Source organism: Mustela nigripes, chromosome 12 (assembly GCF_022355385.1).
Source record: "Mustela nigripes isolate SB6536 chromosome 12, MUSNIG.SB6536, whole genome shotgun sequence".
NCBI classification, from domain to species: Eukaryota; Metazoa; Chordata; class Mammalia; order Carnivora; family Mustelidae; genus Mustela; species Mustela nigripes.
In genome coordinates, this window is record NC_081568.1 from 24,297,883 (window position 1) to 24,541,675 (window position 243,793).

A 243,793-nucleotide genomic window follows, 5' to 3' on the forward strand; every position below is an offset into this window, starting at 1 on the left:
AAGCCACCACTTACCCATCTGGTTTGCCCAAGCACAATTTTGGGATCCTAAAGAGACAGACACAGCAAGAGGGTGGCCATGGAGATGGTGAAAGTGAATGCAGATGAGCACCAACAGCAACAGCCCCTAGTTTCCTTGAGGTCTGGATTCCCCGTTATCCTGACAATATGTTGTTTCACTCTACTGTATTGGAATGCAATGTGATTTTTTATCAGTAAATACATCAACCACAATCTTGATTAATTCTTCCCTGCAATAACTTGGTCTACTACACTGTCAGGATATGTATGAACTTCTTGAATTCTCTGAAGAAATTTCTTACAGTTTTGTAGTTCTTTTACTACCAGTTTTTGCTCTTAAGTTTTCTCTTAAGTTTTTGCTCTTAAGTTTTGCTCTTAAGTTTTCTCAGAGATGCCCGCCCTCATCTCTGGAGATGCATTTTAACAGTGCCAATATGCATCACACTTCAACATGCTAATGTGCTGACGGTGATGTGAGATCACATATATCATCACCATCTTTTTCTGCAGGATATAAATTGATTGTGCCGTAAGCTTCATGAAAGCAGAAACTGTGTATGCCTTATTCCTTCTTAAGAACAAAGCACCCAGAATAGTACTTGACTCACATAAGGCACAGTAAATATATACACAGATAAATAAATAAATGGAAGAGTGAGTTAAACTGATGGGTTTGTATTTGTGATTTTTAAAACCCCGAATTAGTCTATTGTACTAGATAGACTTCTGCTACATCTAAATCGTCTTGAGAGCATTTCTGTATGAGGCCTTTCCCTCCTGGAATTCCTCCAAAACTTGAGCTCTCTGAATCTGACAACTTCAAATATCTTTAATGATTTCTTTAAAGAGCAATAAAACGGCAGGCTACTAAAAAGGAGATAACTGTACCATCCCTGCTCGTGAATGGACTTAGCAAGCATTTAAGGAGCCTTAACATCAATCTTCCACAGCTAGATTTATAACGCATCCATTTTATGAATCTCTTTGACTTGGATCCTAAAGCCCCCAGGCACAATTTTGCAGGGAGTTCCTATGACACACATACATTAAACTGAGAAGCAGGAAATATGATTCTCCTAGAGGCTGGTATTCAACTACTTTGATTATTCTGCATAGTAAGTCAGGTTGGGTTGGCAGGTCATTATCGGATGGATATTGCCAACTATGGGAGAAAAATAGGGCAAAGGGGCCTTACGCTGAATAAACCCAAACATGTTAAAGCCATGGGAAATATGTTATCAAATTCAAGGCAAAAATTAGAGTGAGTGCTTTCAGCATCTATTCTAACTTAAGCACTGAATATTCATTTGTATTTAATGAATCCATGATTTCTGAAGAAAATAACATGATAAAATGAGGTAATAGACTTTTCAATTTGCCTTTGAGATGGCAGACTGATTTAAGGTTCTCTGGTCTCGCTGAATAGGTAACAATTTCTAAAAGATGCAGATGCATTGGCCAAATACAGATGTATTGGCCAAATGTGACCTTCAAGGAGTTACCTGACACAATTCATCTCTTAATAGGACACAAATCAAATATCTTTACCACATCTGTGTAATTTTTAGAATACTGTTTTGATATATACTCCTTGATATACATCGTCGGCAAATTCGTTGCTCCCTCCAAAAACGTTCTACAATTAAATGTAATTGTAATGAAATCAAAGGGCCACAGAGGTTTATGGCTGGTAGATACCATGGGATTGTCTTGCTGACCATCACTTCCACTGTATCTGTCTCGAGATAGTGTGGCCATTTCTGCTTTAATTTCACTGTGTATGGGGAGCTTAGTAGCCAGCAAGATAGCCTACTCCATTCCTAAGCAGCAGGAGAGAGGGAAGAGAAAGCCTTATAAAAATAACTTCCACTTCTACTGCACTTTAAGAAGTTTACAAAATGTTTTTAGATCTGTCATCCCAATCTATCCTTAAGACACTAAGACCAAGTAGAAACTATTAATCCCACTTCCCAGATAACAAAGTTGAAGCTCAAAAACATAAAAACATAAAATAATAGAATGATGTAACTTTCACATTTTCAGCTACGTAATGAAACAGTTTATGTATCTGATAGATGTACACCTTTGAGATTTGCCTTCATCCCCCACAAAATGCACCCCTGGCTTGAGGTAATTATTTCTTATTTTAATCTTGATGAGGCTCCAGAATCAGCACATCCTTCTGTCTGCAGACGTGAGGGAGTATAACTTACTACGACTGTCTGCATGGTCCCAGAAGAGCTCCTTCTACAGAGGATCTGGTGGGTTCGGCATGTGTATTTAAATTCCACAAAGAAACATATGAATGACTTAACGTGTCTTCACAAGGAAGGATGCTACATGCAAAAGAGTAAGCTGAGTGATTTTTAAAAATGTCCTTTTGGGAGGCTCTTCGCAATAATTTTTAAAGTGACAGGCAATAAATGGTATCTCAAGTGCAATCACCATCTTAAAGTAAACTTCAAAGAGTAGAGTCCATATTTTATAGTATTTTCTGTCATCATAGGTATTCTTGAATGTGTAATTACTGTTCTACCATTCAGGCAGGAGTTACATATGGGGAACCCAGTCACAAGCTTACTGATTTTCCATCTTAGGATACAAAAGAAGTCACTTCTTCAATTAGAGTACAATGACACTAATGAATGCACTCTGGTTGTTCCCTTTCTTACAAGACTTTCTTATCTGGCAGCTCCAGTGATGTGATGAGAAGGCGATTTGCAAGTCTGATTTGGAAGTTTTTGATCATAAGAGACTAGGGAGTATAAAGTTTCTGCTTACCGTCTTAGGGACATTACGGAAAATTAGCTCTGTAATGTATTGAAATTATTCAGATAGAAATAGACTCTTAACTTTGTGATCCTTCCTTCTTAACATGCACAAGGACTATGATGTAAATGAAAACTCCTATCGATATTCTCAAGAGACTTCTGTTTAGGAACTGAATCGCTTCAAACTTTGCATTATTCAGCTCTCTGGTCAGTGGGCAGGAATAGATATCAAGATATTTCCACAGTTTCAAATATTCTATTTCCCCTCTTGATGAATTTGAATCCACAGTTCTAAACAAGTTTTAATAATCAATTGCAAGGATTTTATGCAAAAGAATGAGCTAACTGATTTACTTTACCATTTTGTGCACATACATAGCGGCATCCGTCATAGCGCTCTCCCACATTATCTAGATTTTAAAACACTGAACATCTTGGAAGTAAACACTCACATCATTAAAAGAAGTGTTATTTCTGGTCCACATATATTAGAAGATAAAAAATCTTACTTAACTATGGTATTAAGCAAGCTACAACACTAAAGTATTATTCATAAAACTAGACATAATGATAAAAGCAATCTACTGATAATATCATGGGTAAGTAAATGTGGAAACAGTCAGGAAAATATTTCTTTGCTTTATGGTGCAAAGCAAGAATATATGCAGCCTATTGGTCCCTGAAAGACAGATGCGTACAATGTAGACTGTTCCACTGTAGAGCACATTCTATTAGACAGTGGTGAGGCTGAACCTCATCAGTTTTTAGAGGGGCCACCTAAACTCCCTTTCCATCTGGGTGATTGAGAGCCCTGCCAGGTGGAGATTGGCCAGGTGCACTGAAGGAGAATAAGATGTCAGAAAGGCAAAAGGCAATTTGTTTTCTCCTCTGGGGTAACCTGGATATGTTCTTTTTCTCCAAACTGTTAAGTTTCAAGGAAATATGTCTATGCAAGTCTTGAATTATTAACAAGTTCAACATCCATGTACCACCTAATGTGGATGCGTTTGGAGGTGGGTGAAGATCAATTTTATGTTTCTAATTTTTAATTGAGCCCAATGACCAGAAATGAGCTAGAAGGCCTTCAGCCTCGGGAGGAAAAGCATTAAGCAGATCTGGGGAATGAGATACTTCTACTTGCATGAATATTTTTTATTTCAGACTCTGTCCCTGAATCTGCCAACATGACAATGTTCTCCAATACTAAAAAAGACATGCTCCGGACTTTTGCAAAGATGACACCTGCTTGACTGACAGCCTGTTCCTGCATATCAGTTCCTTGGCTTTAGTTACACAGCAATCTGTCAGCCATTTAGATGGCAAGAACTCCTTCAACCATTAAAGAGTTAACTTGTTTTTTTAATCTCTCCATAATTCTTGGGGTGGCAAAACTGCCTTCCAAAACAAATAACACTATTTAAAGGTTAATTGCTTGATTAATGTATGTCTTCTATGACACTTGCTCTTTATTTACACAGACAGAAGAATCTCCCACCGTACCTTGTTTTAAATCTTCTTGTTCACTGCCTTTGTTTGGTCCAAGGGTTCATTTTTCATGGGTTCTCAACACAGAAATCAAAACATTATCCTACTTTTCCGTTTCTGTGGTTGTTTAAATGATCTGTTTGTATTACTGACAAAGAACTTGATGATTGAAAGTGAATCAGCCATTTCTCACTCCCCTCCAGGTGGGTAGAACTGGAAATTATTTCTCATCATTAAGTAAAAACATTTTACTTTTGGTTGGCATGACAATGACATAGGGCTCTCCTTGACTCTTTCCAAGGCAGCTGGAAAGTGAAAACCTTTCAGCTCAAGACACAGAGTCAATCTTTTACACTCTCGTTAACATTAAAGAAGGCCGTGTGGGCAAATTCACATTCCTAATAGTATGATTCATTCAGAATCAAATTAATAACCAGTATTGAGTTGTTTTTCCAGAGTAAAAGTGAAAGTAAAAAAATAATGCTACAAACTCAGATTGTATGTCTGGGAAGCATTACGGGCATTAAGGGCAAGATAGTATCTATTTATTTCATCTGAAGATTTTCCCAAGATCAGTGGTAACTCTGTAGAAACTCAAAACTGAACAGAGTTCTTAAATAAAAGTGGTCTTCCTCTGCTTTCCTTCATCTCCAAAGATTCTGAAACTTTCTGAAGAGATGGAAAACACATATGTTGGCATGAGCAATCAAGGAGAACTTTGTAAACTGTATTTCCTAAGAAAATATCTTTTATATAACGTGTATAGGATGGAACTGCCAACTCTGGGTGATGAAATGGAATATGGTAGACTGGGCATGAGAGGGAAAAAAAATTGAAGGAGCAAAAGATAATCAGAGGAGAGGGTATTGTAAGCAGAAAGGTACTACTTATATTTTATATTTCTAAAGGAATCAAGAGAACATGGTTCATCCATGATAGTGATGTCATCTGTTTCTCTAAAATATCTACAAAGCTTTCTCTCTCAATATAACAAATCCAGTGAGAACATTTTTATTTGCCTAAAAATTTGATTCCTTTTTTATTCCTTAAAGAATGTGTGTGTGTGCATGCATGTGTGTGTGTGTGTATCAGTAGTAAGAATTGAGGGTGAAAAACCTACCAGACAACTAAGAAACAGAAGACACTCAGAAATATCTTTCTATAAATAAATACAGAGAAAATCTGGATAAAACATTAAAAAAAATATTTTAGAAGGACAGAACCTAGGAAACTTCAAAATAACACAATTTGTATCCTTCAGCTTTTAGAGATCATGTTTTACTGCTATGTGACCCTGTCTCAGTCTGTTCTGTTCAGCCTCCTATAACAAAATATCAGACTGGGTGGCTTATAAACAATAGAAACATATTACTCATAGTTCTGGAGGTTGGAAAGTCCAAGATCGAGGTGTAGTACATTTCGGTGTCTGGTGAGAGCCAGCTTCTCGGTTCGTAAGTGGCCACCATCTTTTTCCCATGCTCTCACCTAACAGAAGAGACAATGGGATCTTCCTGGGGTCTCTTTTATAATGGCACTAATCCTATCGAATCAACTCCTACTAAAGGTTCCACCTCTGAATACCATGATCCTGGAGGTTAGGATTTCAACCTACGGGTTTGAAGAGGAACATTCAGTCTATAGCAGAACCTCTCCACAGGCAGTTCCTATGATAGCAGCTTGTTTCTTCAAGGTCATCAGTAAAGTCTCTCTAGTGCATGCCAACAAGACACAGCCAAGTGTATGTGGGTAGATAGATGAGTAGATAGAGACAGAAGACAGATAGATAAACCCAGTAACGTGAGTAACTTCTCACTTGTGCCATATTCTGTTGGTTAGAAGCAAGTCACAGGTCCTGCACACACTCAAAGGGAAGGGATTATACAGGGCATTTCCAAGGTCTATCTGCCACACCTGTGAAAAGAATTTTCCACAAGCTCATACTCCAGAGAGGATTCCTACACATCCAAGGAGTCATTTCCTGGCAAGCAACCTCCCACTTACAGGTCAAATCAGTCCCACAAAAATACTTATTTCTGGTTCTGACCACGTCTCAAAACAAAATGAGAAATATTCTAGTATTCAATGGAATGTAGCTGTTCACCAAGGCATAACATTACTAAACAATGATGTGAACCTAGATGATAACTATATTTCCAAGTTTCTGCTGTTTGATATGATTCCAAGATATACTCAAAATGCTTCTCTAATGTTTCCTTTCTCTGATTGGAATGGTTTATTATTTGAACAGAGCTGTAGACATGCAATTAAACAATCTAATGAGGAAGTTAATGTCTCTTCCCAGGGCCAGGATGGTAAAGGCTAGAACCCAGTGGTGTGCTTGAACAGTTAATAACTTAATTCCTTAAAGAATTAATAACAAATGTCCACATCTTTGTTTAATTGCTAATGTATACTTCCTTAATATGTGTTGCTCTCAATGGATCTCTTATCCAAGAAAATGAAATGATCAGCTGATAGACTGTTCAAAAATAGATAAATCAGAAATTTTGTAAATAATGCATATTTTTCACAAACATTTCATTTAATAATCTTAAATTACATTTCTTTGCTATTATTTTGATGTAAGTCCAAGACAATTTTTAGTGTGTATAAGACTACTGATTGAATTTCCCTGTTGTCTTTTATCAACAAATTCATCCGTAATGCATCCCCTATGATTTCTGGTTTAGTTTTCTTTAAAGCAGACCAAAAACATAAAAAACAAAGTACAGATTTTGAAGTAAATCTTCTAGATTTTACTATTTATTTTACGCATGTTTTAGTCACATCTAATTGGATAGTAATTTTTAGCAACTCAGATCCACTGAGTCTTTCAAAAACATTTGACATGATTTTAAAGAAATCATCTCCCTTACATTTTATAGTTTATTATTACAGTGTAATTAATTTTCAAACCCATTACAACCAGTTCAAATGACATTATCAGGTTTAGGACCAACCCTGACTAGTTTTTCCTCGTGGGTTCCATGTGAGCAAGTAGACTAGAGAGTAGTCTTGGCCAAGGCACTTAAGAGTGCGTTGGGCAAAAGTCAGCATGATTTAAGAAGGAACTGAGTGTTATTTAACCAGTAAATTAGTTAATAAGAGTCATTTAAAAGAGCTTCTGCTACTGAATGCCAAAGATATAATCAATATGCACAAATCCAACAAATATTTTTGAATCCCTACTAGGTGCTAAATTATGGAGGGAGAGGTTAACTACCCTATACAGAAGAAAAAACGTGATTTCAATACAATTACTGTGTGAGGTACTCCTGCACTTATGTTATGTTTACAGCATACAAAGCATTCCTTCTTTTTTAACCTTCAAAAGCTTTTGATGTAAGCCTGGAATTCTGACAGTTGCTAAAGAATGGTGAGAAATTCACCAAGGTCCTAAGGTTCTTGCTTGATGATTTATGACTCACCATTTAGCTGAAAGTGCCTGTCAAATTCATATTTTAATAACAGCAAACATGAGGTTGAATTATAAAATAGTTTCCATTTGATCCAATTTATTTTATGTAGTTACATTCAAGAATGCATGCCTAGAAAATTATAGGGGTGTATTCAAGTTCCTTCTCCCACACCCCATATATAATCAGTCACCAAGTCACGCCACTCAAAACCATCCATTTCTCCCCAACTTTACCATGTCACTGCTTTAGTATATTCCTCCTAATCTCCTGAAAAATTCTCTTTCTTCCTAATATCAGTCTTCCCCCTCTAGTCCATATCCATACTGCTTCTGAAGTTCACAAATCTGCTTTTATGATTCTCATTTTTAAAGCCCACTCTGGACTTTCACATTCCAAAGAATAGTTCCTAAGCTCCTTTAAATAGAGCCAAACAGGACCCACACAATCTAGATTTACCATATTTACCAGCTTCATCTATGATTGTTCCCACTCACATTCTAAGTTCAACATCATAAATTCATCTCTATTCCTTCTCCAAATGCACATTGTATAAGTTTGTATCATGGCAAGCCTGTTCTTGATTCTCAAGCACCTTATTTCCTTAAAATCTTGGCACACTTACACTTATCCTTAAGATCAACTCTTTAAACCCTCACCCAAATCTTCCATGCAGTTTGCTCACAATATTTTGGGCAGCTCTCTTTTTTACTGCACAAATTTTGTTGGACGAGTACTTACTAAATCCCAAATACTGGACTGGGTTCTACAGTTCTATTACGCTGTAAACTCCTTGACAGCAGGCACCACACCTCTTTCATTTTTACACCATTCCCAACTGTCTAATGCAGTACATGCATACCATGCACTGTATTTAAGTTTATTGGCTGAATGAATGAATATCAGTGCCATTAAATATAGCAATAAAGTCTTTTTGGAGATTTTATTAGGAAGTTCCCCATGCATTGTCTTCAGAGTTTTAGAAAATAAATGGGAACAACATTCTAAGTTGAACAGTCCTCTCAGTATCTTGGGCTTTTTGTAGTAACACAATTTTTCTATTCTTACAGAGTTAAGATAATATGCCTCTGTTGATTTATTTTTTTTTTTTAAAGATTTTATTTCTTTATCTGAGAGAGAGACAAAACAGGAGCAGGGGGAGGTGCAAAGGGAGAGAGACAAGAAGACTCCCTACTCAGTGGGGGAGCCAGATATGGGGCTCCATCCCAGGACCCTGAGATCATGACCTGAGCCAAAGTCAGATGCTTCACTGACTGAACCACCCAGGAGCCCCTGCCTGTGTTAATTTAAAATCTAAATGGCTGATTGTGTCTTCATCCTATTCCCACAATGTGTTAAAGAGTAGAAATTATAGTAACCAGTCCACCACTTGGTATTACATACCCATGGTAAATAATCAGTTTGACCTAAATTTTCCACGACTTGGCTATTTCTTTTTTAGCCAGTGGACTATGAGTCATATTTACCCTTTCTGTATCTCCTATTTTAGTTGGAGTAGAAGGCAGGTTAGTTCCATTTCCTAACACAAACATAAAACTCTTCATATCAATTTCAACTCAAGAGCACAACAAATTTCTTCATTTTTGTGCCATGTACCACTTCTAAAATATTTAGTATATTGATGGTATAATTGACATGTGATCAGAACTTGTCTATTCATTTTCCTTCTTAGTCAATTGAGGTTTACATCAAAGCTTTTGAAGATAATTGAAGACCAAAACTTTGTTTACTCAATTTCTTGAAAATCTCATTTGCCTTTGTTATTTGGCAAACTTTTAATGATAGGTGTTAAATTAACTGTACTATCTTGCCATGAGTGTAGCCAGTAGTTTTAAGACGATCCTTTATCTTTCAAAAGAGTAGAGATGAGAAGGGATAAAGAGCCAATGTTTCTAAATTAAGCTATGATAAAAATGAATTTTGTTATTTCTAAATATTTTGACAGAAAACTGCAGTGAAACACTAGCTGTGAACACTAAGATATTTTATTGACTTGGAAACATGGTTCCAGAGACCAACACTATTAAAAATGTGCAGTTCCTCAGGATGCGCTATATGTTCGGTTATTCAGTTAAATCCCTGAAGATGATGGAACACTGTGATCCTAAGAGTTTCTTATGGCCATTAATTTTCCAACAATATTTTCAAACACTTGAATCAGTGTCACATGGACACTTCGAAAAGCACAATTATAAAATTTAGAATTCTGGGGTGCCTGAGTGGCTCAGATGGTTGAGTGTCTGCCTTTGGCTCAAATCATGATCTCCAGATCCTGGGATCGAGCCCCATGTCAGGCTCCCAACTCAGTGGGGAGTCTGCTTCTCCCTCTCCTTCTGCCTCCCCCCCATTTGTGCTCTCTGTCTCTGTCTCTCTCAAATTAATAAATAAAATCTTTTTTAAAAATCTACAACTTTTCAGCAGGCAATGTTAGTAATTTAGGGGCCCAATGTACCATAATAGCTATTTGGCAAAAAGCGACAAAGTTTTCTAAAACCAAGCTTATCTTCATAAATGCCCTAGCTATCTAAAAATTAAAAGGTATAAAATTATCCTAATTGAAAATAAAGAACTAATGAATTGATAATACCAATTAAAAAGAAAGGTGGAAAAATAAGCACTAGGTTATCCCAGCAGAATAACACAGCGTGGAGGAGCATGGAAGACAGGACATACGAAGGAAGGACTGAGAGGATTTGACAGTTCCAACAACAGACTGTTCAGTTGCATCCAACATCTATCCCCATATGTCCCTTGGTAGACATGCCAATATCTATAGCATAGTTTCTGGGTTTTGGTTTTTTTTTTTTTTTTTTCAAATTGAAGTATAGTCTACATACAATGTTACAGTAGTTTCAGGTGTGTAATATAGTGATTCAACAAGTTTATGTGTCATGCTATGCTCACCACATGCTATCATGTGGTGATGCTACCATCTGTCACCATACAACGCTATTACAATACCATTAGTTATTGTATCTTTTATTCCCATGACTGACTTGCTCATTCCATAACTGGATGCCTATTGTATCCTCTACCCCTTCACCAACACTGCGCCTCCTCTACCTGCCCTCCTCTCTGGCTACTGTCAGTTTGTTCTCTGTATTTAGGGGTATGATTCTGCTTTTTGTTTATTAATTCATTTGGGTTTTTTTAGATTCCATATGTAAGGAAAGTCGTATGGTATTTGTCTTTTTCTAATTTATTTCACTTGGCATAATACCCTCTAGGCCCACCCAAGTTGTTGCAAATGGCAAGATCTCATCCTTTTTTGTGGGTGAGTGATACTTCATTGTGTAGATAATGTACCTTCTTTATCCTTCCATCAATCAGAGGACACGAGCTGTTTCCATACATTGTAAATAATTATTGTAAATTTATAACTTTGTATTGTAATTATCATACCTATTGTAAATAATGCTGCAATAAACATGGAGCTGTATATTATCTTCAAATCAGTATTTCATTTTCCTTGGGTAAACACCCAGTACTTAAAATTACTGGATCACATATTATTTCTATTTTTAGTTTTTTGAGGAGTTCGTACTATTTTCCACAGTGACTGCATCAATTTACATTACCACCAATAGTGCAAAAGGGTTCCTTTTTCTCCACATCCTCGCCAACACTGGTTATTTCTTGTCTTTTTGATTCTAATCACACTGACAGATGTAAGGTAATATCTCATTGTGGTTTTGATTTGCATTTTCCTACTGATAAAGTGGTACTGAGTATCTTTTCATGTGCCTGTTAGCCATGTACATCTTCTCTGGAAAAATATCTGTTTGGGTCCTCTGTCCATTTTTAATCAGATTATTTCAGGTTTTTTGATGTTAGGCTCTGTAAGTTCTTTATATATTTCGGACATTAACTCCTTACCAGACATATCATTGTCAAATATCCCATTCAGCAGGTTGCCTTTTCACCTTGTTGATGGTTTCCTTTGTTATGCAAAATCTTTTTATTTTGGTGTAGTCCCAGAGTTTATTTTGCTTTTGTTTCCTTGTTTTAAGAAACATATTTAGAAAAATGTCATGGCTGATGTCAAAAAAAAATTATTGCCTATGTTCTCTTCATAGGAAATATATTTAGAAAAAAGTTAGATTGATGTCAAAAAATATATCGCCTATGTTCTCTTCTAGTTCTGTTCTATGAGTCTTATGGTTTCAGGTCTCACATTTAGATCTTTAATCCATTTAGGGTTTATTTTTGTGTGTGGTGTAAGAAAGTGGTCCAATTTCACTCGTTTGCATGTCGTGGTTCAGTGTTCCCAGCACCATTTATTGAAGAAACTCTTTTTCCCCAGGGTATATCCTTGCCTCCTTTGTCAAAGATTAATTGTATTAGTGTATAAGTGTAGGTTTTATTCTGGACTCTGAATATTATTCTGTTCCATTGATATATGTGTCTATTTTTGTGCCAGTAACAAACTGTTTTGATTACTACAGCTTTGTAGTATATTTTGAAACACGGAATTGTGATACCTCCAACTTTGTTCTTTCTCAACACTGCTTTAGTCATCCGGGTATTTTGTGGTTCCATGCTAATTCTAGGATTACTTCTTCTGATTCTGTGAAAATGCTGTTGGGATTTTGACAGGGATTGTACTGAATCTGTAGACTGCTTTGGATAGAATGGACACTTCAGCAACATTAATCTTTCAAGCCACACATATAGAATGTTTTTTCTACTTGTTAGTGTTTTATTCCATTTCTTTCATCAGTGGTTTTTCAGAGGATGGGTCTTTCACCACCTTGGTTAAAATTAATTCCTAGGTAGCTTATCCTTTCTGATGCAATTGTCAGTGAACTTGTTTTCTTAATTTCCTCTTTCTGCTATTTTTTTTTAAATTAGTGTATAGAAATACAATTGAGGGGGCACCTGGGTGGCTCAGAGGGTTGGGCCTCTGCCTTTGGCTCAGGTCAAGATCACAGGGTCCTGAGATTGAGCCCCGCATTGGGCTCTCTGCTCAGCAGGGAGACTGCTTTCCCCCCTCTCTCTCTGCCTACCTCTCTACCTACTTATGATCTCTCTCTCTGCTAAATAAATAAATAAAACCTTTTAAAAAATACAATAGAGTTCTGTATTAATTTTGTATCCTGCAATTTACCAAATTCATTTATTACCTCTAATGGTTTTTTGGTGGAGTCTTTAGAGTTTTCTACATATAGTATCATGTCTGCAAATAATAACAGTTTTACCTCTTTCTTACCAATATGGATGCTTTTCTTTTTCATGTCTGATTGCTGTGGCTAGGATTCCAGGATTATGTTGAATAAAAGCAGCAAGTGAGGATATCCTTGTCTTTTTCCTGATCTCAGAAGAAAAGCTCTCAGTTTTCACCATTGAGTGTGATGTTAGCTGTCGATTTTTCATATACAGCCTTTTTTATGTTGCGGTATGTACCCTTTATACCCATGTTGTTAAGAGTTTTTATCATAAACAGATACTGAATTTTGTCAAATGCTTTTTCTGCATCTTAAGATGTTCATGTGATTTTTATCATTCATTTTGTTAATGTGGTGTATCATGATGACTGATTTGTGAATATTGAGCCAAATGAAGAAATTAAAGAAGAAAACAAAAAATATATGGAGACAAATGAAAATGAAAACCACCACAGTCTGTAGCATAGTTTTTTTAATGACTAAATAAAGGGTAGCACTAAATAAAAAAGAGAAAGCTGCTGCAGATCCTTGAGCCAAAAATTACATAAAAAACAAAACTGTTTTAAAATACTTACATCCTTTGCACTCCCAAGCTTAGAATTCTGACATATTAAAACTAGGGAGAAGTTTCCAGAGGTAGTGTGCAAGTGATTTTCTAAATTGAACCATATCTGAGATTTCTCTTCAAAACCTTTTTAACCAGAGACATCCATACACGACTCCTCAATCTCTACCCCTGCCTTCTGCATATAGAGGGACAAAGAAGAAGGAAAGAAACCAAAACCTCTGAAGCTGAGAAGCTGCTTTATATAATAAAGACATCAGAGAAGAGAATGGAGTTAAATAAAATCTCACTGATCCTTATTATCCAATTTCATTGGCATCTTGGGGTCTAAAGTTTGGGTAACTAAATTGCTTTATGGTGTTCATATTTATTTAGTAACTTGATCTAGGCTACTAATATGTTTGCAGGGTGAAGTTTGGGGTTAATGCATGATTAACATTTTCTATATAATAGCACTATCTATAGTATTGTTGACTACCATTCATCTGTCAATTGCAGGATCTAAGTCTATCCTTCTAAAATACTTAAAAATGTATTTGTTTTGATTATTAGGTACTCCAAGGACTAGTCAGGACTTTTTTGGTTACAACTAACCATAAGCCAATTTGAATTAACTAAAGTAAAGAGGAATTGCTGAATCAAAGGAAGAGCTGCCCAATTGAACATTCCTCACAGATATTCCAAATAACAGCACATCTGCCACCAGGTGCATGATCCTGGGAAGAGCCATTCAAACTGCTGAGAAATGGAAAGTCACCCAGGATGTACCCACTAGAATCCTCTTCACATCCTAGTCCCACTATTTCCTGGTAACATTTTCCTTTGTTACTTCAAACTTTGGGGGGACAGAAGTTAAGAACATACACATATGTAGAAGACAGAGAAATAACCTTCCTCCTTTCCATTCCATTTCCTCCTCCCCCACCCTATATTGTACAAAGGTAAATATTAAAAGAAATTTTGTCTGATTTAATACAATACTGAGGAAATCAAAACCCACTTAAGTAAGATATATATGCTCTTTATGCTCCATAAATTTACTTCCTAATTTTAGTCCCACTAAATAGTTTCTCTTCCATGTGTTTCAGTTAACGTCTCACTGTTCCCCTTCCGGAACACCAACCTATTGCCTACTTGAGATGCTAGAGAACTATGCGGGGAAGGAGGCTTCTTCCCATGTTGAGGAAGCATGCCATTGGGCCTCTCCAACCCCCAAGAGTCTTTGCTTCTCTCATAGTCTCGAAAGCATATTAAGCATATGATAAGTGAAAGAAAGTGGGGCTCTGTGAGCCTGAGCTCCCCTTATTTCTGGGGTTTTCTCCCCAAAATTCTCAAAACTGGGTAAGTAAAGGTGAGATTCCTCTTTGATATCATTAGTTCTTTTTCTACAACAGAAAAAAAAATTCTATGATACGAACATACTAATTAAGGGAAACATGTTTTGAATTAATAGACTGTTCTAAAATTATCCTTTTAGAGTCATCATCTTTCAACACATGCCCTAAGTTCCAGCCACCTTAAACCTTGACTTTTGCTCATGGCTTCCCTTCTTGGAACATACGTGTCCCATTTTCTTACCTGACTGATTCTTCCTTGTCCTCTGAGACACATCTGAAGATGACCCCTGCGCCCTGCCAGCCCCAGATAACTTTTATTTCTTTGTCCATGCTGGAGTAATAGCTCCACTGACCTTCGCTCTCACAGTGTTGGGGCTGCTGTCTGTATCAATGCTGAGCAATAGAAATATAACACAAGCCACAAATCCAAGCTGCACATGTAATTTTACATATTCTAACAGCCATATTTTAAAAAACTAAAAAGCAATAGGTGAAATTAATTTTAATAATATATTTTATTTAACCCAATATTCCAAAAATATTACCATCTCGGGGCACTTGGGTGGCTCAGTCAGTTAAGTGTACTATTTTTTACTTCAGCTCAGGTCATAATCTCAGGATCATGCGACTGAGCCCCACGGTGGGCTCCACGCTCAGCATAGAGTCTTTTGCCCCTCTGCCCCTCCCCTTGCTGGCACATGCACACTTGTGCTCTCTCTTGTTTGCTTTCTTTCGCTCTCAAATAAATAAATAGATAAATACATAGAAAAAACCTTTAAAAGATATATAATACCATCTCAACAGGTAATCATATGAAAATTGTTAGTGAGATTTTGGGGGGTTCCAAACCTCAAGGATCCAGTATGTACTGACATTTGCAGCACATCTCAATTCAGGCTTGCCACATTTCAAGTGCTCAGTAGCTACATGAGACTACTGGCTACCATACTGGACATCTTGTCCCTGTGTGGTAGAGTCTGTGTAAGCCCAACCTACACCAGGAGGCAATTGGAACATGTTTATAGAATGAAGTTTAAAGAAAAGTTCCTTTGAACACAAAGTTACAAATCTTGGTGAATATTTAACACTTTTAGGAGTTCTAGTTCCAGGAAAGAATCCTGATTCAGTGTTAATTAAGTCATTCATGGGGTGGGGGGGAGTGAGAGAAATCCAAAAGAAAAATAGCAAAGAACAAAATGAGGCTAATACAATATCTCTGCCACTCTGCTGAAAACCATTTTTAGAATACTTAGAGGGTTGGTCTGCTCAAAAGAGATAGGAGGCTGTATTGCTTTTCTACATCTTTCTGTTCTGGAAGAGGAAGGAAATTTACTGATGTGGTTGGCAAAAATATGTAGCAAATTAGAAATCTCGCAGGAATTAGCAAAAGACAGTTCTCCAGAAAGGTGTTAGCTCATGTGTGGGGTAAGCTCCTAATTACGGATCTGCTGCCAAAGGGAACAGACTGGAACTCACACAAGAGCCTTTTGAACACATGGGGTTTTTCAAGAGATGTATTAAGGACTCTCAAATTTAAAGTTGTTTGAGGCTACCTTCTGCCCAGGTTATATGAGTGCAACTCTTTGAACCTCTGGACTCAGAAGGGGAAGGTCTTCTCACTAAAAATAAATGCATGTAAAGTTTTAATCACATATGAATGGAACAGAAGGCAGATATAATATTAGGGGAGAAGGCTCATTTGTGTCTTGGTTTTCATTTTATTGTTCTTATTTTAAATTGTTCATTTCCATACCATTTTCATAAGAATATTTTAAAACACTTTTGCTAGCCCATAAACTAATACTTTTGTATTTGAAAAGCAAAAATTAGCAGCATGGAGTGGTTTTATCTGGAGGATGTTAAGTCTTCCATTTGAAATTCTTGGCATAAATAGGAAAACAGCCAACTACTGGTGAATACCTACCACCTGCAGCTGTAATTGTTGATAGGAGTTTAAGGGAAGTAGTAACAAATTCAATCCACTTCGTTTCTGGATATCATCACAGAATTTTCTCTAGTAAATGCCCTGCTAATTTTAGTAAAAGTGTTTGATTTGCTTGGTTCACCAAATGCCAACATTTATTCAATTCCACAGAGAGGGGAAAAAACAGGCCATTGTTTGGGTATTATATATTCATAGAGAGTCTGATTAAAGTACCTTTAGTTTCAAAATGCAACAAGGCCCTTATCTGTGTATGTATCCAACTTTTAGTTGTTGAGAAAAAAAATGGGAACCGGAATAGCACAGTAACTGAAATCTATAAACAATCTAAAATTTCACTCTAGCAAAATGTTTTCCCCATCACTTCTAAGAAGCAAGAAAAAGGACGGATTTCAATTCCACCATGGATTTGTTATGGACTCCATTACCCTTGTTATCATTGTCCCCATTAGCACAGATAATTGAGAAGTATGTGTATCTCACCACTAACTGATGAAATCTCAGTCTTTACCTCCCACCCAGCACAAATTGCTGCTCATCCTTAGTAAATAGCTATTTACAAAAATGATTTACATGCTTATGCACAAAGCTGCATGCTCTATATTATGGTGACATTCTTTTAAGAATGTTTTTTTAAAACTAGGGATATGAAAACTGGAGTAATAAGAGTCCTCCTGAATTAGAAGGTTAACTGTTTAAGTGAGATGATCCCTTAGAAAAATGTCAAAGATTTGTATTCCGTAAGGCACAGTGGCATCTGGAAGCAAGTCAGTATGGAATGTGGGTCAAAAAAAAATTTTATTTAAATAGAGTCTAAGGCAGAAAAGGGTAAGAGAAGGAAGCAGTTAACTAAGAAAGGCCCATACTGCACTTTTAGTATATTGTTCATCATTTCGCCCTTAAAAAAAGAAAAGAAAGGCCATTTTAGATGGTCTTGTCACTCTGCACTAGACTTTGAACCTGAGCTACTAATGATATTTTGTTAGAAGGTCAGGAAGAATCCTAAAAGAGCAATGCTAGAAGGCAACATTCAGGGAGGAGAGGTGCCAAGTGCGAGTATGGCAGGCCACTGTAGGCGACAACAAGACTCGGTTACTACTGTGTTTTAGAAAATCAGGAACAGATGGGGAATTGATCACTTAAGTTCCGGCCTTTATGGTAATAAATAAATCCAGGATATTACTACAAAACATAGGTTTGAAACAGAGGAAATAACTGAAGGAATGTTTCCAAAAGACCAGCAAACTGAGGGTCTTAGTAGAAACAGTTTAATTCTTTTTCTGGTTTAAATCATAGATCCTGGCTATCATGAACACGGCTCAAATTTCTTTTGAGTATTTTAGCTATCCACAGTCTCTCTCTGAAATTACCCTTTTTGAGCTATACAATTGTGATGCCTGCTTTTCCTTAAAAAATTAGGTCAGTATGGTGAAATAAGGCTAGGCTTTGGGGTCAAATTGACAGTCTCCTTTACCTGTTCTGTAAAGGAGCTGACTCACAGTGTCTGTACCGTCCTCTGTAAAGCGGGGATATCAACATCAATCTCACAGCATTGCTGGTGGGATTAAATGAGATCATGCTTATGTACTCTCTGACCAACGGTGAAGGACCCCGGGATGTTTTCTTCCCTCCCTTATCTGGTTTATTTCTTGGATGTCTCCATCCTTGTTCTGATTTAGGATTTTCTACATTTCAATATCTTTCTAGACTTGCCCTCCCATGTTTAAAACAATCCCCCAAATTGCACTCATTCCGGTCCATAAGGCTTTGCTCAGTTAAACAGATTAGAACCTTAGAATCACAGACATTCCCTCCCCAGCACAACCAGCTAATCTCTGGGATGTGCAACTCTACCTTTGAACCGAGTGGGATGATGGCTCTTTCTTTCTACACCGCCCAGCCCAATTAGGCCCTTTAAACAAGTGAACCTGGGGAGAAGGTGCTAAAGGCATCAGAGTCTGGGTAAAGGCCAAGACTGTTTATTTTCCCTCCTTCCATCTGCTCCAGTTGTTGCCAGGAAACACCTAACGGAAGGAGTTTCTGCAAGTTATAATCATGGAAATGCAGCTTCCCTCTCATAAAATTTTTTTTCAGAGGGGTAATTTAATGTGTTAACCCTTTTAGGAAGATCGCTCAACTATAAGAGCTCTTGTCCAGAATTACTGATTTCTTAGTAGAATTTCCTATAAATTAGCTCACTGAGTTTTTAGAAACTGCCTGTGTGGGTTTTAAGAGTCACAATTTCTCATTCGGTTGTTGTGCTAGTTGTAACCTGTCAAGTTATAAATATCCAAGTGAGCTCTTCCCTATTTTTAAATGAATTTTTTTTTTCAATCAGTTGCCCTAAAAATATAGTCAAGATACAAAGCCAGCAAATCTAGTAAATTCTTCCAGTTGCAGTTTTTCAGAAAAGTCATTTTTTATAGTTTGTAGCTTATGTATTCATCATGAATCTGAAATAATCATAAATCCACATAAATGCTGTAACCAGTGGAGGATAATCCATTAGACTGATTGACTTATTCATTCAGTACCATGTGAAGCACCTTCATAATAAGTACTAATTGCCTTCAGAATGTTTGCTAAGGGCAAATGGCAAAGGTAAAGCTGAAAGTCACTAACACACAAATCCTAATCCTTTGTTCCATGACTGCTTGAGTGTGGTCCTTGGTTGGACCTGCAGCAGCGGCAGCATCTGGGGACTTGTCAGAAATGCAAATTATGAGGACCAAGCTCAGACTTACTGAATAAAACAAAAACAAAAAAAAACAACAACAAAAAAAAAAACCTCTGGGGTTAGGGTCAAGCAATCTGCTATAATAAAGCCTTCATGTGATTTGGAATTTCAGAATTTTCAGAATTTCACACTAGAACTTTAGATCGACTGCTTTAAGACTCTTTTCCTTATAAAAAGCAATCAGTTCTTTCTCTTAGTCACCTTATATCTACATGACAAATACAACTGCAGACTTAGCAGAATCGAACTGTTTAACAGTTTACCTATCTCTCTGGGTTCCAGGCAGAATCAACACAGCATTTTTGTCATGATGCTACAATCCAGAGGCAGCCCTGTTGTGTACCTAAATCCTGCCCACCTTTCAGGGCACTTTGAAGGAAAGGTCTCTACACCTGGTGGATTCTGTGGGGCCCCTTCACCCCCACATTCTCTCACCACTCTTGTATTAACCCCATCTTGGTAATTACTGCAATTCCTAATAATTTGTCTGTAAGGGTACAAATGATATAATGTTCCCCACTGGATGTTTGAAGTCTACTGTAATGCTCAACATTTTATAAGTGATCAATATATAATAATGAATAAATGATGCCATATACAAGCAAGCAGATGTAGTCAAAAGATTTACAGTCCAGGTACAGTATAACTTATATACACTGCTTTCAGAAACTCTAGGATAAGAGGAAATAATAACTTTTTAAGATTTTTAATCTGTTTTTATTTCTATCAATTAACTGTTTTATTATATTTTTTAAATGTGGTCAGCATTCAAAAATTCATTTATTGAAGTGTAATATTTGACCTTAGAGCAGTCAGTTTCCTTGTGGAGTTTCAATACTCATTTGAACTAGGGCACAGTTTGATTTTATCCACATCAAAAGATAACAAAAGTGGTAGGTATATGATGTGGAAAAAGACACTGTGCTTGGACTCCAAAATATAGATTTCGGGCCTGTTTCCAATACAAGTAATCTGTCTTGTTACTTTGGCAAAAACAATTAACCTCAATTTATTCCATCTGCAAGATGAGATTTAATGATATCTGCCCAATCCACAATAAGAATCAAAGAAAGTGATGAATATGAAATTGCTCTGCAAACTTGAAAGCACAATACAAGATGAGGCAACACTATGTTACCATTTGGAAAATGGTCTAGTTGGGCTAACCAAAACTTAATTAGCTTAATCAGTAGACGTAGAGAGTCAAGATGGCACAAGGAGACAGACCAGTTTTCTCTACAGTAAAAAAAAATTATATACAGCAAAATGTACCATTGGACAAGAAGATCCAGTCCTTTTTCCTTATTAGCATAACTGTTCTTCCACAAAATGACATTTTTCCAAACTTCCAGGCACTGAAGTTGCCTAAACTCTTCTAACAGTCTTTGATTAGTAACCATACACCCATGCTGAGTTTTTAATGAGAATTCTAAACTAAACTAAATAAATGAATTTTCATTATACACTAAATTTTTAAAAAATATCAAAGAACAGAAGTAAAATTATGAATATAAAAGTTATATAGAAACTAGAAAATAATCCTGAATGAAGCTTATTTTAGACCAAGAAATGACTGAAATCTCTTTTCTCTCATTATCTAAATCCTAACCTTGTTTTAAGTTCAGTTTAAGCCCCATTTTTGCCATAAAGCTTCCAACTCTGCAACCTGATAATGACATTTTCCTTTTACTATGTTCTTTAATGTTTTGTGACTCAGATTGTTAATATTCTAGAAATATCAACATTTGGTCCTATATTTCCAAATCTTCCTCAGAATTAGAGTCAATGAACCTTAAGAAGTGATATGTGGGATATTATGCTTCCTCCACTTCTTTTCTCCACTGGAAAGCCCTGGAAGGCACAGATGGAATTTTCTGAAAATATAGAAGCAGAATGGAGCCTGGAAATCTGTACAGACAAGAGATGCCCTAGAAAACTGACCCCAACATCACTGATGTGTGTGTGAATGGGAAATATACTTTAGCATGTAAATCCACTGAATTTAAGAATATATTTATTATCATAGCTTAACCTTTGCTATCCTCACTAAGACAGGTGTGTAACAGGCATTACACAAATTCAAATTCTTGGTTAACTACATGTTATTCTGCAATTTACTCAATTTCAAAACTTTAACAGAATTACATTTATAAATTAATGAACACGCAATGTTATATTTGACCATGGATATATACATGTGGCAATGAAAGGAGTACTATGAGAAAATATTTACTTTCTCTATAATGGGGAAAGGGAGAGATTCCAGAAAAGCTTACTAAAACAAGTAATACTAAATAAACGTTCATTCAATAAAATCATAAATTGTGATGCACACTTGCTTTGTGCCAAACACTGAGCTAGTTGTTAAATTTTGAAGAAGAGAATTTACCAGAAAGAAGAAATAAAGAAGACATTCTAAGCACAGGAAGCAGTATGTACAAAAACCAGGAGATGAGAAACAAGGGGATTTATTCAGAATCAGTACACTATTTCGTATTGCCAGAGCGTAAAACACAACGGTAACAGGAAATAAATATGGAGAAGCAGTCAGTTCAAGATGGATTCCATGTACCACAATAAGGAATAAGCCTTTAACAATGGAAAAAAAAAATAAGAGACATATCGAATCTATATTTTTAAAAGATGACAGTCTTATAATTTTTAAGAAGTGATTGTGATCAAGCCTTGCATCAGGCTCCACACTCAGTATGGAGTCTACTTGAGATTCTCTTTCCCTCTGCCTCTGCCCCTCCTCCTGCTCTCTCTCTCTCTCTCTCAGAAATGAATAAATTGATCTTTTAAAGAAAAGAAGAAGAAGAAGTGATCATGAATTAAGAGATCCAACCACAAAGGCTACTCTAAGATGGGTAGGACTGAGAGATGGGATGAGTGTACTGGCAGATATTCAACATCCGGCTTTCCAAAACTCCGATTTCTGGCCATTTATAAGCTCCCAAATGATGTCACTGACCAGTAAGAAGGGAAGAGAGGCTCACAATTGTACAAGCCAGCTTCAGCACATAACTGATGTTGGATACCACCACTTACTACCTTCAAGTATCTGGCACACATTATGTGCATAATAAATAAACATTTGTTGAATACATTAAAAAAACAAATGCTTATGGAAATAGCAAAAGAAAAGGAAAGTATATAGAGAAATATATTTATAAGTAGACTCAGAATTAGATGATGGCTAGAGATACAAAAATGATTGCTAGGATAATAATAACAGGAAAGATACTTAAACGCACTAAACTTCAGTCTTATCTATCAAATGAGTATAATAATACTCTCCTTTAGCACAGTGTATGAAGTGTATTTCTCAGGCAGAGGAAAGAGCATGTGCAAAGAATATTAAAAATATGGGTGCCTGGGTGGCTCAGTGGCTTAAAGTCTCTGCCTTTGGCTCGGGTTATGATCCCAGGGTCCTGGGATGGAGCCCAGCATTGGGCTCTCTGCTCAGCAGGGAGCCTTCATCTCTTCCTCTCTCTCTTTGCCTGCCTCTCCGCTTACTTGTGATCTCTATCTGTCAAATAAATAAATAAAATCTTTTTTTAAAAAAGAATATTAAAAATAAAATAACTTTTTAGAGGTAATCCTGCATAGTTTACTATAGTTAGAGCATCAGTCATGAAAAATGAATGGAGGAAGATAAATTGAACAGAAGTCAAGGTCTAGATCTTTGAGGGATTTTATACCAATACCAGCACTTGTGGACTAAAGACTGTACATAACAGAGTATCCTAAATTTCTGGGTCACATAATCAAATGTGCATGTCTGTATCGTTCTGGGTACCATGGAAAGGGTGAAATGTAGCAGGGAAGCCTGGTGAAGTAACAAACCTATTTCAATAGTTTCAACTAGATATAAAAAGTTAGGCTAAGCAATTTGTAGAGGGTTTTCAAAAAAGTACAGACACTCAGAAAATAAAATCAGCAGGACTTGGTGATCTATTAAACATGGAGGGTCAGAAGAGGGACAAATGAAGGCTATTGTGCATGCTTTTTCCAAGATTACACAGATATATACCACCCAATAGGAATGGTGGCCAAAGAAGAAGAGAAGGTTGCATAAGGATGTCCAAAACTGATCTTTAAATTTGTTGAATTTGATGTTCTTACGGATACTCAGGTGGCAACTCCAGGAAGTCTCTATTTCCTAGATGGGGTTAGGGTTAAAATTCCTTTCAATAACAAGTGTCTCTCAAAAACTCCTATTTTGCTCTCAAATAAATAAAATCTTTAAAAAAAAAAAAACTCCTATTTTGGTGAGTTTCTCCAACCATTCTGTAAAAATCTGTGAACTGATTACCAAGGAGTACTGGAAAACATAAATGCACCTCAGTCATCCCAAAATTCCAAGATGCTAAAAGAGAAAGAAAAATCAGAAGTAAGTATATATTTCCTACCACTAAAGAAAATAATGCCATCTAAATGTTCAGAGTCTAGTTACAAAGATGAAGTTGGGTGAAATGTCCTAAAATGTCTCTTCATTCTCCCATTCTTCAATTCTAATCCTACCTTTAGAGAAGACTAACGGAGCCTTCCCATATCTGCCTTCTCCACATAAAACTAGAAACAGTTTTAGAGATAATAGTTTCCTGGGTAGCTGTTCAAAACCAGAAAGTGGGGCAGTAGAGATCCAAGAGGAAAAATTTTTTTTAAGTATGCTTATTATAGCCCACCAGGGATGTTATTGGAATGGTAGCAAAAATGTCTTTAGAGAGCAGAGAAATGTTCATTGCTTATTTTATAAATCTCCCCCAAAGTTCCTGAGGCTAATTCTATTCTCACCCAGAGTTCAAAGTCTGACCACCAGACAGTGTGGTTTGAAGTAGAAAAGTAGGATGGAACAATTTCTATACTTTGAAGTCCAGAGAAAGAAGGATCATTTCAGGGGCTTGAAGCACACACACCAAACACTCTTTCTTTCCATCACCACTGCTATCAAAGAGCGAAGTTGAATGGAACTTTAAAAACCTTAGAGGAAAATTACCTTGCTGCTTTCATATCTAGATTTGCTTCCTCTCAAATTATAATTCCACTCTAATATGTAAGACCTATTTTCATTGCCTAAAACATATTTAAGTTCATAAAAACGAGAACGTGCAAAACATTGTTATTCCATATATCTGGAGAGGCTGAAATATTTTGTGTAGTGTTGTTTCCAACCAAAAAAATAAATATGTATATTTTAAGCCCAAGAGATCTAGAGAGGTACCAGTTACAAGTAATGTTACAAAAGACCACAGTAATAGCGTCAGCCTGCAGTTACCCCTTCCTACCAGCAAGCCAGGCCCTGGGCTGTGTGCTCTGCACCCACTACCCTGCACTAGGTTATTACCAGACCTTCCTGTTTCTCCTCTTACACTCTCCAGCCATCTTTTTAAAGGCAACCAGAATTATTTGAATTGCACATCTTTATAAATAATGGTTAAAAATTGACTCTCCAGCAATAAATGGCTTTCTCGAAACTGTGCAACCCATGGCAGGGTTTCAGAAGAATAACCTACAATGCATTTGATTAACAGGCCTGGTGGTTTTCATGTAAACTGGTTGACAGCAGGAATTTTCTTGTCGTTCCTAAGATCCATGACATCATGAAGCCAAGTGCCACGCACATAACTGACACTCAGCCGGCCCTTTACAGAGATTTAATATCACCACTCAAAACATGGCTACACATTCAGAATCAGTCATTCTGCACATTCAAGTAGTCTCTGCCAATTAGGCGAAACAACAACAACAACAAAAAAGGGAAAATGAGGAAAGATGGTTCTGGCGTTCGCACGTACAGCTCCCAGAGCCAGAAAATAAAGATTGGCATTAACTGAGCTGATGCTGAGCGAGGAGAGAGACGAGGCTGGAAGAACCGTGAGATCAAGTGGACATTAGTCCAAAACTTGAAAAGGAGAATGCAACTTTAAAGCAGCTTGGGAGTGAATGAGTTCTAAGTCTCTTGTGATGCGTGTCTCCAGAAGCCCCCCTGATCTCGGTGTGACTGACATTGATGAGAATGACCCTAAGGCCGGTGGGAGGCTGGTGGGGTTTGTTGTCCTTGTTGTTGTTGTTGCTGTTTCCGCGACTGAAAGGAAAGTAGTCTGAGGTGTCAGTTGCTGCGCGGCTCATCTCCTCCAGGCCAGCAGGAACGGAGCACGAAGCCTGAATTCCTACCTGCCTTTGACAGATGTCTAAAATAGTCGGCTGCCCTCGGAATGCTGGCGCTTCCGGGTGTAATGCCCTCATTCGCCGCATCTTCCGCATTCCTCCCCAGATCTGCCACTTGGCTCATCAGGACCAGCGCCAGAATGTGAGCATCAGATCTGCTTAATGTCACCCTCCTGTAATTGGACCACAGTAAACATATTGGGCAGTCTACAAGAAACACTGGAGATGAACAATTTAGACTTCCTATCTGTCAGTGAGAGCAGGGACCATCTGGACAGGCAGTTAATGATCAGCATTAGAGCAGCATGCACTGCTAGGCTTAAGTGTAATCTCTGGGCCTCAGTTTAACAAATGTAGGGGAACTGAGAGGGGATTTGAGCAATGTAGCAAAAGATCCCCTGCGGTCCTGAAGGAATGAGATGAAACTGCGTCTCACCTGGCAGCAACTGAAACATTCACACACCCTCACTCTCCAGCAACGACCACAGACTAGTTTTAAGGGTAAACATAGAAAAGGACTAATGTAGCTAACTGCTCTGAAAATTTAAATACTCCTCTTCGCCCCACCAAAGAGAAAGAGAGAGAGAGCATGCATGGGCTTCTGCCTGAGGTACGCAGATACAGAAATCTGCTTTGACCATAAAGAATCCATAAATTCTTGCAGGGCTCCTGTGGAGTAGACTGCCCAAAAAAGACCTTTGGGATCAGCTCTACAAGGAAGACTGCAGGAGGGGGAGAAGTTTTTACTCAGACAGAGAGGGAAAGTTGAGATTCATTGCAAATATCCCTTCAGGTCAAAGGGGAGTGACCCCAATCATGAAAACCCATTTCTAAAAAGTGTTTTTCATGTTTCTAAAAATTAATGCTACAATGGTGTTTAGCGGTAAGTCCTTTTACTTATCATGATGCAATTGAGTTTCAAAAGCATTATCTATTTAGTTTTTTTTGCAGACTGAAAAACTGAAGAAGCACAAAACCTCAGCCTATGTGTATTTTGAAAAACAAAGTTCATCCTCTGAGGGGTAATAGCAACCTAGTGCACGTTTAATATTTTGGTGGTCTTGTTTGTTTGTTTTCTAAGAGTTTAGTTTTCAGCATCTCCACTCTAAACAACAACGAGGGAAATACAACCTCATGTACACAATCAAAATCTCATGATTGCCAAATTAGGCAAGCATCCTTGGGCTTGAGATTAGACCTTAAGCTCTTGCGTATGTGCAGCCTCTGAACCATTCCAGGAACATTTGTTCAGACTGAATAACCACATGTCATCTCCACACAACAACGCCGGAAAACACATTGCTTGCCTGCTGCCACTGTCCCCATGGCACTTCCAGGGCAAATTTTATTAATTGACTACAGCACTTTTTCCCAATGAGCTCTGACAGAGCTTTGCAATCCTTCTTAACTCCGCCACTTCTAATCATTGTCTTGGGAGGTGAGCTGAACCTATCTGACATCCTATATAGGATTTTTGCTAGAGATATTTTAAGTTCCAAGAAAATATTGTAGGTGAGAGGGAAGAAAGTAAGGAATTATTTAGTTATGTACAGAATATAGACTTTGTATAAGTTGACAAAGATTCTTTGCTTGAGCACACTTTCAGCAGGAATCTAAACTTTCTCCTAGGCCCATCTGCGTGTTTCCTTGTGAGATCCAGTTTTAGCAAAAATCCTTCTTAGTCAGGTTAACCAGAACCCACACCCTCATTACCTGACCAGGTTCTGCACCTTCCACCATCCTCCAGGTGATGTCTGATCACCCTGGACTGGCTTCATCCAGCAAGAATCCTATTAGGTCAGTTTAGCCTAAGTATCCCCCAACCCCTGAGGTTTCTTCTCAGTGATGTTCCATCCACTAATCCTCACCCTGATCCTTGGCTCTAAGTCCCCACTTGCCCACACAGTGTTCCAAACAGAGCCCCATCTCTTTCCCCCACTGCTAAATTCCATTGCAGAAGCCCCAACACCCACTGCCTTGGCCCCCTCCAACTTGAATAAAGTTGTCCTTATGGTGCTTTAACAATGTTTTTTTAAACAGTGTTATTTAACTCTCACAACAATCTTTTTATTCTCATTTTACCAACAGGTCAAAGGCCAGGAACCAGCCGTAACTCGAAGTGATGTCCAGCACCCTCCTCACCTACATATGCATACACCTAAGCCCCCATCCACGGTTAAGTAATGCGGTTATAACATTCAGTTAGTTTGATTGTGATATAAGGAATAGAAGAGATGCTTTGAAACATGATTTTAAAAAGCATATCATGTCCCTTAGCAGTTATCTCAGATGTTGAAACACGGACAAGACAAGGAAGACTTTAGAGAAACATACAGCATTTATTCAACAAAGATGGAATAAACACCAGCACGTGCTCTCAGTTCAAACACCAAGTACAGAGCTAAAGACAATAAAGGAAGAAAGAAAATAGCCAGCCAATGTGTTTGCCTTAGAAGTCATCCAACCCTTCCAATCACAGGCCCCATGCTTCTTTCTCAGAAGCGCCCCTATATTCATGCTGTACCGTTCCTGAACGTGGTCTCAAGGATGCACGAAGTGTTGCCAAAAATTGCTCCAAAATGAGAAACCTCAGTTCTAGAACTGGACTAACAGCTGAAAAGCACTTCTTCAGGATATCGAGGAAATAGTTTCTCCTTCATTTCTTACAGGAATCAATATCCTTTTCTTTTAAATTTCCTACAATTGTGTCATCTAAAAGGAGTGATTGATTCTTCACAGCACTGGTGCCTTTTATAACAGGCCCGTGCAAATCTTTACCAGTGAATTATTTTTACAGGTAAGGAGTGGAATCTTAAAGAAGTAAGGCAGCTTAAATGTTGGCTCAGTGTTTAAACCCAGATCTGCTCATCTCCAAATACCATACGATTTTACTTACACGGTGCTAATAAGCAGATCTCCATGAACTTAGAAGACATTGTCAATTCGAAGATTCTTTGGACCGCTGTCTGCCAACTGTGCTCCTGTCCAGTTCAAGAAAAGTTATGATTTCAGTGTTCTTGTCCCATTGAAATATCAGGCATAACCTTAGTATCATAACCCTTTTCTCAAATACTAACAAATTTTTTCAAATACTGACAAATCACATTTGTAGCACCCTATAATTTAATAAGGATATCTACCTACCTTATCTCTTAAAATTGACAAACAGTATCCATTTCTTGCTGACCAAGAAGGAATTAAATATCCTACCCAAGATCAGAGATAAGGGAAAAACTCAGACTTTAACCTAAACACGAGAGGACAATTCCAAGCTGCGTTCTATTAAATTGTGTTTTAAGGTAGAACTTGATGTGCGCCAGAGTGGAGAAAGAAATAAAAGGTAATGGGAGTTGAGAGGGTGAGATCGGAAATAAGTTGATGTGGTGGCATTTGAACTGTCTTAAAGGATAGATGGAATTTTAATGTGTGGAAAGAATGCCAAGTAAAAATGAGGAAAAACAAAAAGGCTTAACAGAGCAATTTATTTAAGAAGGAACTGACAAGTTCAATGCCTCCGCAGCATAATGTGTATGAAAACGTTGGGTGTAAAAATTTGTAAAATAAAGTAGTTTGAGACCAGATTATGAAGGAGCACATAATCCATGCCAAGGAATTTGGATATTTTTCTTTGGGTAAAGGATTTTAAAAGGACAGTATAATGAACAGATTGGTGTTTGGCGAAGATGTTTTATTTGAGGCAGTGCAAAGAATAAGTTGGAGATAGCAGAAAGAATGAGGTGTCTGTAGTGTTAATTGGATAAGAAATTAAAGAGTCTGAAATGAACCAGAGTCGCTGCTTAAATGGAGATGCTAGATAGGAAGGATAGTAAAGAAGAGATCATGAATGAGTTTAGGGTTCTAGCACAGGCATCAGAATGAATGGCAATGTAATTAGCTGAAGTAGGAAATTTAAGCAATTGGGAGAGAAAATTAATCAGTTTGGCTTTGGACTTACTGGATTAGGGGACTACTTGGTTGATTGTTGGAAATATGAAAATTGAACCCATGGATCAAATGTGAGTAGATATGTTCTAGTGTTATCACAAGGACGCGTTAGGCATAGGCAACAAGGAATAATATGCTTGGCCCTAAAAATGATACACAGAGAGAGAGCTTTGGAAAATCTTGTTGAAAACTTTGTTCGATTGTAAAGCGTTCTTTGTTGTCCTCAAGAGTTTATATTGTTATTACAGGGAGACACCGAATATGGCATATAGTAGTGATGGTTGGGAGCCAAGCCAACACAAAGAGCTGGGAGAGGGTGGGCAGGGGAGGGTTCTGGGAGTGTGCATATTAAAACAAGTCCAGAAGGTGCCATGGTGGCTGGCCTCCTGCACAGCCTGTGGGTTCCCTTCTTGGTTGTAATAACACAACTCAGCTGTGCAGCATGTTTTCATTCTTGGAAAGAAGTCTATTTCCAAAATTAGGTTTTTCATCTAAAAGGCTTTTGAGTCCTACCAGATAATCAGGAAGCCATGCCTCAAAACAAAATCTGACATAACCCACTTTGTTTTCACTTTCAACGCTTGGTTTTTCAGAGTTTGCCATATTTTCAAACAGTGAAAGCAAAAAATGATTTTCCAGTTTCAGGGTAGAGACCATGAATGGTAGGACATTTCATTTCTCATGATACCTTGCTCAAAACTACTCATGAATAAATTAAAGAGAGACAAGACGAAGTTTTGATAATGTCAGAATTATGCCTTATTACGGATTATGATGAGGGAAGGGAAACCCAAGATACCTCTGAGCCTTCACAGGGAAAATACGCAGTTAAGGACTAGCTCGAACACAGGTTTTGTTGATACTGCAAAACTTCCAATTGCTAGAACATTTTTTTTCATCTATTTGAAGCAAATGCTAAGTGAAAAGTGACAGGATGCTACGCCTTCTAAGATAAGTCTGCGCCTGTTGGAGAAGAGTCTGCTATTACGGCTAAGACAGCACTTCACCAGCTGAGGTTGGCATGAAAGAGGAAAAGCTGTACCCCACCTGGAATGAAGAGTGTGTTTCTCTTTAGAATCTCAGAGAAAAAAAATACTGCCCTGACCTCCCCTCAAATTAGATTATAAGTGCACACTTCAGCAGCACAAACCAGGACTCCTCTCAATCTCTGGGACACGATGTGTTCATAATCGCTGCTGGCATCTCCTGGAGGCTTGGACTCTCACCCCTCTCCTTTCTTCTCTTCACATTCTTAAATTCTCCCCATGTTTCAGAATCTACCTCAACCCCATCCCATCTGGAAAGATTTGTATCAAGCCCTCCACCCTAGCCTACTCTCTTTTCTTGCTCCTTTAATTTTTCATCATTCACCACATCCGAGACCACATGCAGTTGAGTTTATGAACAAGGCTTTCCAGGGCCTTTACACTTTGCCTCTCTGGTAAGGTTTGAAATTGAGGGAAATAATAGCATCTCATCTTGTTGTGTACAATACCAACAGCCCAATGAGGACTATCGGCTCAACTTCTTGATCTCTTTCCTGAAAAGGCATCAATTTATAAAGAACCAACTATAAAGTTTTTTAATGCAACACCAATGTAAAGATTGTTTTTCCCTTGGGCTATAAATCAGATAACCACTTTCCAAAACAAATATTTTCTATAATCAGATGAAAAAAAAGGAACAAAGAAACTCCCAATGGGCAGAAGGCGGAAGGATCACATACAAAAACAAAGCATTTATTGGAATCTACATTTTAAACTTTGCAACCTTCAATATTTTAGGAAAGGTATTTCTTCTGGGATTAATAAAAACTGAAACCAACTACGAGTAAAAGGTACAATAAAACCACAGGAATTGCAGGCTGAGTCTTCAAAGAGCACTAACTATGCATGGCAACAGGGTGTGGGGTCTGTGCAAGTGACTGAGCATTTTTCCAGCTTTATTATTAAAAATCCTAGAAAATGCTACGGCTATTGTGTCTGTAAAAGGCCTCTGCAAGCTTGGCTCTGGCCAACTCTAGAAACTGCTTGATTATAAAATGAAGTTTAATTCTCCTTTTAAAACTAGAGTTCACAAGCCACTTGAATAAAGAGGAAAAGTGAAGAAGCTTTTTTTTTTTTTTTTTTTTTTACCCCATCCTCTCTTCCAATTAATTTGTAGTGGGAGAGTTTTGTTTCCCTTGTTGTGTTTTGGCCCCTGGCCCCACCTCTGGCCATGCAGGTGAAATGGGGAAAAAAAAGAGACACTTTCTGTGCCTAATTGGAAGTAAGCCCACATACCCACTCCTCCAGGCTTTGCTAACACTAGCCAGTGGAGGCCAGCTTCCCAGTTCCTCAGTGCTCCTTAAGTTTTATAGAAAGCAAGAAGAAAATACAAGATTACTAGAACAAAAGCAGAGCAATTATAATAACCAGAAGTCTAGTATGAAGTCAGTCACGTTTCTAAGAACGCACAATTACCCCCCCCCCAAAAAAAACCAGATAAAATGACAAATAATCTAAAACAAGTGTTCTACTAATTGAGAAAGAGAAGTTGACTATTTCTTCTGTGGGGGCTCACAGTGAAATTCAAACCTGCTTGCATTCTTTGAGAAGAATGCAGGAAGGTAACTATAACAAGGTTATAGTTATGTATATATATATATATATATATAGGTTATAGTTATAGTTATATATAATACATATATATATAGTTATAAGGTTATAATTATATATAACTATAACAAGGTAACTATAACAGTCTCCAATTGCCACTGTAACACATTGTAGCAAATGGAGGGGCTTAGAACAACACAAATGTATTCTCTCATAGTTCTGGAGAACTAAAATAAAAAACTCAAGGCATTGGCAGGGCCGCATTCCTTCTGGAGGCTTTCGACAAGATTCGGCTTCCTTATCTTTTCCAGCTGGGAGAGGCTGCCTGTGTTCCTTGGCTCACAGTCCCTTCTTTCATCCTCAAAGCACATCATTCCAACCTCTGGTGCCATCATCACATCTTTCTCTCCCTGACTCAACTCTACTCAACTCTACCACCTGCTTCTTATGAGAACCCTGGTGTTCACTTTGGACTCATCTGGACAGTCCAAAATATTCTCCCCATCTCAAGAGCCTTACATTAATCACATCCGCAAAATTTCTGTTGGCATGTAAAGTAACCTACTCAAAGCTGCCAGGCATTGTGACGTGGCTGCCTTTGATGGGTAATTTTTCAGGCTGCTGCCGTAACCACTTCCAATCTGTGATCAAGCAGAAGTACAGAGAATCTATATAGCATACAAGTAATCAAGATTTGGCTATAATTAGCAATCTAAGTCTTCAAGAAAGTAAATTAAATGACACTTTAAGTTGCAAGATAACATGCAGCTGGACTACAGATTTCTAACATATACTCTCCCCTTTTTTCTTTTTTTTTTTTTTTCGTACATTAATTAGGCACAGAGAAATGAGAGTATGGAATATAAGGGGAAATGACCATCTAAGCTGATGGTTTGTATGTGGAAAAATTCTCTTAAGTATGACCTAAACCAGAAGGAAGGAAGGAGGGAGGGAAGGAGAAAACATTTTTTTTTTAACTTAAATGAAATGTTTCAAACTGCAAAAATGAAATCTACGCTTTTTTACAGAATTGAATGCTCGTATCTTTATGTCCTGGGTATTTCTTTTTCTAAACACAGTGTTGTAGTAGAGATACAAGCTCAGGAAATACTAAGCAAATTCTAGCAGATTAGCAAAGGTGATTTAGATTTCAACGTGCTATGAGAGATTACCTCCACTGATCACAGCAGCTAAGAAGACTGAGTATTAATCAGCTAATGTTTGCAGCTCTTGGGGGGAAAGCAGTAGCAGATAGAAACTAAGAATTATAAAGAGAACAAAAGAAGCATTAGTCAGATAGGTAGGAATAAGTAAACATCATAAATTAGGTTAATAGCAGGACTCTACATCTTCCTTTTCCTCTACCTGGAAATAAACCTTAAACTAAAGCTTTATACATTCTGTATATATTCACGCATACTCACTTAACACCTGCTCTATTCAATATTAACTAAAATCAGTTTCTACAGTATTTAAATAAAGTCAAGAAGCTTGCTTAAAATTCTTGGTCTAATCCTTCTGAACTTGTTCTAATCATTTGGAAGTCAGTGTGTAATAATGGAAATAAAATAGTAATAGGTAGATTCCAAAAGACTAAGGTTACAGGCCCAGCTCTTCTGCAAACTGCTTCCGTGACTTCAAACAACTTTCTTGTCTCAATGTGCTCCACTAACTTCATCTGTTAAGGTAAAATATTTAAGTTAGTAAATCAGAAATTGAATATGCATCCTTGACACTGTATAGTAAATATAATTTCTCCACTGATGTCAGTTATACAAAAAGACTTGGAACATGATTTTTTAAAAATGGAATCCACTCTTAGAAAATATACCTATTTGTTGGTCCTTTAGGAAAATACAAGAGATACCAATATAAATGTACTAGGTCTCGTATATATGTTATCTAGTGACAGAGGTTGGCAAACTACAGCCACCAGGTCAAATCAGGGCTAGCACTTTTTTGTAAGTAAAGTTTTATTGGAACTCAGCTATGTCCATTCATTTGTATATGGTCTATGACTCATTTCTGGCTATAGTGACAGATTTTTATAGTTGTGATAGATCAGAGGTCTGCAAACCCTATAATATTTACTATCAGTCCACATATAGAAAAAGATTCCTGACCCCTGCCTAATAAAATAAAATGATACAAGACCACTGGTAAATTCTATATCACATGTTAAAATCAAATAAAAAATTTAACACAGTTTTAGTGATTAATTTTATATATATCTATATATAGATATATATAAATATATAGAGATATAGATATATATTTCTTCACAGGTTATATAATAAATAATGTCTCCTTAGCAAATAGTTTGTGTCCTATTTCTTTTAGTTGGTTTTCTTTTCTGGGATAGTAGCTAATTTGCTGCTACTTTTATTATTATTAAGAAGGCAACATTATGTTACAGTAATAAAAAATTCCCCAAATTTTAATGCCTTATAACAACAAAGGCTTATTTCTCATAGCCACTCCATCAGCAGTAGGCCCCCCTGCACCCTTTCTCTGGGAATCAAGCTGACAAAAGACTCTTCCATTCAGACACGTGTCCATTACTGTGACGGAGGGAAAGAGAATATAGTAAATGGCACATGCCTTTTAAAGCTTCCACCCAGAAATGATACATCCCTTCCAATCACATTTCATTCTTCAAAGTAAGTCACACGGTCATGTCTCATTTCAAGGGGAGTGGAGCAGAACAATTCTACCACAGGACCAGAAGCAGGAGAGACAGAATATCTGAGACAGGTTCTTATGACAGTCATTGTATCTGCCAAAAACAGTTTGAGAGATGGAGTTAAATATCTCTTGCCTGGGGAGACTCTGCATCAAATATGGCACCGCCATAAAAAGCGTGATACTGTAATTCCACTGTAATTTACCAAAGTCTAGACTCTCTGGCTCTGAGTCCTTACGGTAATGGTGAAAGTGCTAAGCCATTTTTGCAAATCCTATGACAAAGATTTCTTTAGCAGTGAGGAGTATTTCTTCAACTACAGTGTTAGTTTTAGTTTTCTGAACTCTTGGGCATTTCTGAATTCCATTTATTTGATATTCAAAATAATCCCTTGGTCTTTCCAACATTTGAAAATAGCAGTTGAAGTTTAGCTGTGAGTTCTCTTAATGTCTATAGAAATTTACTTGCCGTACTGAGCAAAATGCATTATCATTTCTCACTATTAAAAACAGCATTTAAATTATGGTCTATCTTAGTTTCTAAAATTACTTTCCTGCATTTTTTTAAAGACAGAAAATAATCAAGACACAATTCACAAATGATGTACAACATTCTCTTCTTTTAAAAACCTTATGAAATTTCCTTTAACATACTGCATTTTCATATAAGAGAATTAATTTTCACTTTATTAAAATGGTCAGACATAATCAAGGAGTTTGTGCCAAGATACCCTTTTGAAAGCTACATCTTTAGGTTATATTGACTAGTAATATTCCCAATGTTACACATCAGGAAAAACAAGGATATCAAAATTATAAACCATTTTTGATTGAAAAAAGGAAGGGTTTTGTTCCAAGTTTTTCTGTTCCAACTTAGTCAGATAAGAGACTTACAGAATCCATAGTAATATCCTTTATATTTAATGAACACTCTTAAACTTTTGTTATAATACAATTAATGCTTAACATGTAGACATGGAACTATTCTATACAATCATTATACAGTATTTTCTGCAATAACAGTTAAGGGGAAGGCGGTACCTATAAAATATATAGTGCTCTCTTGCTCAAATATAAGTTGATTTTATTTAATGCAAGAGTATTTTCAGTCTGGGTGTCTTCACTATTGATAAAATAGACTGTAGATGGGCTTCTCTAGCTGGAGGGACCATATGCATAAGAAAGTGCTTGCAGTGAAGATGACATATGTCATACCATGTGCCAAATACCATCCTAGATCTGGAAGTGACAATTTTCTTATATATACTGGCACTTGGAGCTCTCTAGCTTTGGATTTATTTCTTCTCCATAAGAGCTCAAGTGACACTATGTGTGTTTCTGAAAAGCCTGGTAGGAGGTTTTCTGGCAATTAGCTATTTTATATTTTACATTCTTTATCTGATATCTTTTAATTAGTATGCTTATGAACTATTTTTGTTGTACCTCTCAAACATCAGACATGAGCTTGAATCATCTACTCTACAGTCTTCAGGTTTCTAAGGAACATTCAGCCATATCCTAGTGCACATAAAACAGACATGAATTTTGCTCCTTTATTTATGAAACAAATGGGGGGAAATTCTGCTGTCGCTGTGTACCTTACCATTCTAGTCAGTTCACAAAAAATCAACATGCTAAATGGCCAACTGGCATATTTGTTAATGTATTTATTTACAAAAATATTTTTTTAAGATTTTATTTATTTATCAGAGAGAGAGAGAGAGAAAGCGCATGCGCACAAGCAGGCAGAGTGGCAGGCAGAGGCGGAGAGAGAAGCAGACTCCCCACCAAGCAAGGAGCCTGACGCAGGACTAGATCCCACGACCCTGGAATCATGACCTGAGCCAAAGACAGCGGCCTACCTGACTGAGCCACCGAGGCATCCCTATAAAAGCACTTTTTAAAAAGCAACTAGTTATAAAGCTTATAGCGATTTATATAAGACAGACTGGCTTATGACATTTTGAGGATTTCTGCAAAGTCTTAGTTGACTGATTTTCATTTCAGAATTTCATATGGGCACTTTTTGGTTTATGCTGATGTCTTTCTAATTCTCTTCTATCAATAAGTATGTCAACCTTAGCATGTGATCTCCAGCAATTAGTACCAGAAGTTCACAAGTAATGTGGTTTTTCTTGTCTCGGCCTTGTTCACATTTACCCATCTTTTAGCATGTTTAAGGTTTTAGTATTTGTAAGATTTAATAAATTTATACTTTTTCATTACTTTATTACTCTTTCTTCACTTATACTTACTGCCTCGTCACTGTTACCAAAAATGGTAGTGACACATAACTTCCATGCATTCTCACTTCCTTTCCACTACTTTGAATGGTTTGCAGGCTTTGTATTAAATGCCTTTTCAAACCATTGCCAGATCAACATATTTCATTTGTTAGCGATCAAAATTTCTTTTGTGACTTGATTATTTTGGCTATTTCTTATTTCTCTCAAATGTGCTTAAGTTATTTACTTTCTTTTTTTTTTTTAATTTTTAGGTATACTATTTTTTAAAAATTTTTAGGTACACTTAAAATTCCTGTGTCAATTCCTGAAATTAACACATAAGCATTAATTTGTGTTTCTAGCAATACATTTTTAAATATCAATGTGATATGATTATTTTTACCCACATTTGAATACACAACTTTGGAAAAAAGTAGAAAATTGGAAAACCAGCTATTTGAAAAATTGGCAATTCGGTTAAATAATCATTTGTTAGACTGGTCTTGGGCAAGATGGCCTACTTCCCGAGACCAAGTATTTGTAGTGAAGAATAAAACGGAAGAGGCCAACATTCTACACATGGGCAAGGAGTTATATTTCATTACCTATGGAATTCAAGTATTCACCCCCATTTCAAGTATGATCTTCCTCAAGTGCATACTATGAAAGCAAATTTCTATCATTTTTTTAGTAGTTGTCCACATGTACTTCCCCACCATGCCCAGATTCACCCCAGATCATGGTTCATCTCACTGTTGACCACCACTGGAAATTCTTAGATCTAGAACTTCCTAGATCACCCTGGAAACTTCTTTTCTTTTTTCTTTCTGCTTTCTTTTTTTTCTTTCTTTCTTTTTTTTTTTTTTTTTGAAACTTCTTTTCTGAGAGAACAGAGAATTTGTGTGGGGCAGGCAGTACTTCCCCTCAGCAGTTAAAAGGAACTGCAGTAGAGGATGTAGAAAGGTAATGTAGGTAATGTAGAAGCACAAAGGGGAGTATTTCTAGAATCTGGGAGTAAAAAACAAAGAAGGTAAACCTTTCAGAGTGAGTACTCTTTGGGGGCATCACTCAGTCCCAACCTGGCTCTTCCACTTTTAGCCTCAATCAAACCACAAAACCCTACCATATTTCTTCTGCCCACCCTGGGCCTCTAATATCCACTCCTCTAGCCTGCATTTCAGTCCAACACAGCGGTAATCAACCCTAGCATCACACTCAAATCACCCAGGGAGCATTTTTAAGATGCCAAAGCCCCTGGCCTTATCCAGAAATGCTCATTTGTCTATGGGGTCTAGCAGTGGATTTTTTAGTTTAAAGCTCCCAGGTGATCCTAACATACTGCAAGACCTAAGAACATGCACCTGAAGAGAGCTTTACACATATTCCCACATCACTTCACATATGATAATAGTATTTGCAAAACACACTGAGTAAACCTGAGAAGCTACTGGATGTTGGAGATGGTGTGGTGGTTTTGGGGGGCAGGGTGCAAGAAGAAGCTTGTAACTGACCAGATCCCATCAGGCCAACAGAGATGCAAAAGGTCGTGATCTCCATTCATGTAAGCCATTATTATTGGCATTCACATTTATTTGTACAAAAACAGTTCCTGTGATCTATAGCAGTAATCAGGGCAGCATCCACAAGTGATCAAGGATGGCTATTGGCACTCTGGTGCTATACCACTGTCCAGCTCAGTGCATGGCACTGGCCCTCCCAATATGTTTCATTTGGAGATTACCCACTGGTATGAATTACATATACTTTCCAAAGTTGCCACAGACAAACTACTGAACCACCCAAGTTACTTACCATCTAAGGCAAGGGCCATATAAGTGTTTATTGCCTACCCAAAATGAAGACCCACAGTACATTTCTAATACACACTATTTGACTTGTTGAAGTCTGTATATCCTGATCAGCTACCAGCAGTAAAAGCCCAAAATCAAACTCCTCAAGCAGTGAAATTTGAATAGTGGGGAAAAGCCTTGGTTTTCACAAGGAACAACTGATTAATTTTATGAGAATCTTGCTTGCTTGGGGCAGGCAGAGCTCAGTCACTCCTTCCCCTCAGGTCAGAAGTAGGGTAACGGAATGGGAGGCCCTGTGTTGGGCCCAAACACCACCCCGTCACTCCAGGGGAGGGTAAATGGACGGTTCAGTTTAGGAAGAATCTGTAACAGACGGTCTGGATTTAAATAAACTGGCTTCGTGGAGAGCGGCAACAGTTACATGCACACGCTCACACATACAGGACACACTCACACACGGGCATGCTAGAGCGACAAGCTGCACAGCTCAGGGCAAGAAGTAAAGTAATGATGGTGAAGAGAACCAGTCACAGCCTTTCCCCTTAGCCAAGGGGGGAGGGTCACTTTGTTTTCATATCCCATGTTAGATCCCCGTGTATGGTTTAAATAAAAACACTCTCCATGACTTTAGTGTGTGTGTGTGTTTGGTTGGTTGTTTGGTCCAGTTTAGTTTGCTTTGGTTTGGTTTGACCCATATTTTTACCTATGAGAATTAGAATACTCAAAAGATTTCCTATTTCTGTGGAACATTAATATGATTTTTTTTTTTTCTAATAGTGATGGCACCAGCCTATAGGCACCAGCCAGAAGCAAAAGATTGGGAATGTATAGAGTAGTTCTTCTTACAAGGGAAATTTGACGATGGAAATCATGTTGGTCTCTCTTCCTAGGATAATGTCAGACTTTGGTGTCAAAATAGCACTACCCATCCATGCCATCCTAACTCCTAAGTAGCAGAATAATCAGAGGTGGGCTGAGCTGATGAAAGCTCAAATAAAGAATGTACCTAACCTGGAGTAGGCAATATCCCCTATCTTTTACCTGGTTTCAAATGTTATACAGTTTATTCAAAGTGGAGGAGCCAGGAGTCTTGATCAGTCAGGATACTGATCCAAGGAACTGATCTTCTTAGTTAATGTTGCCCCTCGTCCTGTTTCCCCTAACGAAACTAATGTGGCTCAAGTTGGATGTATTCATGAACAATATGATAGAAGTAGAAAAACTCTGCTTACTTTGCTGCAGAAATATGAAAGCTGCATAGGAAACAGAAGTTGATAGCTCTGTAGAATATGATAAGCATCAAACATGAGACTGTCTTCAGAACAAAAAATTAAGTGAGGGGAGTGGCAGTCTATATAGTCTAGCTTAGTCAACTTTTTATTGAGTTGACTGGAATGCAAAGAGAACTGTGTAATGTAAACTGGCATCCTTTTCCCAACAGGAAGCAGCTTAGGTTACAGGAAGAAGCAAAATTTGACTTACATGTACCTAGACATGAGAGAAGAAAAGATGGAAGCAATCCCATGAAGCAAGAGCCACCATGACCAACTCAAACTCTCACTGACACCCCTTAAAATGCAATATTATACAACCCAGCTTTTATGTTTAGTCAGTTGTTATAATTACTTGATGGGGCTCTGCAGGAATTACTTCCCTATTATTACAGGAAGAAATGAGTCCAAGGCAGAGTTGGGATAAAGGGTAGCCCAATTCTGAGTGTAATTATCAGAAATATGTTGATAGTGATTCCAGTTTCATCAAGAGGAACAGCAACCCATCTTATGGGAAGTTGGAACAGAGACCTTAAACATTGCATCTCTGATTGCTCTAGGAGGCTCACATTGCGCATATCTGAAAGACCCCACAGAAAACCCGTTCATCCTAGAAGGGTGTACAGAACAATTTCCTCCAAGCTCCAAGTGCAAGGTAAATTAGAGAAAACACAGGGGAAGTGGCATATCAGAAATTATCTACTGCAAGGGCAGTGTAAATTTACAGTTAGAGGAGCCAGTAAATCACAAAGAGTTCACACCACAGGCAGTTTTTACTCTAACCAGGTAGCTCAATCTCCCTTAATTGTTCTGATCAGAACCTTACTATTGACACTCCTAGAGTGCATTGAAATGAAATGGAAACAGGAAATTTGCCTTTCAGACCCCTGGTAGTAAATGGCAAGAAGTTTAATTTTAGAGAAGCTGTTACACAACCAACAATGCATGAGGGACACAGGAAAAACCCAACCTGTTTACATGAAAAGACAGTTACAGAAATGTTCCCTGAAACATTGTCTATAATAATTCAACACTGGAAATACACTAATTGTTTCTCAACTGGCTAAATACATTGTATGAATATTCAACAGAACATGACATAGTAGTTAAAATACATAAATTTGAGCCATGTGTTTCAAAAATCTTAACACTGAACCAAAAAAAAGAAAAAGAAAAGGAGTTACAGGATAGCACTTCATAAAATGTCACTTGAGTAAAATCTTTTATTTTATTTAGGGATATATGCATTTAATAAAGATAAAAAGCATGCATGGAAATGATAATAAAGTTAAGACAAAGCTTATCCTGGAGGAAGTCAGTAGGTAAAATGAAAGAAGGGAAAAAGGGTACGCAGGCTACTTGAAATGTGTCTGCAGTATTTTATTCCCTCCAAATAACAGAAGCAGTTAGGGGGAAATGTCAAGAAGCAGGAAGGTACTCACCACTATTTTCTATCTATCTACATGTTTGAAATATGCTGTATTACAGAGCTAAAAAAAAAATAGACAGCGCTAAATAATAAGAAAATTTAATAATATCCTATTTAAAGCAATGGATAGATTATCCAGACAGAAAAATCAATGGGGAAACATTGGCTTTAATGACACATAACACCAAATGGACTTAACAGATATTTATAGAACATTCCATCCAAAAGTAACAGAATACACAGTTTTCTCAAGTGCACAGGGAATATTTTCAAGATAGATCATATTGAGGTCCCCAAAAAATCTTCATAAATTTAAAATGACTGAAATTTTTTCAAACATCTTCTCAAACCACAATGGTATGAAACTAGAAATTAATTACACAAGAATAGTTAGAAAACTAACAAATACATGAAGATCAAACAACATGCTACTGAGCAATAATGAGTCAAAGAAGAAATCAAACAAAAATCAAAAAATACATTGAGACAAATGAAAATGGAAATGAAACATATTGAAACTTATGAGACACAGCAAAAGCAGTTCTAAGAGAGAAGTTCATTATAATACAAGCCTACCTCAGAAACAAAAAGTATAAAATAAACTAACTTTATACCTCACCTCAAACACTAGGAAAAAAACAAAGGCCAAAGTTAGTAGAGGACAGGAAATAACAAAAATCAGAGCAGAGATAAATGAAATAGAGACTAAAAAGAAAGTAGAAAAGATCAATGAAACTAAGCTGGTTCTTTGAAAAGATAAACAAAATTGACAAATCCTTAGCTAAACTCTCCAAGGATTAAAAAAAAAAAGAGAGAGGAGAAACTCAAATAAAATAAAAAATGGGGCGCCTGGGTGGCTCAGTGGGTTAAGCCGCTGCCTTCGGCTCAGGTCATAATCTCGGGGTCCTGGGATCGAGGCCCGCATCGGGCTCTCTGCTCAGCAGGGAGCCTGCTTCCCTCTCTCTCTCTCTGCCTGCCTCTCCATCTACTTGTGATTTCTGTCAAGTAAATAAATAAAATCTTAAAAATAAATAAATAAATAAATAAATAAAAATAAAAATAAAAAATGAAAGAGATGTTATAACTAATACTAGAAAAATGCAAAGAATCATAAGAGACTACTATGAAAATTATATGCCAATAAATTGGACAACGTAGGAAAAATGGTTAGGCTCCAGGAAAAATACAACCTACCAAGACTGAATTATGATGAAATAGGAAATCTGAACAGACTGATCACTAGCAAGGGGATTGAATCAATAATCAAAAACCTCCCAACACACAAAAATCTAGAACTAGAGGGATTCAGTAGTAAATTTTACCAAACATTCAAAAAAGAATTAATACTAATCCTTCTCAAAATCATCTAAAAGATAAAAGAAGAGAGAACTCCTCCAAACCCATCAAACTCATTTTACAAGGCCAATATTACCCCAACACCAAAACCAGGAAGGTATGCCACACACACAAAAAATTTACAGGCCAATAACCCCTCTGAGCAGAGATACAAAAATCCATAACAAACTATTAGCAAACTGAATTCAATAATACATTAAAAGGATCATACACCATAATCAAGAGGGATTTATTGCAAGGATGCAAAGATGGCTCAAAGTCTGCAAACCAGTCAATGTAACACACCACATTAACAAAATGAAGACTAAAAATGACATGATCGTCTCAAAAGATGCAAAAAAAAAAAAGGTACTTGGCAATATTCAAAATCCATTTATAATTAAAAAAAAAAAAACTCTCAATAAAGCAGGTATAGAGGAACAGAACCTCAATGAAACAAAGGCTATATATGACAAGCCCACAGCTAGCATCATACTCAGTGGTAAAAGCTGAAAGCGATTCCTCTAAAGTCAGCAACAAGACAAGGATGCCTTCTCTTGCCGCGTTTATTCAACATAGTATTGGAAGTCCTAGCAATAAGGGAAGAGAAGAAATTTAAAAACATCTCCCAAATTGGAAAGGAAGAAGTAAAACTGTCACTGTTTGCAACTGACATATGTAAAAAACCCTAAAGACTCCATCAAAAAACTGTTAGAACTAGTAAACAAACTCAGAAAAGTTGCAAGATTCAAAATACACAAAAATCTGCTGTGTTCTATACACCAATAACAAACTATCAGAAAGAGAAATTAAGAAAACAATCTCATTTACAATTGCATCAAAAAGAATAAAATACCCAGGAATAAATTTAACCAAGGAGATGAAAGACCCTATACTAAAAACTATAAGTCTTTAGAGAAATTGAAGACACTATGAGTAAATGGAGATATTCCATGCTTATGAATTGAAAGAATTAATATTGCTAAAATGGCCACACTGCCCAAAGCAATGCACATATTCAATGCAATACCTATTAAAATTTCAATGGCTATTTTTGCAAAAATAGAACAAATTATCCTTAAATTTATATAGAGCCATGAAAGACCCTGACCAGTCAAAGCAATCTTAAGAAAGAAGTACAAAGCTAGAGGCATCATACTCCCTGATTTCAAGCTATCTTACAAAGCTATAGTAACTAAAACAGTATGTTATCAGAATAAAAAATAAGCATATAGATTAATGGAGCAGAATAGACAATCCAGATATAAACCTATACATATGTGGTCAATTAATTTACAACAAAGGAGCCAAGATTATACAACGTGGAAAGGACAGTCTCTTCAATAAATGGGTCTAGAAAAAATTAGACAGCCACACGCAAAAGAATGCAACTGACCACTATCTTACACCATACACAAAAATTCACTCAAAACGGATTAAAGATTTGAACATAAAACCTGAAACCATAAAACTCCTAGAAGAAGACATTGGCAGTAAGCTCCTTGACACGGGTCTTAGCAATGAGGTTTTTTAATCTAACACTAAAAACAAAAGCAACAAAAGCAAAAATAAATAAGTGGTATCCCATCAAACTAAAAAGCTTTTACACAGCAAGGGAAACTGTCAACCAAATGAAAAGGCAACCTACTGAATCGTAGAAAATATTTATAAATCTTGTATTTGATAAGGAGTTAATATCCAAAATACAAAAGAGCTCATACAATTCAACACCAAAAAAAACCCAAACAGTTTGAGTAAAAAATGACAGAAGATCTAAGTAGACATTTTTCCAAAGAAAACCTGCAGATGGCCAACAGGTATATGAAAAGACTTTCCACATCATTAATCATCAGGGAAATGCAAATGAAAACCCCAGTGGGGGCTGGGGAAGGTAGGTAGTGGGAGAAATGGGTGAACTGTTCTTTTTGTTTAACTAAATTAATTTATTTTTTAAAGAAATTACACAATCTATTTCAGAAAACAGAAGAGAAAACAGCAAAGGAAACAGCACTTCCCAACTCGTTTCATGAAGCCAATATTACCTTGATTTCAAAACCAGACTGAAAAAGTATTTAAAAAAGAAAACTACAAACCAATGCTTCTCATGAATTTAGAAGCAAAAACCAAAAAAATATTAGCAATTGAATCTACCAGTGCATTAAAGGAATTATATAGCATGACCAAGTTGGAGTTATTCCAGGGATGCAAGGCTGGTTCAACATTTGAAATCAAATGATACAATCCATCATGTCAACAAACTAAGGTAAAAAGTCATAAGATGTTATCAATTGATGCAGGAAATGCATTTGACAAAATTCAGCACACCCACACCCACACACACAAATACATAGGAAATATGCTATAAAAAAAAAAAAATACCAGAAAATGATGTGTATGTTGGGGGAGAGAAAATTGCAGTGGAAGATAGCAACATGTTACTAGTGATAATCAGTGGATACTGCTTCTAGAGTTAGCAATTAGACCTGGCAAAGAAAATGTCACTTTGAGAAGAATATAATGAAAGAACTGCACTGTCATAATAAAAAGTCATACCATTCTTTCTGGCATTTTATTATAAAATGCATTATAAAATAAGAAAACAAGGACCAACCAAAAATGTGTCATAAATGGCATCAAATCAGGAAGACATGTAACAGTTAGATGTTGTACTGATAAACTGATCAGAGAGGAAATTCAGATTAGAGAGAAACATATCAGAACTAACATAATATAAATGTGTGAAGTTTGTGAATTCAGAGAAAAGTATATAGGCCACCAAGATATTTAGGAAAACAAAGAGAAAGCATACAAGTGTGGATATTTTGTATTTTTGCAACCGAAAAAATGAGGCAACCCACAAAAGTAGGATACAACTGTAGGAGTTTAACCAAATCAGCTTCCAGTCTCCCCAGAGACTGTACTGTGCCTGCAACATCGCTCCTGCTCACCTCACCTGGGCTTTTCCCCTTTTCCATGACATTTAACTAAGAAACCCTGAAAAGCAGTAATTCATTATTCAAGGCACAGAAACACTAGAAGTTTAGAGGAATCATTAGCAGGGATATGTGGCAAAACACAAACGTCACAGGGAGTGGAGAAAAGAGTCTTCTCCTCTGTGGGCACAGGTCACCAGATCCGTGGTCACCACTGCTGCGGGGATTTCTCGCCCTGGTAAGCAGCCAGCCCCACTTTGTAATCCAGAAAGAAATGCAGAGTTAACATCAGCCCTGCCATTGGAACTCAAGCCAAAGCACTCAGGCACACTCAGACACTCATGGGTAGGAGGAATGGCCCACAGAGAAATGCAGAAACATTCTAATCCCCAAGAAAGGCCCCATGCCAATCCCCCTCATCACTTTCTTTAGCCACCTGATGCCCACTGTTCTTTTCCCAAGCAGCAGAGCCCAGAGTGTGAGACAAGAATCACAGACTTTCTTCTTAACTCCACGATGTGACCTTGAGGCCAAGAAAGGCTGAGTGACTTGATCAAAACTCCACAATTAATGGAACGATGGGGGCTCTCTTGTTAGAATTTGGGGTGTGTGTGTGTGTGTGTGTGTGTGTGTGTATCACTACCTCTAATAATCACACGGATTTTTTTTCTGGCACAAATTGATGAATAATTAATTGTCCCCTTCTCTTTTAGTCAATGGAACTAACTAAACAAAAACAGGTTTTAAGGGCTTTGTTTGCTTGTTTATTCATCTGGCAAAGAATCTTTGGGTATATTTTGCATTTTTTTTGCTCTGGGGAATAAATCCCATGATGCTGCAAAAAAATAAGAGACTTTTCTAGAGGATCAACTTCATACTGAATATATTTAGAAAATTTAAAAAGTCTTCCTGAAAATGGCCAGAATATTTTAATTGCATTCAACACATAACACGCTATCATATGGCAAAAGACAAAGTAACTGGAACTGAATGAAACAAGAGCTGTTCTATCGTTTTAATAAAAGATACACCACTGAGAATCCTTTAAAAAAAAAAAAAGGATATTTGAATCAGGCATCCTGGTAACGAAAAGCTATTCTACTTTAGCCTTTATTTACTGGTGGTCCTCAAAGCTGATTGCCCATGTAAATCACCAAGGGAGCTTTTAAAATATTCTGATGCCAGGGTACTGCCCCCTGACCAATTAAAGCAGTCTCTCTAGGGGTGCGGACTAGGCATCAGCAAATTTTAAAAGCTCCCTAGGTGATTCTAATACGTAGTCAAGGTTGAGAACAACTGGTTTAGACATTGCTATCCCAATTAATATTTAAACAGTCACAGCCCATTGGCTTTACTAATCCAGTTGTATTACCACAGGCACAAAAAAGATTATTTTTTAAATACCATATGAAAAGGAAGATCAATGGGCTCTTGAAGTGCAAGTTACTCCGTAATCCTTCTGAGTCATTGTCCATTCTGGTAGTCCCCTTGTGTTTTAAGTCATTGCCTGTGCTTTTGTAGAACCGAAAGTGTTAATCCTTTTTCACAGACGCTAGTGCAAACCTTGATATTGAATAATCCACTGAGTTGTGTGTTTAAGATCTTTGCTTCATTAAGTCACCAGATATTCCTGGAAGCAGAAGAGTGGCAAGATGTCAACCTGAGCTTTGCTGAGCCAAAAGAATTAGCTTTTACCGTATTTCTAAAGATGAATGTGCTCTTAGAGCATGTCCATTAGTCCCCATACTCTAATGAATGTGTGGCCTGACAGACACAATAATTGGCATAGTTCAGAGTGTAAGAGAATCACTTTGATGAATCAGAATAAGGTCAAGGAAAAGAAGAAACAAGGATTTAGTTTGCACACATTTCTAACCATAGCAACAAGAAAGAATAAATAGTAAAAAACAAGATTAGGTGGACTTTGATAACCCATCAGTGTGGGACCCCCTCATCTCATTAACACTAATCAATAGGAAGGTGGCTTTGCTGTAAAACAGGGGCCCTGGAGTTCCACAGAACTTATTGCGTATCCTAGCAATGCCTTTTTTTTTTTCTTTAGAAGTTTGGGAATCTTATCTACTGGAGCTAATCTCTGGAATTTCTGGCCTTATCTCCTGATTACTACCCAGTGAGATAGGTCACTGAGAATACTCTAGGATTTTATTTCCCGATGAGATTACTGTCAACATTTTCCTCTTACACCATCATCCCTGGCCTTAAATGTGGCAGGGCTCTCTCTGTTGGCTCTGGAAAACATTTATAGCACTCAGGTATAATTCTTTTGATTAAAATGTGTTTTGCTTCTTCTCTTCAGTGAAATAATAAAGGTAGATTACAGAGCAAACCCTTCTATTCCTCCTAAAAGGACCTGCTGTGAACTACAAAGGAGAAATACAGAAGTAAATTGCTTCAAATGAACAAGAGACCTGCTCACTCATGCTGGGTCATACTAAAAGAGACTTCCTTCTGTCTGGGCAATAACGAAGGGAAGTCTAATTCTTAACCAAGCTTGACATGTGTCTGAGACAAGACGTTAGTCATGCTTGGCTTCATCTTCTCAGGAATCTCTTGTTTAATTTAACTCAATGACTTTGGATTGTGCAGGAGGAGCACATTCTAAACCTGAATTAGACAAAAGAATCTAAACAGGAACCTGAAACCAGAGGGGTTATAGCTCAGTGGTAGAGCATTTGACTGCAGGAACCTGAAACCATTTCTATCTCTTCTGGGTAGCAACCTTACGGTAAACATGAAGAACAAATCAAGTCAGGAGACTGTGATCTCTTCTCTTGATAGAATCACAGATGTGAAGGTTTAAAAAAGGTAGAACCAATTATGATAAGCTATTTGGAATTTCTGAAGGGTGTTTCGAGAACTAGTAAGTGCCCTGTTTTTAATAAATTCAAAACAGATTTGGCTTGAAAACATGTGCAGTGAGAAAACTGTTAATGACAGGGATAGTGGGCAAAATCACTGGGTGATAATTCTGGACCAGCTAAAATGATGCAGATTCTATTTGATCTTCTTTAGCTACTCATGTTTTTTACTTTCCAGTCAGTCAATTAACACAAATGTTTCATGTGACTACTACATTCTCAGCACTACAAGATGGACAAAAGATTATATGACCACTTCTACTTCATGGAACTTAACTTCTGGTTGGGAAGCTCAAAACCCAACCAAGCTATGAACCATCAACAAACAAAGCATACAAGGCCATATTTGTGGGAATTATAAATAATGGACTCCAACACATTCTCTTCTATATTTCAGCCATTTACTACTTCACAGACATCAGAGACAACTTGACTTTGCCCGTATTCTGGGACTAGTCCTCATTCCTTGGGAAAATTCTCTCTGTAAATTATTCTTCATTTTATATCAGATGAGCCCAATACAAACCAATTCAATATTTTCTGGTGGCTTTTACAGATTTTTTTTACCCCATTCACAATGAGAAATGTAATTTATGTGAAGATGCCATACCCACTACAATCATGTAACTGATAGGAAATTTTCATGATTTTTACATGGTATGACGCCCTATGATACTTTGCATTTGATTCAGTTCTATTTGATGTCCTTTTTAAAAAAGAAATTGTCAATCACGATCCACCAAATGATTTTATAACCTACTAATGGGTCACCCTGCCATAATTTGAATGATATCAGTTGAGTCTGGATCTTTATTTTGAATGGTTATAGTAAAATGTGTCATGGATTTAAGAATCACATGCTCACTAAATAAATTATAACTGGCTTTCCAACAAGGGCTTTAAAAGCATGACTTGGCCTCGCAAGCGTCTGTAGGTGTGGGTGATAGATATTTGCTTGAATCAATCCTAAATCCATACATACCCTCTACTTCACCACCTTTTGGGTACTACCTCCAACTTCTAATATTAAAATTGGAGCTTCATTAGGCAAAATGTATTTTGATATCTGACGTTCATCACAGTCCCAGTATTATTTGGGGTCAGATTTTTTAAATAAGTGCCCCTGGACATGAACAATCTCTGCCGGCTTCCTTGTCAGGTACCACAGACTCAAGGACAGACCTCTTCAATGCATTTCTCCAAAGTAGGAAGATCATTAAAACATTTGGTCTTTGGATGCTAAAATTATAGCTATCTATAATTGAAAGTAAAAGGAGAGATAGCCTGGAAAGATAAAATAATCTGTTTTGATGCTGAAGACTGAATACAATATTCAAATCAAATGCATAAAATACATAATGAAAAAGATATCAAATTGCTTTCAGTTCAAGGGCAGTAGAAATTCATTGTTTTAAAAAACAGAAGCACATTAGAGATATTCCTATTATTATTATAGGAAAGTTATATTTATGAGTATTTACATAAGGAACACAATCTACCCACTGAATTTGCAATAGAATCACATTTGTTATCATTTGTTTACAGTCTTGCATTCCAGGTGAACAATGTAAAGACGGTTATTACTCATTCAATAAATATTTATTGAGCGCTCACTACACAGCAAACACTATCCTAGGCTCTGAGGAAAGAGATGAACAAACCAGGCATGGTTCTTAGTCGCAAAGACTTGTATTTTATTGGGGGAAGATGACCAAACCCCAACAATAAATAAAGACAGTGAGCACCCAATAGTGATAAGTGTATGTGAGGAAGCAGAAGAGGTGACGTGGTTGTACTGAGTGGCCACGTCCAATGAACCGGCTGAGAGAGCCTGTCTGTAAATGACGCAACGTGACCAACAGCTGAGTGGCCCTACGTGGCAGTCTGCAATGACTGAGGAAAGAAGACTGCCCACCAAGAAACAAACCTGCAAGAGGAATCGAAAGAAAGCTAGTAATCCTGGGTACGGTAGGCCAAGAGGGGGAGCAGCGTGAGATAACGTTAAGGAGGAGACAGGAACAAAATCATGTTGGAATTTTACTTTACGTATTATGGAAAACTTCTGTAGTGTTGTGGGCAAATCAAACGCTTGCTCTCAACAGACCACCCTGATGGCCACGCGGACAGTGAACTGCAGGGAAACGAGGGGAAACGGGGAGACCATGAAAAGGCACTTTGGTAGCCAGGAGAGAGATGTCATTAGTTTAGACTAGAGTGACAGGGCTAATAGCTTTATTACTTGGCGGTAATGGATGATAGAGCTGGTGAAGGTAAAATGATGCCATAGAAAAAGTGATGTGTGCAGCATGTCCTCATGTAAATGCATTAGGAATAAAGCAGAAAACAGGCTACCTGAGAAATTTTTTTAAATAAATAAATAAATAAATAAAATGAAATTTTTTTTAAAAAGGCAGAAAACAAACACAGGGATACAGGAGATATCCCCTCTTATTCCTGTGTACATTTTAAAGATATAATTGAAATCGGGGCACTGTTTTCACACTGAAAGTCTCAGAAACTATCACTGTTCTCAGGACCCTTGTTAAAACATCATACATGCTATAACTCAGGAAAAGACTCGTTCATGAGAGACTTCGTTCCATAAGGAACTCTCTCACCACAACAGAATAAGAAATTAAAATGCCATAAAGGAAGTGGGAGAACTGAATGAGAACAGCTGTGTGTGTGTGCGGGGGGGGGGGGGACTAAAGGAGAGAGATAGCAAGAAATCAAAAAACATATCCAAATGCTCTGGTCAAACCCCCCTTCAACCAAGTAGCAAATCAATCTATAGCTTCTACAACTCGGGATGTTACTGTGAAAGGCCCCCAGACAGCATCCAGCCCTCAAAAATATTTGAGGAATTGAATTGAATTTTACAAAGAAAGAATCTTTGCCTTTATCCTCCCTAAAAGCTTTATTGGAGATTTCAATTCCATGCTAATCACAAAATTTGAAGCATTCAAATAATAATCTAATTTCAAAAGTGCCTTGGCATATGTACCTGCCATCCACTTCTCTCCATGGATTTATGCTCTGGAAATTTCTGTTGGTGAACTTCTTTTGTTAGTAATATGTGAAGATATACCTTCCTGTTATGGATTAAAATACATTCAGAGTTAAATTTTCACAGTTGGACGGTTTTGCACCTTAGGTTACTTTAGAAACCATTATTTAGATTACGTTTAAGTTTCATTATTGAGTTAAATAAATCATCCCAATTCCCTCCTCTTCTAGACTCCCAATTTTACAGTCTAAAACTGCTCTTCCTTAAGGCACATTCTTCATTTTGCCCTTACTTTGGCTGGCTGCCTTTTACCTTCATAGGAACAGGAATTAATTTTAATCAGACTTTCTCCTTTACAGGTTTCCATAACATCAACACTATAGTAATGTAGAGTTTTATTCCAAAAAGGATTGTAGTTAAGATTCCTTAGGCCTCAATGTACATAATTTCCTTAAAATAAGCTTTTATAAAAGGCAAAATATTCTATGACTTCTTTTCAGAACTCACTTGATCAAATTGTATAAATAAATACTTTCAGGTTTAATATCATTGATATAGCTCTGTATTTCTTACCAACTTCAGCCTGATTCATTGCTCTTGGCATGTTCGTAGGAATAATATCAAAACTGTTGAAAAAAGGCTTTTTGTAATACCAAGGGCCAACCTCTGGTTCTTCTCAATTATGCTGTGATAATCTCAATCAGTAGGTCAGGAATTAAACATGCTAGTTTCAGCTCTCTAGCCATGTAACTATTCTTAGAAAAAAAAATGTCCTTACCTGTTCTTTGTGATTGGGTCTTTTAAAGGTAAAACTAAATAGAACATAAATGATTTTACATGTATCATTTAAAATAGAGGGGATTTGGGACCCAAATTATCCAATTAAGTGCTTAATTGATCATTTTCAACTGAGGAGGTGACAAAAGAAAAAGAAAGTCTTATAAATAAAGTACAATTTTTTGAAAAGCTGGATGAGTAGTTTCAAAAATACATCCAACATTTTCAATTGTCTCTGTATTCCTGCCAAGAGCATAATCCCAACCAAAAATTTTGGACAAGAGTTTCCTAGCCAACACATGGTCCTTCTCTCCCATTTCATGGTCAGTAGGACCTGATCATCTTTGCATACTTGACTAGTAGCAGGCAAAAAAAAAAAAAAAAAAAAAAAAAAAAAAAACAAATAAAATAAAACAAACAAAAATTAAAATTAATGGATAAAATCTAAACTGCTTGTGTGCTAGAGTTTCCAAAGTTGTAAAGCATAGAGGAGATTTTAGCCTTTTTTTTTTTTTAACTAAACAAGGCCCTTTCTTCTGCTCTCCAGGAAAGGTTAATTCATACCAGGGAAATACACCTCACCGGACTCCTTCTTTTCCTTTACATATGGTAAAGGAGGGGAGATTGATTAAGAGTCACAGCAGGGGCCCTGGGTGGCTCAGTGGGTTAAGGCCTCTTCCTTCGCTCAGGTCATGATCTCAGGGTACTGGAATAGAGCCCGGCATCGGGCTCTCTGCTCAGCGGGGAGCCTGCTTCCCTTCCTCTCTCTCTCTCTGCCTGCCTCTCTGCCTACTTGTGATCCCTGTCAAATAAATATAATCTTTCAAGAAAAAAAAAAAAAAGAGTCACAGCAGATGACCCATTGTCAAGCACAGGTATGGGCGAGTTTTTCCTATCAATGTCCAGGCTTGGCAAACTAGAATGTTCCCCTTAATTAAATGGAAGGGGTTTGGGCCTGGGAGATGGGGGAGGTGTTCCAGGGCCAGGAGAAAGAGAGAGATTGGGTAAGAAGCAAATATCTTGGAGACTAGAGACTCTAGAGAAGGATTTTAGAGACAATAGGAGTTTTCTCTCAATTACAAGTTGTTTGTGTTACAACGCCTCCTCCGCCTTCTCACACCATCAAGATAGGGCACAATACACTTGAACTTGAGGAATCAAGGAAAGGGAACCTTGTCACATTCAGATCGCCAAGGCATGCAATAGGGCAGCACCCCGGGAACAGTGAAATGACTCGTAAAATTGACAGCTGCAGCTGAAGCCAGAGATGACTAGAGAAACAGAAACCATTCCTCAGAACCCGCAGATCCTGAGAAGAATGCTAGAATCTAGTGACATAGGGATTGGGGTTAATTAAGCCAATTTCAATCTATCTATGAAGAAGGAAGGGAGGAAAAGAGGTCAGGAGAGGCAAGGATACCTCTCTGAAGTCTGGATTACGGATTTCTCTCTAGGATCTTTAGATGAAGTCAGTCGCCTTATAAAATATGGCTTCTGTGGCACAACCATCTCAATAATGCCTCATATGGCATCAACACAGAGTTTCAGTAGCCTAGCCTTTTTTAATTGGTTCCATTCAACAAGAATTATTCAGGTAGATATTATAATTGTGATTTATAAATTCTTCTCCATATACTACTAATGCATTTCTTTTTCTTTCCACAGATTTACTGATTTCACAAACAATAATTCTGTTCTTCCTGTTTGGGTTTCTCACTTTTCAGTAAACATTGCACTGGGCTTTAAAAGTACCTTAAATACAAAGTCACTCCCTTCGTTCAGCCTGTTGTTGCAATAGTAGTGTTGAAATGACAACAAATAAAATTCACAAATCCTATTGCAAGATGATTTAATTTTCTAAGCCTGGACTGGGTAATCTGTGTATATATAAAAGAAATGTACCATATTTTTCCTTTGTTTGTTCTCTACTAGCTTTCAGGGTTAAGGGGGATCAATAACTTGACATCATTTAGTATGCACGGTATGTAGTTTTTGTTTTCCTATAAGCAGAGGAGTTGGAAAACTACAGCTGTTTGAAAAAAAAACAAATCAGTTTATTGGAGTACAGCCAACTCATGTATTCATTTGCTCTACAACAGCAGAGTTGAGTAGCTGCAGTAGAGAAGGTATGGCCCATACAGGCTGAAATATTTGCTCTCTAGCCCTTTACAAAAGGAGTTTGCTGAGTTGCCTGGGTGGCTCAGTGGGTTAAAGCCTCTGCTTTCAGCTTAGGTCATGATCTCAGAGTCCTGGAATCAAACCCTGCATCGGGCTTTCTGCTCAGCAGGGAGCCTGCTTCTTCCTCTCTCTCTCCGCCAGCCTCTCTGCCTACTTGTCATCTCTGTCTGTCAAATAAATAAATAAAATCTTTAAAAAAAAAAAAAAAAAAAGGAGTTTGCCCACACCTACCATAGCCCTTTTAAATTAAATAATAAGGGGGCCATGAGACTGAGATGGCTGTAATTCTACAGGGGATTATGCAAGCAAACCAAAACCTAAGCCTGTAAATACCTCAGGGTTACAAAATCAAAATGCTAAGGACAATCAATTGCAAATAGCCAACTAGGCTTTAAGCTATAGCCAATCAATAATTTCATTTCTTTGCTTCCACACTTCTAAGTCAGTCTTCCCCGGGCTCCTTATGGCTCAGCGCTCCTTACCATCTCAGGTTTGACACTGTTCCATTCAACTGGATAAGTACTTAGGGCACCTGAGGGGCTCAGTCGGTTAAGCGTCTGCCCAGATCATTATCTCAGGGTCCTGGGATGGAGCCCCCCATCAGGTTCCCTGCTCAGTGGGGAGTCTGTCTCCTCCTCTCCCTCTGCCCTGCTTATGCACATGCTTGCTCTCTCTCTCTCGAATAAATAAATAAATAAAATATTCCCACAGTTTGGTGACTATGGCCCTTCAACAGACAAATGGATAAAGAAGATGTGGTCCATACATACTACGGAGTACTATGCTTCCATCAGAAAGGATGAATACCCAACTTTTGTATCGACATGGACAAGACTGGAAGAGATTATGCTGAGTGAAATAAGTCAAGCAGAGAGAGTCAATTATCATATGGTTTCACTTACTTATGGAGCATAAGGAATAACACAGAGGACTTTGGGAGATGGAGAGGAGAAGTAAGGTGGGGGAAATTGGAGGGGGAGACGAACCATGAGAGACTGCGGACTCTGAGAAACAAATTGAGGGTTTGGAAGGGAGGGAAGTGGTGGGGGGGAAGGTTGGGTGAGCCTGGTGGTGGGTATTAAGGAGGGCAAGTATTGCATGGAGCACTGGGCGTGATGCATAAGCAATAAGTCTTAGAACACTGAAAAAATAAGATAAAATTTAAAAATAAAAAAAATAAAATCTTAAAAAAAGGATAAATACTCAAAGTCAAAAATCTTAATATGCTTCAGTTTATCTTTTAACATATTATTACTAGTTATTGTCATGGTCTGTGTAGGTGCTCGAAACCATTTAATAAAATATCTTAATTATATAAAGATTTATTAAGGTTAAGATAACCCAGAGTTTTTGCCTCGGCCCCTCCAGATTCACTCTTCCATCTCTACCCAGACCTGAGCCCTAGGAGATGACCCCTATGGATACAACAGTAACAGTCTGCTTTGCCCATGGCTTCCTGTTATCTGGGAGTCACCAAAGACAGGTGCAAGGGTGGGCATGGCATGTGCTTTAACACATTTCCTCCCCCAGGTGTCTTCCTGTCCCACAGCTGTTGAATTGGCTACACCGCCCCCTGCGCTCCTATCTGCCACCGTCTCAAACTACAGCCCTTCTTTCCAGATTATAGCAACTACTCCCTCCTCTGACCCCCTCAGACCTGGCATAAGATATACCCATTCTTACGTACACAGAGGAGTGTCCTCATTCCTTGTGGATGTCCCCAACCTCAAATGCAGCTATGAGCGTTGTTAAAGTCTCATGGGTTACCTGATTAAGGTGAGTCTTTACCTGCAAGGACCCCAACTGACTCATAAACTAACCCTTCAAAGGCTGTGCCAAAGTAGATGTGGACTTACATGTTCTATATCTTAATGACCAGCTGTGTGACATTGATCAAGTTCTTTAACCTCTCTAAGTCTCTGGAAACTGAGAACAATGCCAGCTGCAGGCGAACAGGTGCTAAGAGAATTCAATGTTGTCTACGGCCATACCACCCTGAACGCGCCCGATCTCGTCTGATCTCAGAAGCTAACAGGGTCGGGCCTGGTTAGTACTTGGGTGGGAGAATTCAATGTTAATACACTGCCTAGCACGATATGGGGCACCCAGGAAGTCTCCCCTCCCCCGCCCCGGCAGCTGTTATTGTTTTGTTTTGTTTTGTTTTTAAAGATTTTATCTATTTATTTGACACACAGAGAAAGATCACTGAGCCACCCAGGTGCCCTGTTATTGTTTTTAGTTTTAAGCATCTATCACATTCACACCTCAAGATACAAGTATGTCAAGAATTAAGAACAGAATTCATTGGAATGTTAGTTTATGGCCAATTTGACAAACATTATTTTATCTAAGTTTTTTTGTTTCATATTTGTACATTGTATTACATAGATCAGTGACCCTCAGTGTGGAACAATTTTGCCTCCCCTGCCCTGGCAATGTTGGTAGACACTATTGCAACCGCTTAAGGGGAGGGAAGGCGTGCTACAGGCATCCATCCAGTGGGTAGAGTCAGGGAAGCCCCTAACACAGGGCAGTGCACAGGACAGTCTTCTGTAACAGAATTTTCCCATCTGAAGTGTCAATAGCCCAAGGCTGAGAAACCCTGATTTAGACTAACTTCTTGGAGGCCTCAGGAGAGTGAGGAGTGTAGCCAACTTTATATTCCTCACGCTCTCCGGTTTATAGTATATCTTCATGCCATGGAGAGGGTGAAGAAGTATTTTCCTAACATTGCAACACAAACAAAAAACGATTTTTCATGAATAGGCAAATCCCTAAAAAACAACTGTTCTTAAGTAAATAAAAGTCTTTTAAGAGTTTCACCACCCATTAAATATGAAAGCAAGCAGGGAGTACTAACCCATTTTAATAATGTAAACATGGAGGAGAGCAAGTGAGCATGCTGTTCATTATCACAAAAATTAATGATAGTACAAGTGGTCTCAGTGATTCACTTTTCTTCTTCCCCGTCTTGCACACCATTCCCAGTGGCCTCTTCCCCTAAATCCCGTAACACACTGATGCATTTCTGCTGAGCGACATCACTTTGCCACACAATTTCACACACTACAGATGAGCGGGTCCTTTAGCAGTCCGTCAAAAGAGCAGCATTTTTGGGTTTGGGGTTTGTTTTGGGTTTCGGTTTGGGTTTGGGTTTGGAGAGGTTGTTTTTCTTTTTGGTTGCAGAGCAGGTGGACATTCCTCTCCCTGCTTTTGGGTTGCACCTGTTGCCTTAGTACCAAAACAGTGGCTGAGAGAATCCGGAGTCATTCAGTTCTTTCGGGTTTTAGCCAAAATTGTCCTCCCTCACAGGCCCACCCAGGCTCCTACACACACACTTCACAGGACTCAGAACACACAGGAAGGAGTCCACGGGGGTCAAGACTGGGAAACAAATCAGCTGCAAACAAGACTCCATGCTGAATTCAAAATTCCTGGTTCCTTCTGAAGATTAAGTCTTTGTGACTGGGTCAAGCTTGACTGCTCCCCTCCTTCTTCCCTTAGAAGGCATTCACGCCCAGCAAACTTGCCCTGTCCCTCACGCAATGAGTGGGCAGAACCAGGCAGGGTTGCAGACATGCCTGGACATGTCTGCATCCAAAGTGATCAGTTCAATCAAGACCCCAGCTATAAGAGCACTTGTAATACTTTCACCTAATATGTAATCAAACCCTTCCTGAATCGGAAAAGTTGGTTAACAGACCAGCTCTTTGCTTACTGAATTCTTTATTAACTCCAATTCTTTTCAAATAATCAATATCCGAATACTCTATATTAATGCTAGACTAGAAATCTCCCAAGTGAACACATTCAAGGCAAACTATGGAAAATACTCAGAAGGAACTATTTAGATGATTTTGCAGGTAAGTGCCTTTATGGAAGCTGATACTTACTATGCAACTTTAGGGGAAAATACAATAAAACCCTATTATGAGATAGCTTCCTATATCACTAATCCAATTATACTGCAGGACAAAATTGTATTTCTGTGTTAAAATGAAATATACTTTACTTCTCTACCTATGATATAGAAAGTATACCAAGTTATTTTCCTTGGTAAAAGTGACTTAATGGTGATGAATCACACTTGACTACCTTAAAATTAATTCCTGATATATTGCATTGTTTTTAAATATGTGAAATAAGAGCAAAAACCTATTTTTTGTACTGAGAAACTTCTATTTTCTGTTACTGTGTTAATGTGCAGAGCAAAAATGGTTCATGTATTATAATTACATCTTTTTTTCTCTAGATTCAGCAGAGGATATGCTAAATTTTAGAAGCTCAAACAGAAAGACCTTTGAATAGGTTCAGAACTGCAAAGGATGAAATGCAGAAGTGAATATACAAAGAGGTAATACTCAGGGTCGTTCTTAGGCTTTGTCTCCTGGGAGTCACTTCCAATGGCACCAGAAAGATTTGTATAAAGCAGTGCATTGCACACAACAGCAGGGTGACTGGCTGTGATCGTGGAATCTTCGAGATAGTGTGCTGCCAAGGTTCAAAGAACGCGGAAAGAGGGCTGTACAATGGTTTAGGTTCTAAGAAAGAATGCTCTGCTATATATAGATGTAGATTGAAGAGAAAAGTGGCATTTTAGCAATTTTATGAAAATGGAAAGTATTTAGAAAAACTGAGCCCATGTTCTTCTCAGGGTCAGCTAATGTGACTCCAAAAACCATTCTGCTCAGTTAAACATGCATGAAGAAGTTATATTTTGTGTAAATGTACTTCACAGCATGATTAGAGTTCTTTCAAGGGATACCTTATTGAATAGGTTTTTCAACTTCACATGTTCACATTCTTGAAAGACTAATGGATCCTTCATTAAAGAGATCACAGCTTTTCAGGTGTCATGCTTGAAGACACACAATGAATTGGTCATTAAGAAAATTCAGCCACGCAGAAAGGACAGGAGAACAAGTGGCCGACTCCTCTAATGACTCAAACAATGTTGGCAGAGCTGCTGTCATGTACCGGCTGGTTTCTAGTTGCAGAACAAGCATTAATTTTTCAGACATAACAACTAGGTGAAAGAATCAACCACCTCAGGAGGAAGTGCCCACCTTCTGGAAAAACAGTCTGTATACAGGTGCTTTTCACCCCAAACAGGTCTACTCGCAGTAAATGTTACTACTGTTCCATCCTATTTATTTTGGCCGTAAAATGTGATGTACCTTGGACAGAAGTCAAAGTAATGGTTCTCAGGTACCTACTTTCTCATTAGATTATACACATTCAAAAGACCACACCTTTAATATTATAAAAATTTTGGAATAAAAATACATTTTGCACTGTCTTAATTGCCTCCTCTGGATTTCCTCACTTTAGGCTGAGTCAGTTTTGATTTCCTTAGTAGTACCGAAACACACTTGACTTGCCCATTGTGTCCAGTCAATCAACCCTAACCATGAAACTCCCCTAAGGAATGTGTAGATCTGTATTCCTTCATCTGACCTTATCTAAATATTTGAACTCAAGATTTTTCTGTGCCCGGCTGAAGGGTAGACAAGAATTAGGGAGGAAACCTAGTCTCTGGCAGCAATTTCATAAACCCCCTCTGCCTCTTTGCCAGTGTCATAGGGAAAAAGGTTCTGGTAGAGGCTGTTCTTTCAAGGGTAAGCTGACAATTTGCTAAGCCTATATAAAAGCACTCTGGTAACTTCCTGATTAATTTTGAGATTTTTTTTTTTCACCTTGTGGTACTTCAAGGCCAAATGAGCCTTCAAGGAGGTCACAGGAATGTAAGAACATAAGAAATGCCATAATAGGTCAAATTAATGAGCCAGTTCGTCTGATATGCTTTCTCTGAGAGTGGCAACAAGGTACCTTTCATGCATGTTGTCAATTTCAAAATATTTGAGGCTACAATCAAGAGTGCTCCTTACATCAGATATCTATTTCAAATGCCCATGGTTCCCCTTATTGATGTGTAATGCATCTTTACCCCAAAATTCATTTAAACCCATCTAATGATAGTTTAACCATACATTTACTACTTTTTGTGTAACGAGCTCTATACTACTGTCTTCAATTTGGCCTAAACTACCTGCTTCACATTTCCAAGGGTTTCCAGACTGAAATGTGCTAGAAGTTGGTAGACTAGTAACTGTGCTTCTGTATACTTTATTGAAATCTCTATATTGAGTTGATTAAATATTTAAAATCCTCCCAAACAGGTGGTTACTGATGGTCCTTCTATAGTTGCTAGCACTTCTTGCCAGGTTTTTATTTTTTTTTTTAAGATTATTTATTTATTTATTTGACAGACAGAGATCACAAGTAGACAGAGAGGCAGGCAGAGAAAGGGGGGAAGCAGGCTCCCTGCTGAGCAGAGAGCCCGATGTGGGGCTTGATCCCAAGACCCTGGGATTATGACCTGAGCTGAAGGCAGAAGCTTTAAACCACTGAGTCACCCACATGCCCCAATCTTGCCAGCTTTTTATTACCCAGGGTCAATGAGTTCCTTCTTACAGTCTACTTAAGTATTTTCTGTTAGTTAACCTATTTCCCTCTTTTTATTAGAAACAGCAAATGATGGGGTGCCTGGTGGCTCAGCTGATTAAGCGACTGCCTTTTGCTCTGGTCATGATCCTGGAGTCCTGGGATTGAGTCCCACATCAGGCTCCCAGCTCTGCAGGGAGTCTGCTTTTCCCTCTGACCTTCTTTCCTCTCAGGCTCTCTCTCTGTTTCAAATAAGTATATAAAAATTTTAAAAAAAGAAAGAAAGAGCAAATGATCAGGATTCTCCTCACAAAAAGTAAGTAAATAAATAAATAAGTAAGCATGGTTTCTCAGGGCTTAACAACAGGAGCCTGACCGCCAAAGAGGCAGGGCATGTAGCCAGCATGGGTCCATGAACATCTGGGCCTGTAGAGATGTACTTTTAATTGACAACAAAATATTAGCCACCCAAAAACTCACTGGAAAGCAAGAGTAAGGAACAAATATTTGTATTGAATTCTTTTATCCACAAGAGTAAAACAACTTTGGTTTGAGATCTGTGGCATGTTTCCCATCAAAGAAAACACACTGAAACGAAATGACATTTGTTCAGTTTAAAAGGAAGAAAATGTTTGCTATAAAAAAGAAGGGAGGGGCCATCCATGTCTTGAGCTGCAGAGAGGTCCACATTTATGATCTCTCAGCCCTGGCTAAACCACCATAGAGTTGCCTCACTCCTATAATTTTTGGTTGGTCTAGGAGAGAATGACTGAATCCTAGAGCCTGTAGAGACCTGAGATATTTTTCTTCTTGCTTTATAGACAAAGAAACTGGAGTGCAGAGAGTTTAAATGGCTTTCTTGCAGCCACTCAGCTGCTTGCAGCAAAGCTAGGTATTAGATCCAAGTGTGGCTGCCATGCTACCCTGGAGAGCAGGGCTGTCCCTGTTCCCCAGGCTCTGTTCTCTCTCTCTCTCTCTCTCTCTCTCTCTTTCTCTCTCTCGGGACCACCCAAGGTCACTACCGGCATAATGTCTTCTTCCAATAAGACTTTGTTTTCTTCTAAATTCATACAACACATGCAGTTATTTAGCGAGTAATTAAAACGAAAAAGGCAAACCAAATACACCCAAATCCTACCTTCATTTCTCAACCCACCGAGTAATCCAATAAATTATTTACTTTGGGATTACTTGGGTTAAACAGCATTCCCTGCATACTGTATGAGATGGCTTTGATTTCAAGCTTTTTTTAAATAAATAGTTCTATCAAAATAGAATGGCCTTAACTTTCAGCTCTGGGAATAAACAAATAGTCTCAATCAATGACGCTGAGACAACCATTTAACATTTTTCAAGAGGCTAAGAAAAGAAATATTTTCATGCCTACAACATTAAGTCAGAAATAGCCTTTGGCACGTCTTTAGCTTGGTCTTTTCAAAGGTTGTGGGAAAATATGGGGGAAAAAAATATAAGCAAAATTAGCAAGCTACCATGACAACAGCAAGTACTCAGAAGCAGAGTTGAAACTCTGGAAATCTCAGAGGGAAGCAGAGGAGGGTCCCTAGGACAGTTCATCAGGGAAGAGGCATCAAGCCGAAGGAGAATTATTGCTAAATGGACAGATACTGGAACAGATATTTATTGTAATGGATTTCCTGTGGAGTAAAATTTTATCAAAAGGGCACTGTTACTGAGGAGAGACCATTTGCTTAAAATTATAAGTGTTTTTTGCTGTATTGAACTCAATGTGGAAATGCATGTCCTACATTTTTATTTCCGTGGGCTATCATTTGTTTTAATGGACACAAGAAGCTGTATGTTTAGGAGTAACAAAAAAATACATGGGTAAGTTTTTTTTTGTTTTTTCGTTTTTTGTTTTTTTCATTCTGTTCATCAAAGTGGCTGAGTCAGGACTCAGGAATAGACACGAGTCTCCCAGCTTCTTTCTATCCCAGCGTGATTTTTCTTCCTAGTTATATTGTAAGCCTTAAATACTTACATTCTTTCATTCACTCAAAAAATATTGACATGCAATTACTGTATACCGGTCTTCCGTAGCTTTATGAACACAGAGCTGAACAGGAAAGACAGTGTACATTACACCCTAGTTGAAGAGAGCCAGAAAAGAAAAATAAGCAGGTAAACCTTTATATAAACAAGGAAATGTCTAGACAGGAGGAACAACAAGTTCAAAGGCCTTGAGTCAGGAAAGAGTATGGCATGTGTCAGAACAAAAGGAGGCAAGTCTACCTGGGTCACAGTCTACTAAAGAGACTGTATTTTGTAACAATATTTGAGGTAGGGTTCAGACCATTACAAGAGTGCACTGGGAATATTTCATTCTTGTCCCCAACCATCTACTTTTCATACATCTGTCAGAATAATCGAAAAATATAATCCCTCACCTGGATTGCTGCAATAGAGGTAGATTCCCTATTCGTAAGGAATACTGAAAATAAAAACGGGTATAGTATGATAATGGCAGCTTAGCTGTGGGAAAAGAAAAGCAGGAAGTAACAACTCCCATGTTTTTGGTCCCAGACAGTGAGTGAATGGTAGTGCTATTTACTAAGATAGGCAAGAGAGAGAGAAGAGATTTGAGGGAGAACTGCCTGATGGACAAACTTGGAACATCCATTAGGCATCCAAATGATAACAACATATAGTACACAGTTCAAGGGAAGGGTCAGGATTGATAATATAAATGTCATCAGCCTATAAAAGAAACATGTCATCAGCCTATAACAGAAAAACAATGGGCCCAAAAGTAGTCATCTGACACGCAGAGACAGAACCAACAGCTTACCCCTGGGTTAACTTAACATAGACGTGGGGAGTGAACGAGGAGTCTGTTTGTTCATCTTTCTGAAAGAAAAGATGTCTCAGAAGAAAGATGTCTCAAGGAGAAAATGGGAATGAGGTCCATGTGTGTCACAGAAACCAACTCTATCTTTCAAAAAAACAAAGTAATCAGTTAGGTCTGATACTGCTAAGAGGTTCAGTAAGAATAAAAGGAAAAGTATATGTTGGATTTGGCAAGAGGAAGGTCGTTGGTGATATTTAAGATTAGTTTCCCTGGAGTGACAGAAATGGCCACAGTTTGAAGGTATTATGAATGAGAAGTGTGGAAGGAAAAGCAGTGAGTCCAGATAAATATTTCTTCAACAAGGAAGCAGAGTTTAGTTCTACAAGGAACTAGAAAAAACTGGGCACCTAAGTCTACTCAGGGAGTACTTTCTTCTCCTTTCCCTGGATGAAAATTCCGGCAATCCCATGACTTTTCAAATAATTCTTAGTAATGAATTCCCAACTCCTACTCTTAGTCACTAAACATGACACCAGCTTGGTAGTTAAAATGTCCAATACCACGTAAGAGTCAAAGCTTCCAATTTCATTCAAAGGAAAGACATATATAAACTATGGTTTTGTGGAAAATTTGTAGATAGAGGTTTAATTTTAAATTCAATAATGTCCAAAGAAAATATAAATTCCTTGGGTGATATAAAAACTATTAGGGAATTAAGTGAGCTTATTCTCTCCTACTTACCTCCCCCCTCATGGCTGGCTGCTCTTTCTCATTCTTTCTGGGGTTGGAGGGAGAAGGAAGGAGGCAGAAAGGAAGGGGATAAGCAGCAGAGGAAAGAGTCTACCTGACAGTGCTGTTGTTGTCAGCTGACTCTGTGCTCCTTGGCTCAATGGAGGTTTATAGTTGTCTCCTCCGAGGGACTTTTTAATGGGTTCCTGGGTAACCCCACAACACTGTGGCCTGTCACCTGCACTTCCCTTGATCAGATGAATGCATTGCTCCAATCTAGCAATTCCTTCGTCTCACCTCGGATCATCTCCAGCTTCTCAAATGAAACCTTTTCGATCCTCTAAAGATGATCCTATTAGGTCAAATCAGCTGTGATTCCAGAACAGCCTCTTCTCACTTATGACCCTAACAAAACCACAAGAAATTCTCCTGCATTCTTTGCCCTCACAGACCGTGGGATTAAATTTAGAATTTAGGCAGCACTGGGGCACCTGGATGGCTCAGCTGGTTAAGAGTCTGACTCTTGGGCACCTGGGTGGCTCAGTGGATTAAAGCCTCTGTCTTCAGCTCAGGTCATGATCTCAGAGTCTTGGGATCAAGCCCCACATCGGGTTCTCTGCTCGGCAGAGAGCCTGCTTCCTCCTCTCTCCACCTGCCTCTCTGCCTACCTGTGATCGCTGTCTGTCAAATAAATAAATAAAATCTTTAAAAAAATCTTAAAAAAAAAAATCTTAAAGAGTCTGACTCTTGATTTTGGCTCAGGTCATGAACTCAGGGTCCTGACCACAGGGTGATGAGATTGAGCCCTACATCCATCAGGCTTCGTGCTCAGCAGGGAGCCTGACTGAGTTTCTCTCTCCCTCTGTCTCTGCCCCTCCTCACCCTGTGCTCACTCACTAGCTCTCTCTTTTAAATAAATAAATAAACATTTTTTAAAAGAATATAAGCAGCATCAATTTTTTCTTCAGTTTGGTTTTCCAAACCATTCCATCCCTGCCTCTTAAGGTTGCCCCTCCCCCCCAGTCAAGGGTCACACACTGGTTCATTAAGACATCATCATGTTCTCCACATGGACTCCTTGAATGTCCTCTCACACATCTGAGACGAGGGCCAGTGGAATAAGGAAAAACACTCATCTCACGAGGGCTGCTCTTCAAAGGAATCGTCTCCAAATCCTGCTTTTTAATCTGACCTTTTTAATACTCACAACACGAGTGTAGTATTCAAGGATCCCATAACCACTTTCCTCCAGCTTCTCTGGAAATTCTGCATATGATTTAGCACATGCTCTGGAATGCAGCATCTATTTCATTACGGACCTCAACTGACACTGCAAATTTAAATCTCACTGTGAATTTTTTTTTAATACAGAATAATAATCTGAAGCAAGCTTGTAAATTGATGTGAATGATCAACGGGAAAATGATCCAAAACAATCCAAGAAAGAAAGGGAATAACCACAAGAAAGAAAGGAACTTCCTGCAGTAGGAAGGAAAGTGAGAGAGCTCAAGAGAGCTGGAGGAGGGATGTGATTATGTGTATCTCAAGTACACCAGTATTCAATGTTCTTGTAAGATTTAAAAATATAATTTGATCTCATCTTTGTAACTGAAGCAAATATTGATCTCGTTTCAATTAGTTATCAGTAATACTTGACTGTCTTTATGTCAACAACACTAGAAAAAGAGAAGTTTCCAAATATTTTAAAGATATTAGAAGCAGCTAAGGTTTTAAAACAATTTTACAATGTTTCCTTTTATTGGTAAATATTTAAAAGTTTCACAAAGTCTACCCAGTTATAGCAGAAAAATAGAATTATAGAGACCTATACTCTCTTATCTGAAATCCCCAAATCTAAAAAGCCCTGAAAAACTTCAGGGTCTTTCATAAATTTTGGTGAAAAAGATCTGACCTGAACTGAAGACAGGTTACTCACAGTCTCTATCTTACTGTGGACATTTATATTTTGCTGGGAAAATATTAATCTGTTTGATCATAGGGCTTTGCCCCAAACCTTGCTATAAATATTTCATAGTATATAATATGTGCACAATATTACCTTTCCAAAACTGAGGGGCATGTCAAAATCCAAATTCTTAAGATTTCCAGCCCCAAGAGTTTTGAATGGCAGATTATAAACCTTTAGTATAAACTAACATGTGATATCTCTGTGAATTTAAGACTATGTAAGCATATAATGAAGTCCAAATTTATGGAATTCAGTATCAAGCAGAAACCCTGCCTTGGAGAAATAGTACAAAGACCTTTTTGTAACCTTGTCTTACCCATATCACCAATAGCATGCAAAGACTCCAAGGAGCAAATTAAAGCAAGATATAGTGCACTGTCTCCAAAGAAAGCTGGGCTTTTCTGCTAGCTTCCTTATTTCATCTGGCTTACAACATTAAGCATGTTAATAACCAGAGCACTCTCGGAAGTCATTTGACCAAGCCGGCCTTCAGATCCCTGGAGTTCAAGCAAAACTGCACAGTAAATCTACTGTAGTAATTTGGAATATGCATTACAAATACAAAGGGAATCTACATTTAATCCATCTCTAAAAATCTTATCTTAAAATCACCAGAAAAGAGGATAAAGTTTATGGTGCATAGTCCTACCCTCCTGGAATTTTAGCTAACCAGACAAATACCTTTTGATAACACATTATCTGTTTTAATCTTTAAAAAGTTCTACCCTTCACTAAAATGGTTTCAAGAGCAATGGTGCTGAAACATGTTGTGCTGTCAACCATTGTATTTGGAGTTGAATCCTGGCATCACTCGCTGGGTTTTCACCTAAGGAAAAGAACACATTCTCCTGCCTGAGAGTCACGACCACGCAAATGGCTCATATCTCATGGTTTGAAACTGACTCACAATTAAGAAGAGTCAACACAGGCATTCGTAAATATTAGGTAGTACTTTTCAACCCAAGCTGTGGAAACAGAAACCTTTTAAGGGCAAATAACCTATTATAGGAGCTGAAGAATGTACAGGTTACAACTCCGCACCGTTTTATTCATTCCTTTGGAAGCCTGACTGTGGTAGAAACAGGATTTAAACAAAATAATGTCCAACAATAAAAATGTGGTAATAATTTTGCTTAGAAACTGGTTTTTTAAACTCTACATTTTATTAGAACTCATCTCCAGACACCAAATGTACAGCGGTCAGTCTGTCTTCTAAAATATAAGTACAGAAAATAAAATAAAAGCTTAATAGAAAGCTAGGACACCAGTGTTAATTATGTCCCCGCCCCACCCCCGCAAAAAAAATAAGGTCATTGACAGTTCTCCCCAGGAGAATGTTCCCTTGATGCCTTAATCTCTAGTGTGTCCAAAAATATTATTTTCTATGAAGGTGATTAATATTCATTTAGGTTTTGTTTATCAACTTTCTTTTCTGCATGAATTACTAGCAATTATCATTATGGAGAAGGAGGAGAAGAGGCAAGAGAAGCAGGAGAAGAGATGAAGATGGAGGAAGTAAATGGCCCATAAAACTCTCCTACTTACATACCCTAATCAACCGATATGAACACTAATGACTGCTTTATCCTGAGATGCTGGAGTGGGGTGGGGGGAGGGGTGGTGCTGTCTCCCTCATCTCACATTCTGTTTTCCTTGGCTGTGTTGTTGTTTAGTCTACATTTTATTATAGACTCTACACCTTCCTGAGAGTAAACATTTCATCCTGTTTTTTGAATTTCTGATATTCAGAATCAATCAAAGTAAATACCCAGACAGGCTAAGGAAGAAATTTCCTAAATATCCTTACCAAATATGATTAAAAATAAACACAAACTAAGCGAGGATGTGTACTGGCACTGAGTTTTAGATTTTCAAACTCTAATTCTTTACCAAAAAAAACGAACAAACAAACAAAAACATAAAATGACCAAACATACTAGAGCAACATGAAGAGCAGCAGAAGCTATTGTTCAGAGATTTATTTTTTTCTGGTAGATAAAATTTGCTTTCCCAGCTTCTCTTCCAATGACTTGACAAAATAATGACAGGATTTAAGAACATAAAGCTTGCAACTCAATTGTTGCAATTTCTGTTTTCATAGACCTGATGTTAGATGAAACCACTCTACACCTTATAAAGGTTTGTGCCTGAGGTCAGAGCTGTTGGTACAGCTTTATTTCCCAAATTTTTAAGGGGGAAATACTTCTTTTGGTGAAGCTCACTAATTTTTATTTCCAGTATACTGGCCTTATCTCATAACTAAAACTATTTTTAACGTTTTATAGACAGAGCCCATCAATATAATGAAAACATCCATTCAGTGGTGATGCCCCTTTCTGGTCAACATCATGGGAAAGAAAGCCGGCACCGTCATGAGGTACCATAGAGCCATAAATGTTTTTTCCATTCCCAAGTGGGAATGGTAAGCAACCTATTATGTACCCTTTCTCCTTCTTCTGACTATGTTTTCGATTCCATTTAGGAGTGTGTCTAATTCATTTTTCCAGACTGGCCCCAAGTCCTTTCCTATTTCCTCTCTCGCTGTGAGTAGAGACACAACTCTGTAGGAGCTTGTTGGTGCCAGTGATTATCTCCTTGGACCAAGCATGTGCAGGTCCAGCTTTGCGCAGCTAGGAGGAAGTCGGCTGCTGCTAGAAACAAGCCTTAATAGAGTGGCAATAAACAAACTGGGAGGTAACTCACTAACAAAAGAGAATACCTCTGAAGCTTCAAAGTTCCTGAAAAATCCTGCATGTATGAGACAGTCCTACTAAAAACTTTTTAAGACTTTTTGATGACATTTTTTAAAATAGATGCCTAGCATAGTATCCTTTGCCTACTGTTTAAAAATCTTTGCTGTTGAAATTAAAAGAAATTAGAGATTAAGGCCTGTTCTTTATGAAGAAAATAATTTAGAGTGTATCCATTTCTTGACCTCACTACTCATTATACCTCCATGAAGGGCATTACTTTCCAATTGGCATACATATTGGTTAATTTAATGCTAAACTTCTGTTCAAGAAAGCATATGCCATGTTTTGGGGTTTGTTTGTTTGTTTTTTCATTCATTTGGCTCACTGGGCCAGCCCCAAGTTGGGCTCCCAGCTCAGCGGGGAGCCTACTTCCCTCTCCCCCTGCTCATGCTCACTCTCCCTCTTTCTCAAATAAATAAAATATGTTTTAAAATTATGTTATTTTGCTTTATATTTCTCTAAACCAGTTTTGAAAATAGCCTTTCTGATATGTACTCAGGCCAATAAAACCTACCTACCACCAAGAGTCATTCTAATTCCTCCACCCCCCCCACCCCGCCAAAAAAAAACACTCTTACTTGTAGCGATGACAGTGTTGTGGTTTCTGTTTTTCTTTCTTTCTTTCTCTTTTGAAATCTGTCAGGCAATTGACACCAATAGAAAAACACAAATACATCAAGTGTGATTATTAAACACACTTAAAATGATGTTATTTTTGTCTTATTATTATTTATTTTATAGTGCTCAGTCCAGAAGTGAAAAAGAATATGTGTTTTCAAAAGAAGTCAAGAGAGCACATATAGGAGGCGGCTATATCTCATCTCTTATAACCAGGTTAAGGCTCTTACTGAATCATTTTATCGCAGACAATAAAAGCAACAGATACTGATGTCAAAAAAAAATTTTTAAAAACACCATTTGATCATTTTAAACTTCACACATATAAGTAAAGCAAACTATTAACTTAATGTGCATAGACAAATCATTGTCTTCCATGCAGTACTTCATATATTGCCCTGAAACAGAGTTCAGAGCTATTTATACTTCCTGAAGAAATATACAGGTGGGACAAAGAAGTAGCTTGTACCACCTAAAGCTTCTCTCTTAATATCCTCCCATCAATCCCCCCAATTAAAAAACACCAATCCACAAAAATATCAAAGTGACTTGTGTGCTTTGCAAACACAGCTTCAGGAAATGGCCCCAAACTCCTCTTCCCAGTTGCATTTCCAGTGTCATCCACAATGATGATGGGCTTAAGGCTATTCACAGAGATCTCAATTCCTCCAGCCTGCGGAGGGCTGGACTTACTGCCCACCTGGCTGTTTACCATGTCATATGATTTGCTTTGGCCAATGAAAAGTGAGCAGAAAAGGTAAGTGTCACTTCTCAGGAGAAGTTTAAAGTCTGCCTGGTCTTTTCCCCTGGGAAGTTCATGTCCAGATGGAGGCTCCATGAGATTGAGTCCTGAGTGACCACACTGAGCAGTGCCTCCCCTCTGTCAATCCACAGTAAACATGTAGCCTGAGGGAGAAGTAAACTTTTGTGGTATTAATCCACTGAGATTTTAGAATGTTGTGTTCTTTTTTTTGTTTGGTTTGGTTGACTGCCGTCTCATTTAGAGGCCAATACACCATCTCAGAGAGAAACGCGAGCATCCCGCAGGAGATAGCAAAGCTAGCCGTCATCACTGCATGTTTACTCACAATAACATAAATCAACTACCCTTACAAATCTCTAAAAGGCCACTCATTCTTTCATTTTAAAAACTAAGCCGTGCGTATTTTAAAAGATTCAGTTTTCCATAAAAATACCTATTTTTTATTACAGTGAGATTTTCAGCAGCCGTGAGGATTTGAAGTGGTAGTTAATAGTAATAACATTTACATGCCAGCCTAAAACCATTTAAATTCATGTTTTATGTTAATATCATTATGACTGAGGGAAGTCTGATTAGAAGTTTCTTGGTTTTATTGTGCATGGTGTATGGAGAATAACATGATAATTCCTGTGTCAACACTGATTGCAAAGCACTTTGAGAAACAGCAGAGTAAGTGAAAATATTAGACTTAAATGTTTAAAAGAAAATTAAATACTAGATCGAAGAGAGAAAATGGTTTTATTTCAGCTGTTCGAATGCATTATAAGAAAAAAAAATAACTGCATATTAGACTACTTGTCAGAATCCTAGAAGTATCTGAGAGGAATCATTTGGAAGTTAAAGAACATTAGTTCAAGGTACACCCACAAGAGATGACAGCACTGCAAATCCCTGGTGAACGCTGTGGTTTCATCAGGCCTCTCAGGAAAGTGCAATCATAAAGCCACCCAATGCTATCACCTATGAGCCACTACGTATGACAGTGTCATGAATTGAACGTTCTCTGAAGCTAGACAACTGACACTCCCTCGATGTTTTGGGGCATGTAACTAACAGAGAAATGTATGAGATCTGAGGAAATACTAGACTGCAGAGTCATCAATATTATTTAAAAATTGAGTAGAGGAAAGGGTGATATATTCTTTTGGCAAATAGTAGTCCTTGATAAGAGTGAGCATGTGTGTGTGTGTGTGTGTGTGAGAGAGAGAGAGAGAGAGAGAGAGAGAGATGAGAGAACAGACACAAGCACAACACGTTCTACCGTAACAAGAGACCATCATTAGACAAGTATTTCCTGAGGGCTTACTGTGTTCAAGTTTTTAGACTTGGCGGCATGACAACACAAAGACATTTGAAAAGCACGCTGTGGTCTCCAAAACTTTACAGCCTCGGCCATGCCAAGCATTCTAAGTGTGAGAGGCCTAATGCATATCTGCTACAGCACTTTGCAACCCAGCCCATGCTCTGATTATTGCAGACTTAACAAAGACTTAGTCGAATGAATAAACAATGGCTAAGAATAAAATCTATCAGTATGTTTTTTATGTATAAACTTTAATTCCTGAAAACTTACCACTCTTCATTTGGGATATTCACAAAGCCCCCTTCATTACAGGGTCTCTCTAACTCATAGCATGATGAATTTATTCGAGAAATATTGTGACAATTTTGTAATAGTCATGATACTGCAATTTAAAGCATTAACTAGATCGCCTGGCTGGCTCATTCAAGGGAATGTGCGACTCTTGATCTCAGGGTTGGGAGTTTGAGCTCCATATTAGGTGTAGAGATTACTTAAGAATAAAGTCTTTAAAGAAATAAAAATAAAGTATTAACTAACGCCTTATATAATAGAAAAATGAATAGCTGAGTTACAAGTGGCCAAGAGGGAAAAGAGAGCTAAGGAAATCATAATTCTAAGCAAAAACGTTGAAATAAAGTATCTTACAAGATTTTGAGTCAGCTCATTTTACTACTAAATTGAAACAGTGACAACAAATGTTTGTTTAGTCTTTAACTCACGTCTTTCTATATCTAAAACATAATAAGAAAGGTAATATTTATCAAGGCTCAACCACATAACAAATGACTTGTGTGTGTGTGTGTGTGTTTATATATGTATATTACTTATTTTTATCCCATGTATTCTTAACCTCACCCTTATGAGAAATAAAGCACACGATCAGGATGTTTTAGTTTGCAAATAATTAATACACAAAACCACCTCAAACTGGCATAAAGTTTTGTTATCTCACATAACAAAAAGGCTTCATTGGCTAATTCTGTTTTTCATCAAAGTCCTCAAAAACCTAGATTCTGTTGACATTTTCTTTGAGCTATACTTTATGTATCAACTTTGTCTTCGTGGTTTCAGAGGCCATCCCTATTATCTGCTCTTCCAGGAAGGCACAAAAACTCCCAACAGAAAAGGAGGAGAGGTGTGTCTTTTGTCAGTAGGAAAACCTCTCTGAGAAGCCTTGCGGCTACATGGCCCCCTTCCCCACATCTCATTAGCTACACTGGATCACAGGCCCATCCTTACATCTTTCTGTGGCAAAGTGACTGGTTCAGATGGTTAAGAATTACCAGGGGTCCAGGACCTCCTTCCTGAGCACATGGCCACAGAGGAAACAGTGGGCATAACTCCTTCAAAATCAGCAACCAGCCAACTAACCACAAGTTAGACATGAAGGGTAAGAAACTAAGAGTGTCTGCTCTAAAATATTCTTTTTCATGCATGCTTAATCCTATTATTCACAGATTTCTTATTTGCACATTTCTCTACTCACTAAAATTTGTTTGTAAACCCTAAGCCAATACTTACACAGTGGTTTCACAGATATGTGGAGCAGTGAAAAGTTTGAGTCACCCCAAAGGAACCCATTCCCAGCTGAGTTCAAACAAGGTGAGGCTCTGCCTTCTCATTTCAGCTCTCATACTGTAAACAAGCATTCTTTTTCACTGTCTATTTAGTGCCATGATTTTTGCATTTTGTGCTATGTTGGTTATTTCACTATTTTAAATGGCCTCCAAGAATAGTGCTGAAATGCTGTCTACTCTAGTGCAAGAAGGCTGTGATGTGCCACATAGAGAAAATATGTGTGTTAGATAAGCTTCATTTAGGCATGAGTTATAATGCTGCTGGCCAGGAGTCCAATGTTAATCAATCAATAATACATATTAAGTAAGCTGTCTTTAAGTAGAAATACACATAAAACAAGGTTATATGTTGATCCATTGATGAAAATATATGACCAAAGGCTCACAGGAACCTAACCCTGTATCTCCTTTATGAGCAATGGTTCAGTATTCACTAATTCAGTGTTCGCAACAATTTACCAGAACAGAATTCCTGAAAATAATGGGAATTGCCTGTGTAATGAAACTAAGATACAAGTAGGTCGGGTCACACAACCGCAAGTAGCAGGCCAGACCTCAAATCCAAATCCCATAACATTATTAAGGACTTTGGACTTCATCCTGAGAACAATGGCAAGACACTGAGAGGTTATTAAGGAGGAGAGCCATTAACAGATGTGCACTTCTGAAGCACACCATTCTAGATATACTCCAGAGAACAAACTAAAGAGAAGACTGAATTTAGGGAGGCCAGGTCAGAGGGCTATTGCAGTAATCCAGGCAAGAAGTGATGATGAGGGATGAGTAGAGTAGGAAGCTGTGGATAAGGGTATAAACGGTCTCTGCCTGAGTCAACACAAAACAGAACCCTCCACGATGTGAAGACTGGTCACCAAGAGAGGACGTAAGAAGAATACAGTGAAAAAGGAACAGTGCAGTTTAAGAGAGGCAAAGATGCAGAGGAGAAATAAAAAGGGAAGAGAAGAATCTGAATTCAGAATTGCTGGGTACCAGCTAAGCCTGGCCCAATTTCAGATTCTCATCTGAAAATCTTAGCAAAAACCTAGTTCACAGCCTCTATTAATATGAGAGCATTAAATTTTAATAAGTGGAAAATGGAATTCATAAGACTTCTCAGTTGCATCCAATAGGGAGTTGACTAGTTGTCTGTGATTTTACACATCTCTTGGTAGAAACAGAGTTACAAATGCAGAGCTGAGCACTGGGATCCATCATGAAAATGTGTGACTCTCCCTGGAGGACTTCCTGTCCCCAAAGTAATGACTGAATTACAACTGAGTTATAAATATAATAGTCCCATCTGTGATCAACATCAAAATTTTCCTGATGTAATATTTAAGTAAAATTTATCCCAAATCCCCAGAAGCACTCAAAACTATCACACATTTGAATGCAGGTAAGTAAAATAAGAATTGTGATTCTTAATTTTTTACTATCATGTCACATTTCAGCTGGAACATTTTGGAATTTGAAGTCTTATCAAGTCTCCATTATATGAAAGAAGAGAAGGGTAAGAAAGAGAAATGTCCATGCTAGAAAATGGTGAACTTTAGAATGTTAGAGCATGTTAAGTCGTTTTCTCTACCAGGTATTGATATCCAATGAACTCACATCCCTAGTTCTTATGACATGTGAATAATCTTAATTATCTTGTAATAAGAATCTTGTATTGTGCTATATGATATCCAAATAATTAATGCTAACATATGGCCATAGGCAAACCTTTACATGCTGCACGTTTAACCATGTGCTAGATGTATTACATAAATAATAAGCACAAGCTTGGATAACCCACTGTACTACAAACCTTTAAAGTAAAAGGTCATTGAAACTCTTAGTCTTTTAACAAGTTCATTAAAACCTTTCAGATACATTCAGTTAAAAAGATGATCAATGAAATTAGAAATTAGGGAATTATTTTAGAATATTTTCCAAATGCTGAAATTAAAGACATACACAATAAGCATGTATTCAATTTGATTCCTCCTACTGTTGACTATTCTGCAAATGATTTGTGCTGAGTGTCCCATAACTAGAATATATTTTTCATCATATATTTGTCAAGGTAAATGCTAGCTGCTGTATTAGACAAGTCTCAACTTCTCTGTGGCTTAACACAATAAAAGTTGACTTTTCAAAGGAGAATTAGGGAAGGTGTTCTTGGTTGGGCAGGCTTCCACATGGCCACTCAGTGCCCATACTTTTTCCATCTTCCTTAGGACACTCCCCTTTTCTAGGTCCCAGGAGTTCTCTTCAGTCCGCTGATGGATCCTGAAAGAGACTATGACCACGACCCTCCTGTTTCTTAATCACATGAGTCTGGAAAGTCATTTCTCTTATACTTCACTCTTGAGAACTGGTCACATAGAACCACCTCCTCGGGCAAAGGAACTGGGAAACACAGCTGCATCATTCCACACTGGACAGGGTCCACAGACTGTTCAACTAGGTGTCTCTGTCTCGTGCATCATTTCCATTTCTTTTTAATGTTTTTTGCTTTTAAAGATCTTCACTTCAGAGGGAGTCAAATCATCATACACAATTCCATACACCATGAATGTTTTTTGTTACAGAACAGAAATATTTATGTCTCTTCCATAATACTGAAGTAGACTTCAATTGCATCTAGATATTTATTTCAAATAGTGTTAATAGTAAGATAATTTAAAATTGGTGCAAGAAAAGATTTCAACATACTAAAGAGTATTCATTCTTTACTCCCCTTGAAAATTTTAGGTTTATGATGAAACCTGCTTCCCTATTTTCTAAAACAAAAAGCATAAGAGTGAAAGGTACTACTGGAAGTCTTTGACCCATCAGGGCCTCAGCATATTGTAGGCTGAGGTACAGCAGGACAATGACCTTGTTTACTTATATTTTTTCAGATTTTAACCAAATTACTAACTAAGATTCAAACTGACATATCCAGGCTTCACTTTTCCAAACATCACCATTTGCTCTAAATACAACTGTAAGCAGTAGTGAAATCTAAATCTGAGCCTTTCTGTATATCTCAAACTAATACATGGTTATATATGAATTATATATCAATGAAACAGGAACAATTTTAAATAAATCTTACCTTTTTTCCCCACTGCTAGAGAAATGACTTATGAGTGAAGCCAAGTAAGGTGTTACACTCTGATTTCAAATAAATGGAACAATAAATATAAGATTTGTGTGAACTCTAAATATAAAAATTACCTTGACATAATCCCAAAGACATTTTAAGTAAAGAAAAAAAAAAGGTCCCATTTAAGATGAGGCAAAGAACTTATAGAGGCAGAAGAGAAAGGGACTAACACACCTTTCGGCTCCAAAGAAATTATGCTGAACTTCAGCAAAGGGATCAGAATAGAAAAAATAATGCAAAAATACTGATGGCCAGGCTGCCATGATTAATAAAGAACGTTCTTACTCCTGAAGGCCAGGTAGTTGACACAGTAACTTTTTTAAAAGCATGGTAATGATGCAGTGAAGTAAGGGAATGTTTTTCATGAACACTTTGATGGACGGCTGCTGGATGACATCAGGTAAGGATTGAAGAGCGACTCAAGTACTGATGGAACAGACATCATAAAGTGAAAAGAATATGAGACTAAACATTTTTCATTCTTGCATCGAGGTTTCTCTGTATTTCAAAGGGAACTCAGATTTACCAGAAAACAGAGGTTAACCTTAAACTATAATTTTGCCTCTTTTGCATTGTCCTGAAATTATTTCAAGCCTTAATTCAAAAATCTAGAAAAAAAGAACTTTCTGTAGAATAATGAAATTCTTCCTCCTGCTCTGCTCCTTTCAGTGCAGACACCCCATACCTCCAGAGAGTCCCTACCTAGTACACAGCAAGCATTGAAATGGAACACTTTCAGGTTAGAAATTACATTTATCAGCTAGCAAGATAGTATTTCTTTAACAGCACCATTTGGCATGCATTTGTTTTTAATTTAGAATGAATTTAAATTAATTTTGTCTTAAAATTTTCATGCCACTTTCTGGGATGTTTGAAGCTACCCTGGAGGGCAATAAAACCAGAGCTGGGAATCACAGCTTCAGTCTTTAGAAAGAAAGAAGCAATTTCCATAATTCCAAAATCATTTTATTAGTGGGTATATATGGTCTGAATTTTCAAATCTAGGGAACTGACCATATGCTCCCTTCCCCTCTGGAAAAAAAAAAAAAAAGAAAAAAACACCACCGCAAATTGCTACTATCCAACATGGAAAAGAACTGAAGGTATGTAATAACAAAGAATTATAAATTTAAATATAAGGGTACTTCATTATACATATTACTTAATATAAATGTATGGTCTATCTGTTAATTACAAAGCTTTCTTCCCCTCAGAGTTACAGAGTAATGTGTCCTATCTTTAGAGTTATTAATAGGTCAGCCAAAAGGAAATGACTGAGAAAGAAAAATGCATTACAAAATAGGCACTATGATCTACCGAAAAGAGTTCCTCCACAATATAGCAGCATTACCTGTGATTTTTATTTTGTGGATTGTTAATAGTACATCAGGTTCCAGTGGTGGTAATATTCACTGGGGACCAGATCCACTCCCTAGGTTCAAATTAACAGCACAGTCTTACAGATTTCTAGAGAAAGATGTATAACCCTGTCAAAAGCACAGCATACTGTTAAATCATGTGTTAAAATAAGACCTAGAAGTCACAGTAAAAAAAAAAAAAAAAAAAAAATTTAACTGTAATTGTGGAATGGAAATATTATTTCTAAAAAAAATACATTGTTTTCCAAAACAAAATATGCTCTCCATTTAACATTTTTATATTAAGCTATTTTAAAAGCATTCTTGCATGGAATTCATAGAATTCAAAGCAACCTTCACACCTGATCTGAAAACTTACAACATCCTTGCAAGTTCAAGAAGGTAAAATTATATTCTTTTTGCTATTTTATAAAGAAAGAGGAAGTTAGCAATAGATTATGTGGGTTATCCAAAGTCACAATGTAGAAAAGTGGCAGACCCAAGAATCAAACCTCTAACAACCGTTTTGTCATAGAAAGGGGCTGTCAAGTGTACATCGGGTCTGATGCACAGTTTCACCTTTCAACACGTCTAAAGCATGCTTGGCCCAGGCAAATAGAGCCCTAATTCATTCTTACATTTGCAAGGTAATAAGCCTAAAATGAATTAAAAGGCATATCATGCCATGGCCTTGGGAAAAAACATCCTTTCTCATTGCCATTACAGAGAGAGATGAAATCATATCAAAGTAAGCTAGACAGTTAAAAGGGAATAGGAAATAAAAAGGAAGTGGCCAAGCGGTGCTGGTGGCAGCTGTCTGAAAGGGAACATCAGCAGGATCAAATAACAGAACTTTCTTAGTTGATTCTTGAAAGCACAAACTGGAAAAAAAAAAAAAAAAAAAAAGAAAAGAATAGAAAGAAAGAAAAAGAGAGATATTTAAATTTAAAAAACCATACACACACCATTATGCAGAATCTAAATGTATATCCACACATACTCAGTTTAGTTTTAGAAGGTATAATGGAGAGCCTCTCACAGGCAGACCACATTAAGCACCAAAACTAAATGTCTTTGAAGTCAGTGTAGACAGTCACTTGCATGGCCTCGCTCGAGATGAGCTGAGAACTCACATCTCTTCCTGCCTGGCATGGGACCTGAAATCTCCCCCAGGAAAGCCATTTCTGAGGATTCCCGGCTCAAATACAAATATGTGACAAGGGAGGGATAACTTTAATCTAGATTTACCCATTAATACAATAGTTTGATTCTGGGAAAGAAGCAGGGATTGTAAAAGCATGGCAGGGGAAAAGGAAAGAGGGGGTCCAAAGGAATTTACTGCACCTGGAAAGGGTAAGCGCTGCCACTGGGGGAGCTCAGCAAATCGCTCTATTTGCCCAAAAGCCTGGCAACAGATGAAGCCTGGAGAACAGTGCGGCCGGTAGCACAAAGACAAGTTCTAAAGATCTCCAAGGGCTCCAGTGCAGCACGTTAAGTAGTTGGTCTAACTGTATACAATTGGTTGCTTTTTTTTTTTTTTTTTTTTTAATTTTTTAGAGTTCCTCCTTGCCCTCCACCTACCTGACAGGACATTATTCAGGTAGGACCCCGCCTACCTTCCAGACTCTCTTTCTCTTCTGCACTAATCCCCCTTCCCTGTACACGTACACCCCACATTCCAGCCACACTCAATTTTATGAATTCACCATGTTTTCTTATCTCTGGAAATTCACCCACAGTTCCTTCTGCCTGGAATTCATGTGCAAAAAACCATGCATTTGGCAGCTTATACTGATTGTTCAAGACTCAAGACATTCCTCCTGGAAGCCATCGCCCAGGCTAGATCATGTGCTTCTTTTATACATTCCAAGCGCACCAGATACAGACGGGTCCCACTTAGAACTTCATCATCCAGAGAACTTCAGAAAATTGGACAAAAACAACTGCAGAGCAGTTACACTCTAATCACTGCACCAGTTGACTTATATAATTCAAAATACACAAAAGAACTAAAGAAGGTTTCTGATAAAAAGCAATGCACCATTCCATAATTCAGGAAAATCATAAAAGAGTTCGATCTTAAAAAAAAAAAAAAAAAGTCCAATCTTAAAAACAGCATCAAAATGCTTGCAAAGGACGTACAACAGAGACTCTGGAAGTGTTTAGTCTATTTCCAGAACTCAGGCTTAATCAGTTAAAATAATAAACAATGGGTAATGGTAAGGGGGTTTTTAAATCCTCTGTACGCTGGCCTTGGTGACAAGAGAAAGAAAAATACAATGTGTAGCTTAAAGTTAGGAAAATCATAAGGTTTTTCCACCCACTGTACAAAACTTTTCTTCCCTAGAAGAGCGTATTTAGCCCACTAGTTTCTCAAAATAGAAGGGAGGGGATTATTTTGACCTTTGAATTAAAAATATCAGCTTGGGGACGCCTGGGTGGCTCAGTTGGTTAAGCAGCTGCCTTCAGCTCAGGTCATGATCCTGGAGTCCTGGGATCGAGTCCCGCATCCGGTGGCTCCTTGCTCGGCGGGGAGCCTGCTCCTCCCTCTTCCTCTGCCTGCCATTCTGTCTGCCTGTGCTCGCTCTCTGCCCCTCTCTCCCTCTGATAAATAAATAAAATCTTTAAAAAAAAAAAAAATCAGCTTGAAGCTAGGGCTCTAACTTGAAAGTAAATAAACCAACAGAGACAAGAGCAGGTAACAGTTCACTTTGAAAATAATCAGCTGGAACAGCTGGACTATCAAAGTGATCCTTTCTTCAAGAACAAATAGAAAAAAATATAAAATATTATCAATTGTCTAATTAGGCTTTTGGTTTTCCAAACACTTATGCATGTTTTTTACTTTAATCTATTATGTTTCCACAATGGGAGCCTTTTTTCTCCTATACTTTTAGCATATACTATGTACCTAGGAAGAGATAGTTAGAAATTAATAAGTAATGATAATACATTATAATGTATTCTTTATACATATACATTGTATATGTATAATATACTATATATGTATAATACATATATACATAAATGTATAAATGTATAAATTATGTTATACAGCATGATATAGAAAAGGAAAGTAGAGGTACAATGATCTTATTTCTGATTCTGAATTTGACCATGCAGAGCCATTTAATTTAACTAGAATTCTAGTTAGCCTGTTTAAGTTAGCACAGAACATTCTAGTTAGCATAGAATGAATAGATCATGACCCACAGCCAACCAGTGAAATAAAACTACCGTGGGAAGGCATAAGAATACTCATTACTGGGGACGGCAATATTTGAAATACACATGTAAGATCCTTATGTCTACTACTGGGTCTATTTTTTTCAGTATCAATAGACTTTTCTACAAAATAAAATATTTCATTCCCTCTTCACTGATTGTGAATGGGACTGCCAATATGTGTGAGAAGTAAAAACTTCTCGAAATTTTGTTATGAAGGCCACTGAGGAGAGTTAGCTATTGGATGACCTTCACCCACTGGAGACTCTGAATATCTCTGCTTTTCAAGTAGTTTTCTGTATCTACAGACACCATCCGAGTTGGAATTAATAGCCTGAGCATAGGCATGATTTAATCAGAATGTCCTTGGTGCCTAGTCCAGCATTTCAATTTAAGAATTGAAATCCAGTTTCTGCATTTTAAAAATCAAATCCATTCTCCACGGAGAATTTTTACAAAACATCTTGGCACCTGCAATTGCTGAAAATAGATCCAGCCCTATTTAAGAGAAAGTAACAGCAAATCGGGGATTTGTGTGATGGCAGTAAAATGCAGTTAAGTGTGGTCGTGCCAGGTTTTAGTCTAGAGACAGGGGGTTTTTATAGCACATTATAAACTCCTGAAACGGGAGGTTATTAGAGGATCAGTTCCCTAACTGTGTGGTTCTAGCAGGCTCTGCTCTGTTGCACTCTTTATTCTCCTGCTGGGAGCTCTGTCTTCTGAGGTGCAGAGCACATCCATCAGCCTTTTTCAGCTGTTAAGGCACTTCATTTATTCCAGTGTTCCCTTCAACTTATTCCCTTGCCTCTGCCCCCATGGACCTGAGAGATCTACAGTTCTCTTTGGCCTCTTAACAGGCATAATGGATCACCAGCTGAACCATCATCACACAGCCCTTCTTGCTAGGAAATTATTTCTCTCTTGCTTCAAATGTTCTTTCCTTTCACTTGGCAAATCCCTTTGCTGCAGTTCTTTCTGTGTGTTGCCTATATGCAAAGAGATAAAACTTGGCCAAAAATGCTGACTTGACTCTCGAAGTTGTCTCTTGAGTATTGGTCCTTTGATCTTTTCCAACAGAAAACGTGAACGCACTTGCTCAAGAAAAGTAAGTGTTATTATCATCAGGTCTCTATTCTTTGGGACCCTCAAAGATTATTACTCAACTACTTGGAAAATTAGTTCTATTTGTTTCATTAGAGCCCTCTCATGTTGAAAGACCCTTTCCTAAATACAATATTCTGTTTTAGAAAAAAAAACTACTAAATTTCATGAACTAGACAAAATAAGAAGTAGCAAAATCCCCCGAAAGAAGCTATTTCAAATCCTTGAGATTATTAGTCATCTTGCTGTACCAATGTCCATGATCTGTCCCATACTAATTTCATTAATTAATGATGATGCTGTTGCTCTAATCCCTCCTGAAAGAACTATGTGCCAATGGAAACATCACTGGGCTGGGGGCCAGAAGACCTGAATTCCAGTCTCAGATCTGTGCTGATTAATTGACTGGCTGCATGTCACCCCTAAATTCTTGGGGCCTTTGCTTCCGCACCTGTACTAAGAACAGACTGGAAGAGATCACTGTGATCCATCCTAAGACTGGTACTCTAGGAAGAAATTTAACCTAGCTTCTTTTTTTAATTATCTGACTCTGTCCTTTATTTTCCTTATGGGCTCCATTTCTTGTTCTTCTCTATACATGGTCTTTCTTTCCCCCTTTATCTTTTTTCTTCCTTATAAGCCATTGTCTTCTCTCTATCCACAGCCCACCCACAGAAAAGCCCACTCCCTAGGAGTTAGGTTTCAGAACAGCCCTGAAAACAGAAGTCTCTTGTTCTCAGACTGGAGGCCCTCTTGGCTCCCTACAGGGCTGGTATCAAACTCAACCTTGCCCACAGAGTGGTCCTTTAGAATTGAGAAAGATCTTATGATAGAAGCAGGATTTAGATGCACGTTACACCCATCAGTTCTTTCCCTCCACATCATCCACATTGGAAATTAGCACAAATCACTGACTTCTCCATCTTTCTCTCCTCCTTGCCTCTTCTACTTTTTCTTTTTCTCAGTCTCTCTGTCACACACATACACATGCATGCAATTATGCTAGAAAAGTCATGTAAAATGAGAACATGGAAATTAGCCTTTATATGTTGCTTAATGATGGTACAGATCTTTTACCTCATTTTTTCAAAACAGAAATAGCTTTTTTGTTTGTTGTCATGCTTATCGATGTTTAATCATAAGAGAATTAGAAAACATCAAAATGGGTAAAGGAAAAGTAAACATTATTTCAGAGGCTGCTAGTGAGATCAAATCACTGTTTATAATTTAGAGCATAATCTTTCCAGTTATTTCTAAGTATAATGTTTTCTTACAAATATTACATATGCTATTCATAGTATTTTATATTCCATTTTTTCAGCTATAAATATATCATGGATCTCTTTCGATATACATAGATATGTGTCTTCTCATGACTAAATACTATTCCACTCTACAAATGTACATAAATTATTCGGCATCCTGAATTTATGAATAATTAATAGTTCTTTTCCTAATTTTTTCTATTAAAAATAATACTGTAATGTTCATCTCTATGTAATTTATGTGTCTCTTGAACTATTTTGAGATGAAAAATTCCTATAAGTGAAATTTTTGGAACAAAGTGTATTTGCATTTTAAAGAGTTTTGGTTTATAATATCAAATAACTCTGCAAAAAAAAAAAAAAAAAAAAAAAAAAAAAACAAACCCTAATCCAATTTTGACCCCAGTAAGAAACAGTATAAAATAAAAATCATATACACACATACTCTTGCCTACCTTGGATAGAATTACTCGCTTTAATTTCTGCCAATTTTGTTGAAATATGAATTCATTTAATTAATTTATAAATGAGATTAATATCCTTAAATATGTTAATTGGCCACTTCATGTCTTCTGTGAATTTTTCCCTATACGTACTAAGAATATTAGCTCTTTTATTTCATATATTTTGCAGCTGGATTTCTTTCCAGGAGGCAATGTATTATATTGTGATTGCTACAGAGAAATGTTTACTTTTCACATAATCTAGCCTAGCAATAGTTTTCTCTGTCTTCTTCAGCCTGGTGTCATACTTAAAAACACATTATACAGATCAAGATAGATAATTATTCACCTACATTTTCTTCTGTTCTTTTCCATCTTTCATATTAAAACATTTAATGTGGGGCACCTGAGTGGCTCAGTCATTTAAGTGTCTGCCTTCAGTTGGGATTGTGATCCGAGGGTCCCGGGATAGAGCCCTTCCTCAGGCTTCCTGCTCAGCAGGGAGTCTGCTTCCCCACCCCCCTTGGCTTGTGCATGTGCACGCTCTCTCTCTCTCTCTCTCTCTCTCTCACATAAATAAATAAAATACTTAAAAAAATAAAAATAACAAAAGAAAACACTTAGTGTCTTTGGAATTCAATTAGTGTAAGATGTAAATTTTTTTAAGATTTTATTTATTTATTTATTTGACAGAGAGAGAGAGATCACGAGTAGGCAGAGAGGCAGGCTGAGAGAGGAGGAAGCAGGCTCCCCTCCGAGCAGAGAGCCCGATGCTGGACTCGATCCCAGGACCCTGAGATCATGACCTGAGCCGAAGGCAGAGGCTTTAACCCACTGAGCCACCCAGGCGCCCCAAGATGTAAATTTTTTTAATCAAGTGGTAAGCAGGTTATCCCAACAAATTGGGAACATCTACCCTTCCCTCCACTGTATTAAATTCCATTTTTATCACACACTTCAGTATTATACTGATGTGGACCTATTTTTGGAACTTACAGTTCACTGTTAATCTGTCTATCTCTGTACCTATACCACACTATTCCTATTACTACAGCATTCTATTATATTTTAATACTGAGAAAACATATCTCCTCTCACTATTCCTTTTCCTTTTTTTTATGTTTTTCTCATACATTTCTTCATCCAAGTTAACTTGAGAATCATTTGCACTTTCAAAAAAAATATCCAGTGATGTCTTAAAAAGAAAATGGATTCACTAAACTGGAAATCAGACTGAATTATCTGTAAGAGTTGAGAGAAATTTTGACATAGTAGAAAGAGCCAAAATCTGCTCCTAAGGTTTGACTCTCAACTCAAGCTATAAATTTGGCAAGTTTTTAGCCTCTCTGAACCTGATCTTCATCTGCAAAATGGAGTTAATAAAACCCACATGTAGTGACATCTGACACCCTCTCTGGACTCCCGTTACTGGACCCTCATTCCCAAGTTTAGAGAATTCTTTACCTGAAAATTCTTAATAAGAGGTACTGCCCTTCTATGGAAATCTAATGCCACGTACTCCCTCTCCCACCTTCTTTTAAATCAAAGCTCAGTCGAGAGACCTAGAGCCTGCCAGTCTTAGGCACACACCCTAGTTTTAAATCAGCAGCTGGTGAAACAAGGAAAAGGGTCCATGAGGAAAAATCTTTGGCTGCGAAGGCAAAATTATCAGTTACTGGAGTAGCGGCAGCCAGAGAGTGTCTGACGAAAATCCAGGGTAAGCAGCAGCGGTGCCCTCCCAGAACCTGGATTTCCAGGTGTCCCAGGGGTTACAGAAGACTCTCTAAATCCTTGCCGCTTTAAGCCAGCCAAAGTGGACTTCTGTTGTTTGCAACTAAAAACCATGTCCTGCACCACCCATGCTGGGCTGTTAGAGCAATGAACTGAGAGAGAGCGTGTCTCCTTAGCATCATCAGGACATTCCCTTTCTACCAACCACCCTCTACACCCTGATTGGTCCGCTCAAATCTTGACCCACAATGGACTGTGTCAGTGAGCTCTCTCTTCCTCCCACCTCTGATTGAGTTCAGCCAATAGAAAGCCCTAGCAGGAGAGGAAATGGAGGAGGGAGGGTTGGGGGAGAGCACTTATTCCTCCCGCTCTTTCTCTAAAGGCTTACTGTTCCGTATCCCTGTTGTGAGAATTCCTGACAGTCAGTCTTCCTCGGAGTTCCAACTGTCACTCGGGCCCGAGGGTCGTGAAGACATTCTAATTCTATACTCACCAGCCCCGAGGTAACTCACAAGCTCTTATGGTTCTTCTACACAAAACCTACACATTTTTTAATTGTCCTACTATTATATCCTTCCCAAATTTCCTATTTTTAACGTGTTTTCTGTTGTTTGGGCCCCAATATGCAAGCCGAAGCTCCCGGTACAGTGCTTGGCTTATAAGAGAACTCCAGAAATTTCCCATGAGTGAAGACATCAAATGTACCCTTTTTATTTTTTTTCTATTCTGTTAATGTGGTAATGCTGAGGAGGCCAGAATGAGATTAGCTAATTTTATGGACATCTGCAGCCCTTTGGTGTTTCCGAATAAAGATTAGTGGGGTCGTCTCCTTCCCAAGTGAAAACACAAAATCTAGAAGTATGCCCCTCAAACAGAAATTGACCTACTTCATCATTCTCAGTGGATGCCCATGCCAGAGTCTCTCAAATCTCTCAAACTTCTATCCGTGCTCATTCAGGCCCATCATAGGTGTCAGAATCCGCATACATACACACAAATGCCACATTACCTTCGCTCAGTGACACTCCTTTCCTCAAACGCAATGGTATCCTTCCTCCTGATCAAGAACCTCCCCAAGCCCATTCCACTCACTGGTGTCTGGTCTGGTTTTCAATAAATCGCAGAACTCTGTCAAACGGTGTGCAAATTTTTGCAGAATTCTGAAGCAACCAAAACTTCCTTTCAACTGTTCTCTCCATAGCCATATAATATAAATGGCTACTTGACAGTCCAGTTTTTTATATCAATATATGGGCATGAAGTGCAATTAGCCATTGAAATAAAACTGGTAATGAATGCTGATTACTTCATTCTATGGGTTTGGGGGTAATGTATTCCAAGGATTTCCTTATTACTTGGAGAAATTGAGCGGTGGCTCTATGGTGATCTACAGAAATTTTGAAAAGTACTTAAAGCATCAGGCATTAGCTAGAGCTCTGTATAATTGGATCTGTTCTGCACCCCTCGCATTTAAGTTTTCTTGATGCAGAGCCCTGAATGCATAAAGAAAGGAGGATGTAGAGGCTTCAATCTGCTTTGCTGTCATTTGGATCTTTCGAGTTCTGAATTCTTTTGGCAGCTCTAATATAACAGAAGAGCTTCTCCTTCAGTGACTATAAAATCCCCATTTGGAATTTTTTTCTCACACATTTATGTGAATGTTGCCAATGGCTATTTTTCTTAAAATTAATTCTCACCCTCGATAATGATTTACATAAGTTTACTAAAATGCTGATAGTAAATACCAGAAACTATAAAATAGCTATCTTTGCCACAAGAAAGGTGCTTTCTCTATGTATTCAAATGCTAAAAAATCAAACACAAACAATTGCTCTAGAACCTAAAATATTGAAAAATGAAATTTTCAATTTGAAATATCATTCCTTATAATTAATTACACTCTGTACTACTATCATCAATAATTCAAAAGCAAAATGAAATCACTCTGTAAGGACAGAAAAATTCCTGACATAAAGAGGATGCTAGTTTGGGCATTAGTCAGAGAAAACAGAAAACTTTTTTTTGTTTCCTGTCACCTGAACTAAAGCTAAATTCTGGTTTCAGCTCTGCCACTACTGACCTTTAAAAGTCACTTGACTTCTCTTGATCTCTGTCAGCTAGAAGGTAAATGAGCCCAATTATTTCAAGGAGCGCTCCCAGCACCATTTTTAAAAATAATTTCCCACAAATATCCAGTAAAGTTTATCAATGGGGAATTGAACTGGATCCAATCTAACCCCTCCCATTCTTTAACACTCAGATCTTTTTTAGAACCTACTTTTTTTTATCTGAAAGTTTATTTCCATTCTTAAGATAACAATGGCAACACCCTTTAAGGTTGAAAGTCCTAGACAGAAATCAAAGTGGACATGAAATAATGCATGATCTGCCTTTGCACCCAAAGTATCTACTGTATCGCAGGTAAGAAGACACTTCTTCATAGGTGATGTTTCGTCTCCAACAGGGATGACTTGGGAAAAAACATGTCTACATTTCCTTAAGCCTCGTTCTAGTCATAAGAGGTCAAACTCGGGGTCTTGCCGATTCTCTGGTGCTACAAAGTTCACGCAGATCCTCATAGAAGGCCTTAGGCAGGAGGCACAATGCCAGGACCCCCGCCTGAATCCCACCTCCCGTTATTGGACTCTGGAATGCCCCAGGCTGTGAATGAAAGACTGTGGAGAATGTAACGTGTGCCCCATCTGCAGCCCGGACACCAGCACAACTAGCCAGTTACTCAGGTCTTCGGGATCGCCAGACGCTGAAAAGCGCGATGTGGAGCCATATTCTGTTCTATTCTAGTCCATTTATTTCTGATGAGCTCCGGAGCAAGTGGATTGAATACATGAAGGTCAGCCAGCACTGTGGCAGGTTGAGAGAGATGAGAGCATTGAACTTCCAGCTCTCAGCACTAGTTGTTGGAAATAATAGAACCAGGGAAGATTGGTAACAGTTTGCAATGAGTGACCTGCACTACAGACCAGCACATACATGTTTCCATTTCTTTCCTTTTCGACTCTAGCTATGGATAGAAGAATACCTTGAATGAATCTACCAATCCATTAATCTGCTTTTTTTAGAACCAAAACATGCTCAGGAAAAGGTTAATTTGCGTGCACATGCTCACGCTCTCTCTCCTTTCTCTCCCTGAAAACAGAAAACAGCACAGGCAGGAGCGGCAGCGTAAAGGCAAGGAAAATCTGCTCCAGAATAAATTGGCTGTGCTGAAACATTTGTAATTAAGCATGATAACCAATTACAGAAATACCTGGGGTAGTTCAGTGATTCGCTCTCCCACATCAGAGGTCTCCTAATCAATTTGAAATAACCAGACGCTGCTATACAAAATAAGCAAGATCACAGCGTTTGCTAATGAGTCTCAAAAATGGATTTCACTGCATGAAAATGTTCATTGTCAGGAGAAAGAGTGTTTTCAGAATCTTGCGGGTCATTTTCATTTGCATTTGATTGGAGAAAAGTCCTTTGTTCTTTTTTTCCCTTCTCACATCTTCTACAATACTACTTTTTTTTTTTTTTTCTGGTGATATAGTATTTTTGTATCAGTGTGTTGTACCAAGCCCTAAAAACATACCAAAATAAATCCTTTTGTGCGGAAGTATATCCACTTAAATTACTACTAAATTTCACTGTGTTGGATGGATTTCCTTGAATTTGAATTTGCAGACGTGTGACAGAGAGAGAAACCGTTTGGCCAAAGTTGTGGTAGTGGACCTCTGAGAGCAACACGAAAGCCCCGCACCCCCACCCCAGCCCGGGGGTATCACATAGGAGAGCTCTTCGACAATTCTCACCTGCAGCCTCGGAGATCCCAACAAAAGTGGGCAAGCATTTCAAAGGCCACCAACTGAAAACATGGCTAGACCTTTAAACAGGTGTGAGAGCACATCACAAGCCTGACAGGTGTCTGTCTTTTCACAGGAAAGGAACGTGGGGGAGAAGACACGTCTGCTTGAAGGAGGGGTTTTGATTTCTTACACTTTTGACGTCTTACAGGTAACATTACTGAAGACAACAGCAGCTTTGCACTGGTCATTACCAGATCACGGGTGACTCATCCATAAATCTCTTTAACAAGTCCATGGCTTCGCTATTCGTTCCCAGGTTATATTACAGGAGTCGTGTCCCTCTTCGCTGTCCGAGCTCTCCGTGTACATTTGCAAAGTGTGCGTGCACGACTGAACGTGTTTCATCTCTTCACATCCCCCCACAGGACCACACGAAGCAGAAGACATGTGCTCCACTGTGCACACAGTCCCTCTTACAATGCCCTTTTCCTGTCACTGCTCTTAAAAGGAAAAAAGAATGTCAGGCTAACAAATAAAAGTCCTACTCTGAGAGCTACATGGTTTGTACTAGATTATTCATCCAGTATTTTTTCTAAATTCTAGAACGTTTATCCAAAACTATTATCACAACTCTTGCTTATCTTTGCTAACTTGAGAAAGTAATCAAATTTTCCCAGGCTAGATAGAAAACTATCCTTCAGATCCATTAGTGAGAAAAATGATCTAATGTTATTCTTGGTAAATACTAGAGTCCCATGTCTTTCTAAACACTTTTTGCAAAATTCTTGAGTTCAATCCTTGAAATGGCTTTGTTTTTATTTTTGTCTTTTCTTCCATTGCTTTCCAAATAATTTCTCTTCTCTCTTAGTACCTGTATAACACACACACACACACACACACACACACACACACAGAGCAAAGGAACCTAACAGAATATTAACAATTAAATATTTAAAAATGTAGTTTGGCTGCCGTGTTATTTCTTCAGCTCCTTCTCATGTCTGCTTTTTTTGCATTTTTCAAGTATCAGCTCCAATGTCTGTCTACTCCACAGAGACCTTGCCTGACCATCCTTGACAAAGCTAATCTCCCTTCACCCTGCCAGTGTCATTTCCATCACATGGATCTATTTTATTTTCTTAATCATACTTATCAGTATCTAAAATTATCCTATTTATTCACGTGCATTTAGACATCAACATATCTGTATATGTGTATACATATGAGTACTTATGTGTGTACATGTGTGTGTATATGTATGTCTGTGTCTGTGTGTATGTAGCATTTCTAGAAAGTAGTCTCCCAGTTTATTGTGAATTGTCCAGAGAAAGGAATTTCAAGGTTAGTCACTCTTTATGCCTTAGAACCAGCTGTCCCACACCAGAGTCCTGAAGCAGTGACAACCTGCCAACTTGCTGTGCTTTTGTTTTCTATCTTGGAGGCTTCCTCTCCTAAGGCCTGACACTCCTCCTTATAAACTCCTCTTTATAAATACATACGTATGTACATACATACATACTCCTCTTTATTTGCAGTTCCCATCTGGGATCTCCAAGTGTCCTGAGGACCTGACGCCGAGTACTGCTCCATTGCTGCTGAGGTCAGCTCTCTCCCTCCACTGCAATCTCTACGGACCCTTATTAGATGCCACAGGAAAAGCTTCAGCCCAATAAATCCCAGTCACTATGCCCTACCCCAACACTAGCTCATGTACCCTTTTTTTAAACAGCAGTTTCAGGTTTCTGGAAAGTAAAAAATGTTCCCATATACCAGCCCCCATCAACTTCATACACAGGTTCCCTATTATTAATATCTTGCATTAGTGTGGTACATTTGCTACAATCCATGAACCTACATTGACATGTCATTGTCACCTAAAGTCCACAGTTTACATTAGGGCTCACTCTTGGTGTTGTATATTCTGTGGGTTTTGACAAATATAATGACATGTATCCACTGTTATAATATCATGCAGAATAAGCAAAATGACAATATGCAGAAACCACTGTTCTGAAAGTTCCCTGTATCCCCACCTAATCATCTCTCTCCACCTCCCATTCAACCTCAGCCAACCACACTGATCTTTTTAGTGTCTCACGATTTTGTCTTTGCCAAAATGTGATATAAGTGGAATCATACAGTGAGTGGCCCTTTCAGACTGGTTTTTTTCACTTAGCAAAATGCATTTTAAGTTCTTCCATGTCTTTGCATGAACTAATTAACTCCTTTCTTTTTATTATTGAATGATAAATAAAAACTGACGTACCACAGTTTATTTATATATTCACCTTCAGGAGTACATCTTGGTTGCAACTGAGTTCTGACAATTTTGAATAGAGCCGCTATAAACATCTGAGTACATGTTTTTGTGTGGACATAAGCTTTCAACTCATGTGGGTAAATATCAAAGAACATGGTTGCGGAGCGGTATGATAAGAGTATATTTAGTTTTGCAAGAAACTGCCAGGCTGTCTTCCAAAGCGGTTATACCATTTTGCATTCCCACCAGAACTGAGTAGGAGTCCTTGTTGTTCTACATCCTTGCCAGCATTTGGTGTTGTCAGAGTTTTGGATTTTAGCCATTCTAATAAGTATGTAGTAGTATCTGTTGTTTTCATGCAGCCTTTTCCCATTAGATTTTTCCCTCTCTTGGAAAGAAATTGGACCACTTGATGTTTTCCTGGGCAATTTGTGATTTAATTAAAACCTGGCTACTCAAAAGTTTCTCCTGAGAGTTAGCCAAAGTTGTTTTCCCTGTAACTTACAGATAGCTAATGCTAGTCAACTTCCACTGTTAAAAAAAAAAAAAAAAAAAAAAAAACCAGCATATTTTCTATGAATATTCTTATATCATTAAAGAATATTCATTTCACAGCATAGATTTAAGACCCCCTGACATCCTCTACCTAGACTCCAATTTGTCTATATCTCTGTGAAAATGTGGAACCCAGAATTAATACACTTAAGACTTCAGAGGGGGTCTAACCAATGCTAACATGGCCACTTTCACCCCCTTCCTTCTATTCTCCAAATAAGTCTATGACTCCATTGGCCTGTGTGGCTGCTGTACCACTAATGGTCCTTTCTGAGAATCTTCCCCATATCTACATGCAGTGGCTCAGCAAGAAAAGTTTTTTTTTTTTCTTTTAAGATAAGTTTTTACCTTTATCCCTATTAAATTTCATCCTGTTAAAAGAAGCTTGTCAAAATGTTTTCAGATTCTGATTCTGTCATCTAATATATTTGCTATCCATCTCAGCCTCGGGTCATTTGCAAATCTGATAAGCATACATTCTATGTATTCATACACATCATTGATACATGAATTTAACAAGATGTGGCTAAAAGCAGAGCTCAGCAGCCCAGTGTCAGAACCACCTTCAGGCTGACATCCCCCAGTTAATCAGCATCCATTGAGTAACTACACACTGTGCTGTGCCAGCCACTGCAAGGGATGTAAAGCAGCCCACTTTACCCCTTCTTTATGGGGATGTTGCCTAGGCTTGTGAGCAAAGATACAACAGAAGAAGCAGTTCTGAAAGACAAGGCTGACTGTGGAATCCAGTAAGAACTGAAGTAACAGAACAGGTAACTTAGAATACTATTAAAATATTACAAAATAAGAAAAGGAAAAGCCTGTAAGAAGAGAAATTCTTGTTCATGAATGAGATTATAAAATTCATCTTCATGTCCCTATTAAAATTAAGCAACCATACTAAGTTTTTAGACAAGATTAGAATTTTCTTCAATTCAACAAGCAAGGCACAATGTGTTTCCTCTCTAGAAGGTACAGGGCTAGGTAATGGGTAAACTGAGGTATAAGTAGAACTTTCTTCTTTCCCCCTCAAGTCACTGATAAGCCAGACACATACACAATCAACCATAACATGTGTGATATTTTATTCTAATAATGTACCAGTAGTCAGGGAACACTGCCCAGGGGGGGAAAAAAAAAAAGACATCAATATTGTGTTGAATCAAACACTAGAAGGGTAACATTTTACTTAACGAAATTAAGATTTTCACAAGGTGGGATATCTTGATTGAGCACTATTCAAAAGATCTATAACATCTCTAGTGTTACCTCAAATTCCAGATAGTAAAAACCTCAAGCATACATGTTGATGAAGTTATTCCTTCATTACATGTGAGGATCTCTTGCCCCTTAAGTTGACCAATGCCTAAAAACTTTAGTTTCCCCATCAGAAGCAATTCTATGCTCACAACAAAATGAAACCGTGAATTACTAACATTCTTAGGAAGAATTAAATATGAAAATGATAAATGTCTGGCTAAAAATAGGAACCTAAATGGAAATGAATGAGGACTCCCTTTTCCTGTGTTTTGTGTCTTTCTTGGAATCGCCTCTTTTTAATGCCTCGCCCTAGGCTAATTTGTCTGGAGCAAAGTTCATTTAGGATGTGCACAGAAGAACAAAGGGTGCGATCACCAAGCAGGAAGCTTCTGAATACATTCTCTATGTCCATGAAGTCTAAAGGCTCTGGAATGTCTATCAAGGCAAGTTGTAACTTTCACTTCCTGGGGAGTGCATTCAGAAGAAATGAGAAGAAAAACAAGGGAAGGTGAGCCTTGTAGGCCAGCAGTAAAGCAGTCATTCAGACTTGAAAGCCAGCAAGTCAAGCATGCTTCTGAGTCATCAGGGACTCAGAGAAAAGCCTGTTACTACCCATGCCATTCACAGACCCTTCACTTACCTGCAGCAGCTTCTCTTCTCATGTTGCCTCTAAACTGCTCCAACTCTAAGTGCAGCAGCACATAAACCAGAGAACGAGAGCCCTTTCCCCACTGCTGCCCAAACTCAGCACGAGATGTCTGACCAAAACTTGAGGAAATCTAATTTTTTTAAGTGCTTGACTCTTTCTCCAGTGTCGTGATGAAAACTGGCATTTATCTCAGGCAGGCACAACGAAATGTAGTCTGACTCTTTTTACTTTAATGAACTAATTTGATAAGCATCATTAAGACAAAAAAATTAATATAATCCAATCAAATAATTCTACAGATAGCTATTAAACATCAAAACATTACTAAATAGTTTAATGCAATGGGAGAAAAAAAATACAAGAAACACACACTAATCTCCTAAACTTTTATTGACTTTTTCCTGAAGTGATACACAATTATAGAATTTTCAAAGAATTATGTAATATTTATCCCCAAACGTATTGTTTCCTCTACATATAATTAATCAATAATCATTTCCTTTTAATCAGATTCTGTGTATTTCACCAATTCACAGTAATTTGAATAATATTATCCTAGTCCATCTTTCACCATTGAGTCTAATTCAGAGCCATTTTATACATATATGTGTGAGTGTGTATTTTTTTTTCTTTTTTGAAGTAGGCTCCAAGCCCAGCATGGAGCCCAATGCAGGGCTTGAACTCATGACCGTGAGATCAAGACTGAACCAGCCAGACACCTTCTACAGTCCTGTGTAACCTCCTAAGCCTTAGAAATACAAAGGTAAAGGTCAAAATTCCTTGCCTTAAAGCTTAACTATTTGTAGGAAAAACAGACATGTAGAGAGATAGTTAACTACCCAATATGACTTATGAAAAAATTCAAGTAATCCTGGAATAATACAAAACAAGGAATAGTTAAATGATGAGGACAAAGAGGTAGTGGGATTTATAAAGACCTAATTTTGAAAATTCAGAATCCTACCTTGACCAGTCCTGGGCATGCTGCATCACCTTTCCCCTGACAGTGACCCCTGGCCAACCTGGTTCACAATCTCTGGATGACAGCCCAACCAAAAGGGATACTAGGTGATTCAAACTTGATTCTGGTTCAGCTACCTTGATACGTTTGTTAGAATGACCTAGTCTTAAGTCATAAAAATAACGACCACTATGGTCTAATGACCTTAGACCATTATGATAATGACCCTCATAAGGTCTCAGTGGGCTGAGGTTGGCACATTTGGGGGTCTCTATGAGTTTTATAATGGTGTTCTGTCCCCCTTGCATGTCATATTTCTAGAAGAAAGGTTTGAGAATAAGTAGGGAATGACCAAAAAAAGGTGAAGTTACTTAAAGAAGATAACAATTTTGTGACAGTGGAGAGAGAGATAGCACACAACAACTCTGACACCTGGATAGGGAACATCTAGATCCTGGAAGGTTCAGAGGAAGGAGGAGCTTCACACAGGGAATCTTCCTTATGAAAGGGAAATGCAGTATAACTCTTCAAACTATTGTAAGCACCTTAAACTGAGCTGACTGGCAACTAGATGACCCTGACTACAGTTTGCTCACCAGTCCCCTGATAAGTCCAAGAGAAACAGCACATTATGGCTTCAGCTCCTGAACTCCCCACACAAAATATCAACTAATATGTCTTGATGTTTTCACCTCCCACTTCCCAGTCTGTCATACCATATAGCAGAAAAATTGACCTGGTTAGTGGTGTAGACAAATAGAAAAGATTAAACTCAGTTATTCCTTCTGAAATCAAGGTCTAGACTCAATCATTCAAACTAAACTGAGAACCCTAAGGCTTAGCAGCCAGCCCTGAGAGCATGTTGGTGGCACGTCACATCCTGGTCTCTGTAACTGATGTTAAGTCTCACTTGAGAGGGCACAACAGTAGAAATGGTACTTTCTTTCCAAGGACACTACTTGTGCCCCCAGGAATATACTGCCTGTGGGGAGGTCAACTTCCTTACTTGTGGAGGTAAGAAAGTCATTTACTTACATCCATCCCTAAAATACTTGGACTTGCACCTTAGAAGTGAGTGTAAAAGACTGACAAATGTCAGGAAAATACCACCACTGGACTATGTAGCCAAAGATGACTGTGAAGACCTTACCAAAATAAGCAAGGTCTTGGTTACTCAAGGGAGCTTCCTGGAAGAACCAACTGATCATTTATGCACCCTATGGGCGGTTATCCCTACCATCGGAGCCCTCTAATTAGAAAACTTTGCACAAAATCTGTCCTTGACTTAAGTGACCAACGTCACCACCTCAACCCTGGATTGCATTTGGGTCAGCCTCAACGCACTGGCCAGAATCGTTACAAATGACAGACTTAGCCTAGACATTATCCTTGTGGGCCAAGGCAAGTCTACATTACCACTAATTCATCCTGCTGTATCTGGATTAATGCTTTGAGCCAAATGCAAAGTCCATATAAAGAGAAAGCCACCTGGCTTTCTAAGATAGACCTTGATGATTTATGGGTTGTGTTCACCCAGAGCAGTCTTACTTTTCTAAGTTGAAAGTTTCTATTTCAAACTCTAATTTTGCAGAGAATTTTCTAAAATTAATAGACCTTATTTGTTTGTTAGAGTAGTTTTTAGGTTTACAGAAAAAATGAACAGATGACTAGGAGTTCCCATATATCTACCTACCTCTCTGCCCACACACACATACACAGTTACCCTTATTATTAACATCTTGTATTAATGTGGTACATTTGCTACAATCAATGAACCTACACAGACAAGTCATTATCACCAAAAGTCCACAGTTTACATTAGGGTTCACTCTTGGTGTTTTACATTCTATAGATTTTGTCAAATACATAATGTCAAGTATCCACCATTACAGTCTCATACAGAATAGTGTCACTGCCCTAAAAATCTCCTATGTTCCATCTATTAAAACCCTGCTTCTAACTCACACCCATCACTACCCTAGTCCCTGGAAATCACTGATCTTTTCCTGTCTCTATAGTTCAGCCTTTCTCAGAATGTCAAATATTTAGAATCATACAGTGTATAACCTTTTCAGACTGACTTCTTTCACTTAGCAACATGCATTTAAGTGTTCTCCATGTCTTTTCATAGCTTGATAACCCATTTCTTTTTATTACTAAATAATGTTTCATTGCATGGTTGTACACGTTGGTTTATCCATTCACCTCCTGAAGGATTATCTCCACTACTTTCAAGCTTTGGTCATTATGGATAAAATTGCACAAGAGAGATTTTTAAAAATCAATATCTCTTCCTTTCTAAGGATCCAACTTTCGAGAAAAGTCAACCTAATGGAAAGCCCTCTGGAGTTGTGCTTTTGCTCTGTTATTTTAAACCATGGCAAAGAAAAAATAGGAAATTTTAACAGTGACCTTACTTTCACAGAAGACAAAAATTTATCTTAACATTGGGGTGCCTGGGTGGCTCAGTTATTGGGCGTCTGCCTTCGGCTTGGGTCATGATCCCAGGATCCTGGGATTGAGCCCTGCATCAGGCTGCCTGTTGGCGGGAAGCCTACTTCTCCCTCTCCCACTCCCTCCATTTTTATTCCCTCTCTCACTCTCTCTCTCTCTCTCTCTGTCAAATAAATAAATAAATTCTTTAAAAATTTTTATTTTAATTTTGGACTGATACTGAGGAATTTGAGTGCCTTGAGCTCAACTATTTCTATTTGAATTTTATTAAATTGCCAAGCAATTCCTATTTCCTTTCTACTTAGGAAATTTATAATGATATCCCACAAACTGAAAAAAAAATCTGTCTCATATTCACACATGTTTACATGTCATATATACATCTGCAAAGAAGAAAGGTATTTTCCTGTAAGTCTGCTTCTTTATTCAAAAAAACTTAATAAAACATGCACTTGAATTCTCACATTCAAACTGCCACTTTTCTATAAATTAATTACATTAATGTCTTGGACTGGAATCCAACCTAACTTATTCTACATAATTATAATTTTATTTATAACCTATTAATGGCCTCAAGTCCTTGTTTGTTCAAGGAGGTTCAAGCTAAGGCCTCATTATCCATTATTGATAGCTGTCAATAAGATAACATTATTTTATCTTGTAAGTCTTGTATTGATTTTTTTAACCCAATGTCAGCTCCAATGAAAATACAAGCTCTAAATTAAGCTGACAGATCATTTCCTGCCCAATAAACATGCAAACCAGACAAGAGAAGCCTGATTCCTGAGCACGCACAGGAATGTGGATGATGTGTGCCCTTTCTCATCTAACTAAACCAGGTACACAACAGCTTCTTTGCTCACAGCTGTGTTACTCCTCTGAATACTTGAGTCAGTTAAGCTTGCTTAGTTCTGTGCAAACCCTAGTAAGCAGGCACAGAGCTGTCTCTTTGCATTAGTGGCTGTCACCCTCCATCCCTACATAATGAGTGATTTAGCATTACCTCCATTTGTCGCTAAGCTGTTATGCACATACATCCCTTTAGCTGGACCTAAATGTTTCCATAAACTTTATTATATTGTATTGCTTTTCACTTAAAATAATGTCTGTGGCATTTCATTACCGGACCACATATAAATTATTTTTATCTCAAGTTCATTCAGTGGTATCACTTCAATGTTATTCTAATAATTTTGTGCCTTTTTCCCCCATCTCTGGATTTCTAGCCAAAAAAACTGTCCTACTTCCAAAGCTGACATCAAGGACCTTCCTGCCTAGAATCTGAATTACCACTACTAAATCTGATCCCCAGAGTGCTTTTAAAATGACTATTTTTTTACTCTCATGTATAAAATTTGTATACAAATATCCACTTAAGGGTGAATGTTTTCTGAAATTTGCCTTGGTTTTTACTTCATTTTTGTTAGCTTTCTAATGTCTGTTTTTGTCTTTTCTTCTTTCTTTAGAGGAAATATCAAGAATATTACTGATGTAAGAATCATTTTTCCTTGCAATTTCTCCTTGAGCAATAGGTGAGCTCTTTAAAGGCCTGTCCTGCACCAGATGGAACCCACTCTTCATTATTCTCTGCCCCTTTCAGGGGGTGGTAACAGATAGCAGAGAGGGTCCAGGTTAAATATTTTATTTTACTTTATGAAAGCCAAAAGAATTAAAATACTAAAGAATAAAGAATTAAAATACTAAAGAATCTTGAATAATAGATTGACAAGTCAAAAGCAGCATTTCAGGAAAATTGATCTCCATAATTTCTTCTCTCTAGGTTTTATTTCTAGCCTAGAATTGGGCAAATGTCATAATCACACCCCAACACTGATTGTTTCCATTAGGAGCTTACTTATTATTTTTCTATATAAGAACACTTCTTAGAAGAAAGGATAATAGGAAAGTTGGGATACAAATGGAAGAAAAGCTTGCATCCAATCTAGCAAAAAGTATCTCCTACATAGGGGACATCACTTTCACATTATAAATATAAATTAGAATAGTAATCTAAAAAAAAATTTCACTTAAATATGAAAAAAATTTTCACTTAAATATGAAAATACAAATGTCTATTTTTACGTGTGCTGCATAAAAGTAAAGAACAAACTTGTTCCAGAGCCAAGAGCTGAGAAATGTTATACAAAAGAAAAAGGAGTGTGAATGAGAAAGAAGTGACTTTAAAAACAATTTCAAACTTTAGAAACTAATTCCTTACTCTAAAACATAAGAAGACATATTTCCTTGCTGTGTTAGAAAAATAGGAGTAGGGAGAGAACAAGTTTTGCATTTTAGTCATTGAAATCTTTTACCATACTTCTTTGAGGGGGGTGCTGGTTCTCTTCTTGATTCAAAAGCCAATTTGGGTTGGGGTAAATTGGAAGGGGAGGTGAAGCATGAGAGACTGTGGACTCTGAAAAACAATCTGAGGGGTTTGAAGTGGCGGGGGGCTGGGAGGTTGGGGTACTAGGTGGTGGGTATTATAGAGGGCATGAATCACATGGAGCACTGGGTGTGGTGCAAAAATAATGATACTGTTATGCTGAAAATAAATGAAAAAAAAAGCCAATCTGACAACATGAACCACTAAAACTATTTACAGAAGAAAGTACAAAAAAAAAAGAGAGAGAGAGAGAGAGACAGACAGAAAGAGAAATGATGCTCCCATTTTAAAAAATCTTCACAAGTTATTAAAACACTGAGCTAAACACCCAAACATTTTAAAAATATTTTTTTCCAATTGACAATCACTTCACAAAATTGGTACTTATTGACAGTGATTTTATGGTATTATATGTCACCACCACCAACAAAAAAGAAGCCAAAGGCAGACAACTCCTAAATTAAGCATCCATGACAGGAAGTCAAACCTTCTCCCCAGAGACACTTAACAGTCACGTTCCTTTTGTCTATATCCCAGTAAGGAGCTCCCCTCAAGGCCATGTTGGTGCTCTGTGCACTCACGACAGCCTTCTTGGCTATGTCTGAATTGCCTCTTTAAGGAGCAGGCGGATGACTGTTCTTGCTTTGGCCTTATTGGAGCAACAGGAGCATAGTATGCGTGCCATATGGCTAGGCAGACACAAACCTACCTCATGTCCGGACATCTACCCATGTCCCCATCCTTTTAAAATTATTCAATATAATTTTTTTTAATTTAAGGAAGTAAAATTCCCACCTTGGCTTCTTCAATCCCACTCACTCTTCCAACTGCTGTGAAATTTTAGCTACTTTCAACAACTAGGGACACATACTTCTCAATATTTTCCTAAGATTATGTAGAAATACAAATACATACAGAGACACACACACAAGAACTGTCATACTGCATGTTTTTTTCAGTTGACGTTAAAGCACAAATATTTTTGTCATGGTAGCATGAAAAAAAAAGCAAGCACCTGTTACATGTGGTACAAATATTTTCACTCTATCCCATTCTTTTCAATGGTTACATAGAATCCATTGTAAATATATGACATAATCTATTTCACCCTTTTCTTATTAAATGGACATTTATGTTTGTGATGGGCACAAATATATGCTTTTGAACCCATAGCTATAGGTGAGATGCCACAGAATAGTATTTCTAGGTGAGGAAATGTGTATTTGAATTTTTAATAGCTATTACCAAACTAATCTCCAAAAGTTTAATAAATTCCCTGTAACACAATAACATAAGAAAAGGTCATTTTCATGCCACAGCATTACTTAGCATAGCGCAGCACAAATGTTTCAATTTTCCTTATTCTGTCCAAATCTAATAGCCAAAAAAGGGTATCCTGTTTTAATTTTCATTCCTTTAATTAGCACTTAAGTTGAATGACTTTTTATATGTTTATCAGTCCTTTTCCAGCTTTTCATCTCTGAATTGTCTGTTCATATTCTTAGTTCATTTTCTATTAAGAAGTTAATATTTCTCCCTCATTTACTGGGAGAACTCTACAATAAATATTAAGAATAGTTTTTACATACACCTGTTACATATGGCACAAATATTTTCGCATTACCTGTTTGTATTTTAACTTCAGGTTTGCTATCCCTTAAAGAAATGAGAATTTGAATGTACTCAAACCTGCCCATGGTGCTTTCTTTATGGGTTCTGGTTTCCAAATCTTACTTAAGAATACTACTCCAAACTTACATTTTCTTCGAATACTTTTATGATTTTTACATTTAGATTTCTGATCCATCTGTAGTTTGTCTTTTGTGTATAGCATGAGGAGGGAATCCAATTTTGTGTTTTGCTTTTGAATACTTAATTGTCCAAACATCTCATGGATTTGAAATACCATGCCTAACAAATACCGTGTTTCCATATGTAGGGATGTGTGTATGTGTCCATAGTCCCCCTGGATTCCACTGATCTGCTTGTCTATTTAACTTCCAGGCTTATATTATTTTACTGCAGTAACTCTTTTGTCTCTTTCAATATTACTGTGTGTACCTCATTATTATTAATTCTCTTGGAATTTTTCCGTATGGATTTTAATATCAACTTTTTGGATGCTGATTGAGATTGAATTATATTTTTATATTCATTTAGTAAAGACTGACATCTTCACATTATTAATTCTTCCCATCCAGGGAAAATTCTTCTGGATTTCATTTTATGTAGAACAAAAATGTTAAAAAATACTCTAATGGGTCCTGAAGGACAAGCACTGATGAGAGTAAATTTTAAATCAACTCTCCAACACAGTAGGAGATAATTATGAAGAAACTATGAAGCTAATTCCATGACTCTTTCAAATCTGGACTTTGCTCTAAATGATCAGAAGCATCTGTCATTTTAGAGACTATTTTTCTTTTCTAACACGGCTTTTACTTTTGTCCCTCCACCGGGGTGAAGGTGTTGGACTAAATTTGGCATATATAAAGAGTCTGTCACAGAGATAATCAAGAGAACTGAAGACATGTCATTTACCACAGGCTCAGTTTAACTTAGGTTGCAGCGATGAATGGTGTCCTCCTCTCTGTCTAGCCAATGGGATGACCTGGTACAACGAGCGCAATAAATGAGCGATGGTGTGAAAAGACAGAGCATTTCGTCACCCTTCCTTATGACCTCTTTAACCCTGTTTCTGAAAGTATCAACCGGGGAGACAATTAGTACCGGCTACATTCTAGTCATGCGACATGGACAGCTATTCACTCGGAAAGAGACCGATCCGTTTCATTCAGGTCGCTGAACAATCCCTGGGTCATAAAGACTTTTAGTCACTGCCAAAGTGAACTACACCTGAACCACTGGACCCACTTGTGTGAGTCCATCGATCATCGCCAAGCCAACTGGTCACCCATATAGACACTACATTAAATGCAATATCCTCCAAGATGATTTATAAGTTCTCCTCTAAATGCAAGTCTATGTCTTAGATATGGAAAGAAATCGCACAGAACAGATATATAGATACTTTAATGTCTCCTGCCTTCTTATTCTAATCTCTCTTGCTGAATGGATCATTATTTATTGTACGCAAGTATAAAGCTCAAATCACAGATAATCCTTAACTTCTATCTGTCTCAGCTTCTCTTGGACCTAACATGCTTACTTCACAGAAATAAGGCATAGGAGGCGGGGGAAAGGATTCGGAGTTAAAAAGCCTACCGTGACTATCTTACAGAAGACAGAGGGTTATAATAACCAAAAGGTCCAAGTTACAAAAGTTTTTATAACTGGCCTTTTTTCTCTTCTTCAGAGCTAGATAAAAGTTCAGTGAAGTGGTTAATTGTCCATCCAGAATGGACAGTAAAAAATGGTGGTGGTTATAAAATAACAGAAGCCCGAAGAGTCTCGACTCTGAGAAAGAGTCCGTATTTGGGACACTGGCTATACTTCTAAATAAGCTACGAGGTCTGAATAGGATAAATTTTCTGAACTGCTCCTGAGGAGTATCTACCAGCGCTTCGTCTTGCCAGGCACTGGGTTTTACTGCCAACCAATACAAATGAAGATAAACCAGTCCTCCAGGTGAAAGAAAAGAACAAAATCTTCTGGGTTTTGGTTTGTTTGCTTGTTGGTAGCCGGAATTAATCTGTAATAGTGAATGAAGAGCAAGTTTTGAAGTGGGAAGAAAATATTTATCATCTATCTTCATCGTCTCTTCTTCAGGTTAACTGTATTTTTAAAAACCTGAATTAATTTCATTTTTCAATGAAATTCAAAGATAGTGTAATGTTTAGTATGAGTTCTAAATGAAATCATTAGGGGTGCGTGGGTGGTGGCTCAGTGGGTTAAAGCCTCTGCCTTCAGCTCGGGTCAAGATCCCAGAGTCCTGGGATGGAGCCCCACATCAGGCTCTCTGCTCAGCAGGGAGCCTGCTTCCCCCGACCCCCCGTCTCTCCCTGGCTCTCTGCCTGCTAGTGATCTCTCTCTCTGCCAAAATAAATAAATAAAATCTTAAAAAAAATTTTAAATGAAATCATTAAGTAGTGGTTTTCTGGTCTCCCTGGCAAATGCTGTACTAGAAAAGGCCAAAGCACCTGTGTATCAGTTGTCACAGTACCATCCAGAGCAGTCAAGCGGATGCACCAAAGAATCAAAATGGGTCGAGACCATGACAGGGAGGGGAGGTGGCCCTCAGCTTCCACCAGCCAGGACCACCTGGATGAAATTCAGTGTATAGAACCGAATGAGGACCAGGAATGGTTGGCATTTTTCTCCATTACGGTCATAGTCTTACGACAAATCACCCACTTAAAAACATAGAACCATGAGGGCGCCTGGGTGGCTCAGTTGGTTAAGCATCCAACTCTTGATTTTGGCTCAAGTCATGATCTCAGTGTCCTGAGATCGAGCGCTGTGCTGGGCTCCTCGCTCAGCACCAAGTCCGCTTAAGATTCTCTCCCTCTGCCTCTGCCCCCCCTCTGCCCCGTGCTCACACTCTCTCTTCCTCTCTCTATAAAAAAATAATGCGGAAATATTTTTATTAGTTCCTTAACTCATCTCAAAGGAGCTCTCTGAGGTTACTGATACAATGCAATTAATCTTCCAAGAGAAAAAAAAAAAAATCTGCCAGTGATAAGAAAGCCCAAATGTGAGAAAGAATCATGAAAATCCAAACTCAGCCACACTGTATTTTTATAAAATTAAGTTCAAAGAAATAACCAAAAGTTACTTTGTGCAGAAAGATTTTTAAAGACCATACAAATAAATGACACCCCGTATAAACCTGGGGTTTTCAAGGTTTTAAAATACTGCTCCATGCTGCTAGGAAAGGAGCAAGCAGGTTAACTGAAAGAAAGCTTTTGTGGTATATCAGGAACACATTACATGGGGGTGGGTGAAAAATAGTCTTTAGTAAACATTGCTCAGTACCACAAGCAGCATCTACTGAAAAGAGCATAGGATTTATACTATAAATAAAATACAAAGCTTCAAATACAAAGCTATGAAAATAGGAAAATAATTTTACCTGCTTAATGGGAAGTCTATTCGGGACATTTATTGTTTTTACTCTTGCTCCACAGAATATATTACTAGAGTCCATGCTCCTGTTCCAATAGAGAGAGATGAGCCTCCTTCTTATGCTTTACATTTTTGTTTTCATCGTCCATAATGTAAGGATGAATGCATAAAATGGAAATGGACTTGACTATGTTACAGGATTGAGAAGGATAATTTGGAAATGCAGAACAAAAAGGTATTAACTGGTTGAATTAATGTTCATTGACCGCTTTCTATGCCCTACATACTACAGCAGGCACCAGACATAGATGATCTCAACTTTTTTTTTAAAAAAGACTTTAAAAATTACATCAAGGGGATGAGAAAAGTCTTAAGCAAAGATTCCAGATATGAAAGTGGTATGTATAGGCAGGACAAATCACACATGTACTAGAAACAAGGTCTCTTTTTCCTGCAAGACTAAGCTATAGAGTGATTAGTTTATGCTTGTTGGTTTCCTACTGCCTTGCCAACAGATCCAAACGGCAGTGTTAGGTGTTGTGTTCCAACAAAGGTGAGTTAAGACAAGTAAGAAAGGAAGTGTTGCCCTGTCAGAACATATATGAAGAATGGACTGAGTGGTTTGGTTTGGTTTTGGTTTTATAAACTATAGTTTTATTTATCGGTGGGATCATACATTCTTTGACGGCAAGACCTTCAAAAGTCTTAAAAGTTCATCATCCCTGGCTCAGTCATACATACACCCAGTAAAGGCTAGTTTAGTGAGTATTGACATTAAAAATTCTAAAAGGGTATGGTATACCTGGATACCAGTACTCAAGATGTGTTAAAATTAAGATGATAATCAAATGGGATTTTTTTAGGCACCTCAGTTATAGGGAACGATTTATCCCTGACTGCAAAGAGGTAATAGACTCTTCCCAGTGCTAAACACCATCTTGAGGACAGAGTTATAAGAAAACAGGAAGAGATGAGGTACTTTCTGCTTTTCTAGCACTTAACATTAAAGTGAGATTATTGTTTAAGGACCAACTGGTACTCTCCAATGGACACCTAGCCCTTTGGTCATGATTGTCCCATTTTATGTGGTAATCATTCAGCACTTTTTTCTTCTTTGGCCCAGAAGGGAATTACAAGTTCAGGAAAGTTGGTTGAGAATGCCCACTGCCATTGAGAGATGCTGCTGGTGTTACATGGCTATATTGCTTCCAGTCCTGTTAGCGGAGTCCCTCCCGTTCAGCCCTGTCGTTCACCCTATACACAGCTGCAGGGGAAGAGTAATGACAAAAACCAGCAGCCGGGGGTCTCTTTAGGGAGCTAACGTTTACTGACATTATGAGTGTCATCATGACCTGTGACTTTTCCAAGCTCTTTACATAGATTGATTCACACCATCTTTAAATCAACCCTATTAAATAGTATACCCCTCTCCAGTTTAAGATGGAACTAAAGCAGAGAGACACTAAGAAACTTGCTTAAAGTCACAGAGCTAATAGGGAAAGATGCTGGAATTTAGATTCAGGGTTCTATATTCTATTAGTCTTCAGATCATGGCCACATACCACTGCTGAATGAGGGCTCATGCTTACCTCCTGCTTACTGGAATATTCCAAGAACCCACAGCTCTCTTCATGCCTTCCTCCCAGGATTGGGGTCCTAAAAACAGCATTTCTTCATTACACTGTCTTAAGTTCTTCCTCCTCATTTCACCCCCCACTTCATGTGCTCTCCTCACACCTGCCATGCTTCCCTAGCTATTTGTACCACAGCCTGTGAAATCCTCCTGTTTGATCCTCAAGGTTTTCCTCAAGAATGCTTTCTTTTGGGGCACCTGGGTGGCTCAGTCAGTTCAGCGGTTGCCTTTGGCTCAGATCATGATCTCAGACTTCTGGGCTCAGGTCATGATCCCAGGGTTCTGGGATACAGCCAAGCATCAGGCTCCCTAATCAGCCAGGAGCCTGCTTCTCCCTCTCCCTCTGCAGCTCCCCATGATTGTGCTCTCTCTCTCTCTCTCTTTCTTCTCTCTCTGTCAAGTAAACAGATTTTTTTTTAATTATTTAAGTGTTTTCTTTTTAAGATTTTAATTTATTTGAGAGAATGAGTAAGCGAGAAAGAGAGAGAGAATGCATGCACAAGCCCAAGGAGAGGCAGAGGGAGACGGAGAAGCAAACACTTTACCGAGCAGGGATCCAGATGTGGAGCTCAATCCCAGGACCCTGGGATCACAACCTGAGTAGAAGGCAGACATTTAACGGACTGAGCCACCCAGGTGCGCCAACAGTATTGTCATGATAGGGACAAAAAAGTAAGCACAGAAAAGGAAGGCAATGAACAAACACCAAAAAGGCAAGATTTGGTCCAGTCAGGCAAGCATGATACTCAAATTTCTCAATGGCCTTCACCAAGGGTGAGGTATACAACCAGCATATCCCAAGAGCGAATGGTAAAAGAACACTAATGTTATAGAAGGGAGTGAAAATAAAATTAGCACACAGGGATTTTTAACACCAGAAACACCCTTCAAGTCGTTCTGTGGCTGCTGAGAGACAGACCTGCATGTGCTGCCTGTTTGTAAGGATATCCCTGGTATAATGAATATTGCCCCCAAAAGTCACTTTGAAAAATTCTTAAACTGTTTTCCAGACCCATTCCTAAAGAATGTAAAAAATTTACCATCCACCGCGGTTGGTGTTAATGACCAGCAAAGGATAATAAATTCTTTTTCTACTCATCTCCCCAGCGGGTCGGTGGGGGGGCGGGGGGGGGCCTTCCGGGGCGGAGCCGGACTCAGGCAGAAGCCGCAGGCTGATGGTCTGGGAGTAGTAACATTCTTCTGGACGGATTCTAAGGACTTCATCTTTTCCCTCCCACCCCTTTTGGAATAAACTTGGAATATACTTTAGAAAAAACACAGAAGTACAGCACTGTTTATTTCTACATTTCTCACCTGAAATGTTCGTCTTTGCCTGGTTATTCTCAATTTCACAGTGAACATAGGTGGCTCCATAAAACATAAAGGCAGTAGGGGGAGCAGGCTGAAGGCTCTGTAAAGTTGGATGTCATTTCTTTACTAGGTAGGAAACTAGACTTACGACTGTCAGGTGCATTTTTATTTCGCTTGTAAGGAAGTAAGAGGTTGTGAGTAATGTTATCTGTACATGATCAGTTCCAAAATAGGCTTCGTATTTTTCTCTTCTGTTTTGCTCAAAATTAAGTAGAGCAACCATGTCATTGTTTAACGTCCCATCCAGAACATTCTGACAGTAAAATAAGGCCCTATCAACAATCAAACCAGTAAAACAGGCATGTGCTGGAACTATCCAGGGCAAACTAGGATGGATGACACCCTAAGGCCAAGCAATCCTGCCACAAAATGTTTTTGCACTTGGAAGGGATGCGGCTAGTGGTGAGCACCAGTGCTCCCTCCAACCAGGGTGGGCCCGTTGGCCGGGAGTTTGCTATTTCCACACTTGCTACGGCTACAGCGCCCCCTTGCCCCCTTCCACAGCCTGCATCTCTTCCCCCTCCTTATCACTCACCAGAAGCACCGTGACTCCCAGAGGCAGACATGAGTCAGCACTGCATGTGTTTCTTATTTCCCCACCTAACTGAGGCAACACTGCCAGTCCTCCTTGAACTTTCCTTGCATATAACTAAGTGGCATTGAATTGCGAAGCTTATTTTTGCAGTTGTGGTTATCATTGACTCGGCAAGCCCGTCGCGTAGTCAAAAAGAGTGACCCAGGGACGTCTGAGTGGCTCAGTGGGTTAAAGCCTCCGCCTTCGGCTCAAGATCCCAGGGTCCTGGGATCGAGTCCCGCATTGGGCTCTCTGCTCACCAGGGAGCCTGCTTCCCTTCCTCTCTCTCTCTCTGCCTGCCTCTCTGCCTACTTGTGATCTCTGTCTGTCAAATAAATAAATAAAAATCTTTAAAAAAAAAAAAAAGATTTAAAAAAAGAGTGACCCAGTAATTCTCAGCTACAGGGAGCACCCGTGGATGGAGTCTCCGAGGCCTCAAGCCTAGATGTCTAACCCCCAGGAAGGTGAAAAGGAAGGTTGAGCAGCTGGGTTATAGAACTGAAAGAAGCCGAGTTTGCTTTCAAAGTGTTTTCCTCAGTACCCAAAACATGGAGATAGTTTTAGCTCAAGAAATGACTAGGTGCCCATCCTGCATAAAATTCTCACAGTATCTAGCTGCCAAAGTAATCTAATAAATGTAATTCCTATGGATTACCAGGATACAGTTATTTGACCTATAGGCATTTTAATTTAAATAAGGAGGTTACTGGAAATGAAAATGCCTTCAAGGCCCAAAGGAATGAATCACCAAGTGAATAATTTCAGGTATTTGACCCACACCGGTATTCCTTGAATCATTACTACCCAGGGAGGGATAGAGTATTTGATTTGATATGACCCAACTCAAATGCAAAGACACTTAATGAACTGCATCACTGGGAATCCACTATTCCACATAAATGAATTTTCCAAATTACTGAAGCACACCTATTCATATGCCGAATGTCATCATCGACTCATTCATCAGCTTCTAAAAGAAACCATTCCTGGCTTTCTAAGGGAAAGTGACTATAATTTAACTTTTCTTGAACTGCAGAACCACCTTCCTGAGGATATGTCATTGTATTTCTGCTGTAATACACCCTCAATGTCCGCTTCTTTGCCGTGCGGGTTATTATCTTTCCACTCAAGGTCAGCTGTCATTTCCACTGCCATTAAACTTCCATCTAACATCATGTCACCCTCTGTCCTTTTAATTTATTGCTGCAAAACTGCTAAGTGATCAAAAACTACATGTCGAGTATAATTAAGGATGGTTTGTTAAGAAACAACCACTTGGATACTGAGTAAGCCTTTACTTTTCTTGTTTCAGATTTGGAACAAATTACCAAGAGTTCAAAATAGACCTTCTAAGTGTAATCTGACTCTCATCCCTTACTACATCTGCTTTCCAACTCTTCCCACAAAAAAAGAAAAAAAAAAAAGATGTTATTTTCTTCTTCTTTTATTCATTAGCCATTTCCTATCTGTTTACCATTTTATGTCTCTCTTGTTAGACTACTAGATACCCACCCCCCCCAAAAAAAACAGGGGTTTTTTTCCCCTTCTTTTTTGACATCATGTTTTAAGAACAAGAATAAGAAAATCAAAAACTAAACAGGTAAGAAGCCATTTCCAAACACCTGGTGTATTCAGAAAAACCACACAATGAGTTGTGCCTGCCTACGCCGGGCTTCACAACTATTTGAGAGACGAGCCGGAAAGTGGTGCACACCACTGCCAAGTGTGTCTCATTTCACTCTTGTGCTCCAAATTTTAAAATTCTTGTGCTTGAGGCAAAGTCATGCTAAATTCCCCAATGTCCTAATATTAGGCATTCCTGAGTTACCTCTGTTTGTGAGTTATCCTGAAAATAGCTCTACAGAAGGTCCAGACCACTGATCAAAATAAGATCATGATTGGCACCCCATGGCTGAAACACACAGGTCACAGGACAGCCATTCCATCAACACGAATTTGACTGTACCATCATCTCTCCCAACACGTACAAACCAGAATGTCATCAGCAAAGCAGAGCAGAGCACAGAAGTAATTACCTGACTAATTCAAACAGAAATAAATTTCTTTTGTTTTGGCTACATTACTGGGGGAATCCACGCAGAAGTGTCTCTGCTACCTGGATTATCTAAGCAATTACCTCAAACCCAGACTTCATTCTGAATCCTGTCAAAGAATATCCACTCTTCAAATTTATAAACAATAGTATCTCTAAGCAAATTACAAAGGTAACATTTAAATCCAGCTGTCGATCCCTCCAAGGTAAAATTCACAGCATTTTATTCTACAGCTAGCTATGCACAAGAAGGAAATGGCTGAGAGAAATGCTAAAATCCCAAGCACAAATTTGCTATAGAATTAATATCACAATTTGTCACTGATAATGAAAGCATATAAAACAGGTTCTGACAGCATGTTATTTCTGTTGCAGATCATTCTTTATAAAATCCAAACGAGGTTTTCCTTTGCTACTGTGGAAATGATTTTTTTTTCTAAATGTACAAAGCAAAATAATATTAATATTGTGGTTAGTAGCCATCTGCTTCATGAGGATTCTGTACAATCATTAGTCTCAACTGATGGCACCGTGGCAAGCTGCCACATCCCACGAGGACAGCCTCTAAAACCCATCAGCATCTTCGCATCAGTCTCAACTCGGAGAGGGGGAACCACAAACCAGGAAATCTGTTCTATGGGAAGATCCAGACCACTATGCTCTCTTTTTAGATATTAAACCCCAAAATATTACCCCACCCGAGTATATATTCAGAGGCATGCAGCAGAAGGGCAATCGAATGGTGACCCAAGGCAGCAAGGAATAAACACGAGGCATCTGGGTCGAATGCCAGGTCCAGCAGTGCGACCAGCAACCTGTGTTCCACTCAACAACAGTGGTTTTCACTACAAAGTCAGAAAAGGATCAAGCTGTGAGGAGTTCAGCTTATCACAGAATCTCACTGAAGTCACTGTAACTTTTTAGTAAAACGCTGCAGAGGCAGCAACATGCAGAGGGATTCAAAGGAGGTGTGAACTAAGTCATATTTCTCACACGGTTTCGACCATAAAAACTTGCACCAGAAAAATCTGAATTTAAATGTTTCATCCGATAGGCTATGTACTTTCCTGCCATTTTTAATAGCCTGTTCTAATGATTTTCATTTAGAAATGCAAAAAGATGTTGTATTTTTAATGTCTAATCAATCTTCAAGAATTCTGTATGTTTGTAATCACGGGCCATATGAATGCTAGGGGAATAAGATATGTGCCCCAAAATGTCCTAGTAAGACACACTGTAACTACATTTCCCTGGTATCATAACCACATCATCATTTTCTTTTTGGGGAGCCAAGATTCTCCTAGCAGAGGGAGGAAGAGGTAGTAAGGAGTCAAACAGAACATCACAGTTAAATGTAGTCTTGCAATACTTAGGCAGATAATTCAAGTTTCCCCAATCATTCTGCCGTATTTAGAATTTAATGGGAAAGTCCCAGGTGTAAAAGCTGGGAAGTACAGGCAGTGGGGGTGGAGTCTGACTAAACATACCCATGAATCGAGTCACATTTCAAAAACCTCCAAGTTTTGGGGGGCACCTGGGTGGCTCAGCCCCTTAAGTGTCTGACTCAGGTCATGAACTCAGAGTCATGAGATCAAGCCCCGCAACAGGCATGGAGACTCCTTGAAATTCTCTCTCTCCCTCTCCCCCTGCCCATCACCCCTCTCTCAAAAAAAAAAAAAAAAAAAAACTAAAAATTTTCAGTGCAGAATGTTGTTTCAAGTAAGTGTGTAAATAAATGCACAAATAAAAATAAGCAACATTACTACAAAATTTAAGCTTACAATATAACTTGCATGCACTTACCCAAAACCCTCATGGACAAATTGCTACACAATCTTATCAGAACTCTCCCCACACCCCTGTCTTCCAGAGGCATCTCTAAGAGGCTGAGGGGAGTAAGGAAGGCAGGCTTTGCGCCCCCTTCCTTCCACTTTAAATAAGTATTGTATTTAAATGAATAAAAGGTGAAATGAACTTTTAGAAATAAAGGGCTGAGCTGTGGGGATCAGGCAGGCGACTGGGAGATTCTACCACCTAGGACTGGGGGTGGTGGGAACATTAACAGACTAACTAGTTATTATCACACCAATGCTCAGTGCTTGCGTTCTCATGACCATGAGTCACTGCTCACAGCCCATCACTCCAGGGATGGGATAGCTCTCTCGGTCTTTTTCTTCATGAAAAAATGATCTCATTTTACAAAATAAATGGACAGAAACTTCATTCTGCTCTTCTATCGCATAGACTTCTTCACATTCACATAAAGCCACGGGCTTCCTGGCATACCAGTTGCAACTTGGGTCAAATTTATAGTTAAGAATAGACAGTGTCACCACTACCATTTCAAACAAAGATGATACTTTGAACCTCATTACGTATGTTAAGTTCAGGTCATACTTGAGATTTGGATTCAAATTCAACTGTTTAAAAAAAGAAACAAAACAACTGTTTGCTGGCTTATGTGACTCAGATAAGCTATGTAATCTCTCTGAGGTTTGTGTTCCTCATCTGTAAAACAGGATGAATACTGACCTTTGAAAATTATCCTAAGGAATCAAGGCAACTTAAAAAGTACTGGCATAATAGGCATCTGAGAAACGGGGTGATTATCAATGTTCAAAAATGGGAATTTCAAGCTTTCTGAGAATTTTAGGGTCTTGTCTTTAAGTTGGAGACAACCAGACTATAAGCATAAGCTTTTCAAAATCAAGAACTCATGGGCGCCTGGGTGGCTCAGTGGGTTAAGCCGCTGCCTTCAGCTCAGGTCATGATCTCAGAGTCCTGGGATCGAGTCCCGCATCGGGCTGTCTGCTCAGCAGAGAGCCTGCTTCCCTCTCTCTCTCTGCCTGCCTCTCCATCTACTTGTGATTTCTCTCTGTCAAATAAATAAATAAAATCTTTAAAAAAAAAAAAAAAAAAAAATCAAGAACTCAGAAAGTAGAAATTTCATTCCATTCCAGATTCTGATTCTAATAGTAGAAGATAAAATATTCGTGTTTCCAATGCATTCTGTTGAAGCCAAATTGTAGATTCTTGTTCAGGACTCTCAACCTTTCTGAGTTTGCCTGCTTTGCCTGAAAACACAAAGGCTAACAACATATGCACCCTCTACTAAAGAGAATAGTAGTAAACATGCAAAGTAGTAATTAGCACAAAGCATTTTATAATGAAGGAGGGACACTTTGCATAGGCTATTCCTGATGGGCAGTGATACAGTTGGTTGGTAAGAGCATGTACAGGACTGTAAGAGGACAGGCCAGCAGTGGAACAGGCATGGTAATGTAACCCCAAATCTCCATTTACTCATGGGCATGGTCAAGTCACTACCTGACAGAGTTGTTGAGAGAATCAAAAGAACATGAACAAAAGGGTTTTGTTATTATTGATATATAGTTGACATACAATGTTATCTTAGTTTCAGGTGTACAACATAGTGATTCGTCGATTCTCTACATTACTCAATGCACACCACAGTAAGTGTAGTCACCATCTGTCACCATACATCATAAAACATTATTGACTGTATCCCCTACACTGTACTTTTCACCTCTCTGACTTACTTATTTTATAAATGGAAGTCTGTGCGTCTTAACACTCTTCATCATGTCACCCATCCCTCCAATTCACCTCCCCTCTGGCAGCCACCAGTCTGTTCTCTGGATAGCCAAGATATGGAAGCAACCCACGTGTTCATCAATAGGTGAATGGATAAAGAAGATGCAGTATATATACAAGGAAATGTTAGCCATAAAAAAGAATGAAATCTTACCATTTGTGACAACATGGATGTATCTAGAGGGTATTATGCTAAGTGAAGTCAAGCAGAGAAAGATAAATATCATATGGTTTCGCTTATATGTGGAATCTAAAAAAAACAAACAAATGAATAAAAGCTTTTAATACATTGCCTGACATGTTGTAAGTGTTTAATAAATTAGCTACTAAATTTCTTTTAATGATTATTATATACTATGGACCTCTTTCAGGTGTAAAACATTGAGCTTTCTCTCAACTCTGCAATTAGAAATTTATTATTTGTGTTGCTTTAGTTTCTGAAAATATCACTTACTATCAACCTTGATAACCACTAAAATTTCTCAAAATGTCCTTTAAATGTCTATATCTGCATTCCTAAAATATTGTGGCTTGTGATACTTTTCAAAAGGCTCAAATATTTAATATACTTAATGAAATCTCCTACATGGTAATGTTTATGGAGACACATCACTACTCTTAAGACTTTACTGGTTACAGAAATTGTAATACAGTAGTTTCTCCCTTATCTGAGATTTTGCTTTCCATGGTTTCAGTTACCCACAGTCCAGAAGCAGAAGATCTTCCTTCTGACATATTTCAGTCAGCGGAGTCTAAAACTACGTCACAGTGCCTACGTTCACCTCACCTCATCTTCTCACATAGGCATTCTATCATTTCATATCATCACAAGAGGAAGGATGGATACAGTACAGTAAGACATTTTGAGGAAATAGCACATAACTTTTATTATAGCATACTGTTACAATTGTTCTATTTTATTACTAGTTATTTTGTTATTATTATTATTACCTACTATTAGTTAAAATTCCCTTACTGTGCCTAATTTAAAAATTAAGCTTTATCATAAGTATTTATGTATAGAAAAAAACCTAATATATTTTGGGTTCAGTACTATCTATGGTTTTAGGCATCCACAGAGGATCTTGGAACATATCTCCCACAGTTGAGGGACTACTATAATGGCTTCTCATAAATTCTCAAATTTTACAAAGAAGAACTATCTCATGACATAGTTTAATAACAATTAATAAAAGGCATTTTTTAAATATTCCATGTCTCACTAAAAAAATCAGTTTTCCCTATGGTTGCTCTGCAAGGCCATTATTTCAAATCAGTACAGGAAGTTTCAATAGAAAGATCTGTTCTTTGTCCCCCTAGTGGCCACAAGCAAAAGAGCAACATTTAAGAAAAGGCACAGAAACCACAGGAACAGAAAACTATTTCAACGTCTTCATTTTACAGATAAATAAACTAAGGCCAAGAGACAGGCTACATAATTTTTCAGTAAATCACCAGTATTTGAGAATATTTTTAATATTTTTAATATTATGATATCTGAAAAGGTATCCTCAAAATGAACTTAACTGAGGTCCTTTAAAAATTCTCCTTATCAATTGACACTGGGCAGCTTTTTCTCCAGTTATGTTTTTCCTTCTAAGAGAGCTGATAAGTATAGCTTCCCAGGGGGCAATGAGAAGACCTCAGCTGTGACCAAGAATTCTGCCTGCATCCCTATGAAGAATTCCTTTTTGATAAATAAAGACTGACCTGAGGCACACAAAGAAAGCTCTTCTCAGAAAAAAAAAAAAAAAACAGTAAGAGTCAACGCATTTTTACAGATGGCCAAGGGCCCACAATGAATACGAAACAGAGGTCAGGAAATAAGCTAAATACTGATTTTTCTGAACTTTAGGGTACTTCCAGATAGGAAGAGAGTAGAAGTAGTCATGGGTTGGATACGCACATGGCAAAGAATAAAACCAAACTGTCTTTGCTTCCTGCTGGCCCTAAGATTTAACAAAAGCACCTACAGTCTTGTTTGGACATAAATGCAGTAGAGAACTGAAACTATTATCCAGATATCTTCCAGCAAATAATAAAGAAGACACGAATGTACTCCAAAGCATGTTTATCTTAAAATAAAAAATTTTGGACTACAAAAGTTTTGATTTGTACATCAGTGCATATAGATTACACAGTAAATTCTGTGGATCTGTTATGTCCCTATATAATGATTAAGAGTATAGGAATTCACTTGTTTGAATCTCAGCCTGATTCATAATAGTTATGTGACCTTGAACAAATTATTCTTCCTCTCATTGCCCAATTTTCTCATCTGAAAACAAGAACAGTAATAATACCTTGCATGCACACAGGCTGCCAGGTGGATTAAGTGAAATAATACATGTAAAGAACAAGTAAATGCCCTCTCATCTACATGCAGCAAATGTTAATTACTGCTTTTATCAAAACATTATATCCCATTTTCTATAAAATAAGCCTGAAGAGAAAACAAGGAAAAACATTAAATGAAAGTATATTCATATTAGGAAATGGGAGGCATGGATGGTCCAGTCTTGGCCTTTGAAGAGATGTGTGACTTTGGACAAAGCATGTATCCTAGTGATCCTTGTATTCTCTTCTACAAAAATAAGAGGGTTGGGTCAAAATCCAAGCAACTCTAGTTTACAAAGATGTAAAAGATCATTCAATCCCAAATTTGATGCTTGAGCTCATTTATAACAAGTGTTTGTCTAGTCTGTGATTGAAAGACTTCATCTCTATCCTGAAGCTGCCAGTACCTTTCATCTTCAACAGCACTAATAGTTTGAAAATTCTTCCAATGCTAAGCTGCAATCTACCATCTGACATGCAGATCTAAGATGCCAATGGTAGTAAGTTGCACCACTATTTTATGTGTCATTAAGAAAGAAAAAACACTGCCAATTATACCATGACATGGTACTTTCTTATCATGTCAATTGTAAGAAGCATCATAATATCGGAGATGTTAGGAGAATATGGTTGTCTGATAATCAGTGAAATGCAGTATCTTCCAGTGGCTTCACCAGTTGATATTAACTGAAGCTTCCATCACAGCAAAACCCAGTCTAATTTCCTTCCACAGCACAGCTCAAGTTCTTAAAGACTGCTCATGGCCTATTTGATCCTTCCCTTTTCCGGTCTTATTACCTTTAATTTCATAAACATGGTCTTAAGTCTCTGTGCCATCTCCAGGTTCTGTCTACTAAATCCATTTACTTTATCTGGATCTCTATCTATTTATACCTGTAGGTACCAAGAACTCTCTCAAGTACTAGGAGATAAAATGATGACCAAACAGACAAATGCTCTTTAATAAATCAATGACAGACAGTCTAGTGAATGAAAAGATTATATAAACAATGAAGTCTAGCTAGAGTACTACAAAGTACAAGGGAATCCCAAGACAAGGGCAAAAAGAGAAAAAGGGTATCTAAGTGTGGTGCCTAAAGAAGGAAAGAAGGCTCTAGGTGAGGTCAGGTCTATTCTAAAAAGAACATTTATAAAATCATCTTCCTGTCTTTGTCCTTGTCTTCTTTTTGACAAAATCTGTAAAAATTTAATGCTTTCAAAAATCTATAAATTCCCAAAATACTTTTGAACATATGTTATTATATTGTTTTATATTATATATTATATATATTATATGTGTTATTATATTGTTTTCCTACTCTAGTCTGCCACTATTCCCATCAAGTGCTTCTATAATTGGGACAGGGATTAGCAAAAGAAAGACATTATTTTACCCTCCAGATCCAAGTATAGGATTTTCAATTATTCTGGTCTACACCAGTTATTTTACTGAGACTTACTCTCCTAATGGGTTGTTTCTTCGGAAAAAGGACATGTCCCTTCATTGACATAGTACAGTCTACCAAACTTGGATCGTACATAACTGACCAGGCAAATTTAGATTCTACCACAAACCCATGAATAAAATATAAAAAGAATTTGGCAAAAAAGTTGAAGTCCACTCTCCTGGCCTGAAATTCCCAGAGTACTAAAATGCCCTGGATAGACCAGTAAGACTGTATTGTCGTGCACTTACCGCATTTGGAAATCTCCTGGCTATTGTAATCTGCCTATAGTGATGAGTCAAATATAATGATCAAGAGGGAAATGTCTTAATGTATCCTGGGATCCAACCTATTTTAAATACAGTACTGGAAACTCTCCCAGGAGTAGAAAACCTGGATAAGCTCATGAAATTTGTGTGAATTTATCTTAGCTTGTATTGAGACATTTATGGCTCTTACAAAAGGAGAATTCCATGGAGGCTTCCTGTCTCCTCGTTTCAGTTCAATAATACCAAGAGCGGTTAAACCTTTTTTTCCCTTAACCACTGCAAGGGGATGGGGTGAATGGGCATGAACATGTGCACATATACACACATGGCAGAGTAGGGAAATAAGGCATTCATTCCTCAGTGAAATCTGTTCACTTGTGCACATTGTGATGTTAAGTAATAAGCACTATAACATGTGTACCTTTTCTGGTAGCAACGTCCTTAAGGTAAATTTTAGATGGAAGATTTGGATTGGCTGAAGCACATCCACTCATATCAAGGTTCTTAATTAGGCGCATGGTTTTAAAAGTGAACTTTTTCTTCTAATCAAGAATAATTGTTGATGATCATGAAAATGTTTTTACCAGATAATCACTGCATACAGATGTATATTATTGAAAAGAAAGTCAGAGAACTTGTAATTATTTATTTATATGCATCCCCATTATAAGGATAAGATGGCCTCTTAATCATCTGAAGAGAGATTTAGTGGAAGTTGAAAAATCCCTCATCAAAATTAATATCCCTAGTAATGGTCTATGAAGGAGGTTTTTTTTTAATTGAAACTTTGCAAGCTGTAAAGGAGAGAAGTACAAGTAATTCTGACTGAAGCATATAAAATAATGAACTCACCTAAAAGCAGATGAGATATTCGGCTGTACCAAATTCCTAAACAAGAGACTAGGTGAAACGTGACACTTTTCAGGAGGTCTTGCAGGTCAGGAGGTCACACCCTCCCTGCTAGGGGACCCAGTGTGTAGATAACCCTGCTGCCTACCCCCTGCCCCAGCCCCTGCTGAGGCATCTAGAATGTAGAAGCGATTGTAAAAATGGAAATGGAGCAAAAAGCGGGAGTCACTCCCTTCCCACCAGGTAAGCTCAGGAGCTGTCAGTGGTGCTGCTATGAAGGTCTGACTGGCAGAGGAAGGCTTGTGAAGGCAGAGAAAACCCAGGCAGAAGCACTGTGAGGGAAAAAGAGTAGCAGTATAGACAGAGCACTGGTAGCTCCCGGGTGTCTGTGTCTGGGCCTTTCCAAAGGCCCTGCAGAACGTCCACTCGTGTTTCATAAAAAGAGCCCACGTGATGATAGCAAAGACACCCTCCCCCACATTTGTCTAACTATCTCTAATTAGCTTCTGTGATTCACCACCATGCTTTGGTGTGCCAGAGAATGAACTGGAAACAGGACTTACGGGATACCAGCTAATCTTTTAACCTTAGGAACTCTCAGTTCTTTCATCGCTGAAATTGGGATAAAGTAATTATGCCTATTTACATCCATACCAATATTAGTAATTGAAAATTAATAATAATTATGGTAAATGTTACTAGAGATCCTCAAAAATCACACAAAAACTTTTTTTAGTATAAAAGTGACATCCTTGGGGCACCTGGGTGGCTCAGTGTGTTAAGCCTCTGCCTTTAGCTCAGGTCATGATCTCAAGGTCGTGGGATTGAGCCCTGCATTGGGCTCTCTGCCCAGTGGGGAGCCTGCTTCTTCCCCTCTCTCTGCCAACTTGTGATCTCTGTCTGTCCAATAAAGAAAGAAAAATCTTTAAAAAAAAAAAAAAAGTGACATCCCTTATGTGATTCAAAGCTGGACTGTTCATAAGCTAATTAATTGTTTATCCATTCCTCATAAAATGTAGCTGTTTTAGCCACTTTTGATATGTGGCTTAATGGGATCTGAAGAGTAGTATATTTCAAACACTTAGAGATTACTTTTGTGAGATACTAACTTGTTCGGTGGGTAGAACATCAACTCCACTAGTATCCCACTTTATGATAAAGATCAGTTAATATGCACATCTTTCTAAAAGATACCCTTAAAATGTGACTTATTTTAATTGGTATACTTACAAGTGCATAATTTTAAAATTACATATAAATTATATGTAGTATGCATATTTTATATATATACATACACACCTGAACACAATTTTTCTAGAAGTATGTCTGCCTCTTCTGCTTACCAGTCTTATTGCCTTGGACACATTACCTAACCTATGCGATCTCTTCATCAATCTATTTCCTCTGTCCTGATGAGGAAAAATCATATCACTTGTTGGAAGAAGAATTAAATAAAATAGTCTATGAAAGTACTTTGTAATCAGCAAAGGACTATACAAAATAAAGCACTGGTATTTCCAATTAATTGTATGAGAAATTCATAATCTGAGGAATGAACTATGAATCAGAAGCATATTTCTGCCTGCCTGTCCTTTCTCTGCAAGAGTTTAAATAGCTGCTCGAAGAAAAAATGTTCAGTCTTTCTTTGTAAATTGGTGGCAGTCCTTCATTAGGAGAAGATCTTTTCAAGAAAAAAATTCAGAGTCTTTCCATCTTCCATGTGTGGAACATCTGTGCTAAAACCATTCCGAGCACACTTCTTTGAAGCACAGACGGCTTAGAGGAACTACTCTGATTTTGGCTTTACTTAAATGCCTGAACTTCTATTAGTGAAAGAAAAGATTTTCCAGTAAGAGCTCAGTTGGGAAGGAGACCGGCCTCCAACCAGTTTAATCACTCAGAGGCCAAAGTGGCCCGGATTTTGTTTTGAGAGCACCAGGCAATGGAAATCTCCTCATGAACTTGCAGCTTACACAAACAGCGGGTTTGGGATGCGACTGACCCTGGGTGCAATCACTGTGGTAATTAGATTTAATTTTCCTAATCCAGCAGAGCCTGGTTCCCTCATGTCTACCTCTTCCATGTAGAAAACCATTACTCTCACTTAATAATACTCTGGCACGCTTAAGAGTTTTACAGCTACTATCAGAAATTCCTTTTCTGTGACTGTAAATATAGCTATGCCCACTGCTCTGCGTGCCAAAGAGTTCAATGTGGAGGGTATCCTACTTGAGGAACTTTCCTGAAAGATCTCGAACCCTTGGGCAGACCTGGACTGTCATGACCCACCCCTCTTGCGCACGGCTTTTGTATCCTTGTATTAACTCATTTAAGAAAGATGGAATCAGCCGGAAGTCACGGGCAAGCCTGAGGGATGGGGTTTGGAGCGTTTCTGCCAGCCCCGGGGAAGCATGGCTTCGTGCTACCCCATCCTGGGGTTTACCCACTCGACAGAGTAACGGAGATCACAGAACTATGGAAAACCCTGCCTTCCTGGTAGGATGGAAGCAAAGACACGTCTGAATGTGGGTCTGCCCGCGCCTGGAGAACGCCTGTTTGTGTGGTGTAGAAAAGCCACCGGGACTGTCCTCTCCGGAGACGCGCTGGTTTTGTGTGCGTGTCCTGCGAGCTGCAGCACGGAGCTGGCCGGCTGCCAGCGCCACGAGGTCCTCGGTCCCTGGGAATTGTAATTGCTCGGTCGGGAGAAAAAAAAAGAGAGAGAGAGAGAGAAAGAGCATCCGACTGTTGGCGGATCATAGCACAAGGTGCATTTTGACAGTATAAAGGAGGAAACAGATGGAGTCACCCAAGTTCTGAGTCTGTTTTAACCCCCAAAAATAAGAAAGGAAGGGAAAGGAGAGCCTGGGGCTGAGGGAGTGTTACCGGGAGCGAATCGCTCCGGACTTCAAACACAGGGAGTCATTCTGTCAAGGGGAGGGGGCGGGCGGGGGCAGGCGCCGGGCCTCGCTAACAAAGTCCTCCTCTCTTTGCTCCCTCCCACTTCATTCACTTGCAAATCAGTGTGTGCCCACAAGAGCCAGCTCTCCCCAGCCCGTACCCTTCCCATCCCGAGAGCTGCAGTTCCAGCCGCGGCGGCGAGAACCGCGGAGCCCGCGACCGCGGAAGAAGCGGAGGCAGGAGCAGCCTGGGCGGGTCACAGGGTCTCCCCGGGCGCGGCAAGGAGAGCAGAGGTGGGTTCGGTCTCTGCTGGCGGCGGTGGTGGCGGTGCATGCCTTTTCTTTTTCTTTTTCTTTTTCGTTTCTTTTCTTTTTTTTTTTTTTTTTAATTCTGTAGCGTCGATGGAAGCCAATCAGAGAGAGAGCCCTCTCCGCCCCGGCGGGTGCCGCACGCCGGAGTTGGGAGGGATGCTCAGCCTGCGAGCCCGGGTCGGGGCAGGCGCGCGGGTCGGGCTGCGCGGGTCCGGCTGCGCGGGTGGCGCTGCTGCCGCTGCCCAGAACTGGCGCCGGCTCCCGGGGAGCCCGGGCGCTGCTCCGCCGCTTGCTGGTAAGACCCATCCGCCGCGGGGCTGGGTGGGAGCTTAAGTAACGGGCCGCCGGGAAGAACTCGCTGCCTTGCTCTCCGCGGGCGGAGGCTGCCAGGGGAGCTCCGGCATTTGCAAAGTTGGCTGGTCAGTTACCAAGGGCGCTGGTGCGTGCAGGACCCGCGGAGCCGTTTGGGGCTTGATTTATTTCCACCTGACCACATCACAAGGGTCTGTGCGGGGACTGATGTGGCTGAGTTACATTTCTTGCCTTTGGGGGTACAGCAGAAAATCAGGGAGCTTGAGAACTCCTGAATACTCCCAATAAGGAAAACTTAAGCTAAATACACGATTTGGCTCAGAGAAGGAGCCAAAGAAAACTGTTAGGTTGCACGTTCGGGGAAATGCCTGCCGGCTCGGGAAAGAAATGCTTGGGTTGCAAGGAAAGTCCAACACTGGACTCCGAAAATGGAGCATACTGTCCAGGGAAAAGTCATGTGGAAGACGCAGCTCGCCGGCGCTCTTCCACGGCTGGCCAGGCACACATCTGCCTCCCCGAGACTGGCTGGAGGGCAGACCAAGTGTGCCTGGTTGTAGGTGTCCGATGCAGGAAAAGTGGAGCCCCCCACTGCGTTCTTCCCAGAATTTACTAAGAGGGGACGCTGCCGTGCTGCGTACTGCAGCAGTTGCAGAGCTGGGATTACTTCTCCTGTAGTTAGATATTCTTCTGGCAAGAGTTATCAGAGATCTCGAGATGGAGGATGCTGGAGAGGTCGGAATGGTGCTGAGAAGTGTTTTCACTGCTGCAATAAAATCCATATTTTATGGGGAGTTCTATGCAGGTCGTTGTTGGTGCAAAGGGCTGTTCACCTGAGTTAACTACTGAGAAAATTCAAGTACCAAGAAGTTTAATGATCTGGAAAGCCACACATTTCTCTCTCTCTCTCTTTTTTTTTTTTTTTCTTCTTTTTGGTAAAGCCATCTTAATTATAATATTCACATTATAGAAGCCTGTCACCCCGTGTCTCCACCAGTCTTCACTTTCACTTACTGAAGCACATAATGTAGGAAAGATTTTTCCTTCAAGAATATCTCTGGAGTGCCTGGTGGGTACACCTATGGCTGCACACACAAAATATGCTTTCTGATCGTTTATTGTCCAGAGGGACAATAAAGTCTTCTCTGTGCCAGAAGAGGAACAGAGACATACCTAGAAAATGTACAACTCTTCTAAGAACGAATAACAAATATGCTTATACAAATGGTAGCCAAGGAGTGCTTATCTCCTTTCTTTCTTGCTGACACCTTTACCTGAAAAGGAAAACCTTTAGGATTCTACTTTAGGAGGAAAAAAAAAAATTCTTCCAGTGTGGCTTGAGTGTCATCCTTTGTGTAATAGCACTTGCATGGCTCTGTGTTTGCTATTGTAGAGATCCGGAAAATAAGTTGTGTGAAGAAAGGGGATGTGATCAAGCAGATGTCTTCATTATGTCAAAAGGAAGAGGGCAGAGTTTATGCCAGAGGCCAGATTTTCAATGCAGAGCTCAGAAACTTAAAAGAAATCCAACAATTTACTGGAAAATACAATTGCACAGGATTGTATCTCACCTCCTTTTGTTCTTTGGTATGTTCTAATTAAAAAGGTACTAGGGGAAATAAAAGGCATATCTTTTTCTACCTATTTTGATGGCTCATGGCATACTTTGAAAGCAGGGGAAGTAACCAATTTCTTCAGAAAAACACGAGAGGCAGCAGCACATTTCTGAAGGAAAATGGCAACGGTTTAGTTCTACTGTACTTGTCTAAAATTATCTTTTACCGCCATTATAAGTGACAGACTGGATTCTCTATAGGGACTTTTAGTCCCTTTATTATCTGGCTTTTACACCAATTGATTGCAATTACATTTCTTAATGCTATCTTTGCAAAGATAATGTATAGGAACAAAACCATTTTCTACCAAGTTGCCTACTATCAGAAAACGTGCACTTTACCTCCTCCACCCACCACTTCCATCAGCTTTGCAAGTAAAAACTCACTTTAAGGCACTCTTGATTTTTTTTTTTTTTTTTTTTTTTTTTTAGAAAAAAGTCTATCTCACAAAATACTGCTCTGAGAAACTTGAAACAGTAAAAATTTCTAAAAAAGCACAACTACAGTTCCAGGACATCAAAAGACACTTCCGTGTGGCAATGTATCAATGAGTTGGAACAAGTTCTGAATATCTAAAGCTAACCGAGTGAGAGTCCCACATAGGGATGTTAAAAAGAAATAAAATGTGACAAATATTCTGAATAAAACCATGTCTCTTCCTAAGGACGTGAAACGTGTGGTCCCCCCTTCTGGCCCTTACTTGCTTTGCAGTCACTGAATGCCAACTTACTAAAGCTGCGTCCTTTGAACTACGGAAACTTTTTTTTAGTTGGAAGGGACCTCTAGTGGGTCACTCCATGCATTTCTCCCTGTCTTCAGTTGCATCATGGATGTTGTTAGCTAAGATAATACGTGGATAATAGCTTTTTCTTCATAGATGAGTTAAGGTCCTCCAAGTACCAGCTTGACATTTTCTGCCAGGTTAAAATCATTATTTTTGCTCTCATGTGTACAGTTCCTCTAATTTAAGGAACTCAGGAGTATTTGCAGTTTTCTCAGTATTTAGACTTTTGGTAACTTTTCTACGATTCCAAATGAAATCGTTAGCCAATTAATAAAGAATTCACCACCATCACCATAAGATTTTTCTTAGTTCTGACCTTGCCGAGACTATAGTTCCCTCTCTCAAATTTATCCAGTAATAAGAATGCCATTATAGTTATAACTCAAAAAGTTCCATGCAAAGAACCTCTCTGCACTAGAGAAATGCTGGGAAAAAAATAAGTAATCATCCTTTCAGGGATCCATAAACATTCGCAAGCATATTGAACTAAAGCCTTCTAAATTGAAGGAAACCCCCCCCTTCAAATAAGCATATATTAAAAGTCCAAATGTTGTTTGGATGCCTGTGGCACCCTTATTCTATGAAGCGTTTTTATTTCTCTCTTTGATATATCCCAACAGATTTTAGGTAACCTACTCCTTAAAAAAAAAACTCTGCCTGGGACTTAAAGTAAGTTCTCTAGGGGTGAATCAGCCTCTTCTGCTGACAGTCTGCAGGTTTCAACTTCCAATTTAAAAATCTGTTCTAAAGTTTGAAATGTGTTCCAAATGAGATAACATCCGGCAGAAGCCATTGCCTCGCGCTGCTTGCTTAGTCACGCCAGCCCATTCTTTGGGGTTGATCAGAATTAGGGTCTCGCTTATAAAAATAACGAACAGTGACTCAGTCTGAATTGCATTTTTTAATAGTGTTGCAGCCTAGCTAGTGTCTACTGAGCTCACCTTATTTGCTTCACAAAAAGGTGAAAATGTAGATAATCAAACCTTCTCTGGTATAAATTTTTTTCTGAATAATAATTCTAAATAGAAAGACTCAGGAACATCATGCTAATAGGGAAGCTGCTGAAAGAAAAAAAGTAAAACTTACTTTAAAACACACATGCACAGAGAGAGAGAGAGAGAGAGAACAGCACCCAGTTGTGACACAGTTCCAATAAAAGAGAAAAAATACAGAAATGTAGGGCTTGGGTTGCTTTTCTTCCTCTTCATTCCTTTATTTCTTTTTGTTCTCCAATGGGATTTTTATTTTACTTTGAAGATAGATGAGGTTGAGGCACTTTCCTGGATCTCAACAGTAATATTTTTATTTGAGCTTTCTTTTTATGAAGAGTTACTGGCCTACATTTTAAAAGTCCTATTCCTAAGGAATGTTCCCTTTTTCAAAGCAGTCATATGAGAAACTTCAGGTTCTCCCTAATTAACTGGAGAGCCAAGTGTATACGCTCTCCGTAACCCCATCACTCACCAAGTAGGAGGATAAGGGGAAACTTCATGCAAATAACCATTCAAAAAAGCTGGTGCACCTCCACTGCTACAAAAGTAAAAAGGCTTCAAGCTCTTTAAGCCAAAGTGGCTGGGTCAGAGAAACAGCCCGGATCTAGTTGTTCAAGACTGTATTATCCAGGAAATTTTTAACTCCTCCAACACAGAAAACCCACTGAAGAAAGAATGCTGTGAGCACAGGTGCCTACGTGTAAACTAGACGCACACACAGAGGGCGCTGTGTCCTCCACCCCCGATTCCATATTATTTTACCTTGTTTCATCCATTCGATATATTTATACTAACACTGTTGGGTGCTTATTTCCTCTATTAATCAAAATCATCTTGCTGGGATTTATAAGAGGAAGAGTTTAATTGAGGCCAGAATGTTACTATTAAATTTGATGTGCAGTATAAGTGGGCAGCAAGTGTCCCAAGCTTCTCCTGCCATACTCAGAGCTGTCTTGGGAAGAGAGCGTCTTATGAAGATGGGCAGAATGAAGCTCGCCACCACTGGGTATGATCTGTCTTCATAGTTAATCCCTTGAAAGAACAGTGTGGTTTTTTCTTCCTATAATTTCCTAAATTGGCAGATCTTACCCAAAAGTTATTTAGGAGACCTAATAAGATAGGAATAGAAAACAGCAAGCAGAAAATAAATTGAAGAGGTGCACAAGTAAAATGAAAAGAGATGAGGAAGTAAATTTCTACATAAAAAGGAAACATAACAGAAAGAGAAACAAAATTGCTGATTTCGTACAGTGTGCATTTTTCACTACATAAATACTGCTACTATTAAATAGAACTTTATAAACACATCATTAACATGTTTTAAAACACCATACTTCTCTATCATGGAATGCAAATTTGAAAATTATCCTTGAAAAAAAAAATTACCACCTAGAAGAAATGATCCTGCATGAGTCATAAAATAACCAAAGTAGGTTTTTTTAAAAAGTGATCTGTAGTCCAGTAAAATCAAAGAAAGAGGTTTTCTTAGTGCTCTGAAGACTATTCACTCTTTTCCTTCTCTTTATTGTCCTACAAGCTAAGTAGATTTTATACTAACACTGTTGGGTGCTTATTTCCTCTATTAATCAAATGACCTGATTAAATAGATCACTGTATGATCCTCTGGCACCTGCAAACCAAAGTATATAATAGTGACACACACCAAATATAAGTTACCCATTTGGATTCTGTACATGATGGAAGACTAACTAGCAAGACAGTCCACCCCAGCCCAGACTGCGTGTTAAAAAGTATGTCATACACACACACACACACACACACACACACACGACACACACATATATGACAGCCAGGATAAAAAATTCTGATGGTTAGGTTCAAAATTTTTATACATTTGAAAAATAATGATAATTATACACTAAATGATAATAAATCTTTAATGAGCTTTTCTACATGCTACATGGTATTGTAAGCATTTTACATGTATTCTGTAAAACAATAATTATACACTAAGCCAAAAGGAAAATGCTACACCAATATCCTTTTTATTTAGCCCTTTTTTGGTTTAATTCTCCAGGGAATTCCTGCTTGAGCTAAGCACTTAATGAATGTGTTGTTTACCAACACCTGTGATATCTTAGAATTTAAAGTGTGACACTCCGAGAAAGACACTGCAGAAGAGGACATGGAGTGACTTGGTTATTTTGGCCAAGCCATGCAGATTTTAAGGCTGAGGAAAATCTAGGTTATTCATTTTTTAAAAACTACTTGCAAGCATGCCATTACAGTTTATGCCATTACAGTTTATAATTGTAGTAAAGAGTACTGTGTGAGCCCTTTGAGCATAATGGTACTTCTTATAAGAGAATAGGTGATTTTCTCTTGCCTGCAGAGGTAGCCTCATGTGCCAGGAGTATTTGAGGAAAGTAACTAAAAAATGACAACCATTCATTTCATTGACAGGGGCAGCCCACCTGCACAGTACCCTCTGACGATACGAGTCCTTTCTCAGTGCATTCGATACTCTCACTCTGTACACAGCATTTAGGACTGTGGGTAGAGTTGAGTAAGTTCATATTTCTTTCCCCTCCTTATCTGATGAGTAAAAATAATTATTTTCTTCTATTTATGACCACAGTTTTGTTATTTCATTACCATCACAGTTCAATATTTATTCTGAACGATTTCTTTGCCTAGTAAAATTTCACACCAAAAAAAAAGAAGGGACCCCTGGGGGGCACAGGTGGGAAGGCCCCCTGCTCTTGGTTTTGGCTCAGGTCGTGACCCCAGGGTTGTGAGATCAAGCCACCTCTCTCCAGGTCCATGCTCAGCATAGAGTCTGCTGGAGATTCTCTCTCCCTCTCCCTCTTCCCCTCCTGCTTGTGCTCTCTCCTGCCATCTCTCTCTCTAAAATAAATAAATAAATCTTAAAAAAAAAAAAAAAGTTGGAGACATCCTATTAACAATATAGTAGTAGTATATATGGTTGACATTGAGGAGTTATTCTCCATTCTTTCTATTGCCAAGACTCAGAAAGTCATGTAGTTAATCCAGCTTTCATGGACAGCATAATTACAAATAAAATAAGACGATGTGAGACATAGACACGAGCTTAGAAATGGCTTTACCCAACACCCGTCATTTACATTTGAGATACTTGATGACAGAGAGGTTACTGAGTTGTATCTCTCTCTTTTCTAACTTCTAGTTGCTGGGCAGTATTGCTTTTTATCATCTCCACTTAATTATGACATTAAAAATTAATATGGAACTTTAACTCTATAATATTATGATTTATAAGTATGCTGTGAAGGAGCTGACATAGGAAGTTTTGGAGAAAATAAGGATTTAGACTTCTTTAGAAATTTCATGTGTTCATACCATTTTGAAAAGCTCTTATTATAAAGAAATATTAAAATTTTCCTTCAAAATTTTGACCACTATTTGGGGGCACATTATGAAACTTAGATTTTTATTTCTGCTTTAATGGCTTGACCATTATTTTGAGTGAGCTTTATCTAAGTCAGTGATTTTCCAGACTATCCAAAGTGTCAATCGGATAAGAAAAATTTTGTCAACCTATTGTGTTTTTTATAAATCTCAATTTATTTAAGTACCCAGTGACCCTCCCACGTATTTGGAGTTAAAATGTCAATTCTCATGAAAGCGTTTGGATAAATTATGTTGTGGCTTTTTTCCCCCTTAGCAAAATTAAAATCTGGTGAGAGACCCAATGTCAACTCTACCCCCTTAAAAAAAAGAAAAAAAGAAACTGTTAATGTTCCATGAAATCCAAAAGTCTGAGGATCACTGGGTTAGATAATGAATAACATCATGTTGAAAAATGATTGACCTACTTCTCTTCCTCATTTGGGTGAATAAAAAGTAAAGGGGAATTATAATGATATTTAAAAGCCAAATAGCCAAAAAGACAAACTAAATAAAAGTCATTCAATCAAAAGGTATCCTTGGATCCCTTAATTAAACCTTATAGAGATTAATACTAATGTTTGCAATACTAATACAGTCTTTGACTCTGTTAACAAGTCCTCCAAAACTGTGCTTTGCAGAGCTCATGGTCAGAATGTGTCATCAACAATGAATTTGCCTACTGGATTACATAGTGAATTATTCAGTGGAAAACAAAATGTTTTAAATTTATATCTAATATGATAATTTAAAACCTAGCCCAGTTTAACCATTCACATTATAAAAGAGGCATCTTTTTTTTCCATAAAAGTGAACTTTACATTATTGTGGACAAATACAAATTTTCTAAGGTCCTACACTGTATTTTAAGGTTTTTTACTTCAAAAAGCAATTGGCTTCTAGCTTATAGTGTAGATTTCAGTCATGAAAATGAGCTTATCATATTTTTAGCTACAAAGCTTAAACCTCTTTTGCAGGATTAAAAAAAAGAGTTTCATTAATCTACTATCATCCATTTTATAAAATGTTTGAAACTGCTCAATTTCACATTCAACTAAAATATTCTAAGCTCTCCTTAGCAACAGGTTCTAATTTAACACAGATCTAAATGGTGTGGTCAAACTAAGTAATCACCAATGCAAAAATGATAAAATCCACCAAGACTGGAATATGAATGAAGTCGAACTACTGTATCTCCCAACAGTTATTCTCATATTAAACTAATTGTTTAAAAGTATCTAGTTGGGATTTTGTTCATTTTTTCATGAAGAATTAATTCTATGGGGCGCCTGGGTGGCTCAGTTGGTTAAGTGACTGCCTTCTGCTCAGGTCATGATCCTGGAGTCCTGGGATTGAGCCCTGCATCAGGCTTCTTGCTCAGTGGGGAGCCTGCTTCTCCCTCTGACCCTCCCCTCCCATGCTCTCTCTCTCTCACTCACTCACTCACTCTCAAATAAATAAATGAAATCTTTTAAAAAAAGTAATTCTATGATGGAGGCCTTATGATAAAGTTCAGTGCCACAGTTTCACTCTCTTTTGGGCTCATATCTGCCTTTTTATCAAAAAACCAAACAAACAAACAAACAAACACTTGGGCAGCTCCTAATTAAGACAGCAGAATCAAGGGGTCAATTACTGATCAGTGTCAGCAAGAGGAGTTGATCCCCAGCCTCCAGATCCAGAAGGTACTAACTCTGCAGTAAGTTTTGCATTCAAAACTTACCTGCAGTATATTTACCTGCAGGTCAACTACCTTTGTAGTGTACAGGCATGCCAAATACAGATTTCATATTTAAAAATTTTGTCTCATGATACCTGTTTTTCTTCCTCAAGTTTGCTTTTAATTCTCAGATGCCACATTCCAAAATATCTTTCCAAATATCACCATGGTGTGTTTTTCTTAAAAGCTCTCCCCACTGAATTTAAATGAGTGTGTACTTTGTGTTCTTAAAAAAGGGGGGGGGGATTAAATTAAAGAGATGACCACAGTAGAGGGAAGGACACCGCAAGATGTCTGGTGATCATGTGAATAACTGCTTTCCCTCCAAACAGAACACTAAACGGCACTGTTACTTTATTTAAGATATGAAGGTGAAAGCTACATAACAATAAAATGCTCTCAAGCTACGGAGTTTAATGTGATGTAATGAAAGATTTTTATAGAGTGGACAGAAAGGGGAGAAATCCTTGAAACCCTCTGCCTGATTAATTGGGCTCTGAAGAACAAGAAGTTTGCTTTGCACCCTGAATGTTCTGAACATCTATAGAGCATATGCTTGCTTCCCAATTTGTCATTAAATTAAAATGGATTTTTAAAAGGCTTATTTTTTTTTCTTTTTTTCTCTATATGACAATCTCTTCAGCATGGCTGGTTAGAGAAACTAATCACAGAAAACAACAGTCAAACTTGCTGTGCTTTGTAATTGAGAAATACACACTAATATCCATAATGTTATTAAGAAAGACTTTAAAGGAAGGAATGAAATTCAGGCTGTCTATTAAACTCAACAATCCAGAGAAGCAGCCATGAGGCTCCAACTGCTCAAAAGATACTGTGCTTGTCAAATATTTTCCAATTTAACTTTTATCTGATTGACAAGTTCTCCTAAAAACAACGCCAAGACTTTTAGACAATTCCTTACTTGATTCCCCGCACAGCAAAAGCCCACCTGATCCACATATAAGATGCCTACAGAATAGATAAATCCAGGTTCAGGAGATAGGAGAGGTGGTTTTAAAATATCACTTCTCCATTCCCAGATCGCAGTTTTAAGATGAAAGCATCATTAGCCAATATAAGCACATAGGGAGTGTTCGATAAATGCTTCCTGGGCAGAATTCTCATACAAGGGGCCAGAGTCTCTTAAATAAATATTTTCCCAATTTATTTCCTTTCCAAGCTCATTCACAGCAGTGAAAAAATATAACTTTTCTATCCCACGCTAATCATTTTAATAATTCTGACCCCTATACAAGGAGCCAATTTCAACGGAAACCCTATCCACAGAGTCCCAAGAGCTAGAGGGACTAAGCATGTAAATAGAGCTGCCCAGCTTCAAAATCGGGCCACCAGACCTCTTCTTCCCTCAGGCAGACTTTTTATTAAACTCGCTATGAAACAGTGTTGCCTGGAGCCTGATTAACAATTTATGCCTTCCTAAGCAGATTAGCAAGAAGTCTGTCATTTTGATTTTTTAATTCTTAATTTCTGTTTGGAAACAGGAAGTTCCTCTGAGTTTATACTTTCAATATATTTTAAGAATTCAAGCATAAACTAAACATTGTTCTTCTGAGAGTTTCTTTTACAGTTTTAGCTTCCATGCATGTTACTATATGTTTTCTGTAATAAATAAAGCAATTGCTTTTTTGCTAAGTGAGTGACTTTTGTCACCTCTCATTCAAATAATCCTATATGTTCTTTTAAAAATATTGTGAAATAAGGAAACAAGAAAGATGACTGGGAAAACTGAGTAAGGTAACAATTAAAGCTAACACTTACAGAGGACTTACAATGTTCCAGATACAGTTCTAAGTGTCTTACAGGAATGATCTGATGTAAATTCTGTCAATCCTCCTGATTTTAAAGACCAGAAAACAGAACGGTTAAGCAACTTGCCCAAGGTCACACAGCAAGTATAGTTGATCCTTGAATAACACAAAGGTTAGGGGCACCATCCCCCGTAGAGTTGAAAATCTGTGTATAACTTTTGAGTCCCCCAAAACTATACTACTAATAGCCTACCATTGACCTACTAATAACACAAAAAGTCGATTACTACATATATTGTATGTTATATGTATTATATACTTTATTCTTCCAATAAAGCTAGAGAAAAGAATATTAAGAAAATTATAAGGAAGAGAAAATACATTCACAGTGCTATACACTATTTATCAAAAAAAAAAAAAAAAATCCACAAATAAGTGGGCCCACACAGTTCAAACTCATGTTGTTCAATGTCAGCTGTACTTCTCAAGAGCTAAAGTTAAATCCAGTTTTGATGGCCAATCCTCTTAACTACCTTATTCTTGTACCTTTTATGCTTATTATGTACATATGTATATACATGTATGTTTACTCAAATAGATGAAGACAGATACAAATAGGTAGGTAGATAGATTCAGGTGTATGTATCTCAAATCCAAAAATAATGTCAAAAGTGTGGGGAAATACAAGGTAGACACTGTAACATGTAACCTGTCTCAGGATTCAGAAATATAACTAGAAAGAAAACAAGAAAACACATCTTTCCTTTTCACACCTCAGTGAATATATCAGTATATTTCCATAGCAATTAATAATCGATTAATGATAGCATAAAACAACAGATATCATCAGCCCCAAGAAAGCCTTCCAGTTTTAGGCCTGGCTCTTCACTTTAATTTGAGTCACTCTTACAATCACTTCATGCTGGTCCCAAAGGGAACACAGCAAGAGTATTTGAGAGGTTCAGATTCATCATTCATTAATTTATTCATTCTGTAATATTTACTGAAGGCCTCCTGTGTCCAATGCAGGAAGGAGAGACAGTGGATGACTATACAAACATACACTAGAAATTCAGGGGAAATAGATCCTTTTTTCGTACTCTATACCAGATAAATCCTATATGGACTAAAGTTACATCTTAGATGAATATAGAAATTGGCCTTTAAAGTTACATTATGATTTGTAGGGTCTCTATTCATTTTTTAGGTTTGTTTTTTGACCTTCCACCCCAGCTCTGAAACAACCACACATCCAAAACCACTCATACCAAAAGCTTACCAGAGTTTTATTCTTGATAGGATGCCTCAGACTATGTGCATGGTGTTTCTTCCACCAATCGCTACAATTTCACCAATGAGTTTGCTGTACAGCATAAAGCCTTACCTAATATATTGACCAGCAGAGATACATTCAGCAAGAAATCACTTTACCCAAGAAGACTAGCTGAAATTAAGGTTCAGGCGGTAGAATGTCAATTCAACTCAATAAGCATTAATGAACACTTCTGCACAAGGCATTGTGTCAAGCGCCACGGGTAACACCATGCTTTGATGTCAGGTGGGTTCCAATATGTATTTAATATTAAATATGATGGTACAAAACCGCCATCTCAGAAACTTACTTAATGAACAGATAGATGTTCTGTCAGGATTGAGCCTTTTATTCATAAAGCAGATTAAGATCTCCCTTTGCTAAGTGGTTGTACTGCTATCCAGCCGGTGTGCACAGCAACAGCTGTTCTGCCTGCCTACCCCCGGCCGCCCCACTCATTGTCACCTGGACAAATCTTACTGGCTCTTCAGGAAAGAGGGCAAGAGTCTATTTCTCCAAGAAGCTTTCTCTGACCTTCACTCACCTGTCCTGCTTTCAGCTTCGATTTCTCACAGCATGCTTCTGTAATAGCCCTTACTTAGCCTCAGTGCAGCTGTAAACACATCTTTCCAAAGATCTCTGTCTGGTTACCTAGGTCTCACCGATAAGCAACAGCTGTGAGCATCTGGAGAACGAGGCTTCTCAGTCTTGCTTTTACCACTAAGGCCTAGCACTCTTTTTGATGTATGGCAAGAACACATTATTCAAGACTACATTTATGTGTTTTTATATTATTTCTGTTGGGTGTTCGTTTTCTTATCATCAGATTTCCTTTGGACACGTTGTGGGAATACAATTAAGAATCAAGGAAGTCAGTGCCAGCCTTCCAGACTGTCCACACCAAAAGGGCACACCCAGTGGAAGGATGATATCCCTAGGACAACCTTGGTGACTTTGGCCAAATATCTGAAACAGCTACAGACCCTGTAACTGGTGGGTCTCCTAATACAACACTTAAGTTGTATTTTGTTTTGTTTTTTTTAATTTGGGATGTCTCCTTATCTAAGAGTTAACATTTGTTTGGTCACTCTGCACCAAGGCATAGAATTGTTTACAGTTTATATTTATGTGTTCCACTTGAAAATGTTGGCTGTATATTTTCTCTCTTTTGTGTAGACTAGTCTGATAAACCTTGATTATCTTTGGGCGTATAATCCATTCATAGTAGTACATCAAACTCAATCTACAGAACAATCTGTGGAACATTTTTGTATACACATTTCGTGAGCAAAATAATTCTTCCCTTAAATTCTACCCTGGAAATATGTCTTGACGTTCTATAAGGAAGTTTAATACAAGATCCTACATACCTTGTTATAACCTTGAACATGGCTGTACAAAAGAGATTGAATTAAATTCCACTGATTATGTAGTCCTGCTTCATTCCTTAAGTGGCAGTCAATGCATGGAAAGAATCTTCATGAATATTGCTTGGCAATGAAATATGCACTCAGCCCAGCTCCGAGCATGCCAAACGTTTTGTAAAGTTGTAAGATGAAGTGGGAGAAGTTTGGATAATGTTCTGTACACTTCCCCTCTTAGTGGGATATCCATCAGCCTTAAGTCAAAGGTGCATAGAGAATTTTAAATGTACTAGTCAATACAATAGTTTGTTTTATGTAAGTGGATTTTCTAGACTACAATAGGTATGGGGGTATATCCCATCCGATTTTTCTATTACATCTCACCACTATGGGACACTGTAACTTCTGAGGGAAAGGAGTAGAAACTGAGGGTTCAGAAAATTAGAACAGTGGCTCCCAAAATTCTTCTCTGCCTCTCAACCGTTCTCTTGATTAATACTTTCCACTCAGTAACATCACACATTAACACAAGTAATCGAAACTGCTTAGGGGTAGTCCTCTCCCACACTCACATCCCCAACTTGAGAATGGTTAAGTAGAGAATTAAAGGATTTTCAGGAGTGATTAAGCTAGTGGGGGTAAAGGAGAAGCCAATAAGTAAGCCTATTAACAGAGGAAAGGCGATCAGAAAAGCAAGATAGAGTAATTCATGTTCAGCATCCTAAAGATCTGATTACTTCATACTCTTTCTCACTAAGTGTTTTCAGCCTGTGTTAGGATGCTTTGGGTTATCCCATTTCAAACTGCATTAAGAAATAAATACAATTATATTTTATTTGACAGACAGTCCATAGGAAAGCAGGCTCACACACATAAGCGGTATGATCAGAAACTCAGGATCTTTCTGTCTCTCCATGCCCCTACGTTGGGCATCAGAATCACTCAACCAGGGATTTCTCCCAGACTTTAACATGGTTACCAGTGACAAGTGGGGCCACATACTTCCTTATTCTTGGTAGTAGAAGACAGAAAACCTCTCTTACAATCAAGAATTAAGGGCAATGCCCTTCAGTCTGATAGTCTGATTAAGCCAGTTTAGGTCATGCAACCACTCTTAATACATTATTAATTGCTTGGAAATCCCATGTGCTAATGGGCTTTTTAGACCAAAGATCCATTCTTGGGATCAGCTTCCCTTGATTCAAGTACTGTATAAGAGAGGGCTTCAATGGGATTCAGTTTCATAAAGTACAGCTTTAGAGGTAATAAATAAGTCCAAAACCCACCTATTCCATCAAGTAAGGGTTACCTGCAAAATGGCAATTAGAGCAGTACTTAAGCCATCTGAATGACCTCTATTCCTATCTCGTTCTACTCTGCATGTGAAGCAGGTTTTGGTGTATTTGTTTTGGGAATAGACTGACTAGAAATTCATCACTGTCCAAAAAGAAAACATCTTTTTCATCTAGCCATTTGAAGCTTAACTACTGGGAAGAAAAATATAATTTCATTGTTTCCCATAGTCTCATTTAGGAAATAATCTTAAGAGAGTCAAAGGACACCATGCCATGTGAGCACTCTCCCTTGCTCTCAGGGGGCTTGGCTTGGACTTGAACTTGTCTAGCATGTTCTGAAGTGTTTTCTAAAGCAATATTTTTGCCTTTAGCACTGTCCTAACCACTGGAGCTTTAAGAAAACTTTAAAAAGTGTTGTTTAAAAATAGCATCACAAAACAATTTTCTTTTCTCTTTATAGCTAAAAATAACCTGAATCTTTCCTTAAGAACCTTTTTTTAAGGTTTTATTTGAAAGGCAAATAAGCTGAAATGCAGATGTTTATCTAAATCCGACTCAAAACAGTAAGAAATAATTATAAAACAAAATTAAAACCCAGCAGAGGTCTGCCCCTGTTGTCTGGGTAATTTTAGGCAAATAAGGTGTTGAGATTTTTTTTTTTTTTTTTTTTTTTTTACAAATGCATTAATGTGGATGTGATGTATGCCACAAAATAGGATGTTCCTAAAACATCCTGTAATAAAGTCTAAGGTCTAAAATGTTATACTTTTTCCCTAATCTTATTTGTATTCCCTTAGAGCTGACCTTGCCACAGTGTGAGTTCACCTAACTGCAAATGTTTAACTGTAACAAAGAAGCCTCACTCTCTCTTTTATTTTCCCCCCTAGCAATTGGGGGCAGAACTAAGGAACCAAGACCATAAAAGCTTTGTATTTAATTAGGAGATGAGTAATGCACAAATTTTTAAGGAAAGGGGGCATCTTTATCATCAAACTCCTACTTTTGCATGATAAATGGAGTCCCAGATTGACTGCGTTGGTATAAGGGGCAGATGGCTCTGTTGGACATTTCTCTTAGTGCAGTTTCCTCCAATAAAATGAGGATAACGGTAGTCTCAACTTCATAATGGTGTTGTGAGGAGTTACCAAGATAATGCTGAAAAGAGCTTTAGCAGAGTGCCCAGCGTGTAGAAAGCACCCCGGCATATGTTAGGTGTTTCTGTTGCTGTTACAATTGCTGTTATCATTATTTCTTCCAAATTTTCAATCAAATGAAGTTTGGGGGTATTTTTAACATGCTGCAAGCTATTTTTTTTTTTTAATTTCACTGATTGGAATGAAGCACATTTTTTATGTCACAAATGTAATGTGCCACTGGGGGCAATATGCCCATAATTCTTCTCACTGAACCGTGTTTTGGCTGACACAGTGAATGTGCCAAATGTGGCTTAAATTCAGAATTTCCTCAGAGCCTCTTCAGCATTGTTCCCCAGAAAATCTGCAACCTGAGCTGGGCTCCTCATTTGGGCTTGCAAAGGTGTGAACTAACTGCGGCCAAAATGAAGTAAAAAATGATAGATGCGAATTGTCTGCAACACTTTGTTGGTCCTGGCCAGTGGGTAATCCTCTAACCTAGTTGCCAGCCTGCCCCTGTCCACGTGGGACTGACTGGAGCAAAGCAAGGGCGCACGCATGAATGCACGGACGCCGGCTTGTGCACGTGCACGCACGCGCGCATATGCACGTACACGCACGCGCGCGCACGCACAAACGCACGCACAGCTCCCCCACTGAAACCACCACAAACACCATGGTGATAAGGAGCTTCCCGTTCCAGACGGCGGCTTAAGTGGGTCCTAAACTCGCCTCCTCCCACAAACACAGCCAATGTACCGCTGCATGTGGCGCAGCTTCCTCAGAAAGACCCTTACACACCGGCCGAGTGACCCGACCGGTCGGTGCCGGCCGCGCGGCAGCCGGCAGGGCGGCCCGGCCACACTGTCCCCCAAGCCCCATCCCCGGCGCAGCCAACAGGGCAGTCGGGACGGAACTCAAAATCAGGAGCCTCCGTGGGTCACCTCAGCTCTTAAACCCTGCACCTGAGAGACGAGCCACCAGCCCCCCGTCCTTTAGCTTGGACGACAGCGGGGTTCACGACCCCAGATGGCCGAGGCTGAAAGGATGCGAGAAAGCGCCCCTCGGAAAGACTCACCAGCCGCAGGGCCAGACGGGAAGCAGCCGATGCAGGGGCGCCGGGTCAGCGGCGGAAGGGACCGGCTCCTCAGCTTGTCCTGGACCTGCACCTGGAGTGAGCTGCTCACTCAGCTTGTCCTGGAGGGGCAGGCATCTGCTCAGACGGACCCGGGGGTCTCTCGGAGTCCTCCACAGGCGGTGACTGGTGGGCGCCGTCTCGAAGCCCCCTCCACTGCCTCGCCCGTGGGCACCATCTTCACGCCCTCCTCCTGCCCCGCTCCTGGGCTCCCAGGGCTCCCGGAAGGGAGCTTTTACACACCCCTGGTGCCCTGGTGTTGGTGGCTGCCACCCTTGATTGCCTGGCCCTGATGGCCCCGCGGGCTTGAGTTCCTGGGACATCCCCCCCCCCCGCTCATGAGAGAGAGAGTTCTTGGCGGGCCGCCACCCCACGGCGCTGCATAGATCTCCACGTGGAGCACACGTCCGGGCTTGCCGTGAAAAAGGCCTGTGTGCGTGGCCTGGAGCTTCGGCCCGAGGCAGGTGGCGGCGGCAGGCTAAGGTTTGGCACAGAGCTGGGGACCTAGGACCTAGGACCTGCTCTCGGGGACCCTAGGCAGGCCCCGCCGTCTTCGCGCTGCTGACTGCCCTGCTTGGGCGCGCTGCTGGCCCCAGCAGAGCTTTAAGCTCATCGGGAGCCCGGGTTTTTGCACCTGGGCCTCATGCCTGGCGGGACTGAGGCCTGCGGCCCCTTAGGACCGTATATATTTGCAAGAGCGTTTTTCACAGAAAGTTACTTTTGGGTGTATAAATATAATGATGTAACTACAAAAATTTGCAAAGTTGAATTGTGTCATGATAAAGTTAAATTTGCTCAGAACAAAAGTATTAGGCTTACAGAAAAAATATTAATTTCAAATTTTAATTCATATCCATAATTTTTGCAAGGCATATGTGATCAATATAAGATGTTCCAGCATAGAAAACTACATTACATTAAAATATGTGGGGGAAGTTGAATGGAAATGAATTCAAGAAGAATGGTATTAAAATTTTATTAAAATGATCTTATTCACGTATTTTTTAATGAGACATTGTGGCTATTGAATCGCTACTGTATTAAGACTCTACTGGAATCTTTTTTAAGCAATTTGATCGTTTGTTTTAATGGTAAAATTTACAATTGGCCAGAAATTGCATTACTTTTAACAACTTAGAGTGCAGCATTTTAGCTGTTAATGGAAGAAATACATAAATTTTTCAGTATTATTTTCATTCACATGCAAACAAAGTCTCAGGTACCCTGTGGTAGACCACGGAAGACTAATGTGTACATACTCCACCACCCATAGTAGCAGCGTAGCTGACATGCTTTTACTCTGAGGCTCTGGTTCATCCCTAAATTCATCAGTTGGGACACCTCAGTAGCCGATATTAGAATTCCCAGAAATATAGTCCAGGTAACTCTGCATCAAGCCCAGGCCAGTTCCTTTGCAGTCATTTCCCTAACATGAGTGCGGAAAATAGGAGACCCACAGGTCTCTCCTGGCATATTTCTAGTTGTAAATCTCCTGAAAATATATCACTCAAAAATAAGAATAGATACACAGAGAGCTAGATGAGTCTAATTCTCTATTTCTCTAACTCTGTAATGTAAGGTTTTACTAAGAGTACACTCGATTTACATGACTAAACACAATACTTAAAATTCTAGTTTTCAACTTGTGAATTCAAATTTAAGAGATTTTACATTTTTTTCCCTAAAAATGAGTGGCTCCATGTAGCATATTCACACTTGGGGGACTGCAGCAGATAGCACTCAAGTACCATTTCACATCTCCTCAGCCTCATCTGTCTCTCACTCAGCCGCTGCCATGACGACCAGTTCTTCACAGGTTCCGACCCACTTCCTACAGGTGCAACCCGTCGGTGCTTTGTGCCCGTCCCTTGCCTGCACACCATGCCTTCCACGCTAGGGCTTCTCTGTTGATGGCACAGAGTGAGCAACCTCAGGAACCTGTTTCATGCTAAAACCATACATAATCTGGAAGTGTTGGCAACGTGTCCCATGAGGTGAAACTTTAACACGAGGGGGTGGGAGTCTATGGGTAAGTGTTCTGCCTTTCTTTCCCAGGAGAGATGGTCCAGAGATGCATTTCATAGGGCTTCTAGGATGATCTCATGAAGTGGTAGCCAACTTGATAACACTTTCTTGTACTGGTTCTCCTTTCTTACTTTTCTGCCTCAAAATTCCCTCTAGGAAAACACTCCCCAATAAGGTATTTGCATATGAAAAATAAATGAGGGAGATAAGTTACAATTCTAAAAATCAGTGCTACCCGTTGGTCAGAGCTATTTCTCTAGCCCAGGTATGTGCTCCAGAGCAACTCCCTTTGCTAGTCTTCTGATACTCATTCACTCATTCGTGTACTCATTCTTATTTTCAGCAAGTACTGATTGCTTGCTTACTATATGCTAATTGCAGCAGATACAAGGATGAACATAATTCCTGTTTCCTTCGCTGAGAACTTTGTCACAAAAAGGACTGATAGGGTGCACTTTGAACGCATCTTCCTGAACTCTAAAAACAGATGCCAGCTACTTCACTGGCTGGACAACGGATGGTGGGAAAGGTCATTAGAATGCAAACAGTAAAAGCACAGAACGAAGGTTGCAACATACCATTGGAAAATCTCCCAAGCAGCTTATGTCACAGACACTCAGAGGTGGGACAGATACAATGAATGAAAGAGAACAATTTGAGACCACATCTCAGGGCCACACAGAAGGGAATAGCTATTGGCGTCCCTGTTCTGTGTGGAGCTTAAGCAGTAAACAGAGGTGCTGCTTAGCTCTTAGCTCTTGGATGAAGGGCCCCAGAGAGTGGGTGGTGGTTTGGGGGGTAAAGGGAAAACAGCAGGCTGTGAAGAGAAACCCAGCCAGCACAGTAAGCTGCTGCTTCCACAGGCTGATGCTGCATGTGATTGTATGCCTTTTTAACAGCCTCTAAAAGTCTCTTTTTAAAGCCTTTTCGGAAGCAGTTTCCTCTTTTCCTGTTGTACTATCGGTTGGCAGATGCCTCTGGGAAAGGGGGATCTGCTTTCCAAAAGGCTCTTAAAGAATGTTGGTTAAAAATTACTTTTAAAGCTATCTGCTGGAGAGCACCTTGCCCTCTTCCTCTTGCCTGCCCCAGTACCTTTCATTTTCCCCAGCCTTCGCTGATGTGCCTGTCACTCCGTCCGAAACCTCCCTCGTTCTCCGACACTTGTGCTGACATAACATCCCACCCTGGCCGGCAACTGCCAGCTCTCATTGGAAAGTGATTGCTAAACGTTTCTGGGTTCTGGAACAGCACAAGGGGGGAGGGCCCATCTTTAATGGACCATGGCTTACCAGAGGGGGTGTTGAGAACCAGAAAGGTGCACAGAAGGCATCTGTGCCTTAAAAAAATAATAAAATAAATAACAGACAGGAGGCATGTAAAAAACCATATGCACTGGGACACTGGACGATGTTGATGATTTGAGAAAGAGGTCATGGGGGCCTGTCAAACAACTAAACCATTCTGTTTTCAACATTTTTCAGGATTAAATTCTGCAGGCCATTTTCATACATCCTAAGGGGAACAAAATATCATCCATATATTTTTAAAAGGCATTAATTAAGTTTAGCTCTGACACCCAAGAGTAATGGTCCCTGACCTGAGCCCTGACCTCCAACTAGGATTTCAGATGAGACTAATGGTTGTGGCACAATCAGATCTGTGTCACGTATCAAATATAGGTCAAAGGAGGAATGCTCCCTGCGGAAAACAAAAATAACCTTTCTAAGACACCATTTCATATTAGCATAGGCCCATATGCTCAGGATCAGAAAGAAACTGTGTTGTATCTGAAAGAAATCACGGTGGAAGAAAATCAAATTTGAAGCTAAAGCGTCTGGCAATGGAACTGCATTTCTGTAAGCCTTTATTTACTGACTGCAGATAAATCTTGACCTGAAATTAATGAAAAATGTGAGCGTGGCCTAGGAAAGTTTTGGGAACTCTATGAACTACCAACTTTAGAGGATTTTGTACTATGACTTTCCTCTCACTAGTTTCAGAATGTCTAGCTTCACAAAGTTTGAAATTTGGGGGTACTCGGGTGGCTCAGTTGGTTAAGAGTCTGACGCCTAATCTCAACTCAGGTCACGATCTCAGGATTGTGAGTTTGTGCCCTGTACTGGGCTCCAAACTGGGCATGGAGCCTACTTTAAAAAAATTAAAAGTTTGAAATTTTAATGTAAAAAGCATTATAATTCATATTAACTCATTCATGAAATCTAATAGAAATGAATCAAGTCACACATATGTATTATTAGATTTAATTGTTTTTAATCTAGTTGCTACAATTGAAATTATAGTCCCACTACTGAAGTGATATCTTACCCAGTTTGGGATTAATCGGCAAAAAGGAGAGCTGTAAACTCCTTTCTACGACAGTTCTCTCAGAATTCTCTTTTTGAATGATGTCTATCATTAACTTTAATATATTTAATATATTTTAACTGTAATATATAATTACAAGAAAAGTTCTTCAGGAAGCACAAATCAACTACTTAGTAATGCATTCTTTATATAATACTTTGCTTTTTTAATACAAATACTTAATGGCTTTTTTTAAGATTTATTTATTTGAGAGAGAGAATGAGACGGGGAGAGAGAGAGTTGGGGGAGGGGTACAGGGAGAGAGAATCTTAAGCAGACTCTGTGCAGAGCACGGAGCCCAACTCAGGGCTCAATCTCGTGACCCTAAGACAACCTGGGCCAAAACCAAAAGTCAGATGTTTAACCGACTGTGCCACCCAGGTGCCCCTGAATTTTAAGTCCTTTAAATAAAATATCACACAGAATTAGATACTACAGTTACTGGATTATAATAAACTGCTGTGGATGTGAATGTTATTCAGCCCATGCTTCAATATACTTCCTACACTAGAGTCTGGAAGTAATGTAAAACATTTTCTGTTAGTAAAAACTTGCTTTTAAGAAGGTTGTGAAAGGGATAGGGAAACCATCAATATTTAGGTAATAAAAAATGTAAAACCAAATAGCTTGTGGCCAATTCAGTTCTACCATGTAAAATAATGCTGATTGGAGCAAATCAATGCTTTGAAGACTTAGTCTAATATAATATAACTCTAATAAAGTTAGGTAAATTGAGAATTCCGTGTATGGTGTGTAAAGACATGTTACTCGTTCCAAAACAGAGATTTTAATGTTTCATGTCAAAACTGAAGAGCATGGCCATATATAAGCAGATACAGGGTGGTGACCAAGTCAGAATCTTACCCAGATTCTCACCAGCCGTGTAACCTTGACTAAATCAATCAAGATCATTTTCTGTCTATATCCTTTTTATATTATTGTCAGGATTAAATGATCTGTATTATAAAGCCATCACGCAATTCTTGGCCCACAATCACTTTTATTATTATTGAACGTTATTCTATGTGAGTAAAATTTATGATTTCTGAATCCTCCAAGTCACACACACACACACACACACACACACACAGAAATAAACCAGTCAGCTCCCTTCATACAATCAGACCTGGGTGATCCAGTTTAATAGCAGAGGAAGAAACTCCACATGAGAAGCAGGAGACAGATGACCTAAAACCTGTTTTTCCCAACAATGACTATACTATAAAACACAGTTACTGTTGTAAAAGAGGAGGTAGCCTTTTGCTTTTTCAAAATCTCCACCTTCCTACACCAGAGGTGTAGGAATTCTACATGGTTGGAAATTCTACGAGATAGTCTACTGTTTTATTTAAATCACTTATTTATGCAAACATTCAGTACAATTTTAGAACTTAAAATATATCATCTGACTTTTTTTTTAAACTTAAGTTTTTTAAAAAATAAATGAGGCAGTTTCTGGGCTTAAGACAGTTTCTAATGCTTTATTTTGTTGATTCTGTTACACAAACATTACAGTAAATCTCTTGAGGAAAAAAATATGTTGTTGCTCTAATACAGGGTTTGTAATCTGTAGCTTGGTTCGAACCCAGCCACTGCCAGTTTGTGTATGGCCTGCAAGCTAAGAATGTTTTTCACACTTTTGAATGGTTGAAAAAAAAATCTATGGAATAGTATTTCATGACAAATAAGATTCAAATTTCAGTGCCCATAAGTAAAATTTTATTGGAACAATTCATTTGTGTATTATCTGTGGCTGCTTTCACTCTACAATAGCAGAGACCATGTATGGCCAACAAGGCCTAAAATCTTTACTGTCTGGCCCTTTAGAGGAAAAAGTCTGCCAATTCCTACCCTACTATAGCAAGCCCGGCTTAAAAAAAGAAAAAGAAAAAAAAAGTTGCTCAAGCATCATCCAACTTAGGAACAGGTTTTATTATTTTTTCAAGATGTTTTTACTTGACAGAGAGAGTGCATGAACAAGAGGTAGGGGTAAAGGGGCGGGAGAAGCAGACTCTCCATCTAGTAAAGAGCCCATGCAAGGTTCCATCCCATGACACTGAGACCTTGACCAGAGCTGAAACCAAGAATCTGACACTCAACCAACTGAGCCACCCAGGCGCCTCAGGAACAGGTTTTAGACCATAAATTCATTTGAAAGTCAGTTGTCCATGACAATTAAATAATAAATGGCAATTGGATTCCTGGGCTAGCCCACAAATGCTAATTAACTTGAAATTTATTTTAACTTTATTTAAGATCTTGAGTTATTAAGTTTGGAAATAGGTGGCCGTAAGTTGCAGAGAAGAGGAGGGATCTTTTCCTGATAGAAGGGCTATAGCTCGACACATGTAGCTCTTCTCACTGGGTGCTCTGACACTCTTTAAGCAGAGAGACCTGATACATATTTTTATATTCCTCATAGTATTTAGCCAAGAACATTTATAAGTGCATACTATATACTTGTTAAATGAGATGAGATCCATTAATTCTGTTAATACATATGATATAGTCAATATGACCTCAATTTTCCCAAAGAGTCTCCTCTTTGTCTTTTATTATTATAAGGCACAATTTTCATAAATTCAGACTTTTTTTGAAAGCATGGTCATTTAACTTTAGAGCAACTTTTCAATGTTTTTTATTTCAAAACACAGTAAGAAATACATTTTATATCTCAACCTAATGCACATATTCATATACATAACTTAAAGAAAACTTTCTGCATGCAAAGTTGTCTGTTATAATCTACTCCATTTAATTATTTTTAAATTCTCATCAGACTTACTATATTGGTTTCATGACTAACTAGTGGGTCAGAATCCACAGTTTGAAAAGCTGACTCTACAGTATTTCAAAATAAATAGCTGAGAACTCACAAGTGAATGAATCAGTTCTTTCAGGACTGTTAATTGAGCACCATAATAAGTGCCTGGCCCAGACACATGCCAGACCTTGTTATGATCCACAAGACCTCCTTCCTTACCTCAAAGGGCTGAATGTTTGGTTAGGAAAGTAACCAGTAAAGAGTAAATGATTGGGAGGTTAAACACTGCTCAGCTCAACCAGGATATATCCAGATTATAGCATCAGGTTCCCAACATTGAAAGAAAGCCAACTCCAAGGCCCAGCTTTGCTTCTATTTCACTAATATTTTAATTAACTGGATTTAGTACATGGCTTCCTGTTCTGCTATTTAGATAGATCTAATCACTCCCCCAAAATTTAAACCAGCTTTGAGAGCAGAAAAAACTTTAAGATATACTTATTTTAAATATAGACATAATTTGAGTATAAGTATAGATGATACTGGAATAGGCATTTGGAAGTTTGTTTGCATCAGTGGAAAAGGCATTTGTTTTTCCCATCATCATTGAAGTCTTTTGAGTTCATTTTTATAGCCAAATTGTGAAAAATAATAATATTATTATAATACATTTGAAATTGCAGAGCATTTGTAATTGTGGAAATACTAACTTGAAATATACCTGCAATATCTTTTTGTAACCGTTACTATTTTAAGTTTAATTATAATATATTATCCAGTGACGCAATTAGACGTTTTATAAGCAGAAAAATTCACACACACACACACACAACTACACAATACCCAATTGTTGCATTTGAAACTCTAGCTGAAAGAAAACTATACCTGAAAGAGGTTTATCTCACATGTCTTAAAGATTTATAGTTAATTAAAGAAGAACACGGGTAGGTAATTCCAAATGCACTGCAGCTTCGTCCATTTAACAAAGAACCTATTTTACTGATAAAAATTGTAGATATGAGAAAATACAGCGCTTTTTTGTTCTGTTTTGAAGACATTACACCCCCCTCCCATTTATCTGACAGAAAATTCCTAAATAGGTGCTTCCCCCTGTTACCCATCTTACTCAGGTCCTAACCCCACATCCGTCTGTCAGAACCCAGTCCTATCTGCTTCCCAGATGGCCCCAAATCCTTCTCCTTTCCTCTCTCTCCACTACCAGAACCCAAATCCAAACCACCCTTTCCTCTTGCCCAAACTACCACAGAAACCACCAGACGTGTCCCCCTGATTTCTCTCTCCTGCTTCTGTGAAATCAGGCTCTCCACACAGAAAGAGTCATCTATAAAATTTAAATCAGAACATGTTAAACATGCTGCTTCAAAAGCTCCGGCGGTTCCCACTGTATTCACCGGCTCTTGTTTTCTACCACCCGTTTCCTTATACGTTGCATTTCAGTCACATTTAACTTCTTCTTTCCCAAACGCGATGGTTAATTTTATGCAGCAACTTGGCTGAGCCACAGTGCCCAGATAGCTGGCCAAATATTACTCTGGATGTTCTGTGAAAGTGATTTCCAGATGAGATTATCTTTTAAGTTGGTGGACTTTGAGTAAAGCGGATAATCTTCCACCCGGCGGGTAGGCCTCGTCCAATCAGTTGAAGGCCTTAAGAGGACAAAAACTAACACACACCTGCTCCCAGCCAAAGGTAACCTGGAAGCAGAAGGCTTTTAGACAAGCATGGCAGCTCTTCCCTGAGTCTCCAGTCTGCCAGCCTACCCCATCAGATTTTGGATTCACTGGGTTGCCACAATTGCATGAACCAATTCCTTAAAATAAATCTAGAGATGATGATGACAGATCAATAGACGGATAAACAGACAGATCCCTTGCTGGCTCTTTTCTGCTGGAGATCCCTGACTAATACAACAAACACCAAGCCTTTTCTCACTAGAATACCTTCAACACCTTCACTAGAATACCTTCAACACCTATAATAACTAAACTAAATAATAATATAATAATTATAGTATTATAATATTATATAATTACATAAATAATATATAATATAATATAATATATAATAATATTATAATAATATAATAATAACTAAAAGAACACCTTTTCTCACTACAACACCTTTGCCCTTACGGCTCTCTGTCTCTGGAATTCCTTCCCCGGGCTCAACACAAAACTGCCTCCTTCCTATCATTCAAGTCTCAGCTTGAAGTAGCTCTCGGAGATACTCCATTGTATCACCTCATTTCATTTCCCTTATGGTACTCAGCCCGAAATGATCCATGCTCATTTGTTTGATTGTTCATCGTCTATTTCCCGCTGACTGAGTCTAAATTCCGTCAAGGAAAATACCTATTATATCTTGTTCCCTGTTGGGTCCCTGGTACCTAGAACAATGCCCGGGACATAGGAAGCATGCGGTATTTATTGAGTAAATGTGGGAGCAAATTAATAAAGAAAGCATTTGTGTTAAAGATCAAATTGCTTTCTTGGCACTGTTTATCAGGCATCAGGTTCTGTTTAGCCTAGGAGGTCATTCTGCATCTAGAGTCCGTATAATGAGATAGAAAGCTAGTTAAATATCTCGTGAAAAAGTTGTAGGTCCTCTGTTAATTTCTACACATGACTGGAGTACTTTAGTCTCAAATGGGAAAACTCAAACATATGCCAAAATTGTCCTCAATCTATCTTTCTTTTTTGGCATAGTTTAGTCTAATAAATCTGATTAAATCAAGGCAATAACATTATTCTTCCTTTGTAAACTTCCACAACTAAAAGCAGTCCTTTATATTTCCTATGGCAAATCATCCCTATTGGAGAACACCAAAGAGTCTTATCAGCGTGTGGACCTAGTACCAAAGGGTGAAGCTACTAACTAGTTTCTTTTTTTTCTTTTTTGAATTAATGCGATAATATTTCCTATATTGCCAAAATGAAAGAAAATAACTGATTTTTTTTTTTTTAACGTGAGAACTCGGGAAGCTGGACCAACTCCAGCAGATATGCTAAATCATTTTACAAGTGTTTAGAGTATTTTTACTTTATAAATATGTTCCACCACACTTCTTGGATCTTGCATCTTATAGAGTTAATGTGGTTGACTAATGTGGGGGTGGCCAAATTTTCTAATCATTCATTTATTCGTTCGTCTTTTCATTCATTTCATCCTAAAGCACTGCTAAGTACCAGGTACGGAGCTAGGGGATAAGTACACCTTGGTAAATAAAATAGATGTAGTCCCCAACCTTGAGAAACTTACACGGTGATAGAGAAAAGAAGAAAGTATAAATGAATAAATAATTCAATAAATGGACATGTTATTTAAGAACTATAATATGTGCTATGAAGGAGACAGATTAGAGTAGAAGGATAGAGAAAAACTGGGGGAACACACATGACAGGAAAGTCATGAAAATCTTTGAAAGTCTCTTTGATATTTTATTCCCCAACATGGAGAATGAAGAGAAGGAAGCCAAGAGAAAACAGGGTGGCAGATGGAGATGGAGAGAGGGTACCAGGAAGAGGGAGCAGTGTGGGTAAAGACTAAGGGGAGGAACATGTTTGATCCAGTTTAAGAACCAAAGAAATCTTTTTCCATGGGACGTCATCCTTAAAATCTTCAAGATCTTTTTTCCTTTAGTGTTCAGCTAAGATCTTTGCCTATCTTACCCTATCCTGGACACCAGGTGTGTCCAGGGGAGGGTTGGTGTGGGGGACATTGAAATGAAAACCATTATGTTTGTCATGCAAATTGAGTCTCTTCAACAAAATTCGATTTACTAGATATCTTGGTTGTTCATTCCGCAAGCACAGCCCAGCTTGTGCTTTGACGAAGCCCTTTGTCTATGGCAACAATTCAGTTTGTCCCCAGCCACTGTTCACTCAGGAGTCAGGCCTTCCAGCTCACTGCCAGAATCCACTAGAAAGTAAACACTTCCAACTGGATGGGTCGAATCAATCGTTCTCTTCCTTACATACCAATAGTGTTGATTGTGGAAGCCAAAGACAGAAACCTATTATTGGTCTTACACTCAGCCCACTTACATTTCAGATTGTCTGAAATCAACATTAATTCTATTCTGAAAGAATTAATGTATCACATCTCCCAGTTGTGGAATCTTAGAATTCAGTGAGAACAGCCCTCCAGATTTTTAGAAAGTTCATTTCATTGATGAATACTTTACTTTTTTAATATATTTATATTGACCTTTATTAAACATTTTATTCAACACACTTGAGAGATGGCTGTCATCAAACACTGATGACTTGTGAAAGAAACGGGAAGAAAACAGAAGACCCAATATAGTGTAGTAACAACTTGATGACGATGTGCCAACTTGCACTCAATTTCTTTGATTCCTCATTTGTTCATCTGTAAAATAGAATAACTGCCATATCTCTTTTGAAAAGTATGAGTTAACAGATTCAGACATGTTAATCAACATGAATGTTGTTTGAGATGTTTGGAGGGAGGGTTGTTAAGAAGAGCAGAATCATGTAGTAGGAAAAGCCTGGGTTGTAGAGGATTATATAGTAAACAGTTAAACCCCCAACTTGGCCAACACTACTTGGAGTCTTTGAGACAAATGGCCTCTCAAGTTCTTTAAACTTTTTTTTTTCTTTTCCGTGTATAAAAATATGGACCAAAACTGCTTTGTTTGTTGTATGGATTACATGAAAAACCTTATGTAAGACCATCAGGGATGCTTGTTCTCAACAAGTAAGCTCTCAGTATACTTACTTGGTCTTTCTTTTACCTATGAACATTTTCAATTAAACTATGAAATACCTTTCTCGTGTTTTTAGGAATATGAAAAACTTTCCAAACCAAATTTTCTATAAAACTCCTTACAAGAGGGGTGCCTGGGTGGCTCAGTGGGTTAAGCCTCTGCCTTCAGCTCGGGTCATGATCTCAGGGTCCTGGGATTGAGCCTTGCATTGGGCTCTCTGCTCAGCAGGGAGCCTACTTCCCCTCTCTGCCTACTTGTGATCTCTCTCTCTCTGTCAAATAAATAGATAAAAATCTTAAAAAAAAAAAAAAAAAAAACCTCCTTACAAGAGAAATAAATCTTAAAATGACCAATATAACTTTTTTTAATCCACTTTTTTTAATCCAGCAGAAATATCCACTGCTTTTAGGGTTGTTTTAATATTTGAAATACATAGCTTCTGATATGTGATACACAATGACCAAACTCTGATGTCATGTGAACATTCTTAAAAACCAATTTTCCTTACTCTGAGAATGTAATCCCACCATCTTGTAAAAGTGATTGATACAGATATAAAAGTTAGTCCTGCTCATAAATCAGACAGAGCAAATTAGATGTAAGTACGTTAAGTCCCTTATTTTTCTATTTGTCATACACATCAAACTTCATGCATTTTTATTTTGCCTGGGATAATATCACAGAAAGTTTTTTAATTAAAAAAAATTTCCGAAAGAGTACATTAGGTTGTGCTTAACATAAAAGTGTTTTCTTCTGATGCAGACGTCAATACAGTAAGAATCACCTCCTAGGTGCCAAGTTCAATGCTAAGACTTCACTACACTTTATCCTTTTTAGTATCACTAGATATTAGATTAGTATCACTTAATCCTCTCAATATTCGTAAGGTATAAATATATTAATATTTAGGTTCATTGTACAGATGAGGAAATTGAGATGCAAAGAAGTTAAGAAACTTACTTAAGGTGGAACAATTAGTTAATGACGGTATTATAACTTAAATCAAAATCTACTTAATTCCACAGAACCTTCAATCATTAATTGCACAAGGCAAAAATAAAATTAAGCCCATCTAATATAAATTGACATCATCTTCTGTGTTCAGTGTTTTGTGCATTATCCTGATTAATACTACCATCATTACATATTTGAGAGACTATGTTGTCTTGCAACGTGCTTATTTTTTCTTGAGAGAGAGAGAGAGCAACCAGGGGGAGGGGCAGAAAATCCCAAGCAGGCTCCATGACCTGCACAGAGCCTGATGCGGGGCTCGAACCCACAACCCTGAGATGGTGGCCTGAGCTGAAATCAAGAGTCAGACGCTTAACTGACTAAGCCACCCAGGCTCCCTACAAAGTCCTTATTTTTTTGAGACAAAATCCTTTGTCCTGCAACACCTCCTACTCTCTCTCTCACACACACACATACACACAGCTTTCATTTTACTAGTCTCTTTACTCCTTCAGTCTACACAGTGCCTTTCAGTACCTAAGAAAAAACATCCCCCATTTTATTTTCCAGTTGATTTTGCTGCAAGCTCATTGATACCATCTTTATCTTTTGAGTCGTGAAGATTTGTTTAGAAGCCCTTTTGAAAGTGAACCAGATTTTAAGGACGTAGTTTCATAGTAGGGGATAAAAGTTGCTCTTAAGTCTTCTGTGACGTATTTCCATCTCTCTTTCTTTAACTGCTTTGCTCACATTGCTCTAACTTAGTATTTATTTCTCCTTGAAGAATCTGTTGTCACAAAAATTAATTACTTTGCTGCTAATAAAATTAGGATTTCAGAAAAACGGAAGCTGTGTAACATTATCCCTCCTTCTGGGAAACATACTTGTGCTCTCTAATGTAGAGCTTAGGAGTTTTATAAATCCAGTACTTTGTTTAAATAGTTTAATGAGATTCTTATTTTATTCTTTTTTGTAATTATTTGTAGAATGTACAGCTCTCGGTGATTTAATTCTTAAAAAACTAATTAGTGTGCTATAGAATGATTTGTCTTTTGTTAATTTCCATTAACATTACATTTTGGTTTTGGTGGTGTATGTTGCATTGGGTTCCCTGTGGGTATCACTGGATGAAATGCATATTTAACTGTGTCCAATATAATGATTAGTAATGAATGAATGAGTCAAAAGGAAAAAGGGTAGATACTTTGATGGTTATTTCATTTAGGAGACTAACATCTGAAATCCCATAAAGGAGTTAAAAATGTATTTGGTGGAATAATTCTTTTTTAAAGCAACATATAGTCTATTGTTGAGAAATACTTACAATGCAGGGTGGAGAGGGTTCTACCTACTAATGTAATGGTGGTGCCCACAATGGTGAAGGATACTAATGAAAGAACACAGGCCAACACTTACTAATCACTTCTGAGGGCCGGACAGCACCACATTATCTCGTTTAATCCTCACCATGACCTGTTAGGCATGGCCGATCATTGTTTTCATTTCACAAATGAGAGAACTTCTACTTTGAGAGGCTCAGGAAATTCTCTGAAGTCATGCAGATAGCAAGAGGCAGAGTGAAAGTTTCCAGAGACAAACTTAACCAATTTCACTAGTATTTTCAGTCTCTATGCATATAAAAAGTAATCTCATGATATTTATATTTCAGTGTAGTTCTCTGTATTGTTTCGCTCATAATTTTAAGGCAGTGGTTTTGGGGGGGAGGGGAAGGAGGGGATGGATTTTGCCCTCCAGGGAACGTTTGGCAATATTTGGAGGCATGTGGGCTGCGACACCTGGGAGGTACCTCTGGACCTAGCGAGGAGAAGCCAGGGATGCTGTTCAAACATCCTGCCTTTCCTGGGAACGTCCCTCACAACAAAGAACTGTCTGCCCCAGAAGTCAGGGGTGCTAAGGTTGTGAAACCCTGTTTTAAGGAACTTCCCAGGGAAAGGTTTTCTGGTAATCATGTCTTTATATGGCTTGATTTCTGTCCTAACTGCTCTGTCTGAATGCAACAATGACTCTGGATCTTGTATTTATAGGAGAGACTGATAACACAAACGTAGAATGCTCACATCACCCCTTACAGTCATGGAGCGTTGAAGTAATGTATCCTTTGGGCTCAATGACAGTGTTCTTGCTATAGGCACACATGAGAGCCCATTTCAGAAATATACTGTCCCAACTGTGTTAGGTATTCAGATGCTCATGACTATAATACAGGGTAGGTATGATTTCCTCCATATTGTGAAGGAACCTGTACAGAGGTTAAGTAACTTTCCTACCATTGCATAGCTCGTAAGTAGATGGACCAGTATTCACATCTCAGAGACTGACTCTGTTCCCTATACATACCCTGATATATTAGCAAGAGAAATGCCAAGCTCTGAGTTCTGTCCTAATCCTTTACCATACTAAGGTGGGGTTTTTCCTCAGATAAAGTCTAACACTTTTCAGCTTAGAGATATTTGAGTAGCCCACTGGATACAAGAGTTTGAGAAGAAATATTCTCATTTCAAAAAAAAAAAAAAAAACCCCACTCTACTAGCTTCAAAAACAGAATCTAAAAATAGAGGATTTATTTAGAATGGAGTATGAGTGACCATCTCTTCTAATCAGATGCTTCCCTTCCCGGAAAAAGAAACCAAGGCAACAAAGAGGTTGTGCGACTTGATTGTGCTCACACAGCAAGTTAGGGGAAGCCTGTGACCAGAGCCCGGTTCACCTACTTCTAGTTCCTTTTTGCTTTTTCCTGCAGTACGCCCACCTCCTTGACCTGCTTCCCCCTGCAGCCAGGCTGACGGTAGGAAAGCTGTTAGTCCTCCTCTTGAACTGGTGAAATGCTTTTTTCAGACTAGGGACACAAACTCATTATCTTCATTATTTTCATAAATTGTTTAGGACCGCAAATATGTTGTGGAAAATTAGTCCTTTGAAGAAGAAAGACGAGAACGGTAAAATCCCACAGTCCTTATTATTATGCAGTCAAGTCACTCCGTAAAACTAATTAAGGATTTTGCAGTGTTTTATGCTCCTCAGAATCAAATGTGAAGAAATATGATCTCATGACTTTCATAAGAAAATGGTGAGTCTGTTCAAACTACATAACCTCAAAGCCTGAGAAGTCCTCCTGCCTGGAAATGGCGCCCCTTCTCCCCACAGAGCAGGTGACCTGCAGACACATTTCCCTTAAAGCAGGACTCCCCAGACCTCAGAGTTCACAATCTCTCTATGCAGGTGGTGTGCTAACTCAGAAGAGTGGTGGTTTCTTCTAGCCCTTTCCGTCCTCAGCCCCTTTCTTGAACTACACTGAGACAAGGAAGGAGAACTATGAAGGGGGCCCCCACCATCCATCAAACCACATTTCCCAAACCTCCCTCATGGTCTACATCACTCCATGCTGACTGTGGAAGATTATCTATTGGGGTTTGGGAAGAAGATAGTTGAACTTCTGTATAAATTGTTTTTGTCACATATACTTTCAACTTACATTTTTTTGTTGGCTCAATACCATATACTGTATGTTAGTACAGAAGTACATAGAGTGTGTGTGTGTGTGTGTGTGTGTGTGTTGTGTGTGTGTGTGTTTGGAGGTTATATGCTTTACAATTTTTGGAAGCTGTTGTTCTATATGTTGTAGAACTCTTTCCCAGGGTTCTAGAATGTAGACCTCCTCTCTCCCTGGGCAGAACATGAGAAGCCACCACCTCTGGTCCTTCACCTTCTGCTAAATGTCAAAGGCCAAGGCTTCCTCCAGAATTTACTTCTCTGTGGCCTCCAACCCCAACTTTATGTTTCTAAAGAAGCAAGTATAGAGTCCATTCCAGCCACCAGATGTGGTTGAACTTCTCAGACACTCCCTGCCTATCAACTGCCCTGCCTCCATGGTCCATCCACCTCCTGAGTTAAGGGACTCAAGCTGAGCCACCCTCCATCTGGATAAACAAAGCTCGAGAGCCCCAGAAAAGATAAGAAGCCTGGATTAGTTGCCTGTTGCTGCTAATTATTATCACAACTCAGTGGCTTAAAACAATACAAGGTTATTCTATTACAGTTTCACAGGTCAGAAGTTTCACTGGACTGAAATCATGTCAATAAGGCTGGGTTTCTTTTGGAGACTCTAGGAGAGGATTCGTTTCCTTGCCTCTTCCAGCTTCTAGAGGTCACCTACAATCCTTGTCTTACGGCCCCTTCCTCCACCTTGAAAGCCTTGAGTGTAACACCCTTAAAGCTCTTTCTCTCTGACTTTTGTCTCCCTGCCCTATCTCCCCTGCCTGATTGCTTCTGTCTTAATAAGGACCCTTGTGATTACATTGGACCCACCCAGATATAATCTCCCAATCCCAGGATCCTTAACTCAATCTTATCTGCAAAGTCTCTTTGCCATGTAAGTAACATATTCACAGGTGCTCAGGACTGGAAAGTGAAATCTTTGGGGGCCATTACTCTGCCAACACAGAAACTCTCTCTGCCAGGACTCCTATGTTAAATCAGCTGAAGAAGGAAGCCGCATTCACCTCGATTCCAAACTGGGAGGAATGGAAAAAAAGTATAATCCCAGAGTTAGAGACACCTAGATTCCCATCCTAGTTTCGCCAATAACAAAGCTGCATGATCTTTGGCATGTTAATTCATCTCCTTCTAATTGCTTCTTTGCCTGTTCTCTGGAGAAAATTGTACCTCAAATAGGGCATAAAAATGCAAAAGTATCTAGTGACAGACCTTTAGTGGGTGTTTAGTTAAGGTTAATTTACCCATTCTGGTGCTACAGTGCCAATCTCAGGTAATACTAACTAGCACTTGTATGGTATTTCCAAATCATCCACCTTGACCTACACAACAACCCATGAGCTCTACCCCACCCCCAGAACTGGAATCTAAGGAAGGTTCAGGGACTTACTCACTGAAAAAGGAAAAAGTGGCAAAGCAGGGACTGCAAACCAACCATGTGTTTTTCTCCTCTATATAGGAGACCTCTACTTCTGGTCACCATACTGGTTAGAAATCAGCTATTTGGCCAAAATAGATTGGTGTATAGGAAGTGAGGCATATTGCCCACTATCTTGATGAAGTTTGTGGAAAAGCAAAACAGATGAGAAACTGTAGGCTCAGGAAAATATTTTCTCTCTGGAGCTGTTAGGCATTTGTAACAAGTTGTTAAGGCAGCTTGGCTCTTAACGCATGTGTGGCTGGTGCCAGTTTGGAAGCTTTTATAGGTCTCTAGTTCCCCTGATATTATTGGCTAAACCAATAAGTGTGGTTAATTTTTGATGTAAAAAGAATCATAACTCTGAAAATACTTGTGAGAATTAAAGAAACTCCAGAGTTTCTCCTAGGAGTTTCTTAGTGAAAGAATTAACTATGAGAAAGAAACTTAATTGCCTCCCATCTTAGTAACTGAATAATTATTTCCCAGGACTTAATGTTACAGAAAATAAAGAGAAGTTTTTATTTGCTTTTGTTGTTTTTGTTCCCACTTGGGATTATTAAGGTACAATGTAACTACGGCCTGATGCTTTTTGCCCTTGGTGATGTAGGAAGCTTTGCTCTCCATTCTCCTGACTGGTGATTAACAGGCCCTTGACTTGGATCCTGGTATGACAATTAGGATTGAGTGGTGTCATCTGTTTCGTAATTAAATTCTATCTTCCATATCCTTTGAACACTGTGTCGGAGTTTAATTGACTGCTGCTATCTCTGTGGCCATTGTGGCTTGTCTCCACAACAAAGTCATGATAACAATGTTCCCACTTGGTGCAGAATACCCCAGTTGAAAAGAATTTGCTTTCTCTGTCTAGCAGAAAGCGTTGAAGTCCCAATTTAGAAGCAGTTGTTTAGATGCCCGGGGCCTCTGTATTTCTCCAAGTCCTCACTCAAGCTAACGCGTAGAGTGTACATTGCAAAATAAAAGAACTTCGACATACATAGGGAAAAAGTCCTGTCTGACCACTTGATAACTTCTCCAAGAAGACTTAGAGATTGCGTTGAGGGATGACAGATGTTGTGTAAACAGATTGGACATAGGCTTCTCCGTGTAGCCATCACAGACAGAGAAAATTTCCAAAAAACCTGGCTCATTTCCACTCACTTGCCAGAGAAACATTCTCTGTGAGTACGTATTAAACTCCTTACGTTCAACACCGTTAAAATACACTTCCAATTTATTTTTTAAGAAAGGCTCCAGAAGCGTTAGGCTTCCTCAACAGGCATGTTGTCTTGTGTCAAGTAGGCAATACAAGGTGGTTAAGCCCATTAGGTAATACACTTTTGGAATCAAGAAGAGAAACATATAGGCAAAGCAAAAAGAAATAAATGCTCCATAAGAAAGGGAAATTATTATTTTTTTAAAAAAGATTTAAAAAACCATCTGCAGGATAATCCTGATTCTGCTCCCAAGTAGCACAACAAATCCATTTGGTTTAGTCAAAATCAAGGATATTTGAGATGCATACAAAAGTAGCTTAACAATATAGTTAGCATACCATTCAGGTAAAAATGTTAGATGTTTATTAATAAAGAAACAACCGAAGGAGATTCCAGGAACTGTGAATGAAAAAATTGATGTGAATCTTTATAAAAAATGCTTTAAACCACCTTGAGACAAACAAACCTCAAAATTTAAGATTTAAGCATATAGAGAATATGCTAGAAGCATGATATGCTCTTTATAATTTACTTCTAATCACATGATTATATTTTAATTATAGTTTTCATTTGTTGAAAGTATATTCTAATGAATACTTTCCTTTTCTTCTGGGTAAGTCTCTATTGCCTTATTTTCATCTTTAGATGACTCAGCCTAAAGTGATTTAAGGGCCAAATGTTCAAAAAATTTTAATAGTTTATTATGATGCAATGGAAATTAAAATGCATTCATAAAATTGATATTTTTAAGTAAATCACTGTGTATCTGTACAGCGGTTTAGAAATAAGGAGAGAGAGAGAGTAGCCTGGAGCCTTCCAGACTTTGTTTTCATTGGGTTTTGGGAATTTTTTTTTTCCAATATCCTCAATAGCTGGCTCTTCCTTTGGGCCAGAATTCCCATGAATCATATTTAAAGCCATCCCCAGTTCATTTTGAATATTGCATGTGTGCTTCCTTTGTAGCTGAACTACATAAAAAGACAAAGGGGCATTATCATGTCTAGTTTTAGAACTCTGCCCTTAAAGGAAAGCTATTCATGCAGGCAGGAGTTGTAGTAAGCCTGCCATAATTATATATTTTCTTAAATCGCTGTGATTTGTTTCTCTTGTTCTACAGCAATTCTCTTGCATCTTCCCATTTTTGACCTCTATGTCAAATGACTTTTTCACACTTCACAACTTAGACATTACCATTTAGCTTCTACGTCTGGTCTCCCACTACTTTGTTTCCAACTCTTTAATTAGAAATGGTTAATTTGACTTCGTGTCTTAAGGCAAGGAGAAAATGAGTCTTAAACAGTATTAAGCTCCCATAAATATTTCACTTTATGCTAATTCCTGTGCTTCCAGCTGAGTTGTTTGAAGTTCTCAAAAAAAGTGTTTCTGTTCCCCTCAATTAAATACATAACTGGAAAACAGTAAAATAATTATCGGTTTTATTACCTGGCACTTTTTCCTCCCCCAGACTTTAACTCTGGACTAGAAATTATTCCTTCCACCATGAATGTAACCCAAGCCCAGAGTCCTGGGCACCAGGTCCCAGGGCTGAAGAAACTCAGACGGGGGCTTCGGAGAGATCTTGGAGCTCCCTCAAGTGGACACATGTTTAATGCGCCCTTATCCTCTAGGAAACTTTTTTGGCTGCACCTTCTATCCAGGACAGAGACTTTTGACAGCCCCAGTTTAGAAGCAGAAGAGGTTTCCTCTTTCAGCTTGAACTATTCCAAAAATAACTGAAACGTTGAACTAGTTTGCCAACTATATGGACATGAGAGGCCAATGAAGAAATGTCAAGTCAAACGTTTTGACTGTTGATTTTGCCTACGGGAGCGTAAACTAGAATTAGTAATTACAATATATTCTACTCATTTGCATAAAATATCAGCTGTAGAGGAAATTATCTAAGTAACAATTCTACAGATAGCTCTTACGCCATGTAGCCTCTTGTGCTGGGCACTGTTCTAAGAGCTTTACATGTATTCGCTCGTTTCATTCTCACAGCATCCTGCTGAAGTAGGTACTTAAGTAATCTTCACAGTACGGATGTGGAAACAGAGGCACCCAGAGGCTAAATAACCTTTCAAAGGACACAGAACTCTCTTTCAAAGAGCCAGAACACAGAAGAGACAGGACGCAAACCCAGGCAATCCGAAGTCCACTAGGCCATACTCTTACCCTGAAACCAAGATATGAATATACACATATGTGTACATGCATACATAGCTCTGTTTATATACATACACACGCACACATACACATGCTGCACACACATAGAGATACATATACACATACAGACAGACTGTATATTTTAAGGAGTAAAATTTGTACCAAAAAAATAATGTTTAGAAGTATAAAAGCTAAGAGAGGAGGAGAAACGTGTTGTAAAATTATCAGACTTGGCTTACCTTCTTTCCTTGTTACTCGCTGTTACTCATTACAGTTTCTGGTCACCTCACCGTCTGGTGGCCTTGCTTTATTAAGATGTTGGAAGTTTGCTTCCTCTTCTGGCCATGGTACTTGTTGCTTCCTCTACAAGAAATTTCCACCAGTTTTTCCCGTGAGTGGTTCATCATGATTCCCATTTCCTTCACAAATCTGAAGGAGTCACCCCTCAGCGTCTGTAACTCAGTATCCCTTTGTCCTGTCCATTTTGTCTTTATGGGTCTTATCCATGATCCTAAATGTATTACTTACCTACCCATCCACTTGTTCATAGTCTGTCTCTTCCCCCAGAAAGTAAACCCCACCAAGGCAAGACTTGGTATCTAGGGCAGATTATAGGAACTCAAAAATAATTCTCAACAAATGACTGGATTATTAAATTTTCAAGTCTAATGACTTTTAAGTAAGTGTAAAATTATGGTGATAGTCAATATCTCAAATTTCTGTTTCGTAATGCTCTTCTTTTTAGTGTGTTCTTAAATATTTGACAGAATACTGCATTTTACAGTCTAGAAATATACAAACTTCCAACTTAACAGTAATTTTATTTAAGAGTATATTTTTATTCTTTAATATGTTACCTTGTCTGATGATGTAACAAAAATTTATGACACATTAAGTTCCTAAATACACACAAAGATTATACTAAAATAATACTAGAAAAGGAAATACGTGTATTTGTATGTATCTATACATTGGGATAAAATTCAAGGGCTATGTCTGTATTTTTTAATGGATTGTGTAATGACTTCAGAGTCTTATCACATATATTGAATGTATATATATGTGTCTGCTAATTAAGTCATATCTTTAAAACTTAGAAAATTTTTATAGGTTTAGAATGGGGAAGTATCTATTGATGGAGTCCTGGCACCAAATAATTTTGGTGATTGGAGAACTAAGATGCTCTCTTCCTAATGTTCCCATTTGGAATCTTACCTGAAAAGAAAGGGAAAGTGGATGGGGAATCACATTGTAATCCAGCACTGCGTTCCCTCTCTCCTGGGGGATCTCACTGTAAATCACTGAACACTGGCATTCCTTCATTTCTACTTCTTTGCTTCACTTCTCTGTGACAACCCTCCCCCAACACCACCCATGTATTTAGTCAGAGTTTATAAATATAAACACGTCCTCTTTTCTAGGCTCCAGGCCATCTTTCTTAGGCCTCCAATGTTATAATGATGATTAACCTACATTTTATACACACACACACACACACACTCATACAAAATCTGTAATGCATACGTATATACATACACATACATAATGCATATAGAAACACACACGTTTATAGACTTGAATATACACACATACATTCTCTTTATGTATAACTGCATATATAGTGAAAGTTATATATACTCTATAGTTTTTAAGTTACATGATAATTATATTCTGGCTCTATTGGAAAGTTAGAAAAATTCCACGTTTTCAGCCCCTACATTGTATCAGAGACAACGACAACAAAAGAATAATTTTGTGATTTCTGTGGCTTCTCTGCCCATATATTTATAAGGAAATATTGTCCTATGATTTCATTTCAGAGTCGACAGTTTTATTGCTATCTGCCATCATGGTACGCTTAGAGTTTTCCTATATTTGATTTCTACTATTCTCCCTTCTTCTTCTGTCTCTGGTTTGCCGTAATGACAGTGAGAACTAACTACTCATCCAATTTCTCTGCAAGCAGCTACTAGACTGAGTGGAGGAAAATAACACATTTTATGCATGACTGATTGCATAAACCCTTCATTTTGGAGAAACAAGCCTCAAATGAGTAATTTATTTATAGAAATGAAAACCAAATAAATAATTTCTTGTTTTCAAGGAACAAATGAAAGACAATCTCATATCCAAACACATTTTTCTTTTTTTAAATCCAAAATGAAAGGCCAAGAAGATGCTGTAACACATGCAAGAAGTTATACTTTACTAAGATTCTAAAAAATTAAGAAAATTACATGTTAAATTTATTATAAACACCTGTTTTACAGTTTTCATATTCCTTTGATAAGAAGGGATCCGTGGACATTTTGGGACACTAGTCTGCCTTATTAGTATTAATTTATGCCTACTGTTTGTACTAACAGGATTGATATTTGCAGTTTTATTTGCTTCTAATTATTAAGAATTCTTTTTTTTTTTTTTTTTTTTGCCATCCGTGTTTTGAACAACAGAAAACATTTGCCAGGTTTTTGCATAAGAAGCATGTGTCTAAAAATACGTAACAATTTATTATGAAGTATAAATTTTATTAATGGCTTAAGTATAAATAGCAAGTTTATATTTTGGAAAATGATTTTTCTTTTCCTATATTCAATTGGCTAAATGTAAGTAATTTCTTTAATCGCGGGAAAATTAATGGGAAAATTTGAGACACCGCTAAATAATGATCGTGCTCACACCAATTATCCTCACTGTACTTTATAGTTTACTAATAACCACCTCAATCAAGGTGTCTTTCACTGAAACAAATCACTCAACTTTATTTCAGTTATAGTTTGTAATGACCCATTGAAGGATAATATACTCCCCTAATTAGGAAGCGATGTGAACACAGTGTGAATGAGGCTGATGTGAAGCAGGGGGGAACGAGGAGTTTCTGTCTGATCTACTTAGTATTCAGGGGCACACAATGTTTTCCAGGCTCAGCCATGTGCTGAACTCATTGCCACAAGCTCTGTCTGACGGCAAACACCACTAGACCCCCTCCCAAATTCTTGGGCCAGCCTTGCTGCTTTCAATCTGCTGGGACACCTTGTGGATAAAGAGGAAGGCTCTGCTTGGAAGGCATCCCCTCCCCCACCTTATCTCCTAGTGTCATTTTGTCCTCTATCTACACTTGAATGTGCTGGCAATAAACCTGTTTTGATAAGCAGAATTTGCAAATCTGGCCTCTTGGGCTGAGATTTCACATCAATATTTGTGGCCAACATCTGAATGGAGAAGAGGGTCCCAAGTGCACGGTCCTCTCCCCTAACTGTCTTTCATCATAGTTAGTACCTTATTCAATGTGATTCCAGATGCCTGGGGAGGACTGCGGAATCATGCTGATAAGATGATAAAGAGCAAAATTTATCTCATTTTTTGAAGGAAATCCACTTAGATTTGTATGTTTAAGAACACACTGCCGTTTAGCCATCTTGTATTCTTAAACATGCAGAAAAATAGCTGTTTGGCAAGGTAGCATGTTTAAGAATAAATGAACCCAGTTTGTTTATTTAAATCTTGTCTTGTTCCAGAGAGGATTTAAGGCAGCTGAACAAGGTGGGTAAGCATATCGAATAACGTTTAATAAATAGTTAGGAACCAGAAAGACGGTGGATAGGAATGAATCGGGCACAGGGCTTCGGGTCTGTTACCACAAGGCAAAAAGGACCCTTCAGGGTCCCAATTCCCAACAAGGTTAAATGACCTGAGCAAATCTGTGCCCCAAAAAGGATGATGTCAGTAGATGGTGAGAGCCCCATGATTTCTCACACTCGATCATCCCCTCAGAATATATGGCAGAAACCTTGGATCATGCTCTCCACTCAGTATTCATTTATTGTCCCAAGAGATCATATGTCACACTGTTCCCCTCAGGGTCAAGAGCAGGCTGGAGGCAGACAGGTTCCAGTCTCTTTCTTACATACGGGTGTTTATTTCTTCCAAATAGTAATACATTGAACCTCTTTTTATATTTAATCTCCAACCCTGAACTCAGCATTTTTGATAAGTTGGCCCCTGGTCAACCTTACCCATATAATTAAAAATTGACTTTTCATTCCCGAGACAGAGGTAAAAGAATGGATTCGACCTTTTTTTCCCAATATTTCTTTGCATGTGAAATATGTTCCATACCTGCAATTCTTCTCCTCCACAAAGTGTTCTTCCTCTCACATTTTCTCTTCTGCAGAAGAAGCAACAAAGTTAAATGGGCCCTTAAGTCACAAGACACCAAAAGCCATTGCTGACCCTCAGATTGCTCACTGTGCAAACAAGCAGCTTGTGTGACTTCTGGGAAACCCCCAGCGTCTTAGTTTCCTCAGTGGTCTGCGGAGATAAGAACGTCTGCCCCACAGGACTGTTGCAAGAGCTAAAATTTCCAAAGATTTTTCAACCCCCTCTCACAATGCCTGGTACAGAGAAGATGCTCAACGGGGGCTAATTCTTGGGGTATCTGGGTGGCTCAGTCGTAAAGTGTCTGCCTTCTGCTCAGGTCATGATCCCAGGGTCCTGGGATCCAGCCTGCTTCTCCCTCTCCCACTCCCCCTGCTTCTGTTCCCTCTCTCATTCTCTCTCTCTCTCTCTCTCTCTGTCAAATAAATAAAAATCTTTAAAAAAAAAAAAAAAAGGTGCTAATTCTCTCCTTTTCTCTAGGCTCTTCCCCTCCCTGAAAACTTGAAGGAGGAGAGAAAGATTTACTCTGAACTTAAGGCCACCTAAATCTTTATTCAAATATCCCTCTGTTTGATTTTTTTAAATAAGTAACACAGTGATTTTTTTAATAGAGGCTTCATTACATAGGCATAATTGATTAAGTCACTGGCCATTGGAGATTTTTTTAATTATCTTAAACTTTAAATCTGGAGATCTTTCAGCCTAGAATATAACCACCATGTCGTGGTAGCTCGCCTTAAGGTAGTCAAGCTCTGTTGCACATTTTAAGAATTAAAAAAAAAAAAAAAAAAAGATCAAGAGGGAAAATTTTCGGGGCCCCAAGTGGCTCCACCAGTTGGTTTGTGTCTGACTCTTGGCTTCGGCTCAGGTCATGATCTCAGGGCCCTGGGTTGGAGCCCCCTGTCATGCTCAGCAGGGAATCTGCTTGTGGATTCCCCCTCTCCTGCCTCTGCCCCTCCCCCTGTTGGTGCACACTTTCTCTTTCAAATAAATAAATCTTTTTAAAAAGGGGGAAATTATCTGGCTACCATAGGACACTGTGCTTTCAGGCTGAGAACTGAAATGAATTCATTGCAAAGTACATTTTAAAGAAAGGCCACACACATTTGGTTGTGATGAGCACTGGGTCTTGTACGTAAGTGATGCATCACTAAATTCTACTCCTGAAACCAATATTACACTGTGTGTTGACTAACTGGACTTTAATAAAAACTTGAAAGAAAGAAACAGAGAGAAAGAGAAAGCAAGAAAGAGAGAGAGAGAGAGAGAGAGAGAAAGAAAGGCCATCTAGAGGAGTGGCTTTCACTCCCCCTCCCTCCCCAACCCTCCCACCCCAAAGCGGCTCTACTTACATCCAACCTCAGAGCAAACTCCCATGTCCTTTCGAAAGTGGAAAGAAGTCTTTCTAAATTCTGCCTCTATTTCTCTTTTGTTCTTATAGCTGCATATCCGAACAATTACTGTAATTGTTTATTGGCAAGAACTAAGAAGGAACTGAAAGAATTACATGGGTCTTAAAGAGAATGAAAACAGTGACTTTTGAAGTAAAGAGAGACACAATAGATTTAAATCTTAGAAAATGCCCCCACAGTGCTCTGAAGAACCACGATGAAGTTTACCATCTCCTTATATTTCTCTCTCAGCTGAACAGAACTGACTCCAGCATTAATAATTGAAACAAACAAAAAAGATTTCTTGTTTTATTCATTTATTTATTACTATCCTAATACTTTCATCGCTTATATGTAACATTTTCGTTGCATTAAAAGTAAAATAAACTATAGAACTGAGCTGGGAAACTAACCAGTCTTTCATAATGCTGTTTCAATGTTTAAAGAAATCCTTCTAATTGAGAGAAGAATGACATAAAAATTTGAAACAGAGCCTACTTAAAAGTTTGGAGCTACTTATATTGAGTCATGTTTCTATGGGGATAAAGCAGAATTCATTGTTGGTATCTAAAGCATCTTTCCCTTCGTTAGCATGATAGAATCCCTTAGAACAGTGCTGTCCAGTAGAAATATAATAAGAGCCACATGTGCAATTTTACATTTCCTAATAGCCATATTTTAAAAAATAAAAGGAAACAAGATTAATTTTAATAATATATTTTATTTCATTGGATTCCTTATTTAACCCAAAGTATTATCATTTCAACATGAAATCAATAGTTTAAAAAAAATTACTTGTGATGTATTTTACTCTTTTTTTTTTTTTTAAATCCAAGTCTTCAAAATCTGGTATGTATTTTATCCACATCTCAGTTCAGACTAGGGACATCTCAGGTGCTCAGTGGACACATGTAACTGTGGCTACTGCATGGGACAGCACAGCTCTAGAAATGTTTGCCTCTTCTCTGTGCTATGAATATATGTTTTTCCCTAATTTTGGTCTTAATTGCATTGCATATTTTCAAAAGTTAAAAGTTTGTCAGAATCTTGAGTCATCATTTATTTCTCTGTCTACATTTAGGGGGGGAAAAATTGACACACTGCAGGAGCCAAACGCACAAGCACACCTTTTTTTTTTTTTTTTTTTAAAGATTTTATTTATTTATTTGACAGAGAGAAATTACAAGTACACTGAGAGGCAGGCAGAGAGAGAGAGAAGGAAGCAGGCTCCCTGCTGAGCAGAGAGCCCGATGCGGGACTCGATCCCAGGACCCTGAGATCATGAGGACCTGAGCCGAAGGCAGCGGCTTAACCCACTGAGCCACCCAGGCGCCCCCGCACAAGCACACTTTTGACTGATGGTTAGAAGGGCCATCCTGGTTCCATCCTTTATAAAATAAGGGGGTATGGTATTTCCAGCTAGGTCGTCTATTTCAACATACCATGGATGTGTGGTTCTAGAAATCATAACTGTTCCTCTGCAGGGCATCCCAATGACAGACATATATTGAAATCTGCTAAATGTAGAAATCTGGGGAAAAGACAGTTATCAGAATCATGGAATCTTATAGCTTGAAAGATTCCCTAGAGGGTATCCTTTCCAGCCCTCATATTTTACAGTTGAAGAAACTGAGGCCTAGAAAAGTAAAGAAGCATGCCAACGGCCACAGGACTTATGAGAAACACAGAAGAAATAGACACTAGATTTCCTGGCTCCGAGTTTAGAGTTACTTTATTTTTTCAATAATGAGAACTGATTCAGTGATTGCTCCCATACTTAGGTGATTACCAAAGCTGTATTTCTCACCCCCATACTGTTTTGGAAGAGGTCTGTTTCTCCATTTACACTCAAAATTTTTAAATAAAATTTAGCTCCTCAGAAACCATTGATATAAAGCTGTGAAATGATATAAAAGATCACCCCCTGAGGTCGAAGAAAACAAATGTTGATAAATGAATGGTTAATAAACCCAACTTTAAAAGCAAGGTGAGGGGCACCTGGGTGGTGCACTCGGTTAAGTGTCCGACTCCTGGTTGCAACTGAGGTCATGATCTCCGGGTCTTGAGATCGAGTCCCGTGTCGGACTGACCCTGTGCTCAATATAGAGTCTGCTAGAGACTCTCCCTCCCTCTGCCCCTCTCCTCCTCTCTCTCTTTCTCTCAAATAAATAAATAGTTATATGCAACTAAAAATCTTTAAAAAAAACTCAAACCTAAAAATAATAAAATAAAAATTAGGTGAATTTAGGATCTGCTCTGATTATAACAAAATGCGTGACTTGCAGGTGCTGTTTCTCTTATCCACATGGACAGTTTAAAGATGGTGCATGTGATGAAAAGTGAAAAATCTGACAAGGCAAATGCATACTAGTCATTTTAAAACTCACTTACACAAAAGATATATATGGATAGAGTCACAGAGGAATCCATAGCTCTTTGGCGTTGGGATGAAACACGCATTCCTGTTTCACTGGAAATTCACTTTATCAAGGGACAGACTGCCCTCTCTCTAGTACAGGGAAAAAAAGGCACATGATTTTAACACAGACAATTCTTCAAACGGTCTTTTAGATAAATGAATAGAATTTCACTGTCTTTCTCTTTTTATTCACATCAATTCGTTACTTGCGAATTTTTCTGCAAAGGGGGAAATGAATTGGAGCAGCAGGTCTCAAAGTATGGGCTGATGAACACTCAGTCCTCTGGGGTGAAACAGAGGCCCGCCGATGTAGCCGTCTGTGAAATGGCGCTCTTGGGATCTCTGTCCCATGCTCTATGACACAGTCTAGCTTCATCAAGGCTAAGAGAAGTTCTGTGGTTAAAAAGCAAGAAAAAAACTCATCCCCTTTGTTTTAATCCAGATTTACCCAAGTGACTTGATGAGAATTTTTGCTCTGTAGCATCTACAAATTATAGATCCCATGGAACTGCATTTTCATGGAACACACTTCTAGGAAATGCCAGCTTTGTGTATTTTTTTCTTCAATCTGGGGGGAAAGGGACAAGCAAACACAGCGTGCCAGACCAGAAACATTAGTTCATGGAGGGCAGTGAGGGAATATTTTCACCAACATCAGCGCCTGAGGCATCTTGACCTTCACTTAGAGACAAAGTGTGGTTGGACACAGCCAGATCACTCAGGGCATTCTGAGAGCAGAAAATATGATGCTGAGTAAATGACACCTTCACCTTATATCCCATGAAACTCCATCAAGAATTCTGCCCTCCCTCTTTCCCTTATGAAAACCTCAATCTTCTCAGCCCCACTGCCAAGAAAAAAGCACAGCAATTTTTGTTTACTAATATGAGCTAGTTTCTCCCACAATTAGAAAGCATAACGCTACTGGGTGTTATATGCAACTAAAGAATCATTGAACACTATATCAAAAACTAATGATGTACTGGATGTTGGCTAACTGAACATAATAAAATAAAATAAAAATTTAAGAAAGAAAGCATAATGCGAGGTAGGATTTGTTCTGATTATTCTCCATGCTCGTCTGGCAACACAGTGAAAAGTAAGAGTGTGTGAGTATAGTGTCACTCTAACTTGTGTTTAATAGAGTTGAACAGTATGAAATGGCTTTCTTTTTCTTCAATTGCTACATTCTTTCATGCTCTCTTGAGTATATCTTCCTCACTCTATTTATCCTGGGTGACTTCTGTAACTTCCCGGTTGCCTTGTTATCTTGTAGTCAAGGCTAGTCCTGTTCAATAAGTTCCAATGTCATGGGACGCCTGGGTGGCTCAGTCTGGTTGGGCCACTGCCTTCAGCTCAGCTCATGGTCCCAGGGTCCTGGGATCGAGTCCCACATGGGGCTCCTTGCTCACTACTTCTCCATCGGCCTGCTCTGCCTGCCACTCCCCCCGCTTGTGATCTATCTCTCTCTCTCTGACAAATAAATAAATAAAATCTTTAAAAAAAAAAAAAAAAAAAAGAAGAAGAAGAAGAAGAATTTCCAATGTCAGATCTGACAAACTCTCTTACTCCTTTGGCCTCGATCAGGCTGCAGTGCCAGGAACATGGGTCCGACCCAAATTATCTCCCTCCATTCCCACCAGTCTTCTGGTTCTCAACCTTCATCGCCAAGTGCAGAGAAGAGAGAGATCAACAAAGCATGGGTCTCTTGTCTTACTGGCCATGGTGTCTTTGACTATCAACACTGTCTGTGGGGCAGACATTCAGATAAAGCTCTCCCATGAGACCCAATGGTGGGAGTGTTCCAGGCATCCAACAAGGGTCCCCCAATTGCCGTTTCCTAGGGTAAGAGATCTACTCCAGCTCAACCTCTTCCAACCTTTGTGTTTAGATCTTCTTGTGGTCTCTTGCTGTTTGGGTGCCATCATCCAGAAAGCATTCCTCTTGGATAGAACACAGGCATAAAAGCCTATGGTCAGGCTTTCTTCTAAAATGTGCCATTAACTCGTAGGATAATTGTGCTTTTAAGGGGTTTGTAATTACTGGGGGTAATGCCAGTTGTTCTAAGAGATAAATCTGAAATCTTCAGTGGTTTAACCCAGAAGACATTTACACCTTTTTAAAATAAAGCCCATAGAGAATGTACTTGGATTGATGATGATGTCTTCTGACATCCTGGCTCCTTTTGTCTTACAGCTCTGCCCTCCTCTGCAGCCCTGGAATTCTCAGCACTAACATTTCCTCACAATCCACTGAAAGATCCCAATCACATGCTCACCTCTAGCTGTAAGGCAGGCTGGACACAGTAATCTAGCCACGTGCCCCGGAGGAAAAAGGAATGCTTTGGTGATGCCACAGTCTCTGCTATAGGCTTGTTTTCCTCTTCTTTTACCACTTTCCATTTAAAAGAATCCCTGGGATCCTCTTAGCCTTTCATATAGACCACCAACCTCTTTCCCCCTAGAAATCAGACAGCATCCCACCACACAGGCACATCTTTTTTCCTGTTGGCCCAGTGGCATGTGGAGACCAAAAACCACATAGCAGTCTCAACATTCAATTAAATCGACCTACTTTATGTCCCTGATTGGAGGCATTATTTTTTCATTCTGAGATCTTTGAATGAGCAAAGCTCAAATCTGTGAGACTGGGAAACAAGATATTTGTAAGTGAGATTTAGACGTAATAATGAGAGCTGCCATTCTATTCCAGGAGTTCTTTTTATGGAGAAACCACCACATGTTTTTCACTAGATCAGAGCATCCTGCAGGACAGGAACCCAATCTCACAATGATGTCTCCCATTGTGTTATGGATCCGTTGCAACTATAACAAGGTTGTCAGTTGGCTGATCCACCCTTCTAGAAGGCCAGCTGCTTCAGGAGAATGAGGTAGATGGTAACATCAGAGAATCCCATGGGCATTCACCCAGTAGTTTGCCTTTTTTTTTTTTTTTTTTTTTTCTTTCCTGTAAAAAGGGAAGTTTCTTATTCAGAGCAATCCTGGGTGGCTTACTATGATGGCAGCAAATCTGGCGGTGTAAGTCCATGGATGGTCGTAGTGACAGGGTCATGGTGTGCAGGGAAAGCAAAGCTATACCCAGGATAAATGTCTATTCCAGGAGGGAAGAGATTGGATAGAACTGAACTGCAACCAAGTTGCTTCCTGGTCCTTCTTACAGAATAGGAAAAATTTTTTTGGATTTTGTTGACAATATATACCATATTTTGACATTATGCTCTAATCCATTCTCTGCTGAAGCTGTAAAGCTTTGGAGAAGTCCCAGGCAAGTAAATCTCTTTACTCTTTTTTTTCTTTTAAGATTTTATTCATTTATTTGACAGAGAGAGAGAGAGATCACAAGCAGGCATAGAGGCAGGCAGAGAAAGGGGAGTGGGGAGCAGGCTCCCTGCCAAGCAGAGAGCCCGATGGGGGGCTCAATCCCAGGACGATGAGATCATGACCTGAACTGAAGGCAGAGGCTTAATCCGTTGGATTAAGGCTTAATACCGTTGGAAAAGATAAACTCAAGAACTGAATCTGTACATTAGCTCGCTGATTCCTGAGATGGAAGCACTGTAATGGGAGGAGTCAAGTGGAAGTGGAAGTCAATGGAAACCCCTCTCTCTAACAAAGTAAACCAAAAGAAATACCATACCAGTGGATTTTCAGAGATAGGCAACCATCAAAAGTGTGAAGAATTTGGGATCTCTCTTTGTACAAAGTAACTCTAGTAAATGGCTATAAGACTCTTGGGGAAGGCTTGGATCTACAGAAAGTCTGATCTCAAAGATTTCAAATCTCTTCTTATCTATAGTTACTAGGTCTAGGAATTGTCTCAAGTCTTAGAATTCTGTTAGTGGCTTGTCCTCTGTATGGGATGACTCTCTTACCAAATCTACGGGGTTTTTCAGCTCTACAGATCAAGGAAGAATTAGTAAACTATCTATTTCAGGCCTGAGATCTCCGTGATCCATTAGCCACCCCCAAAGCTTTCTGCAGGTCACCTGTCTTTGATCACCACTCTGGCCGAGGTGTCTGTTAGATGTCATGCCCACCTTGTCTCTTGAAGTCATATATTACATATTGCCTCCACCATCCTGGCAGCATATAATCACTGTGGCAACTAGGAAGTCCATTTCTTTCTTTTTAAGATTTTATTTATTGATTTGACAGAGAGAGAGATCACAAGTAGGCAGAGAGGCAAGCAGAGAGTGGGGGGAAGCAGGCTCCCCACCAAGCAGAGAGCCTGATGCGGGGCTCAATCCCAGGACCCTGGAATCATGGCCCGAGCTGAAGGCAGATGCTTAACCCACTGAGCCACCTAGGTCTCCAAGAAGTCCATTTCAAGAGTAGCATCACCATAGTCATCACCAGCCTACAGAGACCAACTCCTTGGCATTTAGCGAGAATGCTGGTATATTTTCTGAATATATCAAGGAAAGGAATATTCTCTGGGACACCTAAAAGGTGGCTGGGAAGCTGTCTAGTTAAGGTAGATGAATAGTAACAAAATATAAATCCACTTTGACTTCCTATCTCCCTAAATCCTTCTACTGTGTTATACCAATGCCTCTCTGGCTTCTCAACTTCCTTCAACTGGGAACACTGCAGCTAGTTTTGAGTCAGAACCAAGAATATTGGGTAAGTGCACCCAGACCCAGTCTACACTTGTGTCCCTCCTTACCTGCTTGCTGTAACACCCTCAGGACCCATTCAAGCACATATTCCTTAAAAGCGTGCAGTTCTTTTCTGTGAGAGACTTCTTCTGTTGAACCTGATTTTGTAATTGGCCCCATGGAGGCCACTGAGGTCCAGCACTGGACACAGGCCTAGAGGCAATGATGCTTGGTAAGGTGGGGACCCGGGAGAATTGTCATCCCTTGCAGGGCAACTACCCCAACTTGGGGTCACTAGGCTGTCTTCAAGCAAGACTGTTTCCGTTTCAACAGAACGAGGAAACGCTGCTTTTTCCAGCCAGGGAGACACAGGGAGCAACCGAGGTTTGGGGATATTTAGGTCATCTGAATCTTCAGTGTCTCTGAAGATTTTAGCGAAAAATAGCTCTTTCAGTTTCTTTGTAGCCCCCTCCTCCTGAGGATTCAGACCTGAGTCCCTAAGGGGACAAATCCAAACAGCAGCATCATGCCGTGCTCAGAATTGTCCTTCTCATGTGATGGCTGAGACTTCATTACAGGTTCAAGCTTGTCTGCTTGACGCTTCCCTCCCTGAAGACAATTTCTCTCCTGGGAGGCATCATGGTGTCTCATGCCCGCAGACTCCGGGCAGGCTGACCCCAAGAGTCTGCCAGGCACATCTAGACCAGTCGAAATCCCAGAGGTAACCACAGCTCATGCTCAAACCTGGACCTCTGCTACAAAACTTTAAAACAAACTCAGTATCTTATCCACTCGCTGGTCAACATAATCCAGTCAAAGGCATCTCGTGAAAATGTGCAAAAGAAATGTTTGCTCCAGACTGCATTTACAGGGTTGGCACCAAGCCTATAAATACCACTTTTAAAGGAGAAGTTCATGACGTGAATTTGATACAGTTTTAAAGTTCATTTCATTTTATGACAGTTTCAGACTGATTTTGTGCAGACTTGTTTTTATGGTCAAATCAAACTCTAAGTGCTAGATTACCTGCCAGAGAAGATAAACGTGTTGCAGTGACTTAATTTTGATGACATATTTATATATTTTTAAATTTTAGTTATCATGGAGAGTTTGCTTATTTTTCCTAACTGAATTAAGCCAGATTTGTGTCTAGTAAGAAAGAAGACCTTTCCTAACCCAGTTGAAACTCAGTTACCAAGAAACACGGGCAACAAGGATGTGGGTTCAACTCCCATCAAGCGCTGAACACATAAATGGCTCAAAGCCCCCCCCCCCCACCCCCGTGGAAAAGATAAAAGGGATCAGAGTGAGGATTTGGAGAGATTACCTACCGGCAGGCTCTACTGTTGCCAAGTCCCCACCCACTTTTGTAAGAGAGGCTGCCACCGTCCAATCCTAAACCAATCAGGAGAGACTTGAGTATTCAAAGAGACAACCACGGAACCACCCTGATTGTTGTGAGAGGACCCCTGTAGCCGCTAGACCCAAGGGGAGTTCGTTCCAAACTCCCTGGAGGAGAGAAAGCAGGCCATCAACGGAGGTCTGAGACAGGGGCTGCCTCACTCTTTAGGTGACAGAGCTGGGGCATTCCAAGGGCTTTGTCAGGATATGGATGTGAGTGCTTCCTGGGGATACACGTGGGCCAAAGGGGAAAGAACTGGTGGGTTGGAGGTGGTGGGGAGGGGGGGAGTGTCACTGGGCTTCATACAATAGAGCTGCCTGGAGGAGCAAGGTGACCTCAGCAGGAAGAGTGTAAAAGTGTTCAGAGGCTGTGCATGGTCATCTTAGTCCATCCTGAATAGACTATACATGCCTGTAGCAAGGGGACTATAGAAAAGGGGCCAGAAGTAAGGGAGCTCAGAGGAGCCCATCAAGGTTCCCCAAGAGAGGAAAGTTCATTTCAATCATATACCTCTGCTACCCAGAAACATCAGTTTGAACAATCTGACAGGCCCAGAAGCATCGAGTACTGTTTATTCATTAGCTTAACCTTCCTCCCTACTAACAACTTCAGCATTGACAGGCAGCGGGCCCTGAAGCTAATGAATTAGGCGCTCAGGGCTGGGAGGCTGGGAGCAGAAGGGCCATGTCCCTTCACTTCCAGCAGGAAACAAGCCCGAGCTGAGAAGGGAAGATTTATACAAAGACAAGTTTGGTTTGATCATCACATGCGTAGGACAGTCTCATCACTGAATTGAGTCCATCTATGAAGTAAGAAAGGCCAAATACGTCACGGGTCCCCAGAACAAGTCAGTATCACTTTTACTGCACAAAATGTAAACAAACAGCAGGAGTTAAGCTCAGCCCTCACGGAGGTTACCCATATTCTTCCTCTCTTTCCCCATCTCTCTCTTTTTCCCTCTATCTACCTTATGGGCCTTTATCCAGAATGAAATGTTAACATGTACCATCGTTATCTCTATAATTCTTCAACCTGTGTGGCCCAGAGCACAGGGTTAAAAAGGTTGATGGTGAACAGAGGACACTTTTGGGTTTTATTTTTACGTTGGATAATTGTTGAGAACATCAAGGTACATGTACCCCTTCAAATCCATATTCTTGTATCCTTTGGGTAAATACCCAGTAGTGCAATTGCTGGATGCAAGTCAAGTTCTATTTTTAACATTTTGAGGAACCCCCATACTGTCTTGCCCCACTACTGTCTTGCCCCAGTAGTGCAAGAGCGTTCCCCTTTTTCCAAACCCTCACCAGTACCTATTGTTTGCTGTGTTGTTGGTATTAGCCAATCTGACAGGTATGAGGTGACATCTCATTGAAGTTTTGATTTGCATTTCCCTGATGATGAGTGATGTGGAGCATCTTTCCATGTATGTGATGACCACCTGTATGTCGTCTTTGGAGAAATGTCCATTCATGTCTTCTGCCCATTTTTTAACTGGATTATTAGTTTTTGGGGTGTTCAGTTTTATAAATTCTTTACATATCTTGGATATTAACCCTTTATCAGATATGTCATTTGCAAGTATCTTCTCCCATTCCATAGGTTGCTTTTTAGTTTTGTTGACAACAGGCAGTTTATGGAAAGAGCCCAAATGTCCATCAGCTGATGAATGGATAAAAAATGTGGCATCCATATATAATGGAATATAACTCAGCCATAAAAAAGGAATGAAATCTTGCCATTTGCAATGACATGGATGGAGCTAAAGACTCTTATGCCAAGCGAAATCAGCCAGTCAGAGAAAGACAAATGCCATATGATTTCATTCACACGTGGAATTCAAGAAACAAAACTGGGGCAGGGGGGAAGAAACAGAGAGACAAACCAGGAAACTGACTCGTAACTAAAGATACCAAATCGAGGGGTACCGGAGGGGAAATGGGCGGGGTGATAGGTTAAATGAGTGATGGATATTAAGGAGGGCCCTGGTTGTGATGAGCACTGGGTATTGTATGGAAGGGATGAATCACTCAATTCTACACCTGAAACTAATTTTACATTATATGTTAACTAACTGGAATTTAAATAAAAACTTGAAAAAGAAAAAAAAAATCTGGATAACCGTTTAACCTGTCAGGGCGACAGAAGGTTGAGAACTACACAATGATTTTATTATTTATATCATGGAATTATTTACTTATTTATGAAACAATAATTTATTATCATCTTGGAATTTTTTTTTAACTTATGAGAAAAGTTACTTAGCCTCAGGGAAGACCCGGTTGTCTACCCAGCCACCCAAAGCATGTTTTTATCTTCCTTCCCACTTAATCTGCAAAATTACCCACAAGACTCTTGGGGTGAAATTCAGCATATGCCATAATTTCTACAGCAACCCTCCTGACTCTAAGACTATCTTAATGTTTTCTTAAAGGACATCAAAAGAGGGATGGGTAAGGACCAATACAGATTGGCATATGTTTTGCCATTAAATATCTTTGACTTCTTCTTTTTCACTAAGGAATGAAATGTTGTTCCCTCCATTCCCTTCCCCCACCCCCACAGCAACATGTTTCTCAGCCAAATCAACCAAATTTTTAAATTAAAACGGCAAGGAGATACCTTAAGAGAGAACCTTCCCTGCCTATATTTCACTTTAGAATGAGATAGTGTGGTCCGAGAGAGGGAGCTCTGCCTACCATCAGTACAAGGGCACTAGGGAGCAGAGTTTGCGGATGTCCAAGTTGTCTGGTTTCTGTCCTGTGTGCCCCAGGCCAGCCATTCTCATGCCCCCCAGGTCCCGGAGGTCGGGCAAAGCCATCATGTGAAGATAACATGTGAGAGTCAGGTTTATGAGATTTGAGGGGCAAAAATGATTTTGGTGATAAAACACTTTAGATCTATTATTCAGCAGAATGCAAAATGTGCTTAGATATTTAAAATCAAACTGAAGACCTGAATACATTTCACACATTGGGTCCTACCAGCATCCCTCTGAGGGATCTTGATGCAGTACCTTTCTGCAGAAAAGTTCGAGGGGCAAGTTGCTCCCATAGCTGAAAGGTTATGATGCAACCGAAAAACATCTCCAAAGCTATCAGTCCCTTAGACCTTCACCAAACTATAACCTCATAACAGCTACCATGCATCCACTCCCTCCAAACACCCAGTCACTTCGTCCCACATCAGTACCCTAGGGCCTGAACATGATCATCCTCAGTTTGAAAGTGAAAAGTCTAAAACTTTAAAAGGGTAACTAAGGTCCAACGTCATATGAGTTAAAAAAAAAAAAAAAAAAAAGTTCACCCTATACCTGGCTGATTGCAAAGCCCATTCTCTTAGTCGGAATGCTCTGGATGCTTCTCTCTGGTGGCATATTGATTTGCTGTTCCCACACCAACTGGAGAGGACCGCCTCAGATGGCCAGGGATGCTGTGGCAGGTGGCTTGGTGTCTCACAGGGCAATTGCAGTAACAGTCTTTCATCAAACACATAAAGTGCCAAAGTCATTTCTCTTTAGTTACAAGCAGTGGGAAATGTGCGTGCAGACAGCAATCTGTTGAGCTACGAAAAGTAGCGGTTCATTCTATTTTTTAGAAAGTTTTCACAAAAACAAATACTCTTCAGTTGGTGGGAGCATTTCAAGACATGAAAAATTTCCAAGCGCTTGCTTATGGAATTTATGACCTAAACTTCATGATGTCTCCTATCTTGTTCTTAGAGGAGTTTTTCAAATTTATAGAGTGTGGCTTACTCTAATTGTATTAGAAAAATCAAAGCTCCTCTAAAACTGACCTGCAGTCAAACAGACACAAGCAGGGAAGCCAACTACAACCAGAGAAAGAGTCGTGAGAGATCATTTATTTTGCTAAAATCTTATTTTAGAGATTTTTCCATATGGTTCGATGTTGCTGAGTTCTTTTAAAAACTAAAAGGCTGTCTTACATAAACAAAGGTGCCTAGCCAACATAAGGAAATTGTTTTAAAGGCTTGAATTAAATATGTATGCTATATATTTCTTCTTTTAAGCAATTACACTCTTCACTCTGGCCTGGGAGGCTTTCTTCTTAATGATATTAAAACGAGGAAAAAGATTCATTGGCATGAATATGATATTTAACTGTTCAAATTAAAAGCAGACCTCAAAGCAGTCTTTCAAAGCAAGTATTTGAAATAACTTTTCTGTGAACTAAGCTGGTAATGACTTGGGGGGTGGGGGGAACCACTTCTCTGTCCTTTTTCCACTCCTATCCAACTACTCTGGGCCAAGGTATTCCCTGCTAATCATACATATTTTATTTTCATCCAACTTACCAGGCACCTTAATTTAAAAAAGAATCCAATAGTAAAGTACTTACTCAACACGATGAAAGTTCCCTTGCTTGTGCAATTTCTACTTCATGACAGCCTTCAATTTATACAGTTCTTTTCATCTCCTTACTTTGAGGACTTGTTTTAGACTATAATTATTCTTGAGACTCCAGGTTAACACAACCATTAAATCTTGGATGGGGGATGATAAATTGGAGGCTAACAAGTTGTACTGATCTTTTTCTGAGACTTCTTCTTGTTTGAACTCAACCACCATAAAGCAACACGAAGAAACATCTACATTCTGGAAAGCAACACACACACACACACACACACTCACACACATATAATCATACTGCCCCCCCCCCACCAAGTGTAGATATTATAAAAGATTGTGGATTTTCTCTTGAAAATAATTAATTTCTACTGGCTCTTGGCAGGTGATTTTGGGGAAAATTTCTAAATAAGACAAATTGCACATTTGGTGGCTTTAGCCATTATGAAAAGATCTTCATCTTCCCCTCCAATCCCCCAAGGGGAAACCATTGACTTGGTGTTCCTTTAAAATAAAGATAACATGGGAGGCCAAGGGCTTTTCTTTCCTATAAATAAAAATCCTTAAATAAGATTATTTTCATCTTCATTTTCAAAAATGACACTTCAGAACTTTGTCAAAACTTCCAGAGCAAGCAAAATAGAGATTGTACCCAATTCCCTCTTTTCCCATAGAGCTGAAGCTGCATTTTTATAGATATTTCAGTCCATATCCATCAGAAATTCTGGAACAAAAATCCCGTATTGGGGACCTTTAATGCGGTTCCTTTGCATCTTAATTAATGATTGCCCATGACCTTGTGCACCAAATATTGCACTTCTGGCATTATTTGTAGTTGGCTGAGATTCAATTAATTGAAATTTTTTGCTGTTGCTAAAGAAAATATGAAACAGAGTATTTATAACCATGGATACCTGATTTTTATTTACAGTCATCTGAAATAACTTACACATCCATGACACAGCTGCAACATCTTCTAAGGTTGGGGTATCCTAAGCACTTGACTCTCAAAGATGCCTTTAAAGTATTGAAATATATATTTACATATATATTATATACATTTTTTTTTCTTCCTAAGGAAAAAAAAAAATGCCCATTTTACAAAAAATTTCTAGCGTGTTTTGGGAAAAAAAAAATCAGTCACCTTAACGTCCATTCGTCAGTTGCTAATCAAATAATTCCTAATCCTTCAAATGGAACTATAGCTGAGTTTGACAGTAGTTTATAGGACTAAATTATATTTTGGCTTCATTTTAATATCCAGGGAAACTCATTTCATAATTGGTAGGTGTGCAAACATGCTGGCACTTCACGTTCTTATTTTATTGGGAAGAAATTCATTAGAAAATTCTATTTCCCCTGCCAGCTGAGATTGCAGAGCAAGTTGGTGGTAGGCTTAAGTATCTACCATGCTTTTCTCTAGACATAAAGTTTTCTTTAAAATGAAAATGATATATAGAAGAAAAAAAGGGGTTTTTTTTGTTTTGCTCTTTATGTAGGCTGCCTTTTATGATCTTTTGACTTCATGCTTTTTACTGACATTAAATGGCCCAAAGACTGTAGAGTATGATACGTGCTATTCTTACACTCCCTAAGATCAGCTCTCTGTAAGCAATGAAGGACCTTACAAAAGGGATACTAGCTCATTATCAATGCTTGTTTACATGGCAACATGGTCAGTGTTTTACATACTGTCTCATATTTAATTTAATTTTTATAACAAACCCGTCGAGGCTTATTAATTCGACTGTCTTGATGGGCCTGAAACTTCAAGTGAGAGACCCAGGGGAGACCTGGTCCTCAGTCACTGTCATCTCCTACACCAGGATAGGTAGTGGCTTCTTACAGGACTAGAGGAATCTGGTGATCAGTTTCAGCAATATGAGAGTAAATGATAATAGTGTGGATTATGCTATTTAAGAGAAAAACTTCCCTAGTTATGGTAGTGATCATTAATGGGATATGTGCATTTTCTTTCTCCAAAAGATTACAAAGTTATTTTGGGTACCTCTCCTTCTGATTTTTCATAAAGCTACTGGGATAGGGCATATCCCAGGAAGACTGATTTCGTTTTGTTTTTCTAGCAGATTATCAAATGCTTTCCAATATCAATTTTTATGAACACAAGCAGTCATGGTTTACATTATTAGACAGGAAAAATTGGGATTCTAAAAAAAATAAAGTCAAAAAGTTGGTGGTATATTAAAATTGGAACTAAAAATGCAGTATCATGAAATTTTGTCTTTGTCTACACATTATGCTTTTTCTATTAAAAAGTATTTTTCTGTAGCTTCAAACAATGAAAAGGCCATATTAGTACCATCTGAACATTCTGATCATCTACCACAAAATAAATAAACAGTTGCACGAAATTGAAAAGTGCTTAATTTGATGACTGCAGAACATCAAGTAACAATGCACAATTATTTTGAACAACAACTTCCAGTGGGAATTAGCTTTCCACTGGCCTTCATTGTGTGCCGGTGCCCCATTGTTTATAATTACACATGCACACTGTAACAGCACAGTCGTTAAATTAGAAATTGAACTTCTTTGACAACTGCAGTAAAACTTGACAAAAGATGAATGTGATTTTTTTTTGTTTGTTTCCCTTCTTCTTTCACTTATTTAAACATGTATTAATTAACTTGTTCTGGCAAGTGTTTAGTAAACATTGAACAAGGGCATTTCTTTAGTGGTATAATTAAAATTCCCTTTTAAAATGTTTTGCATGATATTTTATGCGCAATTTGACTCAAGTAAACAGAGGTTCTAATTAAAGTTTTCAAATGAAGGCAATCAAAATTGATAAAACATCTAGCAACCCATTCAAGCACATTGTCTTCCTGTCTGTGCAAGTTTAATCTGATGGTCAGTTAAAATTAGCCTGGATTAGTTAAGATGCCACTACCTGCACAGACCTCCTTCGACTTCAGTCAGTCTCAGGGAATAAATCTTTAAACATTGCAGTGCCCCTTTAAGTTGTTATACAGTATTTATTCAATTAAATGTCTTCTAAGTTATTACACCAGGATATTATGAGAAGCATCTAATTTAAGTCATGAATCCTCTGCAAATAAAGTGTTACATAAAACACATTGAAGGAATGAAGCTATCCAAACATCAAGTCAGGGTTCGATTATTTTCTCCCATTATAACTTGATGTAAAGGGTTACACCTCTGTAAACAGTGCTACTCTTTGGGGTGAGAATAGCATGTCGTTTTCAGTGCTAACAGGCAAATGTCCAAAGCACATAAAAACATATAGATCATTAGCCCTTTTTGCTTACTCACGCACTCTCTTTCTCTCTTTCCTGCTCTCCCTTCGCTACCGTGTGTGTGTGTGTGTGTGTGTGTGTGTGTGTCTGTGTGTCTGTGTGTCTGTGTGTCTATGTATGTGTATCTGTAGTGGGAAAGGTAAAGGGAGATGGAAAAAGAATTCATTTTGCCTGGAATGCACTGATTGACCTGAAGTGAAAGATATTTTAAGGGAAGCTTCAAACTCCCCACCCATAAATTATTCATACATTTTCCTTTTAGTGATGCTGTAAACAACTCCAAAAAGCAAAGCTATAAATATAAGAATTGTTGGTAATTAATAAGTGACTTACTGCCTCTGAAGATCACGGATGTCTCTAATGATCTTTTTTAATTAGCAAGGATTAAAACAGATTCCTTGGGATCATTTCTTCAGACCTCTGGGTTCTGTACCTCAGCTGAACGGAGGTGGGAGCAGACAGTCATCCCCTCTGACTCTGCGCCTTAGAACTGAGCCACTCTGTTCTTCTATTTAAAAAAAAAAAAAATGAATAGAAATTTTAAAAAGCAAAATAAAATGTAACCCCGACTCCAGGGGACCTCTGACTAATGCGGGGATTTACTTAGCAAGTCTGTGGGGCTCTCCCACTAAGCTACCTTTCCAATCTGCCTTTTATATATTATTATAGTCAAAAATGGGATAGTTGAGACTCCATGTAATACTGCTTTGTTTTATTTCTTCATTTCTGGGGAACGTGAAAGAGAAACCAGGTGTTATTTACTGTTGCCTCCATTGAAACCCCGAAATTCACTATTCCCCATTTGAAGATGAGGAAATTGAAGCACATCTTGTCAAGTCACTTGTCGACCCCCCAAGACCAACAAGTACTGACGCTGGGCTCCAAACCGGTGAACGGGCTGGAGTGTGCACCTGCAGCCCCGATGCCGGCCTGGCCCCGGCACTGGCACACCGGCCCCAGTTAGGTACACACGAGCTCAGAGAGACGGAGAAGCTTGCCAGAGATAAAATGGGAAGAGAAATACAATGGGACCCCAAACCCAGCTCTTCTCAAAGCCCCCATAACAACGTTTCACAGTCATGGTGCTCAGATTTATTCTACAAACCTGTGCTTTCTCAAACACTCAGGAGAATGTGGGCCTTTTCTTCCTGATGCTGGGTCAGCATTAGGAATATTCGCTGCTGGATTCTCCACAACGTAATACCCTCAAGGGCTGCAGAGAATCCCTTTGTTCGTCCTGACAGTCCTGAGTCCTCCTGTCATTAATTCGGGCACCTAGTCATTCTTACGTTCAGTTGCCTTGCACTCCCCGTGCGTGTGCTTCCGCCACACATGCTTGTCTGCGGTCCCTGTGCGCCACCGCTGCTCTGGGCACAGGAACGAACACAGAGCCTCCCTCTCCCCCAGGCCGGTCCCTAACTCCATCCTCTCCGTCTTCAGCTCCTCTGCTGGCTGTCGGTAGCCACCCTCTCTGCCCCTTTCCGCCGCCCCCTCCTGCTAACACGGGTACCCCAGCCTCCAGCACTCCTCACACTATCCCTTTAATTTGCTGGGGATTTAGAAACCTGGTGATAAATTAGTTCAACTTTTGTCTGAAATGAGAGTAAATAAAACCTAGATGCTATATCTACGAGCAAAATACAAATGTGATAGTGAAGGTTATAGCTAAGAAGTTGCCGTTAGATTAGCGGGGCTCAGTCCAGCTTTGGCCAGCCACTGGCTGGGCACCCTCGGGCACAGGACCCAGGCCCTCTACACCTGCGTTGCTCATCTCTAAGGCAGCGGATAAGGACAACAGTCTCCGTCTCGGAGGACTGTAGTTTAAGACTTCCAAGTTGGTAGAGCACAGAGCTAACCTTTGTTTGCTGTTCTTACTTAGCTCATCCACTCTGTCACAACTATTTTTACCTCTAGAAACCCGTGTTGCTCTTTCAATTTTAGGGAAGTCGCCAAGACTCCATTCTAAGGTCACAACTGTATTGAGCACTGATCAGTGCTGTGACTCCTCAGGGTAGGGTCAGAGCAAGGACTGCGGAGTCTGTACCGAGGCTATGATCTGCTTTTATTACACACTCGGGGTGTGACCTGGAAGGAGTTTCTCCACCTCTCCGAGCTTCGAGCTTCGGTTTCTCCTCTGCCGAAATGATGAGATTAGCCACCTCGCAGAATGGGCATGAGAATTAGATGACAACATGTTTGTGGTGTCCTTAGCCCAGCGCTCGCCCATAGTAAGGTCAGGGATGGAACACGGCAAATTCACGAGTGTTATTATTTATGAGTTAGACTTCATGTCATCAACAAAAAAATTTAGACATTATAGCAGGAAAAATAAATGCACCTCCACTCCTCATAACATTTTGCACCAGTATGAGCCTTTAAAAATCATCTGCGATCTACCAAGTTTCACAGTGGTTTATTGATAAACCCAACCACGTGACTCCTTTTACAATTTAATAAATTTAAAACTGTTTTGAACTCCTCACATGCACTAAGGAACCCTTGGCTCCTGCCGGCCTATAGTTCTAGCCGATACTTTCGGGCTGCCCTTTCACTGAGCTATTGGAAGAACAGCAAACTCACTGAAACAGCTCACACTGACGGGCAAGCGGGTTTTGACATCTTTCCTTCTTACTGAAGCTTCATTTCCTAAATGGCTATGCATCCCAAAGAATTAATGGAGCAGCCAAAGAGCCAGCCTAATTTACAAGAGGGTGTAATATGAAACCAAGTCATTCATACATTCCTGCAACGTATAGACATATAGTTTGCTACAGAAACTGTTTAAAATTCATGCTATGAATATCTAATTAAAGGTGTAAAGTGCATTCTCTTCTCCTTCATTTCCCTGAGTAAATCTTTTCGGGAAAGACGGCATCCCCAAGCCCAGACACCCTCAGGAGCCAGGCAATATGCCTAAAGGAGTGAAGCAAGCAATTGAATGGCTTCTCTAAGGACTGGTGGGGAAGAGCCTACAGTGCTCTGGGAGGTGCTCCCTCCACTCCAGAAATTTAAAGAAAAAGTCACCAGAACATCTGATGTTTCAAGTTAGTCCAGAAATGAGCAAGCCCAGATTTTTAAAGAAGGGCGGCTGGTTTCAGTTTAATTGTAAAAGGCAAGACAAGAAATGCATAAGATGCAAACTCTGCCCTAGGATGCCCAATGTGTGTCCTCTACTAAGACTCCTTTTTTTTTTTTTTAAACAGTGTAGGTCATTGTGGCCTTCTTAATATATCTTAATATTAAGACCTCACATGAATTCATTCATCTTATGCTCACAGCTGTCCTATGGAATAGGTACCGTTAATATAATATCGTTCCATTTTATAGACAAACAAATTGAGACACGCACTGATCCCCAGCCAGTACTGAGTAGGGTTGAACTTCTAATCCAGATGCATGGTGCACCATACTCTGATGCTTTCTTACACGATAAAACAGGTTGGATGTTTTTCCCCACATGGAAAAATGACCTTTGTCTTTATCCTCTGATTCAAGTTTCATTAAAAAAAATTTTTTTTGTTCCAAATGGGTATTTCAAGTCAACAAATATTCCTTGAGCCTCAACTACACATAAAATACCGTTTTATGTGCTGTAACACATTTGACTTTATCTTCATTAATGCAATGTGGGGAATATGATTTTAGAACGAGGGTAATACTGTTAAAATAGCTTCATCTGGAAATACATCAGTTTGCAAACAGATTGGCATATTATCCACAAATATAAACATTTACAAAAAAAAAAAATCAGGCATCATTTGATAGCTGTTGCCATAATGATTCATTGGCACAAGAGAAATGCTACGTGATGAGAGATGCCAAAGCTGTTTGACACATTTCAATGGAGTTCATTACACACACGAAACAGAACCAATTTTACTCAACAGTGACTTTGACATTTACAGAAAAATGAAATGGAAGTTTAGAAATGAAGACTTCATGTGAAATCTCTACCAAAAATTGTAAATTGGTTCTGTCCTTATGCCACCATTTCCAGAAGATCAGCCACATTCTATGGACTTTTTATTCATAGCAGGTGGCAACTTATTCAAAATAAAGTTTCTCGGGACATCGGATAATTGATCTTGAACAAACTTAATTGGTTGTAAAACTCTTCTCTCGGAATAAAGAACATCTATATTTTTAAATATTTACTTGTAGAAAAGCATGTGTACCTTTGGCTTCACTCTGTTTAGTTCATCCTGACTTCACAGTTCTGCTTCCTGAATTTGTTAGGTTTTAGTGGAGTAAATACCAACTTCATCAACATCACACCCAAAGACTATGGAACTAGAGCAATTTCAGGCTTAGAGTTGGAATACAATAGAGTTGAGAGAAATGTTAAATAGTTGTAAATAATAACCAGTTGTTTTCTACTCCATTAATGATATCATGTGAGAAAATGTATCAAAACTTAACAAGGGATTTATAACACATATTCTAAAGCATTGCTATTGGGGTATGCCAATGGGTTAGGATGACTTATGTGTAGATGGTATTTTCAGAAATGTTTTTTGTGAGCAACATTGGGCAAAATACCTTGCTGCTGCATTTATATGCAACACCATTTATTTGAGAAAACAATTTCCTACCAGATTTTAAAACCTTCTCTTACTATGATAAATGGTTAAGGTATATTAATAATGTTGCTTTATTGAATGCTTACTGTGCTTTGAATGCCCAAGTTAAGGCTCTGCATACCGAAAAACGAATGCACTTGGTTTAATTTGTAAGCCTAGATGGCATTATAGTATCATTGCTCTGATTAGAATTAATCAAGAATACCAGAACAAATGTATGCTAAGTCTGAATTCTAAAACGTTAAAGTCATTATATTGCTTTTAAGTCTGCCTAATATTTACTTATTTGTTTGCCTGTAAAGAGTATAATAAAATCAGTATCTCAAAACCAGATAACACAGTTGAGTCATTCAGACTGTTATCAAACATAAGTCACTAGAGAAGCAATTCAATCAATAGAGAAGTTTCCTAATTAGCATATTAATTATTTGCAAATAAAAGGTGATTCCAAAGTACTCCAGGGAACTCGAAGACATTGTAGTTTGTTTTCTCATTCTGTATATCCCTAAGAAAGATTTTTACACTGTTAATTTCCAGTAATCTAAAGGATAAGGTTTTGCTAATCAAAGGAAAACTTTAGCCCAGCTTCTGCATTCTTACATATTCTAAACTGGTAGATCATGAATTAGTGAGGCCTAGGTTCCTCCTAAATATGCATTAAATAAAAGCTGGACTTGACTATGTACTCTTGTGAAGATGAAGTACATATGCTTATTGGCTGCCAGGGAAATAAAGTTGCAAAGTATGCAATTATCAATGCTATATGGGTCTTTCCCCACTATCCATAAACATCTTAATTACCTTCTACACATCACTAAAAAGGGGCTTCTGTAAAGATGCAAACTATTTTTCTAGACCAGCAACTTTTGCTATCAAATTTCAGAGCATACAAATGATTGCCTCTAAGAAACAGAAATTCCCTCCAAAAAGCTAGATGCCCGGAAAAAAAAAAAAAGTAGAGACGTGATCTATTAAGTAATCTTTTAAGTCCGTTGCTAAACTGTTATTAGGCTGCAATTAGGCAGCTCAAGGTTGATGTTTACAGTTTTTGACATTTCTAACTGATTTGCTCTTAGTGCCATGAGGAGGTAGGGGTGAAAGTTACTGTATCTACTTTGTTTAGCCTTCTTCCTCTCCTACTCTCTAATTTTCTGATTCTTTCCTGATTGACTATCATTGAATACCTGCTGTTTTAAAATTCAGTATCTATGCATGCCTACTTCCTTGTCCTTCTGGTTTACTTTTTGACATCTACGAAAAGAGCCAGCATAGCTGATTACTACTTGCCATGTGGTTCCCCTATATTTTGATTGCTCACAAGTCAGCAGCTTTCCCATATTGGTCAAAGTGGTGCTACAATGGGCCCTTGCCCTCCTTGGCCTGTGGATCCTATTTTTTTATATCTAAGGTTATGCTCAGAATATTTTTTTTCATTGCATATTTTTTTCGTTGCATATTGTTTAGGTTAAGTAAAATCTAAAATACATGTACATCACTCATTTAAACTTCAAACACTTCCCCTATATAAGAAGATAATCATAGCATGTTAATAAAGACATGTTTGTCCAATGCATTTTTACAAGGTCAAAATTGCTACTGTAAAGCTAGTTCTGATTTTTTTTTCACACGAATAAAGTAAAGATAATTTTTAAAACCTTAACCTAACAAAAGGGAAAGGGAGAAAAACAGATTCTATGAATGAGTCCATCCTCCTGTTGAAGTTTCCTTTTCGCTCACATTCTTCATGCCATCCGTGGGCATAAAGTTCCCACCTTCCCTGTTTTTACACTACTACTGTGAAATCTTGAATTGAAGTCTACACAGAGGAAAACGATTAGCAAACGGCATAATGCTTACTTTTAAAGTGCTTCTTTTTTTTAATTTTAAGAAAATTTGACTCGCTCAGAAATGCTTCTAGGAAAATAAAGTATTCAAGCATAAGAGGGACAACTATGCTATCTTTTGCAGACTTTTGCGGGATGCTGTAGGTGGATTCTCCATATGCACTACGTCGTAAGAACAGTAACAGCAGTAGTAACAACAGTTATAAAAATAATGGCGGCTGATACTTATTAATACCTGTCTAAGGGGCCGGCGCTATTATAAGTGCTTTGCACATGATGGCTTAATCCTTACAGCACCCTATGAGGTAGTTACTGTCATGATCCCCATTTACAGAGAAAGAAATTAAGGCCGGGTGAGACCGAGCATTTTCCCAAATTCAAAGCAACTAACGGACAGAGCCTGGATTTAAACGCAGCCAGTCTGGCTCCAGCATTGATATAACCTTCACCACTACGCTGTCCTGCCCATTCCAAAGTCTTAAATGAGAACTGCTAAGTTATAGATTCAACAGTTCAGAGTTCGTCAGAGTTTTTAAACTTGAATTTCACAGAGAAGTCTTTCCCTTTCGAAAGCTAACACTAAATATGAGTGGATCATAGTAATTTTAGTAATTTCGCATATTGAGTTTTTAACAAGGACACACCCTGCCAAGTTGATACAAAACGAGCTGGGTTATAGCAAATCTAGATGTTCTAGCATACTCGGAAACACTGCTTAAATTAGCATCCCTTTAGAAGCTCATTACCAACTAAGCAAAAAAAAAAAAAAAAGAAAGAAAGAAAGAAAGAAAAGAAATCTTGACATTTTGGTATCTGTGATATTAAAAAGAACTAATATTTAATATTCAAGTGGCAACAGCTTGTACAGTTTCCACACAACGCCCACAGGGATCGATTTTTCTTTAAAATGGCCTTTAGGAGTCTGCCTTTTACACAGCTGACACCTCCATTCTCTGAATCCTCTTTCCTGCCAGCACCATGGGGCACACACTGAGGGTAGCAGCAGACATGTAATTCTTCACGGCAGGACTTGTCTGTGCAAATAATGGAGAATATGAGAAATTAGGAAAAATGTAATTTCCACTGAATCAACCTCGGTGTAATCTCTGCTACTAAAAATGAATAGATGTCTTTAGAGGGCTTTTCTCCATATGCTCCCTCAATCCCCTTAATATACCATCCGCGAGAAAAGAGGACTTGTCATGGCCTAATTGATCATCAGTGATTCCACACCTGTACCAAGGCCACCTAATGACAAGTTACGGTTGCCTGGAGTTTTGCCAGCATGACTAATTGTCACAGTACTAATTTACTCACCTGTGGAATTTTCAACTTCCCCATCCTGCTGTCAAGAAGATGCATAGTAATAGAATAAAGGTTTAAAAATGCTGAACACTATGAAACATTTCACTGATAGTCCAGTAGAAAGCTTTCATGAAAAAAAAAAAAGAAAGAAAGAAACTTTCATGAAACCTTGTGTTTGGTGGCTATGATTACTCATTGCTGGGATTAAAAAAATAAAAATTCTGGTCATATATACATTTACCTGGTAGAATAATAGGAGACAAGTGAACACATTATTCTGACATAGAGGAAAAAAAAAATGGATCAGATTACCTAAAACATGTTTCTTTTGTCTACATTTACTTAGCAAACATACTAAAGTTAATTACTATTATGTTCTACATTACAAAGCACTTCATTATTTAAGGAAAAATTTTTTTCCATGCCAAATCATACAAAGAAGAAGTAATTTGTTGGATTTTTTTCAAGAAATGTGGGAAAGTCTAGGATGGAGATATAGGTATGTGTTACCCTAATTACATGAAATAGTAAACCACATGGTAACGTCTTTGTTAGACAATCTGGCCCAAGGATTTTTTTTTTAATGTGAGGTTAGGTTCTTGAAAATTAATATTTGTCCTGGAAAATTAGTACACACAAGTATAGTAGTTGACGTTTCTGGAGATCCTGTAGTCAACTGCATTTACTGTGATACTGAGATGTATTTGATGCACCTGTGAAAATCACACAGAAATTGTATGACCAATTTTTATATGTATACTTGCCTGCTTATGATACAAGTAAAGTTTAGAGATGAAAGCCCAGGATTTCCTAAAGAAATTTAAATAAAATTGCTCATTTCATTCCTGTCTTCTGTTATATATAAAGTCTGTAGGTTGCTCATTCCCCCATCCTATAGTGTTATTAGGTCAGATGACAGGGGGGAAAAGCTTCCGGGTCAAGTTTGAGAAACTCTGTATTAAATGTAGGCTTGCATCACTGTTACAAAATCTCACTTCAGAAACTTCAGTATGCTAGCATGCATTGGGAAGAGAAACAACGCGGGGTCTTTTCCAACGGAACTTGACCCAGACCTGTCTCCCCCAACACATCTGTGAAGCCAAGAGTCTGAACGGACTCTGCCTTGAGGGGCTGACGCATCACAGGTACTCAGTACCTTCTAGCGAAACTTCAACATTACCCACTTTCAATCGAACTGAAAGTGTGCATGATATTCTTTGCCTCCGACTTGTTCATGAGGATAAATATGCAAATGGAATCCGAAACACAGACTCGTTTCTTCTAACCAGATCTCAGCCCACCTACTCGAGAGGAAAAAAGAGTAGTGAAATAATCCACTCTGGCATGTTGACCTACAGCAACGCAATGACTTAAAATAGGATTTTTAAGTGATAGAAAAGGAGAAGGGAAACAGCAGCTTCCGACTCGGCACATGCCTTCCACTTAGCGTGTCTGAAAGAACATTTTCCTCATTTCACAATTGATAGCCAACTTATTTTTGTTGTTTTGCGATTCAAATTTCTGTCCTTTTTTTCCAGAGCTTATTTGCTCTGACGCTGAATTTTAAGCATCTCTAAAAATGTTTGAAATGTTATTATTCTTTCCAGATACCTTCTGAGAGCCAAGCGAAGCACATTAAGGAAGAAAGGAAGAATGATGCTGGAAACAGTGCCCTGAGCAAAGCCACTTCACGGAGCAGGGTACCCACCACCCAGAGACCAGACTGAGTCATCAGAATGAGAACTTACCGGTACTTCTTGCTACTCTTTTGGGTTGGTCAGCCCTACCCAACTTTCTCAAGCCCGTTATCTAAGAGGACTAGCGGTTTCCCGGCAAAGAAAAGGGCCCTGGAGCTCTCTGGAAACAGCAAAAATGAGCTGAACCGTTCGAAAAGGAGTTGGATGTGGAATCAGTTCTTTCTCCTGGAGGAATATACGGGATCCGATTATCAGTACGTGGGCAAGGTAGGATTCCACTGGGCACTTTGACGTTCTGGTTTTAAAGCCTGAAGAAATTACTTCTAATAAATAGGGAGGATGTGAACTATTCCCCAGTACAGTAAGAATTGTTGCTTCTCTGGTAAGACTTTTTTTTTTTTTCCCACTTGAGTAGTTTCGGGAGGAAGACTGTAGCAAGAAGTTGAGAAATGTTAGCAATGTAACAAAGAAAGAAACGCTTCCGTTGAGAAAGAAACGCCCACAACCATCCACATAGGATTATCATAAATCCTTTAATTTTTTACTTTAGCTTGAAAAATGTGGTCTGGCTATTCTATCAAGTAGGATGTATTAAAAATAGGAATAGAGCGATTAAGCTGTAAGGGAAGGAAGGTTCCTTTTTTCTCGTTCTGAAAGCAAATATTTTGAGCGTCAGTCCTTTGGCCAGGTTCAAATTAACTACTTCTTAACACGGCTCCCCGACCGTGCCATCCTTTCCGTGACCAAATGGAGTCCTTTGTCCTCAAAAGCCACCACCTGCCTCCGATTTGGTTGCTGTACTATTGCTGCTGCTGTGGGGTTTGTCTCGTCTCAAATAAATGAGCAAGAGCCAGGCATTCAAAAGCTTGTGATTTAATTGCGGCAAGGTTCACAAGAGAGAAAAATGGCTATGGAGGGGTGCTATTTCCAAATATCATCTGACCATTTTATTGACTCTAGAAAGTAGAATGAGGAGGCATCACTTGTGATAGCCCTCAGAGATTACTGGAGCCGAGTCAGGGAAACAGCTCGGTTCTACTGTCTTCATGCGTTTCTCGGAAATTTTATCATCAGTTACGTTCTTGCTGCAGACGATATGCATACTGCAACGATGGGGAAAAAAATAGAGACACGGAGTTGTACTTTGTAGGTTCTGTGTTTCAAAATATAGTATTGGTAAGAAGAGTAATTGTCACATACCCTTCATACAGAGAATGAACATAATGGAAATGATAAGATGTCTTTGTTTATGATTACAGCTATGATTTTGAAATGGCTACATCAGGTAGCATGAATTTTGCAGATTCCAAGGGCTGCATGTTCACATTTCAATCTGTTACCAAATATCCCTAAATAAGAAGGTGTGAATATTCTCTTTAAGTATTAACCACTCCAAATGAAGGAAAACCATCCATAGCTTGGGCTGAGGTAACCAGGCATTGTTCCAATGAATGAATTATTAATGTGGAATAAAGTAGGAGAGGAAGTATTCAGTGAAGGGGTGAACATCAACACTGATCCCCAAGGGGTTAGCCTTGTATTTGATGTGAAATCCACACGCTGTGTGAAGGCTGAAGAAAGATAGTCCCCTTCTTTATACTTTACCCCATTTCCTTGTGAAATCTGACAGGCAGGAACTATATTCATAGAGTAATGGTTGTAAATAATGATAATCATCTTACAATCTTTAAAACACTTTCTACAATGCGAATAACACTATTGTCATAGAAGATTAAATTGTTTTAAATGCTTTGTCTAAATAATTGAGCCCCCTGCCTTTTTTTTATTTTTTTCTTTCTGCTTTTTCTTCTAAAGTTGTGATGTCAGTTGTTATCAAAACTACTTGAGTTCTTAAAGAAAGGCTAGGATATTTCAGGATACTAGAAGCGGAAATAGATAAAACTGCACCAAAATCAGTTTTACCATGATGATTATGAGAGGTAATATTGCCACGAGGAAAAGTTTCTCGAGCTGTGGACTCAAGCAGATAGATCTGACGCCCCATCGATGCCCTGCCATTCGTGTGGCCCAGGGCAGGTTGTTAACCTGCCCAGGCTTTTGTTTCTTCATCTAGAAAATGCAGGCAGCAGTGCCAACCTCATGGAGTGGCAACCTCATTAAAGTGAGACAAGAACTAGGGACTGGCACACAGTAGGTGCATAAAGATGCTCTTTATATGGGTGAGAATACCCATTGGTTACGCTCTTAATAATAATCTATCTGTAATGCACTGAAGCAAAGTACTGATTTCTGTATCATTGCAGAAGTAAAAGGAGGAAATTACGGGATCTCTCAGTGGGTGAAAAAGTAGAGGATGGTGGCAAAACTCCCTTCCCAATCAGAGCTTCCATGCAACCAGGTGGAGGTAGATATTTTATTGGCAGCTAGCTGTATTTCCCTACTTCACCCCCACCTTCTTGAAAGGGTGACACATAAAGGAGTATCTGTTGGAAAAAAATAAATAAGGCAAGGGCAATCATTGAAGTAGTCATGGTCCCCGCATGGCTATGACAGATGTGTAAAGAGGTGTTTTTGCTCTGTTAATAATAGGGCATGTCCCCAAATCTATCTTTGGCGTTATGTTTTATCAACATGAGAAAGGATTTGAGTGTAATGTGTTTTTAGCACAATTAAAAATAGACCCAAAAAAGTTTGAGTAAAAAAAAAAAAAAAAAAAGTTTGTTGTTCATGTGGCAACAAGTTGGTCCACTTTTAAAAAGCTCTGAAACAAAACAGACACCTGATGCCGGGAAGTGGATTCACAAGGTTAAGAAATTTTTGGAACAGGACGAGAAAAAACAAGATTAGACTGCAGCAGAGGTTCCAAAACATTCTTGGTTCACAGAGCCCTTCTTATCTCAAGAATTGTTTTCACAGTGCGCTTAGGACGCAAGAAATAGATCCAAACACCTTAATAGGTATTTATATTCTAAAAAATAAGTAGCTCTTTGAAAAAAAAATACACAGCAATTAATAGAAAAAATAACCCCAGTTCCTTACTTACAGAATGTGGGCATCTGCTGGGCACTGTACAACTTCTAAGATTGGACACTGCCCCTCGTTTCCTTTCCATATTGATTTTGCACTCACTTAACACAAATACTATGCGGAACCCAGCTTTACAGACATATGACATCATCGAAAGGAGTGTAGCACCACCTACTGTTGAAACTGTGAACTACCCTGAACTAGTAATTCACAAGGAGTCTGACAGAGCCCAAGTGTTTCTGCATTTCCCTTGAAATTTTAAAAATGCTTCCTGGTACCAGGGTGGGCTCCCCAGGATGCCTCGGTCTGCGCTCTGGAAAGCCCTGGACTGTAGCTGTGTGGGCACTTAAAGGTGTACAAAGACCAATAGAACTTTAAAACAAGCGATTAGCCTAATTAAATAACAATTACTTTGAGTCTGTCCTTGGGTCCTGAAAGGAAAAAGATTGATCTGTACTTGGAAGGGACAGAAGCTTTCACAGAAGAAAAGTCATGCCTCTGAGCAAGTAGCGCTTAAAGTGGAAGAAAGAAGTTTTTACACGATAAGTATCTGTTTCTATTTTATTTGTGTTCACTGGTTTCCATGATCTGTGGGAAGTCTCTAGGGTTGACCGTGATGAAGGTGGAGTGAGGAAAATGTGAGAATGGGTGGGAGAAAAGGGCTGTCAGGTGTCAAGGGAGAAAAGAGGGAGGGTCACAGCGCCACCGAGGAGCAGAAGACACACCACTGAGGCTAGGCTAACAATAAAGGGAAGAGACAAGATAACGCTTAAAACATGGAACACAAGCCAAGGCGACAAGACATCCCTCCTCTAGCCTTCTGAAGGCTCTCCAGCATTTCACTGTGTCCTGCGGCCCCGAAAGATAAACGCAGAAACGTGAACTCAGCCGGGCAGAGGCCGGAAGGATACACTTCCTGTGAGTAAGAGTGGGGAAGGCCGATTCTACTGAAATATTGACAACCCAGATTCTGATTTATGAGAAAAGTCTCAGCACCTCTACTCACCTAAAGATGGTGGTGGTGGGTCTGGGTAACAGGGAAGGAAAGAGTTGTCCTGTACTCGGTAAGAGCTTGTGGGCTTAAGAAACAGATCCACATACAGATGGTGGTTTTTCTAAAATGCCGGACCATCTGGGGCAACTTTTAGCTGATTTAGCATAGGCAGCACCTGTGTCACCAGAGCGCTTCTTGGAAATGCAGAATCTTGGGCCCTCCCTGAGATCTATGGAATCGTACTCTGCATTTCAATGAGAGCCCCCAGTGAATTGTATGCATATTAACGTCTGAAGAGTAGAGGCTTTTAAAAATACCTTGGCCCTGGTCTCACCTTCCCAGAGATTCTGTCTCACTTGGTTTTTGATTATTGATGATTCTAATATGCGCTGGCATTTGAGAATCACGGCCTTGGCAGTGTACGACTGGCAGTGATTAGAACAAATCGTGGCATGTTCAGTGATGAAATGGACGTCCAGGAAGTACTGCTGGACACAGAAAGGAGAGGGGCCAGCTGGGCTTGGGGCTGAGCAGAGCTTCCCCCAGGGGGTGATAATGTTGGAAGCACTCTTAAAGGAGCAGCAGGTGTGAGCGCACACACCGCAGAGGGAGAATTAGCAGGACTTCCCAATTTATTAGATGCAGAGAAGTTCGAAGAGTCGGGGATTTCAAGACTGGACAGTCAGGAGAGTGGAAGTATCGCTATTCCTGGCACAGGAAATGGAAAGATACATGTGTTCTTGTCAAGGGGGGATGGGAAGAGTATTTGATATTACACGAAATCCACCCCGGTTATCTTTGGTTTCTGTAAACTTAATAGGAAAGTAAGGAGGAAGCGTCATCATCTCACATTTGCAGAAAACCCTTGCCAGCTTTGCATAATGTAGCAATTCCCTGATGATGATTCATATATAATCTAAGATTAAGTTCAATAAGAAAAGAAGAACACAGGTAGACGGAGATTAGATTTTGATGACGGGCACTCATTAACACAAAGATGAAAATATTTAAAACCGCAGAACTTTTTGCACAGTTTCAGGCAAAAGGTTTGCACATGATCATACAACAGCCCATAGCAACGTTGATTTCCCTTGTCTCCTGCATTTTATCCTTTACAATGCTCTCCTTCCTATGCTCTCCTTCTACACAATGGATACATAAGACGAATCTCCATTAGAAGCCTTTGAGGTACTTCTATTTTTAGTAGCATACCAGGAGATCTGTTTTTAGGAACGTGACAAACTGTCTATTTTCATAGATATTTTCTGATGTTACCTTTTTGGAAGTTGGTGAGGATTTTCTCTTGTGGAATTTTCCCAAAAAACAGATACGCTGTGCTTTTTTAAACATCATGAAAACGGGGGTTCTATTTGAGGCTCTATCGCACAGGTCTTCCTAACACGCCTTCCTCTTGAGTCTTTAAAATTAATGTCTACCCAATTCAACAAAGCCACTCATCTCAGGATAATCAGCCGGTAATGTTTTAACGGCCCATGAAAATGAAAGTTGTCAGCCACACACACCTTTAAAATTAGGAATGAACAATTATTTGTTCCTATAATCACATGATCTGAATTGGGTACACATGAAGCAATATTATATTCACTCTGGAAGACCATTTAAAAGATGCTATTATTAAAATATTGCTTTCTTGTATTCCAATTTTTTTTCTGAAAAGAACATAAGTTTAAGAGTAGAAACCTCGCGGTGCTAATTTGAAGGGGGATTCAGAGAGTCATTTAATCACTGTCACTTCAAACAGCAGCAGCAGATTAAAACATCAATATCGTCACAGCCAGCATGTCCTGAGCCCTACTCCGCTCAGTGCTTCAGGTATCTTTATCTCATTGGGTCCTCACAGCAACACTAATGCTGAGGTAAGATTTATAGCCCCGTTTTACAGATGAGTAAACCAAGGCTCAGAGCACTCAAATATTTCCTCCTAAGCGCTCAGCCTACTAGACTTTGCACTCAGCTTCCGTCTCACCTTGTAACTGCTCTGTTATATTCCTTCCCCGGGATCTCCACTCCTTCACAGAGCCATTGCAAGGCACAGATTAAAAAAACATTTCCAGAACCTGCTTTGGCATTCAGAGATAGCATGTGGCTCAAAGCCACAAATACCTGCTGGGAACCTGCTGTGTAAAACCCAAGGGGAGATAGAAAAAAAAAAATTAAGACTAGTATTAAAGAGCTACCCAAATATGTTTTCATTACCACTATGAACATTCCTTTTACTTTTTCTGGAATACATCAGTGATATTCAAAATAGTTACATGTGCGCATTTTAAAATTAGATATGCAATTAGCAGTCTTTTTGGTCATCATGATGAAAATGTGTCTTTGCTTTTTATTTCCCTTGATAACCTCTAAACTTCTATTCTGGTTCAATGCCCTGCAATAATCTTTTCTCCCTGAGTCAGGACAAGCGCCTTGGGCACATCTTTCTTCTTCATCATTTAAATTTAATGCTCAGTCATTTAACATTTTTATATTTCAATTGGTTAGTATATTTAAGAGACCATGCACTGGCTGGTTGAATGTACCTTAAAAAAAAAAAAAGTTTTAAAAAGTAACTTCCCGACTGCCAATATTGGCAGTAATCCTCATTATGTTTCCACTGCCGCCAACTGATTTCCCTTTCTTAATGGCAAAGGCTCCAGTTTGCTATTTGATGCTAAGAAGATGTCCCGTGTGACAGCAATTCCCTCAGTCTTCAACGTTCCCTCTCTGCACAGTTGCTCATGTGGAGAGCAGAACCGTTAGAAGGTCTGACCTTGGTCATAAACCCAAAGGCAACAGTTGGATTGCCCGGTCACAAAAGCAGAGTAAAATTTAGAAAGGCAAAGAAAAAGAAGGTCCCAATCCCAAATCCTCCAACTTCCATGTCATTATGTCTGTGGAATCCTATATCCTCCTGCTTGTAATGCAATTTGTGGAACAAAATGGAGGGATCAAGGTGAATAAAAGAGAGTTAAGGATTCAGATCCTTTTTGTTCACACTGATCTGTATTACCTTCATGCTCCACAAACCGAACAGTTCTAGAGGTTGTTGGAAAGTTATAGACACTCTGCATGTTCATTATAAAAATCCCCGCCCATCTCTACTACAGACATTGCTAAGTATTTATTTACGGATTACCTTAACTTGTTTGTACTATTATTAAACAATATAGATGCTTGGTTTGCACCAGAATGTTTTCGGTTTTTGTCGTATTATGGGCCCACCATAGGAGATGGCAATATAAATACGCAAAATGCCAACATTCCAATGAACATTTCTTTTCATATCAAAATCTTTAATTATCATCATCCTTAATTAATCGAATAATCCTTAATTATCAAATAAACTTTATTCCAAAAATCAGATAAATATCCCTGACTTATTGGTAATCAACAGTCAAAAGATACATAAACCACTGATTTTTTTTAATCTCCATTGATTTGAGTGACAGTAATTTAAATATGAGAAGCCAAGAATATATTGTCACCAGAATTATAAGTTTAAACTTAAGAAGGCCTTATCTCTCCCATTAAAATGAAAGGTTGTCTTCCTTATGCTCTACCCTCTTTTATCAAAAATAAACAAGATTTTTTTGATAGGAGTTCTCCCTTTGATAACCTTCATCAAATCTGACATTATGTTTAGATGTTAATGTGTCACCAGAATCGAAAGAAGGCATCTTCTGTTGTGTAGATGTGGGCTGCTGGTAGCAAATTCCATCTTCCTATAAGCTTTTATGTTGTCAATTATTACAATGACCATGTAATAGAATCCTCATGAGCATGCTAAATATATCGGTATTCTTCGCAAACCTATCTTTCCATCTGGAATTAGAGAAGAGATTGAAAGAAAGTACAGAACTCCCCTAAGACAAAGAGGTTTTTTTCTTATTGCTCTTTTGATAAATAAGTAGAAGCGATAGATATTCTCAAAGGTCAAGGTGAGGAATCAAATTTGAAATTACGTGACCTGGAATAGAGAAAAGCAGCATGCCACAATATTTCTCCAGGAAAATAGTTACGGTTTCTTCCAGTTTTCCATTCACGGAGAATACATACACACACACACAAGAAAAGAGAGGCATCTTAAAAGATTAAAATGTATAGATGTGTGAACTATATGAATAAATATTTGAGGTGAATTGGTATGTTTCAGAAGACCCGAAGGCAGTAATGGGGCATAACAAAAAGCTTGAAATATCAGTGTGAATGTGGGATTTAATGGTGACTAGAGGACACTGAGATTGGAGTTAAGAAGGCAGTTGAAGACGTTATCTCAGCTAAGACATTTTTGAATAGATCTGAAGAGAAAATGCTTTTCATTCATTCGACAATTACGCACTGGAGAGTGTTAAGTTAATAGCCGAGGAGGCTGCGTGTGTCGGCGCCCCAGCTACACTGTGACCACCTGCGTAATACTGGGCAAGTTATTTAACCTCCCTGCGCCCCATTTCTTCTGCTGCTACATGAGGGAGTAAGAAAGTTACTGAGGTGAGGATTTAATAAATTAATACACAAAAAGAGCTGAGAACAGGGTCTGGCATATCATACTCACAAAGGGAAGCCCGTCTAAGAAGGGAAGGCCCCCTGCAATCAGGTGTGCCCTCAAAGCACGGGAACAGCGAAGGGAAGGAAGAACCAAAGGTGCCCTGGGGATTGTTCCCCTAATGTTCAGACTCCTTCCGTGAAATCAAGTATGACGGGCCAGAAGACGGGGCCAAGCAGCTAAGGCAGCTGCAGATGTGACTCATAACGGCAATTCAGAGAACTACGCATATATAAAAATATGGTCTTCCTTATTATCCCAACCAAACTAAAAATAAAATGTGCACTACTCTTCACGCTGCTTGATGACCCTGGTAAATTTTGTAGATCCTTCTATTAAGGCTATTTATTATCTCATTTTAAAACATCATCACCTGGGGCGCCTGGGTGGCTCAGTGGGTTAAAGCCTCTGCCTTCCGCTCACGTCATGATCTCAGGGTCCTGGGATCGAGCCCCACATCGGGCTCTCTGCTCAGCGGGGAGCCTGCTTCCCTTCCTCTCTCTCTGCCTGCCTCTCTGCCTACTTGTGATCTCTGTCTGTCAAATAAATAAATAAAATCTTAAAAAAAAAAAAAAGTCATCACTTTACACCACAATTTGGAATTAATATTATTTAAATGGCTATGAAATGTTAAGGGTCTAATTAGGTCTCATCATTTTTCTCAATATAAACTTGAATGCATCCAACAATGCAAAAAATTACTATTGCACTTAGGGTATACTCATGTTTTAAGTTGGAGTAATCATAATTAAGTTGTTAGGTTGGAATTAATATCATAATCTCCTTATATTATTGAACCAAAGTTTTGCTGAGGGAAAAATCGTTCCTGACTTAATTTCTTACCCTGAATGCTTCACCTTTTTAAGAGTGAAATAATTAATTCTTTGTTTAAAGTTCAACTTTGACCTTTCATATTGAACAGTGTTTTATATTGGGTCCCAGGGCTCCTTTTTCAATTAGTACTTTAGATATTGAATTTGAATCTTTTCACATACTCATATCTTTGTAAACTCTGCAGGACCCTAGAGTACATGTTTTATTCATCTATGTATCCTTAAAAGTGCTTGGCACAGATATGCACCTTGGAAACAGCCAAATATTACTTGAATTAAGCTGCAATGACTAAAGAGATAAAAACCTGCCATGTAGTCTAGAAGTGTTTCGCAGTTTATTGGTGCGCATAGTTTGATATGGATATCGCTGATAGTGCTTTGTGTCATTGGGTTGACAAGTGAACATCTAAAGTCTTTAAAGTTCAAGGATATATTAGGTTGTAAACATATAAACCAAATTTATTATGTCTTTCCATGGAAGCTACCTCTGGAAATTTCACATCAAGATGACACAAGTATTTTATGGTACAATAGGAAAAAGCTCGAGCTACCTTAGTGCAAACCAGAGAAACTGAAGACAATACAGTTGTATGTGCATAAATAAGAAAGATAAAAAGAAAACATACAGGAAATAATATCATATTGTAAAAGTTCATTCTTTTAAGACTTTTACAAATGAAAACCAGACAACATTTAGGGTGTCAGTTTAAGGAAGTTTGAAGCAAAATGGGGGAAAGTAAGAGCTGGCCAATAGAAAGCACATTTTTCTTAAAATTCCTAGGAAGTTACATTGTGTAGACAATTCGAGTGTGTGGTAAAAAAGAAAGCATTTAAGACCTGAAAATGTTGATTGCCATGATTCACACACACACAAAAATCAACTATGGAGAAAAATGTGATGATACAGGGAGAGAAAAATTCTATATAATGACTAATTCTTTTCTTTATCAACTATATAGTCTCCCAATCAACATATTTTGAGTTCAGGGGAAAATAATCATTTCTGGAAAATAATCTCATCTTAACTCTTTCTATCATTTATATACAAGTACAATTCAGAAGAGAACCTGGGAAGACAAGATGCCAAAAAATTCTGCTTTAACGTACAGTTAAGCAAAATTTCAGCATGCTTTATTGTTTTCTTTCCACGAATTGTAAAGCATAAGACTCTGGCCCATTTCCTTACTTAATCTACAGTCTAGAGCTTCTTCTCCTGCCCTCCTCCACCCCCAGTAAGGGTAACTACCCCCTGGAAAGCAAACTTCCCTTTTAGAAATCAAGCAAGGCAGAATGGACTATAAAAAATTACCTTCTTATTCTATTGTAGCTGTTTTCATCCACTTTTATTGAGAAATAATTGACATATATCACTATGTAAGTTTAAGGTGTAAAGTATGATGGTCTAATTTACATATATTGTAAATTATTATTGCTACATTAGGTTCGGCTAGCATCTACCTTCTCATACAGATATAATAAAAAGGAAGAAAAAAATTCTCTGTAATGAGATAATTTATATCTTTTTTAACATTTTATTTTAAGATTTTATTTATTTATTTGTCAGTGTGAGAGGGAGAGAGCAAGGCAAGGGGAACAGCACGCAATGGGAGAAGCAGACTCCCTGCTGAGCAAGGAGCCCGATGCGGGGCTCCATCCCAGGACCCTGAGATCACGACCTGAGCAGAAGGCAGATGCTGAGCCGACTGAGCCACCTAGGCACCTCAAGACAATTTATATCTTGAGTATTCTATCCATCTTCCCAACTACGGTTATTATGTAAAAAGAATAAAAAGGGAGGAGCTATTTACCTTGTGCAAAAGCTCTGATCTTGGTGATCACAGACTCACCTGCCTCTTAAAGGAAAATGCTTTTAAAACACAATCAAGAAAATTAAGTGACTTGGTCAAACTCGAATGGCAGTATTTTAGTCCATTTTCTCTCCCTTTCGACAGTCTAGATATCAACTTACTAGAGTTTTAGAATGATAGTGCCACAGTTGGAACTTTACTACAATGGCAAACCATCAGGTAATTTCTAAGGAAAGGGAGGGGAAGGTGCAGGATGGGGAGAGACAGAATAGAAAATACAACACAAAAGAAATTACTCCCTGGCAATCAAAGGTACTCCGGAAAATTTGTAATGAGATAAAGAGCAATGGTAATGTTTTCTTACACTTTTACCAGGTGCTACGATTTATGAAGCGCTCTTGCAAAAAAGTGTTCCTTGGATGACCACACAAGTCCTCCATTTGAGCAGGACTAAATCCTTTCGGGTGTGAGAAAACATTCCCAGAGGGGTTAAGAGACCACTGTCACCATGTGCAAGTGCCAAAGCTGGGGCCAAAGTCCAGCTTTTTTGATATATCTGAGTCTAATACTCTTGCCTTACACTACATTATTAAGATATTAGAGTAGCAGAAAGTATTTTAGACATGGTGCGCGAATGAAACCATAGCATAAAGGCTTAGGAGTCAGAGCCCTAGAAGAGTCCTCCAATTCATGCACTAACTTACTGTGAGAACATTTTCCCCAGCCTGGCCATTCAGATCATTCACATTTCTTTTCATTGAGCTTGTTTCATTGGTCGCTTAAAGGAAGGGAGGACGGGGGAGGGGAAGAAAAGAAAAAGAAAAGGGAACTGTTCAAATCCTAAACTTACAAACTGGTTCCCAAGCGAAAAAACTAGTAAGTGAATGAGCTCATAATATTCTCTCCCAGGATCAGTTGTCAGAACTTAAGAGTAGGCTGCAGAATTCCCTTTGGTCATCATTTATTGAATACATATAGGATGCTCGAGATTTAAGAATTTGAACAAGAAACAGTCCCTCTCTCAAGGAAACTACTTGTTTTATAAAAATATAACTTTAACTTTTTAGATCTTAAGAGTCAATATAAGAATATTATAGCCAATATATTTCTTACATCTTTTTTTTTTTAATAATTCATTTATTTATTTGACAGACAGATCACAAGGAGGCAGAGAGGCAGGCAGAGAGAGAGGAAGGAAAGTAGGCTCCCTGCTGAGCAGAGAGCCCAATACGGGGCTTGATCCCAGGATGCTAGGACCATGACCTGAGCTGAAGGCAGAGGCTTAACCCACTGAGCCACCCAGGCACCCCTATGTCTTACTTCTGAAGAAAAATCCATTTTGGGAAAAGTCCATTAGCTAGTGAGAATTTTTTTTTTTTTTTTAATTTCTGCCATTTCAGTCATCCTGTCTCAAAGGTCTGCATTCATCTGTTGATATTTCCTTCCAAAGTGTATGTGTCAGAGTGAGAGGGAAATAAGAGAGGGGGGCACAGGGAGCATGTGTGTAGGTATGTATGGGTATGTGTCCTTAGATTTGGCAATTACTAAAGAGATCACACCATAAGGCAAAAAGGTAAGATTGTTACCGGTGAGTTACGGCGCCTTACTAAATCAACTTTTGACTGGGTATCTGGCTCTCAGCTTGATTTACCACTGGCTTTTTGAAAATGAAAACGTTAGACTAAGCAGGAGCTGAGACTAATGTCGTAGTCTGCCAAAGACCTTGGACTTCCAGAGTCAAGCTAAAGGCAGTAAACAATGCCTTTTTGGGGAAATAACTTCATGCAGTGAATAAACCAAAAGGCAGTTGTTTAATTGATAAATCCCAAATGAATAATAACATCTATTATAGTTTGTATCATTTGTGCCAATAGAATTTACAAATATCTTAGCCTGGGGTCTGATATAATAAATACAACGAATCCAGAAACGTTTGTAATCATTGTGGGGAGTGCTGTTTGGCTGTATGCTCTGGTATGAATTAGCATAGACACTGGAGCTCAGCAGATCTTGGTATCCTTCCTGGCCATGCCCTAAACTTTGGGTAAGGTACCTAATCTCCCCGACCTCAGTTTCTCTGGAAAAAACAAACAAAAAAACTGGAGAAAATAAAGGTTAGCTCCTGGAGTCACGAGAATTAACTGACGTAACATACAACACTCTCTTGCGGTACATGACACACAGTAAGTGCTGGTCAAAGGTGTGTTCTACACCCTTTCCTGGGATTCTTGAGGGGCCACATTCAATTTGGGTCTACCTTGAATTCCGAAGATAAAGAACTACCCTACCTTGTTTTCTACAGTTGCTGAAACAAATCACTACACACTTAGTGGCTTAAAACAGTACAAACTTAGTATCTGACAATTCTGGAGGTCAGAAGTCTGAAATGGGTTCTACTGGGCTAAAATCAAGGTGTCTACAAGATGTCCTTCTGGAGGCTATAGGAAAGAATCCGTTTCCTTGACTTTTGGGGCTTCTAGAGGTTGCCTGTATTCCTTGGTTCAGAGTCTTCTTCTCCTTCTTCAAAGTCAGCAACCCATTTTTTTCAAACCTCTGTCTCTCTGTCTCTCTGTCTCTCTCTCACACACACTGACCTCTATGCATCATCCCATCTCCATCTGACTCCCACTCTCCCCTTTCCCTTATAAGGACCCTGGTGATTACATTAGGCTCCCCTGGGTAACCTAGAGTCATCTCCCTATCTAAAAACCTTTATCTTCATCACATCTGTAAAATCCTTTTGCCAGGAAATGTAACTTCCTCACTAGTTCCAGAAATTAGGACGTAGACATCTTTGGGAGAGCTATTATTCTGCCTACCACAACTATTATAGCACAGAAGTTTTGTTCATTTTATAGTTACTCTGGTACTTCTGACATTAAATTCAAGGTATTGAGTGTAAAAGATAAATGTCAAGGGAATTAATAAATTTCTCCTGAGTTTAGATTTAAAATTCTTTTGCTTTTAGCACTTTGTCAGAAGTTCTCCTCCACATAACACAAGGTCTGTTTCAATGGTTATTAAATCTAACAAAAGATAAAAGACTGAATTGAGTGGGGTTATGTGGAATCTCTGCAAATGCAGAATCTGTATGGTATTATTTGAATGTATTTTAAAAGTTACAAGGTACACAAATGAGAAAAAAATGGAAGCGTAGAAAGATGATGGACTACAGATGGATAGATAGATAGACAAACAGACAGAATTCAATCAGTGGTTCTCAATAGAGGCATTTAGTCCCCCAGTGGACATATGACAACATCTGAAGACACTCTTTGGTTGTCATAACTTGAAAAGTCCTGTAGGTATCTAGTGGGTAGGGGCCAGAAATGCTGCTAAACATTCTATAATGCATAAGATAGGTCCCACTATAAAGAGTTACTCAGCCCAAAATGTTAGTGCAGAGGTTGAAAATCCTGAATTAGATAGATCTTTGTAATTCAGCACTTGAAATATTGTTGGAGGGGGTGCCCGGGTGGCTCAGTCGGTTAAGCATCCTAACTGTTGATTTCGGCTCAGGGTCGTCAGATCAAGCCCTGACTCGGGCTCCACACTCAATGGGGAGCCTGCTTCTTTCGCTCTGTTCCTCTCTCTCTGCCCCTCCCCTCTCTAAAATAAGTTGATTAACTAATTAATTAAAATATGGTTTGGTACAGAGTAATCCTTAAATGGATGTTCATAGGCCTGAATGTAAACACTCAGAGATAATATTCATGTTATGGTTAACAGAATACTGACTCAAATGCTGCTCTTGCTGGTGGTATAATGCTAAGAAATTAGTTAACTCGTAGCTTGCCTCAGTTTCCTCATCTTTTAAGAGGAAATATGAAGAGTTTCATGATAAGTAACAATTTATTTGATCTATGTAATGAGGTCAGCACATTTCCTGTTCCACAGAATAAGCTTAATAGATGTCTCCCATTATTTTTTTTCCCAAATCCCAGTCAGACCAGTTGCCAAATTGATGAATCCTATAGGAGAATGCTTTAAAGATAAAGTATTTTCACTGTTATAGAAATCAACCAAATTATTTATACTGAATAGGACAATATAATTTTTCAGGTCATCATGGAAGGCAACATAGTATACTTGAAAAAGAATGTGGGATATGGAGGCAGCTTGATCCTAAGTTTTGTTAGAGGAAAAGAGATTTTCTAGATTCTTTTCGAGCCCATTTAATGTATTAAGAGATAGTCTACCCAACTAGAACAAAACTCACAAATTCCATTTATATATATAGTCACCAAAAATTATCGGTGCCAGGCTCCAGGCTGCGGGTCATATTTCCACTCCCATCATCTAACTGACTTTATAGTAGGAATTGGCTCTTCCTCCCACTGAAATCTGTTTGGTGGGGAATTCCTAAAACCAAGGGAGGATTTCACAGTCCCAGCCATTAAACACAGAAACAGTCCTGTGTGTGTCTGAAGTCCTTTCTACGACCTTGAGATTACATATCTGAAAGCCCTGGGGGAAGAGTGGCAAGTTTGTGGGTTAAAGGTGAAAGTAGACTGGTTTTTGTCCATTTCCTTTTGAGGCAACCATGTGGTGAAGGGGCAGCCCCGTTTTGCTCCCAGGAGACCACCCAGGCTTCTCCACGGCAAGAAAGGGGTAGATGATGCCATAGATGGTACCTATCAAAGACAAAGCTGCCCTGTAGCCAGGCCCACAGGAGCCAAGAGCAATGGAAGTCAGAGGCTGATGTCCCGGGGGTTTCTGATGACTATGAGGCAGGCAGGATGGAGATATGCAGCTTTGATCTTGGGGAACAGAGATCATGTTTCCACCTGCCAAAAAGCACAGATGCCACTGAGGAAAGTAGCAGATGACAGATCTTGTCTAGAAACCAGTGGGCTAGAGGGCAAGACAAGGACTGCCCTTAATTCCAAAGCCCCCAAATTTCCCTCTAACTCAGGCCATGTGAGTCTCTTCTCTTTATATACCCAGATGGTATGTTGGACTGGGTCAGGGGCAAAAGGAGAAAGCGGAAGCCAGAAAGACTGAGATTTATCTAAATGAGTTATCTAAAGAGACTCTGTTATTGAATCAGGTAGACGTTATTGGATTGCATTAAATTATTGACTCGATGTGCAACCTAATATTGAGTTCCTAATACTCAGTGGGATTAGAGCTTAAGGGATAAACTATAAAAAAAAAAATAAGGAAGTTGCATCTTCCCTTGCACATCTGAGTGCAGTGTGCGCAAATACGTGGCCAGCAACTCAAGGGAAGGCGTGTTTCTATTTTAGCTGACTTTATTGCTTTTATTACCCCAGGCACATTCTCAAAGCCTCCTCTGATTTTCTCCCACACTGAGTCTGGAAACCATGCTACGTGCTCATGCTGGATGCTCAGTCATTTTTCTCCCATCAGTAATGTTACCCTCTCCAAGAAGTCTTCATAAACCCTCAAAGGGCTGATATATTCCCTGACTCTCCCTTTGTGCAATTTACAAGTGGTTTCTATGCCATTCTCTGGCTCTTTACTTACCTTATTATTCCTAATACTTAATAAGAGTACTCAAGTGTCTAATTTCTGCTTTTATTCTGAGTCAGTTCTTCCAAGCCTAAACTTCAAGTTTGCAGAAGGCAAGTGTAGTGTTTTTTTAATTCACTGTTTCATGCAGCTGTCCAGGCCCATACATGTTTTTCAATGGTCTTGGTTCATAAAGTTAAATTAGTTTTATTATGGAACAATGTTTCTGTGAAATGGAGTATTTTCCATTCATCATCTATTAGTTTTGGCAACAGAAGGATATTTGAAATATAGCTCAATATATCTTGAAGCTTCTTCACCATTAACAGGTGACTTCTGTCGAAGACTCAGTGGACATACAATGGTTAATGTACTTGCTGGATTTCTAATTTGTCTATTCTCTTCAATAAACTAAATAAAGCTGGCTTTATTATTGTATTAGTATTTTTATTGCTTATTAAAGAAGTGTTTTTAGATCTGAGGCAATAACTTGGATTCCTCCCTCAGACTGCTCAGATTAAATCATGTGCCTAATGTTTGGTTGTGACTGCCAAGTGATCTGGAACCTTCAGGAATGTAGAATCTTGGTACATAGAGTTATACTAAAATCAAGTGAGACAGGAGATGGAGGACACTAAGATTTATTGATTGCTTTCTATGTGTCAAAAACCCTCACTGATTATTGATTATTTTGTCCAATTTTATCTTTATAACACTCATTCATTCATTCTTTAAAACCATTCATTATTGAGGACCTATAATGGGCCAGTATGTCAGGTGCTGAGAATACAGAAATGAACCAGACAGTTTGGGTACTTTCCTTCATGAAACTTCCAATGAAGCTATTTGCTGAGTGAAACATGGAAATAAGCCATCAAAGAGATAGACTCCGCCAATGGCTAAGTGGGGAATAAATCAAGAATGTATAGCAAAGGAATCTAACTTAGACTAATAGCTTACTTAGGGAAGGCTTTCCTGAGGAGATAGAGAGTATGCAGATCTGATATATGAGTGGGATCACCCGGGTGAAAGTTGTTCAGAAGGACTTTATGCCAAGGGGACCATATGCAGAGGGCGAGATATGAAAGAGACTAATGCATCCTTTAGAAACTATAGTAAGCAGAGTATGCTGAAATAAGGACTATCAGGGAGAGAGTGGAGGCTGAGGAGGCTAGCAAGGGGGCAGAGACCACGGTGGACTTTGGAGGTCATGTTAAGGAGTGAAGATGAGCACTTTTATCCTGAGAGTAAAGAGAAAACCCTGCAGGATTTAATTAGAAGAGAAATGGCATCCTCAGCGGTGGTATTATTACTGTTTAAGTCGGGCTAGTGACAACAAGGGAAATAGACTGAGAGGAAGCAAGACAGGGTGTGTTTTAGGAGAGCCTCATTGCAACAGACCAGGGAGAAATGGCAGGGACTTGGACTGGGGTGGTGGAAAGGAAAACAAGTAGGTGAGTCAAGATAGATGTAAGAGGTAGAACTGACAGGAGGTTGGTGTCTTAATGAAGTGGATGATGGAGGCAGAGGGGAGGATCTAGGATGACTCTGGTGGCCTTCACAGAGACGGGACATACAGAGGAGGAGCAGGTTTGGAGAGAAGGTGATGAAGTCAATTTAGAAGTCTGAGTGTAAGCTGTCCAAGAGACTCTCCTGGAAATCAAATGCATCTTTGACTCTGGATCTTGAGAAAATGGTCTTCCCTGGGGTCATCTATAGATTTGAGCATCCAGGGCACAGAGATAATATTCAAACACAGGAAAATAGAGAGATGATCTCATCAGGGGAGAACATGAGAAATGAGGAAAGACAAGGACCTAAGACATTGGCCTAACGGTGACCAACTTTTAAGGGACAAGTAGAGGAGAAATAACTGGCAAAGTCGATTATTCTGAGTTCTACCTTAGAGATGACAGAATGAAACTAAGCCAATTAATTTAGCTAATTAGCAGGAAAGTCAGAATTCAGACCCAAATCTTTCCACCTTCTGAATACTTCATGTTTATGATGTGAGGATGATTCATTGAAGCATTTCTCTGAGTTAGGCCTCCGGTGAGGCATTTTACATTCATTATTTTATTAATTTTCAGAGCGATGTCCTCATAAACTCAGTATGGTTGTTATTCCTATCATAGAGATAAGAAAACTGAGAACACGGAGAAATTAACTAAGGTCCCCAAAGTTACACAGCTGGTAGCTAGCAAGCATTTCCATCCATCTCTCTCTCTCTCTCTTTTAAGATCTTATGTTTTTTAAGTGATCTCTACACCCAACATGGGACTCAAACTTACAACTCTGAGATCGAGAGTCTCGTGCTCTACCAACTGAGCCAGGTACCCCATGCCCATTTCTTTCTCTTACCCTAGTCCGTGTTCTTAACTATTGTGATTGTACTAGTTAAGGCAGCGGTTCTCACACTTGAACACTCATCAGAATTACCTAGAAGACTTCTTAAAACGCAGATTCCTGGGGGCTCCTGGTTGGCTCAGTCAGTTAAGTGCCTGCCCTTGGCTCAGGTCATGATCCCAGGTCCTGGGATTGAGCCCTACATCCAGCTCCCTGCTCAGCGGGGAGTCTGCTTCTCCCTCTCCCTCTGCTGCTCTTCCTGCTCATTCTCTATCTCAAACAAATAAATAATATGTTAAAACAAGCAAACAAACCCAAATATTGGGATTGCTGGAAGGTCCCCCCCCTTGAGGTTCTGATTATGAAGGTGGGAAGGGCCTGAGAATTTGCCCCATTTCTAACTAGTTCCAGCAACCTGCCCCAGTAATGTGCTGCCACCGGCGTTTTCACTTGCGAAGCAATCATCAGACATTAAGTTAGTTAACGTATACTAGATCATTAGCATTCAAATACTGCATATTAAAATATACAACATAAAATTTTATTGAAAGATACTTTTATTTACCTGGCCCTGTAATCTCAAAACAGAATCTACTTTTAATTCCTGCCATGTACTCCAAGCAAGGTTGAGGGTCTTCCTTGTACAAACTCAACCCAATAAGCTCTTCACAATCTTCACAATATTACGTATCATGCATTGTAGATATAGATCTAGATAGATAGATAGATAGATCTCTTTCAGTGAAGCCTCAGTTTGTCCTAACTTGATTATAGACTTATTTTCTTAATTTAAAATAATGTTCAATCTAGTTAACAAAATTGTGTTCTCTCTCTCTCTGCTGTCACTCCAGTTTCTCCAGTTCAGTCCCATTCAGACACCTTTTCACTACTGTTCTTGGGCTGCCGTATGATATATCTGACTGTCATCCTTTACCTTTCACAAATGGCCACATAGCCTCGGCACTACGCTCTATAAGCATATTCGCCATAATCTAATTTTTTTTTTTTTTACCTCAGCAAAAAAATCCCATAAACCTTTTGGGCCATGGTGGGTCGTCCCCCAGGTGTGTCATGGAGGTAAGCTTTGGTTTAGACTCTGTTTTCTGTCTCAGGGATGCATATGCTTAGAAGACTCAGTTTGATCACTGACTCAGCGACTCAGTGACACACGGGTAATGGGAGGCATAGGGCGGCATCAGCTTGTAAAAATCAGCACGGTTAGTGTTATACCTTTGAAGTGGAGTCCAAATCCAGTTGAGAGCTGGGACAAAAAGGCAGTAAAAACAGCCTGGCACTGCTCTGGCGTGACCCTCCGCAGGGCTGTGTCTGCAACCCCAAGTCCCCGTATTTATTTGTCAGTGTGTTGCACTTGGAAATAACAATAAATCAACAGAAAAGCAAGCAAAGACCACCAGCTCCTTCTGGAACACTACAGGTACAGTAGTAAAAAGTCCTGCCAGCCCCGGATGAGATGTGACTTTCTGAGGAAAGTGGATAATTTTTACTTGATGGTGAATCGTTAAAAGTGAGCCAGATGATTAAACTTAATGGAACAGCCACATTAAACTGAAATTAGTAAAAACATGCCTCGGGCAGCCTGCAACCTTTTATTTGTTGTTGTTTAACTTCTGCCTTTTACAGTGGTCATGATGAATGACATCACAAAGGAAAAAATCCAATTAAAATCTAAGTGCTCAATAAACCCCTAATGTCTGGTTGCCACCGCCACTTTCTCTAGCACTCATGTCTTCTGTTTCCTCTTCTCCCCAAGAAGACAGAAAAGAAGTGGCCCCAGGGGAGTTCAGCAGAAGGAGAAAGAACACACAAAGGCTTCTGGAGGCTTCTGCTCTCCGCACTCTCTCAGACGCAGGCATTGCACTTCGAGGGGGATGAGGTTAAATTGTTTTATTATCAGACAACGCCTGGGTAAAGAGATGCATTTTCCCACTAGGTTTCAAATACTGATAAATCAGAATGGGGATCTGGAGAGCAATCCTGTTCATACTCTTAGTTGGTGTCTCCACTGCCCTTTCATACCATCTCGGGTGTGTGTTCTATAAGTCATCGGAATGGTGTCTCCTGACAGCTAAAAATAAGTTTCTGATTACTTTTACCTGAATAAATCTTGTGGCCAGATGTGGTATTCACCTACTAAGTGGGCAACAATTACATACTGAGAGTGATGAGAGACCCAGCCGAGGGAAGTCTACAATCTAGCGGGAGGCAGAAGACTATTCATCACGTGGAAAGACAGCACTTGCCACCCAGGAGAAGAATACTAGCTTTTGATGACAGATTTTGCCTTAGAGATACCATGTGTTTGTAAAATTGGGTTTTCAAAGTCCTTACAACAAAGTTCTCAAAGTCAAAATAAGAATCAGAACACACTTATTATGAATGGGGAGATAACAGGAATCGTATCTTAAAATGTGCTTTTACTGCATGTTTACATAGGAGTTAATATAGTATTTGTACATGGTCTCTAATTAGATCTTCCTGATAGCCTTGTCCTGTGCTTCTATTATCCTCATTTTATTGATAAGGATCTTGGCTCAGGAAGGCTAATTGGCTCTGCTATGATCTGACACGTGTGAGGGAGACCGAATGAACACAGCCCCTATTTGGGACTCTGGTGCCGTGCCCCCCACCCTCTGCCAGGTTTGCTAACCATGGTTGCCCGGAAGCCAGATCCAATGGGCAGTGATGTTGGTTTCATTACTCATGAGTTAATGAAATCGCTTTTTAAGAGCTCTCTTCAGTCATTAGAATTTGACAATGGAGAGTTAAACTTTCCCCAGTGGCTCTTTCTGTGTAATCACGGTTTCAACATTTCCTTAGCATATCACATTACACAAATCATGGAGTCCTCTTTTGTTTTACATTTCTTAACTGCGTTCGTCTCACTTCTAAGCAATTCCCTCCCTGTTCCCATTTATCTTCCATTATTTCTGCCAAATTGCTTTCAAGGCTACTAATTGTACGAATAATATTCTCTTCCTCAAACTCTGCTTTTAACTAGCATTAGCTGTGTGGCGTTGGATACCGTTTCCCGATCTCTAAAAACAGGGAGGTTGCACTGAGGAATCTATAAGGCCTTTTCTTGTGCTCAAGTTCTAAGCTTCTGACTGTCACACAAGGTGTACGGTTTTTGAAAACAGTACATAAACTGGAGTCTTGACTCAGTGATGATGGATTCAGTTAGCTCATCGTCCCCAAAGTGTGTTTCTTGAAAAACTGTCCTCGGGAATTCCCACATCCAGAAGGATTCTTCACACAAGAATGTTCAGGGAAGTTAGATTAAATAAAATCAAGTAGTTTTGAACTGTAGGCATTCACAGCCTTTAATATGTTAATGTACACTGGGTGACACCCCCAGAAAAAGACAGAAGATGAAGTATTTCCAAAACTGATGGGAGCACAGAACCCCTCTTCCTTAGCACTTTATAAAAATAAAATTCATGAGAGACACTTTCAGAAAGGCTGGATTCGCTTATTTTCAAAGTCCTTCTTTGGCTTGAGAGTCTATTTTCAAATGTGCTTGAAGAGGCTCCTTCACGCATTTCATGTAGTGTTAATCACTGGGACACCAAGTTGGCTTAGCCATTGCTAGCTACTACTGCCATTCTTGTTGTAATGTGGCCCATATTCTGTCTAGACAGAGATGAAAGAAGGTTTAAGGACTAGCTAACTTCCCAATAAACTATCTCCTCTCTGTGTAGCTGATGCTTATAATTAGGATTTTAAAATTGTTCTCTTCCATTTTCACTTCTGCAAATTTGTGGATAGGGTTCACTTATCTGAAGACCTAAGATAATTCCTAAGAAAATTCCTTCTAAACTTTTTCTGAGATGGGACAAAGGGAACCAAGGACACTGCAGGAACTCAGTGCTCTAGAAACCATCTCTGAGAGAGGCAACCTGGGCACTTCATCAAAGTTAGAGTCATTATCTTCGTTTCAATGGTATATTAACATTTCCTTAATTCCACCTTTAACCCAGATGCATTTCACTGACAGTTTTACCAGAGCCTCTGCTTGATGATCGTCAGGGAACACACTGCCTCATAATGGAGACCATTCCACCTCAGTCTGGCTCCAGTTTTTAGAAGATCGTCAACTATATTCAATGAAATTCTGAGTAGTAAATATTCTTGTTCTCAGTGACCTTGTAAATTGCCTAGCCAAGGGATTTTTTTCAAGGCACTCTTCCTAACAATACAATATATCTCAAATGCTTTGAGTTGAATTTCATAAGTAATTAAATAAATATTATATCTTCACAGAAAAGTGATTATAAACGCCATCACATAAGACGCAAGGAGGGACGCCTGAGTGGTTCAGTCATTAAGCATCTGCCTTTGGCTCAGGTCATGATCCCAGGGACCTGGGATTGAGCCCCACATTGGGCTCTCTGCTCAGTGGGCAGCCTGTTTCTCCCTCTCCCACTCCCCCTGCGTGTGCTCTCTCTCTAGCTGTGTCTTTTTCTGTCAAATAAACAAATAAAATCTTTAAAAAAAAAAAAAAAAGATTCAAGAAGACTGGGTGGTTCCCTAAATTTACCAAGATAGGAAAATACAGAGGTAGAATGTACTCAGGTCTCTGTTTCAATAACCAAACCCCTTTTCTCAATAGCATACCACTTCTCTTGTATGTCCAGACACATGAAAGAGAGGAGGAGAGTGGATTTGTAAAATCTGAATGCTGCCAGGAAAATAGTGAAACTATTCCAGCCAACTTAATGTGTCCTTGGGCATCTTGCTATTACTCTGGCTTTTAGAATTCCCTTTTCTAAAACAAGGATTACAAATTTTCTATAAGATCTGTCCCAGTTTTGGAAATTCCCGTGATTGGAAGGAAACATTCATTAATGAATGGCATTACTATTGAGAATTTAATTGAGAAAAACAAAACAAAACAAAACCCAAACCCGCATCCCTCAGAAAGGATTGAATGAAAGTTGACGTAGCAAGCAAGCATCATAATGACAAACAGTTTAGAATCACATGCTTGACTTTTACTTTCTTTAATTTTTTTTTTCTACACTAGTTACATTCAGACCAGGATAGAGGAGATGGATCACTTAAATATATCCTTTCAGGAGATGGAGCAGGAGATCTCTTCATTATCAATGAAAACACAGGGGATATACAGGCCACCAAGAGGCTGGACAGGGAAGAAAAACCTGTTTACATCCTTCGAGCTCAAGCTATAAACAGAAGGACAGGGAGGCCAGTGGAGCCTGAATCCGAATTCATCATCAAGATCCATGACATCAACGACAATGAACCAATATTTACCAAGGATGTTTACACGGCCACTGTTCCCGAAATGTCTGATGTTGGTGAGTGAGATCCGATTTCAATCATACAATGTTTCTCCTCTAGTACATCAACTGCGTAAAGGATCCTAAGAGTGAAATTTACTAAGTTGAGTGAATTTAGATGCTAAATTCTTAAGCTATCCTATTTCAAAAACTTCCTTCATGACCTTTTTCTAAGTGCACCTGCATTTCCTAATATTACTCTAGCCCCATTTTATCATTGTCTTTAAGAAAACAGTATTTCCTATAATGATGAAGGGATGAAAAATGGCAGGCAAGAACAGGAGGAAGAAAGAGACATCAGCTCAACCACTTCCTGCCCTGGCTGAGAGAAGCAGCCCTCTCCACCTCTCTTAGCATATATTGGTACTAGGCCTGAAGTGAGGATCTTCCCATTGTAAAACAAAAGCCTGAATTTACATCCAGACTGAAGAGTAATGACATTTGCTTTAATTAACTATGTATTTGGGAAAGAGACCCAAAGAAAATTAAAAAAAAAAAAAAAATCTTTAAAGCAATGTGCAGATGATGATGTCTAGGGGTTATATCTTTTACTAAGTGATGGAAATTAATGTCATTATTCATGACATTAATATGATGAATTAATATTTTGTGCACAATTCTACTAGAAATTTTAAAGTTAACAAGTATGGCTTTAATTTGCTTAAATTGGGAGAAGGTTAACAGAATTTAAATTTTAAAAGGTCATACGGACATCACACTTAGCTACATTAAAATACTTCATGGGATCCAGTGACAACTTTTAAGCTACTTGTGTAAAGGGTTATTTTTATTTTTATTCAGTGTCAACTTCAGAAGGGCTAAATTACATAATAATAACTTTTCTATAATCCTGTGAGTCAGATATCAGAAACGTTTTAGGTCACAGTTCCAAGACTTGGAAAAACCTAATCCATGGAAATGATTGTAAACCCTCTAAATCTTTCTCATCAAGAAGTCGCTCATCTCATTACTTAAAGCCACTCAGTTTTGTTAGAAAAACCACAAACCATCAGCAAAGCAAGAGAGAGGGATTAGAATTTTAAAAGGAAGATTTGTTAGGAAAAAAATTTCTTTCTTCCACATACTAAAAGGCAGGAAGAATTAATGAAGCACCTCTCACACAGTTGCACCAGCCAGGAAAAGTTTCCAGAAAACAAAACTTGACATGCAAGGTGTCACTGCACAACTATAGGAGGTGCTATTCACTTTCAAAGCCATGATAGAATTAATATGTATTACAAATATTTGGGGATAGCTAGAAGTAACATGTCTTGAAGAAGGGAAGACTTTCTCATTTGTACACAGGCACAGTTATGTTCATATTAACCATTATCATGAATCAACACATCATTGTGATGATATAAAAAGGTATCTTGAGGTGCCTGGGTGGCTCAGAGGGTTAAGCCTCTGCCTTTGGCTCAGGTCATGATCTCAGAGTCCTAGGATCAAGCCTCGCATCGGGCTCTCTGCTCGGCAAGGGGTCTGTTTCCCCCTTCCTCTCTGCCTGCCTCTCTGCCTACTTGTGATCTCTCTCTCTCTCTCTCTGTCAAATAAATAAATAAATTTTTTTTAAGGCATCTTAAAGAAATTACATCATGATTGTGGGACAGCAGGATGGTATAAATGGGCTTTGGTGTCAAGCAGACCTAAGTTTGAAAAGCTACTAATAAGCAGGAACTTAATGTCTGATCCTTTGGTTGCATATCTACAAAAATAATAAAAGTCAAGTCCTAAGGATTATCATGTGGATGAAATGATAAAAAAAAGTGCAGAGCCCCTGGTATAATATCTGGCAATAAACAGGTGCTCAAAACATCCAGATAATCATATTCTAAACACATTTGAATTTTTGATGTCAAATAAGAATGTGGGTGTTTGTTGACTTTTACTATTAGCTCTTGCTCTAAAATCATATAATGTTCTCATTCTCCCCACCTTCCTTCCCACGTTATAAGGATGGGCGCTCTGTCTCATTAACATGCTACATCCAGGGCATCCGACCCTAACACAGTCCAATATATTCATTCAACAAACGGGATTGGTTAGATATTACAAAAGCAATGGAAAGCTTCTAATACTCCCTGCATTTAACTTCCCTGTCCTTTCCATGGGCTGACGTGCTCTAACAGTATGCTTACGTTTTATCTGATATGAATTTCAAAAGTCACCCATGAGATGATCTTCATCAGAAGGCCTTTCCCTTTTTGGAAGTCACAGATCCCTTTGAGAATCAGATAAAAATCTATGGATCATCAATGAAATAGACATGTAATCATACACATAAAAATCTGTGTGGAATTTCATGTGGGTTAGGAATATTTTGAAGGTTATTAGGTGACTGTGGTCCTTAAAACAAGAATGCTGATCTAAAATATCATAGCCTTCTTTGTGCATTTAATTACAATCCTTTTTTTTTTAAAATATAGGTTCCAGTTGTGAATGCTCTGGGGTTTTAATTAGAGAATCCAACCCTACCTCTTTAAAGGTTCAAGGTCTTTCAGCTTCTTGAATTATCAGATAGTTTTATAATTTAGGGTGCTTTAATTTGTAATTAACAGAAAACCCAACTCAAACTAGTTTAAACAGATAAGCAGTTTAAGTCATACTTAAGTCAACAGTAAAGTAGGCTGGGGTGCCTGGGTGGCTCAGTGGGTTAAGCCTCTGCCTTCAGCTCAGGTCATGATCCCAGGGTCCTGGGATTGAGCCCCACATCGGGCTCTCTGCTCAGCAGGGAACCTGCTTCTCTCTCTGTGCCTCTCTGTGCCTGCCTCTCTGCCTACTTGTGATCTCTGTCTGTCAAATAAATAAGTAAAAATCTTAAAAAAAAAAAAAAAAAAAAAAGTAGGCTTTTGGACGTGGTTTGATTTGGGTTCAATTATTTCTCTGAAATTTTCTGTCCTGTTCAGCTTTGTCCTCAGGCTGACATCTCTGAGGTCACAAAATAGCTGCTGCATTGACAGGCACATTTCAATCCAGGAGAAAGAGCACCCATGGCACAGAATTCACAAGAATTCACAGAATTCACAAAATCACAAGAGGCTTCCTGATTGGAGAACTCCGAAACTAATCCCTATGGAAAAAGTAATGCAAGATGCTGACTGACTTAGGTCTGGATAACTTCCGAAGATGACCCTACCAAGAATCTAATCTCGTCCTTTGGAGATTGATTGGAATTGGTTCCACCCAAGGTCATGACCATCCCCCTGCTTCCCTCTAACCTAACCCTTACAACATTCAGAAATGTTGATCATCACACTCCTTCAGAGTGAGAAATCCAAGACTATTTAACCTAGCACTGTCCTGAAGTTCTCCATTCTTTGCCAGGATAGTTTTGGACAAAAGTAAGATCATGCTTTCTCTTTCTATGTGTGGATCAAGGATCCACATGGACCCTTAATTTATTTTCAATTCATGTTTCTGTCGTTACAGGCACATTTGTTGTCCAAGTCACTGCAACTGATGCTGATGATCCAACTTATGGGAACAGTGCTAAAGTGGTATATAGTATCCTACAGGGGCAGCCCTATTTTTCAGTTGAATCAGAAACAGGTTAGAATTCCTTTTTGATCTTCTTTTTAAATCTGTAATTTTAACTGACATGTTCAGCTGAGCTGGCATATTTTTTAATAAAAACAATCAGTGTCATTGAATTTTCTTAGATTCACCTGCCAAATACCAGCAATATACTTGTAAACACGATATCCACATCACTTCAATCAAGAAATCTGACAATGGATGTTTCATCCATTATGTTTATAATATGGTAGATTCAGAAAAACTTCTACAATGTTATTTTTTTTCTTCCAGTTTGGGGAGAAGTTAAAGACCAATCCCTTCTGATAGCCATTGGGGCTATTTATAAAAATTCCAATTCTTTTTCTAGTTATTTGGTATCTCCTTCTCTTGCTCTGAAACTAGTTGTAGCCAGGAGATTTGTTCAGGCCAATAAATGTGGCAGTGATGCTAGTCACTTCCAAGCAGAACTTTTAGATCTGGTGCACAATCTACATTCCTATCCTCCTGCCACAGAGATCACAGATGGAAACCATTGTTGACACTGGTCTCCAGCCTGGATGTCTGTTATCCTCAGCAGAACTTCTTGCTGGCCTACTCAGAGAATGAACAAAACATTAACGTTAGCATGTCAAGCCAGTAAGGTTTTGCATTGTTTGCTATAACATTGTCTAGTGTATCCTAAATGATACCATCCTAATAAAGTGGATTCCTTAATGGAATCCTTTTTTTAACATCTCATTTTTCTGCATTTTCTCCAAGAGTAGCATATTATCTTATGATGAATTGTTTCTTAGGAAATACTGCCTGTGCTGTACAGTAAATTCTACACATATTTTTGCTATCATACTAGGAGTTGAGTTCCTTTCACACATTTTTCAAACATTCATTATTGTTAGCAGAAAACAAAACATTTCTAGATTACTACATCCAGTTAGAAATCAATGTGTTAAGAGGTGTGATGAACTTGGAAAGAATCCCGAGGAGAAAGAAAACATTGAGTTGAAAAACAATAAGGATGAAAAATTAGAAATATCCAACATAAAGGACAAAAGGCTAAGCGTATCTCCTGTATGTAAATGGAGGAGTACTGTGATTGGAGAACAGGTTGCAGCTGCACTTCCACGGAAGCCAGGACTATAGGAATAAAACTGACCCGTTGTCTGAGGTATTGGTGTTAAAAATTTAAAAAAAAAAAAAAAAAGATATTTTCAGCTTCATTAGTTGTTAAGCACTGGAATGTGCTACCAGAGAAGGTTATAAAGCCTTTAAAGCCTTCAAAGCCTTTAAAGCCTATAAAGATTTTTGAAAGAATGTTGTTAATTTAAGCATAAAGCCTACATAGAGATTAGGCAAACTTTTAGTTCTTTCAACTACTTATTTTATAACTACTTGACAATAGAGATAAATGTGACCTAACATGAGAATGTTGGTTTCTGCTGGGACCAGTTGAACTCGTGCTCACATCAGCTTTAGGAAAACTTCTATTCTCTAGGATCATACGGGTGGTAATTACGGGAGAACTGATGCTGTGTTTTCTTAAGACCATAGTTTCGTGGTTTAGAAAATCCTCCGAATGTTCATTATGGTAGGTATATTTGATGAGCCATTAGCTGATGCAGTAAAATGAAACTCAAGAGTCCGTTCAAGGAAATGGCTTAACAATTTCCTCATAGTACACTTACATGTCTTTTATCAAGCAGCTTAGTAGGAAGCACTGTAACACATGCCAAGTTACATTTTGCTGTGTTATCTTATACCACATGATATTTATACCGCCTACAATCTCTGCTACTGCAGAACTGACTTGTACTTACTCACCACGTGTGATAGGTGTTTGGTTTTTTTAAATGGATCTGTCTCCCTTATGTGGTTGTAATTGCCTTCAGCGTAAGGGCTATCTACGATCATCTTTATGTCACCCATGGCATCTATATAGTGTATTATATATTGTAGATAACTATGCATGTTTGTATAAGTAAGTGACTTGATAAAGTATTTTTAATACATCCCTTTCCACTTCTGAATTTCACACCCATAGGTATCATCAAGACAGCTTTACTCAACATGGATCGAGAAAACAGGGAGCAGTACCAAGTGGTGATTCAAGCCAAGGATATGGGTGGCCAAATGGGGGGATTATCTGGGACCACCACAGTGAACATCACGCTGACTGACGTCAACGACAATCCTCCCCGGTTTCCCCAGAGTAGGAACATTTCATTGAAGGAATTTCTTCAGTGTACTTTTTGTAAAACTCTAACTTTAAGAATGATATTTATTTCCATTATTATTAATTATCAATATTAGTGATCTCAGGAAGAACCATACATTTATTAGCTAAGCAATTTCTGATATGGTTATTGGTTGGAAAGCTAATCTCATTGTTATAGTTTTCCTTATTAAAATCCTGCCACAAACATAAATTTACTTGTGCAGAACATATGTACATAAGCATGCTTCTATTTGTTTAAAAAAAATTGACTTTATGTTTTGTGAATTTAATCAGTCATATAATCTCTTTTAAATCCTCACAAAGCTTTGTAAGGGGAGGATTTATCATTTTACTGTTTCTAAAAATACAACTGGGGAAATAACTATGTACTTAATCCTTTTGTAATCATAAATAGTTTTCTATATTATGGTTAATTGAGATACGAAAAGTCATCTCTAAAGTCATTAACTCTCGTGGCTAGATTAGAAAAAAAAAAAAAAAAGAAAGAAAAACAACATTCTTAAATGCCCACTTTATATCAGGCAGTACCCTAGAGCCCTTCATATAAAACACCTCAGTGGGTACTGGCTTTAATATAATTTTTCTTCCAGGAACAAAATTCATTTCTTTACACGATCTAAGTAAACTACTTGAATCCTGTCTTCCGTGAGAAAATAGGTGCCCACCATTAAAAAGAAAGCCCACTAACCCAATCATGGCATTTCTTTAAAGTTGGTCAGCTAATAGGGGCTTCTTTTATAATGGAGATACACATGGGTCAACAGGAAATCGTTACATTTTCTTTAGTTTTTTCAAGTATTCAATCAAAACAGAGTATCAAACAAATCTCTGATTTAATGGGTAGAAGAAAGGTTTTATGGACCCTAAAATTTTCCCTCACAGAGGCCTGACATGACAAGATCAGAATCAGCAGTACTTTGCCCAAAAACCTCCTTTTCAATAAAGGAATGCCCCGGGGAAGGAAAACAAAAGGAGCACCTGGAATGCCACTGGGACCTTACCTCACTTTGCTCTCTCCTTGGCTAGCCTGTGATCATTATTGCATAATGTACCAAAGCTCAGGAGGGGAGAGTAACTCTAGAGGAAAACGTTGGCTTGTGTTATCATTTTGCCAAGGATGAGCCCAACACTTACTGAATGGATGAATATTATTGCCTGACTCAATTCTAGTGATGTCATAGTCTATGTCCTCTCCAAAATAATTTGCACGGATGGTTGGCAAAATGTAACGGGTGAGAGTAAAATAAGTTTTGTGCCTTTTTTTTTTTTTTTTTTTTTTTTGACCCTGAGTACATGCTGCTCTGGCAGATCTAAACTGAAATTCACATGCAGTCCCCCTAAACCCCCTAAACTAATTTTGCAACATGAGGACATAAGGAAAGTGTACATCTCTGAAATACAGGTTTTAAAGATTTTATTTATTAATTTGACAGATAGAGATCACAAATAGGCAGAGAGGCAGGCAGAGGGAGAAGCAGGCTCCCTGCAGGGAGCCCGATGCGGGGCTCCATCCCAGGACTCTGGGATCATGACCTGAGCCAAAGGCAGAGGCTTTAACCCACTGAGTCACCCAGGCGCCCCTGAAATACAGGTTTTAAATCAGCAATACAGACAGAAGAATGGGGGAAACCTAGGCATAGAAAAAACACTGTTATGGAATTTAAAAGAAAGGAGTAGTCACAGAAACAGTTAAGAGCTTTCTCTCTCAATGTGTCTGTGTGTTAGGGATCTAACTGCAGCCAGACCAGCTCCCTGTGTGAGTGACAGAGTGTCTGCTTGGATACATCCTCTAGATCGCTGTCATTTGTTTCCACCTCCAGTTGTTACTAGCAGTGACACAAAGAACCCTTTTAAGAACTACCCCATAATTAGCTTAAAGTCACAGGTCAGGTTAAATTCTTTCCCATTCTTTCTGCTAAGATTAGTTAACGGGGGCTTCGAAACCTTGTACAGCAGCCCCCCCCCCCCACCAAGCCTCTTAGTCTTCCTTGCCATCACACCCATGAACCTGGAGTGCCATTTACAGGACAAGAAAAGTGTTCTTCATTTGCAAAGAGACAGGTCATGACAGAAGAAATATTCTTAACAATCATGAAAGTAAGGATGTAAGGATAGAGCTCCATTAATTATCGCAAGGAAAGTACAGATCCGCCTGCATCCGTAGTAATGTCTGAAAGAACTGTTAGAAAATGGGTTTTGTGTTTATTATGATAGAGTATCCTTCATCTGTGCTTGACTTATATCTGTCTGGTGATTAATAGGTACATACCAGTTTAAAACCCCTGAATCTTCTCCACCGGGTACACCAATTGGCAGGATCAAAGCCAGCGACGCTGACATGGGAGAAAATGCTGAAATTGAGTACAGCATTACAGAGGGAGAGGGGCTGGACATGTTTGATGTCGTCACTGACCAGGAAACCCAGGAAGGGGTTATTACTGTCAAAAAGGTAATGCCGTTTGTTAACTACAATGCAAACGAGACATTCATTTTTCTCCAGCCCCCGAGTAACTGGGGTAATCACATCTTACCTGAATGTTCCTCTAGATTCTTATTTTACTAATTATTTTTTTTTAAAACACCATGTCTAATGGTTGGCTTTTAGAATTCCCCGATAATCTGAAGCATTCATTAATCTCATACTTTTAATTAATTTTTATTAAGAACCTAATAAGTAAATAAATGACACAAATAAATTATACACATTAAAGTATATAAAATAAATACTGTCCATGAATAATAAACAAACAGTACCGGACACTGTTCTAGATGCAGGAGGTGCAATGGTACATTCAACAGAATGGTCTCTGCTTTCGCAGAACGGCCAATCGAAGGCAGAAAAGAGAGAAGGAAGCAAATAAACAAACAAACACGTGTATAGATATAAATTCTGATCATGCTTTGAAGGAAGAGAGTAACACAAGCAGTGGTAAAGATGGCCTGAATCAGAGAGAGGATATAAGAAGACCACAAAAATAAATTAACACAAATTTCCTATGAGCTCTAGCTACTTTTTGGAACATGATAAAAAGTTTTTTATACTTCTGAATTCCAATTTTTGTCCTATGTACTCACTCACTATTTATCTCCCCCCCCCCCACAATATTGTCTCGCTCCACAGAGCAGTACACACAAGTGTGGAAAAATTTAAAACCAATAAACCATGTGCCAAAGCTAAAAATACATTAATTTTGGTTCCTTTTTTTAATGATGGCACTACCCTCATGGATGATGTAATATTTTCTCTCTCCTTTAGCACACTGTTATATTCACTGGTGAAGATAAGCATAGGTGTATGTAAATAACGAGAAAATTCTTTCCTCTTAAGCTTTGGATTACATGTCTTAATACCTGAAAACACAATAAAACATGTTTAAGCGACACTCAGACCAATGTTTTATACTGTAATATAATTAGGAAGCCCATTAGTGTGCATTAACCTTTTTAATTTTCTTAGTGCCTTATCAGATTCAAACTGAAATTTTGCCTAGCCGACTAAATCACATTCACTAATGTCTTGATTAATTGTGTTTCTAGTGAGCCTTGTCATATCATCATCTAAAACTAAAAGTCAGCAATAAGCATTTGGGTTCACTTTGTCTCCAGAAGTAGAGATACTTTTCCTAAAGACCTCTGACAGCAATGATCATTACTTTCGTTCACAAGTAATTAGCCCAATGCCCTTATCAGGATATCACTTGGAATATTTTATCAACTCATGCAATGCAAAAAAAAAAAAAAATTAAATCTATTTTATCTGAATGAGGTCAAGGGTGTCATGATGTAAACATGTGGTTCTCAATTCTGGCTGCACATCAGCCTCACTGCAGGCGGTATTTCAAAGTACAGATTCCCGCCCCCACCACAGATATTTTGGTTTCATGGTCCAGGGTGGGGATCCAGATACTGGCAAATTTTAAAACACTCAGTAAGTCTTCAAGTACAGCCAGATGTGACGATATCTGAAACAGAAAAATCTACCACGTATTTGCCAACTTGCCCCTGACATGGGTCCCTCTAGTCAAATACAAGAATTTTGTTTTTTTAAAGGAGGTCTTACAAGACTCCTGCTTCCAGGTTCCCTTCCCGTCCATTATAACTTGCCCCCATGCACCCACTTGCAAGGCCACAGCGGGCATGGTTTCAGCCCACGCTCTTCATCAGGAGGGCTTGGTATCTGAACTCCCGTGCCTTTGTCCAATTTCACACTGCATGGTGATGTCCCTAAGCAATGTGGTCATATTTGTTCACCCAAGATTTGCACAAAAAATGGCTCATGTCTTTCTGTGTGTCTTGGTTGCTTCCAATATGTCTCCTCCCCCTACCTTCCCCAAGCTCTTGGACTTTGAAAAGAAGAAAGTGTACACCCTCAAGGTGGAAGCCTCCAATCCTCACGTGGAACCCCGCTTTCTCTACCTGGGCCCGTTCAAAGATGCAGCTACTGTCAGAATTATGGTGGAAGATGTGGATGAGCCCCCGGTCTTCAGCAAACTGGCCTACATCCTGCAGATAAGAGAAGATGCTCAGATAAACACGACAATAGGCTCAGTCACAGCCCAAGATCCAGATGCTGCCAGGAATCCAGTCAAGTAAGCATTCTTCTGCGACCCATCTCTTTCAGAAGCTTTAGTCGAATGCTATGCAAGTATCACCTGAAAGTTAGAAAATTAATCCTTTTTTTCAATGAGACACTTGTGTCTTCCTGAAAAACAACTCTAAACAGCATCTTTACTCTCCTTGCTCAGAATAAACATTATTTTAGCAGCAGTATAAATTTAAAAAACACAAAATTTGGGGGGGGGGGGTTTCCAAAATGATCTATAGGAGTTGACTACTTAACATGGAAATGGTACAAGGAAATACAACAGAATGGCCTGGAATTTTTCTTTAAGGCCTTAGATTTGTCAAAGGGTAGCAGGGAGAGAGTTCTGTGACTTTTAATAAACAAGACACCAGGATGAGTCTGTTCCTCAAGCATACAAGGACCTATCATGTAACACTTAGAGGTAGAATTATGCTCCATTTGGATGCATAATTTTTTCTTTTTCAGACGTGGATAAAAATAGGAACCATTTCACGATATATGTGTGCAAAATCTGGGGAAATTAATAGAGCTGAATCCTAATTTATACTGTGTAAGCAAGTTCTATTTTCTCTATATATTCCTTATACCTTAGCTGTAAATCCTGCTGCAAGAAAGCCTCATTGCTCTTTGAAACCCAGATGCTTTCATATTCTAGAATTTTATCAGGAGAGCAATGGAGTCAACAACTTCCAGCTTTGAGTCAATAGCTTAGTTGGCCAGATGAGAAAACTGCTAAATCAGAATATCATTCTAACAATTATCCCCTGAAAAAAAAAAAAAAAGAAAGAAAGAAAGAAAGAAAAGAAAAAGAAAAAAGTAAGCAAACTGACAAGTTAGAGAAACTTTTGCTAGTGAACCCACAGATAAATTCTGATCAGGACGCCTGCCATATGCCAGGTATGTTCTAGGCTTTAGAGATACAACAGAAAACACTATCAAGTCCTGATCTCATCAAGCTTACATTCTAATTGGGACAGACAGAAATAGGCAAACAACAAATATGCAGTATATCAGGTAAAATACACTGTAAGCAGTAAGATAAAATGGAAATAGAGGGTTTATATAGTGTGGTCAGACTTGCCCTTGGTAGGAAATCATTTGAGTAGAGATTTGATTGAAATGAAGGGATGAACCATGATGTTATGTGGTAGAAGAACATTCCGGGAAGGGGGAAAAATGAGGGTAAGGTCTAATACCAGAGCTTACTTGGCATGAAGAAGGAGTAGCAAGGAGGCTTAGGAGCTAGTAGAGAGCAATGTGGGGAGTGGTTTGTAAGGCAGGAGGCAACAAGGAGATACGGTAAATGGAGAGTGTGGGAGGTCCTACAGGGCTGTTTGTAGGCCTTGGTAAAGACTGGATTCTATTCTGATTGAGGTAGGAAGCCACTGCAGAGCTTTGAATAGGAGTATGCCCTAATCTGAAACTACTTATTAAAAGGATCACAATGGCTGCCCCATGAAGAGTATTATTGGAGTTGAAAGAGTTTGAGTTTTTAAGGCAATCATTTTCTAACTTTTCAGCTATGAGCTCTTGGTTCAAATGAAACCTGATGCAAGTCCCACATCTAAAACACAAACATGCCTGGCTTACTCTCAGGGAATAGTTTTAAATCATTGGGAAAATAGACTGCTGTTTTATCATTCTACTGGAATACCTGTAGACTACTTGAACTGGACTATGGTCAGCCCAAAGTAGCCACATGTAAGCTCCCTGGATCAAGTGTTCTTCCACATACATTTAATAGTATTAATAAGGAAAATTAATGACAGTCTATGCTTGTACAATAAATAATCTTAAGTATTTTCACAATGATTCTCTCAGTTGGAGTTTGTCCTAAGTGTGTAAGGGAAAAATCTTAGCAAGTCAATGTCAGGACCAATTTAACTGTGTAATGCTGGAAGTTTATATAAATATGAGCTTTGTTACCAATTTGATCAATCAACATGTTTTTAATTGATAATGTGTCCTGGGAATTTAGGTTGTGTTTTTATGTCTATTTTATTTTATTTTTTGTTTATTTTATTTTTTATAATGAATACCATTTAACCCACTGCACTATTTTATGTTTTATTAAAGGAAGTAGTTAACTTGTCAGACTGGGTTGGCTCTCAGCCAGTTTTGAAGTTTCTTATGCCAGCCTTTCCTTGGTACATATAGATTTCAAATACAGAAATAGATTTAAGATTAAAAATATAAATACAGAATATAAATATATTCTGTATATATACTATATATTCTGTATATATTCTATATATAGAATATGTATGTATTCTATATATTCTGTATATTCTATATAAATACAGAAAAAGATTTAAGATTAAAAATATAAATAAGAGGGTGCCTGGGTGGCTCAGTTGGCTAAGCAACTGCCTTCGGCTCAGGTCATGATCCTGGAGTCCTGAGATCCTGTCCCACGTCAGGGTCCCTGCTCAGCGGGGAGTTTGCTTCTCCCTCTGACCCTCCCCCTTCTCATGCTCTCTCCCTCTCTCTCTCATTCACTCTCTCTCATTCTCTCAAATAAATAAGTCAAATCTTTTAAAAATATATAAATAAGGGGATGGGCTCAGTGGGTTAAGGCCTCTGCCTCCAGCTCGGGTCATGATCTCAGGGTCCTGGGATAGAGCCCCCGTGTTGGGCTCTCTGCTCGGCAGGAAGCCTGCTTCCTCTTCCTCTCTACCTGTCTCTCTTCTACTTGTGATCTCTCTCTGTCAAATAAACAAATAAAATCTTAAAATATATATATATATATATATATAAATCAAATAAAAATATAAAAATATAAATAAGATATATTGATATATAAGTGTATATTCCAGGGAGTACTTTTATAGGACAAAAGTGATTCTCATATTGGGAAAGTATATCCACACATAGTTTTTGGTTATCCAAGATGTAAATATTGAACAACTAGGCATTAGACAATATATTAGGTACATAATTAATACTAGAGAATTCTCCCCCAAACACTGATTTATTGTTATGCAGATACAAGTATTTAATTAAATTATTTAATTTCATAAAATAATTTTCTTCTAGTAACTTTATCACAGATGCCCTTTGACTTCCATGGAAGAGTCTTATAAAATGTCACTCTGAATAGATATTATGAAAAATTTACATCCAAATATACTTCCTTTCCTGACCCACAAATCTCCCTGACTTGAGAAGATACATTAGAAGACAAATTATTGAATCACAGAATATAATAAATTTCTGGGATGGGGGGAAGAGCTACCTGCAAAATAATCTGCTATAATCATGTTAAGATTGATTACTTTGTTCCTTATCTGTTAAGACTACAGTTAATGTGACTGGGCAGTAAATATAGCAGATGTGAACTGAAATTACTTTGGAAAGAAAAACAACAAATAGACAAGGCTTCATGTGCAAACTATCTTTCCTAAACAACATAGATATTTGAAATTTCCTATTAATTTTTAAATCTCCCAATTAAGGTAAAAACTCTACAATTTGGGTTTTTCCTAAATAGTTTCTCTCTAAAATCAAAAGCCACCTTCAACTAAAAATTCCTCACCCCATATTCTTTATTTAAAGGCTTGATGGGAAATATGATTATTTGTAAAACTTAAAACTATAGCAGGAAGAAAACAGACAAAGAACAAGAAAAGATTACTGCTGTCTAAATTGTAACAGCTTCCAAAGGCAATAAGCAGCATATCTTAAACTTGACATTTTTCATGAGGGAAAAAAATATTTGTAGGTAATCATTAAATTTCTTACAAAGTCTATGAATATTGAGATTTCCTTTTTGGGTAATTAGTTATCTGCTGTAAATAGTTATCATTCTCAAATTAAAAATGAAGGCAGGTGATCACGTTCAATGCTGTTGCCTAAATTCTTAATAAACATTGATCCATGAAATAAATGGCAAAAATACTAGCTGTTTTATCTGTAGGAGAAGGAACCTTAATAATAAAATATTAGGTTTATATAAACTAAAATTAAAATTCTAACCTGACTTGAGATATAGATATTGGTTTTGAGCTTCTTAATTCTCTTCAGGTTTAGACTACAATGATCAAATATCTATTTTACTTAGACCCTTGATAGATGACAAAAATATGTTTTAGTAAAATAAAATACATATTATAATTCACCAGTTATATTTTAAAGCAAAATAATCAATTGAAATAGAATCTTGAACATGGTACACTATTACAAGCTAATAACAAGAACTTATTTTTCTTAGAGTATTCATAATAAGTCTTCATGTGTATGACTAGTTGGTCATTTACTTCATTGTATTTCTACTGAGCCAACATTCTAAAATATTCCATCATGACGTAAATTTTGAGACTCTAGCTGAAATGGGCAATTTTTCCTCCTCATGACCTTAACATATCAACTGTCTCCAGAATTTTCTCTTTAATGTCCCCTACATAAAACAGAGTCCACACATACTTACCCCATATATAGCTATTCCAAAAACTAGTAATAAATTGATAAAGATAATATTTCTCAAAATCTACCAGTCATCCTTCAATTTCAGTGTTAAAACAGAGTTAAAACTCAAGTGTTAAAACAAAGGATTTCTTAGAAATCCTTAGAAATCCTTTGATTTCTAAGATACCTCTTGGTTGTCCTTGAATTCTCTGTACTCCTTGAATAGTTCCCTAGCTCCTACTCTGCTCTGGGCAGCGTGGGTCTCCATTTTCTCCATTTAAGTGATTCTGTCTTTAATATTTTTCTTCCTTCACTGGACCTTCTCTTCCTAGACAAGCAAACCAGAAATCTAAGTTGTCAATCCAGATCTTTCCCTTCCCAGAATTTCCTTAAGCATCTCAGCGTCAATATTTCAAAATGGGAATTGGGATCTTCCCCAAATCCTGTTCTTTTCTTCTGTCAGTTTGTGACCGCACCAGCCAACCATTCTCCTTAATTCAATCAGTGATTTAGATCAGAACATTTCCCTGCTTAAAATCCGCAGGTAGATTCACACAGCTCTTAGAACAAATCCCATCTCCTTGCCATGGCCAGCCCATCCTTCTACAGTCCAGACTCTGAATCTCTCCCCAACCTCATTTTCTGTCTCCCTTTACCCACCCCACAAACTGCAGCCACACTAGCCAATTTCTGCTTCGTTCTACATAAAGATTTGTAAAATGAAGTGGATAACAGCAAACTAGACAATCATCCTATTCCCGAACATGACCGCCTGTGTACCCATTAAAGCTTTAAGGTTCTAAAAATGTGAGTTAAAATGTAACAATTACTATACAAACTTGATACAAATTACATGTGAAAGAAACTTTACCGGTGATTCTCAAACTCATGCAACTTGTCTAATGGCTTACCATTAGGACCTCAATTGCAAAGGATTAATTTCCCAGAATATTTTGCTTAATATTAAGTTATAGATATGCAAATATGTGCTACAAGTAGATAAATTCATGTAACAGACATTGTAGGAATAGTTTTAGGATGTGAGAATAACAAATACAAAGAAAACCTTTCTTGCATTGTACGGGGACAGGGGGTAGCTACACTTGTGGTAAGCAAAGCATACACATAGACTTGTCAAATCATTATGCTGGGCACTGAAACTAAGGTTACTGGGTGTCAACTATATTTCACTTTAAAAAGAAAATCATTCTAAATTCTACTCTGCATTTTTAGGTATTCCGTTGATCGACACACAGATATGGACAGAATATTCAACATTGATTCTGGAAATGGTTCAATTTTTACATCGAAACTTCTTGACCGAGAAACGCTGCTGTGGCACAATATCACAGTGATAGCAACAGAGATCAGTAAGTCAAACTTCACACCGCAGCTGTCCCCAATTGATGGAGTGAGTGTCCCAGCAAGGGCTGGTGAAGCAAGGCTGAAATTCATCACCATGTACTGATATCCTACTCGATACATATTGAGGGAAAGAGCCCTGTAATGGTTTGCAGTAATGCTTCTTCTAGGCAGGTGTTAATTCATTCACAAATGCAGGGGCACCTGCAGATGAGCCGTAGTTCAGAAACAATAAAATGAGAATGCATCTCTCAAGTGAGGTCGAATTGGTACATATTGGATTTGATTCCAAAAAGCTTTATCAATCAGAACATTACAGAAGCAGCTGAAAAACACATGGGCTCATGGTTGGAATTGGGAGTGGAGGGGAAGGAAATCAAGTATATTAAAAAATGTAGGCATTACTTAGAAATCTTTCAGATATCTATCCTCCAGCTTTCTAAATAATTTCTATTTCAAAATCATTATAGGAGTAAGAGATATAAATTTTAGCTTTTCCACTGTACACCAAAGTGAACAATCCAAACCACCAAGTAATCAATAAAATGTTTAGAGCGGCTTTTTATGGAAGTCCCCATGAAATTGAAGGCAAAGAAAAACAGTGCCAAATGAATGCTTCAAATAAAATGATTATACACAGTAAAAATTGTGTACTATAAACACAATGTGTAGTACATGAAAGAAAAAGTATTTTTAAAATAACACTTAAATGTTTAAAAATAGGCTTCCAAATTATAGCTCATTTTTTAGTTTTTGTTTTTGACTTTAAAAGTTCAAATATTTTTAGCTCAGTTGGGTATCTAGTGTGAAATATTCCATATCTAATGGTGTATTACAGCAGTATTCTTTGTCAACCTAACTCATGAGATATGAAATGGCTGAAGAATATTGAGTAGAATATTTAATAACTAATCTGGGCAAAATGAAGCATTGCTTTGCGATGGCGTTGAGAACTCCTAATTACAAATTTGTTAGGTAGGAATTTGCTCTCCAGAATTTATGTGGAGGGACTAATGCAGATACCGACGACAGAGCATACTTACAGCTTTAAAATTACAAAATTATTTTTCACACCGAAAAGGACCATTTTTTAAAGCCTCATGAAATTGTATGTTTTACTGAAGTAGTTATTTCATGTGTATTTTAAGCTTTGTGCCTAAAATTTTTTTTTTTAAGGTTTAATGTTTCTGTGATATTTTTGAAAGTATTAGTGATAAAGACCTTTTAAAACTTCATCTTCGGCAGCTCCAACTTTGGAAAAATAATGGGAGCGACATTTTAGATGCAAAGGAGCTTAAGAATCTTATTGTCTAAATTTCTTAACTGTCTTTGATGCAACAGAAGCCCAGAGCTTACATAAAAACAGCCCACTCCCCTCCCGGGCCCTTGGCACTTGCTGTTCCCTTTATTTGGAGAGCCGGAAATACTCACATGGCTTAATTCTTCTCTTTATTCATGTCCCTGTCCAAATGGCATCTCATCAGATGAGACCGAGCGGTCATCCCACTCAAAGTAGCACCTCCACGTCTCCCCCATCCCCTCCCCTGTTCAATTTTCTCCTTAGCACTCACCATCTGAGGCACTAATTATGTGTTTACAGTTTATCCGCCCCCATTAGAATAAAGCTCCAGGATGCAGGCTCTTTGTGATGCCCCCATGTGTCCCAGCACCCCAAAGAGTGGCTGGCACATATTAGAAATGAGATGCTCACTAAATGCTTAAGACATGAACAAACAGATTTATATAAGCGCAGTGAATGAGGAGCGCTGAGCTCAGAGATTCCAACGCCTGATTCTTGGACCAGGAATCCATCTTCCACACTACCCCAAATACTCATTCACCTCCAGTCCTCCCTCCAGCATTGACACTGCCCTCTCGTTATCCAGGATGAACAGCCTGGGCTTTGGAGTCAAATAGACCCAAGTTGAAGTCTAGGCTCTACTTCTTACTTACCACCTCTGTGAAGATGGACAAATTACCTAACCTATCCGTGCCTCGGTTTCCTCATCTCTATAGTAAGGGGCGACAACTGTATTTACCTCAGAAGTTTGTAAGGATTAAATAAGATAATAAGGCAAAGTGCTGAGCACTACATCCAGCTTGTACTCAGCATGAGAACTAAAGAACTAAGACCAAAATAACCATGGGTGGCCTTCATTCCACCCCCACCGAGCCCCACACTTTGTTTTGTACAAATTTTCCCCATCTCCCTGCTTCTTTGGCTTCTCATAAAATCTGCCTCTACCCTGCCCTTCCTGGATAGCTTTTCTTTATTTTGTGTGACCCTGGGGTTTGCTATCCAGTTGTACTCTAACCATACAAGTAGCTTTTTCTTGTAGGTATGTCTAGCAGGTGTATTCAACTCCACAACTACCCATCTCGTTCTTTTTGGTGACTAAGTTGGCTCATGATGCCCTGTGGTACTCAGAGCAGCCTTGGGCAATCTGTGTATGAATGAGAAAGGAGTGAGTGACCGTTGTCTAAAGGGGACTGGCGATCAATACACAAATGCCTCTTTCTTTCTTTTTGGCATGTTGCAGATAACCCAAAGCAAAGCAGCCGAGTCCCTCTATATATCAAAGTTCTAGATGTCAATGACAATGCCCCAGAATTTGCTGAATTCTATGAAACCTTTGTCTGCGAAAAAGCAAAAGCCGATCAGGTGAGTTTCATTAAAAAGCAAATTAATTCAGTCGGATTAATTTAGATCTTCTAATACACAGAGCTGAGGGCCAGTTTTGAATTATCTATGAAGTAAACACTAACAAAATTAATACTATAAATAAGAAGCAGAATGAATGTTTAACTTGCGTAAGAGAACAAACAGTTTTTAAGAACTGGAAGTTCATCACTCTCAGAGACTGATGCTGATTCAAATCAGTCTTAAATTTTCATTAAAATAGATCAGTCACAGCTTCATTGGAAAAATCTTAATTGGTGAGCATACATTTAATTACCATATATACTGGAGAGCAATAAGCAGAACACACTTTACAATTGTCTTTAACTCATAGTTTCACTAATTTATATTGCCCATCTCTACAAGTAATCCAAATTCGTGAATGTTTTTCTGTTTTACATATTTGTCTCCACCTGAGATAGGTCTTTTCTGCCACTGATATAAAAATTATGTTACAGTTTGTCAAAATAGAAGTGCACTGTTAAAATTCATGTTAAAGCAGGAAGCTGATGGTGTTTTTTGCACAAACTTTCTTTTTAGCTCTTAGGCAAGTCGATGGCCTATGTTTATAATCACAATTGCATTTCTGAACAGGCTCTGTCCAAAGAGGGCCTGAATTTTTTCTTAGTTGAAATGTTGTCATAGAGATTTGTGGTCTTTTATAGCTTTGTATCACTCTAGGGCAGTGATCCGCAACCCTCATGATTTTGCCCCCAGGGAACAGGTGGCGCTGTTTGGGGACATTTTTGATTGTCAACAAGAGTAGAGTGCTACTGGTATGTAGTGGGAGGAGGCCAGGCTTGCTGAGAAATATCCTATAGTGCCAGGACAGCCCCACAACAAAGTGGTTTTCCTGCCTCTATTTCCAACCCATCAGTTCCTTGCATAAAGGGGATTCATTGTAAACTTTCTAGAGGCTATTGTTTTTAAATTCAAATTAGAAATCACACAGTCAAGCAATTTACTGCAGAATTGTAAGAAACACTTTTGAGTTAGCTGAACTTCAAAGCAGCTTTATGGTTTTGATTTTAGTTGATTCAGACTCTACGAGCTATTGACAAAGATGACCCTTACAGCGGGCACCAATTCTCGTTCTCTCTGGCTCCTGAAGCAGCCAGTGGCTCAAACTTTACCATTCAAGACAACAAAGGTAAACGCACCCAGGTTATCTTCTCTGTATGTTGGTATCTTTCTCTCTGTCTATCAGCATCCACGATGTGGCAGGCCCAGGACATTCACCGCTTTGCTTTCCTATCACAGATAACACGGCAGGAATCTTAACTCGGAAGAATGGCTATAACAGACACGAGATGAGCACCTATCTCCTGCCAGTGGTGATTTCGGACAACGACTACCCGGTCCAAAGCAGCACCGGGACCGTGACTGTCCGGGTCTGTGCATGTGACCACCACGGGAACATGCAGTCCTGCCACGCGGAGGCCCTTGTGCACCCCACGGGCCTGAGCACGGGGGCCCTGATCGCCATCCTTCTGTGCATCGTGACCCTACTAGGTAAACTGCTTCTCCCTGCATCCTATGTCCCCATGCTGAGGGGCCCACACTGTTACTGTGACACCCTAGACTTATCCGCCTCCCCCAGTAAGGCATATAGCCTGATCTAGGTGAGTAGAGTTATATGCTGAGAATCTGCGTTGTTCAACCATGAACAAGTTTTTGCTTGAAAGTAGCTCTGGAGAGTGAACAGATGTGAAACTTGCCGATGTCCTCACCTACCCAGGGAACACCACCCCATATTCACCTACCCAGGAATCTATCTATCTATCAGACAGGGAATGAACCCCAGGGGACTGGAGGGCACCCTCAATGTGCCCCTTTCATTTCATTTGTTGTTTCCTGTTTAACCTGGCAAGCATTGTTAAATTTTAAAGAGAGAAAGTCATCCAGCATGAGGAGTGTGCTGATGACCCTCACTATAAAGGTAAAGTTTAAAGATCGATGGGGAAAGTGGAAAGAGAAATGTGATGACTTTTTCTCTCCCATACAGGGAAATAAAAAGCGATTAAATTTTCTTCCACCCAGCTAACTTGCTTTGGTCTACCCATTCGAATCACTACCTTCTTAGCCTGTTCCCCAACTGCCACATACACAATGTCTATTATTTCTCAGACTCATAATAATAAACAACTTCTGTGACTGAGGAAATAAATCTGGGACCCAAAAGAAATGAATGCAATCAAGGTGAAAATCAAGATCCAGCAATGATTCAAATGAAATTTTTATCCTCGACCCATGAATTAAGCACACCGGTTGAGCTCAAAAATGCTCCACAGACCGCTGAGGGTTGTGAACTAAGAAAGCAAATGTTAGTTCATTTAGTCCTTCCAAATATCAAAGTAAGCTTTTGCTACACAAGTGGAAGAAAGGTAAGAAGTTAAACGTCAACCTAGCTTGCACAGGCGGGACAACTCTTTTTTAAAAAGACAATATAGCATTGAGAAGAATAAAGAGTAAAAGACCGACATTTTTCCGGGAGGAGAATGCCTAGGGATCCCTGCTTAAGAGCTGCACATTCCACATCAATTTTGCTAATTATAACGGAAGTCTTGAAAACTTAACTACAGAACCGTGATTCTCTTTGTCAACGAAGATTTGGGGAAAGTATTTTAAGATATGAGGATAAATAAAAGCTGACAGTATGCAAAGACAAATCAGTGTTTCTAATGGTGTGAGTCTGTAAAAATTGTTTTGGAAGAGAAGGATATGAATATTCTTTTTGATTTTGGGGGGGAGGTTGCTTTTAGAAGGGCTGAATTGGCAGGGCTGTAGTCAGGGAGAATTCCATGGACTCTTCTGTGGTCCCTAGAAGGAGAACTGACTCTCACTTCAAACAGGTGATTCTTCCTCTCCTTCATCATCTACCCATTTTCTCTCTCCCGCCCCCCACCCCACCGGCTTTTCTCCTCCTCACCAACCCCCTTTTTCCTTTCTTCATCACTTCCTTCCTCCAGTAAATTCACTGTTTCCTCATTACTCCTCACTTGTGTCTGTGCTCCCTACATCTGGTCTAGTCTCTTTGGAATTCCGTACCTAATAAAAAAAGGAACTCAATGGGAATGACCCTCTACTAGGCTAACACCAGTGTGGGCTACACACTGGCCAAGATGCTTCACAACTGTTCTCCTTTAACCCTCAGAACTACCCGGTATGTATTTATCTGCATCCCAAATAAGAAAACCAAGGCTCTAAGAAGTGCAGCCTGTAGCCACATTACACAGCTAATAGGTGGTAGAACAGAGTTGCAGATTCGGGTCTTCTCCCCCTGAGCCCTGGTGCTTCCACACCGCAGTCTGCTCTCTTTGTGAGCTCAGAGAAGGCAGGGCAAGGTCCAGGCTGAAAGACAGCCCGAGCTGGAAATGAGAAGTCAAAGAAGGTGGAGGCAAACAGATTTCGTAAGAGACGAAAAAGCCACACCAACGTAAGAGAAAATCTGCCATCAATAAAGTGGATCCTGTGGCATCTCTTGTTTCATTTACAAAAATAAAACCACAGTTGAAAACAACTATGACATCTCGTGTCTCCATGGTGCTTTAAAGTCTACAGAACTCACACATTGACGAACTCATTCCTGATGACAACACTGGGCACTGTATTATTGCCTCTCTTTCACAGAAAGAAACAGACTTCAAAGGGTCAAATCCTTTAAGCAAGCCTAGGCAGGCTGATTTCAAATGCTTTGCTACCTTCTAGCTTTATGATGGGATTTGAGCACAAACTGGTCCAAGCATTGCCCCCACCCCCCAAATCTCACTGCTGTCCTCTGGCCTCAGGCGGTAGAGAAAAGGGAAGAGGTCAGTTACTAGATAGAAAGCTATTACTCTCTCAGAATGTATGGTTTTTGTTCCACGTGCTTAGAACTCACATCTTTAGTTGATAAAAGTTAGCTGTAAGAAAGATCTACCTTCTAGAATTTCTGTTCAGCTGTACATTGGGCCAAAAGAAAAGATACAGGCCGTTGTAGCTGTAGGAGAAATAAGGCAGTGAATAAATGCCTTTAAATTACCCAGGGTGCCCTCTCTTCTAGGTACTGCACTTTCGAGTGTGCAAAGGACCAAAACAAAAAAATACAGATCACTTAAACTGGGGCGGAATTAGGTAGTGATAAACGCCTGCTATCTTGCCTTAAATGGTGGCAGACCGTTGTACATAAGGGTTGAATGCTTTGGGAGACATTTGTCTTGATTCTATTCGCTATCCCCAGAGGCCATCCTTAGTTACAAGCCTCTGTTTTGCAAATCCTTGTCTTTGGTCACATTGGAATCCCGCACAAAGGGTAGATGATGAGCATCCCTCTGCCCAGAGCCCTGCAATTTTTCATCCACGTGCACCTCAGGGTAAAGTCAGGTCATACAGAAGCCTCCAGGCCCCACATGACAAGGCCTTTCCCTACTCCCTTCCTGTCAGGGTGGGGGTTGGGTGGCTCCCCCAAGTCCAGCTGTAGGGTCTCCTGGCTGTTTGTCAAACAGTCCAAGCACCCTACCATCCCAGCGCCCTTCTTCTAGCTCTGTCCTCTTCACCTGACAGCTCCTTGGATAACTCCCCACCCCTTTGCTGCAATGGCACTTCCTCAATGAGGCAATCTCCTAAAAAGCATATGCAGCCTCTCCTGCGCACGCGCAAGTGCCCTTCACCCTCCTCCTCTGCTCTGTTTTGGTTTACACTGTTCATATCACCTTCTAATAATTTCTAATAATTGGGTCTCCATCCACCACCGCCACCACCACTCCTGCCCACGTCCTGATGAATGTTTTCTACTGAGAGTGCCTGGACCGGTACCTGGCACAGAGTAGGCACTACACATTTAGTGAATGAATAAATATAGAAACGTGCTGAATGGCCGGGACAAATGAGGCATGAGGATGCTCTTTGGCAGCAAGAGAGGATGTGTACGATTATACAACCACACACTTGAAATGGCCTTCCAAAGTAGCCTATAATCCAAATGTGCTTGGCTATTAAAAGTGTTTGCTTTTTAGATTGACCCGGATTTGAGTTGTTTGTATAGTGTAACATCTCTAAATCTCAATTTCCTCTATGAAAAATGGTTACTATATCATATAATACATATATATATTATAAAATGATGGTACCTACATTGTAAAGCTGCCGTGATACTTAAATGAGATTCAGTATATAAAGCATTTAGCACAGTGCTTGGCATATAGAACTCTCTTGATAGATAACCAATTATTATTAATACTATTACACCCGAAATAAATAGATAACCTATTATTATCAATACTATTAACATCCAAAATTATAAAATAAGATATCTGGGTATGCATATATCCCTCATTATATAGGTAGATATACTTAGATACCCAAAGTTATTATTCTGTAATTCTTACTACAATATTTCAATTTTTTATGGCTCCTAAAATCTGGACCACATTATGGATGAGAAAATACACACACATTACTAGTACTTCCTATAGTAAACACCCCTAGACAAACCCAGTTTAACAGCGCATTTTCTGCTCCGGATGGCGGTTTCTTCTCTAAGCTGTCTCTGTGTTTTTATTTTCCCACGCGTGTGTCCATTCATAGATATGTCTCTCTACGGGTAGCCAGCTGTGTTCGACCCAGCCAGCTGTGAAGAAACATCAGGAGCTATTTAAACACAAGTCTTCCTTTGCCTCTCATTTGAGTTAGGAGGAAAAATCCAAAGAATGAACATTCCAGGCAACAAACTTACGAACTATGAACCTTTGAAAGATTTTTTTTTCAAGTTCCCTCTTAAATGTGTTTATTTTGTTTAGCTCAAACAGAAATAAGCTGGTGCGTGTCTTATAACCTAACCCCTCTCAAAGGAGCTGAAGTCCAGAATGGTTTCGTGAATTGTATCTGGGTCTCTCCAGGTATTATCTGTAATCCTACTCCTTCTATGTAGAAAGGTATGCAGACATTCACATCTCTGCTTTGGGTTTTAAACTAATTTTACACTTCTCTCAGGGAAAAAAAGAAGAAGAAGAAGAAGAAGAAGAAGAAGAAGAAGGCATAGTGCAAAAGTTATTTTAGCTGCGGAGTTATGCAAAGCTTCAACACATCCCGAAGGTGCCAGCCTTGTGCTTATAAGCAGTTTCAGAGCATTTTAGGTGTTCAGCATAATTTGCACTCTGATTGCCACACTCTCGCTGTTTGAGCTTTTTTATATTATTTTTTTATTTTTTCCTTACCTTGAAAACTAGCTTGCCATTTCAAAGCAAAAGGGAACTACTGGCAAAATATGAAGGTGTTTTATCCTCTACTTAAATCGTAACTCTCTTTCAAATATTTACTCCGTTTGGGGAGTAAATATTGGGGCGGGGGGGGGGAGGTTTGGTTTGATCATGCGTGGAGGCCAGCCCAGCCTCAAAGCAATAAAAGTGGAGTCTGCAGTTTCCGAGAAGTTTTCAAACTTCACGTTGGAGCACAGTGCTTCTTGCTGACATTAATTGGGCGGCGAATTAACTTTCCCTTCCCCGTTCTGCTTTGTTTCTGCTTCCAGTGACAGTGGTGCTGTTTGCAGCTTTGAGGCGGCAGCGGAAGAAAGAACCTTTGATCATATCCAAAGAGGACATCAGAGACAACATTGTCAGTTACAACGACGAGGGCGGCGGCGAGGAGGACACCCAGGCCTTTGATATCGGCACCCTGCGGAACCCCGAAGCCATAGAGGACAGCAAATTACGCAGGGACATCGTGCCCGAGGCCCTTTTTGTACCCCGACGGACTCCAGCAGCTCGCGACAACACCGACGTCCGGGATTTCATTAACCAAAGGTTGAAGGAGAATGACACGGACCCCACCGCGCCGCCCTACGACTCCTTGGCCACCTACGCCTACGAGGGCACCGGCTCGGTGGCCGATTCGCTGAGCTCGCTGGAGTCGGTGACCACGGACGGAGACCAAGACTACGACTACCTTAGCGACTGGGGGCCCCGGTTCAAAAAGCTCGCGGACATGTACGGAGGCGTGGACAGTGACAAAGACTCCTAACGCGTTGCCTTTTTCATTTTCCAGTACGACACCGAAACCCGGTGCGGTGGCTCTTTCTTTCTGCTGTACCCGCCGCTCCGGGAAGGGTTCTCTGTTCTACCCGTTCCAGACGCCGATGGCTGCAGTCCGCGTGGATCCAACGTTAGAGACTTTTTTCTAGTACACTTTTATGAGCTTCCAAGAGGCAAATGTTTATTTTTTAGCGCATCCAGTTAACCCCGTCAGTCCGCCCCACGGGCCCGGTGCTGGAGGAGAGCGCCGGGAGCGGAGTTGTCCCCTCGCTCTCTTAGGGCAAGTCGGGAACCTGCTCAGCTTCCCCGCCATTGACTCAGGTCAGCTGGCTGCTCTGGCTGTGCATTTCACAAGTTAATGGGATGACGGACTGTGCTTTAATGATTTAAAAAAAAAAAAAAAATACAGTTTTAGTAGGAGAAAGGAGGGAGGCACCACTGTGAGGTTGGTCCTGGTGTATCAGCTCCCGAGGAGATAATGAACTATCTATATGGGTGTGTCGCGAAGAATTCAAAATGGTATTTGCCCGTCCGCTTCGTTCTTTAAGAACTTTATCTGGCACCGATAACGATTCAAAACATCAAATCCACCAATGTTTTAAGATTCGTGTTCCTCTTTTGGACTAGAAGCAAATTAAATGGTAACGTTCAAAAACAACAAACAAACAAAATGTAGTAATACCTCATTCCTTGCCACTAACTCATAATCTATTATATATTAAACCTGCAAAAGTTTGCCCTTGTGCCACATAAAGAGAAAGGGAAAGTAGCTAATGATGTTAACAAAGGAAATACTTAACATATTTTAAAGTTCGGGCCATCAAAAGTACCACAGATCACTTAAAATTATTTCAACCATCGGTAGGCTAATTACAAATAAGTCTAACTGTTTAAAATTCTTGAAGGAACTTTTCTGAGACAAATTTTAACTCCTTGTCTGTAGTTGTTGTCAGTATTATTCTAATATACTTGAAAGTAGCAGCGTGAAGTACAATAATTCATATTCTTCAGATACTTCGTACACAATTAAGTTGCATTAGTAAACATAGATTAAATAAAACTCAAACCCCGCCCTCAGAGTTTAATGGGGAAATGAGAGCCAGCTACACTTGAACTTGAAACCCTGTCCTTCACATCTGGAAACATCTATATATTTATATGACATGATAGATATAGACATATTGTTGAGGTCATAGTAAAAAACTACATAGTACATGTTTGGAAGATGCTTCCAAAGGGAAAATTTTGATTCCCTTCAATAAGAGTGTTTAAGATTGTATTAAAATGATAGTTGACTTTCAAGAGCATTAATATTTTTTCATTGTTTTTAACTTTGTTGCTATGGCAACCATGCCATCCTTGTCTTTGAACTAATGATAAAGTAATGGTCTCAAACTACAACAGAAAAGTAATGTACAATCCATCCAATCTATTATTTCTCTAATTATGCAATTAGCATCATAGTTATTATCCAGAGGACCCAACTGAACTGAACTAATCCTTTTGGCAGGTTTAAATCATTTATTTCATATGGCAGTTCTAATGATTTGTATCATTAGAATCTTACATTGTGCAGTCATCAGAAATTTCCAAAGTACTGTAATGAAAACATCATTGTTTTGAAAACTTAAAAAAAAAAAAGCAAACCCAGGCTCTGTGTGTGTATATATATACATATATATATAAATATATATTATGTACTTAAGAATATGCTGACTTCAAGTATTAGTCTTAGGGATTTATTTTCAATTAATGTTAATTTTCTACAGATAATGTTATTTCTATTTGGGGATACTGTCGTATCAGTACATACTTTCTATTTGGAAACATACAGTTAAGTTTTAAATAGGTATTATTAACCCAGGAAGTAAAGACGGCACCTTTAAAATAAGAGAAATGTAGTCTTTGGGTTACCCAATTAGAGTGAAAAAGTTTTATATCCATATTCTACCTTGTGTTTCCTGAATGGTTTCCTATTTTGTAATGGGCTTCCCTGTGTACTAACAAGTATTTCATGTTTTCA

The 243,793-nt window shown here is 38.8% G+C and overlaps 1 protein-coding gene across 4 annotated transcripts; it reads left to right on the top strand.

The window, feature by feature from the left end:
- The first annotated feature begins 122,365 nt into the window (after positions 1-122,365).
- Positions 122,366-243,448, top strand: CDH6 (cadherin 6). 4 transcript variants are annotated; one of them, XM_059416941.1, is made up of 13 exons: positions 122,368-122,607; positions 191,580-191,936; positions 215,707-216,001; positions 219,413-219,532; positions 221,538-221,705; positions 223,994-224,181; positions 226,068-226,321; positions 231,955-232,091; positions 234,624-234,745; positions 235,796-235,913; positions 236,024-236,275; positions 240,734-240,835; positions 241,269-243,448. In XM_059416941.1, the coding sequence occupies exons 2-13, from the start codon at positions 191,709-191,711 to the stop codon at positions 241,757-241,759; spliced, it is 2,475 nt and encodes an 824-aa protein (XP_059272924.1). In that variant the 5' UTR covers positions 122,368-122,607; positions 191,580-191,708; the 3' UTR covers positions 241,760-243,448. The 4 variants fall into 4 exon arrangements, with proteins under 4 accessions (XP_059272927.1, XP_059272924.1, XP_059272925.1 ...); XM_059416944.1 differs by lacking the exons at positions 240,734-240,835; positions 241,269-243,448 and adding an exon at positions 236,769-238,241 and having other exon boundaries at positions 122,366-122,607; XM_059416942.1 differs by lacking the exon at positions 240,734-240,835 and having other exon boundaries at positions 122,371-122,607.
- The last annotated feature ends 345 nt before the right edge of the window (positions 243,449-243,793 follow it).

Excerpts from the sequence above, each read along its gene's own strand:
- CDH6 (XM_059416941.1), top strand. The coding sequence starts at position 191,709 with ATGAGAACTTACCGGTACTTCTTGCTACTCTTTTGGGTTGGTCAGCCC. Across the intron at positions 226,322-231,954 it reads GCTGCCAGGAATCCAGTCAA|GTATTCCGTTGATCGACACA; the intron begins GTAAGCATTCTT and ends CTGCATTTTTAG. Across the intron at positions 232,092-234,623 it reads AGTGATAGCAACAGAGATCA|ATAACCCAAAGCAAAGCAGC; the intron begins GTAAGTCAAACT and ends GGCATGTTGCAG.